The 268,919-nt window shown below is 35.2% G+C and overlaps 3 protein-coding genes, 2 long non-coding RNA genes and 1 other non-coding gene across 8 annotated transcripts in view; 2 read left to right on the top strand and 4 right to left on the bottom strand.

Moving 5' to 3' along the window:
- LOC127841430 (protein Wnt-4-like) overlaps window positions 1-30,845 on the bottom strand; it is a 71,665-nt gene extending 40,820 nt beyond the window's left edge. The window contains exon 1 of the mRNA XM_052370252.1: window positions 29,456-30,845. Within this exon, the coding sequence (XP_052226212.1) occupies window positions 29,456-29,556 (101 nt within the window). The 5' untranslated portion in view covers window positions 29,557-30,845. The remainder of the gene's footprint in view (window positions 1-29,455) is intronic.
- Trnaf-aaa (transfer RNA phenylalanine (anticodon AAA)) lies at window positions 5,303-5,392 on the bottom strand. The gene is given in 2 exon segments: window positions 5,303-5,338; window positions 5,356-5,392. It is a non-coding gene; the product is annotated as a tRNA-Phe (tRNA).
- A 42,081-nt stretch (window positions 30,846-72,926) lies between the features above and the next one.
- Window positions 72,927-231,711, bottom strand: LOC127841431 (outer membrane protein H.8-like). 3 transcript variants are annotated; one of them, XM_052370254.1, is made up of 5 exons: window positions 231,590-231,711; window positions 75,487-75,544; window positions 74,966-75,031; window positions 73,887-73,937; window positions 72,927-73,327 (listed from the first exon to the last, which is right to left on the bottom strand). In XM_052370254.1, exons 2-5 carry the CDS (start codon window positions 75,506-75,508, stop codon window positions 73,221-73,223), a joined length of 246 nt encoding a protein of 81 aa, XP_052226214.1. In that variant the 5' UTR covers window positions 75,509-75,544; window positions 231,590-231,711; the 3' UTR covers window positions 72,927-73,220. The 3 variants fall into 3 exon arrangements, with proteins under 3 accessions (XP_052226214.1, XP_052226215.1, XP_052226213.1); XM_052370255.1 differs by lacking the exon at window positions 231,590-231,711 and adding an exon at window positions 76,599-76,674; XM_052370253.1 differs by lacking the exon at window positions 231,590-231,711 and adding an exon at window positions 76,349-76,561.
- On the top strand, window positions 223,422-224,211 carry LOC127841434 (uncharacterized). The gene is made up of 3 exons (XR_008030977.1): window positions 223,422-223,634; window positions 223,741-223,854; window positions 224,021-224,211. It is a non-coding gene; the product is annotated as an uncharacterized LOC127841434 (long non-coding RNA).
- On the top strand, window positions 225,631-226,788 carry LOC127841432 (uncharacterized). The gene is made up of 2 exons (XR_008030976.1): window positions 225,631-226,077; window positions 226,449-226,788. It is a non-coding gene; the product is annotated as an uncharacterized LOC127841432 (long non-coding RNA).
- Window positions 231,712-252,264: 20,553 nt separating the features above from the next.
- On the bottom strand, window positions 252,265-254,278 carry LOC127842815 (uncharacterized). The gene is made up of 4 exons (XM_052372560.1): window positions 254,127-254,278; window positions 253,487-253,556; window positions 253,066-253,101; window positions 252,265-252,703 (listed from the first exon to the last, which is right to left on the bottom strand). Exons 1-4 carry the CDS (start codon window positions 254,205-254,207, stop codon window positions 252,579-252,581), a joined length of 312 nt encoding a protein of 103 aa, XP_052228520.1. The 5' UTR covers window positions 254,208-254,278; the 3' UTR covers window positions 252,265-252,578.
- Between the last annotated feature and the right edge of the window lie 14,641 nt (window positions 254,279-268,919).

The raw sequence follows: 268,919 nt of genomic DNA on the forward strand, positions 1-268,919 counted from the left end.
ATGCGTTACCCCTTGTTGCCAAAAAATTAATAAAAAATATCATTTTCAAAGATATCCTTTACAACAAAAAGAAAATTCCTTCTTAAACCTTAAATATTATTCCTTCAAGCATTTTACATCAATTATTTATGTTTGAAAAAATCATTGGTTCATGCTAAATACTGTTTGATATACAGTAAATAATGTAACTACACATCCAAGTAGTGAGTCCATCAAACTATTGCAACCGAAACACCACAAGGCACCAGCCGAAGTCAAATGCCAGATGACTTAGTGCATTTTACTATTCATATGTGTATGCATTTTTATGTGTTTGAAAAAAGTATAATCTTAAATGACATGTTCTGACCATGCATGTCCTAGATTTCAAACTCCAGGCCCTGGTCTGACACAATGGTAACATTAACGTTAAACTGTTACCAGGCTTCTGAATTTAATAAGCCAGGTCACAGGAAAATGGCAGTCTAATTAGTACCCAATTAAACTATTTGTCATTGTCAGAAAACCTCTCTTAAGGAAACAGCTTTCAAGCAACTGCAGGCTGAACTGGATCTAAACTGGCCACAATCGCCTTAATGTCTCTTTTACTGGGATACAGACACAGTTCATTTAACTTTAAAGGGATCTTTTCACGTTTTGGTAAATTGACAAAAATTGAAAAAAGTTGTATCGGATTCGCAAATTTTCGTTTTAGTTATGTTATTTTTAGGAAACAGTATTACTGAACATTTACCATGGTCTAATATAGCCATTATATGCATCTTTTAACGATTTAAAGATTATAAGGATTATAAAGCGTTGCAACGCGAAACGATTGAATAATTTGGAGAGTTATGTTGTTGTTGTTTAATTGTGTGAAACTACGAAGATTGCTTATATTAGGTATAAAATACGCCAACCATTTATACTTGGCAGAATAGTCGAGCAGGCTAATGCAATTTTACTGCAGGACTAAGGGGGTCACTGGTTCGAGCCCTGCTGCAGACTACTTTTTTAAAGAATTTTATTCTGCATTTTTAACTGGAGCTTTTAAGATCCAATGTTTACATTTATCAATATAAAGCATTTAATGACTAACTTCAAAACATGTCAAAATCTGTGAAAAGGCCCCTTTAACATAATATCTACTCCTATAAATATGAGGTCGATATGCATGGACTAGACGGTAAATTACGTCTAATTATTTGGACTATAATAATATCAACTACTTAAAGTTAAATAGAAAGAAGAACGAATTGATACAAACCAGTAATTTGAGTAAAGAGTTTGTAATCAATGTTGTATTTCAGGACAGCTTGGTGATATGCAATCTCAAATGACATGTTGATATAGTGTATCATAGCCATTCAATAAGTCGCAAAATGCTCGAACAAAATTTATAAAGCAAAATGTGACCTCAATTGATAACTAAAAATACCAGTATCATCAGTATGCCATTTTTGCCTTGTCAAGCTGTCGAGATCCAGAAAGTGCTTCATTCACATTGAATATATCCTCGAATTCCATTTATTGTTGCATTACTAAATAGCGAAACAAGCCGATTTAAGCTGTAAGAAAGTTTTGACACGAGTGTTATCAAGTCTCTCATGGGCGAAACCATTGTTGTAGAAAGTGATCCATTCACATCGAATATATCCTTCGAATTCCATCCATTGTTGTCATTAGCGGACATTTAGTGAATAAATAATTCATATATCATAAATGACAGCTTCTAAATAGCGAAACAAGCCAATTTATGCAGTAAGAAAGTTTTGACTAGAGACTCTCATGGGGGCGGCCATTGTTGAATGTTGAAACACGAACGACAACTCTGCTAGGAGAATGTTATCAATGAAAATCAACGAGGTCGAGGTATTTCGATTAGAAAAGTCGAGTTATCTCAATCGGACTGGCTCGGTCTTTTACATAGGTCGCCATTGTGATTTTTTTTTGATGATTATCATACCTTAGACGATGCTGTTCCAGCATCGTCAATCATCTGTGTAAAGCATAGGCGGATCCATGGGGGTGGGGCGGAGCGGACGCGGCGTCGCCCCCCCCCCCCCCTAAAATCGCCAAAGCAAAGTAAGAAGGTACTTTGATGAACGTACATAAGGCGTGACATGCTCGAGAAGTAGTTGTCAAAGCCTTCAAAATCACTAAAATCGTGGAGCTTCCGGGGGGCTTCGCCAACCTGAACCCCCTAGCAGGGCTTTGCCCCCAGCAAATCTTTCAATACCCCGCCCCCCCCCCCCTAACCAGAAATCCTGGACCGCCCCTGTAAAGTGTCGTCCCAGATCAGCTTGTTTAGTCCGCACACGTGTCAAATAGGGACGACACTTTGCGCTTTATGGTATTTTCGTTTAAAGGTAGTATTTTTAAGGGACCTTTTCACGTTTTGCTAAATTGACAAAATAAAAAAAATGAGTTTCAGATTCGCAAACGTTCGTTGTTGTATGATATATGTGTGGAAACAGTAATACTGAACATTTACCATGCTCTAAAATATCCATTATATGCATCTTTGTTCGATTAAAAAAACTGAAAAGTATCAAGCGTTGCAACGTGAAACGATTGATTAATTTGCAGAGTTTTGTCGTTTAATTTTGTGATACTACGAGGATTGCTTGTAAGGATTAAATACATTAGTCATTGTATGAACACGGATGGCTGAGTGGTCTAAGCGTTAGACTTTTACTACAGGGGTCAGTGGTTTGAGCCCAGTTGAAGGTTACGTGTTTTTTTCTTAAATTTTATTATTGTTGTTAATAGAGCTTTTTAAATCAAAACATTTATCGATATAAAGCTTTAAATTACACACTTCAATACATGATACGCCCGTACGGACTGCACAGGCTAATCTGGGATGACAGTTTACGCACATGCATTAAACCCCCTTTGCATAGAGCACGGCCCTTTTATATTTAGGCACTTTCAATGGTTCAAAGCCTATGGCCGCTGGGCTATTAAGTTTTAAATGTTGGTGTAATTCATACAGATTTGATATGAAATCGCATAATCATGCGAAACATCACATTTAAATTTAGCAAATTCTTTTTAACTATCACTCTGAACAGTTCAGAAGTATGCATATTTAACAAAAAAGTATCATTAAACGCTACATTAAACAAAATTGACAGTTACTTACTTTATTATATGTTTAATATTTTCTGAATGTGACATTTATTATCTCAATTCATGCATACCCGTGATCGCTTTTTACATTATTAACCCATTTATGCCTAGTGGACTCTCCCATCCTTCTAAATTGGATCAATTTATTTCCAAAATTAGGGATGTCTATTATATTATTTCTATATTTAGAATATTTCTTACAGAAATTCCTTTAAGCAAACAGCGCAGACCCTGATGAGACGCCGCGTCATGCGGCGTCTCATCTGGGTCTGCGCTGTTTGCAAAGGCCTTTTTTATAGACGCTAGGCATAAATGGGTTAAAGTGATATTATTGACATCTAACATATATGCTATGTTTATAGGTGTCTGTCGCAACCGTTGTTTACTTTTGGTGTTTTCACTTCATATACACTTATTTTTCATCAACATACTAAAATCAATATCCCCGAAAGAGAAAAATAATGCATTTGAATATCAACCGTACTTTCGTTTTGACAACTGGCGACAGAAATGATTCTATGTACGATGCGAATCTAAATTTAGTTTTAGTGCAGATTCTTTCATACGACACGCGAACACTAACTCCGATCCTAATAAAAAGACAGTTCCGCTCGGCTTAGAGGACTGGGTGAGTCATTTAAAATATCGAATGTGATATATATTTGTACAAGATAAGTATTGATGCAAAGCATCAAAGGGCGTCGGGAATTTCAGTGAAAAAGGCACTCAATGAAGTTGCATGGAACGATTTTTTTTCTTCAGTAAATATTAATATATTGGCCGATTATTTTAAACAAAATAGAAAAAGATACTGGTATAACCATTATCTATGATTTTGTGTTATAACCCCCAAATAACCATTATTAATGAATATGTGTCATAACCCCCAAATAACCATTATCTATGATTGTGTGTTGTAACCCCCAAATATTTCATAGTTCATTTTATTTACATTGGTTTCCTTTTTTTACTGGCATCCGTGTGCAGTTTTCATTAATGGAACAGAACTGTGTAGGTTTTAAAAAATCTGCTTCATCTTGTAAGCGTTATTTCATATTTTTCTCAACTTCAAGGGGAGATGATTTTGAACTTATTCTTACGTTGCTCATTTACGTTAGGGGTTGAGTACTCATTGATATGAAAACACTGTAAAAGTTTGAAACAAAAATTGAATGAAAACTGTAAATTGTATAAAGAAGCTGCATTTCACAAAACTTTGAAATTCAGTTAAAGATCATAATAGATTTATTGCTCCGATATTCATCATTTTCAATAGGGTTCGAGTAATACTAATATAAGAACACTTAACAAGTTTGGAAAGATTCAGACGAAAGTTGTGAAATCTTTTAAACAAGTGGAAATAGTTTATTTTGTCAAATTTAATAGAAAAAAATTCTGGACTTATTGTCCCGACGTTTCTCATTTTAAATGAGGTAAAAATGCTCATTGATATGAAGACACTGTAAGTTTGGAAAGAATCTGATGAAAAATGTTGACATAATCACCTAACCAAGCAGGTTTTCACTTTTAATTTAAAATTCAAAGAGACATAATTCTGGACTTATGGTCCGATGTTGCTCATATAGAGTTTGGGTTGGGTCCTCATTGATAAAAAAAACGGATGAAAATTTTGGACTTCGAACAAGGATTTCAAATTTTCTCCAATTCTAAGGAAGATAACTATTGACGTAATGGTCGGATAATGCTAAAGGGCCCATACCACCTGGATAGTTATACGTGTCGCGCTTCGCGCTCTATATGTGGTTCTTAAAAAAAACTTCGAGGAGTGCTTGACTCTAGGGAAACGGGTTGCTGGGACACAGCTCCTCCTTGATAAGCGGCTGCTTCCTTTATCGCAACTCATTGTTACAATCAATAATACGTGTCGCGCTTCGCGCTCTATATGTGGTACGGATAGGCCTATGATAGACAACCATACAAATACATGGATAATAGATGTGTTGTTTGCATTTATTTGTTTATATAAAACACGTGTATTTTTTTTAATAAAATATTGAAGTGATGTAAGAAATTTTAATTAACGTTGTCACCACGTTGCATCCATTAACTTTAATAAAAATGTCCAATTGTAGATAAATGGATTTTAAAATGACTACATAAAATAAAGCTTTATTATATTTATTAACCTGACTGAAAAAAATTGTCAGCCGCCGAACTGTTCCGTTCGTGCCGGAACCCGGGATTGAACCGGGGGCCTTTAGATGACTGTTGCGTAAACAACTTTAGTCTAACGCTCTTCGAACTGAGCTATTCCGGCTGACATTCACTTATAAACTGCTATTTGGTGAAGTTGTGTATAGCGATCGTTATTATATGTCTATTAATAAACTAATACATTGTACGTTTTCGTACCACTACGCCTTCCAATAAACTTGCTTGCGCGATAGGTCGTCAGATATCGTACTACATTGATTCTCCACTAAATAAGCAAATTAGAAAAACCACAAAAATAAATATATTTTGATTATGTTTTGTTTTTATACAAAACATCATTTGTTTTTATACAAAACCAGAAAGTTTCGCGTATTTGCCCAGTCCCTGTGATCTTTCCCCTGTGATCAGTTGTGAATCAGTTATTAATTAAAATAATTAGCTTTGCATTATTGGCAATACATGTTGTAATAAATGTAATAGACACAAAACAGTACTTATTTACACTAATTTACACAAAAAATCACCACTATGCAATATATTTTTAAAACAAAAATGTATACATTGATCCGTAAAATAACTTCTCCTCCCATAACCGAAAAAAATGCATTACATACTAGTCGCCGCCCTCCAGGGCGACGCCAATAAATAACTGGTAGCAATATGAATTGGAGATAATTAGTCAGTTATCACATTTTAACTAACTCGTTTGACCTGTTAATTCTTTTCAGCTCAATTCAACAGTGAAAAATGCCCATAATATCACTTTAGTCTATAGACCTTGAAGTCAATATTAACATATTGGAGTAGCAATATTTAAATGATATTTTTCCGAAATTACTTGTATTCACTGAGTGCGACAAGAACCAATGAACGAATACCATCAGTAAAGTTTTGACACTTTATTATGACCTTGACCTATACGTATGGACCTGAATCATGAGGGGTCGTGGTTTATCTTTGTGAAAAAACATTGCAGAATGAATTCAGATATGTTTTATACCCATTAGTTGCTAGAATAAAAATTCTGACGAGTCTAAGTCTATGATTAGGCTTGAAATCAGTCACAATGCTGTTTGCTTCAAAAGACCAAGCCATATTCAATTGTGGTAAAAAACTATATAGACGTTCTGGTTAAAGCGCGATTATACGATTTTGTATTTATGAATTCATATAAAATGTGTAAAAACTTATTTAACATATATTTCAATATAAATTAAAATAAAAGTTAAGAAAAATATGTGTCGAAAAATGCGAAATAAGCCAGATATTTAATTCTGAAATCGAAAATGTCTGTACGGTCGAATTCGCCAGCATGTAAATCATGCATGTACGATGTGAATCTAAATTAAGTTAAACGGTTCATTTTAAATTCATGCAACGATATCTATTCATACGACACACGAACACTAACTAAAAAGACGAATGCTTCGGTTATTGTAGGAAAATATGTACGAAATATCTTCGTCACAATCGGCTTTGACGCTAATTTGTCTTTGCTGCATTTTATGAAATTCGTCTTCAATGTATATTTTCTTGCCTATTTTGTGTTATTGTAGCATATTTTATCAATATATTCCAATTTAACACATATAACAAATCGTATAATCTCGCTTTAATACTTGGCCATTCGATTATTTCTACGACCTTAGAAACGTCTACTTGCGCAGGATTTCATTTATATTTTGAAACCAGAACTATTATTAAAGTGTACCGGACTGTGATATAATAAGACGAAGTTTTGCAATCTTCGTATATAACAAAGTGTTAAATTTCATTCCCATTTCAAGACAATCATGGCGGAATGAGATGTGTAATGAGCAAATCAACCGGACGAAATACTGTGCATATGCATCCGCTCGTTATATAACAAGTGTAGTATTCGAAACAAAGCAATAATTAACCTATTTATGCCTAGCGTCTAAAAAAAAAGGTCTTGGCAAACAGCGTAGACCCAGATGAAACGCCGCATAATGCGGCGTCTCATCTGGGTCTGCTCTGTTTGCTTAAAGGAATTTCTGTAAGAAATATTCTACATATAGAAATAAATATACTAGACATCTATAATTTTGGAAATTAATTGATCCAATTTAGAATGGTGGAAGAGTCCACTAGGCATAAATGGGTTATACAACAGAAACATTATCAAAATAGCAAAACATGTCAGCATATGACTCTCAGATAATATTTTTCCTGTCTAAGCTTACAGAGTTACACGACCTTTGGAGAGTTTTCAGAATGGGGAGATCACAATCGGAAGTAAGGGTTTCTATTCACGCCGTACATGTAGCATGAAGTTTGCACCCTTGCGTATATTGCATTACAGTGTCTTTCGAGCATTTTTGAGCCTTGTTCTGAGAAAACTGGGCTGAATACATGTGCGTAAAGTGTCATACCAGATTAAGCTGTGCAGTCCGCACAGGCTAATCAGAGACGACACGTTCCGCATAAACGTGATTTTCGGTAAGGAGGGACTTCCTTGAAACTAAAAATACCATAAAAGCGGAAAGTGCCGTCCCTGATTAGCCTGTGCGGACTGCACTTTACGCACATGCATTAAGCCCAGTTTTCTCAGAACGCAACTCAAATGTTCGTAGCTTCGTGGATAAGTGTTTTTATTTCAGTAGTGTCGCAAATTTTCAGTACCCTTGACATTGACCTTTACTACATACTCCACAAAACAATGTACCCGTATCTTGGTAATACGTATACTGTTTTGCATGATGGTAAAAAAACTTATTTTCTAAAATACATTTTGGTACTGCAACTTACAGATTCCTTCGCGTACTCAAATTAACTTGATACATTTGATTATTCCCGTGTTTAACAGATGGATTGGCAATAAAGTCGGAGAAATGCGGATCTTTATCAGCGGCCAACATGTGTTTTAACGTTTATTGGAAGATGGTTGTTATTACAAGCAATATTGTCTTCCAACGGGACGAGCGTTAGAAGTAGAGCTTGTGATGTCTGTTTTTATCAAAAGGGTGGATGATTATAATGAATTGAAATCGTTGGCATGGTTTAACCCATTTATACCTAGTGTACTCTCCCATCCTTCTAAATTGGATCAATTTATTTCCAAAATTAGGGATGTCTAGTATATTTATTTCTATATTTAGAATATTTCTTACATAAATTTCTTTCAGCAAACAACGCAGACCCAGATTAGACGCCGCATCATGCGGCGTCTCATCTGGCCCTACGCTGTTTGCCAAGGTATTGACGTATGGCATAAATGGGTTAAATGCAGAATTGCAAGTCGAATACTAGTGCTATATTGATATTGCAGCGTTAAAGGGACCGTTTTATAGGTTTTGGCATGTATTGAAGTTTGTCATTAAATACTTTACATTGATAAGTGTAAGCATTGGATCTAAAAAGCTACAGTAAAAAACAAGAATACAATCAAACTAGTGACATGAAAATCAATAGGGGTCATCTGCCAGTTATGATAAAGTTTCATGATCCTAGGCCTAAGCATTCTTTAGTTAACATCCGGAAAACATTTTACTGTTTCGAGTCCCTGTGACCTTGACATTTGACCTATTGACATGAAAATCAATAGGGGTTATCTGCAAGACAAAATCAATGTAGCTATGAAGTTTCATGACCCTAGGCTTAAGCGTTCTTGAGTTATCATCCGGAAACCATTTTACTGTTTCGAGTCACTGTGATCTTGACCTTTGACCTAGTGACCTGAAAATCAATAGGGGTCATCTGCCAGTCAAGATCAATGTACATATGAAGTTTCATGATCCTAGGCTTAAGCCTTCTTGAGTTATCATCCGGAAACCATTTGGTGGACGGACCGAACGACCGACAGACCGACAGACCGACCGACGGACCGACATGTGGAAAATAATATTCCCCCTCTTCTTCGAAGGGCGGCATTATAATATTTTATATAAGCAATCCTCGTAGTGTCACAAACTATAACGACAACAACAGAAGTCTCCAAATTATTCAATCGTTTCGCGTTGCACCCGCTTAAATATGTTCAGGTTTTTAAATCGTCAAAAGATACCTAAAATGGATATTTTTGAGCATGGTAAATGTTCAGTATTACTGTTTCCTAAAACATATCATAACTACCAGGAAAATTTGCAAATCTGAAACAATTTTTATTAATTTTGTCAATTTACCGAAACGTGAAAGGTTCCCTTTAACTACAAGTTATTAGATGATACTTTGTTTTAATTGTAGCTTTAAGGCATGGTTGCTAAGTTTGAATAGAAACACGCTTTTGTAAAAGAAAAATAATAAATGGCATATTTAATTTGCTGTGATAATGGTTTCCCAAAACACTTAATCGATAAACATTTTTCAACTTGGAAGTAATATATTATAATCGTTTGTCTTAAAAAAAGCATCAAACTTTCCGCCGTTAAAATTATGACTTTGCGTATTCAATGTGTATATTCATGATTGGATTATAAGTAACAAATATATTTTCAAACCAGGGAAACGTTGTTAAAAGAATTCAAAGTCGGAAACTGTTCCGTAAAAGTGAAACAGATATGAGGAAAAACTATATACATTTGTGCCGTGCTCTGTGAAAAATGGGTTTAATGCATGTGCGTAAAGTGTCGTCCCAGATTAGCCTGTGCAGTCCGCACAGGCTAATCGGGGTGACACTAACCGCTTTTATGATATTTTTTTTTGTTTCAATAAAGTCTCTTCTTAGCAAAAATCCAGTTAAGGCGAAAAGGGTCGTCCCTGATTAGCCTGTGCGGACTTCACAGGCTAATCCTGGACGACACTTTACCCACATGCATAAAACCCCCTTTTCACAGACCGCGGCTCATTTATAAAAAAAATACATTTACATCTGTGTATGGACCGCCTGTGAATTTATCGTACCACGAATTTATTAAACGTCTTACATTCCATACACTACTTGCAACATTAATTTTATGATACATTCAGTTCTTACACATTTTTCGAGCAATAAACATGTCAAAGACGTAATATATATGTGTCAACTGTACCCGTAATAAGTTAGAACGATTCATTTATCTCGACTCATGCATTTATGGAATGATTCGTTATTTGTTACAAACCATACATTAAAGCGATGATGAAAGCTCTTTTTTACATTTTCAAAACAGACAAATCGTTGATGAAACAAACACTAGAATAAATATATATATTCTTTATTTCCTCCGATATCGAAGATTCGAACAACATAGTACAATAATCATTAATCACAAAGCATGTTTAACAGAGAAAGATAGGCATGATTTACAAAATATGTAATCATTAATAAATATATAAAAAAAATCATACTATTACAAAATATTATATGCGATTTTAAGCAAATGTATCATAATCAAGATAAAACAAATCACATATGAGTTTGAGTAAAACGAAATTGATAAAAAAGTCATCTAATGTTACTTTTTACCCCCGTTCACACATAGACATCGCTTCGACTACGATCAAAGCATGGCTAAAAAAATGTGGCAGATCGTGACAAATCGCAGGAGAAACGTAGTGGAGTCTTAATAAGCGCAGTATGATAGCGGTAGAGTCTTAATGATCGGATAGCTCTACGCTCTCGCCACGCTTATTTTAAACATGCTCAAAACAAGCGTCGCGGGATCGTGGCCAACAAGAATCGGTGTAAAGTCGTAAAAAAAGCGTAGTAAAAGCACCGTTATCCTTACAGGCAGCGCGGAAGCATCGTGGAGAGATCTTCATAATCGTAGTAAAAGCGCAGTAAAGGCTCTGCGTAGTGTCGTTGTATGATCTTGAATGTCGCGGCAGTAAACGCAGTAAGCGTTTGACGTAGGGGCATCGTAGAACGGTCGAAATGAAGACCATAATTTTCCAAATTGCTCGATTTATACACAGATCGGCCTCGATCCTTTTTTCAGATCTTGGCTTGATCGGGATGATCGTCGTAAAGTCGCAGCTATGTGAGAACGGGGGGTAATGCAAGACACACTAGATGTATACTTATTGTCATTACTGGAAGAATAATAAATATCATAAATTTGCAGTGCCCAGTCACTCTGTTTTTTTCTTCACAAAACCAGAGAGTATGGATCACAATACTGTCGGTGAACTTTTTACAGATTGCACATTTACTTGCAAATTGCCTCGACATCGCCATACTAGGGATCTTCGTTGACTTATGGTTAATCACAGAGAGTGACGGTGAGTTCTTAGAAATGACGATGGCGGTAAGCGGCCTATCAGCTTTAAATAGCAAATAATGTTGCGCTGTTGAACATTAAATTATTTCATGTACACAAGACATGTTGTCTCTTGGGAAATTCCCATTTGTTCTTGCAGATTCGTTCACCCATTTATGCCTAGCGTCTAGAAAAAAGGCCTTGGCACACAGCGTAGACCCAGATGAGACGCCGCATGATGCGGCGTCTCATCAGGGTCTGCGATGTTTGCTTAAAGGAATTTTTGTTAGAAATATTCTAAATTTTTGAAATAAATATACTACACATCCCAAATTTTGGACATTAATTGATCCAATTTAGAAGGATAGGGGAGTTCACTACACATAAATGGGTTAATACGACACAATATTGGATCGACGGCAAATACGAGAAAACGTGTTGATATCGGCGTTAACGTGCTTGTTATTAATGTCGTCGAAGTAAACATTTTTGATACATGGTACCATATAAAGATTGCCATTTTTGGTTATTAATCAGTTTGACTAGCGTTTTTTTTTTAAATAATCAAGCAGAAAATTAAGTTAGAACTTGTAACAAATTGTCAAACGATCAATTTATCATTTCATTGACGGATTCTTCCTGTTAACGAATCGATCATGATCATATGAAGAATTATAGTTGAATGGTTGTGAAAATGACAAAATGTACAGCATCAAAAGAGAGGAACAAACATGATAACATACAAAACATCTGAGAAAGATCATAACGTGTTAACATATTTCTTGAAAATATATTTATTTTCCATTCACGCAATGTTGTCAGTATCATTTCGGCGGGGTTTATTTGACTTGGAGCCTACGCGATTTAAAGTACATGTATTCGTGATTATCATTTGCGATGTTTCATTAGATACAGTAATGGTATTTGCATTGGGAAAGCGTGAATGCCTAGACGTCTAGAAGAATGAAAAACCTACCGTTATTATGGAATTAAAAATGAATTAAGGGAATGAGAATCCTTGTGCCGCAACACTCCAATTAATACCACCACTTGGTAATTCACTTAACAGACGTGAGCGTACACGTAAAGTATGGAACTACTGTTGCAAATGACTGGTAAAACTGTAGTGGGCCAAAATGACCCTGGGCTAACCGATGTTAAAGAGACCTTTTCACGTTTTGGTGAATTGACAACATTAACAATTTTTTTAAGATTCGCACATTTTCGTTATAGTTATGATATTTGTGAGGAAACAGTAATACTAAACATGTGCCATGCTATAAAATATTCATTATATTATCTTTTGACGATTTTAAAACATGAAAATTATAAAGCGTTGCAAAGCGACCCGATTTAATAATTTGGAGAGTTCTGTTGTTATCATTATATTTTGACACTACGATGATTGCTTATATACAGTATAAAATACATAACGCATTCTTTTAGCACAAATGGTCGAGTGGTCTAAGCGTTAGACTTTTACTCCGGGGGTCAGTGGTTCGAGCCCAATGGCGGGTTTCATTTTTTCTTTCTTTAATTCTATTCTTGTTTTTAACTGGAGCAATTTAGATCCAATGTTTACCTTTATCAATATAAATCATTTAATGACAAACTTTAATACTTGCAAACAGTTGTGAAAAGGTCAATCTAAGGCACCGTTAATACCTGAAATGAAGTTTTAGCATAAACGCTTAGTGCTGGCAACTGATAATCGCGATTGATCAAAAACGAAAATATTTCAAAACATTTATAAGAATTGCCGTTACAATATCTCTTATTTAGTTACTGAAAGATTACCAGGTTATGCTCAAAGTTTTTAGTAAAGATAATGAAAACTTTATTTTCCCTTGTCAGCCATGCATTTGAAATAATTTGTAGACATTTGGAAAATGAAAAAAATGTTACATATGTGACTGCATTTGTGCTACAGGGAGCCCGTTTTTATGTTTGTAGCATTCGTTTGAATGGGACGCCCTCACCAGCTGACATGAATACCATATGCAACGGAGCAATTAACCCATTTATGCCTAGTGGACTCTGCCATCCTTCTAAATTGGATCAATTTATTTCCAAAATTAGGGATGTCTAGTATATTTATTTCTATATATATAATATTTCTTACATAAATTCCGTTAACCCATTTATGCCTAGCATCTAGAAAGAAGACCATGGCAAACAGCGTAGACCCGGATGAGACGCCGCATTATGGTCTGCGCTGTTTGCTTAAAAGAATTTCTGTAAGAAGTATTCTAAATTTTGAAATAAATATACTAGACATCCCAAATTTTGGAAATAAATTGATCCAATTTAGAAGGATGGGAGAGTCCACTAGGCATAAATGGGTTAAACAAACAGCCCTGACCCTGATGCGGCGTCTCATCTGGGTCTACGCTGTTTGCCAAGACCTTTTTTCTAGACGCTAGGCATAAATGGGTTAACATGGATTCGAAAAGTGAAAGATCTTTTACTAAACTGATAACCTGCCTTAGCGAATGCCTATTTTGTCTGTCAATTAAAAACTAATAAATATGATTCCAAATATCAACATGATATATTTTGTAATTTATAAATATTTTATACATCTGGGTGTTCTGTTCGTTCGGTCAAGCTCAATAGATATGTTGTGGTTAATATCTAGCAGGCACTATTTGGTTAGCAACACATTCAATCGACTTAAAACACGGTGTTTTAGTTGTTTTACAAAATGCGTGTACAACGATAACACATGTGTATAAGTTAACCCATGAATGCCCAGCGTCTAGAAAAAAGGCCTTGGCAAACACCGTAGACCAAGATGAGACGCCGCAAGGTCCGACGTCTCATCAGGGTATGCGCTGTTTGCTTAAAGGAATTTCTGTAACAAATATTCTAAATATAGAAATAAATATACTAGACATCCCTAATTTTGAAAAAAAATTGATCCAATTTAGAAGGATGGGAGAGTCCACTAGGCATAAATGGGTTAACCTTTGTGCATCCCGGAGCCGCGAGGTTATCAACTTCCGTGCAGATATTTGACTGGGTCCGATGATAGCTCGTATTAATACATGCCAAACATTGCATACGGAATACAAAGTAAATTTTCGTACACAATGCAACATTTCTTACACAATATTATGTAAATTTTCGAAACTACACCATCATGTAAACAAAAATATTTTCCACCCAATATCTTCATATTATTATGGACGCATCTATGCATAACTGAATAATTATTGCATATAATTCTAGCTGTTATGCGTCCATGTACAGATACATTAAAACACAACATATCATTTGATGAGTTATATGTATATTTCCACATGTCAATTTGTAAATTTTGTTGAATGTATTATAAGTTTAATATTCTTACCGCTGCGCTCTGGGGAAACGGGGCTAAATGCATGTGCGTTACGTGTCGTCCCAGATTAGCCTGTGAAATCCACACAGGATTATCAGGGCCAACCTTTTACGCTTAAACATGATTTTCGAAAAAACTTGATTTAAACGAAAAATACGATACAAGCCGAAAGTATCGCCGATGATTAGCCTGTGCGGACGCAACAAGCTTATATGTGTCGACACTTTACGCATATGCATTAAACCCCGTTTTCCCAGAACCCGACGCATTTTAACCCATGTATGCCTAGCGTCTAGAAAAAAGGCCTTGGCAAATAGCGTAGACCCAGATGAGACGCCGCATGATGCGGCGTCTCATCTAGGTCTGCACTGTTTGCTTTAAGGAATTTCTGTAAGAAATATTCTAAATAAAGAAATAAATATACTAGACATCCCTAATTTTGAAAATAAATTGATCCAATTTAGAAGGATGGGAGAGTGCACTAGGCATACGTGGGTTAAAGTTCAAAGTTCTTCTGAGTTCACTGTTGGCACGTGTTTTACAATAGCAACGTGACATTGACGACCGACATCTGTAGAAGTCAAGCTGTAACGTCTCTTTCAAGGTGAGATTCACAACCACGTATCAAAAAAAGATCCGCTCGTGTAAACAGTAGCCATCTACTCAGTAAATATTATGATACGTTCGTTTATTTTTATAAGAGATGCAACTGTCAATTTCGTTATAGGACACACTATTTTTCAGTAGATTGTTTAGAGTAATATCAGAATGTAAGGTATAGTTTGGAATTATAAACGATTCACTTTTAATATTTTAGGTTGAGATTTCATTAAAGAGACTTAAGTTTACGGTTTGGTAAAATTTAAATTTTCTAAATAACTGCCATACTTTCAAAGAAAAATGCACACATTAAAACAACGTATTTTCAAACGAGCGAAACAACGAAACAAAGTTTAAAATATTGGTTTGTTTATGGCTAATTATCATTCGAAAACGATAAAATAATAAAGCGTTAGTTACGATTTGCTCGATAATTTTGAAATTACGTTGCGTGCTAGTATGTAGCGTGTATGTTTCGCTGTAATATCTGAATACTTTATGCCGTGTCGCACAGGAAGCGCGCAAGATTTGCTTTTCAGAAAACTGGGTTCGAAACCCGGGGAAGCCAATAAGACCATTTAAAACATTAAAGATTAAATACAAGACAAATCATAATGCCAGTGTATTATTTTTATGATTAAATATGTGCAATGCATGAGGTTAAGCTAGATTCTCATTTACACATTGTTGTTACGAGTAGTGTAAATTAGGATTACCACTATTGTAGTCGTATTACTACACATGAGAACTTGTTACTCTAACAACGATTATCTTTAAGTTTGAATGCACACATACGCCCGATGCTAAGACCAATATCGGGTGACACGCCAAAGAGTCCCTTCTAAGAGTTTCAGAGAGTATTTTCATAATATATAGATTATCTTCAAAAACACACGAGTTGCGTTATCAAGCGACATATAAATTGATATTAACCCATTCATGCCTAGCGTCTAGAAAAAAGGACTTGGCAAACAGCGTAGACCCAGATGAGACGCCGCATGATGCGGCGTCTCATCTGGGTCTGCGCTGTTTGCTTAAAAGAATTTCTGTTAGAAATATTATAAATATAGAAAAAACATACTAGACATCCCTAATTTTGGAAATAAATTGATCCAACTTAGAAGGATGGGAGAGTCCACTAGGCATACATGGGTTAATAGTTCAACTTTCAATCTGTGTTATGCCAGTGTCTATTTTAAAAAAAACGTTTTGCATTTGCATTGAACCTGTATTTGTTTTTATTTTGTCATACTACCGGTAGTTTTGTGTCCAAACGGTTGGTGTTTGTTTTGCGCACACAAATGGTTTGTAAATATCATTTATAAAAAAATGATCGTTTTTGTAACACACACTTTACAACGGAGCCATACTTCAGACTGACATTTAAATGGTTCCGATCTGTTGTTTTATCCTGAAATCTTGCTAAGGGAAAGTTTTCAGTTACATGGTATGGTGAAATTGCCCCTTCTTAACCCATTCATGCCTAGCGTCCTGAAAAAAGGACATTGCAAACAGCGTCGACCCAGATGAGACGCCGCATAATGCGGCGTCTCATCTGGGTCTGCGCTGTTTGCTTAAATAAATTTCTTTATGGAATTCTAAATATAGAAAAAAATATTCTTGACACCCCTAATTTTGGAAATAAATTGATCCAATTTAGAAGGATGGGAGAGTCCACTAGGCATAAATGGGTTAAACATACAGGCTCACTCAAAAATTAAGTGTTTGTGTCATATGGACAAAGGACGAACTCTATAATTGTTGCATTTTTGTGCAAAACTCAGAACAAAAACGTGTTTACGTTAATATGAAACACAGTTGACTATTTGTGGCTCTTGTCAGCAAAACCACTAGCTGCGTTCTATGAAAGCGGGGCTAAACGCATGTGCGTAAAGGGTCGTCTCAGCTTAGCCCGTGATGTTCACACGGGCTAATCAAGAACGGAACTTTCCGCTTGTATTGTCTTTTTATAAAAAAAGAAGTTTGTTTTAGCGCAAATCCAGTTGAAGCGTCGAGTGGCGTCCCTGATTAGCCTGTGCTCCATGATTAGCCTGTGCTCCATGATTAGCCTGTGCTCCATGATTAGCCTGTGCTCCATGATTAGCCTGTGCGCCATGATTAGCCTGTGCGCCATGATTACCCTGTGCGCCATGATTAGCCTGTGCGCCATGATTAGCCTGTGCTCCATGATTAGCCTGTGCGCCATGATTAGCCTGTGCTCCATGATTAGCCTGTGCTCCATGATTAGCCTGTGCGCCATGATTAGCCTGTGCGCCATGATTAGCCTGTGCGCCATGATTAGCCTGTGCGCCATGATTAGCCTGTGCTCCATGATTAGCCTGTGCGCCATGATTAGCCTGTGCGCCATGATTAGCCTGTGCTCCATGATTAGCCTGTGCGCCATGATTAGCCTGTGCGCCATGATTAGCCTGTGCTCCATGATTAGCCTGTGCTCCATGATTAGCCTGTGCGCCATGATTAGCCTGTGCTCCATGATTAGCCTGTGCTCCATGATTAGCCTGTGCTCCATGATTAGCCTGTGCTCCATGATTAGCCTGTGCTCCATGATTAGCATGTGCGCCATGATTAGCCTGTGCTCCATGATTAGCCTGTGCGCCATGATTAGCCTGTGCTCCATGATTAGCCTGTGCGCCATGCACAGGATAATACGCAACGATAATTTATGCACATGCTTCAAACCCCTATTTTTCTGAGGGCGACACAGTTTTCTTTCAGAAGCTACGCATGCGTATTCTATTCGTGTGTGGCTGATGTTTGTTTTACAAAGCAGTCCGTGTTTGTCATTAGGAGACAGCTAAATGCAAACGGTTTCGTATTTGATACATAATGCCAGACTGTTTGGGAGGTGCGCGGTGGTTTGATGTAGGATACCTATGTGCCGTGGTCTGTGAAAAGGGGGTTTAATGAATGTGCGTAAAGAGTCGTCCCAGCGTCCCAGATTAGCATGTGCAAGGACGACCCTTTCCGCCTTAACTGGATTTTTGCTATGAAAAGACATTATTTAATCGAAAAATACCTAAAAAGTGGAAAGTGTCGTCCCTGATAAGCCTTTGCGCACTGCACAGTCTAATCTGGGACGACACTTTACGCACATGCATTAAACCCTCTTTTCACAGAGCACGACCCATATGTATATATAATATGTTTCTGAAAAACAATTTTGATCATTCATCCATGGCAAAACGTAATTATGACACAGTGACTGTGCATGTTATGTGCACTCTATTCTCTGTTGCATGTACGAATAGAAACGAAGGATAAACTGCGTATATTTGAAAGCGAAGAAGACGAAGAACATTGGTTTAACCTTCCACGTTGAAGAAAAGAGAGTTTTAGGCAAACTTTGTTTTATTGATCTTTTAGAATTGCGTGTATTTACGTCGTAGTGCGACCGTCTATCGATACACGCTGCAGGCAAAGACATCTCTTAATTTTGTTAGTTGAACATTTTAACGTGTTGTTTTTTTACAGTGGCCAGTCACGTTGGTCATTTATTTAAGTTATTATTTTCATGGTCGATACTATCCTAATTTAATTGTTTGCCAGTAAAAGTGTAAATACTGTAGATGGCAATCCAGCTTGAACTTGGTTTTAGGGGATCGTGACTTAATAAAGTAGTTCATTACACAGGCCCCTAGCGACATATGTTACTTGGCTGAGATTCTAACCCATGATTAATACCAACTGAGCTTCTAACCCCGGTTTTTAAATACCTAGTTAAATCATATAATATTCTGATTTGTCTATATTGTACGTTGTATAATTGCAAATTTCTTTTCAAATTTGATCATGCTCAGTAATCATTGTGTAAACATTTTAAGCATAAGCCCCTTCATGTGAAAATCGGTGTATAGAGCGTACTCGCACCGTCTGGTTTTAACCCTTTGAGCGCTGGAACCGGATTTTAATGGCCTTTGCAAACAGTTTGGATCCAGATGAGACGCCACAGAATCAGGATCCAAACTGTTTGCTATGCTGATAGTATTCTTTGAAAAAAAGTCGAAGAAAATGCTAATTTTAGAAATTCAGCAGACGACATTTTAGCAGACGACAAATTTCCCAGCATGCAAAGGGTTAAAGTCGCGCATGGTTGTGTGGTATCAATATCTGACAAGGTAGCCGCTGACCAATCAAGCTGGTCTGGAGATACGCTTTTCATTGGGCCGTGTCGTGCGAAATGGGGTATTATGCCATATGCGATAAGCGTATCTCCAGACCATCTTGGTTGGTTGGTCAGAATCTACCATTCGCATGAGGAGGCTCAATTTTTATCATTACCTTTCACAGTTTCAGCAGTTAGTATTCAACAAATTAAATGGGTCTACGTAACGAATGTTTCTCATATTCGAAAATAAGTTCTGTTTTGATGTTTTTTCATAATCATCCAGCGTTGTGATAATCACCAACATCACAAGCCAAACTTCTAACGCTCGCTCCGTCAGAAGACAATATTGCTCGTAATAACAGTCATCGTCTAATAAACGTTAACGCACATGTTGGCCGCTTATAACGATCCGCATTGCTACCACTTTATTGCCAATCCATCTGTTAAACACAGTAATAATAAAATGTATCCAATTCATTAAATGTAATGCATCGGAACCCATTCAGGAAGATACGCTATTAAAATGAACGAATTTGTTGGTCTGCTTCAGCTCTTTTTAATTATAAGATATTCATAATGTTAACATGATAAGCACTGTTATCCATATAGGCACGTAACAAAAAAAACGTGGAAAAACTACTAAAAACAATGCAGAACTTAATCTTGAACCTAAGAAGCGCATACTAGAATAACGTTCTCCTTTAAATTACATACATGTTTATCAAATGATGTTTTAAACGCAACACTTACTGCATTATAGCCATTTGTTGGTTAAACCCATTGTCGTTCTGATGAGGGATTAGCTCGATTTTTAAATAGACCTGGGGCCGTATTCCAGTAGCTTCTTAAGTTAAAAAATAATTTAAGTTGAAATATTGCGCCATATTTTTTTTCTTATCTCCGCCATTTTATCTTTAAATATAAGATTTCACTTAAGTTAAATTCTGGTAGCTTCATAAACTTAATAAATTTCTTTACTCTGTGTATTTTTTTCTCATATATTAAAAATTAAGTTAACTTCCTTTAACTCTTAAAGGAATTTCTTAAAGAGAAATACTAAGCGTCTCATGTTTTGTTTTTGACATTTCAAATTCAACTTAAGAAATTAATTTAAGAAATAACTTAAACTTAAGAAGCTACTGGAATACGGCCCCAGGTCTATTTAAAAATCGAGCTAATCCCTTCATAGGTTAACTTACATTTAAACACTTTACAAAAAAAGTAATGCGAATTGTAAAATATTTTTTTACACACTTTTTAAAAAACGATTCAACCATCAAACACATTAAGTTTGACAATATGGAAAAATAACTTGATTTATTTCAAGTATTGTATTGTAATTGTATGGCACGAGAACGTTTGTCTTTATGATTATCTTAAAAACAACTAATGTTCTCAACGTACAGCAACTTACAAATATTCACAACAAAATGGAAAATACATTATTTATCGGAAATATATTTTTTTATTTTTTTTTCATGACATATAATTATCTGACAGCAAAGGTATCGCGATAAAGTCAAATAATCATTCTTCTTAGCTACAGTGGACCATTCAATGGAATGCACGCTCGAAAATAAAACGAAAAAAGATCCCAAATTGCTTATCAACAACCCCGGTCGTTATCTGTTGGGTTATTCCTTCTACCTGTTTTATTTAAGGGTTTTGTTTGAGTCGCTCTTCAACATTTTCAGTATACTTTCTAATATTTCAAGTACAGTTTCGGTTGAATAACGTCTTCTTAAAAACTTGTATCAAAGAATTCGTAACGCGCAAAAATAAAACGAACTTTTTGAACCCAAAGTTCATGGGTTATTTAATGTTTAAACACAATGTCGTCGAAGTTTTTTGTTTATATATTCATACGAATACTATCTATTGATGAAATATACATTATTCAATGTCAAACTTCATTTGACTCCAAAATTTTGATAAGGTTTCAATAGTATCAATAAATCTAACAACGAATAAGCACTGCGCTTGCATATTGATACGCTTAACTAAACATATCGTATTAGAAAAGTGTACCTCTTAATATCCTAATGTCGGCAAAAGGTTAAGTCATGACCTTTCGGCAGAAAAGTAATATATTTTTATGTCAATGAGATATTTCTGTAGTAAGATTGTTTGATAATACAGGATTGAATTACATCTGGAACAATAATTTCAACATTTATTTGCTCAAAGTTTAGCGCGATAAAATCAAGGATCAAAATGGCATATCATTTTGTATTGCAAGGGTTAAATAATGGTGAGAGATAGGCATAAACATTCCGAACGTTTAAAAAAACGACAACGTATGAATGCCACCTTAAAGTTTAAAAGAAAGCGCGAAAATATGAAAATCATGTTATTATTTGTTACATTACATATTGTGAACACTACCACTACCATAACAACAACAATTACTTCTTCTTCTTCTACTACTTCTACTACTACTACTACTACTACTACTACTACTGCTACTACTTTTTATGCAACAACAGCAGCAACTTTATCAAAAACAACTACTTCTACTACTACAGCAACAACAACAACATCAGCAACCAGTGCTACTACTGCTATTTCTTAATGTTCTACTGCCTATGATACTACTGCTACTACCATGTAGCAACATGTGTCAGTACCGATATACTTCTACAGTTACATTATCACTAGAAATAGTAATGAATGTTATGAATGTCACACAATCAAGATAATATTCTCGATTAAAGCGATAGACGATCTGGTGTCTCTACCTTGTTACCAGGCTAACCGCAATCAACTGACCGGTGCATATTTGCAAATACTTCAACTTGTTCGAAAATAACGGACCACATGTGCGTTTATTTTCTCAATTATTAAACCATTTACGCCTAGTGTACTCTCCCATCCTTCTTAATTGGATCAATTTATTTCCAAAATTAGGGATGTCTAGTAATTTTATTTCTATATTTAGAATATAACTTACAGAAATTCCTTTAAGCAAACAGCGCAGACCACGAGGAGACGCCGCATCATGCGGCGTCTCATCTTTGTCTATGCTGTTTGCCAATGCCATTTTTGCTAGACGCTAGGCAAAAATGGTTTAACAGTTCAATATAACAATTATCGCATATTAGTGTTGTTTTATGTCGAAAGAAGGGTAAAAAAGCATCTGTTGAACATCGATTTGATAAAATACAAGATCGCCTATTAAATTATTGAGCCGTGCTCTGTATGAAGGGGGTTAATTCACGAGCGCAAAGTGGCCGCCGAAATTAGCCTGTGCAGTCCACACAGGCTTATCAGGGACGACACTTTCCTCCTAAACTAAATTTTTGCTAAGAAGAGACTTTCTTGAAACGAAAAATATCATACAAGCAGAAAGTGTGGTCCCTGACTAGCTTGTGCGGACTGCACACTCTAATCTGGGACGGCACTTAACGCACATGAATTAACTCCTTTTTTCACAGAGCACGGCACATTTGCATTTTTGAAACGTCATTTGTTCTTTCCGATTATCTGTACACCAATGTTCTTTCGAATTTTAATATTAAAAACTAAGCATAAGCCGTGTCAAAGTTGGAATCAAACTCGTCTGTTTTAAAGCTATGAGGTTATATACGACTTTCCACCACATATGCTTCATGCCCTCCTGGCTTAAAAAAGGGCGATATATATGCCTCCTACATTTTGTTCAAACAGTGCATATTTTCGCCAAAAATGGACTCGAATCAGAGCCCGACCAATCGTCCGTTAGCTAGTTACGAAGAAACACAACACTCGGTTGAAGAGGGAAGTGAACGGTCACTTTATTGCGTGACCAGTCTCTATTTCCGACCCGGCTGTCTTTCACTGATGGAACGCTTGTTTCCGATGTATCGGATTAAGTAGACAACTAGATCCGGTTGTTGCTATCTCTTCCCCTTAGATTTTGGTGCATTTCATTTTGCCGAAAGTGTTTTGTTGAGTATTCAAGAACTTGATGGTACTATACCACGAAACCTGGCCACCATTAATTTAACCCATTCAAAAAAAAGGGCATTGGCAAACGGCGTCTCATCTGGGTATGCGCTGTTTGCTTAAAGGAATTACTGTAAGAAATTTTCTTAAAATAAAATAAATATACTAGACATCCCTTATTTTGGAAATAAATTTATCCAATTATGAAGGATGGGAGAGTCCACTAGGCATAAATGGGTTAATATTACAGCAGCAATAGAAGCTACAACCATAAATACTACATATCAACATAGTAAGCAATTATAGCAATTAATAGTGTAACAAATTAATATATTATTACGACTTAGCTTGTGCTATAAGGGAATCTGCAGTTGCTAGAATTGCAAATAATGTACAAACTTTTTAAATTTGTTGCCGATCTATTGCTTTCCAAACAACAACAACAACAACAACTACTACTACTACTACTACTACTACTACTACTACTACTACTACTACTACTACTACTACTACTACTACTACTACTACTACTGCTGCTGCTGCTGCTACTACTACTTCTACTACTACTTCTACTACTACTTCTACTACTACTACTAGTAGTAGAAGTAGTAGTTGTAGTAGTAGTAGAAGTAGTAGTAGTAGTAGAAGTAGTAGTAGTAGTAGTAGTAGTAGTAGTAGTAGTAGTAGTAGTAGTAGTAGTAGTAGTGGTAGTTGTAGTAGTAGTAGTAGTAGTAGCAGTAGTAGTAGTAGAAGTAGTAGTAATAGTAGTAGTAGCAGTTGTTGTAGTAGTAGTAGTAGTAGTAATAGTAGTAGTAGTAGTAGTAGTAGTAGTAGTAGTAGTAGTAGTAGTAGTAGTAGTAGTAGTAGTAGTAGTAGTAGTAGTAGTAGTAGTAGTAGTAATAGTAGTAGTAGTAGTAGTATACGTAGTATACGTAGTAGTAGCAGCAGCAGCAGTAGTAGTAGTGGTAGTAGACGTTGAAGTTGTACTACTACTACTACTACTACTACTACTACTACTACTACTACTACTACTACTACTACTACTACTACTACTACTACTACTACTATTACTACAACTACTACTTCTACGACTACTACTACTACGACTGTGACTACGACGACGACTGCGAATACTACTTCTACTGCTACTGTTACTGCTATTGCTACTGCTGCTGTTGCTGCTACTACTACTACTACGACTACTAAGAAGACTACGACAACGACTACTACCTCTACTTTTTCTAATTACTTCTTCTTCTTCTTCTTCTACTACTTATTTGAATAACAATAATAATGGTTATGACTAATAATAATAATAATAATAATAATAATAATAATAATAATAATAATAATAATAATAACAATAATAATAATAACAATAATAATAATAATAATAATAAAATAATAAGAAGAATAATGATAATAATAATAATATTAATAATGATGATAATTCCCACCCATTAATAAATATTTATCATTAACAACGAAGGTCTAAGTCGTTTGGATAGGAAAGGCGACTGTCTATTACAAAATTACAAACATAATTATTTACATACACGGCCAAATAGCAACGAACGGTGTGTGTAACGTAACGCCATGTGAAACCGTCGATCGCCTTGGGTCCTTCGTTTGATGTAGGTGGTGGATAAAAGTCAATGACTGGGAGGCATTTATTTAGACTGAGCTATCTGTTTTGACAAACTAACTACTGTTTCGGGTTAATTACAGAGGACGCGTTATGTCGCTCACACTGCGGTATGTTATCCACAAAGTGATCATCCAATTGAAGAAACAAGCAATCGCAATGCATAATACTCTTTAGGTTGAAGTGGTTTTACCATTATCATCACTAAGGAGCACACGGTGTAAATATTGAAAAATGAAAAATTGTTTAACACATAGTTGTCAATATATGACATAAACTATTTCAATAAAAAATAAGACTATTGAAAAAGAATTTTTAGTCATATAAATAATGTTACATAATCAATCATATTATTCATGTTTTATTTATCGTCTCGATGTTTTTTTAATGCCATGTTATTTATTCCCTAGTCCTATAGTTTTTATATAAATTATAATACATGCCTTCAGTACTAAGTACGACGAGATACCGCAAATCTACAAGCTGCACGGTTAAATACGTGTATTATTCACTCCAAAATTATTTTATTGCAGCATATGTTACAAGCATTAACATAACATCTTTATTGAATGAATCAATTCAGATCATATCAATTTATATTGCTGATAATATAACTAAAGCTCTTAGGAAAAATTAAAAGCTCCAACAGGTATATAAACTTAACTGTGAGATCCTATTATGATCGTCTGTCATAATTCGTTTTTCAAATTCTAAAAACTGCACCTATAATCGTGGCGGATATGCATCACGATAGGAAAATTGAAAAATAAATAACGGATGAATGGTGATTAGAACGAAATATTGATGCGTGGTATAAACGGATTTGTTATTTTCAAGCGCATTAGAATTCTTTAGTTATTCGTTCGCAAGAAGCTTCGGCGTTGACATTTAATGCTGGTTTCAATATTGTGAAGAGATCTGGAGCATGTAAATTTATCCCATTTATGCCTAGCGTCTAGAAAAAAAGGCATTGGCAAACAGCATAGACCTAGATGAGACGCCGCATGATGCGGCGTCTCATCAGGGTCTGCGCTGTTTGCTTAAAGGAATTTCTGTAAGAAATATACTAGACATACCTAATTTTGGAAATAAATTGATCCAATTTAGGAGGATGGGAAAGTCCACTAGGCATAAATGGGTTAATATAATACCACGATCTTTGGCGACCACCACCGCCCAATAACACTACTACCAACACAATTGCAGCCGTCAATAACGCTGCTACCACGAAATACACTGCTACCACCACCACTAAAACCACCAATAACGCTGCTACCATGAATTACACTGCTACCACCACAACTAAAACCACCAATAACGCTGCTACCACGAATCACACTGATACCACCACCACTAAAACCACCAATAACGCTGCTACCACGAATTACACTGCTACCACCACAACTAAAACCACCAATAACGCTGCTACCACGAATAACACTGCTACCACCACCACTAAAACCACCAATAACGCTGCTATCACAAATTACCCTGCTACCACCACCACTAAAACCCCCAATAACGCTGCTACCACGAATAACACTGCTACCACCACCACTAAAACCACCAATAACGCTGCTACCACGAATAACACTGCTACAACCACCACTAAAACCACCAATAACGCTGCAACCACGAATTACACTGCTACCACCACCACTTGAACCACCAATAACGCTGCTACCACGAATTACACTGCTACCACCACCACTAAAACCACCAATAACCATGCTACCACGAATTACACTTCTACCACCACCGCTAAAACCACCAATAACCATGCTACCACGAATTACACTGCTACCACCACCACTAAAACCACCAATAACGCTGCTACCACGAATTACACTGCTACAACCACCACTAAAACCACCAATAACCATGCTACCACGAATTACACTGCTACCACCACCACTAAAACCACCAATAACGCTGCTACCACGAATTACACTGCTACCATCACCACTAAAACCACCAATAACCATGCTACCACGAATTACACTTCTACCACCACCACTAAAACCACCAATAACCATGCTACCACGAATTACACTGCTACCACCACAACTTGAACCACCAATAACGCTGCTACCACGAATTACACTTCTACCACCACCACTAAAACCACCAATAACCATGCTACCACGAATTACACTGCTACCACCACCACTTAAACCACCAATAACCATGCTACCACGAATTACACTGCTACCATCACCACTAAAACCACTAATAACGCTGCTACCACGAATAACACTGCTACCACCACCACTTGAACCACGAATAACGCTGCTACCATGAATTACACTGCTACCACCACCACTAAAACCACCAATAACGCTGCTACCACGAATAACACTGCTACCACCACCACTAAAACCACCACCACTAAAACCACGAATTACACTGCTACCACCACCACTAAAACCACCAATAACGCTGCAACCACGAATTACACTGCTACCACCACCACTTGAACTACCAATAACGCTGCTACCACGAATTACACTGCTACCACCACCACTAAAACCACCAATAACGCTGCTACCACGAATTACACTTCTACCACCACCACTTGAACTACCAATAACGCTGCTATCACGAATTACACTGCTACCACCACCACTAAAACCACCAATAACGCTGCTACCACGAATTACACTGATACCACCTGCACTAAAACCACCAATAACGCTGCTACCACAAATTACACTGCTACCACCACCACTAAACCAACCAATAACGCTGCTACCACGAATTACACTGCTACTACCACCACTAAAACCACCAATAATGCTGCCATCGCCACCACTGCTACTATCAAATTACACTAAAACCACCATTTACTACTACCGTCTCCAATATTATTGACACCGCCACTGTCACCGCATCCAAAACCAACCAAACAACAACCACCACATCAACCAATAATAGCTCTGCTACCACCCATAACACTGTTACCGCCAATAGCACTGCTACCACCACAAACACCAAACCTGACCACTACAGGACAATAACTATTATATTATCATAAACAACATTAACAATACACGAGAACACATATTATACCAGATATGATGTCAATATTATTAACATTAGGAATTTCAACCACTATTAATACCACTTCCAGCCTCTGGAGCTAGATTTGCCCCGGCTCTAGCTAGTTCTAGTCTATAACTTCTTATACTTAATGAATCAATTTGATTTACATATAAAGTGATGGCTTCAATCTATCGGAGTATCAATCCGACCATAAAATCTTTGACAACACCGAAGATGTGTAACGATTATTGAAACCCCATGTCAAAATTATTTTGAGCAGCGTTTTTATTACCAATGTAGCATTTTTAAAGTTGATGTTGATGAAAAAAAAACATCAGCTACTGCTTATAGTTTTGAGGAAGGGTTTTCATGTGAAGACTGGTGAGTCGATTTAAATGAGCAAATTCGTCTGAATCATAATTATTGAGCTTTTATAATTGGGCTGTGCTCTGTGAAAATAGGGTTTAAAGCATGTGCGTTAAGTGTCGTACAAGATAAGCCTGTGCAGTCCTCACATGAACGACACTTTCTGCTTCTGTAATATTTTTCTTTTAACCCATTTATGCCTAGTGGACTCTTCCATCCTTCTAAATTGGATCAATTTATTTCCAAAATTAGGGATGCATATTATATTTATTTTTATATTTAGAATATTTCATACAGAAATTCGTTTAAGCAAACAGCGCAGACCCTGATGAGACGCCGAATCATGCGGCGTCTCATCTGGGTCTGCGCTGTTTGCAAAGGCCTTTTTTTCTAGACGCTAGACATAAATGGGTTAAATTTAATTGTGTGCACACATCAATACTTAATACGTTTTTAACGGTAATCATAAACCTGTTGAACAAATTAGGTCTTTTATATTTGAGTTTTAAAATATTAACTATGAGTATTTGAAGTGATATTTGTTTTCTTATATTTTATTGTGGATACTTCACATGTCTATTTCGTTTAGAAAGACACAATATTGCATGAACATTGATATTTTATAAAACAGAAACATATCTTGAAGAATACAAAAAAATATTATTATCACTAGCATTTTTAAAGACTGCTGTACATAGACGTAGTATCTAAAACGAAACGGGTTGCTATTTGTTGCCATTTTTTATTTAACGGTTACCGGAATTACATGAATATGCCGTTCAATTTTCAACCGTTTTAATTGATGTGATGTCATATCAAGTCGATGGCGTCATTTTAATTACAAAAATGCGCTTGGCCAGGAAAGAAAAATTAGCAAAAATGCTCAATCCTTTTTTAAGATCACAGTATTTGTAATTGCTGTATTATATGAACACAGTGTAAAGCATGCCATCTTAATCAATCTTAAAGATTATACATGTACTTACAGCCATTTGATGCCCTTCGTTCCCAGCAAACAGGAAGTCAACATTGTCACCCAGATGAGCGCTCCAGCAACTCCATCCGGTCCAGCCCGTAACCACTTCATGACGTCACCGATTTTACGTCACTAATCACGTGAATATCGCAGACTGATGTGTACTTTTATCCAATACAATACAGATCGATCGTTTATAATATTTGCGTTCTATTTTAATTTTAGCTGTTTCGAAAACAGTGTTATGGGAGAAGTGTTAAAATGAAATCCCTACATTTTGATTTTATTATTTAATTTTCGATCAAATCTTTTTCGTTTAAACACATGTCCCAGTCTTACTTCGCTATTGAAACGTTCTATACTTTCAATATAATCATGTAATTTCTCCGGAACAACAAATGCGTGGCGCTTGTATCAAAATATCACAGCCATTTTAATTATGCCGCAATTTTCAAAATAACTTTTTAAAACATAAAATAACACAAGTCGTACTTCATACGATCATAAAATAATAATTCCGCCGCCCAATCAGTTGTCAAAATATTTTTAAATCCAACAATTTTGATGGCGATATCCAAATCAACAATTAAAAAAAATAACACAACCTAACCCCTTAAATCCGACCACACAAAGCTTCGATAACTTTTTCGTATACAAAGCATATCAGATATTATTCCGGTATTCGAAAGGTGGGGTTTTCATGTATAGTATCGTCTATTCAAACGTTGTTAGTTGACTCCTTCGCAATGATGCGTTTTCCCTGCACTATAATTCACTTACTTCTAGAACACTTGAACGAAATTCCCGAACATTTACGTCCCAACAGCGCGTCGTTTGAAATGAGATTATAACAAGCATCTTCGCAATTAAAATAATAATTTTACACGGTTCAGCAAATTTGAGATCAGGTTTGTTCTTTTGATGTCCTAAGCTAAGTAATATGCCAATATCTAAGTGCAGTATTAAGTACCACGTTCCACTGTCTCTAATTCTCCAAGACGTTATTTCTCGAACACACTTTCGTAGTACGTGAATGAACACGGGAAGATTTTCATTGCGTATCCGCCGAAATTCCATCCGCCTGACTTTAATCTTATAACATTCTAATCCGAGTCCTTAGATAACTCATAAATAACTAAAGTACTCCAGTATTGAAGCAACTAAACAATATCTGTCTAATTAATTATAGTAAAATTACCTCTTCTCATGAGCGCTCTGAAAAGAAGTTATCTCGAAACATCAAATATATTAAAATAAATGCATCGCCTCTTATCACGAAGGCGAATTAATCACATGTGCGGAGGTACATCGGGCACACGTTTGCTGTAAAGACACTAACATCTTATTACAATAACAAGCGACTTCTTATTTTATTTTTTTCCGAAGATTTCGCTGAAGATGTCTCTATAATCCCCCAGCAGTTGCTCGGGCAACTAAGCTCCGCCCACTTTTTACATCCGAACGCGTTTTGTTTTTCTGCGCGCTCCGTTAAACATCGACGTCGACAGAATAGCAAATCAAGCGTGCGTTAAATAGTTTAAAGCTGTCAACGCGGACCCGCGGATCACATATTTCACGACAAAATGTAATCAATCGATGGGAATCCGACCATTTTCGAGAGCATCCCGTTGAATTTTAAGCCATCAGTCTTCATTCAAAAGTCGTTAAATTTAAATATTTCATACCATTGTAAAAATCGTTCAAGACGTCCATTCAATTAATTAACGGACCCATTCACAAAGTTAATTTTGGATCACACGATACCATAAACGTTAATTATTGAAAGAGGCGTCCACAGGTATAAAACTGCAGTTTAACTCAAAACACATGGATGATTTAATTTATAATGTGGGTAATTATCCGTGATTAAAATGTTCGTTTAACAACGAAAGCATTTCGATATATTAACCCATATATGCCTAGTGGACCCTCCCATCCTTCTAAATTGGATCAATTTATTCCAAAATTAGGGGTGTCTAGTATATTTATTTCTATATTTAGAAAATTTCTTACTATTCCTTAAAGCAAACAGCGCAGACCCTGATGAGACGCGCATCATGCGGCGTCTCATCTGGGTCTACGCTGTTTGCAAAGGCCTTTTTTTTCTAGACGCTTGGTATAAATGGGTTAAAAATGCCTAATCTTTCTTAATGGTCAAGACGCATTTTTTTTAAAAATTGTTCGCACTTTTTTGTTCAATAAAAACCTTTATTACATCTCAGATTTGTTATTGTTGCATGATATTGAATTTTTTCGCACATTTTTACAATGGTAGGGCTAATGATAATGCATTTTTGAGCGAAAGGGATATTTTTCCGGAACGAAGCTCGCGCAATGAAAAATGAATGAAACTATGCGTGTAAGCCGAATACCCATTAAGCGCGCATTATTATTTGCGAGCAATTTCTTACATCGATATAGGAAATTACTTTACCAGACAACTTTTGCTTTGATAGCGCAAAACAATCGTTCATGCAATGTCTGGCGTGAAAAAGTGTTCGTAAAAAAAAAATAAACAACGTTCGTGAGTAAATCCTTGACTTTCATACAGATATTACAAAGTCAGAAAATAAATATAACACAGGAATCACTGATTATCTCCCGTCACAAACGTTTTAATAATACGTCGTAAAAAAAGAAAGACAAACCTAACCGATTTATGCCTAGTGGACTCTCCTATCCTTCTAAATTGGATCAATTTATTTTCAAAATTAGGGATGTCTGGTATATTTTTTGTATATTTAGACTATTTCTTACAGAAATTCCTTCGAGCAAACGGCGCAGACCCTTATGAGACGCCGCATCATGCGGCGTCTCATCTGGGTCTATGCTGTTTGCCAAGGCCTTTTTTCTAGACGCTAGGCATAAATGGGTTATTTAATATGTGTGCTCTTTCAATAGATTGGAAGTCTGATTGTAAATTAAAGTCAATAACGATTGATGACAAAGGTTCTGTGTGAAGAAATCATTTGTTTCCATCGTTGTACATACAATAAATAAATTGAGAGAGAATATTCCGTTCTTACCAAGCTTTGATTATGTGCTTTCAAACATTCAACATATTAAATGCATTACTTTAAAATAAAAAAAGCTACAATAAAAGGACGTTTACTTTTAATAGAACTGATGACGTTATAACATTTAGTTAATGTAAAAGTGTGTGCATCTAATAGCATATTCCGCATAACGTAAATAAGGGATAAACTGTTCATATTATTACTACTTGGAATTAGAGCCATATTGGCTCTAGTTAATTATAATGCAACACTGAAATGGAGAGGCGCCAGTAATTTCATGTCGTGTGCAAATATTAGTACATGCAATAGTTTCCGTTCTAATAGATATATGAAGGAAAAGTTTTCGCCGTTCTAATTCACTAAATTAAGTATCTTAAATGTATATTGTTTAACGTAAATGAAAAAAAAACGTTTTTCGAAGTTGTTATTCGCAGAATTATATTGATGCTTCATATCGAATATGTTATATTTCAATCAATATGTTGCTAACAAACAGTCCGATGTTCAAAACATATTTGCATTTCTAAATACATCATACTAACACACATTCAGCTATGCGGAACGGAGCATATATTATTGAAGTCCAGTTGAACTTTGTTTATATATCATTAACCCATTTATGACTAGCGTATATAAAAAAGGCATTGGCAAACAGCGTAGACCCAGATGAGACGCCGCATCATGCGGCGTCTCATCAGGGTCTGCGCTGTTTGCTGAAAAGAATTTCTGTAAGAAATATTCTAAATATAGAAAAATATACTAGACATCCCTTATTTTGGAAATAAATTGATCCAATGATGGGAGAGTCCACTAGGCATAAATGGGCTTAACAATTGCACGGCTCTATTCGAGGTCAACAACCCCATCCCTCCCCCAAAACAACAACTACAACAACATAACAACAAGTATCACTTACAAAAAAACAACAACAACAACAAAGCAACACCAACAACAAAACCAATCAAACGAACACATAGAAACATTAAAACAACACAAAATCAAAAAACAAAAAAGGAAAACAATAACAGCAGCAACAACACCCATTTCACAACTCCTTAAAGGTTGAATAATTAAATGGAACTTATGTTTCTATGGTAATCTATAAAATACAAGTCAAACTTTCAAGTCGGGTTCGACTTTGGTAACTTCGTACCAACTGTTCACAGAGTAACGACACGTTTTTGATTAAAATCTACACAGCAAGAATTTTTGACATAACCTCACAAAATGTAACATTTTACAATAATGCAAGATAAAAACATTGAGTTTTGTTCAGATTTTTTTTTGGTGACAAAATCAGATTGTGCTCTTGTGACATTATCGTGGAAATAAATGTTTGATGGTATGCAGCTGACATTCTCAGAAACAGTAATTATACCAACTCATTCTCCTTCACCGTGATTTGCTTACATCATCGAACACCGAATGAGAGGTAACGCCAAGCACGAGTCTATAATTATCATGTACGTCAGCGTAAATATGTGGGGAAATAATGTTGACTAAGTCCCGAATGTCTCGTCGTATGACTGCCTACTCCGGACTGCCAGAGATATGAAGGCGATGAATAAATTCAAATTAATGGCATTTGTCGTCTTAAAATACGATTAAAATATTTCTCCAGGCACAGTGAGGGTACACCCAAGACAGGGTAGAATGTCGCCGTAAATGCTGATGTAAATAAAAGCACCGCGCTGTTTGTTTGTTTAATCAGATAAACAAATATGTAAGAATAACATCACTTTGCATTTGTACGAAAGGTTATGTAAGCTTTGACTAGTTAACTTGTCCGTTCTTATTGATACTATCATTTAAAGCGGGTATATACGATTTTTTATAAGTGTTTAATTGTAATATATTGATAAAATATGTTACAATAGCACAAAATAGGCAAGAAAAATTAAACATTAAAGCCGAATTTCATAAAATGCAGCAAAGACAATTTAGCGCCCCGAGCCGATAGTGACGTGCATATTTTCCTACAATAACCGAAGCATTCGTCTTTGTATTATAAACCGTTAAACTACGAGGGGTGTTCCATAAGTTCGTGGATTTTCGCTATAACTTATTAGTTTGCTGGTAAAAGTCAATGAAATTATTATACAAACCAATTATCACGGACTTTTTACATAAGCTAAAAATGCATGAATTACATAGAGCGCGTTTGAAACGCGTTGCCATAGAGACCTCAGTAACGACATGCGGCGCACGCGTGTATTTTATTATAAGTGTGAGCGTTACGCGAATTTAAATTTGGTTTAAATGTCGTTGATAAACAGAATTTACGGCAAATTTCACGTTACAGCGCCTAAGTCCTCCTTACAGCCCAGATTTGGCTCCTATGGACTTCCGCGCCTTCCCGGAAGTTAAATCACAGTTGCGCGGTATTCGCTTTGCAAGTAAACAGGAACTTTCAGTTGCAGCAAAGCGAATCGTGTTGTCTTTTGACGCTGACTGGTATAGAGACACTTTTGACAAGTGGATTTCCCGACACATAAAGTGCATTCGCGTTGGAGGTGATTATGTGGAAAAGATTTGACAGTTGTTAACTTTATAACGTCATTGACGTTGAACAGAAACGTTACACGTGCGTCGGTGTGCGCATTGTGCACATGTTTAAATCTCTGATATATATTTATTGTTTTATGTATTTCCATGATATTTGGAGAGTAGATTTGGAAAGGACGAAATATTCTTAACATGCTATTTGTTTGTCCATTTATGTTACCAAATGAAAGTTATAGCGAAAATCCACGAACTTCTGGAACACCCCTCGTAAGTTTAGATGCATATCGTACATGTATGGTATACATGCTGGCGAATTCGGCTGTACAGCCGTTTTCAATTTCAGAATTAAATATCTTGCTTATTTCGCATTTTTCGACACATGTTCTTCTTAACTTTTATTTTAATTTATATTGAAATATATATAATAAGTTTTTTTACACAGTTTATATAAATTCATAAATATTTGACAAAATCGTATATACCCGCTTTAAGCGAATACATAGTGTATTATTAATGTTTTGCTTCATATGTGTTCTCTTAATAACAATAATAATGACGGCGATGACGGCATTTTCAGCATCATCATCATCATCATCATCATCATCATCATCATCATCATCACCATCATCTGCGGCTTCTGGCGTCGGCGGCGGCGGCGGCGGCAGCGTGAGCAGCATCAGCAGCAGCAGCAGCAGCAGCAGCATCATCAGCATCATCAGCATCATCATCATCATCATCATCATCATCATCATCATAACCACCACCATCATCATTATCATCATCATCATCATCATCATCATCATCAACAACATCATCATCATCATCATCAACAACATCATAATCATCATCATCAACAACACAACTACCATTATTGAACTATCGTAATCACATTCACAATCATCATCGCCAACATAATCAAAAACAAAAACAATACAACAACATCATCGTGTCTGTCGCGGATATGTATTCAACGCTTAGTTACGGCGAACTATATGTGGACAAATTGCTGAGTCACAGTTGAACCAAAGCCATTCATAAATGTTTGTTGAAGCGACCGTCATTCCACTTCCGTATGACACTATCATGACGTTGAAATAATTCTGGATTCATGGTGCTATTCTTTCATAAGTTAGAACATATATGGGATGTGAGTTTGTTAAAGGGCCGATTACATTTTGACATTAACGTTTCATTTAGGTTTATTTTAAAGGTAAATATGATGCATATGGTTGCCATTATTAATATATCGATTGTGTCGACATTTCTGTCATAATACATGTGTCGATTTTTTTTTGGAGGGGGGGGGAGAAAACATGTAGATTTGGAACGTATACTATTTTTTTGTTAAGCACTTAAAGCCAAAAATAAAACTAGCAATTTAAAAATTCAAGATATAATGTTGTAAATAAAACGTGAACTGAAATGTCACTCAAAACGAATAATAGTTAACCCTAATATTGACTATGTTAAAATTACAAAAATTGAACTACATTATTTAAAGGTTTGCATGTACATTCGCTTAAAACTTACAAGATGTTCTTGATAACGATTGAAGGCATCTTTAAGCACTCTTCAAGAAATTCCTTTAAGCAAACAGCGCAGACCCTGATATGACGCCGCATCATGCGGCGTCTCATCTGGGTCTACGCTGTTTGCCAATGCCTTTCTTTCTAGACGCTAGGCATAAATGGGTTAAACGCTCTTCAAGATGATGATTACCCTGACACTTTGAAGACATAATAGTATGCTGACATGAAGCCTCTCGGTTCTTATCATGGCTGCGTACCATATTCATGCTTACAGTTACCTAATGCGGTAGCGGCATGACTTTGTACACGACTCGGGATGGACGGCACATAAAGAAAGGGATCCCTGAAATTCTGAGGTCACCATCATCGCAACTGGGAGCGGTCAGACATGAGAAATCTGGTCTTATTTTAAAGTCGCGGTATATATCGCCACGTTTATATAAGAACGATATATAATCATATAAGAACGATTTAATTATAATTGTCTCTCTCTCTTTCTGTGGTGGGGTGTAAGCGGGTGTGCGCGCACGCGCGTGTGTGTGTGTGTGCGTGTGTTTGCACGTCTATGTTTTAATTCCCTGCAGTACCTGCTACATGCACTTTTTAGCAGGAACACCCAGATCGCTGTTTTGTATACGTCGTTTACCACGCGCTTCCTTCGTTACTTTAACTCTTCGAATAAGATCGTCCGGAAGACAATATCCATTTTTGTGAACCGGTCGCTTGCCGATATTGCCGTCTGGATGTCATATCGACTTCCGTAACGTAAAATAATTTGAGTTACACTGCCATTTTGCGACGAAGTTAAAAAAACAAACACAACATACATAACCTTACCTGCATTAGTTCATCGAGACTTAGTTAGAAAACAAGTCAGAGACCCCATGTGCCTATTAAAGTATTATACTTTATTCAGTTCTATTTCAACCGTTTTATAGCTGTCTGAACGGGTTAATTGCAAAAGAACAATGGCATCCTTGGGATGAAAGCTGTAAAATCTTTTTAACGGTACCCATGCGGTTTTTAAATCGGCTTTTATAAGGGTTAACAACGCGACTTTAAACGAATTATATCCTAATTGCCAAATTCTTGCGCTTTGATATAGTGAATGGTTTCGGAGTTTATTGTCGAGTGAAAGTCGTAAAACATTGTTAATCAGACATTATCAGTTACGCCTGGCTGGTTTTCAAAATTACATCTATTGGGAGTATTGACGTGGAGCCGTTTTTGTATAGTGACTTTTAACCTACAATGCATGAACCGATGAGTCGAAGTGGGGTATGGCATTTTTGTTTGTTAATTTAATGTTATTATAGTCTTCTTGTTTGATGTGTTACATTATTAAGAAGCATCCACAGTCATCAACATAAAGTGTTATAGATAACAAGACGATTACAATTGAGTCGCGTTCTGAGAAAACTGGGCATAATGCATGTGCGTAAAGAGTGTCGTCCCAGATTAGTCTGTGCAGTCCGCACAGGCTAATCAGGTACGACACTTTCCGCTTTTATGGTATACTTAGTTTCAAGGAAGTGCCCCCTAACCGAAAATTAAGTTTCGGCGGAAAGTGTTTTCCCTGATTAGCCTATGCGGACTGTACAGGCTAATTTGGGATGACACTTTACGCACATGCATTAAGCCCAGTTTTCTCAGAACAAAGCTCAATTTATCAGGACTGGGAAAACTGGCTCAATGTATTTTGTATTTTTCGTTTAAAATAAGTCTCTTCTAAACGAAACTCTATTCTAAGCGGATAGCGTCGTCCCAGATTAACCTGTGGTTACGACAGATGCTCATCTGGGACAACAAATTATGCACATACATTCAGTTGTCGAAAAACGAGGCTCTTCTATTTTGTTGAGTAATAAGCAGAATTAAACTTTTGTTCAAAAGGCAGACGCCACCGACGATGAGCTAAGGCCAGAGTTTGGTCGGCGACACACCTGTTTAGCATGCTTAAAGTCCTTTCTCTGTTATTGGAAAAGCATTCTAATTGAGCCTTGTTCTGAGAAAACTGGGCTTATTGCATGTGCGTTAACTTAACGCCGATACTTGATTTTCGGTAAGGAGGGACTTCCTTGAAACTAAAAATACAATAAAAGCGGAAAGTGTTGTCCCTGATTAGCCTGTGCGGACTGCACAGGCTAATCTGGGACGACACTTGCCGCACATGCATTAAGCCCAACACCTTAAATCTATATTACCATTCTTCCGTACATAAGGCTTGTGATGATGAAGGAACAGTCATGTCATAATATATCTAAATAGTCATTATTATATATTAATAAAATATATGCACTTCCATTTCCCTAAGCAATGGAATTCATTTAGCAAATTATAGCCATATTTACGCATAAAATGTGTGATTCATGTATTGGGAAATCAGGGCTTAATTCAAATGCATAAAGTGTCGTCCTATATAAGCCCATGCAGTCAAGACAGGCTAATTAGTGACTACACTTTACGCTTATATTGATATTTTGATTTAAAAGGATTTCTCTCCTTGACGTGAATCCAGGGTAGGCGGAAAGTGCGTCAGTGGTTAGCCTGTGCGGACTGCACAGGCTAACCTGGGATGATACTTTGCGCATATTCATTAAGCCCAAATTTGTAAGGCCAATATTTCACAAGACGCGACTTACTTATAGTAATGCTTGAAGTATCTGTTTCAGCAGCTGTGTTAATTGAATACTGACGATGTCATGATTATAAACAGCTTAGGCAGTGATTTTTACCATTTTTGATGGACCAGCTTTTTCAAGCGACACATAAGGAGACATTTAAATTAAAACACACAAACGAACCATAACACATATATATCTACATAACACATGCGGTTCATTCTACCATGAAAATACATAATTGTAGACTGTATGCAGGGGTTTTTTTTAGAAAAAGGGGAAGACGCTGGACGCTGGGTAAAAGGGGAAAATCGAGCGCGAAAGAGACATATTTGGGGAAAAAATAAAAACTGTTCATTTCAATGTCTATAACTGACCTACAGACTTCAGGTTTTTTTTTAGAAAAAGAGTCATGTCTGTGACCTTTTTGGTCTTAAACACATGAACAAGTATGATATTAAAGACAAAGTCCTAAATAAAGTTGCAGGGGTAGATCTAATAATGGGAAATGTTTTCAACTTGGGCCGGGGAACGATGTCAATATTGTGATTTCAATTTCATGATGAATGGGTTGACGATCTAGATCTGCAACAGTTTTGGAAGGGAAAGGTGCGGCAGCTGCCGATTGTCTACTTTCACTTTCACAATAATCCGACAGTATTAATCGATGTTGATTACATGTACCTCCGAATCCTTCTGGGTTTCAACGGTTTTTGATGATTCATTCTTAAAAAATACGTCAACGCAATTAATATTTTCCGAGTCCGAACGTTTTATTTTGTTCGTGTATGAACGCCAATTGTGAGACTTTTTCTGTTTTAACGTTTATATCTTGGCTTTCACATAACCCGGATGAAAATTCGACTGGTTTCCGGTAATTAATTGACAAAACACCCTTCTCGCGCAAGACCGGAATCCAGTAAAATAGTCACATGATTAATACGATTAGTTGCCCGGTTTCCATGACGTAATTTAAGAGCTATATATAGAATCACTGGGATTCCCAGATTTGAGTGTTCGTCGGGAGAGAGAGAGAGATCGTTGTACATGGTACAAATTGGATAAGCGTCAACTTCCCAAAAGAAAAAAAAAATTCTTTGAGGGTAAAATATTATATTTTGGTGAAAAATTATATTTTTGGAGGGGAAATGGTATTTTTAGGGGAAAAATTCTGGTAGAGGAAGACGCCGAATATCGGCGTCACTTTCTTAGTAAAAAAAACCCCTGGTATGTCATATGCAATAGTGAGCACCAGCATAATGATCAACACACTACATAATAGAAGTTAATAATGTACGAAAGCTCATAAAGAGAAAAATTATGCCCAAGTCGCGTGGTATAATTTTGTGCAGTCATAAAGCGGCCTTTTCACGTTTTGGTAAATTGAATAAAATAAACACAATTGCTTCGGATTCGCAAATTTTCGTGGTAGTTATGATATTTGCGAAGAAACAGTTATACTGAAAAAAATTACCATGCTCTTAAATATCCAAATGTATGCATCTTTTGACGGTTTAAAAATATGAAAATTATAAAGCGTTGCAACGCGAAAAGATTGAATAATTTTGAGAGTTCTGTGGTTGACGTTATATTGTGCGATAGAGTTTTACTTCAGGGTCAGTGGATCGAGCCCAGGTGAGGGTTCCTTTTTTTTCTTTCTTTAATTGTATTAATTTTTTAACTGGAGCTTTTAAGATTCAATGTTTACATTAATCAATATTAAGCATTTATAACAAACTTCAATACATGCCAGCATCTGTGAAAATGCCCCTCTAACATAATAATGCCAAGGTGTATGTTAATATGTGTTTTATATATGTACTATTTTTATAGGCTCACTGATATTTATGCATGGAAAAGCTCGTTTAGTCTAAATGCATATGATTATAATAAGCCGCGTTCTGGGAAAACTGGGCGTAATACAGGAGCGTAAAGTGGAGTCCTATATGAGGCCGTGCAGTCCGCACAGGCTAATCAGGGACGACACTTTCCGCGTGTTGTAGGTATTTCAAGTTTTTCGAAAATGCAGTTTAGTTGGAAAGTGTCGTCCCAGATTTCTGTGAGGATACTTTACGCACAGACTTTTAATCGATATATTCCAGAACGAGATTTATGAGTCGTGTTCTGAGAAAACTGGGTATAATGCATGTGCGTAAAGCGTCGTCCCAGATTAGCCTCTGCAGTCCGCACAGGCTAATCAGGGACGACACTCTCCGCCTAAATTGGATTTTTGCTAAGAAGAGACTTCATTTAAACGAAATATGTCATAAAAGCGGAAAGTGTCGTCCCTGATTAGCCTGTGCGCACATGCATCATGGCCAGTGAGCACGACTCATATTTAGAAGTAGCATCATGCCCAGTGGACACGACTCATATGTAGAAGTAGCATCATGCCCAGTGAACACGACTCATGTAGAAGTAGCATCATGCCCAGTGAACACGACTCATATGTAGAAGTAGCATCATGCCCAGTGAACACGACTCATATGTAGAAGTAGCATCATGCCCAGTGAATACGACTCATATGTAGAAGTAGCATCATGCCCAGTGAACACGACTCATATGTAGAAGTAGCATCATGCCCCGTAAACACGACTCATATGTAGAAGTAGCATCATGCCCAGTGAACACGACTCATGTAGAAGTAGCATCATGCCCAGTGAACACGACTCATATGTAGAAGTAGCATCATGCCCAGTGAACACGACTCATATGTAAAAGAAGCATCATGGCCAGTGAACACGACTCATATGTAAAAGAAGCATCATGGCCAGTGAACATGACTCATATGTAGAAGTAGCACCATGCCCAGTGAACACGACTCATATGTAGAAGTAGCATCATGCCCAGTGAACACGACTCATATGTAGAAGTAGCATCATGCCCAGTGAACACGACTCATATGTAGAAGTAGCATCATGCCCAGTGAATACGACTCATATGTAGAAGTAGCACCATGCCCAGTGAACACGACTCATATGTAGAAGTAGCATCATGCCCAGTGAACACGACTCATGTAGAAGTAGCATCATGCCCAGTGAACACGACTCATATGTAGAAGTAGCATCATGCCCAGTGGACACGACTCATAATGATATGTAGAAGTAGCATCATGCCCAGTGAACACGACTCATGTAGAAGTAGCATCATGCCCAGTGAACACGACTCATATGTAGAAGTAGCATCATGCCCAGTGAACACGACTCATATGTAGAAGTAGCATCATGCCCAGTGAATACGACTCATAATGATATGTAGAAGTAGCATCATGCCCAGTGAACACGACTCATATGTAGAAGTAGCATCATGCCCAGTGGACACGACTCATAATGATATGTAGAAGTAGCATCATGCCCAGTGAACACGACTCATGTAGAAGTAGCATCATGCCCAGTGAACACGACTCATATGTAGAAGTAGCATCATGCCCAGTGAACACGACTCATATGTAGAAGTAGCATCATGCCCAGTGAACACGACTCATATGTAGAAGTAGCATCATGCCCAGTGAACACGACTCATATGTAGAAGTAGCATCATGCCCAGTGAACACGACTCATGTGTAGAAGTAGCATCATGCCCAGTAAACACGACTCATATGTAGAAGTAGCATCATGCCCCGTAAACACGACTCATATGAAGAAGTAGCATCATGCCCCGTAAACACGACTCATATGTAGAAGTAGCATCATGCCCCGTAAACACGACTCATATGTAGAAGTAGCATCATGCCCCGTAAACACGACTCATATGTAGAAGTAGCATCATGCCCCGTAAACACGACTCATATGTAGAAGTAGCATCATGCCCCGTAAACACGACTCATATGTAGAAGTAGCATCATGCCCAGTGAACACGACTCATATGTAGAAGTAGCATCATGCCCCGTAAACACGACTCATATGTAGAAGTAGCATCATGCCCCGTAAACACGACTCATATGTAGAAGTAGCATCATGCCCAGTGAACACGACTCATAATGATATGTAGAAGTAGCATCATGCCCAGTGGACACGACTCATGTAGAAGAAGCTTTTTAGGTATGAATGTCACTCTCCGACAAAATCGCGACATTCGGACAGATGCTCGTCATTAAGGTTTATTGGTAACAGCACCTTTCTTGGAGCGGCGTGTCGTTCCAATTTTAGTTGCTGCTGTAAATGTTTTTGCGTTCACAAACCATTTATACCACTTCAACGCCCTTAGGTGTTGAGAAAAAAAGGGTGGACATTGGTTTTTGAGAAACAAATCACGAATGCTTCTGGTGTTGTGTACCATGGCATCGTTGAATAATTTGTATCGATGAAATTAAATCGGTCAATACTATTTCCTGTAACAATCCGAATCCATGAATCAAAGTGCAAAACTAATTAAAAGTGAACTAACATATGCATAACATTTTTGTTACTTTGGCACGATGTATGGATTTGTTATTCAAATATATAATTAATGTTTACATTTAAGTGAACATATAAGGACTGTTTTAGTTAGTTATGCTCCGTGTGCTGATTCCGCGAGTATGTTTAATTTGAGAGATTAATAAATTTCGACATTCAAACGTTTCATTAAAAATAAATCAGTTATCTCATAACATAACTAATTAACTGAAGACATTTCAACAAAGTATTAATTTAAAGCGGATCAAATATTCTCGAATATTTATCAGTGCTACACATACACACATGTAAATATGACAACATGTTTTTTTAAGTATGTATAACTGAATAGGAACATCGAGCTCTCAGGAGTTTATGGTTTCGCTTTCGTTCTTTAAAAAAATGCCTGCTGTTTTTTAATTTTCAATAATATACTTTTAATTGGCGTTAAATTGGATTAAACACTTCTAACTATCAATAACATATAATGTCTATACACGATTAACTCACGATGTAAATTCATTTAAGGGAGGGAACTCGGATTTGAGTCTGTACTGAGCAATCCAAAGTTACGCGCTCCTTTAAAAGTGAGTTGTAGTGAACACTAGTCAAGCCCAGAGTTGCAACAAGTGTTTTTCCCAGGCACCTGTAAATCTGTTGTATCTGGTCTTGCTAAAGTTTTGAGTTGTCAGTTGTAAATAGGCAGAATTGTAACATTTTTTTGTTCTCATGTACTTATATAAGAATACCGGTTGCTTGATCAAACTGCTGATTTAGATGACAGTTAAGTGCAGAACTCGTTTTTTAAAAACTGCAGAAATTGTTTCTTAATGTCATTTTTTTGACGAGAATTCACATTGAATCGGAGTAATAAAGTCGACAACTGCTAACGCACCCAGGGTGCTGGTGGGTTTAGTTTGGCTATTGTCTATATTTTAAAGCAATGAATAAAATATTACCCGCGTTTTGTTACTATTTGATGGAGATTGAAAGAAGCTTTTGTTTGGCCGAAAGGAAGTAGATATACTCGCTTTAGAAGTTATCAATAATAAAATAAGTTGCCATTGAAAATATAATTCCATGGGACATTTTATTACATGAGCTAATCCATAAAAGAAACAAAACTTTTGTCAATCGGACTTTTTAATTTCACAAATACATATTTTTTTCCTTCCAATTGAGATTTACATTTCATGCACATGCGCGAGAAGTACTTGAGTTGGCCATCTGCGAGCTTCTGGTTACTTAGAAAACATTATAATAGGAAATATTGGTGTATTTAATATTGCTGGTAGAGGAAGGATGCGGTCAAAAGTCAAATACATTTCTGTCGATGGATATCGATTTTAGATCAACGAATACACAGCAACAATCAAATCAGAGTCCTTCCTTTGTGAAAACATCTTCGTAAATAATTAGAACATCTGCTTGGAAAGGACGCTAGAGATATGAAACGCATACATTTGAACATACTACTATTATGACGGAAAAATAAACAACAACACACGAACAAATTAGCATATTGTTTATATGTAGAAATGTATTGCAATAATATTTTTTTTAGTTTACTAGTAATTATCCATTTTTACATAAATGGAAACATTATTTTCTTTCTTATGAACAAGTATGATTGAATAAATATACAAATAGGACAATAATACTTGTTTAATTTACCTTTGTGTCAGTCCTTGAACAATGATTTACGCATTCTGATGCTTAATAAATAAACCATGACGGCATGAACAACCGTGTATCAGAACGACAAAGAGATGATGAGTAATTGAAATAATATTATAACAAAAATTAAATTACGTATTGATACAAAAGTAAAAAATATTATGAAATTGGATTTAACTATCGAAGAGCCGTGCATATGCTAAAAATTGAAGTTTTACCAAACTTATTCATTCTTTCAAATTTCATTGTATAAAACGATAAGCAACTATCATATTTAAATATAAACGCATTTACATAAAAATACATAATTGATTATTAATTTAGGATATCAATAACTGATCAATACAAAGATACTGTTTAGCTCAGGTGAAATCATTAAAAAACTAAGTAGCCATTACAAAAGCATGAACATGAACCAGGTAACTACCAGTTGACTATAAATAACGCAAGTAGATTGATCATAATCGTCACGTGGTAAACACAGAAATGCAAATTGTGCATGCGTAGTGAATTGTATATATTTTATGTATAAAATGATCAATCTACTCGCGTTATTTATACTGTGTTTATCGTTATGTCACCTATTTTCGCGATGTACTTTCGATTTCACACCGCGAAATTGTATTACCAAATATACTGAAAATGTGAACTTTTTTCAAGTATGTAATATACCAGTCGTGATATTTTAATAAATAAAAACTAATACTTGTAAAACAATACGGTATTTTAGAACTTTTTTTTTCGGTTAACGGTCCCTTTAAGTCCTACCGCGAGTTTGGGCTGATGCTCACAGACAGACAGACAGACAGACAGACAGACAGACAGACAGACAGACAGACAGACAGACAGACAGACAGACAGACAGACAGACAGACAGACAGACAGACAGACAGACAGACAGACACACAGACACACAGACAGACAGACAGACAGACAGACAGACAGACAGACAGACAGACAGACAGTCAGACAGACAGACAGACAAACAGAAAGTTTATTTCAATCTAATAAGGCATTTAAGCCAACGAGGACATATATACAATACAAGTGTTGACGAACAGTGTAGACTAGAATACACAATTTTAACAAAAGTTGTAGTTGTATGTTTCCAACATTTGGAGATCACTTTGAGAACAATATTTAAAAAAAACATACATGCAAGATAATTCTGGAACGTTTTCTAAGCATTTAACCAATCTATTTTAAACTATAATACAATATGTTCTTATCTTAGAGGTTTCTTTAATCAACTACTTTGGGTAGTATAGCTGCCTATATTTATTTTTGTCCTTGTACCGATTACTGGGTGTTATTCTATTAACAATGTAGAAACATATAAATTGGCTCTTAAAATGTAGCATACATTTATCCTAATTTGTTTCGTGCTATCAAATATCATCATATAAGCATGATAGTATGTTGTTTAAAAGAAGCCTTTTAGGGCTGTATTCTAAACATATACATCGATTTAACAAACAATGACAAAAGAGTAGTTAAATATACACATTTACATAAGTATGCCATATTACACCACGTTATCCTGCATTAAATTGTTTCTCTACATCGGCCTCTACGGATATGTTTATATTCAGTTCAATTTTACTATTACGAAAAACAAGTAAAATAACCAATCGCAAAGGAACCTTTAAATACAAAAATATAATATAGTTTAATCATTTAACTTGTATGAATGTATATCTATCACATATGGTATTTTAACATCTATGGAATTAACATTAAGAGTGTCATAGATATATATGCCTTACCGAAGCGAAAATGTAAGACTGATATCATGGGCAACAGCTATCACTAACATCTGTACTTAACTTAACAATTTATATCCACTTTTCATATATTTGTCTTACCGAAAGAAACATGTAAGACAATTATTGTGGAAACTAGACTTTTAATGACACGTTATAATACATTAATTGTAAGATCTTGAACTACATTATGATTTAACGAGTAAGACAGACATTATTGATGTTTTATTTCATATCTAATCATACGATAGAACGCTTATATGGTGTGATATTAACATAAACAGCAGAATTAATTTTGCGTTAACAATTTCAGATTAGTTCACTACAATACTTTAAAGTTGTACAGGGCAACGCTATTATAGCCTGGTAAATATAATAATACAAAGGGTATTAAGGCAACATGTCTTGTCTTTAAATCGTAATAGAAAAATGCATGTAAATGTTATAATGTAATCGTATTTCACTACAATACATTATAGTTGTAAATAGCAACGCTCACATATTGATAGTACGAACTTCAATCATTAGCCGTGAATATGGAGCTTAAATGAATTGGTATTCAGGCCCGTAGCCAGGTTTTGAAAAGGGGGTGCGAATTTTCCCATCAACGAATGTTATTGGGCTACGAAGTGGCAAAGGGGGTAGGTGCGGGAGGGGGTGTTCCACTCCTACTATCGGGGGTTTGAAGGTCCTCCCCCTATAAACATTTTGAAAATGAAACGTAAAACACTGCATTCCGGTGACTTTTTGTCTGTATTTTGAGTCTGAAGTTATAGAGCATTTTTATAGGAAGTTTCCCTTTCATTGACCATACTCAGTGACTGATCGACATATATATGATATAACATACATGTATTTCCCATTACCGTTTTTCATTTACCACCTTTATCGACCAGTCACGGAAATACATTATATCACGCCATCTACAAAATACTCTTCTCTCATTGGCTGTTTGACGTCACATGCTGTCCCCATATATTCTATATGGTGTCAGTAAACTATATGGGGCAGTAGAAACATTCAAAATGGCCGCCCGGAATCGTCGATTCAACATCAACAGCGCATTTGGATTGTCTACTGCTTATCGATATGAAGCTGTATAAAATAACTGGCTGCTCAAATATGTTTAGTACTCTGTGACCTACAAAAGGACTTTCCGCGCTTTTCCTTTCGTTGGGTTCGTTTTCAAAAATGATTTTGAAGTGCAGAAAATTGAGATGCAGAATGACAGCACAATTATTATTGAAACTTACAAATAACCATTTAACTAGTGAAGATATGCATATGACATGCATGGAATAGCAAAATATGTGTACTCAACTTAATATTATACGGCGTTTAACCCGACACTAGAATGCGCGCACATACTTTGTTTACATATGCAACAACACATTTATAAAAAGTTAAATCAACAAAAAGAACGATATAAAATATCATTATTTATTAGAATCTTGATAAAATTAGTGTATTTTACCATTTCAAAATTTTACCATTCATAAGTCAAGCAAATTAAAAGGAAATATTTGACTTTTTTCAAAACAATTGTTTGTCTGCTACTATGGATAGTACCAGAGACATAGCATTGCTCTAAACGTGCTTACAGTGTATTGTACAACAAACTACTGGCCCCTTGGTCTCAAAGTCCTTATCAGTGTATACCAGGACATTGAACATCAAAGTACTGACAGTACTGGTGTGACGATGCTTTTGAGAGGATGGATATAAACGCATCAAGTTAAGTCTATCTAAATCACCACAATTGCGTATGTTGGTACGGAAAAAAAATTTGGTACACACATTTTTCAAAAAAAAAATGGGTACGAAAACAAATTTGGGTACGAAAAAAAATTCATCACAATTGCGTATGTTGGTACGGAAAAAAAATTTGGTACACACATTTTTCGAAAAAAAAAATGGGTACGAAAACAAATTTGGGTACGAAAAAAAATTTGGGAACAAAAAATGGGACCGAAAAAAATTTGGGTACGAAAAAAATTTGGGGATGAAATAAAAATTTGGTACGAAAAAAAAATAGGTACAATAAAAAAAAATGGGTACGAAAAATTTTAGGTACAGAAAAAAAATTCGGGGAACGGGAAAGTAGTACCTGTGGGGAACTTGACCCACAATCGCACATTTTCGGCCCTTTCCGTCAAACATCAGATAAGTTCCTCGAAGGCATTAGTATGAATACACATTTCGTAAGCAGTAATGCGGTCCTACCTATGCGCATCAAAATGTAAGCGAAATATGTACACAAATCTGTCAGGAATGTTTAAATTAACGAAGACAATCGTGTATTGAAGTTTTTTGAAGAAATGTGCAGAAAATATATTTAACAAGAGCTGTGTTTGTGAAACACAATGCCCCCTGCTGCGCAGCTTTGATGCCATATATTTTACCTTTGACCTTGAAGGATGACCTTGACCTATCACCACTCAAAATGTGCAGCTCCATGAGATACGCATGCATGCCGAATATGAAGTTGCTATCTTCAATATTGCAAAATTTGACCTTTGACCTCGAAGGATGACATTGACCTTTCACCAATCAATATGTGCAGCTCCATGAGATACGCATGCACGCCAAATATCGAGTTGCTATATTTAATATTGCAAAATTTGACCTTTGTCCTTGAAGGATGTCCTTGACCTTTCACCACTAAAAATGTGCAGCTCCGTGTGATACGCATGCATGCCAAATATCGAGTTTATATCTTCAATATTGCAAAATTTGACCTTTGACCTTGAAGGATGACCTTGACCTTTTACCACTCAAAATATACAGCTCCATGAGATACGCATGCATGTTAAATATGGAGTTGCTTTCTTCAATATTGCAAAATTTTACCTTCATCTTGAAGGATCTTGACCTTTCACCACTCAAAATTTGCAGCTCCACGAGATATGCATGAATGCCAAATATCAAGTTGCTATCTTCAATATTGCAAAATTTGACCTTTGACCTTGACCTTTAAGGATGACCTTGACCTTTCACCACTCAGAATGTGCAGCTTCATGGGATACACATGCATGCCAAATATCAAATTCAATATTGCAAAATTTAACCTTTGACCTTGAAGGATGACCTTGACCTTTCACATTTCAAAATGTGCAGCTCCATGAGATACACATGCATGCTAAATATCAAGTTTCTATTTTCAATATTGCAAAAGTTATGGGCAATGTTAAAGTTTTTGGACGGACCGACGGACTGACGGACGGACAGACTGATGAAAAGACAGACGGACAGTTCAAAAACTATATGCCACCCTTCTGAGGCATGCACAAGTTATGGCGAAAGTTAAAGTTTTCGGACGGACGGACAGACAGATGCTATATATTTGACCTTTGACCTTGAATGATGACCTTGACTTTTCACATTTCAAAATGTGCAGCTCCATGAGATACACATGCGTGCCAAATATCAAGTTGATATCTTCAATATTGAAAAAGTGATGGCCAATGTTAAAGTTTTCGGACGGGCGGACAGACGCCATATATTTGACATTTGACCTTGAACGATGGCCTTGACCTTCAGGCTTCACCATTGACTACTCAAAATGTGCAGCTCCATGAGATACACATGCATGCAAAATATCCAGTTGCTATCTTCAATATTGAAAAAGTTATGGCCAATGTTGAAGTTTTCGGACAGACGGACAGACGCTTAATATTTGACATTTGACCTTGAAGGATGACCTTCACCTTCAACTTTCACAACTGAAAATGTGCAGCTCCATGAGATGCACATGTATGCCAAATATCAAGTTGCTATGTTCAATTTGAAAAAGTTATGGCCATTAAAGTTTTCGGGCGGACGGACGGACTGACGCACTAACTTACTGACTGACTGACTGACGGACAGTTCAACTGCTATAGGCCACCCTACCGTGGGCATAAAAACCAATCGCGATATTTTTCTCAGCCACATAATTAGTTTGATATCACAAAATGAAAGACAAAGTAGAACTGTCAAAAATGACAACCTGTCAACGTGTTGATTTTGCTGGCACGAGAGGGCGATTACACTCAATGTGTTCACATTTTTACCATAGGCTTTGTCAATGACCTTTAAAGTATGGGTAGCTTTGATTTTATTTATTGCTATCATGTAACTGCATGACTGGGTATATGTTTACAATACACAGGCATAAATAATGATATAAATATACTGATTGAGCTTATAATAATCTGAGAACTATAGGCGGGCTAATTAAGGACTTGAAATACAATTTTTTGTTCTGATTTCATGAAGAAATGACCATACATGTCCTAGATTTCAAAATCAAGGCCCTGGTCTGACACATTGGTAACACCGTTAAACTGTTACCAGGCTTCTGAAATTAGTTTTTATTGATCAATGAAAGGAAATCTAAATCAGGCACTGATTTTTCTTGTTTCAAATCAGTCATAGATCAGTTGTGGCCTCTGGGTAATGACCAATTTTTGCTTACTTGTCACACCCTTAAAACTTTCCACACTTCTATAATAGCAAATCTGGATTAAGGTGATCTTCAATGGCACATTAAAACTTTGGTTCTGTTACAAGAGTGCTGGTAAAGTTAAGTCACATATTTAAATCTAGGCCATGTCAAAATCAAAGTGTTAAAGACAAATGAAAGATGCGTTCATTAATTATTGTTCAGTTGTTTACTACTGCTGTGAGTTTTTATATAATATAACTGATGAACATCATGTGAGAGAAAATTCACATAATCATTGTATATCAGGTTTAGCAGCCTTTAAGATAACAAAGTTGGCTAGTTTTCAATGTTGCTTCTGGGGATCAAACCCGTAGCGCTTTTAGGAAGATTCTGAAATGTTTCGATCCCTCGAGAGCAACCAAACCAAAAATTAAGTCAAATATTGCCGACTCAGTTTTTTGAGTCGGTTCATGAGATATAATGGAGCTTGATTGGTCATTGTCGGCTCTGGTACTACTTACATGTACCACGGGTACTCTTAAGTATACTTACATGTACCCCAGGTACGGTAAATATACGTAATTGAACTCGGTCCATATTAGACTGTACCCGAGTTGTATTCGCGCCCAAAATCCGATGTCGTAAAACGAGCAACCGATTATCTTAAACAAACTTCTCTTAAAAAACACTGCATCAACATGCTTTTTGAGTATGTGTTCCGATAATATAGAGACCATTCTACAGAGAATTGACATAAATGTGTATATATAATTAATACAAAAAAATAGTCGACAACAACTGATTTAGGGTTAAATTTCCCGGGTACATTTTAGTATATTTACCGTATCCGGGGTACATGTACGTAGTAACCGAGCCGACAATAGTCAATCGAGCGATAATGGAAGGTGCAACATCTCTCACGCCCCCTAGCATCGCCTTTAGCAGTATTCAATTCTAAACAGGAAAGTGCTGGAGTCATTGATCCCGAGGGACAAGAACAAAATTGATTAATGTTCGAAATAAATAATTTGATTAATGACAATTCTATTATTTGAGCCAGGTCACAGGAAAAGCGCAGTCCAATCAGTATCCAATTAAATTATTTGTTATTGTCAGAAAACCGTTTTTAAGCAAACAGCTTTCAAGCGACTGCAGGCTGATCTAGATCCAAACTGGCCACAATCGCCTTAATGTCTCTTTTACTGTGACACTGTTCATTTAACTTTAAAATGATAAAAAGTACTAACATAGAAGAACGAGTACAAACCAGTAAAGAGTTTTAAATCAATGTTGAATTTCAGGACAGCTTGGTGATCTGCAAATCCCCTATGAAATGTTGATATCGGGTATCATAGTCATTCAATAAGTCTCAAAATGCTCGAATACAATTCATAAAGCAAAATGTGACTTAAATTGATAACTAAAAATACCAGTATGCCAGATTTGCAGTGTCAAGCTGTTACGATCCAGAAAGTCCTTCGAATTCCATCTATTGTTGTCATATTTGCATATAAAACATAAAGATTTAATCAAAAAAGCATGTAGAATCTAGAAGTCAGCACGCCCGGCTCGCGTATTGATTCTTCGATGCCAGCCTGAAATAATGAGCAAAGTTTATGAACAATATTGTTAATTATGTTAGGCGAAAAAAAATGCTATAAACTATGTTGTTCTTTGAATAAAAGCATACCTTCAACATCGTTGTTAGTCCTAACTGTTTGTCTATAGACGCTCCAGTTCTCCGGCTTCCACGTGGATCCCCGGATCCACGTGCGCTCAACGTAATTGACGAAATTCAGAAGAGGACCGCCAACCTGGAATAAGCAAAATTTATGACATATGCGTACAGTACATTTTAATTATTGTATTTTTTATAATATATAATGTTATTAACAATAGAAGATACATTGAATTAATGTGTATACCATAAATAATTATGAGGTAAGTAATAATCATTATTAGTACCTCTTCAGCCTGTAGCATCATCTGTTCGAAGGCAGGAATTATGTGTTCGCTCGGTAGATACGGCAAGGACATGAGTTTTCTCAAGAAGAGGAACTTGTCGCCCTTTGCCGCATAAGCTGTTGCAAGACCCTCATTTACCACCTTCCTGTACACACTTTGGTTCCAATGGAACACGCAGCCCTTAACGGTCGCTCTTGGGTACAATTGCAATATCGCCTGCCACGCGGCTGAAACAAAAAAAAACCTCCTCTGCCATGTCGGCTGTTTCCATTTGTACCTCCGGTACGACTTCTGCTGCATTCGCGAAATTTCCATTCTACTACAGCATCCTTCATCATTTTGCGATACTGTCTTAGACTGTTACCAGTGTCACAAGACAGGTATGGCCATTTTTCGCATTGATCACACGATATTGCGCGATCATCGTCATTCACGTTCCGTTCGCAGTGTATGCATGTATATTCTGAAGCCATGATTGGATTTTGTGGTTGCAATGAAACAACACCCATATTATATACTCTTGTTTAACAGACGCTATTTACTCTATATGTATAAATACACACAATTTGTATAATCCACGCTGCCAATTTAAGCCAACTTCTTTAATTGCCAATTAAAGGCGTGTGTCGCTAATTGATTGTTTGCGATGCACTAAGTAATATGTTTGCACTATCAAGTAATCAACGATTGAAATAACTTATAATCGTAGATTGGTAGTAGATAGGGTGTGGACCTGTTTTCATGTGCTCCACAAATATGTGTTTTATTCATATTTTACGCGCACAGATAAAGTTGATATTATGATAGAAAAAAGGATAATATGCAAAGTGTAATGCGAGTGTACATTTTTCTGATAAAATCAATAGTAAAGACAAACAAGTTACTTTTTAAAGCATATTTATTAAAATCATAGGACATTAATTATTGCCTGTTACATGTGAATATATTTCTATTTAAATATAAAATAACACTGACAAAATTTTACAGTTTTAGCTGGTAGTACAATTACTAAAATAAATACGCTTCATTATAACAAACAGTACGCTGTTTAACCTAAGTCAAACATAAATCATTTAAATAATATATACAATTAAAACCATCATTTGATACAAAACTCAACTCAATAAAGCTAAAAAATATCACAAAGAAGCATATATCCCAATATATTTATTAACAACATCATATTCAATTGCAATATTATTTTATTCTATACAATATATCAGTGTGGCGAAACCTCCACTGCCCTCCTTCATAATACCAGTGTGACGAAACTGCATTGTGACGAAACCTCCATCACCCGTTGTCATAAGCGGAGATTTAGTGAATAAATAATTCATATATCCTAAATGACAGCTTCTAAATAGCGAAACAAGCCAATTTATGCTGTAATAAAGTTTTGACACGAGACTCTTATGGGGGCGGCCATTGTTGAATGTTGAAATACGAACGACAACTCTGCTAGGCGAATGTAGAATTACCGAAATCCCCGCTACAAGTCAATATTTTTCAACGGAAGTGGGATATTGTTGTAAAGCTTTTGACTGTACCGCTGCTTTATAATATAAAAAAGCCCCAGATGAATTTTTGACACTTGAAGGTCTTTACAGCGCGGATTTCGGTACCTGATCGTGCTTGTGCAAATATGCACTATGAATACATACTGGGAATCCCAATAATAATGTTTATATTTTAGTTTTTCACGATCAAACTTGGATAAAAACAATGTTTCATCAGTGATTTCAGTGTATTTTGCAATATTCTATATAAATATCCGAAGTATTTTGAGAAATAATCCATATTAAGGGGGTATTCTGGGGATTTCGGTGGATTTCGGGGGATTTTGGTAATTACGGGGATTCGGTATTTCTACGACCCGAGCATTATCTCAATCGGACTGGCTCGGTCTTTCACATAGGTCGCCATCGTGAAGATTTTTTTGATGGTGTCATACCTTAGACGATGCTGAAACAGCATCGTCAAAAAGGACGTATTTGCCCATTATGCTCAAGATCCGTCAAAATTAATGAACCTTTAACATTAACGTCCACCTGATCAAATGTTATAACGGTTTTAATTCATTATAAAAGCATAGTTTTTCTCACATGTTGCTGTCAAAACTTCTATCGATTTCAGCAATTTTGCGGTTAAAAATTGTAAATAAAAATCACGGTCTATCTTGGAAATTACTTCATAGAGAAATTTAATTATATGGTGACCTGTCGGTAGCCTATTGAATTCAACATTATTGCAACGCTTAAATACGAAGACTCCATGTATTCAGGGAAAAGATAAATAACCGTTTTAGCGTCGAATAAAGTTGGGTGCAACTTATAGTACAATACTTTTTACTTATCAAAAAACATTGGGTGCGAACGCACCCAACGCACCCCCCCCCTGGTTACGGGTATGGTATTGGATAATAGTATTCCTTTGCGACAAGTAAACACTATTTATTAAAACTGATAATTATTGCTTTTGAAAGTAAAAGTGATATTGTTTTCATACTTGCAAAATTGTATGAGCTAATAGCTTAGAAATATTACAACCACGCCACACGAAATAACTCGTACGCGAATGTCTTACTTGGGATTTAAAAGGGAGGGAAACCAAACTCAATTCTACACTGTTACATATGTAATTATATCCCTTTAAATGCCAGCTCATTTGTATTGTTGTAAAACTGCAGAAATAGTTTTTTACAGGAATACGGAAAAAAAATCACAATACTATTTTTCTTCTTTTCTTATTATTACTACTACTACTACTACCACCACTACTACTACTACTACTACTACTACTACTACTACTACTACTACTACTACTACTACTACTACTACTACTACTACTACTTCTCCTCCTACTACTTCTACTACTACTTTTACTACTACTACTACTACTACTACTACTACTTCTACTACTACTACTACTACTACTACTACTACTACTACTACTACTACTACTACTACTCCACTAATACTACTACTATACTAACTACTACTACGGCTACTAACTACGACTACTACTACGACGACTACTACTACGACTACTACTAGGACGACTACGACTACTACTACGACTACTACTACTACTACTACTACTACTACTACTACTTCTACTACTACTACTACGACTACTACTACTACTACTACTACTACTACTACTACTACTACTACTACTACTACAACAACAACAACTACTACTACTACTACTACTACTACTTCTACTACTACTACTACTACTTCTACTACTACTACTACTACTTCTACTACTACTACTACTACTACGACTACTACTATTACAACTAACACTACTAGTATTACTACTACTACAACTTCTACTACTACTACTACTACTACTCCTCCTCCTACTACTACTACTACTACTACTACTACTACTACTACTACTACTACTACTACTACTACTACTACTACTACTACTACTACTCTACTACTTCTACTACTACTACTACTACTACTACTACTACTACTACTACTACTACTACTACTTCTACTACTACTCCTCCTACTACTTCTACTACTACTACTACTACTACTACTACTACTACTACTACTACTACTACTACTACTACTACTACTACTCCACTTATACTACTACTATAACTACTACTATAACTACTACTACTACTACTACTACTACTACTACTACTACTACTACTACTGCTACTACTACTACTACTACTACTACTACTACTACTACTACTACTACTACGACTACTACTACTACTACTACTACTTCTACTACTACTACTACTACTACTACTACTACTGCTTATTCTTCTTCTTCTTCATGAAGTTTCATGAAAATCCGATAAATGGTATAGTCTATATAATGCAGACACTAAAATGTTGCGAACATACTTACGGATTGACTGACGGAACGACGAAATTACGAAATACATTCCCTTTAATCATCCCTTCCACGTTGGGGTGGCAGATAAAACATAGACTTGAACATAACACGACCCAATTTTTATAGTTTTTAGTTGTTCGCGTTGCAAACAGCTAATGTTGTTGACAAAAGTTTCAAGTCAGTTCGCTGTTATCTACGGAAAGCCTTCTACCCACCACTGCTGCCGTATCCGCGCGAGAAAGAGTTGTATAATTTATGCAAGAAGTTTGAGCTCTTCAACTATATTCATTCACAAATGGAAACATTATGTGAATATCGTGTTAAATGGAATATTTAATATATATATATTTGCTCAAATAAAAAAGAATCAATAAACAATTTTTGTATTATACGTGTCGCGGAAGAGATTGTTTATGAATGATTAAAATAGTCGACTATCTGCTGCGTCTTAATGACGTAGTACATGTCATTCATAATCTGAAGTTATTAATAGATTCGCGAAAAAAGCGCAATAGTATAAGGTTACGATTGTCTATGTTCTCAATTTATTAAACGTTGAACATGAGTTCAACAATAACTACAGGGATACAATAGACAACAACAAAAATGCTTGATACTCGCTAAAACCGAATATAAAAAAACAATTAAATATAACAAGAATTATCTGTTTCGTAACCTCGTTCATGCTTCTACAGCGGGGTTAAATTTGATATTTCTTGAAACGTTCTTTTTGTTTTCAACAAATAGCGGCGATTTTTTGTATCTACTGGTGCTAACAACGCAATAGAAGGTTTAGCTTGTTTATATTCACAGTTCTAAATTTATAAAACGTTGAACATGAGTTCTCCAATTACTTACTACAGGTATACTATAGACAACCTCGAAAATGCTTTATAATCGCTAAAACCGAATATTAAAAAACAACTAAATATGACAAGAAATATATTTTAAAAAGGCAGTCGGCGTAAATGTTGACTTTGAAATAAGGTATGCAATTAACGTTTCTAAATAAATAAATTGAAAACAAAAGTTTAACTATTGTGTCTTTTTCACTTGTAAGTCACTTTTCACTCACCGCATAAAATGTGTGTTATCATTGTCAAACCACACATTAGTGTAAGTAGATAAAAATTATACTACGTGAGTGCACATCATATGTGTCCTCACATGCCTTAATATGAGTATATTTCTTCACTATCGAAATATATCGTATGTTAATATTTGATTTAAACGCAGTTTTCTGTCGACACATTTAAGTCACACTTTCATAGCCGTGTCATGCGAAAATGGGTCTTATGCGTATCGGCCATCGTATCTTAAACCCAACATGTGCATTTGCGCAGTCTGGTCAGAGGCGATGCTGATCGCTATAAAATCACTGAATGTGTTATGTTCTCATTATGTATCTCCTGACCAGACTTAGAGATGCGCAGGCTGAGTTGGCTATATATATGATGGGCGCATATGGAATAAGATCCATTTTCACATGACGAGGGTCATCAAAAATCTCATTGCGAGTTGTATACTGCACATTTTAGCATAATGCTTTCGATACAAAATTGATTTCAAAATGGCAAACTTTTAAATGAGGGCAGTCTATCCAGGGTTCCGGAACGATTTCCAGACATGCTGACAGAGTACGGCAAACATTGTGGTTTGACAATAAAAAACGATTTTCCTCTTATCGTGACCCTATACTATTTCGGTAATGTTTTTTTTTCTCATTTTGAATGCAAAACTGTGTTTATCGATAGTCAATTATATATTCTCCGGACGATTTAGTGAAGGAGTACTGACCCTAAAATTCTGCGAGATGGAATTAAACGCGTAATTGCCACTGGACCACAATTTGTGTCGTTTGAACATACAGAGAGTTGTCCGGAATTCCTCACACCGAACAGTGCTACATCCTTTGCGCCGAGCAGAGACACAGTGGTGTAGCCAAAGTTCAGAGGTTTTATCTCGAATCAGCCTATGAAATATTCGAAAATATCCATGCGTGTCTGCATGCGTTATGTAAAAGTCATTAAAGGTGAAAAGCTGGGTAACACAGCAACGCCGAAAAGCGCTATATTTAGGTAAGGGTTGTTTACACCGTGGGGACTGCTAGGGTAACAAGTAATGAATAAACAACACAGTACGGGTCAACAGGGATGTCTTTATGACTACCTAAATCTTGAGTAAAAAGTATCGCATATTTATTTTTTATTTATTTTTATCAATTATCTTATTGTATACTTTGAATTTGTATATGGTGCCAAATATCAAAATTTTTGTACAAGGAATTTTCATCATGAAATTATATTCTTAGTGAGAAAGGTATTCGATAATCCAACAATATTCATTTAATATGATGGTGATTGCAAATTGTCTTTACATTCAGTTCTCATTACAATTTTCATCATACTTTCTATGCTTTCAGAAAGTCCAAAAAGGGCCGCGTTGTTGTTATTTTGTTTAAGTTATCTCTATGAAATAAATCAGATGATAAAAAGTGCACACAAATCTCGACCCGTGCGTTATGACACACTCTTTATAAATTTGAATGGCGTGTGTTCATTTCAAACTTGCGATTAATTTGAAAAATGAGTTGCGTCTTAAATTATGCAATAGCGAACAACTCCAGTGCCTTCAGCGCTTTGATTTTTAATGCATGAGTGGTATAGATTATGTACACGTCGTGCCATTAGAATTAAAAGTTTTGAAATTGACCACTGAGCTACAGCTTTATTTAAAGGTTCAATAAATAGCAGGTTTTTCTTGTACAGCATACATTTAACTGTAAATAGTGTGCTGAATATTCATGTCACAATTCTGGAATTCATCAAAAAATTACACAAATCATTGTCAGATATATTTATTTTTAATTTCATTCATATTAAACAGTATTTTGGAGAAGTGTGCCGTATTAAATAGTCATTCATATTTCAACGTGACAAAATAGGATACTACTTTTAATTGCGACTGGAAATGCTGTGTATAATTCTAAATACTCGTTTTTCGCAAAACCTATACACTATGCAGCATTTGAAAAACGCATTTGTTCCACGAATGAATAATATGGTAATGTTCTTTTGTTGTTGAAATTTACATTGTTGAAAATTGTTAATTACTGTACATTGTACACATATACTTTAAAAAGGTGCCTGTGTGACCATTTATACTGGGATTCGTACAGATCAAGTTTCTTTCTTCAGTTAAACCGCTTTAAAATAAATTTGTAACATCTACTGTCAGCAAGTGCGATACATATTCAAATGTCTCACTAATCGCGTCATTACTGGACGATAACTCTCGAAAAGGTAAATCATCCATACACACTTTAACAACATCAGTCCCATCCTCTCTCTCGGACCGTACAAACTCTAGGTCACCAAGATATGTGTCCCACTCCTTAATATGAAGCACGTGGTCGTTGTAACAAAAATCCACTTCGTCCCCAATGAATTCAATCAAACGGCAAAAGAATGTCTTAGTAATTACAAGCGGCGGCTTTAAACTAATACCAACGTTTGTGGTATATAAAGTTGTTAGATTCCGGGAAAATTTTGGGATGATTGTACCTTCCATAAACATCCTGATCATAATTGTTTTCAACGAAGTTAAATCAATGTCCATTAATTTTTGTTGGAATTTTAATATATTTTCGCCATGTTTGGCAGTCCATTGCATTTGTAGAAACTCATGGATTTGAGGCATAACCTTTGTTGGATCGATTTTATTGACAGCAACCTCACATTCCAAAACGAAACCGTTCAGTTTGCCGTGGTTTGTCTCGATATTTACGAGTGCTTGAACTAAAGTAATGGGAACATTTGAAACGGTAGCGTTAATGTTGAATTTTATGTCGCGAAAGAAATCATGAAGGGGTTTTGCAGTGAGAGTTGCAGGATATTTCATCGAATCGTCAATGTTTAACATAACAAATAGTTTGAAATGTTTGAAGACCCACTCCTTGGCAGGATAATAACACCTACCATCCGCATCAGCAACTTTCCCGATTGGACACAAAATGTCTTTGCAATTCTGATAATTCTGAAAAAGAACAACACGTTTTTGTCATCGTCATGTTTTAAACCCTCAGAAGTCAAAATCTTTGATTGAGATGGGCTTACTTAGATAAGGAACGTTTCAAAAAGTGTACAATGCAATCTTTAAATAAGTTTTTAAGTAAATGCATCTCACGTCAGATAACCGTTGTACTGATGACATACTCACACAATTTCGATACTAGGGCATCTCAAATAAAATGTATCACTATTCACCAGGAACACATATGGTTTTTCAAGTATCGCAAATAAGTGATTTTAAATGCCAAGAGAAAAAAATGGTAGTTTAAGCAATATGCACTATTATTAAAGGGTACTCACATGATTGCAAAATGACAAACTGTAGTTGAACACAGTCAAACAAACAATGACTTTGTCTAAGAAATGGTTTTACGTCATTTCAAATTGTTTTATTATTATTCAAACATGCAAACCCCGTCGATTGTGTTAAAACTCACTATTTGCAAACACAAATGGGCGGTGGTCTGTGAAATGGTGGTTTAAAGAATGTACGTAAATTGTCGTCCCAGATTAGCCTGTGCAGTCCGCACAGGCTTATCAGGAACAACACTTTCCGCCTTAAGGATATTTTATGTTTAAAGCAAGTCTCTTCTTAGCAAAAATCTAGTTTAGGCCGAAAATGTCTACGTGATTAGCCGGTGCTGCACAGGCTAATCTGGGGCGACACTTAACGCAAATGCATTAAACCCATTTTTCACAGAGCACGGCTCAAATAAAATCGTTAGCAATATGTGTTATATTTTATGGGCAAAAATATAATAGTACAAGGCCACTAACCATTGTTCCGTTTGGTAGTATCTCGCATGCCTGATTGTACATAGCTCGCCCACTGGCGACAACGCTATCCCAGTCAATCAGCATGGTGAATTCATGAAAATTTGGGGTCTCTTTTTGTAATGAATTGTCCTGTATGCAATTCTTATGCTTGTCTATGTTAAATTCATCCGAGCATATGTAACGGAGCACGTTCTTGTAGAAAATCGATAGCTGTTTTATGAATTTAGAAATGTAAGTTGACTGGAATATATTTTTGCATAGCAGATCAATGGTTTTTAAGTCCAAAGACGTGTCGTTTAGCCACGATGTATATAACCGATCGGAATCACTAAAACACCAAGGGCCGCAGGTATCAACTGTTCTTCTGTGACACAGTTTCTTCGAGACAGAGAATATATCGTCGTGCATGTAACTAAAGTAAACAGCTCCCGGAAACGATGATTGAGAGTCAGCGCCATGGGCATGCAACATTTCTATGTTGGAATGGCTTGGCCTGTCGGTGGCAAAATACGTCTCCCAATGTTTACCGTCCGTAGCCCCGTTGCAGATGGCACACATATCGTTAACGTAGATCGTATTCCGGCTGGGCGAATACACGGGGAGCATGTGACCCCAGGGAAAGCGGACAAGGTCAGCGCAGTTCGTGGTTTGATTACATGTTGTGGCCATGTAGAAGGATGGCAATTCTAAATACATGTGATGGATGCGTATGCACTCTTGTATTTCATCGTGGGCAGAGACGGGCGGAAGGGCATCCGGGAAGCAGCAATCAGTGTACCATTCGCAGTGCCTCTCTAAAATGTAACGGTAAAATATGGTGGGTGCTCTAACCAGAAAATTTTCCTAATAATGCAAACGCAATTGGTTAAGCTAACAAACAGGCGAGCTATTCACATGAATGTTATACACATAGTATTAAACCATTTATGCCTGGTGGACTCTCCAATTTTTCCTTATAAATTGGATCAATTTTAACCCAAAATTAGGGATGTCTTTCATATTTATTTCTATATTTTGAATATTTCTTACAGAAATTCCTTTAAGCAAATAGCTCAGACCCTAATGAGACGCGGCGTCTCATCTGGGTCTACGCTGTTTGCCAAGGCATTTTTTCTAGACGCTAGGCATAAATGGGTTAAATATCAGTGAAATGTTCTCTGTATTATATGTGTTTTAATGTCGATAAAACCAATCTAGCGTTCTCAGACAATCCTGGTATCTCACGTTAAGGTTTGAACCCATGTATGAACTTTTCCATTTTTATTTCGCACCCAGTTTGTATATTTTTCACATTGCTTGTATAGTTCAACACGTAACAGTCCGCGAATAAGACTCCAGGTTTGTGTTGTACTATTCAATAATATCATACAATTTGTTGTATTCTTATTTTACATGATGGTAAAATTATATACCGACTGACATATTTCTTTTTGATAATGTTTAATAAAGATTGATTTTAAGACATGGAATACCTAAACCGTTATATAAGACTTATTAAAACACCCAAAGTTATCCCATCACATTGTACAATATAAGACCGATAGCTATAACAAATGATAAATAATTAGTTTAAAGAGGCGATCTTTGAAAAATCAGCTTTTGTGATCTCAGGATCCATGTCTAAAATACAAGAATTCAGGTAAGATTTTATTTGAAATATAACTTAAACATAACCATTTTTCATTTGAAATACAATTGTGGGATTTTAGCGTAAAATCAGGTTCGAGTAATATCGCTTAGTTCGTACTCTTCCGTCATTCGAAACTGTCTCAGAGAATAAACGAACATTTGGTCAACAGCAAAACAACATACTGGTCCAAATACATTTATGTCTTAAGCCTTTATTATCCGAGATGCAGCGTTAATTTGGAAGCCGTGGTAAGCATACATTTTAAGTCTTCGTTGTTGTGCTATTGTAATTACTTTAAACTGTTTCAAATAATGTATTGCTGTTAATATTATATTTGAAATGGCATTGTAAAAAGATGCAAAAATGTGAACAGGTCTCTTTATAACTGTATTCAAATTTTTCCCGTTATATACATTATGTAAACTTTTTTGATTTCTTATGTTTGGATGAGTAATTCCTTCCAGTGTCGTGCAGGTATCATGTAAACATATTTGTTTACTCTTTGAGTTGATAATGAACTGTGCATCGTTTTAACATATCTAAATATATGTTTTGCATCTTTGCTCATTTTATATATTTATGTTTTTTTTGTTAAGCATTGCCTTGAGGACCAATTCGAAAGGAGCTATATGATATATCGGTGCCAATCGCTTCAGTTTACAAATGGTGTACTTCATGTTATTCATATGATTTTTTTATACTATTTTGATCAATAACAAATGTTTCAGAATTTTATGCAACATCTAAAATCTCAACTGTAGCATAGATTATATGTATACCTTATTGTCAAACATGGTTGCTCTTGCAATTTAAGCTAAAATTAAACAAAGTGTGCAGTAAAAGAAACGTATTGTTATATTTTCATATAAACGATACAAAAGGCGGGTGCTTCGATTGAGGACGGACAAATGTGACCAAGTATGTGAACAATACTTCATTTCTTTCGGATAAAAATCGATACTACTTGGGGTGCATATAACATTAATTGTAAAAATTATATATTTTTGTTTTGTTTTAAGTTTAGTACATTTAATATAGGGGTAAGTCTACAATCAGTGTGAGTAATTATAACAGAAAGTTAGCAATACTGTACAGATGAAGATTGCATACGTTTACAAAAAGAACAATTTACAGTAGAAAGTCAGCGTCATCACAAGAGTTGACCTTTGCCATCATTAACCCATTTATGCCTAGTGGACTCTCCCATCCTTCTAAATTGCGTTTAAAAAAAAGGCCTAGGCAAACAGCGTAGACCCTGATGCGGCGTCTCATCAGGGTCTGCGCTGTTTGCTTAAAAAAAATTCTGTAAGAAATATTCTAAAAATATGAATAAATATACCAGACATCCCTAATTTTGGAAATAAATTAATCCAATTTAGAAGGGTGGGAGAGTCCACTAGGCATAAATGGGTTAACATGAACTTTGAAATAAAGAATCCTCACCCTCACAGCATATATTGTAGTTCCAATTTCTTCTTTTGTAAAGATCAACGAGAGAATTTCGGTCGTGCCTGCCCGTACAAAGATCGTTCCTGCCCGGACAAAGTTCCTTTTCGCTTACAGGAAATAAAGACAGAATTGCCTCCTCGACAAAGTAAGAGTTTGTTTCGTTTATATTGCTACAAACGACTTTACCGAACTCCAGGGCAAAAAGAAAAAGTAGCCAAATGGCTGCGGTCATCATGATGCACTGCGCTATTGACCACAATTATTGTTAGTTTCAATAATATTATTAGTTCGCAACTAAATCTCGGACTTGACTGTTCAAATCCCCTTTTATCACTGTTTATTCTTTTCACACAATGTCTATTTATTGCAAAACATTTAATAGCGTATAACATTGCTTCCTGTAGGGAACTATGGTAAACATGTCACTGTTTGAGAAACCGTATATGACTTAGAAGTTTTTTTATGAGCAATATTGTTCATAAAGTGAACAACCTATCCGTTTCTCTGCGAAATGTGTAATCTCCTCCTTAATTTATGTTAGCAATATTACAATTGGCGCCGTCATTGAAATCTGCGATCGTATTGGATATTTTGATACATTACAGTCACGCCTACTTAGTGTTGAATTGTTTTTAATGCCAAACAAATATACGGTAAACTGCAAATAATTGCTTATCGAGATCGTCGTATCGAATCGTTTTGCATCGTTACAAAACACATGGTGGCATTTTTAATCCGATAGTACTTTCACGTGCCATTTTTGCAGTTGTGTTATGCTTGGGAAGAGGTCACGTTATTTTACAAGGTGTTGCGATCTCTATAGATATAAACACGGATCCGTCTAATAGAAATTCTATTTCAGGTGTGTCACTTGTTTTCATCAATAAATAAAATTATTATGTCCCGGTAAACAATTTGAGAAATCGCCTCCTTAATACATAGTATATGATATGGTCCCCTTTATGTATAATATATATATATATATATATATATATATATATATATATATATATATATATATATATATATATTTATATTGCCAATATAGGCATTAAGATTTCCATTTGATTCCGTGTTTGTATTGCTTTCTTAGTTGAATAATTAAGTAGTAAATCATAGTTCAGGTGTTGCAGTGTCAAATATAAATTATTATTATTTTGATAGGTATTCTTCAAATGGAGACTAAATTGCTACATTTATTATATTTTGAGGATTTAAAAGTTGGGTTTATTTAATTAAACATCTGTTTACATTAATATATAGCAGTTATTGTCGTTCAATATTTCTACAGAGGATATCAATGTTTATATGGTTGTACTTTTATCGTAGAGGAACCTACTGAAGAAGGCCGCCAAGTACTGTCCGCGGTATTCCATATGAGACAGAAATGTTTAACTTATTTATGCCTAGCGAACTCTACAATTCTTCTAAATTGGATCAATTTATTTCCAAAATTAGGGATGTCAAGTATATTTGTTTCTATATTTAGAATATTTCTTACAGAAATTTCTTTAAGCAAACAGCGCAGACCCTGATGAGATTCATCTGGGTCTACGCTGTTTGCCAAGGCCTTTTTCTAGACGCTAGGCGTAAATGAGTTAAGACAAGGAAGAGGATCATTCTGAGGATGAGGTAAGTTCCCAAACATATCGAGGCAAGAGAGAAAAATTTCATAACGAGAAAATGTGTCAGTTTCAATATAAACTAGACTTTCTAAATGATGACCATTTAAACGTACGCTGCTCTAACGCATATCCAATAATCAAACTGCCTATAATTGTTCGCACATAAGGTCACTCCTTGTTAAACGCGGTAAGCTCCCCCCCCCCCCCACACACACACACTCCCTACGTATAATATGTATTTATAAATAGCGAATATAAATAATACGTTCTATTTATATTTATAATCTTAAAAATGTTGTTAAAATGCTAGGCACTTGGAAGGAAAGTGTAAATACAGGACTCGTGAACATTAAGCCATACTTAATCATATTTTGCGTTAAGTGAAAAGTTATCGCAGGTTTGTAACAGTGATTATATCAACATGTTTTAAAACAGATGCAGAAATATAGTCATTTATGTTCTGAAATCATCACATATATTGTGATTTTTGTATTAATCAACTTTATTTTGCAAACATTGTTGTTACAATTTACAATAGCAATTTTATTTTTTATTGTATCTTTGAAAACGATCAAATGGTTTTACACGATTGAACAATTGCCCATGCAATCTACACTTCACATGTAATTGAAGGTCCTACACAACAATCTTTGCTGCCCAACAAGTGTATGTCAATAACTTCCTGGAGTCTTACCATATGCATCAAGAGCTGTTCATACATATACATATTATTATGGGAATCGTTATTAAATGTGAAAATTGGGAATATAATTGAATAACGGATGCTAAATTGTCCACCCTCAATAAGGAATCACACAAGATTGATATTTGCAAACCTCGATAGTAAAACAAACATGCTGAGCAACAAAAATCGTAAAAGTATCGACATAACGGTACCAGAAAACGAACACGATTATAATTTAATACAACTGTACTGTTTGTTTCTCAACTCATTTTTATGAAAAAGACGATATGCAATTGAAAAATAACATATATCCTGTTCATTTGTGCTCGTTATAAAACAACACGTTTGACATCGGTAACAAATACGAGCCTACTGTCGGCATTGGCTTAAACGTGCCTGTTATATACGTCAAAACACCTGACAATGGCTTTCACAGCACTGCTTTCACAAGTAGTTTCTAGTTAGTTAAAGTGAAATTATGCGCATTTTCACTGTTGAATTAAGCTTAAAATAATTAACAAGTCAAAAGAGTTAGTTAAAATGTGGTAACTGACCAATAATTTATCTTGCTACCAGTTGTTTATACAAAATATATATTTTATTCGATATTTTACATGACTGTCCAGTCTTCTAAGCCGAACTGATCCGTAAAACAAAATTGTGTTTGTGTCGTATGAACGAATCTGCAGTAAATTTGGATTCACATCTTACATCGAATTATTTTTATAGTTAGTTGTCAAAACGAAAGTACGGTTGATAGTCTAATGCATTTTTGTTCTATTTCCGGGATATTGTTTATGTATGTTGATGCTGCATTAACAAATATAAGTGTATATGAAGTGAAAACACCAAAAAATAAACAACGGTTGCGATAGACAGCTATAAACATATCATATACTGTTAAATGCGCATAATATCACTTTAACTATTTCTTATATTACAAAGTCATAATATCACTTTAACTATTTCTTATATTACAAAGTCCGGTAAGATGTCTACATGAGTTGATTTGTTATATATTGATATCATCAAGCATAGCAGAATTACGTAACGAACAATAATAATATAAATAAATTGAATCGTCCATCATTACATGCTATGTACTTGCGACATGAATATATGATACAGTTTTGCTTGAAACCAGTCAAATCTCTTTGCGGATGATTCATACATTTTTTGAAGTTAAGAAAATTTGATAAATGGTACCATTATAAGATACTTAATATATTTAATATAAATTTCGTGGTCATTTTTATGAATTGGGTTATATTACAAAAAACGATAAACTGTCTATATAATTATTTTTTTATTTATGGGTATTATCAAAAATAGTAGAATAATGTAAAAACAATTATTAATATAAAATAAATTGAATCGTCCATCATCACATGCTATGTTCTTGCGACAGGAATATGATACAGTTTTGGATGAAACCAGTCATATCTCAGGGGGGATGATTCATACATTTTATTGAAGTGAAGAACATTTGATAAATGCACTATTATAAGATACTTAATATATTTTATAAAATTTCTTGGTTATTTTCACGAAATGGAATGCGATCAAGAGAACAATATCGAACTTAAAATCGTATATCGTCGGTTTGAAATCCCATCCATATACTCACTCGGTGATAATTATAATGTGATACTATATTATTAAACGCTTTCTGAATGTAGGACATTTTTATTATGACTTTGGCAACATATTAACACGTCCGTTTAATAGTTATATTGTTTCACTTGAAAAACACGTTTGCTTCTTAACCTTAACACGTCACTTTACTTTCCAACGGCGAGCAGCAAATATAATTTGTGCATGATGAAACAATCAATATCATACAAAATGATAGTATCAATTAGTGATACTCTTTGTATACCCCACATTATGACCTCGGTCATACGTGCGTGTTATCTTGCACACGTACTGTGGTGATTTTTATCCTACCACCGTTTTAACTTACGTTCATTTTTTTTTTGGTAGATTGTTCCTTTTAGTTTATATACGTTGAAAGCGTCCATTGATTTCCGGTAAGCATTGCCGAGGTTTTATTCATTGTTAAAAATATGCCTAGAAATGTATCTTTGTGTGTTGTTTTTGTATCCATTTGTTTAATAAATGTCTATTTCGTTGATAAAGACCAGAACCTCGTTATCATGCTACTATCATATGTGTGTGTGTGTGGGGGGGGGGGGGAGCTTACCGCGTTTAACAATTATCATATAATTAAGTCAAACCACTATTACGTAGATCTCAACTATATCACTATGGAAATGTCCAAGTAACGCCGCATGAGAAGACAGTATAAAAGCGCGTATAAAAAAGTTGCTCTCTAAACGGGTAGTTCTGCTCCCGAGCTCGTCGAGTTAACATCACGAAAATAGGTAATTAAACTAAATTATTAAAATACATTAGGGACTTAGGGCACATATAGACTGGCTATCCTCTTCAAACGTTCTGAGAGCCTTGAAGTTGGATTCCTACCCCTCAGCAGCTCGGGTCGCTAATAATTGATATATAAGTCGCATACCTTCATACAAACACTACACGGCTCCATACCTAGGGTATCGAGCCACACAGACTCGGAGTCATTCCGACAGATTTCCGAGACTAAGGTCTCCATACATAGTCTCGAGGCATAGGTCTCCATACATAGTCTCGAGGCATAGGTCTCCATACATAGTTCCGAGCCAAAGGTCTCCATACATAGTCTCGAGGCATAGGTCTCCATACATAGTTCCGAGGCACAGGTCTCCAAACATTGTCGTAGGGCATAGGTCTCGATACATAGTCACCAGGCATAGGTCTCCATACATAGTTTCGAGGCATAGGTCTTCATACAAAGTTTCAAGAACATAGGTCTCCATACATAGTCCCGAAACAAAGGTCTCCATACATACACTCGAGGTTATAGGCGTACATAGTGAGTGTTCGAGGTCATATGATTATAGCATTTGATTATACTTGATTAACTGTTTCAAACCAATTATTGTATTCAACTATTAATAGCCAATCATAAAGCAAGTTAGCTTAAGGAAAGTTATATACTATTGAATTACATGTGTGATGCGTAAGTGTCTTTTATATTAATAAGTTCACTGACTCTCGTATTAAGGACAAAGCGAATGTTATTAACTTTTTGTAATGAATATGATGACAATTGATGGAAATTTTGATAATATTGTTTTACCTTAGCAAGAGTTTGAAACATCAAAGAACATGATCTAACGAGTGAAGCATTTGGGGATTGACGTTTTATAAACCTCTATGAATCATGAAGATTTTTCATCTAGTTACATAACCACGAAAATATGCTAGGTTTAAACTTCTGAACACGGTATTCTGTTAAATAAACTATTGGATGATTGTTCGAATAATATCACACGCTATCTAATAGTTTTGGTATGATGTCAATATGGTATTGTATTATAGTATTGATAGCTTGGATTGAATAGCATTGATTGTGTGTTACGCTGTTTTTATTAATAGTAGCACATTTTGACAAGCCGCCGATATCGGTCGCAACGCACTGCTTAAAAGGTGCGTTCACCACGCGATGTACGAAACTCACACGGTGTGAGGAAGTAATAAGATTATCGTTTTGAATACGTGCAATACATAACAATAACAATTTATTTGACTAGATGTAAACAAGGAGCTCTATCAGCACATGGGGAATTTTCTGTTTCGAAACAATGCTCTTTTGGAGAGATCCTTAGATGTCGAAAGAAACTTCTTCCAGTGTCAAAGGAAACTCTTCCGACATCCAGCAATAGTTGTAATTCAACATACAACACAATCTTACAGCATGCCTATGACAAAACTGACGTTATACACTGAACTTCATGTAAACACACGCAACCTCCAAATAAACATGTAATTTGGTTCTTTAACCTCCTGGGAGCATCAATCGTTCATCCAAGCGTTCACGTAAAGCGTTTGTAGTATTTTGATGAACCTTTATTGGTTTCATAACGGCGTTCTGCATGTGTAGAAAAGATCTTAAGTTCTCTAGAAGATAAACATTTTTTTTACAAATAAATCTGCAAGTTTCAATACGAAACTTGCGGGCCTATCTTGGGATTGCAATTGAAGCCAGTCGGGCGAAGGTCCTTGTGATTGTTTCCAAAATAGCAAAAACGCCAGAGATGCGGTTTTTCGTAAATTCCTTTAGTTGGTTTCAACCAACCGAGATTATACTTTAAATAAAACCACAAGGAAGAAAGGGTCTAACTTGTGATCGAATTTTAAGGTATTCTTATGGAAATTAAGGTCACTGACACAATGCATAGACAAAACCGTTTCCTCTCATGAGCTTGAAAAATCTTACTTAAGAAGTGAGCATCTTGATATCCTAGACACGATTAAAATGAAAATCAAAGCTTTAAATTTGTCTAAGAGTTTAGTACATGTATCTTCAAAACCTAGGAGAAGGGATAAGAGAGTCCCTTCGATACTTCATGAATTTCCTGAATTCAAATGGCTTCGCAAACGGCACAAGATAACCAATCTGGCTTCTTGATGATAAAACGGTCACCAGGTTTCGGGGCAGAACACGTTGGGCAACAGAATCAAGCGGATTTCATAAAGGATAAAGGTCCAAAGGTCACCTGTTCTGTGCACGTATATAAAATTGCGGCTTAATTATAAATCCAATATGCGGCTATATTGTTTTCATTATACAATTTGTTTTGTAGTAATCGCCTAATAGATGTAATCAATGCGGTATTTAAATCATTGAGCGTTTTAAAAGTACGTTGTTATTGATTTAAGCTATCTTACAATTGTAACAGAACCATATTAATTTTCACGTTTTAAATATACCATTTAGATGTCTTACTGATTAAAATATCAAAGTAATAAACTAATGTATCAATTGTTGGGTTTATCAACAAAGCACATACCTAATATAACAAACATGCGACTATATGAAAAACAATAATGTTATTGGTAACAAATGAAATACGATTGTGCGTATTCTCAATCTGGTAATATGACTAAATGTGAACAATGGTAAGTTGAAAACCCAGCTAGAATGTATTTTTATTTAGCGGTCCAACGTACGCACTGTTTCGGGAAGACGGGGCGTTGTAATATTAAGCACAATCTTGTTTGCCACTTTAGGGTCTCTTATTTTGTTTGTAACAGCACACGTTCCTTTACGTTCGGCAAGGGTTAGGGTTAGGGCTAACCCTAACAGCACACGTTCCTTTACGTTCGGCAAGTTAGTAAATGATACATATAACACACCACAATATACATACAAATAACTAGTAGTAAGTGCTTTGCACTGCGTTGTAAAAGACAAAAGTCTTCTCTAAAGCATGCGCCTAGTGCATCTCGCATCCTCCGCCCTTGTCCAAATATCAATTATCCGGACCATGTAAGAACTTCCTGGTACTCTCGAGTACATTGTAGTTCGCACGTACTTTTTGTAATTACAAATTTATGGCATTTATATGATAAAGTACAGCTAGCAACCGTTGACAAGAAACGCTTGATGGTAAATATTTATTTAAATATGAAAAATGAAAATAGCGATTCACGTAGTTATTAGAATCCAAAATTCAAACCGATTTTAAAAACAATTGCTCAATATCTTTGAAAATAAATCCGTTAAGGTATTTGATTTCATTTTAAGATGTAAAATTCGTTTTTTGTCTGTTTTCCAAAATTTTAACTAAAGGTGATATCACCATTCGCATAACTACTTAGCGAAAGTCAAGTTTGTCGGATGAATGCAGAATACGCAATGACATATAAGACCCAGTTTAAGACCCAGTTTTCCGACTATGGTATTGCAAAACCCCAAATGGCTGTTGAAACGCCAACCATTAAAGCGATGCAAGCAGACTTGATTGTGGTTGGTGAGCTGTTGCTTTTAGATTGTGTAGACTCTGAAAAACATTCAATTTAACAAAGTCAAAACATCTAGAGTGTTGATGAAGTAAAATACACATGAACCAGACTCTGAAATAAATGTCAATTTAACAGTATTTGAACGAACTCTCTTAAGAGACTTAATATTCAAATGCAGGCACATGTTTAGCTCAATTGTATTAACTGGTTATCTTACTGCTACGCTAAAACACTTATTGTGCACAATTGGAAAAAAGTTAAGCAGAAAAAGTAATCCTGGTTATATTTAAAGGCAAGCTAATGAATAATGAAATGTTTCGTCGATCTTATCATAATATTTCATATAGCTTGTAACCCATTTATGCATAGCCAAAAAGGCCCTGACCAAAAGCGTAGACCCAGATGAGACGCAGCATGATGCGGTGTCTCATCAGGGTCTGCGCTGTTTGCTCAAAGGAATTTCTGTAAGAAATATTTTAAATATAAAAATAAATATACTAGACATCCCTTATTTTGGAAATAAATTGATCCAATTAAGAAAGATAGGAGAGTCGACTAGGCATAAATGGGTAAACTACTACTTATAAATTAGCGTACGCATGTCCGTAGATGGCGCTGAGGTTACCGGGGCTTCAGTTTTTGCTGACTCTACAAAAGATTATAAAAGCTTCATATCGAAACATATTGTTGATGAAGTAACATTAACATGGACTAGACTCTGAAATAAAAATTTAAAAAAAGTTCCCTTTCTATCACTCTATTTAGATTTAATATTCAAATGTTACAGTACGCAAATGTTTAACTCAGTCTTTGACTTTAACGATAAAATAATGAAGTTAGTACCATTTCCAATATAACATAATAGTACGCAGTAAAGTAATAATTTAATTGAAACATGTAAAGCAATATATGAATTAAAGTATTTCAATACAGAAACTCAGTTATAACACACGCATGAGCAAATATGTAAGTTGATCGAAAGCACATAGGAACACATAAGCTGTAAGAGAAAAACGTGCTGAACATAAATTGTTGAATAGTGTCCGGTATTTTAGACATACGTAAACCATATTTATCGAATAAATCATTTGATCAGAGTTGCATCTAATCGTTATATTGAACCATTAGATCATTTGACAAAATTGAGAAAAAAGCTATATGATTTACGGTTATCTGCTATTTAAAAGATTGAATATACAACTTCAGTTTCAATTTAATACCATTAGTTTCTTAATAAATATTGTGATAATTGTAACTCTAATTAAAAAAACTCATAGGAATTGTATCACACAATTGTACAAACGATGAGTAACACCGTAAAGCGAAATATGTACTTCCTCGAATGAATTATGTTAAATGGGACTGAATTTGTTTCGTTTGTTTTCTATAAGACCGTCAAGAAGTGGTTGGCTGGAAAGCAGAGAAGTACAATACTTATTATTAAAATATACATACAATCAAAGTCATAGTGATATGTATCGTCAATCTCATCAAAGAGATAATATATACTTATTTTGTGTTTTGCGTTAAGACTTGTCGATCTAAATTTCTACAGAATATGATAGTTACCATTTTCCCGGCTTTTCATACAACTTTTTATACAATCACTACTTAGGTACGTTACTTTTTTCTATTTGAAACATATAAACTTAACTGCTTCTTATACAATAACGTACGCATTTGCGTAGATGGTGCTTCAGTTTCCGGTGCTTGAGTTTCCGGGGCTTCAGTTGTTGCTGACTCTAAAAAAAGTTTATAAAAACTTAATATTAAAACCGTTGATGATGTCACACACACACATTAACTTGAATACTAAACAAAAGTTACATAGTAAACATTACATTATTAGTCTTTTGGTTTCAGATATTTTTTCGACATTGGTATATTTTAGATTATGGCCTTTTTAGGTATCAAGTGTGTCACCCAGGATCAACAATTGAGAGAACCTTTGCACAGTATACAAACGATGTTGCAGTCAGATATAACATATCGGAGCCGTTCAGAAGAGAAAAACTATGAACATTATATTGCTATAACATTAGATATATTCGTGGCTACTTTTAAGCCAAACGCCATTGTTTGGTAGGCTTGGAAACGACCGTTACATGAAATATAAAAGACAAACACACTGGACACTAAACTTGTAGGACTATAAGGTTCCTGCAACCTTTCTGATAGTTTGCGTGACAACCCCTACCTGTTTGAGTAACCAGGGCCATTAAAATGCAACCAGCGATTAGAATAAAGGTTGTGATCTGAAAAATAGAAAAACAAAGCACAAGTTTGCACATAAAATTCTTATACAAAACACCCTGATGCACGGTTACTAAATCAACTGTACGCAAAGAAATAAACCAGATAGAGTTGTGTTAATAATGAGCACATACTTAAGATTTTCATACAATATCAAAGTATTTGGAAATCCAAATCCAGGATCCAGCAGTATAACAATTAAAGAGTGTCCACAAATACTGAGTCGGACCTTTAGACATGATTTAAAAATGTCCACACAATATATTGTGATTTTAGACATCTTAACGTGGCATGAACACTGCATATACAAAAAAGTTGTATCGAAAAATTAACAAAAAAATTCCAATCCAATAAGTTCGCTTTAATGGAGACAAATAATTTAACAGAATCACATATTCGATCAACCGTTACTTCAGTTACGCCGTATGCCAAATATGCTGAAGTAAGAGTGTAACTATAGTCATCAAAGGAAATCATAATTAACTCATCAACTGTCGCGTATATTAAACATTCATATGCAATTCAGCAAAACAAAACGCCCCCTCACCTAGTGTGTAATCTTTAGTTATTATATTATGAAAATATTTTATTTACTTATGGATTTGTAATAGCCATTTATAATCCATACACTCCCATTTTTTTTATCGAATTTCTATAAAAGTAGTATCAATTTGTGTGTGTAGAGATAACTGTACACATTGAACATATATTCTATAAAAAATTGTGTAAAATTAAAAATTAATTTTATTTAAAAACAGCTACTTACCCCAATGTTTATATCATTTTAATAAACAACATATACTAACCAACATACTAATATCCGAAGATACAAAATGACCAGATTCTCTTTCAAGCCAGTTAAACAAATTAAGTATGCAGTGTGCTTAATCCAAAACTACTTTAATCTTGATAATTGATACGGTCTTTGTAAACATTAGTGTCCAAAATAGTATTTTGTAACTAGTTTATACACAAACATTAAGTTTCCATTACACTATAGCATCACTTTGTAATAGACGAAATACTTCAGTATGATGTTTTTTATAAAAATATTACATAAATGAATTGTTAGCGTCCGAGTAGGTGATATCTGTACATATTCGTTTGGTTGCGTACATCATTTGGTCACGACTTCCTTGTTAACTGACCAATCATATTACAGCTAAGAAATAGATAATACCCGATAAGATAAATGGAATAGCCTGGGAAGTTATGCGGGAATGACATTCTAATTAAATAACATTATCATGAATGTGCTATAACAATGAAGAGCCCTACCTCTAGACTATTGTGTTTGTTTGAATGTAATGACGATCCATGCAGCAATATTGGTCTACCCAATAAATGTCTTTATGGTATTTATGAGTTCTGAAAGATTGTCATACGAAGATTACCTTCATTCAAAATAGCAGTTAAGAAATAACTGATGGACGGTTTATAATTTTATCATGTTTATATCATTATTATCTATGTATCGTTTTTGTTTCGGTATGGGAATATTTTAATCAGTTCATCTAGATCTAGTCATTTAATATTATTTTAATTGCTGAAGATGTGATATTGTTTTCATCAGCTTTCCTTTAATTGATATTTAATTCTTTTTTATTAGGTTTTAAGGACATTGCGTTATGTTTGTGTATTAATTTCAATTATTTTTTTTTGCTTTTGTAATCCATAAATACATTTCTTTATATTACTTTATACTCTATTCCCTACTGTGAATACAAAATGCCAAACATAGATTTGTACTGTGATAATATAATTTGGCCATTTATCTGTGATATCATTCCATTTAACAATGTGTACTCATATGAACTTTATTATAAGGTCAATGTTTAATAACTACTTTTTGTTAGTTAAAAGCTCTCTATGTCATGCCACCAGCACAAAGGACCACAACGTAAATAAGAGTCGCTCTTTTTTGTGTTATCCTTGGTGTTTGGTGTGCATGTCATGGTTTATTTATTCTCATGTGTTCTACTATTCTGTATTATACATGTTGTTTTAAATGTGCATGTATGTGAATTCCAAACCGAAATCAATCAATCAATCAATCACTGCACATCGGCTGCATACAACTGAAAAAATAACTTGTCAGTTGATCAACCCATTCAAATCTTTTACAACTATGAATTTAATCGTTTATTGGCATGGTCATGTTTATTTTTTTTAAAGGAAGTCAAATATGTTTTAAGTTGTTATTTTCAAAATAAATGCGTTATATAACGACACCGACATTCAACTTAATCGAGGCAAAACATTTGCGGTATGATAAAAGCATAAACCTTTTCGAGTGAACAAGTATTTGTAATACGATGCATAACTTAAGGTGAAATTGATTTGGTGTCCGCCTTTCGACCGTTATGTACCGGTTTATTTACACGGCCGTTAAACACTTGCGCCGCCTCTTATTTGAGATACATTTATCAATGTGCCAATGCAACTATCGAGGTGGCGCTCATGTCCGGATGTTTTGAAATTTCACGGATAATTCTACAGAATTAGGAGATTTAAATTTTGTATTCGACATATTAAGCATTAAATAGTGTGCACTATTGTGCGAATTAGTGAAGATTAATTCATCTTCAAATCACTTCGTAAAATAATCCGTTAAATGTAAACACGTCCAGTCCATGTGGTTAAATTATATATCCCATCTTAATTTGAATTGATATTTTGAAAGCAAAAAACTGTATCGAAACCGATGAAGTTTAAATAATTCTCAGAAACAAAATTGTTTCATCACTTAACCGATCGAACTATCGGTTAACCAGACACATTTTCGAGGGAAAAATAACTTAAAACGTGTTTAATTAATTAATTGCATTTCAAGCGAAATACATTACACACAATTTATTGATACCGCTCCATATACTGCCAATACACAATATCGCCTGCATAAAGCGGGTACACACCATTGCAATGTCAACATTATATCAAATATTAAAGCCACACACCTTGAAATGAAGTACATGTTAATCAATACATATAGATGCAATTTGAAAGTGTGCAAAATGTCATTAAATCTATAGCCTAGTTAGCAAGTAATTTATTATTTTTTAAAAATTTTAAACCGAAAGTAAGATTTCTATACTTATACGTCCATTTCGACAAACGCAACTATTTTTAAGTTTTAAAGCGCAAAAAAGACGGATTTCTACCTTGTAACCACCAGATATATTCTAATTGAGATAGATACAATTAAATCTATAGCCAAGTTAGTAAGTAATTTATTATTTTTCAAACGGTACCGCTTTTAAAACCGAAAGTAGGATTTCTAGACGTATACGTCCATTTAGACAAACGCGATTATTTTTTAAGTTTAAAAGCGCAAAAGAAACAAATTTCTACCTTGTAACCACCAGATATATTCTAATTGGCATTGATAGCATATGTTTCTTATTTATACTTAAATTTACTATGCCATGTATTTCATTTTAAGGTGTAAGGTGTGAGGCTTTAAATGCCAATGACAGAGGAATATGTAATAATGTAGATTAACAATCTGATTATGGCACCACCAATCAAATATTGTTAACAACAGTCACATGTATAACTAGTACGTTTACTCGTACTTTGTGTAGATCCTAAATAGTGTCAATAAAACATATCGTGTGTTGGATCTGTTTTTAAAAAGTTATAAGATCGTAATAACTCTCTTAAAAACGTGCTAAACCGATGACGGAAATCAATAGTCAATTAACAAAGTAAACCAGAAATAAGCCAGTATCTTTATAAGCAGAGATATCGTTTTATAATTGGAAGTTTTGTTATATTTGCGATTTTTTTTATCTTTGGATCTGTTGATAGTGAGGGGTATTACAACATTCAATTGTCCTTTTTACTTTTGTACTAATTGATCATCGTCTATGTTAAGAAAGTACAGAAAAACTATTCTTTGTTTTTCAATTATAAATCGTTTCGAAGAACAGAGGAAATAGCTTTTTTTTTGCACGGATGCCATTTAAAAACGTATATTTAGTAAAGGACCGACGCCCGTATGCGTCACCCTAGGCGAACCTGTCCCACTGCGCTCCGTGCCCACGGAAACTTATTATTTAATAAATAATAACCCATTTATGCCTAGTGGACTCTCCCATCCTTCTAAATTGGATCAATTTATTTCCAAAACTAGGGATGTCTAGTATATTTTTTTCTATATTTAGAATATTTTTTACAGAAATTTCTTTTAGCAAACAGCGCAGACACTGATGAGAGGCCGCATCATGCGGCGTCTCATCTGCGTCTACGTTGTTTGCCAATGCCTTTTTTTCTAGACGCTAGACATAAATGGGTTAACTTTCACAAATGAATGTTGTGCTTCCTTGTGTTTCAATTTCTATTTACATTAAATATAATTTATACATGTATAAGGAGAATATTATGTAATTTCAAAACTTATTTTTCTGCGCTTTTTTTTAGCAAATGAAGAAACGAGTTCCATAAGAACAAGGTCTCTAGCAATTTCATTGTTAGTTGACAGAGAAGCTAGTCATTCTTGTGCCATGTGTGTTTGAAGATACCGTTTTTTTTTTCGTTTTTTTCGCTTTTACCTTCTTTTTTTTTTCAAAACAAGACATACAATTTATACATGCATATCATCATACAACAAAGTGATTGTACAAAGCAATAATGTTCAGACATGTTATACAAGATATGCTAATATATATATATACTTTTTTGGTTTTCTTAAAATTAAAAAAAAATACAGAAAAATGATATCGATTTGTGAGTTTGAGTTTTGAGAAGCTTCGCTCAAAGATATCCACAGCAACTGGAAGTGTCAAGAGGATTTGCACAGCTATTGAAGTGCTGGGGACACAATCTCTTAGATTTTGTTATTTCAATATAAGGTTAAGTACATTCCTTGGCGAAGTACACCGTCAAACTCGTCTTAAATTTGCTTTCAGTTCACTGCTTAGATCAATTCATCAATATTTTTTAGTCTGTATGTTTTAGAGATTTCTCAAGATTCAAGCGACGTTCCATAATTTCATTCTGCGAACTGTAAACATCATAGAGGAAACCAAACATCGAGCTTATTTGTTGCATCTAAGTGAATCTTTCTTGAACCGATTTAAGGCTGTGACACGAAAAGCTTAGTAAAAGTTTACTTTCAAATTGAATTTATTTTTTGGATCCTAAATAGATTCTTTGTCATTTTCCTTCGGTCGTATTCATTTATTTCTTCGTTCTTCTGATAAGATTTGGTTCTGGTTCGACAAGTGATGGTATCTTAAAATTGAGTTCAATTTCAGGTGCACCTACCAGTTTTGTCTCAAAATCCGTGTAATATCTGTTATTTACGAGAAACTTCTGTGTTTCATACGGATGATTGATGGCGTCATTTATATCTTATTCCTTTGCCTGAAGTTGTTTACTAGTTATGTTGATCACAAACAGCACGCAATACCACACAACCAGAGAACCGACAAACTTAAAACTAGAAATGGCTTTTGCAATATCCCATGCATCTGTTCGTGATTTATTACCAGTGCTCCTGTTGAAATATAACTTAAAGGCGGCAATTTATATATATTTAAATTTGTACGTAGCTCATATAGCCGCACTGTCGCCCCATAAATGTGCTATCCTAGGCGGCCGCCTAGTGGTTAAACCTGGCCTGATTAAATATTGCTCTGTACACAGTGACAACTGTATAGTGATGTTATCAATTCTTATTAAAATGGCGATTTCAGTATGTTTTAACAACACTGGAATCGTTGAAAGACACATATTTTTTGCATTGTATATGCCTATTTTTATAATTGATTTTCTCAATATGTTGTCGCTATTGACTACGCATAATTGTTACCATTGCTTTTTAAAGAATAAAAAAAAAACGTTTTAAGACTGGTTAAACACGCAATAAATAAAATGTATAGGTTTTAATGTTTGCATACTTAAATCTAACTTTAAACATGTAATCTCAACACCGTCTTCATATGGTTGTTATGTTAATATTTTAAAGCAGCTCAATGAATTGACACTTAAATAAGCTGCATTGTGCCCAAGATTTGCCCTATACATAAGACAAGCTGTATTATGCTCAAATTGGATCTTCGAACGCTAAGTATGACATCGATTTTTCAGCGGTTACGCACGTTTTGCACGAGAAACGATTCAGTTTGGAAATTTGTATATCTGTCCTCTTACTGTAACGTTGACCTTCGATATAATAAGACGAGTTTTTGGAACCACAAGGTGGATATTTGTGGTAGTTGAATTACAGACTTAATGGTGAATGACAAAGTTAAAGCCAGGATGAGCTAGTTCGTGCTGACGTACACATGTGCGCGCAAGATCAAGCTGTTTTGTTTCGCTAGTCTTCTTATTTAGTATGTTACCAGTTTCGTGTTGAAACTTACATCATTTTAAAATTCCTCTCCTGTTTGTTTATTAATTTTAAAGCACTACACTTTTTGCAGATTTAAATATTTAGACGTTTGAGCTACAAGTTAAGTTGTTTAAACCATATCAGCCGGACTTTGAACTGACAGAAGATAAACTAGTATACACTAATATTGGAACTGTGTTTATTAATTTTGTTTAAAGTAGTATGTACATGTTTGTTTGAATCGTATGCCTAACGAATATCTAGACAGCTGACAAAGGGCATATTTCAGTTTTATATTTTCCCTAACAATTAGGATGTATATTGTTTAAGTAATGTAACTGTGTGTGGTACTTTACAATAAGTATCAAGACGTTGGGCGTTTAATGCGAATCCGTTTTACCAAAGCGTTGAAGACTTTGTTTGATGTAATAATATTCCTTAAACTAAAGAGAGAAACTTTAAGTGGTGCAATTGTGTCGCTTAAAATGATAAAGAACATTTGTATTGATACAATAGTGTTCCATACAATAAGAGAGAACACTTCCATTGGTGTAAAGATGTTTTTCATAGTAAGGGGGGAGACTTCGATGGGTGTAATAGTGTTCTTTACAATAAGGAAAGAGACTTAAAATGACCCAATCATCGGAAAGACATAATAAGCAAGTGATCTCTTAAAATACGATTTGAAACGATTGTTTAAGATTTTCTGTAGTTTATTTTCGCATATACGTTCAGTCATATTTTCTTTATTTTTTTCGTTGGGAAATACGCATTTGTTATAGTGAATGCTGTATTGTGCATGATTTACTTGGTAATCATTGTTAGATTGAATTAGACAACGAATAATCACTATATGCATTTATTATTGGTAAAGAACCCATTAATAGTATTTAAGACATGGTACAACACGATAAACATGTATTTTTGGAAGTAGATCCTTAGCATTTGAAAAAGCATACAATGCCATTTGAGACAAGGTATGTGGGATAAATCATTGTTTTTAACCACTTATTTTATTACAAAATCAAGCAAGCATCATAAATGAATCCAATCATTTTGAGGCAGGTTATGAAAGCATGAATTGCATACTCTTTTTGTACTAAAATCGTTATTATCGAAGATATAGACAAAACGGCAAGGGGATGGTTTTAATGTTATTTGAATACAATAAAACATAGTTAGTCTAAAACGATATTAAACTATCAGAATAACGATGTTTCGAAAGAATATCGTATTACATTTCCTAATTTATTTTGTAATATTATACTTTTTAATATTGATACAGTATTGAAGCTTAATAGCTGACTGATATTGGTGCCAATATACCACCTGCTACCAGCGTTAAACCACTTGATTACACAAACAACTTAATTATCATTTGTCAAATGTTAAGAATTTATGTAGCTATTAATTATAAGGAAAAGGGTATATTCGGTATAACGCTGACTACATAGTTTTATCGACCTTTGTCGGAAAAATACCATATATTTTTCAGACAAAACGTAGCAAATTTATTCTAAATAAATTCATAGTTACAATATACGCGTGCTCTGCAATGTAACAACTCTTTATTGGCAGTACAACTAATGAACGAAAATCTTGCATAATCACATAATGAAAAGTTGAAGGGTTATACAATTGATGCGAACTGAATTATGTAAAAGTGTACATATTATTAATGTAGATTGCACTGCGCCTTTTTAAGCATTTTATGTCAAACTAAACTTGATAAATAATTATATTTTATTGATGGACAATATTTGTTTACCTACAACCTATTCCAAAATCGTTTAATAGATGTTCTGGACCAACGGCATTGGACACAAATATGGGTATCATTCAATTTGAGCGTCGTGTTTTAAATTTTTAATGTGCTGTCTGCAAAGGTAAATAAATATTGATCGCTTGAGACACGGTTTTGTTTTGTTATTAATTCTGTGGTAAGTGATGGGTTAAGCTAGCGCTCAAACCGGTATAAACCACAAATGCGTTGTATTGCCCGTTCAAAGGCGGTTATCCCAGTTTCAATAATTTCATTTGTATTAGTCATTTTGAAACATCTGCTTCAAACATTTCTGTTTTAATCAAATGTCTTCGTTCCTCTCTCCATTGTATGACCAGTGTTTGCCTTTTCTCCCAACCAACGTTTTTTCTAATTTACATAGACAGTGAGTGGCAATGTACGTTTAGTCGAAGCATAAAATACACATATACGGTGTTTCCTGGAAATGCTCCGACCATAAAACAAAATCAACAAAAAAACCAACGTTGCAATCACTGGGCAATCCTGTAACTATTTGCTTATAAAAACACATTGTATAGGGAAGTTAAACTTATATGACACAGACAAGTTCTTTATGAGGGTAAAATCCAATTAAAATCCAAAGTTAAAAATGCGACTTTGCAATATTGCCCTTACGTAAACTATTACTTAATTGGTATCGACGGCGGTTACCATTTTATGATCCGTAAATAAGAGTTGATATGTATGTGACAGTCACATATATTCCTTCTGTTTGATGGAAATATAAAGAAATGGCTATATAGAGAAACATACATTGCACATACACTGCGGGCAATAGTAAAGACATTACAGAAATGCATGTTAAACTGCTAATTTATAGATGTATTAACCGTTGTTTTGTGTGTCACAATATAACTACCATAATTTCTTTAAGTTTTTGGACAATCTATGTTTTCGGACACCGTCTTATAAAGCCAAAGTATTTTTGTGACTCCAATTATTCTGAGATGTGATTAAAATAATATAAAATCAACTAATAATATATTCATTAAATGCATCGGTAAATGAATTAACAACTAAAAGTTGTAAAGCATTACAAACGCGAAACGATTGAATAATTTGCAGAATCGTGTTGTTATTGTTATGTTTTGTAAGCATACATGGATGATTATATAAAGTATAAAGTATGTCATTTCCTGTAGCAGCACGGATGGCCGAGTATTTGAGCTCCTTAGTTTCGATGTCATTTATCAATTTAAAGCATCTTATGATACATTTCAAAACAACTCAAAACTGTTAACGATGCCATTTTTAGAGGTCATTCATATACTTGTTGACAATTTTGCATAACATTTTATAAAAGTAATTTTCTAAAAGTATTTGGACCTTAATTGTCACGTGTATGTATTGCTATGATCACCTCGGAATCCCCGCTGTTAGGAAAACGCTTTTATCAATAATGTAAAACACAATTTCTAACGGCTTGGCGATGACATGTTTTGTTCCATTGAAGTATGCATACATAAAAATTGGTACGCGCATAAGGTTTATACTGCTTTCCATTGTTATTATAAATATTTGAAAATAATCCCACTTAAATATCAGGGTCAGACGTTTTGCGATAATAGTGTTTGCATTAGATTGTGTAATCGCAAGCATCATCTTGTACACAATCGCATTTGCTCTCAGGTTGTTCTTTTAAAATAAACAATTAGATTACTATGACTTGTTTAAACACTGTTATTCGCGCGTAGATCAAATGAAATGAGAACATAAAAATGGATTATTTATTAATTGCGCTTACCAGTGTCTGTGATATATATAGACACTGGTAAGCGCAATTAATAAATAATCCATAAACTTTCATTAAGATACAGATCTGACACGTGTTTTCCTTCAATACCAGAAGTTATTGAACTCGTCTAATGGCTAGCGTCTCTACAATATTCCTGAACTTGTTCAAAAATTCATGGAATGAAATGACCACTAGTATCAGATCAGATATACATTTTCCACAGGTAAGTATTGTATTAATGACAATTATCAGATGATAGCTGCAAGATGTTTGAAAATGTCACACTGGACAATACATGGAACATCCAAACAACAGGCAGACAAAGCCATATACTGTTTTCCCTTTCTTTATTGTATGAATTTATTGTGCGCATTACCCCATTTATGCCTTGCGTCTAGAAAAAAGGCATTGGCAAACAGCGTAGACCCAGATGAGACACCGCACGATGCGTCGTCTCATCAGGGTTTGCGCTGTTTGCTTAAAGGAATTGGTGTAAGAAATATTCTCAATATAGAAATAAATATACTAGACATCCCTAATTTTGGAAATAAATTGATCCAATTTAGAAGGATGGGAGAGTCTATTAGGCTTAAATGGGTTAATTACACCACGAACTAACTGGTATGTGTATAACACATACTTATATTTCGTGTACAACTTTCATATTTATTAATTTTATGAATACTTTGATTATTTAAATGTTAACATGATTATGTAAGAATATTAAATAGTATTTATACATAATATTCGATTTGTGTTCAATACAATTCATCAAAGCTAAGGCGTGTTACATCTTCGACCTTTAAAACATTCTATATTGTTACATCAAACCAGTTTTAAAATTTTCAAGAAACAACGGAGTAAATTAACATTATAATTAAAATTAATGTGCTAATACTCGAAGAACAAATAGTATTTTACGAAGTTTAGTTCTGTATAAAGTTAATGACATCAATATTATTAACACGCATAAGGCTGAAAATTATTCCAAGTTTAATAAATTGAAATGTAAATTTAATGAAGTTAATTTAGGAAAATAATTTGAGTTAAATTCAATGCTAACCTGTAATAGTATTAAACATATAAGAGATGTGTTGGATATACCATTGAATGACAGGATACTTTACATGTATCAACAGCGCATCGGAAACCTAAACATCAAATCTTCATACAGACCTACATAATTTTCAAACGAAGTGAAGGACTTTTAAACGCCATACCAAATACAATGCGCATACCACTCATACATTAACACTTACGGCCTATCGCAAAAGTGCAAGCAATAAAAACAAAACACGCATATACACATACGTTGGAAAAAGTGCGCTTATAAAATATTTATTACTATTTTTTAGAATTCAAAATGTGTATGAAACGGCTCGATGTATCTATATTTATTTTATAAAGATGTTTTCCTATTGTTGGAACGGGACGATCGGCATATCCAAATAGCACGTGTATTAAAGGTCCAGTGCCGATTTTATAACGAAACATGCTATTTTATAAATATGTATATTCTAAGGACGACTGGAATCACCAAGAGCAATGGCAAAAATATAATGATACTATAATGGATGATCTTGTTTTCTGTAAACCGCTCGGGTATTTCCGCCACCTATTAATTACAACAGTCAGTCGTTACCTAACTCATGTGACACATGTAATCGGCGATGTTTATGCCTTGCATCTAATATTTTAAAACGAATAACGGGGCATAAACATTATATTGTACACAATTTATATAAACGTATCAATTTAGATGAATATAATTCAATGCAATAATCATATGCATCACGTAATGCTTAATCAGCTGAGCTGAGCTGTTATATAATGAATACAGTTCAAACACATAGTGGATGTATATGCTTCTCACCATGGCGACCCGGTGTCGATGCCCGTGTTACGAAGAGTGTGTAATTTGTTGATGGTTACCATACCGGAAAGGTGGTTCTCCATCGGGTACCCTGCCTTCCAACCAGCGCACAATACCACACCAACATTAACAATGTATTTAAGTACAAAGGCAAAAATCTGAACATTACAACTGTAGTTAGAACTTCGTCCTAACTATTGTGAGTAAATAGTACATCGGGTATGAGCGCTGTGCCACTTTCAGGGTCCCGACATAATGCTGTCTCAGGAGCGGAAGTTTCTAATACACTTCGAAAAACACATACACATTCTTAAACGAGTGTCATTATACACAATGAAAGAAACTAAACTTTTTTCGCAGCACAGATTTACATTCATTTCGAAAGTTATTATTTATGATAGTATAAATTATAGGATTCGCAGCGTTGTTGTGGTAAAATAAATTGTGAATAAAACTATCAAGTACTCTTTTAATGTGTGTGTCCTCCTTCAAAATGTCTCCTTGAATTGTAATTGTCAAACGAACAATCAAGAATGGCATCCAAGACAGATAAAGAACAGCTGTGACGCAACATAACACTTTAGCTGCTTTAAGACGACTTTCAAAATTGTGTGTACCCGTTATCTCGGTATTTCCAGTCGTTCATTTATTTGTCATATTTCCAGCATTTACGATTTGAGATTGCTTATAATTGAGTGTTTCCATTTTTGTTGATGACGCGATTTTCTTGTTAGATATACCTATATTTTGTTTATTCTTATCAGATAAGGCATGGTTTCGTGTATTTTCGAAACGTGGGACCGTTAGAAAGTCAATTTTGTTGTGATTGGTGTATCAAGACCTAATTGGTTCCCTGGAGGTGCTTGGATAGACGCATGTGGCACTGATGGACGCTATCAGTTGTGGCCGTATGGTTTTGCGTGTTTTATATGCCACCACAGCTACTTTCAAGTATAGTATTACCATTTCGCCAACCTCTGCTAAGAATAAGCCCATGATAATTGCTCCAAATACCTCAAGAATATTTGATGTTTGGTATTTTACTTTATAGTGACAACGATACGTAAACAAGATTACATTATCCGGTCTTATTTCATAAGTTGTCGATCCGTAAAATTCAAATAATGGTAAACTAACAAAAAACGAAAACGCAGTTATCGAGGCAATTCCCTTTCTTACGTGATCATCAAACTTAAGGTATTTCAAGGGATGACAAATGGCCAAATACCGGTCGATTGCAATAAGAAGAAGGGAAAGTCCAGATAAAGACAGATTCCAGTGAATAAAGAACTCGAAAAAATTGCACGTGATCTCCCATGTTTGGTTGTGTGGATGAAACAATTTATACAACACATACGGGTGCAGAATAGCGCAAGCAATCAAATCCATTATAGCGAGCAGCAGTATAAACAGTATCGCCGACGTCTTATTACCCCGTTATCCGTACACAAACAACACAAGTGTATTACCCGTAAAACCGACTACCATGAACAAAATCATCATTACAATTATGGGTGCGTTAACGACTGCGTCATTTTTGTTCAGTTCCTGCACTCTTTTGTCCCAGCAGGTCACGTTCATTGTAGCACTGCAAGTGAACCCTGTGCAATTGTCCATTGTTGTTCAGTAAGCCTTTATAACGTGTGTATCCCGATGACAATCTTGAAATCTTCCCTAAAATAAAATTTAATATAATAAATCATGGTAAGCTAGAAATGGAACATACTGTTAATAATAATTGTAAGATAAGAATTAAACAATTTGTCTCATCAAGCATTCATTCAATGTATCAAACGTTTACTTTGTCACATGTGTTTTAATTGTTGTAGGTGTCGTTGGTAGTGTGTCGTCAGCAATGTGCTTGCAATATGTTCAGGACAAATTTTGTCCATTAATCATGAAAACACTTTCAGACAGCATGCTATCGTAAAGTTACCAAGAGCACCGCCTTGCGGGTGCAGACCGCTCATCTATTTCTTTTTAAAGGTGGAGGGACTCTCAATTTCAATCACAAAGGAGGGAGGGGTGGAGTGAAGATGGGGGATATAGTGTGGGGTGTGGACATTTATTACATTATCTTCCAAAAATTCGAAAAAAATGCAATTTTTTTTTCGGGGGTGGGGGTGGGTGGGTGGGGGGGGATTCTTGGGTGCGATGGTTGGACGGTATTTCAAAAATAAAATAATAAAAATAAATATTTTTGTTTGTTAACCGTTTCAAAAAAAATTGGGGGGGGGGGGGAGGTTATAGTGTGAGGGTGTGGTGGTCATTTGTGAGATGATCTTAAAACAAAAAAAAATAGGGGGGGGATTCGGGGGGGGGGGGGAGGGCACGGGGGATGGTTTGGGTGGAGTCTATTGTGGTATGTCAGGTAAGAGTAGTTTTGTCAAAGTATCAATCAAATCTAATCATAAATAAAGAAGTAATAGCAATTTTAGCAAAATTTAATAATTTTACTTCATGATTTATACTTGCCTGACTGAAATATACATAAGGATATTATTCCCGTATTAATATCAACAATCCGCTAAAAATAGAACTCACGTGATCTTAACCATTATCACGTGGTTTAAAACCTCCTTTATATACCATGTGTAAACCCCATTCGTCAGTTTTATTTCCGGCGACAAACAAATCACATGTATCAACTTTCCGTATCGTTTTGGATATTTTTGTCCACTTTATTGTGTTTAGCAATATTTTATTTGGATTTTTATCGGATTTTGGTGAGTGTTTGTGTGATTATGGCTAATGCAGCACTTTCTTAAAACAATGATTCACTTTCGGGTGAGGAAAAAGACGTCGTCATTTCGGTCAAGAGTGGCCGGACAAATTCGACGTCATCGAAATCAAAAAGACGTACACCACGGGCGAGTCAAGCAGATTTTGACAATTTACGACGTAATGTAAGTGAACTTGGCAAACGGTTTTCGAATGTTGATTCGAAATTAGACCGTTTAATGAATCTTATGGACACTGCTAGCATGGCTAGGCAGAGACCACAGTCGACCGGCATAGACACGGCCGTATTTCTCGAGTGGGATGAGGATGACACGCTATCCATACAACCAGGTCAGCGAGAGAAGTCTCAGCTTTTGGGTGATGATGACTCTGACCATAGCAATTCACTTTCATTGATTGGTGACCATTGTCAGGACAGTGACTCTGATGACCGGTACATGAAATATTCTAGTAAAACACGAGATCTTTTGCGTGACATGTTTGGTCAAGATGCCGTCACTAGACCGGACAAGGGTGATACAGGCATAATTTTAGACAAATCTCAGCGTGATGTACTCAGTGAGACATGGAGAGCTGAAAAGCCTACAAAGGTTTCTGCATTCAAGGACAGTTATCGATCTGTGTTTCCAGTGTTAGCAGAAGCAGAAGAATTTCTGTGTGTACCTAGTTTGGACAATATTATCTTGAACCTGTTGATAAAACGTTTCGGTTCAAAAGCTTCTGTTAAGTCGCAACAACTATACTCTCAGCCTTTACGGGATTTGGAGAAACTAGCATTTCAAGGACAATATGCGGCAAGGATGGGAATTGTCATAAATGTATACATGCAACAAGCATTGGGTAATTTGCTGAAAGTGTTGACTGACAAAGACGTAAAAATTGACAATGCAATACAATGTGTAAGAGACATATTTGCAATGAATACCAAGTCGCTCGACCAGTTAGGAAGAGCAGGAGCAATACACCACTTGGTAAGAAGGAAAGCTGCAATGGCAGACTGTGGTTTATATGATTCCAGAGAGGTGCGCAATCAAATATGGAATCTACCCTTGACTCATGAGGGTATTTGTGGTTCAGGACTCGAACAAAAACTGAAAGAACGTGTTGAAATGAATAAACAAATATCAGATCTCTTGCCAGAGGTAGACAGGAAATGTGGGGACGGTGAGACCGCAGTTTCACGCGTCAGCTACTGCAAAGTACCCCAGGTTTCCGAAGAGCAGCACTGCTAAGTCTGCCACGGTAAGTGATTCTTTTCGAAACAAATCAAAAAATTGACTGCCTAATGAAAAATCCGGAGATACCTGTTGGGGGTCGACTCAGATTTTTCATTCAAAATTGGACCAAAATAACACAAGATCAGTGGGTGTTATCTCTGATTCGAGAAGGTTACAAGTTAGAGTTTGAGACCATTCCTCTTTTCAACGGCATAAAAGAAACAAAATTGTCACAAGAAAATATGTCAATTCTGTTACAAGAGGTAGACACCTTATACAAAAACAATCTATACAAAAGGTAAATCAGAATTGCAATCAAGGTTTCTACAGCACTTTTTTCTTGGTCCCAAAGGAAACTGGCGGAATGAGACCAGTTATAAAACTGAAACCCCTAAACATGTATCTTCGGACTCAACATTTCAAAATGGATTCAATGAAAACGGTTCTCAGTCTGGTACAAACAGGGGATTATGATTTTTCTCTCGATCTGGCAGACGCTTACCTTCACCTACCAATTTTTCCAAAACATCGAAAGTTTCTGAGATTTTGTATAAACAATCTAGACGATTGGTTGGGTTTGAATGCGACCAGAGAAGGTCTTCTTCAAGATCGAGAGAAACTGTTACATCTATTGATAGACCTAGACTTCATTATCGATCTTAACAAGTCTCAATTAATACCTACTCAGATCATAACCTACATTGGGGGTCAGTTCCATTTAAAAGACGGGTTTGTGCGGCCAAATCAGGAGCGAATAGACAAAATTGCCCTAGCAGTAAAAGAAAATTATGCTTCAGAAATGGGCAATGGCCAGAGAGTTTTTACATCTTTTAGGACTTCTAGCATCCTGTGTGGAGATATTGCAGTTTGCTCGATTACACATGAGACCTATCCTATTATATCTGTTACATTTTTGGAAACCAAGTTCCAGGAATATGTAAAACAAGATACCAATACATTCACATTTGCTCATACATCTAATATAGTGGTTAGTTACAGCAAACATTTCACAGGGCAAACATTTTCAACAGCCATTAACCAATGTAACACTACAGACAGATGCAAGCATGGTTGCATGGGGGGCATGTCTTGGGGACAGAATAGTTCAGAGAACCTGGTCTCTGCAAGACAGGAAATTACATATAAATTGTCTGGAAATGGAAGCAGTTTACAGAGCACTACTTCATTTTCTTCCTTTAATAAAGAATGAATCTGTTTAGTCCGGTCCGACAATACAACTGTTGTCCAGTACCTGAACAAACAAGGGGGGACACGTTCATCATACCTTTGCATGCAGACATAGAAAATCTGGCAATTAGCAATCAAAGAGAAAATTTGGTTAAAACTGCACATATTGCAGGTCGACTCAATGTTCTTTCCGATCAGTTGTCAAGGATTCGTATTCGTCCAACAGAGTGGACACTGAACAGGTCAATAATGGAAAGTATATTTCACAAGTGGGGATTTCCAATGATAGATTTATTTGCATCGCATCTGAACAAACAAGCTCTAATTTTTTGCAGGTGGATTCCAAACCCTGCAGCTCTAGCAATGGATGCATTGACAATTTCATGGGCCAGAATGTTTGCATATGCATTTCCTCCGATTTGCCTGGTTCCCTGAGTTTTGCAGTACATGAAACAATTTCAATGCACAATCATACTGATTGCCCCAATTTGGCCCAGACGCCACTGGTACCCGGAACTATTACAGGTGTCAGTAGCAAATCCGATTGTATTAACAGTAGTAGACAATCAGTTGAGCCAACCTCAGTCTCAGAATCTACACCCAAACCCAAAAGTGTTCCAATTAGCGGCATGGTTGCTATCGACAAACACTTATCAACAGAAGGTTTTTCAAAGAGAGCTAGATTTTTACTCAAATCAAGCTGGCGTTCAAGCACACAGCAAGACTATAATTCAAAATTCAAAAAGTTCCGTAGCTGGTGTGTTACACGGGAAATTGATGTATTTTCAGCAACTATAGCTCAATGTGCTGATTTTTTAGCTGATTTATTCCATGAAGGTTTGCAATATCGAACTAAATCTGGTTATGGATCTATGTTGTCAGCAATCTTGCCGCCAATTAGTGACAAACCAGTAGGTCAACACCCACATATTGTAAGGATTCTGAAAGGGGTTTTTAATAAGAGACCACCAGTGACTAGACTGGTTCCAGAATGGGATTTAAGGGTTGTACTTACTGCTTTACAGAAATACCCTTTTGAACCGTTATCTAAAACATCGTTAAAATATGTTACTCTTAAAACGGTTTTTCTTACAGCCATCACGACGTTAAGGAGAGTTGGAGACATACAAGCATTGAAGCTGGGGGAAAAATACATATTAGTTCAGAGCCAAGGGCTCACCTATTGAGACAAGGTCTAAGTAAGACTGACCGGCCTAACCACATATCAGCGAAGATTTTTATTCAATGTTATATGGAAAACAAGTTACTAGATCCCAAACGAGCTATTACTTGGTATTTGAAAAAGACTGAACCTTTTCGAATTAAACGAGATGTTGATGAAAATGCTCTTTTCATAAGTTATATTAAACCACACAACAAAGTCTCAAAACAAATTATTAGTTCTTGGCTGGTAAAGGTGGTTCAAACAGCTTATGATGATAAGACCAAGAAAGTGAAAGCACATTTCTATTAGGTCGATTGGTCCATCATGGGCTTTATTTAATGGTGCATCTATGGAGTCCATTTTGCAGGCAGCAGATTGGTCACGCGAGAGCACATTTACAAAATTTTATTACAGAGATGTTGAAACTGTAGTATTGAAATGAGGTTGACTTTTTGTGTGATATCATTTATAATAATTTGTAAAAAAAAACAAAAACAAAAAAAAAACAGTTTATTTCCGACGGATTGAATTTGATATAAAATGTTGGGATATTGACTTTATAAGATGATATGTCAGGTGTTAAGGACAATGATATAGGTAATATCATTGGACACTGTATATAGATGTAATTCTATAAGAGAGGATCAATTACTGTGGGACAGATTCACAGATGTATTACATAGATGAGGAAATCTATAAAAGGAAATATCACAAGAAGTGAAGAATTCCGAAAATACATCCTCAACCATAGGGTATGTACTGCTTTGAAATCGATCCTTATGTATATTTCAGTCAGGCAAGTATAAATCATGAAGTAAAATTATTCAATTTTGATAAGAATTAGAATTTTAAGAATGGATTTATACTTGCCTGACTGAGGACCTCCCTCCTCCCCATGTATTTTCGGTGACGTTTTGATGTCGCCGTAATAAAACTGACGAATGGGGTTTACACATGGCATATCAAGGAGGTTTTAAACCACGTGATAATGGTTAAGATCACGTGAGTTCTATTTTTAGCGGATTGTTGATATTAATACGGGAATAATATCCTTATGTATATTTCAGTCAGGCAAGTATAAATCCATTCTTAAAATTCTAATTCTTATCAAAATTGAATAATTTGACATTGAGAGTCAAGGTCATTTAAAGGTCAAGGTAAAATTTAACTTGCCAAGTACAGTAACCTCGTGATAGCATGAAAGTATTTGAAGTTTGAAAGCAATAGCCTTGATACTTTAGAAGTCAAGTGGATCGAAACACAAAATTTAACCATATATTCAAAGTTACTAAGTAAAAAAGGGCCATCATTCCGTAAAAATGACAACCAGAGTTATGCAACTTGTCCTTTACTGTACCCTTATGATAGTTTGCGAGTGTTCCAAGTATGAAAGCAATATCTATGATATTTTAGGGGTAAAGTGGACCAAAACACAAAACTTAACCAAACTTTCAATTTTCTAAGTATAAAGGGCCCATAATTCCGTCCAAATGCCAGTCAGAGTTACATAACTTTGCCTGCACAGTCCCCTTATGATAGTTTATAAGTGCTGCAAGTATGAAAGCAATAGATTTGATACTGTAGGAATAAAGTGGACCTAAACACAAAACTTAACCAAATTTTCAATTTTCTAAGTATAAAAAGGGCACATAATTCTGTCAAAATGCCAGTCAGAGTTACATAACTTTGCCTGCACATTTCCCTTATGATAGTTAGTAAGTGTTGCAAGTATGAAAGCAATAGCTTTGATACTTAAGGAATAAAATGGACCTAAACACAAAACTTAACCAAAATTTTCAATTTTCTTAGTATAAAAAGGGCACATAATTCTGTCAAAATGCACGCCAGAGTTATCTAACTTTGCCTGCCCAGTCCCCTCATGATAGTAAGTAAGTGTACCAAGTTTGAATTCAATAGCATTTATACTTTCTGAGAAAAGTGGACCTAAACGCAAAACTTAACCGGACGCCGACGCCAACGCCAAGGTGATCACAATAGCTCATATTGTTTTCCAAAAATAGATGAGCTTAAAAAAACAAAAAAAACTAAATCCAATAACATTTAACTTCAAATAACACTTAACTATAGACTTTGAGGAGAGTTTTTTAGAAGAAAATGCATTGATTTGCAATTTATAATATGGTATTGAAGGTTCATATATGTTTATGGCTGTCAAGGATTGCAATCATTACACTCTGGAACAGAAGACGATTTATTTCATAAATCTTGCGGAGCCATCCCAGAACTAGTAGCGGGAATGTAGCCGCAAGTTGAAGCGGCAACTTAGCCGCAACTAGTAGCGGCAACATAGCCGCAACTGGCAGCAGAGGTAGCAAGAGCAGAGCCAGACCTAGAGCGGCTACACAGCCAGAACTAGTAGCGGCAACCGAGCCGCAACTATTAGACAGAAAGCTCATTTGCATACGAAAAACTACGTTGCCGCTACATAGCCGCAACTAGTAGCGCCGCTACTAGTAGCCACAGGGCCTAAATTTTCATAAGGGTTGTTTAAAGGGTTTCCAAACCGCAAACCTGGCATAGAGTTATTCACTAGACATTTACAAGGAAATAACATATACATGTCATATAGAACATCAATATAATGGATGTCATATCATTGTAAATACTAGTGAACCACTCAATTGTGTTTTGCAAATCAGAGCAACATATAGTATTGTTGAGACATGCTTCATTGAATTTCTATAACATTTTTATTCAAATTTTTAACACATGGTTAACATGTTTATGTAACTTTCGATGTATGCGAAATATAAAAAGCACATCGCGAACGAAAGAGTGATATTACTCGCAACATAAATTAATACATTTCATTGATGTAAAATACAAAACAAACATTTCATTTATTCTTTCCAGCACATCGGAATATCAGTTGATATTTCTTGATAAAACATATTCAATATATTTATATCCAACTAACATTAAATATTTTCTTCGTTTTAAAGAATTTTCAAATATATTTATAATCTTTAGTACAAATTAGATTGTGTCGTATCTACTACATCTATCTTTCGAAACGTCAATGTTTTAGACAACTAATAACTGCCGTCATCAATCATTTTTTAAAACAATAGTAACAGTAATAATGATAATAATAATATTACTCCTTCATTGATAAAAAATCGCATAATAATATACTTAGATATATAAATATATCAAAGTAAAAGTACAACGGATTTTTTTCTTAAAAAAATATCAAAATTGCACTTACCGCAAAGCTTCCGTTCGCTGTAAAGTCTCTTGAAGCAACTGATATTAAGGCAACGTAAATAATGATATAAAAGATTCTTGGTCGCAAATCTCAATACATCTGCGTCAGTAATGATTTCTGAGAAAGATCATTTTACATTATTTTTATTTTTCCTGGCAAAGATATAAGGAAGTGATATCAAATAAAGTGACATCGCATTGGAAAAAAGGACGAGTATACAAAATAGACATCCTCTTTGTTGAAACTTCAATAAAAGTAATTTTGTCCACAGTTGTCGCTTCTCAACTAATTTGTGTGCTTCTGGGCTGTTTTTGATGAAGGCAAATACGCATTGGAGCGTTTTTCCGTAAGTATATTAAGTCTGCGATTAAAAAGGAAGATATGATAAATTTGAAACTCGCTTAATTTAGTAATTCCAATCAAAATGACAATCTTCAACTAAAGGTTTATTCCTTATTAAAAGATAGCAAAATACACTCAGCATTTGCTTTTCACATACTGATTAGTTTTATGCCAACGACGAGTGCTTCAACAAATATATGAACCGTTTTATTTATTATATGACATTGTTTTTCCAGAATCATGAAATTATGATGTTGAGTTGGTAATAATTTTGATTATGGGGGTAAATCAGGTGACAGAAGCACTCGTGATTAAATTTCCACGCACCTTTATTCGTTAACGTGAGTTTCTCGTCAACCAAACGTGATATATTCTTTTTGAAGAAATATATACAGGAAGGCACGGTACATTTTCCGTTTGAAAAACCTCTAGTATGTTAATAACATTTAAAAGGTATCGTAATGAGGCAGACACCAGTCAACTGAATGCTTTTCAAATCGTTAATTTCCGAATAACTGTTAGCCCTATTTTAATTTAAACTTTGTAGAGTGCTGGAAACGTTTTATCAATAATGTGTCAATTGACTAGTAAACTATAGCTTTTAATTTACTTAAAAATAGTAGTAGCAGCAATGCCAAATAAATAATTACTTTACAGTAAACAAAGGAAGTAATTACCCATGATAATACTAACGTATACAAAATGTGTCGATTGTAAACCTTCAAGATATATATCAGTTGCAAAATACCCCAATCGCATAGGAAAAGATGTGCGTATGAATATTTGACCACTCTGCATGACTGGATCCCTTGTTTGCTAGGAGGCTTCGTACCACTTTATGGAAAGCCCACTTTGATCAAGTTTGCTAAACATTATCTTTTTTGAGATGTAAATTAAAATTATAATCCTATTTTCTACACATCTGTGATTGTTTTGATTTATGTAAGTCTCATCAAACATAATACCTAATATCGATACTTTAGTCAGCCTATAAACAATGGATGAGGTCAATGCATCATTATCTTCTTCCGGTTGAGTCCATTTCAATATGATCAAATCTCGACCAGAGACTTATTGTCTTCTGCTTTTCTCTCATCTGCGATAACAATATTTAGGTTGATTCTGCTTGCCTGCAGTCATCTGCTTTCACCGTCTCCTTGTCATTACAGTTATTCCATATCTCCGTAGGCCTTCAAGAGAGACTGCCCGACAAAGCTCCGACTGCCAACCTCGACAGGGAGGTTCCACTTAAATCCTTGTTTTCGTCACTCACCAAGTAACGTCTGGTGTTTGTAATGTGTTCTTTCGTGTGCTTCTTAGATTTGCTCTTTCCATGACAGTCAGTTCCAACAGAACTTGCTTTTTGCGTTGTTCTATAACACGTCAGGACGGTGATGGCGACGTCTGGTGGGGATCTCAGCTGCTACTTCAGATCTATTAGTTTCCAGTCTCTCGCTGAAGATCGGATTCCTAAATCTGTAAACCTGTTATAGCTTGATGCTGATCCTCCCTCTCTGACGAAATTGATGGGTAATGACCTTGTTTGAATATTGATTGCTTCTTATGTTATGCCACATCAAGGCTGTGTTCAACCTCGCTGAGGATCTTGTCGTGCTGCCATATATGGAGCTTCTAAGTTTGCTTGACTGAAACATAACCTGCAGTCATTTTGCAAGGTTTGTTTGTGTATGATACACGTCGTTAACAGGGCCTAGTAGAAATCCTATTATTTGGTTGTCCATTTTCCACATTTCACTGAAAGACACACTGATTTGTTGGCCCCATTCCAATTTCGACCAACTGACCTGACCCTTTTTCATTGCAAAGGCTGCCGCTTGTAGTGTATCCTCCTCTGTCGAACGAACTTCACTTGTACCATCCTCATTTTCTCTGCTAATGCTGCAGCCATCATAGTAGAATTTACATAATAGATACTATTATTAACAGGCAAATAATATTGAGGATGATATAAGAAAAAAGATCCCACGTATACTGCAAACATGTGCAACAATATATGTTAGTCTGCAACGGTTGCAATGAACAAATACTCTTGAGAAGAGGAGGTACGCAAACGAGTCGGGTCCATTCTTTGTAAGGCAAGGCAATGTTAAATACAAAAGAGTTCAAAACAAAATAAGGAGAAAGCGGAACAGACACACATGGGAAGTATTTAAAGAGAAACTGAATCTCGATCACAAGATGACATATACGTGGAAATTAATACGGAGCTTGATACATTGAGTCGGACGATACTCATAGTCAAGTTAAACATACCATAGGCGATCACAAAACGCGAGAGGGTCGATCAGAAACGAAATACGACGACTGTTCAAAGATATGTAGAAGATGTCCATACATCCGTTATACATAAGATAGAGGTCATTGAATGACCTCTATGTAAAAACGATCCAAGCCTATGTCATGATCAGCGGTCTGGCAATGCCTACTGATAAGCCCCGCCTATAGCCAGACTCGGCCAATAAGATTGCTTGCTGTATTTAATATGCTTGTTTTGTTAGTAGTTCATCTTGAATAGTCATAGCGAATAAACGTGTTAAAACCTATCCCTCTTGGGTCTTGTATAACTTATCACTTTACGGGTCCAGGCAACATATACATACTTATAATTAAGAAAAATAGAACATTACATTGGCGACGAGGATTACAGTTTGAAAAATAATTGTGCATTTGAAATTATTAGACACACATTCACAATGACTGGATTAACCTCAATTCCCAAGTTTGATGTCTTTGGGGAAGAAAGCTCCCTCGGTGTTCGATGGAAAAAATATGTGGCAAAACTTGCAAAATAAAATCTTTTCGTCGGACTGAACATCGACTCAAAGACGGTGCAAGGCACTACTATTACACTACGCAGGTGACTAAGTCTTTGAAATGTATAAAACTTTTGAGCTACATAACGATGACGCAAATTATGATAAAACAAAACAGAGATTGTCGGAGTATTTCAATGCAAAGAAAAACAAATAATTCGAGAGGTATGAATTCAGAAATCTTCACCAACATCACCAAGAAAGCATCGACCAATTTGTCACAAGGTTGAGACAAAAGGCCGAAAACAGAGACAAAAGGCCGAAAACTGTGAGTTTTTAGACAAAGACGGATAAATAAAGAGCCAAATTGTGCAAGGATGTGTGTCACAGAAATTAAGACTTAAATGTTTGGAAGAAGACAAATCATTAATTGATGTTCTAACGATGGCACGTACTATGGAAATCGCTAAAAGACAGGCAAAAGAAATTAGAAACAAGGAATCGCACAATAACGTAAACAAGCTTAGGTCAAATGGAAGAAAATGCATCGAGGCAAAAAGAAAAACGAAAACCTCAAACACATCATCAAACACGACATGGACAGCACAAAACAAATACTGTTTGCAGACATTGCGGAGGTCAGTATCCTCACAACACACATTGTCCAGTAAAAGTAAAAGAGTGCAATTACTGCCACAAACTGAACACTTTAAAGCCGTGTGTAGAAAACGTCGCAACGCTCACTCACAAGTCCATGAAATTCATGAAGATACCGGAAGTGGCTCTGAAGCGGACTCAAACCCAGACGTATCGTTCGGACTTGTTTCAGTTAATAAAATAACGACTTCAAGACTTCCCAAAGTGACACGCTCAGTAAATGGATCTCAAGCTACATTCCTAGTAGATACCGGAAGTACACTCAACATCATAAATGCACAAACACTCTCAATATAAAGAAGTGAAGAATGAACCCAAATCCGCAAGTAGGATCATCAAAGACTCAGGCATACGCATTTGGACAGACACTACCAATTGCCATGAAAGGTAAATGTACTTTGTTCGTTGAAAGCAAAAACAAATTCACGACTGCAACATTTCACGAAGTGCGTTAAAATAATAACAATTTAATTGGATACGAACTTGCCACTAACCTTGGTATTATACCTGTTATCAAGACGCTTTCAAGTGACTCAATTTATAAACACTTTATACAGAAATTCCCCGACGTTTTCACGGGTCTCGGAAAATTAAAAGACACACAGATCAAGTTTCATATTGATGAGACAATCATTCCGACGGCACAACCGGTCACACGGATTCCGTTTAACATAAGGGAAAAGGTGGAAAAGAACTCAAACGCCTTGAAGAACTTGACATCATTGAAACGGTAGACGGCCCGACGCCATTGGTATCCAGGGGTGCTGGACGTTTCGTGCCACTACCAGTTCGTGCCACTGATATTTGTGTAGGAGGGCATTGGGCGTTTCGTCCCACTGATAATATATAGGCGGATAGGTGTGAATAATACCGTATAGGTGTGAAATCATAACAGAAAACTTTCGCACCTTTGATTGTAACATCTGTTCAATGGGAAAATAACATTGTTTTATTTCAAGATTGTTTAAGAGTCAATTTTAATGCTTCATGTAATACATTAACAATACATTACATAAATATATTAAAACATTTCCAATTAATTGACATTAACCATATCAAAAGTGAATGCATACATACAGTTTAACAATATCTAGATTGATTACATAAATATATTCAAATATTTGCAATAAATTGACATTAACAACATCAGAAGTGAATGCATACATACATTTAAAAAAAATGCAGCCTACCCAATCTGGTGGGATTATCTTGTGTTGGCAGAGATTACATAAATAAATAGAAACATTTGCAATAAATTGACATACACAATATCAGAAAATAAAACATGCATACATTTTAACAATATCTAAATTGATTACATAACTATTCAAACATGGTTTTAAATTTTAATACACATATACAAAAGTGCACAAATATAGAAACACCAATACAACAGCATACTATCCTATCATATACATACACAAATCATATATACAATGTATTGCATTTCAGAAGTCCTCATCGTGGATGTCATCCTGGGTTGTGCTCGGTCCCAGCCCGATGGTATGGCTGCACTCTCTCAGCAGTTGAGTAGTTGTCATGTCATCGTCTTCGTACTTCTCCCAGATCTCGAAGAGTCGCCCGTGCACTTCTTTGAAGATTTTCCGGTGTACCCGAGTCAGGACGTGCTCCGACACAAGGCGGATTGTCAGATCCACTTTTTCTGCCTCACGGCGCAACAGGGGGACGAGCACGTAAAACCCTAAGTCGGGACGCCCTGCTCGACCGTTGATTCTGCGATGCCATCCTGGAAAAAAGAAATATGTTGTGAACTATGATGTATATTGGTTTTTATATAATAATATTTAAATTATAGCTATCCAATGAAAATATGATATATTAGTTTTTATAAGATAATATTTAAATTAAAACTACCAATCGAAAATAATATATTGCTTTATTATTCTATATATGTAAAAAATACCTTCAACGTCGTTGTTCGTACGTACCGTCTGGCGATACACGCTCCAATTGTCTGGTGTCCACATTGAACCTCGGATCCACGTCCGTTGCATGTACATCATCACATTCAGTATAGAACCTACGACCTCTTCAGCCAGCAGCTTCAGCTGTTCGAAGGCGGGAACGATGTGTTCGCACGGCAAATACGGCAAGGACATCAGTTTCCTCAAGAAGCGGAACTTGTCGCCCTTTGCCGCATATGCCGTGGCGAGGCACTCGTTCACCACCTTCCGGTACACGCGCTGATTCCAATGGAAGACACATCCTTTCAGAGTGGCCCTTGGATAGACATGCCGTAGCGCCTGCCACGCCGCTGAAAAACATACAAATAGTATAGGTCATACATCACTTGCTAAGTTTAAAATCAATTAAAATCGATGGACTTACTATTGTTGTGATCTCAAATAATTAAGGTACTCAGATAATATTAATCAAATTACCTGCTTCAAAGTCAAACCATCTTCGGGCTTCCTTCAGCTGGACGTCGCGAAGATGATGTGACGCGCATCACCCACCCGCACGTCGTCAACCATGAAATCGTCGCCGATGAATGCGACGTAAACCTTCAAAATAAAATAAAAATGTAATAAAATGTTATTTGTAATAATTATTATTAATACCATTATTATTACTATTATTGTTATTATTAATATACTTATTTTTATAACAAAACTATTATTGTGATAAATGAGAATGATTACTATGAATATTATTACCTCAAAGTTCAGATCTGTTGGGTCCTTGGGCCTCATATGCTGCCTGAATCTGTTTGCAGCCCTAACGAGGTTTGCCGGTTTCGGCAGGTTGACATCTTCTGTCTTAACCATCTCTTTTAAGACGTCCTCCACTATACTGGCCGCAGGTTCGAATACGTTCTTCTTTGAACGATCACGAACTTCTGCACGGGCCTTTACTTGCTTTGGCAGACCAGGATTCGCGGGATGACTGTGCCCACCCAACGCCGCCGTGAAGTAGTCACCGAACTGCTTGACGTTGGCATAGCACCTCGTCGTTTTGTTACGGACACTGCATGTCCAGTACGTGCGCCCGCCATCACTACGCAACAAAAAAACAACACATTATTAATGATTATTTATATGCAAAATTGATTTTGCTATTGCTATTATTATTCTCAATTATACTAGTAAAACGAGTTATATTCTCATTAATTATTAACAAAAGATTATAGTTGCTTATTTTTACATACCTTGGCAGTATAGGAGTGACCATCACTGCTGATCAGCTTCTTTCCTCCTCTTTTGGTGCCACCAGTCACACCTTCATACGTTACAGGTCCGTCCTCTTGTATGACCGTATCCAGAGGACGTCCCCTTAGTGAAACGTCGAGCGGGACGTTCGGTTGATTTATCTCCCGATTGTTTACGTTGAAGGTCCTATCTTCTACTTCATCTGAACGGGAGTCCGTCGATAGGTCTGACAATACAGAAATGTCATTTGTAGCCTCTGGTACTTCTGGCGGAACATCCATAGGGATCTCAACTATCTCCGGTACCTCTGGCGTATCATCTATCGGGAAATCCACTATCGCCGGTACCTCTGGTGGAACTTCCACTAGTCGGCTGCATTCGCAGCATTTCCACGTAACGACTGCATTCCCTTTCATCATTTTTCGATACTGTCGGAGACTGACACCGGTCTCACACGACAGATGCTGCCATCTTTCACATTCATCGCATGAGATGGCTTTATCTTCTTCCCCAACATTCCGTGCACAGTACACACAATGATATTCGCAAGCCATTACTGGTTTTGTGAATTTAACGAACAACACACGTATTATATACTGTGTGTTCAACTGACTTTATTTACTCTTTCAGTGAATTACACAGTTTGTATCATAATTAAAGCGCTGAGTTGTTTACTAATTGGTAACTAATTGGCCATTAAAGGCCCGTGTCGGTAAATTAAAGGCCCGAGTCGGTAATTAATTGTTTGCTCATTACGTAGACACATACGGCTAATGGAAAGTTTGTAAGTCGATAGTAAAGCATAAGCTAACTCTTAAAAGAAAAAGACCAACTTTATTTTAAATTGTATTATTGTTCATTCATGTTATATATTATTATTTATGTATATAATACATTTAATTGAAGCATAGAAAATAACAGCATTTCATGTTTTATATTTATTAAACATAATGAACTATGCACACATGTTTTTATACTAACAATAAATCATTTTATTTTATTATTACAAGCAGATAAACATGATTTATAAAAAATAACAACACTTTATGCTTTATATTAATCGCATATAATACACTATTTACAAATATTAGTATACTAATGATAAATCATTTTATTTGTTTGTTATTAATAATTATAATTGTCAACATAGTTGTAATTTTCTACATTTATATACACCCCAATTTCATTCATACCTATACGGCATTATTCACACCTATCCGCCTATATATTATCAGTGGGACGAAACGTCTACCCGTTTTCAACACAAATATCAGTGGCACGGACTGGTGAAGTTCAGTTTCATCCCAATCACAATATGTGACTGGTACTCTCTTCCTCCGGATTTGCAAATATCAAACAGCTACTAACGATTCTGTTCCTGTGTTTATAAACCAAATTAGAGGGGGGCTCGAAAACTAAGTATGTTTTCACAGCTATTTGACGCACGCGCGGTGAGTAAACGTTGTTCAATGTTTCACCATAACACATCAAGATCAAGATCAAGATCAACTGGTAGTGGCACGAAACGTCCATAAACCGTATCCAGCATCGTTGTTGCCCCGAAACCAAAGGCACCAAACGAAATTCGTATGTGCGTAGACATGCGAAAGGCGTATCAGGCGATCATGCGAGAAAAACAAGTGACACCAACAATAGATTGTTAATAATTGTGGAACTTAATGACTCCATGGTTGTTTCGAAGGTGGACTTAAACAACGGTTTCCATCCACTCGAATTAGCGCCTGAGAAACATGACTACGTTTGCTACGCACGTCGGTCTACGCCGCTACAAAAGGTTAAATTTTGGAGTGAATGCGACTCCAGAAATCATCCAGAAGGAAATTCGCAAAACAATTTCAGGCAATAATGGGCATTAGCGGTACATTAAACATTGCCGATGATATTATATGCCATGGTCCGAATAAAAATATTCACGATGAAAGACTCAAGTCCCTTCTCACTAGACTACGAGAGAAACACCTCACATTGAACCAAGAAAAGTGCAAAGTCGTCCTCATTACAATTCTATGGATACATATTCAGCAAAGACGGCATTTCTGAAGACCCTACGAAAATAGAGGCCATTAAAAATGTCTCAAGGCCGAAAAATGCATCACAGGTTCGGTCGTTTCTGGGAATGACCAATTACGTATCGAGATTCATCAATGGCAACTCAAGCACATCAGAACCATTACGCCGCCTAACACATCAAAATCAAGCATTTGAATGGGGTAATGAGCAGGAAAATTCATTCAGACGTTTATAGACAGTGTTAACCAGCGACCAGGTCATGACCCATTACGACCCCACAAAATGCTCCGAAGTGTCGGTGGACGCTAGCCCCGCACGCTTTTCAGCTTTTGATACAGGAAATAAGAGTGCCTCGTACGGCAGCCGCGCGTTGACACCAGTAGAACAGAGATATTCACAGACCGAACGCGAGGAACTGGTATTTGTGTTTGCTTGCCAGCACTTTCATCGCTATCTCTTCGGATCAAAATTCACATTAATCAATGACCATAAGCACCTGGAATCATTTTTCAACATCACCAAGGAAATATAATCTTCTCGACTTAAAAGATGGCGACTAAAATTAACCACATACAACTTCAACATCAAATATCGCCCAGGGAACCAAATGATTTCCGATTATTGTTCCAGGCATCCAGTGAAAACAAACAGCACAAGCAGTTTTACCGAAGACTACGTGAACTCTTTGGCAATTTCGGCAGTACCGGATTCGCTAACATTAGCAGAAATAGCAGAGGCGACCAGCAAAGATAAAGTATTATGTTCGGTAATTAACGCCCTATCACAAAACAGGTGGCATAAGCAGTCAGTGCAAAACAGCGCTATCTATCAGCAATACCGCGCTCTGGCTGATGAGTTAACCTCAGTGAAGATAAATGACAACCATGTAGTACTCCACGGTTCAAGACTGTGTGACAGAAGGTATGCAATGCCAAGTTGTAAACCTAGCTCATGAAGGCCATCAAGGTCGAGTCCTATGTAAAAGTCTACTCAGAGAAACATGCTGGTTTCCATACATGGATAAACTTGTCGACGATGTATGTAAACACTGCATTCCGTGCATGTCAGCGTCACGAGTCAACAACTCAGAACCAATAAAGTCAAGTCCACTACCTAGCGTACCGTGGGATGAGGTGTCAATAGACTTTTGCGGTCTTTTCCCGAATGGCAGTTATCTGTAACTACGCCAGATTCGCAGTTGTCGAGATTATCAGAAATTTATCAGCATAATCAGTCATATATCGACTTGACGCAATATTCGCGCTGATGGTAATTCCAAGGATATTAAAATCTGACAACGGCGCACCATTTAAAAGTCAAAACTTCAAAAAATTTGCAACCAAGTACGGATTTAAACATCACAGAGTGACGCCGTTGCATCAACAAGCCAACGGTACAGCGGAAGAATTCAGGACCACCGCCGTAACGTCCACAACGGCAGCACAATCCCAACCTGACGCCGAAACGGCAGAATCGCCAACCGCAAAGACGTTTTGAGGACTGATAACAAATATATTATATTATGTGAATAAATGTTTAATGAATAATTAGACCAGTCCATAATTCCGTGAACTATGCGTTTCATTAAAAGGGATACGGCCATAATAATGCCTTAGTTGTAAGTTGTGTGTTTTCAATTAGGAATCAAAACTCAGGCTCTCTGGAATTTAATTCTTAACCTATGAACTCTTCGACCGTTTAAAAACTCGTTAATTCCCACGAACAGCCAAGGCACTCTCTGCGGTCAAGAAATCTGCTCGCTCCCATGAGATACAGACATTAACAAGGTGTTATGATAATCGCAGAAAAATAAACATTCATGATTTCCTTCTTTAGCGTCACGGGAGAATTATACCTGTATTTATAACTAAAACCAGGAACGCTTGACATGTATGCCATGGAAAACTGTTGTATTGGAACAATATGCGTTATTGTAACTTTGTTAGTTAAACATCGGTCTGGCAACGCCTACTGATAAGCCCCGCCTACAGCCAGACTTAGCCAATAAGATTGCTTGCTGTATTTCATATGCTTGTTACGTTAGTAGTTCCTCTTGGATAGTCATAGCAAATAAACGTGTCAAAAACCTATCCCTCTTGGTCTTGTATAAACTTATCCCTTTGCGGGTACATGCAACAAATACATGGTACTTAACATTAAGAACATTACAGCCGTCAAGTCGGAAGAATACGAACTTTTGATACATATACCATGACTTAGCACTAAAATAAACAGATCTGAAATCCTCCCCCACACGAAACTTTACATTTTTAATCTTTATACCTGTATGCCAAAATATCAGGTCTGCTTTAGTATAACGATGCATATTTAAGAATTACGATCACCAATGGTTGCCAGTTCCATGTCTTCCTAATCAACCACTCCCAATAACGAATGGTATTGGCTCCGACAAACATGTTAACATTTTAGTGTTATCAAGTGCGTTAATGCTTACGTATCGCTTATAAACATGCAATATTCTGTAGTATACCGGTAATGCTAGACAATGTATAATAGATATTGGTTGCAACTTCAACGCTTGTATGTAAGACATGTTTCAGCTTAGTGTTCCCATTTACAAGATTTTTTTATCGTTTCCTATATATATATATCGTTTTATAATATAAAATTTTACTTAACTGTAAACATGTTTCTCTAACTCATCTGTTTTGCTATTTAAACGTCGTTGAAAAAGGTTATTCTTGATTCGAGTAGCATTTCTATACACTTAGCGTGATTTAACGGATGGTGATAATAATCGGATAGTTTTGTCTGATATTTTTGCTTGTGTTACAAATAGGGTTTGTTCTTCTCTGATAAGAACAAAAAATAGGATTTTTATTGTATCGTATTGTTTCAAAGTCTTCACTTAAAGATCAAGACCCTCACATATCTCCCATATTAAAATTGCATTTTAAAATGAAAATGTATATAGGTAATTTTGGTAACTTAAGTTTGAAAATCGACAAAATTAGGGGGCAATTTACGCGTCAAAAAACACATTGCACTATATTAACAGAATGTTTTTCTGAAAGCTTGACTCTCGGGAATGGCTTCAGTAATTTCATTCAAACTTGCAAAATCTATTTAAATTATAAAATAATACCATGATCTAAGATTGGTGACTCTATATTGAAAATCAATACGATGTGAATGTTAACTATATTAAAGATAGAGGGTGAAACTTACCGAATAATGTAGCTTGAATGTGTATGTATTTGATGTTATCATATGATACATACCACTCCTATAATAAAGTTTATTACCAATAAGACATTCAACCCAGTGCCTGAAAAAACAATGACGTACATGCACTTATTATTATGTTTTATGTTTGCAATGTCTGTACACTTAATGATAATATAATCAAAGAGCTTAAATTAAATTTATGACTCTTATGTTTTTGCGAAGATGAAAGTAACATTCATTAGAAAGTATTAACGGCTTCCTCGTGCACAAATTTGTCACATCGGCATTTACCTGAAAATATCTTAGTTGCTAGTGAATGTTTATTTCGACAATTATAGTAAATACAATAACAGTTAATACAATGTTTGCAATTATACGTTTTTGCACTGAGTGAATGTTCTTTGAAATAAAAGTATAATTGGTGTACATAAAAAACCGTAATAATAATGTACGATTTCGTATGTCTAACTATACATGATGTTTGGTCGGGTTTCCCAGGTAAGGCAGTTACAAATATTATAAAATCAATGATAAATAAAACAAGTTTGTTGCTGTAATTGAGTTATGTGTTGATGCTGATGTCAAATTGCAATCATGCGTACCGTTAAATGTTAATTATTGGCGTCGCCCTGGAGGGCGGCGACTAGTATGTAATGCATTTTTGATTCGCTTATGGGAGGAGAAGTTATTTTACGGATCAACGTATATATTTTTGTTTTAAGAATATCTTGCATAGTGGTTATTTTTGTGTGTAAATTAGTGTAAATAAGTACTGCATTTGTGCCTATTACATTTATTACAACATTTATTGCCAATAATGCAAAGCTAATTGTTTTAATTAATAACTGATCCACAACTGATCACAGAGGAATGATCACAGGGACTGGGCAAATACACGAAATTAGCAAGTTTATTGGAAGGCATAGTGGTACGAAAACGTACAATGTATTAGTTTATTAATAGACATATTATAACGATCGCTAAACACAACTTCACCAAATAGCAGTACATAAGTGAATGTCAGCCGGAATAGCTCAGTTGGGAGATCGTTAGACTGAAGATGTTTACGCAACAGTCATCTAAAGGCCCCCGGTTCAATCCCGGGATCCGGCACGAACGGAACAGTTCGGCGGCTGACATTTTTTCAGTCAGGTTAATAAATATAATATAAATTATTTTATGTAGACATTTTAAAATCCATTTTACTACAATTGGACATTTTTATTAAAATTAATGGATGCAATGTGGTGACAACGTTAATTAAAATTTCTTACATCACTTAAAAATCTTTTAAAAAATACACGTGTTTTTATATCAACAAATAAATGCAAACAACACATCTATTATCCATGTATTTTTATGGTTGGCTATCATAGGCCTATCCCTACCACATATAGAGCGCGAAGCGCGACACGTATTATTGATGTAAAAATGAGTTGCGATAAAGGAAGCAGCCGCTTATTAAGGAGGAGCTGTGTCCCAGCAACCCGTTTCCCTAGAGTCAAACACTCCTCGGAGTTTTTTTTTTAAGAACCACATATAGAGCGCGACACGTATTACTATCCAGGTGGTATGGGCCTTTTAGCATTATCCGACCATTACGTCCATAGTTATCTTTCTTAGAATTTGAGAAATTTATAAATCCTTGTTCGAAGTTCAAAATTTTCATCCGATTGTTCCCAAACCTTTACAGGTTTTTTTATCAATGAGGACTAGGGCTGCAACGGGTACCCGAAATATCACCCGAAATATCCGATGATATCGGATCCAACTTCAGATTCGCGGGGGCGTATCCACCCCTGAAAATTTCGGTTCCGGATATTTATTTTCATAGTTGTATGTAACCTAGCGCTGTTTTCACAAGTATTGTTTTTATACAGACTGGTTCTGTTCAAAAGATAAATCATACGTGTAATAGTCGATATTTATTGACGAGTGACAGTCAAATAGCAGATCAATCGATCTCCTTAGGCTTTTATCGGTCCGTCTAAAATGCGAATATGACTCATAACCGCGGATATGAAAGAAAAAAAGTACTGAAAGTACTGGTTTGACGATGCTTTTGAAGAGGATGGATATATAGAAGATATTTGTTGGATTCGGTGGCATATCGATTTTCCCAGAAAAAATGCGAAAAATATCGATATTTTCACTGTTATTTTTCACTGTTTAAAAAAGTGAAATACCACTTTATTTCACTGATATTTCTGTATAAATCACCGGAAAGCATAACATAAATAAGCATCCATTTAAGTTAATCTACATCACCGCAAATGTCTAATTTTTATTGCTTGTCATTTATCCGCAGGCCAATAGTTAATGGTTGTGGTGCAATCGTTTTCGTTCTTGGACACTGCATCCCTTCAATCAGTTCAATGAAATTTATTTACCTAAATATCTCATATTTGAACTTTTGGGAGAAATGGTCCAGACAACTGGATAAAACAGCAACAATATGCTAACCCATTGTTTTTCGAGGAACATAATTTAGAATTCCTGTGCTAGCCCCCAATCACAGTATGTTGGGGTATAATAATAATAAAACTTTGTTTTTCTTCTCAAAAGATTGTCGTAGATTACAAATTGATGAATATATCATCCAAGACTACAAGTTTTAGAAAGCCATTTTTTTCATTTATTTTTATTGATAAACAAGGTTTTGTAACAATCTATACTATTCATAGATAGCTTTAACAGCACAATGTGGCTCACCTGAAACTGATTGTTTCCTAGTGGTGTTAACTAATTTTTCATGAAGATCTAGAAAAAAATGCATTGTGAGTATGAACAAACTATTTGCGTCTATCAGATCTAGTTGAGGCTTGTTACCAAGATCCTACTTTTATTTATTTGAACATTCTGATCAACTGCCATGAAGATCAGGTAAAAAATGTAAGTTTTAACATGGATTTTAATGATTTTAGTTATTGATCAACTGCTTGGAAGCACATGACCCACTTTGGAACGTCACCTGTTAATCACTGAGACTAGACCTTGTGACCTAAATGTTAAATATGATACTTTCATGCTTGACTTTGAAATCATTTAAAATAATGTTCTAACCAATTTACAAGTGGATCAGAGAGAGAATGTGACCACTAAAGTATTAACAGACCTTTTCTTATATTTGACCTAGTTCCCTAATTTTTGATAAAATATGAAAACAAAAATGACATAGAGGTGACTAGTTTCATAAGAATCTGGCAAAGAGGTGACACCCAAATTATATTATGTGTTCACAATAAACTTTGGATAAAATACAACAAAGAGTAATAACAAAAGCTCACCTTGTCACATCATAACAAGTGAGCAAAATAACCAAAACTATGACATCATATAATTGCTCAGTTACTTCCAATAACAATAAAATGTTACTTTTGAAACAAATACAATACCTTCCCTTTCTTACTACAGACTGTTCTAAAACAAGATAGACCTGTATCGCTCACTCAAAACTCCTTCTATAGTGTAAAAAACTTGTGTATGATTTGACTAAGTTGTAACCTAGCTTTGGCCTGCCAGGACCAACTTGCAAATTCAGCTTTTGATTTGATTAAGATCATTGTAAGCAATTTTCATGAAAATCAGAAAGATAATGTGACCTGTAGAAAGGTAAAGGAAGTTTCCTATATTTTAACCTAATGACCTAGTTTTTGACAAACTACCAACTTTCAATCTGAAACTTTATTTCATCGGGATAACATTCAATTCTGTCCAATTTTCATGAAGATTTGGAAGAAAATGTGACCTCTGGAGTCTTCACTAACCTTTTCTGTGATTTGGTTTGTTGACCTAGTTTGGACCACATATGACCTACTTTCAAACTTAACCTAGAATTGACAGAGATGACCATTTACCAACATAAGACAAACAAGGACTGTTTGTAAAACATGCATGCCCCCGTATGGGCTGTCAGTTGTAGTGGTAGCCATTGTGTGAATACATTTTTTGTAACTGTGACCTTGACATTTGACCTAGTAACCTGAAAATCAATAGGGATTATCTGCCAGTCATGATCAATTTACCTATGAAGTTTCATGATCCTATGCCTTGCTTTTCTTGAGTTATCATCAGGAAACCTTTTTACTGTTATGAGTCACTGTGACCTTGACCTTTGACCAAGTGATATGAAAATCAATAAGGGTTATATACCAGTCATGATCAATGTACCTATAAAGTTTAATGGTCCTAGGCGTAAGCATTTTTGAGATATCATCTGGATACTATTTTACTGCTTTGAGTCACTTAGACCTTGACCTTTGACCTAGTGACCTAAACATCAATATGGGTAATCTGCAAGTCATGATCAATGTACATATAAATTTTCATGATCCTAGACGTAAGCATTCTTGAGTTATCATCCGGAAAGCATTAAACTGTTTTATCTCACTGTGACCTTGACCTTTGATCTAATGACCTGAACATCAAAAGGGGTCATCTGCGAGTCATGATCAATTTACCTATGAAGTTTCATGATCCTAGGCGTAAGCTTTCTTGTGTTATCATCCGGAAACCATTTTACTGAGTCAAGTCACCGTGACCTTGACCTTTGACCTATAACTCAATAGGGGTCATCTGCGAGTCATGATCAATGTACCTAAGAAGTTTCATGATCATAGGCGTAAGCATTCTTGACTTATCATTTGGAAACCATTTTTCAAAGTTTAGTCACTGTGACCTTGACCTTTGACATAGTGACCTGAAAATCATTAGGGGTCATCTGCGAGTCATGATCAATGTACCTATATAGTTTCATGATCCTAGGCATAAACGTTCTTGAGTTATCATCCTGAAACCATTTTACTATTTCGGGTCACTGTGACCTGTACCTTTGACATAGTGACCTGAAATTAAATAGGGATCATCTGCGAGTCATGATTTATGTTTTTATGAAATTTCATGATCCTAGGCATAAGCGTTCTGAGTTACCATCCGGAAACCATTTTACTATTTCGGGTCACCGTGAACTTGACCTTTGACCTAGTGACCTGAAAATCAATAAGGTTCATCTGCGAGTCATGATCAATAAACCTATGAAATTTAATTATCCTAGGCATAAGCGTTTTTGAGTTATCATCCGGAAACCATTTAACTATTTCGGGTCACCGTGACCTTGACCTAGTGACCTCAAAATCAATAGTGGTCATCTGCGAGTCATGATCAATGTACACATGAAGTTTCATGATCCTAGGCATAAGTGTTCTTGAGTTTTTATCAGGAAACCATTTTACTATTTCAGGTCATCGTGACCTTGACGTTTGATATAGTGACCTGAAAATCAATAGTGGTCAACTGCGAGTCATGATCAATCTACATATCAAGTTTCATGATCCTAGGCATAAGCGTTCTTGAGTTATCATCCGGAAACCATTTTACTATTTCTTTTTTTTGTAAAACGTCGTGTATATAGATTTCTCTATAGTTTGAAAAACAATTAGGCAAATATCTCATGTAAGATAAAATGCAAATAATTAACAAGGGCTGTTTGTAAAACATGCATGCCCCCCATATGGGCTCTCAGTTGTACTGACAGCCATTTTGTAAATATGTTTTTTGTCACTGTGACCTTGACCTATGACCTAGTGACCTCAAAATCAATAGGGGTCATCTGCCAGTCATGATCAATGTACCTATGAAGTTTCATGATCCTAGGCATAAGCGTTATTGAGTTATCATCCGGAAACCATTTTACTATTTCGGATCACCGTGACCTTGACCTTTGACCTAGTGACCTGAAAATCAATAGGGGTCATCTGTCAGTCATAATCAAACTACCTATCAAGTTTCATGATCCTAGGCATAAGCGTTCTTGAGTTATCATCCGGAAACCATTTTACTATTTCGGGTCACTGTGACCTTGACCTTTGACCTTGTGACCTGAAAATCAATAGGGGTCATCTGCGAGTTATGATCAATCTACCTATTACGTTTCATGATCCTAGGCATAAGCGTTCTTGAGTTATCATCCGGAAACCATTATACTATTTCGGGTAACCGTGACCTTGACCTTTGACCTAGTGACCTCAAAATCAATAGGGGTCATCTGCGAGTCATGGTCAATCTACCTATCAAGTTTCATGATCCTAGGCATAAGCGTTCTTGAGTTATCATCCGGAAACCATTTTACTATTTCGGGTCACCGTGACCGTGACCTTTGACCTAGTGACCTCAAAATCAATAGTGGTCAATCTGTGAGTCATGATCAATCTACCTATCAAGTTTCATGATCCTAGGCATAAGCGTTCTTGAATTATCATCCGGAAACCATTTTACTATTTCGGGTCACAGTGACCTTGACCTTTGACCTAGTGACCTCGAAATCAATAGGGGTCATCTGCGAGTCATGATCAATGTACCTATGAAGCTTATGATCCTAGGCCTAAGCGTTCTTGAGTTATCATCCGGAAACCACCTGGTGGACGGACCGACAGACCGACCGACTGACATGTGCAAAGCAATATACCCCCTCTTCTTCGAAGGGGGGCATAAATCCCTTTTAATCAGTATGTTGGTTTATCGGTCAATAACAATATCACTTTGAACATTGAATTATTTAAAAGTTATAACAAACATTAAATGTTCTCCGAACAAATGACTCATAACACATATAACAGATTGATAGGAAGATATGAACAAATCAAGGTTGCTAGGTTGCCCCTGTTAGTATGGAAGTACTTGATATATAAATGTATTAGCCTGTCGGTGTTGTAAAGACAAAACTATTTTATGAATGTCTCAAAGTGTAGAATCAATTTGCATTTAGTAAAAGAAAGGCAACATATAACCCTTAAGTGGCTGACAAGAACTTGTGGCTGAATACAACTAAAAAGAGGCATTATGATTCTTGAAAATAAAAGTAAACATCATTATATATGAATTTTCTGATCAAAAGTGTTATTTTTAGTGAATAGGGGAAATACATTTTCAAGAATAAACAATATAAATATAAATGTTTTGGCGAAGTGATAGTATTATCATAGTACAGTTTTGGTAAAAAATCCCGTAACATTTTTTAAATTTCATTACACCTTGTTGCAAAAAAAATCATGAAAAATAGAATTTTCAGAGTAACCTATTAAAATAAAATAAACAAGGGCTGTTTGTAAAACATGCATGCCCCCCATATGGGCTCTCAGTTGTAGTGACAGCCATTGTATGAATATGTTTTTTGTCAATGTGACCTTGACCTTTGACCTAGTGACCTGAAAATCATAGGGGTCATCTGCGAGTCATGATCAATGTACCTTTGAAGTTTCATGATCCTAGGCCCTAGCGATCTCGAGTTATCATCCGGAAAACCACGTGGTGGACGGAGCGACAGACCAACAGTCCGACCGACATGTGCAAAGCAATAAACCCCCTGTTCTTCAAAGGGGGGCATAAAAATGCTTTATATGACCTTTGATATTATTTTTGCAATCATTTTTCATCAATTACAAATGTTTAAAAAAATTATTGTTTCATGCTACTCATGGTGCCAGTTTTTTGTCAGAAAATTAATCACATTTTTTAAAAATGCATTACCCCTTGTTGCCAAAAAAATCATGAAAATATAATTTTCAAAGATATCCTTTAAAACAAAAAGAAAATGCCTTCTTAAACCTTAAATATTATTCCTTCAAGCATTTTACATCAATAATTTATGTTTGAAAAAATCATTGGTTCATGCTAAATACTGTTTGATATACTGTAAATAATGTAACTACACATCCAAGTAGTGAGTCCATCAAACTATTGCAACCGAAACACCTGGTGTGCAAAGGCACCAGCCGAAGTCAAATGCCTTCTGACTCGGTGCATTTTACTATTTATATTTGTATGCATTTGTATGTGTTTGAAAAAATGTATAATCTTTAATGACATCTTCTGACCATGCATGTCCTAGATTTCAAAATCCAGGCCCTGGTCTGACACATTGGTAACATTAACGTTAAACTGTTACCAGGCTTCTGAAAATTAATTAACCAGGTCACAGGAAAAAGGCAGTCTAATATGTATCCAATTAATCTATTTGTCATTGTCAGAAACCGCTCTTAAGCAAACAGCTTTCAAGCAACTGCAGGCTGAACTGGATCTAAACTGGCCACAATCGCCTCAATGTCTCTTTTACTGGGATATGGTTCATTTAACTTTAAAGGGATCTTTTCACGTTTTGGTAAATTGACAAAAATTGAAAAAAAGTTGTATCGGATTTGCAAATTTTCATTTTAGTTATGTTATTTTTAGGAAACAGTATTACTGAACATTTACCATGGTCTAATATAGCCATTATATGCATCTTTTAACGATTTAAAAATTATAAAGCGTTGCAACGCGAAACGATTGAATAATTTGGAGAGTTATGTTGTTGTTGTTTAATTGTGTGAAACTACGAAGATTGCTTATACTAGGTATAAAATACGTCAACCATTTATACTTGCCAGAATAGTCGAGCAGGCTAATGCGTTTTTACTCCAGGACTAAGGGGGTCACTGGTTCGAGCCCTGCTGCGGACTACTTTTTTTTAAAGAATTTTATTCTGGATTTTTAACTGCTGGAGCTTTTAATATCCAATGTTTACATTTATCAATATAAAGCATGTAATGACTTACTTCAAAACATGTCAAAATCTGTGAAAAGGCCCCTTTTAACATAATATCTACTCCTATAAATATGAGGTCAATATACATGGACTAAACGGTAAATTACGTCTAATTATTTGGACTGTAATGACATCAACTACTTAAATAGAAAGAGGAAAGAATTCATACTTACCAGTAATTTGAGTAAAGAGTTTGTATTCAATGTTGTATTTCAGGACAGCTTGGTGATATGCAAATCCCATATGACATGTTGATATCGGGTATCATAGCCATTCAATAAGTCGCAAAATGCTTAAACAAAATTTATAAAGCAAAATGTGACTTAAATTGATAACTAAAAATACCAGTATCATCAGTATGCCAGTTTTGCCTTGTCAAACTGTCGAGATCCAGAAAGTGCTTCATTCACATTGAATATATCCTTCGAATTCCATTAATTGTTGCATTACTAAATAGCAAAACAAGCCGATTTAAGCTGTAAGAAAGTTTTGACACGAGTGTTATCAAGTCTCTCGTGGGCGAAGCCATAGAAAGTGATCCATTCACATCGAATATATCCTTCGAATTCCATCCTTTGTTGTCATTAGCGGAGATTTAGTGAATAAATAATTCATATATCATAAATGACAGCTTCTAAATAGCGAAACAAGCCAATTTATGCAGTAAGAAAGTTTTGACTCGAGACTCTCATGGGGGCAGCCATTGTTGAATGTTGAAACACGAACGACAACTCTGCTAGGAGAATGTAATCAATGACGAGCAATCTCCTACGCAGTGGCGAATGCAAAAGGGAAGTAACTGAAAAATCGAGTTATCTCAATCGGACTGGCTCGGTCTTTTACATAGGTCGCCATTGTGAGAAATTTTTCTACTGCTTATGAAACCTTGGACGACGCTGTTCCAGCATAGTCAAAAAGCAATGGCGATATTTTTCTCAGCCACATAATCGTTAATAGTTTGATATCACAAAATGAAAGTGAAAGTAGAACTGTCAAAATTGACAACCTGTCAACGTGTTGTTTTTGCTGGCACGAGAGGGCGATTACACGCAATGTGTTCACATTTTGACCATAGGCTTTGTCAATGACCTTTATAGTATGGGTAGCTTTGATATTATTTATTGCTATCATGTAACTACATGATTGTGTATATGTTTACAATACACAAAGCATAAATAATGATATAAATATACTGATTGAGCTTATAATCATCTGAGAACTATAGCCAGGTCAATTAAGGACTTAAAATGCAATTTTGTGTCCTGATTTCATGAAGAAATGTCCATGCATGTCCTAGATTTCAAATTCAAGGCCCTGGTGTGACACATTGGTAGCATTACCGCTAAACTGTTACCAGGCTTATGGAATTAGTTGTTATTGAACTATCTAAGGAAATCTAAATCAGGCACTGATTTTTCTTGTTTTAATACAGTCATAGATCAGTTGTGGCCTCTGGGTAATGACCAATTTTTGCTTACTGGTCACACCCTTAAAACTGTCCACACGTCTATAATAGCAAATCTGGATTTAGGTGATCTTCAATGGTACATTTAAACTTTAGCTCTGTTACAAGAGTGCTGGTAAAGTCCAGTCACATATTTAAATATAGGCCATGTCAAAATCAAAGTGTCAAAGACAAATGAAAGATGCGTTCATTAATTATTGTCCAGTTGTTTACTACTGCTGTAAGTTTTTATATAATATGACTGATGAACATCATGTGAGAGAAAATTCACATTATCATTGTAAATCAGGTTTAGCAACCTTTTAGATCACAAAGAATGCTAGTTTTCAATGTCGCTTCTGGGGATCAAACCCGTAGGGCTTTTAGGAAGATTCTGAAATTTTCGATCCCTCGAGAGCAACAAAACCAAAAATTAAGTCAAACATTGCCGACTCGGTTTTTTTTGAGTCGGTTCATGAGGGATAATGGAGCTTGATTGGTCATTGTCGGCTCTGGTACTACTTACATGTACCCCGGGTACTCTTAAGTATACTTACATGTACCCTGGGTACTCTAAGTAAACTTACATGTACCCCAGGCAGGGGTTCCACTGGCCCAAAAAATGTTGTCGCCACTTTTTCGCGGCGCGAAAACTGTCAGTTATTCCGACCTTATTAATTTTGAAAATCGTCTAAGAAACCTTACAACATCAATGTCATTGACTATATTATTACTTTTAAAAGTATGTAAATACATAAATAATAATAAGTAACTTCATAAGTCTTAATAAGCTTTATTTATACATAAAAACATTGGTTTGCACAATCACAATAAACAATCACATATAACCAAACTTATCTAATAATGTTAACATCAATGGAACAGTATGCTGCATACATTTTTTATAAAAATTTATTTAAACATACAATCACACAAATGTACATCATCTGGAAGGGAAAAAATTCAAACATCAGTCAAGAAAGCCTCTCAATTTAATTGTTTAACAGTTACATTTCAGAAAAAAAACATCTAAATTTAATTGTTTAACAGTTACATTTGGTCATTTGGCTAATATGATGCACATAAACTGAAAGGAAAAAAAATGATACACATCTGAACGACACAAACATCTCAATTTAAATTAACAGTAATTTGTACACACATTTTCACACATGGTTAAAGATTTTGAACACTCAATGATTTAAAATTCTTCTGTTCTTTGCCCCAGCCCATTTCTTAAATGCCTGGTCAAGAGGGAAGTCCTGAGCTGCTCTGCTATCAAGAGATATCCTCATTAACGTGTCAAGGGTCGAAACTGACAACTTACTTCTCAGGCATGTCTTGATGATGTTTTGCTTGCTGAAGCCTCTCTCACAATCGACCGTGGACACTGGGGCTAATTAAAACCTACCTGCTGCTTCTGCTGCTGCTGGGTAGATGTCCATCTTCTTCATGGCTATGTTGGCTGCATCTCTTGACCCCCTAATGGTTCGATTACCAGAGTCTACTACTCTAGAGAGTGCAGGTAGCCAAGAAACAAGGATAGGTCTTCCCTGCAACTCTCAAAACCTAAACTACAAAGGTATTCAGCTGCTACCTCAACATCACTTACCTTGTCATCCTTCCTGACTGTGGGGTTGAAGATGATGCTCAGGGCAGTCAGTATAGCTGCATCATCGTTGTCTACAAACCTGTCATGTATAGTCCGGATCATGGCTGCTGAAAAAGACTTGGCTATACTTACTGCCTCTTTGCGTTGTTGGGCTCCATCTCTGATGGTATGGCCCTGGAACTCAAAGGTTTCCAGTCCATCATCTCCAGTCTGTGGCTCATCTGGGACCTGTGAAAGGAATGTGGAGAGCTTTCCAGCCCACTTACCTTGGGAGAACAACTCAATAGTCTGGACAGTTGAGTTCAGCAGTGGTGCTACATCAGCGAAATCGAGATCCTTCTTCTGAAATGCCTTGGAAAGAACAGATAGAGGCAGCAAGATGTCAGAAAGAAAGTGGAGCACAAAAAGAAACTTAAAGCAAGAGATCGGTTTGTACAAACTCAAAGACTTACCTGACTTCTCTTCGAGGAACACAGACACCAAACTGGAGTAATTCTGGAGAAGTGCCTCGCAAGACCCGTGGAAACTGAGCCATCTTGTATGGAACATTTCTTTGAATTTACTTACCTGACTAGATGTTGCCTTCTGTACTGCCTCCAGCATGGCAGTGTTCTTGGGGGAATAGTGAAAGTACTTATATACACTATTTAGGATGTCTTGAACCTTGACAAGGTAAGGAATTGAGTCAGCCCCAGTACAACAGCTAAGGGCTAGTCTGTGGGCTATGCAATGCGTAGCCAACAGCCCAGGTACTTCCCCCTTCATCCTTGTTACCACCCCTGACTTGTTCCCCGTCATTACTGCTGCCCCATCTGTACTTATCCCACAAAGCTTAGAAAAGTTTATCCCCTTTTTTAACAAAGTGTCCAAAACCTTTCTATGAATTGATTCTGCATATGCCCTTTCTAGACTATCAATGGCCAAAAAATGAGTCACAGGTCCTGCATTACCTAAACTATAAAACTCTAAGCAACGAATGTACATGATCAAGTTTTGATGTACAGATATATCTGTACTTTCGTCCATCATTAAAGTAAACTTGCCGCTTGTCTTCACCTTGGTGAGCAGCTCATCTTCTATGACGGCAGACAAAGCCTCTTGGAAATCGTCCACCGATGCTGAGTGTTCGTATGTGGTGTGGGCATCTACCCTCAACGCAGCCAACTGTGATACACCCTGGAACACATTGAAATTCACACATGCACAATAACAAATGTTGCTCCAATATGTATATATTTGCAGATAATAATTTGCAGTCATTACTGGTTGTGATAAGTTGAGGCATTTGTACCATTTATGTTTTATTGGTTGAACATTATATATTAATTTTGGTTTAATGATCTATACATTGTATTATCTTTTTACCTGATAGATCAGGAAGTTGTTGAAACTTGGCAAGAAGCTGTTCGGAAGATCTTCCTTTGCCAGGAACAGCACATTGGCGAGCGCTGCCTTCACTGCTGCCTCATTCTTTGATATTGATGATTTGCTGGCAGCCGCCATATCCTTCCGAAGCTGCATCGCCTCAGCAGCAATCTGGTGTTCTGAAAAGAATAAATAAATAATACCATGAGACTTTGTTTTTATTATTTTCATACTGTATTATCAAATTTCAATACAAACAATACAGCTGGGAAGCAATGTAAATTTGCACTTTAAACTAAACAATTTGCTACCACACACAAACATACCCTTTGTTTTTACATGCTTAGTTAAGGACTCCTTTTTCATAACGTTACAACCAGATGTAAATGCATTTTTGAACTGGCTTTTAACACAGTAGTCACAAAACATTGACTTTGTTTTCGCATCATATGAAATGAAAGGGAATTCTGACTTCCAGCTATCATTGAATTTTCGCTTTGCTACAGAATTATCATGTTTTTGCAATTTTGAATGATTTTAATTGTTTTCATTTATTTCTATTCCTAAAGCACGCTTTCGAGAATTAAAGAAGTCATGAAAAGCCATGAATGCTTGTGAATATGTAATCATATATGTGTCTTTATATACGAAAGCCATCAACATAAACTGTGAAAAATATGAACAATTTTTAACTAATGTGTAAATAACAATACACTTACCATGGTATTGATTAAAGAGTAGCCGCCTTATATATCGTTATAATGATTGATCTTTGTGCCAATTTGTCCGAAGTGTTACATAATTGAGTGTTCTTTATCACAAAAGAACCGTTAATCCGATAATAACCCCCATAAAACTTGACAATAGCAGTAAAAACACCGACTGTAACACTTTCACGCTTCCGTGATTTCAGTGCACTCTACACTGTAGGTCGCTTACATCGTCGTAAATCAATATTTACAACTGACAAACGCTGGCCGCTTATGCTCGGTTGCGTGCTTTTCGACTCGCAGTACATTTTCGGATAGGATTTTACCGATTTTTTGAAATTGGCCACTTTAAAAAATTGGAGCCACTTAAAAAAAATTAGCGCCATTTGGCGCCAATGGCGATCGACAGCGGAACCCGTGCCAGGTACGGTAAATAAACGTAATTGTACTCGGTCCATATTAGACTGTACCCGAGTTGTATTCGCGCCCAAAATCCGATGTCGGCCCAACCGATTATCTTAAACACACTTCTCTTCAAAAAACACTGCATCAACATGCTTTTTGAGTATGTGTTCCGATAATATAGAGGCCATTCTACAGAAAATTGACATACATGTGTATATATAATTATTACAAAAAAATAGTCGACAACGGCTGATTTAAGGTTAAATTTCCCGAGTACATTTTAGTATATTTACCGTACCCGGGATACATGTAAGTATACTTAAGAGTACCCGGGGTACATGTACGTAGTACCCGAGACGACAATGAACAATCGAGCGATACTGGAAGGTGCAACATCTCTCACGCCCCCTAGCATCGCCCTTAGCAGTATTCAATTTTCAACAGAAAAATGCTGGAGTCATTGATCCCGAGGGACAAGAAAAACAATTGATTAATGTTCGAAATAAATAATTTGATCAATGACAATTCTGTTATTTGAGCCAGGTCACAGGAAAAGCGCAGTCAAGTCAGTATCCAATTAAATTATTTGTTATTGTCAGAAAAACGCTTTTAAGCAAACAGCTTTCAAGCGACTGCTGGCTGATCTAGATTCAAACTGGCCACAATCGCCTTAATGTCTCTTTTACTGTGACACAGTTCATTTAACTTTAAAATGATAAAAAGTACTAACACTAAGAAAGAGTACTAACCAGTTAAGAGTTTGAAATCAATGTTGAATCTCAGGACAGCTTGGTGATCTGCAAATCCCCGATGAAATGTTGATATCGGGTATCATAGTCATTCAATAAGTCGCAAAATGCTCGAAAACAATTTATAAAGCACAATGTGACTTATATTGATAACTAAAAATACCAGTAATCAGTATGCCAGTTTTGCCGTGTCAAGCTGTTACGATCCAGAAAGTCATTCATTCACATCGAGTATATATCCTTCGAATTCCAACTATTGTTGTCATGAGCGGAAATTAAGTGAATAAATAATTCATATACCCTAAATGACAGCTTCTAAATAGCGAAACAAGCCAATGTATGCAGTAAGAAAGTTTTGAATCGAGACTCTCATTAAGGCGGCCATTGTTGAATGTTGAAACACGAACGACAACTCTGCTAGGAGAATGTTTATCAATGCTTCTACTCAGTGGCGTATGCAAAAGGGAAGTAACTGAAAAATCGAGTTATCTCAATCGGACTGGCTCGGTCTTTTACATAGGCCGCCATTGTGAGAAAGTTTTCTACTGGTTATGAAACCTTGGACGACGCTGTTCCAGCATCGTCAAAAATGCGGATATGAACGAATATAGGCAGTATTTATGCGTTTATTGCAGTTTTTTTTATGAACAAATCACTGTTGAATAAAACATTAACAATTTGTGATAAATCTGTTTTCATTGCCTCAAAATAGAGCAATTTTAATAGACATTATCATGTTTACAACACCAAATTCATATCCGAGACCATGACGAAGGCTACACACCACCAACACAATAACTCCACAATTGTTTGCACTCTGGACCCAATCGGCCTACTCTTTACGGAGAATCCAAAGATGGACGAAGTGTTACGATTGATTGTTTTTTGTGTTTTGTATACATACAAATGTTTATATAATATACTGAATATATAAATATGCTTGACATCTGGATGTATATGCTCGTAGGAAATTAGTAATATCGTACGATTACGACAACAAATGCGACAAAATAACTTAATCTACAAGTATACAATACCTTCATCGTTTGAAAAATAAAACAACAACAATAAGAACCGAAAGCACATACATTATAAAAATATTACATGTGTGATAGGGTGAAAGTAAATTTGTGAACTTGGGGATTTTTCCGAATTTTTTCCCGCTGGGTCTGACAGTATTTCTATGTCACGATGGCCTATGGGAATTAACATTGCGAATAAAAGTGAGGTATACTATACAAATTAAACAACAATTAGGTATGTGAACAATTTGCGTACTATATAAGAAGCCGAATTGATAACTTTAAACTGAATATATTAGCGCGTCTCTTTGTTTGCAGGCTTTCAATTGCCAATTCTTTTTTAAGTTGTTTTATTTTCGCTTTGTATTAAACGTACATATTTTAACATACTCGATTGGGTATAGAAATATGTTATAATAATCTTTCCGAATATGAATATATATATATATGAGGCATTTAAGAAGAAAATGAAACTCATCTTCAATTTCATTATGATTTTAGAGGGTACATTTTTTATCTTGTCTTGGAACATTAACATGACGACGACCGATTTCAATATTTAATATGTGCCGTGGGATTACGTTAATTGGCCAAAATTTTCAGCATTTCTGATTATCCAACTTGCTTATATATGCTGTTTAAAAAAATCTTTATACATAAAGAGAAATTCAGTATTCTAGTTTTTTCCGCTAAGTACTAATATAGAAATCGCGGAGGCGGGTTCTTAGCTTTAGGATGAATGTTTCTATTTTAACTGCGTTCGGATATTACCATATATTGTGTAAACCAGAGGATTAAAGTATAAAGCGCACCTGTGAGGCCCAGTTTGTACGAGAATTGTTAACATTTATGTTACTTAACTGTTTATTCAAAATGGTATTTAATAAACATTTTCTCGTTTAACCGAATAAATCTTTAAAAAGTATTTAAAGGGGCATTCTCACGTTTTGGTAAATTGACAAAAGAAAAGCAATTGTTTCAGAGTCGCAAATTTTTGTTTCAGTTATGATATTTGTGAGGACACAGTATGATATTTGTGAGGACACAGTAATACTGAACATTTACCATGCTCCAAAATATCCATAATAAGCATCTATTGACGATTTGAAATCCTGAAAATAAAGTTATTTGGAGAGTTCTGTTGTTTTCGTTATAATTTGTGAAACTACGAGGATTGCATATGTAAAGTAAAAAATACATCTCCCGATAACATGTGCATGGATGTCCGTGTGGTCGAATCGGAGGACTTTTACTTCAGGACGCCAGAGGTCAGTGGTTCAAACCCAGTTGAGGGTAACATTTTTTAAATTGTATTATTTACTTGAGATTTTAAGATCCAATGTTTAAATTTATCAATATAAAGCATTTAATGACAAACTTCAATACGTGTCAAAATCTGTGAAAAGTCCCCTTTAATCTTTCTGAAGTATCTTTTAATATACAATGGAAACCGTTCCAATTCGCTATACAATGCAAACGTATTTGTAGAGGATTTTACAGTAAAAACCCATTTACAAAACAGTGTGCCCTTTCTAAAGTATCACCTTGATCATAACCCAAAGCTTCCGAACAGTAATTTATGACTGATAGTACATAAAATTCAAACAGATTGAACATTATATTTTTTTGTATTTTGTTATTCTTAATAAAATAATAGTGCATATCAGGATCGTTATCCTTTTTTCGCACGTGTTTGTAGCTAGAGCGAATGATCCACCGCTGGTAAGCACAACCCCTAAGTAGTTGAAAAATTTAACGACTTTAACGTAATTATAAAACCATTTGTCGTTTACACCTACCCTCCCACGTTACGAACCATCGTTACTTTAGTGTTTATGCCCCGGTAGCGTGGCATATAGCAGTCGCGCTGTCCGTTCGTCAGTTCGGCATTCAGTTTTCCGGAGGATATTGACGCAACACTTTCAGATAATGAGCTGAGCCGTTTCACCACTCTTTTGAGTTATTCGCCTCTTTAAAGCGTGAATTTCAAATACCACATTTTTTTCCGAAATACTTTCTGCCGTATTTACCTTAAAAAAATGGTAGTATCGAGGTAAGACATTAAAAATTTCCGTTAACACATTAATGTTTAATAAGTAAACCATCGCCGCAATGTCGCAGAAGACACCCATTTAACGTAGTACTTGTTTTTCGCATTTCTGAAGATTCGCGTCTTCTGAAAATATCATTATTGATAATGCTTGAACTGTTAATAACGTAACATGTTCACACCCACGAAATACTGTTCTACTAAGCGTGCGTATCAGGCATTAAATTTTGATTTGGAGTCATGAAACGTAGAAACCTAAACACGAGTAAATAATTCCAGATTGTATGATAGCTACAAATCGGGTAGGAACAAGATCTGTCGCTTTGCCGATGAATAATGATGATCCGCATATTGTTCACATTCTGTTTTAGTGCATCTATTTGACTACAATAAGTTCGCGTTTGCCAAAGAAAATTTACAAAGGATAATTTTACTCGTTTTTCAAAATGAATACAACGCATGTAGCAGCATTACCTCACATAACCATACTTTTACAATAACGTAATTACAGTCGACAACACATAAGAAAATTTAAATAAATATGTATTTGCACATACCGGTATATTGTAGTTTATCGTAAACATATCGAAGTCACCATATAATAACGCATATTCAGCAGTTGCGTCAAATATCTATTTGAGCTAATTATCAATAATTTAATCAAATTTTATTAATTTCCTATTCAACAAAATAATGCATATTTATTATATTCCAATATATTGTGTGTGTATTTTTCTTATTATCGAGGATATGACATTATTGATATATTAAAAACCTGCAGAAATAAATAATAATATAGATAGTATTTTGTACATCAATTTCGCCGAAACAAGGAAGAACAAGTCGACGAAATTTCTCATTTGCTTCATACTTTAACTGTGGATTACTGTGGATTGAGAGACAGCATTTACTTGTGAAAGTTATTGTGCTTATAACGTTTATATTTAACATTTGATCTGACCACGGATGTTAGTCACCAGCGACATAATCAAAGCACATTTTGTTGAGGAACAAATTGCAAAGCTACAAATGTGATTAAGTGAAAAATATATTTCTGATTGAGGTATTAAACCAAGCCAAGATCATAGATGTGTCAACACTACTAGGGGCACTAAAAACCACGGGTCGCCCGAAAATGGGCGTCTTTCGTATATCACACAATCCGTAAGAACCGGACTAATGGTCCTTTGGGAGTGACTATGGCAGAAATTTCGGCCTTTGCGCCCACTCTTCGCACACGGGCGTTGTTTTCCGAAAGCTGTGTATCCATTCATTTTGTTAAAAATAACATTACTTATAACAATATAGTGTTATCTTTTGTGAAATGGATCCATATCATTGTTATGCTTGCTTGGATAACTGCGATGATTTTTTGTATTCACTGTGAGGTACGTCTTACAAAAAAATACACTAATACGTAATACTGTTTGTGTGTGTATGAATTCTTTGAACGAGTTCCCGTATTTGTTTGTATTATTTATTGCACTTTCAGCTTTAAATATAGCTTATGCATGGCAAACATTATAGTCGTAGAACAATATTTACTCGACACATTAGCATTAGGCGGGCAATTCGACTCGCTTGTTATATATATATATAGTTATATAAGTAAAATGTAATAATCCAGATTGTGAATATTATATAATAAAAGTAAAAACACGTGTCATTACATTTGGATACTCTTGGTTCTTGAGATGAAAAGTTTCGAATGATAAACTTAAACTAAAACGTTTAAATGAACTTAAGCATTCCCTTATTCAAAGAAAATATCCACAATCTATTATAAATACAGGTATTAAAAAAGCACTTTCCATCCCTAAACATGAATTACTTTCAAAATCAACACAAAAAGACAAGAGTAATATAATTCCATTTATTTCAACACAAAATCCAAAAAATAAAGAACTGTTTGGCGTATTAAAAAACAACATTGACATTTTACAAACAGACCCGGTTATGAATAAAATAATTTCAAATCAGAAAATAATAAAATGTAAGCGACAGCCACCTAATTTAAAACGTCTGTTAACCAAATCTTACTTTTCATCTCAAGAACCAAGAGTATCCAAATGTAATGACCCTAGATGCGCCCTGTGTGGTTATATTATTGAAGAGAATTCTTTTGATTTTAATGGCAAAATGTTCAAAATAAAAACTAATATGTCATGTGATATACAAAATGTGATTTATGTATTAGTATGCAATGGATGCAAACAATATTATATAGGCCAAACTGGCGATAAACTTAAAAATAGGCGATCTGTCCATGAACAACAAATGCGAGACCCCTCAACAAGACAGATGCCTTTAAGTAAACATTTAGATGAATGTTCACATAATGAACCAAAATTTAAAATATTTCCATTTTATAAGCTATTTTCGAACAATATTTCAGCTAGGTTAGCAAAAGAACAACATTTTATACATGTATTTAAACCCAAATTAAATTTCATTTAATATCTTTTGACGTTATGACGTCATAATTGATATGACGTTATCTCCATGACATTTTGACGTTGTAATATATTGTATTATGCCCTGATGAGCTATGCGAAACGCGTTGGCTAAATCAATATATATTTAAAATCCCAGACACGTGTTTTTACTTTTATTATATATATATATATATATATATATATATATATATATATATATATATATATATACCATGCATATAACCTCTTTCCACACGTGAAAAATATTATATCATTATCAAACATGCCCTCAGTGGGACTAAATTCAGGCGCATACATAACGCACGCTTTAATGAGATTGTTTACACTGAACGACCACTATCGTATGCCTATAACGGTAACTCATAGACATTTAATTTATAGAGATTTACTACTTCACAAAGTGTTCACAAGTCATTGCTTTCCCCACTACAAAATTCCCACCATCTTTTATTATGGAAACGTATTTCATTCGGAGTTTTAGGTAAGTTACTTCTTCCTGATCTATTTTGGTAGTATGTAAATATATATATTCGCACAATTGAATTAACGGTATTCTGTATGAACGATTGTTAATATTTTCCGGTCGGTCGTAGTATGGATTAACTTATATTTCAAACTTAGAACCTTTCGGATGATGTTAGGATATTTCAATATTTATTATGTGTTTAAATTGTGTTCATGCTCATATATTAAATCGTATTTCTTTTTCTGCGTTTTACGCCTATTATGAAATATATCCCTTGCCCGGTGGTTGAAGTAATTAATTCAAAACCAACGATCTTGAAAGGCGTTTTATTTCTGTAATTTGTAGGACAATGGTTATAATGATATTAAAATAGTATACACATGCATTTGCATGCATAGTTTATTATACTATAATATGTGATTGGAATAAAATAATTATAGTAATTTCCAGAGACATGACTAACAAATAATAATTAGCATATCATTCAAATGTATTATCTTATATATAAGTCTGCGGTCCAGTTATTATACATCTTACGTAAGTATTTACATACCAAGTAACCCTGAAGTGTTAAACAATATAATTATTACTAATCACTAAAATCCAAACCAAACTAATATCAATTCTTTAGTATAAATTTCAGCACTTAGTAAAATAAAACAAACAACTAAAATATATCCCCAATGTAAGTCACGAACTTTCCCAGTAGTTTGCTAGACATCAAATATGTTTTTCGGGCGACTTTAAATACTGACGCAAAGGACTAGGTGTGGTTCCGAATTACCTTTTCCTTAGCATTCGATCGTGACAGACGATTTATCTCCTGAACTTCCATATGATAAATTTACATATTAAAGTGCTGACTGGTATAATTAGATATTTCTTTTTTGGTTATTGGGATGTTTTTCTTGCTGAATCATTGGTCTGCAATCTGGTTTACAGAATGTTCTAGAACCATGAAGTATAGTCGAATGTTTTAAATTGGGGATATACCTTTCATTTAGTTAAATACTCGTTTATTCGAGTTAATACGGAATACAGTTAGGGCCATGGTGGTATCACATTAACAATGCGATGGTATGATGGCGACACTGCGATGGATGACGACAATGCGATGGTACGATGGCGACAATCCGACAACGCGATAGTACGATGGCGACAAAGCGATAGTACGAGTGCGACAATGCGATAGTACGATGGCTACAATAAGACTTCGCGATAGTAAGATGGGGACACTGCGATAGTCATATCGTACTGTAGGCATCGTATCATTTCATTGTCGCCATCGTACTATCACATTGTCATCGTCTTAATGCCCACTTATTCATCGTATTATCGCACTATCACATTGTCGCCATCGGTCTATCGCATTGTCGCCTTCGTACTATCGCATTGTCGCCATCGTACTATCGCATTGTCGCCATCGTACTATCGCATTGTCGCCATCGTACTATCGCATTGTCGCCATCGTACTATTGTGTTGTCGCCATCGTACTATCGTGTTGTCGCCCTCTGGATTTTAATGTATAACCACGATGGCACTAACGGTATTCCGTACTTTTATATCAACTGAAACATGTGTCTTGTATCTTCCTGATTGTAAGATTTTGCTTAAGAAGTATTTTCTTGTTACAGGTAAAGGCAAGTACAAACATATGTGTCTTTACTTAATACCCATTTGATATTCCAATATATTCATGGTATATGACAATTATATTAAATATAAAGTAAAATTAACACCTAATGTACGTTTAATAATCTATATTTATTTTGTTTTTAAAAAGATTACTTAATTTTAAACATATATAGCCTAAGTTAGTACTGTAAAATGAGCAATTTCAGGGACGCTTTATTTCAGTAACAAATGGATCTTTTATTAAGATTAAAATTGCGGATACAGAAAATATCTATGCGAATCTTCTTCTAATGTTTATGTACTTCAAATGATATTACATCGGCCGATATCCATTTAATAGCTTTTAACTATCGCTCGTTGCAGGTATGCAAAACATGGAGTCATTATACTTGTCAAAAAATATCTCGCAGCGAGATTGACCAATGGCGAAACACAAGGTTGGCATACATTTGCTTAAGATGCCGTACAGACGGCGACGGGAACTTCGATTATTTGATGGCTGTGGAGCGCTTACGCCAGGTTTGTTAAAATGATAAAGAAGACCTTCGAATTATTTCGAATTATTTTACATGGTATGACAAACGTCATAATTGCCATATTAAGCCTTTAATAATCACGTTTAAAATGTATATCTTTTATGCTTCGATGGATAATTATTAAACACCGTTGAACACAATTCAGGGTATACACATACGACGACGATAATGATGATGATGATGAAGATGATTACAATAATGATGATTACAATTATGATGTAAAAGAAGAAGACGGCGAGGATTATGTATGTGTTCGACGCAAAAATAAAGAATCTAGACATTCTTGGTTGAGAGTCTTATATCATGGAACTGGAATTGCACAAACACACCTACAAATGTTTATTAAACTATCAATTGTGTAAGTAAAATACTATATTCTGAATATGAACACCCCGTACACATGATGATGACGATGAACCCTATTAAAAGAATTGCTGTTTATTTTTTTTAATCATCTTCCGGTGGAATTCGCAAGTTAACCAAGGCCGTGGAACGAGAAAAGCTCTTCCTGAGATATGCCCCCCTTAACATAAAATTGCACAGCGACTTAAAAACCACGAGCAAGATCCAGTAGCAAATACTCTTCTTACACATTTTCATGCTGCTGACATGTCAGCATTACACAGCAGCCCAAATGGAGACTGTTTCTTTAACTCGGTGTCGCTGTTATTAATCGGAGATGAAACGCGAAGCACGGAATTATAATACAGATGTTGCATTGAAATGGTGAAACACGAAATTATGATTCTTCCACAATACAAACGACTCACCGTTCTGTGTCCACCATTTGAAGAAGACTGTATGAGGTGTGTACATCAAGGGACCGATGCCACAATGCATATGTTCTTAGCAACTTCAATGTTGTTAAATTTCCCAATAAAGGTCTTGTATCCCGCAGACAATAGTGCAAACACCTACATTTTTAAGACGCTGAATACGCTCATCAGACCTAAATTTGCCGATCCAAAACAAGGAAATCTAACATTGATGTGGACGAGCATGAGTGTGCCTACAAAACCACCAACGGATGTTGAGCCATGGGTAGCCAATCACGTTGTTCCTTCAGTTGACAACGTAAAACAAGGCGAAATATATTCCATGACAAATTTCCGACGTTTAAAGGAAAGCCAAGACAAGCCTCACTCCTTCCAATCGGAAAATATATATGATGATTTGCAACACGAAGTCATCGAGATGCATGACGAAGATACTGACAAAGAAAGCCCACATTTATTGACAATCGAACGAACAAAATAGCTAGTTCAACTCGGAAACGAACATTTAACACACAAAAGCCAAAGATCAAAAACGGTCATGTCAATAATGCTCATAGACATATCGAAGAACTGAGCACGACTCAAAACCATACACATAAGGAAACAAAGTATGTGTACGTTACTGCAACGAATATTCGAGATCATGACTATGCAATTACAACTGGTGTTCGCCAATCGGGGAATACACAATTGCCATCAGAACCATTTTTAAATGAAGCCGTCGAATACACTTCTGACAGAATTGGAACTGGGTCTATCTCTGAAAGTACAGATCAAATGACAGAAGATAAAATGAGAACAGACGAACATCCTACCAATAGTAGCGGATCCGTGGTCTAGTGGTAACAGACTGGGTTCACAATCGCGAGATCGCTGGTTCGATCCCCCGCTGCAACTAACCTACTAACTCGTCTTTCGCATGAGACGTTAAACCGATGTGCAGTGTACTAGGTGCAATACACTGGGCACTAAAAGACCCAGGTTCACCTCTGGAACGGGGTGTCTCCTGTATCTTGCACTATCCCCCGTAACCAACTAACACGTCTTTCTGGGTGTGATGGCCATATGGGAGACAGAAAAAATAATGAAGAAGAATCCAACCAATACTTCAGAAACAGATACGCTGACCTAAGATACAAACATATCAGATGAACCCCCTACCAATACTTCAGAAATAGATACACTGACCGAAGATACAAGCATATCAGATGAACATCCTACCAATACGTCAGAAATAGATACACTGACCGAAGATACAAACATATCAGATGAACCTCCTACCAATACGTCAGAAATAGATACACTGACCGAAGATACAAGCATATCAGATGAACCTCCTACCAATACGTCAGAAACAGATACACAGACTAAAGAAAAAAGAATATCAGATGAGCCTCCTACCAAAACTTGAGAAACAGAGATACTGACAGAAGATGCAATCAATACAGATGACACTCATGAAACCGATGAGGTGTCAACATTTATAAATGACGTTATAGGAATTTTTAGAGGCCCATTTGCTATTCTTAATAATAACCGACCGGTAGGCAAGATGGACACTATTGCATCATTAATAACGGGAATAACAACGAAAGACGTCTGGCTGGAAAAAAAAATCACAATTTTGGGATGACTGTGGTGCCTGGTCGAAGGGAACTTATCCTATTTTTTCTTTTCTTTACAATGATGAAAACCTGCAACCAATTCATAAGAAAGAAGGGTTATACTGCGTCGAAAAAATGAAAAACAGCAAGTAAATATATGAAACAGTCGAACCTCAACCATCTACAAACCAAATATTGACGATACAACGATTATACAACACATTGCATGTAAGCGAAGAAGGAACGCAGCAATTTAAAAGACGCTGCACTTGGATAGTCAGCCGCCCTGACAATTTAACACAACTTCCTTTGGACGTTGCTGTTGTAGAATACATAGGTACTTTTCCGGAAAGAAAACGACATGGGTCGGCCAATAGTTCTTCCGCCCCCTTTTATATTCGAACTAAACCTGGGGTACAAAGTCAACTGTCAAACCTGCTCAAAACACAGACTGTTAAATCAGTGGAGCAAACTATGAACAAATGCACACATATGATTTTTCTAAGCAACGCAACGCAAAACAATTAAGAAATATAAAGAACACATCGATGAAATCAAACAATTCAGTACCATCAAATCCGGCAGACCAAATAATGTGTGTTGAGGAAATGACAAAAACCCATGAGTTAGTATATAGCGTCAAACATTTAAAAGGCAAAAACCAACCTGTAATAACCCTCATGAGCAATCGACAAATAACTGACCTTAAACAATTCTGTGCGACTGGTAAAACAATCTTAGGTGTTGACAAGACCTACAACCTGGGCGAATTTTACGTCACACCTACTGTTTACAAAGATCTTTCGGTAAAACGAAGAGATACAGGGAGCAATCCCTTAACATTTGGACCGACATTCATACATACGAATTCTTCAACCAAAACATATTCCTCTTTTTTTCACGACATTGCTGACAACCTATCCAATGTTGAAATAAAAAATCTGGTCATCGGTTCAGATGAAGAATAGGCTTTTCTAGCAGCAATAGAACGGTGCCTTCCAGAAAGTACGCATACGCTGTGCACTAGGCATTTGCGTCAAAACACGAACAAATACATGGAAGATAAGATCGGATTTCCACTGATGGTGCGGCACAAACTATGTGACGCCATTTATGGACGCGATGGATTGACGTCCTCAAATGATGACGACAGTTTTGATAATCGCCTTAACCAAATAAGAAAATCAATAGAAATATTCGATAACAACGTCGTAGACAAAAAGTTCCTTCCATACTTTAATGACAAATTAGAACCAACTTTAACGAATTATATTATGCAACCATACAAAAAGAACAGAATCGGATACGGATAGATGAACAATAATTGTGAATCAGCTAATAATATACTCAAGGCCGCCACGCATTGGAAACAAACAGAGATACCAAAATTTATAGAGGTAATAAGCAGCATAGTCAATAACGAAACTACAGAGCATTGCAGAGCTATAAGGGGCATGGGCAATTATCAACTTTCAGAAAGATATGCCCATCACTACCAGCCAATTGACAATTGGTCGGGAATGTCGCAAGAGAGCAGAGATTTTCGGCAAAGAAAATTCTTGTCTGATAAGGGGCGTGATAGGGGTGTGGTTCAATCCGCTAATGGTCTACGCACATTCAACAGAGCACCCTCATCAGGCAAAAAAAACAAACCAAGTTAAAAGAAAAAGGGCAGAAAAGTCGCACACACCTGTGAAACGATTAGTGCTTGGAACACATCAGTCACAATAAACGTCCTGTCAGTAAAATCAGACTCAACAAAACATATTATATATTTCACCGACGTTGTTTTTCAATAAAAGCATGCACTCGTATACCGTTAAAATCCACGGTGTTTTATTTTAGCATTTGCATTAACAATATTACTGCTTGTCAAATAATGATGAGAAATTGGGTGAAATATTTGGGTTTTCTTTATGTACGAAATATTGACAAGTATATCAAAAAGATTAAATATTTGGATCTGGTGTATGTTTAACAACAAAGGGGTTACGATGCTGTTAACACAAGCCTTGGGCTGTATTTGCATTATTTATTGGTATTACAATGCTGATTAGCGGGTGCATACTTGAATAGTGACTTCTCCAGGTTGTAATTCAGCCAATCAGAAATAAAAACGCATAGAACACTGACCAATGGAATTCATAACTGAGTTTCACGGGCCAGATGTTAGAGGGAAACATGGAGTTAGCGTTTAGACTTGGGGACGTACGGATCGAGAAAGACACAATCATGTAGCAATCACAACGTATTTGTATAACTGAAAATATTAAGTATGTTAGACATTAAATTGGACTAGAAACTGATATATGGCGTTGTTGAATATTTTATCCTTCATTATGCAGAGTAATTAATATTATTAGAGAGGGACGGACTTGTCCCATGCGCAGCACAAGAAAATGGTAGTTAATGCAAAACTCGTCATCTTGGCAATTCGCGCATGACGAGATATCAAATGATAGGCTACACACTGGTAATTTAAGAGTATTGAACATTGTTAGTAACTATGTGTCGTCCATGAACTATGAACGATTACGTGACATGCTGATAGTCGTGTAATTTTTCTGAATATAGAGAACAACGACAAAATATTGATGTTGTTTTAATATCTACATAGTAAAATAGTCTTGCATTTAATGGCTGGAGTATGTGTTCATCTCTTCATATTTTCAGTATGTGTTGTATGTTATGTGCTGTTTTAAACATACTCGTTAGGGCATTACAGTTAAAGCAACGCGTTTTTTCTCACTCACCTTCTGCAAAATGTGTAAATTTTAGAAAAACGGACAACATGCTTACGCTTATGTACGTTCAGACCATAGCTTGTTCACGTGTGTTTACAGCATACGGTCTAAGAAGTAGTAGTAGTAGTAGAGCTAGTGGTAGCAGTGATGGCGATGGTAGTAGTAGTAGTAGTAGTAGTAGTAGTAGTAGTAGTAGTAGTAGTAGTAGTAGTAGTAGTAGTAGGTGTAGTAGTATTAATAGTAGTAGAAGAACTAGTAGTAGTAGTAGTAGTAATAGTAGTAGTAGTAGTAGTAGAAGTAGTAGCAGTAGCAGCAGCAGTTGCAGTTACAGCAGCCGCAGCAGTAATAGAACAATTATGAACAATTATGATTGTTTTCATTTTTAAGTTACATTTACCTGTCAAATTTATATCGAATACACGACATATACCGTTTATACAAGCGCTCTTGTTTCAAATACTCCAGATATTTGACAATTGTTTGAAAAAGGCATTCACTTTGTACAGCACTGTGATTTAATACTGCATGCACATCTTTTTTCTCAAGGGATACTATTAAATTTCTTACTATTCTGTTTATGTCTTGCCTATGCGACAATAAGGAATTGCAGTTAAAATGTGTGATGAAAATAAGCGACTCGTTTATATAAATTACAAACTGTTGTTTATATTGATCAAATAATCGTTGTTTTCTTGTTAGTTTTGTGAATTTTATTAGTTTTTTTTTCGATAAGACTTTCGAAGATATGCATATATGCCTACCTGTTCAAATATTGTTTTGCCTAATGTTCAATTTCGCTTCTATGTTCTGCGTCATTATTTGCGTAAATGTATTTCAGTGAAATGGTAAAGCTAAATTACGAAATATTAAGCTATTTTTATATAATGTTTTATTCTGTTAATGGAATTCATTCAAAATGAAATCGAAAAAACATTTAATATTCACACATCATTTAAGGATATTCTTCATCTTAAGTTACCCTCTACAGCAAACCTACATCTGTTAATTTTTTACAATTTAATATTAATAATTTGTATGCTTAATATTTTAAACGTTATTCTTATCAAATAATTAATTTTATATTTTATTTTAAGTTCTGGTTTGAACAATTCCTTGCTTTTGGAATTCATATTGATTTATCACTCTTACATGAATTATTAACATTTTATGACAATATCTCAATATTAACTCAGGGGTGTCAATTGGCCAAAATCTAAAATCCTGAAAATAGGCCTATCTTTTTTTGGCCAGAGCAAAAGGGTTAATAATTCATGTAACTTTGTTAAATATTGTATATAACTTATGTAACTTTGTTCACTAGTGTATATAACTTTGTAAACATTATGTCAAAATAAAATAATTTGTGTTTAAGATGACATTTTGTGACAATAATCTTACAATTACAGAAAAAATCCTCTGATTTATAACAATATCAAAATTGGTCCTTAAGGGCCAAAATCCTGATTTCAGGCATAATCCTGAACTTGGACGCCTCTGTAACTTTAATGTATCGCCAATTTTCATTTTGTCTCAAAGTCCTTGGACGAAAACACTCTTGTGTCTTTGTTTCATGATACAAAAACACAATTTTATTAATAAATCAAATAATTGCATTAACAAAATAACTACCTACGTTGTATGATGTATTTTGAATTTGTTATGAGAAAAATAATATAGATGTTTTTAATTTACATATTTTACCTAAATCTTAATTTATGAATAATTACCCGTGAAACAAACATGTGTAGTCATTGTTTGAGAATGTACATTCAACACAATTAAAAAAATGTTTAATGAAAACTGTTAAGTAATATTCGAATGATCAATTCTATTCCCCATTTAGATGCTTTGATATGGAGATATTTAAGCCATATTCCTTATAAGAATTGTAATCTGCGGTAGTCAGCAAGTTCAAAGTTGCATACGTTAAGGAATAATCATGCAGTTTTATTAAAGTTCAAGCATCGATATGCTCTGTCTAAAAAAACAACAAAAAAGTATTCATTAATAATTTAACGAAAACACTATATTTTCTAAACAAAGATATCCCTGTTTGCTATGACGACATTTTAAAAGTGTTTCTTTTAAAACATGGCCATCCGGGGGCGGGGGGTCAGAAAGTTTGTCCCAATCAACTCTGGGGGTATCCGGACAATCGCTCCTACGGACAATCGCTCCTACGCTAAATTTGACAGGGCGGACAGAGGCTCCTACGATGTTTTGACAGGGCGGACAGTCGCTTCTACATTATTTTGCCAACCCGGACAATCGCTCCTACATTCTTTTGTCAATCCGGACAGTCGCTCCTACATTTTTTTGACTCCACGGCAAAATGTAGTATGCGCCGATCAAAGGCTATCACCTATATTTAACCGACAATTAAAATTACCGACTTGTTAAAAGTCAGCCGATCAATGCGATTTTAATTAATTAATTTACTTATTTAGAAACTATGTTACAGTTTGTCGATTGTTTAAATGTAATTAAGCAAACTGTGAAAACAATATGTTTATATTGTAATGTCCCACACCTTCAAATTCACTTCCAACATGGAACTACCGAACAAACGCGGTCAGTCTGTGCTGTGCTTAGACGGTCACTCGTATTCAAAGAAGCACACGTCAAAGTCTACAATACGATGGGTATGCAGTAAAAGTCTTTTTCCTGCAAGGGTTCGCTCATAACAGATCTCAGTGTAAGTCGACATATAAAAATAATTTTATAATTTATACATATAACATTTTATCAATATACTACAATTTAACACATATAAAAATCGTGCAGTAACACTTGAACACACTAATAATAATAGATATGCCGATTAAGAAATCGTTCAGTACGTGTCATATATCAATTGGTCAAATGTGATAACAATGACCTAACCAAGTGTTTACTTACATTAATTAACTTAATGTGACGCCAGTCTGAAATCATTATGCACGGTTCGCACATCATAGGTGTCAAAGTGGTCACGATACTACCATTGTTGATATAGCAATTATTGAAGTAATGATATTTATTGAAAGATTGTACTTTAGAAGGATGTTTGCGTATTATTAAGACTTTTTTATAGTTGCTACCTAATTTGCCAGAAACACATGTTTTAAATTAAATTTCATTGTTATATAAAAACTATTTATTTGCTATTATATAAATATAACTTCTGATTTCAGGTAACACAAGTTAACGGTACAGATCCTCATTCGCACGAAGCAGATCATCACATGATTGAGGCGAACAAATTACGATTTGAAATGTTTATTAATGTTAATATGTGATATAAATCGAGCTGTGTGTATACATGTACACATGTGTTTTCTTTCGTTTGTATGCGCTTTCGTTTGCGCATTTTGTGGGTATATTTGATTATAAATGCCATATAAATGTCATATCATAAATACAAATGAAATAAAGAACAACATTTCATCTATGCGGTTTTCATGTTTATTCCATTCGCAAAATGTCACTTATTCCAATATATTTAATGTTGGAACGAATGTTCCATGTTGAATCGGCTTACTTAACAAGTCGGTAATTTTAATTGTCAGTTAATTATAGGTGTTAGCCTTTGATCGGCCTATACTACGTTTTGCCGTGGAGTCAAAAAATGTAAGAGCGACTCTCCGGGTTGACAAAAGAATGTAGGAGCGATTGTCCGGGTTGGCAAAATAATGTAGGAACGACTGTCCGCCCTGTCAAAGCATCGTAGGAGCGACTGTCCGCCCTGTCAAAACATCGTAGGAGCGACTGTCCGCCCTGTCAAAACATCGTAGGAGCGAATGTCCGCCCTGTCAAATTGAGCATAGGAGCGATTGTCCGTAGGAGCGATTGTCCGGGATTCAACTCTGAGCTATGTGAACTAAAAAAGGTCACTAGATTAAGTAAATAAAAAGCATGTTTATACCATAGAAGTCACTTGCATTGTCTAGTCTTCATGAACATCGGTAAGAACATTTGTTCTAACGATATCTCAGCCGAGTTCAAAAATAACAATTGGTCAGTAAACTAAAAATTTATGTTTTATAAAGTTCTTTCATTATTTTGGTCTCTTTCTTGTGATACTAGTTCATTTCCTTAGGATCTTAGGTAAGCGCCTTAGGGCCTATGGCCCTCTTAATGGTATACTAACAGTAAAACAAAAACATGGGATATTTTCAGATTTGAATACTGGTATTTTACAGGTCTTAAACTTTAACTGTAATGTATCGCAGATTCAGAGATGTCTGTTTTGTTTCAAAGGTCATGTGAAAAATTAACTTACGGGATGTTTTCATATTATAATACCATATAAATATTGTTCAAATCTACATGTTGATAGGTTTAAAATTGCTTATTTTCCTCTTACATGTCCTTGTATTTCAAGATAGAATACTTTCCTTTCCAGAGGAAAGAGGTCTGGGTTTGAATCCCAGCGGGGGCTTCAGAGGATGATTTATTTTAAAAAAATGATTATATTTGCTCAACTTTGTCCCTTACTTAAACAAATAACTCTTTATAACATTTCTAAAGAATGAGGTTTCTGAAAATTCAATTATGCAAGAAGCATGTATAATTTGAGAGTAGACTTAGACAGCAAAGAATGTACATCCATTTTAGTTTTGATGCCCCCGGATCGAAAGATCAGGGTATGTTGTTTTTGGCCTGTCTGTCATTGTATGTGTCTGTGTGTGTGTGTGTGTCCCAAACCTTTAACCAAAACTTTAACCTTCGTCATAACTTTTGCAATATTGAACGTAGCAACTTGATATTTGGCATGCATGTGTATCTCATGGAGCTGCACATTTTGAGTGGTGAAAGGTCAAGGTCATCCTACAAGGTAAAATGTCAAATATGTGTCCCAAAACTTTAATCAAAACTTTAAACTTCTTCATAACTTTTGCAATATTGAACGTAGCAACTTGATATTTGGCAAGCATGTGTATCTCATGGAGCTGCACATTTTGAGTGGTAAAAGGTCATCCTTTAAGGTTAAAGGTCAATGTCAATGTCATACTTCAAGGTCAAAGGTCAATAAAACAAGAGGGCCATGATGGCCATGTATCGCTCCACTTTTTATGCGAAAAAAACGCGCAATGCGCATGGGTTGAAATGTACTCAAGCATGTGACTTTCTCTGTCTATCCCTCGTCCCACTGGGCGCTTAAAGTTGGAAGGGTGAGCATTTTTATATATGGAAAAAGTTACTACCGTGTTAACTAAACAGACTAAAAAGCCCGGGAAGTGTTCCTTTGAAGCACAGTCCCATTGCTTATAACGGTACATTTATCTCTCCAAAAGATATTGTCGTTCTTTCTATTTCACATATTTTTAGATGCTGAAGATCAAATATACGCATTTGATTTGAAACAAATTCACAAGACCCGTAGGAATCAAAATGCCTTAACCCTTTACCAAACGACACATTTTGGACTTTCCCAATTTGAAAAAGGTTGCAGACGACAATTTAATTGTAATGGAATATTAAGGAAATAATCAGGTAGGGTAGAAATAATTGTGATAAAAGAAGAAATTGCTCATCTTGAGCAATTTCTCATTTTATCATAATTATTTATAAAGTCGTCAGCTATAAACCCGTAAAATCCTGTTGGTGTTTGGTAAAGGGTTAATAATCTCTGGTTTCTTCTTAGAGCCTTTCACACATTTATAACAAATACAATAGTAGCATCGTTCTTTGTAAAGAATCATCTCAAACAAGGGCTGTTTGTAAAACATGCATGCCCCCCATAAGGGCTGTCAGTTGTAGTGGCAGCCATTGAGTGAATATGTTTTTTGGCACTGTGACCTTGACCTTTGACCTAGTGACCTGAAAATCAATAAGGGTCCATCTGTAAGTAATGATTAATGTACATATGAAGTTTCATGGTCCTAGGCTTAAGCTTTCTTTAGTTATCGTCCGGAAACCATTTTACTGTGTGAAGTCACCGTTACCTTGACCTTTGACATAGTGACCTGAAAGTCAATAGGGGTCATCTGCAAGTCATGATGAATGTACCTATGAAGTTTCATGATCCTAGGCGTAAGCGTTCTTGAGTTATAATCCGGAAACCATTTTTCTAAGTTGAGTCACCGTGACCTTTGACCTTGTGATCTGGGGTAATCTCCGAGTCATGATCCATGTACCTATGAAGTCATGATCCTAGGAATAAGTGTTCTTGAGTTATCCAGAAAACATTTTACTATTTCGGATCACAGTGACCTTGACCTTTCACCTGAGAATCAAAAGGGGTCATCTGCAAATCCTGATCAAATCCTGAGATTTGTGAATATGCCTTTTTATGCGAAATTGGGGATTGTTCTCATTGAACTAATGCAGTATGTGCTTTGGAACTGGAATCACATAGTGTTGGAAAGCTGATGTTTCATGTCCAGACGGTCCTTGCTTCTGGAAAGCTGAAACATGTACATGTATATGATCTCCCCACTCATTCCATCCCTCGAAACCCTTAAGGTATCGCAACTCGAGTAAACTTAATTAAAAATTTTGCAAGGGCAAATTATTTACATTTAAGCATCATTTTTTGTTTTTGCTTTTTAATATTGCATTAAAGCTATGCAGTTGTGTTTTGTTCAAAGCCCCATTACTACTCAAAATCAACGAAAATTTCGTACATTATTAAGTAAAATTAAGTTAACAAATTAACAAGATGTGTTTGTGAAACACAATGTCCCCCTATATGATGTTTGACATTGTATGATGACCTTGACCTTGTGAAGGATGACCTTGACCTTTCACCACTCAAAATGTGCAGCTCCATGAGATACACATGCATGTCAAATATCAAGTTGCTATCTTCAAAATTGCAAAAGTATTCATAAAATAAGCGATTTGGGCCACATACATTTGACCTCTGACCTTGAAGGATGACCTTGACCTTTCACCACTCAAAATGAGCAGCTCCATGAGATGCACATGCATGCCAAATATCAAGTTGCTATCTTCAATATTGCAAAAGTATTCATAAAATGAGCGATTTTGGCCACATATAATTGACCTCTGACCTTGAAGGATGACCTTGACCTTTCACCACTCAAAATGTGCAGCTCCATGAGATACACATGCATGCCAAATATCAAGTTGCTATCTTCAATATTGCAAAAGTATTTATAAAATGAGCGATTTTGGCCACATATATTTGACCTCTGACCTTGAAGGATGACCTTGACCTTTCACCACTCAAAATGTGCAGCTTCATCAGATACACATGCATGCCAAATATGAAGTTGCTATCTTCAATATAGCAAAAGTTTTTGCAAAATGTTAAAGTTGGCGCAAACAGACAGACAGACCAACAGACAGGGCAAAAACAATATGACCCCCACTACTATAGTGGGGGACATAAAAATCAGTGTTCCTTATGGCAATTGCCGAAATTTCAATGCCAGATGTGGTCTGGTAACATAGATGTTTGTAGATACAAAACGCTTGTTTATATTTTGTTTTGGCATATTTAATTTTATTTTAATTTCCCGCAACGATATCTTTTCATACAACACATGAACACTCACATGGTACCATTTTAGTGATTGCGTGTTGTATGGATAGATAATGCGGTAAATTAAAATGAAATTAATTGTGTCACAAATAAATAAAAACGAGCATTTTGTATATACAAAAATCTATGTTACTAGAGCACATTTTATTTATATGTTAACTGCATTTTGCAAAATAAATTGCGAAATTGTCGTTGATTTTTTAGTGTTACAGAGGCTTTAATTATAAATTGAGCTAAGATATAAGAACAATGGACTTTTGCATCATTATACAGCTTCATCATTAAACTAATAGAAATTACATTGGTAGAAATTTTAAAAATAATAATTGAATGTTTCATTTGTTTTCTGACTTATGATTAACGGAAGATTAAAACATGAAAGTTGTTGTAGTGTACAGGATAGAACTTGTCACACACAGTGTTATGGGAAAGGGATTAAAATAACTACCGTAATTACTCTATGTTTTCGGACACTTAATAATAATAAAGAAAATTTGTGTCCGAAAACTTATATAAGAAAAATATTAACACAATTTTGAGACATAAATAACGGACGAAAACTCGTGTGTCCGAAAATAAAGAGTCACGAAAAATAATTATTTTTGCTTAAAAAGGGGGTGTTCGAAAACTTAGAGTGTCCGAAAACATAGAGTAATTACGGTAATTTTATTATAATAACCTGAAATGCACATTAAAAATGGAAAACAGCATAAGGTTAATCACTTTTTTTACTGTTTTTGAAATATTAGTTGCATGTCCATATTAAGTTACTTAGCACACAAAAAGAAGTCTGAGTTAATTTTAGTTGATTTTTAAAAATCAATAAATAAGCTAAGCTAGCACAATAATAAAATATATTATAGTTTCCTCTTATTATTTTAACATATACATTTCTGAGAGTACACTTTTTTATTAATTTGATGATAGTTATTAAATTAAGAAATAGATATATACACTAACTGTAGTAATAAGAAGTTATAATCATTGAATGATACATGTACATGTATATACAATATACTTTTGTAGGTGCTGGTAGTTGATATTTGTTAACACAATTGTGTAATTATTTTTATTACTATTTGACATGTTACCATTCTCCAAAAAGTCAGAGGTGGGTATTTGCTATAATTGTGACAGAAAATGGACCTATACACAGTCATGTTTGAGAAGACATCTTTCACTAACGCTCACAGGAAATTGCTAAAAAACACCTGTCTAATTGAGTTATGACCACTCTTTCTGTATGGGGTCCCTATCTAAAAATAATTAGTACCATATCAACATGTGAGCATATAAAAACAAAGGAATTATACCATTTATCAGGAAGTGCTATGAAAACATGATACCTGTCTCATGGAGTTTAAGACCCATATTTGTCAGTGGGTTATGGACACAAATGTGGTATAATATCAATAAACACCATTTTGACAGGTCAGCTAATGAACACAAAAGCATCTTCCAAAAGTAATTTTTTTATTAGTCCCCACAATTAAGTGACCAATTGAATTATTAGACTGCAGTTATATTTGAATCAATCTGCATGTCAGGACCACTTGTGATAAAACTGTTGCTTGCAAATCAACCAGTTGGATATTTTAAAGTGATTTTTGTGTATTCCATTGGTGTTGAACTTTATCTAAGTTGTACTTTATTCAACCAAGTATGGAGGAACAGGAATATGTTCAGTTAGTGAACTTTCTAAAATTGCAAACGTTCCCAGTGTCCATGCAAGGCAGTGATCGTTCTAATGTCAACAGGCGAAATCATTATAAAAAAGGCTAAGCACTTCTTTTTGAAAGGTAGGTATTGCTAACTACAAAATTTCTCATGCACATTAAAGGTGGTAGTGGTGGTGACATTTCATGATTACATTATTATCAGGGATTTCAAAAGACGCAGAATCCTGCGTTTTGACGCGTGCAAATTAAAAATGACTCGTTTTTGACGCAATCCTTTTTTCTGCCGTGAGTCATTTTGACGCATCAAAAATTTGACCCGTGCGTCAGTCAGTTAACATCTCGAGTTCCATGGTTATAAATCCCGCTGTGCTCCTAATTGAAATTAATGTTTCAGTATTTGAAACTCGGTCTATAATCGAGGAAATACCCCGGGCGTTGTGTATCTTATCTCATCTGTTCCAATACACATGTCACCGTCTTAATAGTGCGTGCGCACTAACTGGGTAATTAGCAGCAGTGATTACGTGATAATTGATTGACCATCCGATAATTGCAGTTTTTTTTGCAGACGGCACGGTTAAAGAAAGTCGGCAAAAGTAATTAAATAAAAAACAAAATTGATCAAAGGCCTATTAATTACGTAGATCCACTAGTCCAGCGAGTTTTGTCAAGTTGTTAATCCACCAATAATTACGAGTAACACCCATCTTATATAAACTGGAATCACAGTTCATTTTTGATAAGAACGAGTCATAATACTACACATAAACATTGAGAAATCACATTTCCTCGATTAGATATAAATTATCCGAGTAGAATTAAATTGCTACGTCATGAACTACGTTGTAAATGGCGGGCGTAACATTCAACCCGCATTCAATTCAAAGCTGGCGATTCAAATTGCAAGTAATGGTGATTCAATAATGGAGAAATCATTATCTGGATTTAACAAACATTTAATACGGTTTGTTAAACCAGATAACAACAAGAAAAATTTGGATTATTAAAGTAAAACTACTACAGGTAAGGCATTCTTAAGTGTACATATTTCGGACATGTATAGTAATCGGATAAACAGTAATAGATACACTAGATGTTCCATGCATTTAGATTGTGTTTTGTTAGAAAAGTTATCATAGGGATGATGATAAATATGTGATGAAAAGGTGCTGCCGGTACATATCTTAAATGTGTTAAAAGACTTGCAGATTTTAATGTACCAATTCATTAAAATATGTTGTGTTATGTATCATGGTATTGTTATTTAATAAAGCAGTCTAACTTTTAAAGATATTCTGTTACTCTTAGAGCATATTTTTATCTAAAACATTGAATAATACAGACAAAAACACAATTAACGCGCTTCAAAATTGACCCCAACATTTTTCAATTTGACTCCTCAAAATTTCAGTCCAGGGGTCTTTGACTCCTGGTTTTTAAAATCTATTGAAATCCCTGATTATAACTGCCCATGCGATTTGACAGACCAACCCTATGTACATGTATGCAATAGTGATGGTGATAAAGGTGGTGGTATAGTACCAGAAAGGCCGTTTACCAAAAAGGCCTTCCCAAAAAGGCCGCATAAGTGAACCATAAAGGCCTCATGGTATACCAGAAATGCCATATAATATTTTGTATAATCATTGATCAGTTATGCTGAATATAATTATCATATCTATTAAATAATCATAACTTGTCTATTAGTCTACTTAAAAAACGTTAATTTTAAAATTAAAGTTGGCAAAAATATTGCGTATTATCGCACACAGTATGAATTGTTCGTTAGTCACAATATTTTTCGTTAAGTAATAGATGTTTCAGTTTTTTAATTAAAAGCCGTTAATTTTGTAATCAAAGTCGGCATAATTCTCGCCAATTAGCACGTAAAAATAATCTGTTTAAGAAAAGTATAACAAATGAGTAATGAAGGTGTTGTAAACTTACGTGGCGGCCAAATATATATAAGATCCAGAATTATTGAGAAATATATAACCCGTTCATGTGTCAAAGTTGTCTTAAGTAGTAGCATTGTTTTATTAATTATATTGGAAAGTAAACCGGACTTTATTTGACGTTTGAAATATATATAGTGTTTTTAAATGTGTAAATTATACGAATTTAATTCTACACGACTGTTAATTTATTGTTAGTTGTGTGTTGATATTGTGTGAGTGTTGTGTTATTCTTGATTACAATGTTAAACAATAAAATAAAAAAATAAAATATATACGCATATGGATTAGTGACTGCTAAATAAACAAATAATTAATATATTTAACATATACAATTAAGTACATAATATTTCATTATATATAATTAATTTCATCTTAAACTATTTTTTTGCAATTTTTAAAATATAAGAAGTTGAAAGAATTTGCATGTACAAAAAAACTCGCCAATCAGACCGGGTAACCTTAGAAAATATTAGGCTATTTCTAATATTATACGCTGATGACAGGATATTGTTTGCCAAATCACCAGAATGTCTACAGCGTATGTTAAAAGAAGTTGAGAATTATTGTAACTTATCGGGCTTAAAAATAAATGTCTCCAAGACAAAAGCAATGATATTCGAAAACGGAAGGTCACGTAGTATTTATCTATCTATTTATAGCACAATTCGTTGATTCCTTTAAATATCTCGGCGCAGTTTTATTTAAGAACGGGAATTTCTTCAGAACACAAAAAAATACTTGCACAACACGCCTCGTTCTCGTTACATAAACTGACCCAAATATTTGAACAATTTGAATTTCCAGTATCCCAAAAAGTTAAATTATTCGACATATTAGTTGGACCTATACTACATTACTGCGCTGAAATATGGGGCTCAAATCCGGGCACTGACGTTGAATTTATACATACCAAATTTTTAAGATATATTTTAGGAGTAAAGAAATCGACTACTACAGCAGCGCTCTACGGAGAATTGGGAAGAGTGCCATTATCAGTCCACCGTAAATATATTATGATAAAATATTGGAAACAAGATGCGTTTGTGAAACACAATGTCCCCCTATATGATGTTTGACCTTGAAGGATGACCTTGACCTTGTGAAGGATGACCTTGACCTTTCACCACTCAAAATGTGCAGCTCCATGAGATACACATGCATGCCAAATATCAAGTTGCTATCTTCAATATTGCAAAAGAATTCATAAAATAAGCGATTTGGGCCACATATATTTGACCTCTGACCTTGAAGAATGACCTTGACCTTTCACCACTCAAAATGTGCAGCTCCATGAGATGCACATGCATGCCAAATATCAAGTTGCTATATTCAATATTGCAAAAGTATTTTTAAAATAAGCGATTTGGGCCACATATATTTGACCTCTGACCTTGAAGGATGACCTTGACCTTTCACCACTCAAAATGTGCAGCTCCATGAGATACACATGCATGCCAAATATCAAGTTGCTATCTTCAATATTGCAAAAGTATTCATAAAATGAGCGATTTTGGCCACATATATTTGACCTCTGACCTTGAAGGATGACCTTGACCTTTCACCACTCAAAATGTGCAGCGTCATGAGATACATATGCATGCCAAATATGAAGTTGCTATCTTCAATATAGCAAAAGTTATTGCAAAATGTTAAAGTTGGCGCAAACAGACAGACAGACAGACCAACGGACCAACAGACCAAAAGACAGACAGGGCAAAAACAATATGTCCCCCACTACTATAGTGGGGGACATAAAAAATTATAACTTTGCCAGACAGCAGTCCTGTAAAAATGTTATATTATCGACTTAAAACAGATGATTTAAATAATAAAACATACAAAAATAAAAATTGGGCTACACAAATTAAAACAATATTAAATGAACATGGTCTGAGTTCAATATGGATTTCTGAGGAAATCGATGACAACTGTTTAACTCTTGTAAGACAAAGGATATATGATTAGTACTTTCAAAAATGTTACTCTGACATAAATAATTCAACCAAACTAACAACTTACTCAAAATTTAAACAACATATACCCGTGAAAAATACTTAGATGTAATCAAAGAAAATTACCTTAAGCGATCACTGGCTCAATTGCGAACGTCATCACATCAGCTTGCTATAGAAACTGGGCGATATTCAAATACTCCGCAAAATGAACGGCTTTGCATTTTTTGCAATATGAACGCGATAGAATCGGAATATCACTTTTTGTTAGTTTGCCCAAAATACAAGGATCTCAGAAAAAATTCTTCAAACCTTATTTTTGCAGATGGCCTACTGTAAATAAATTTACCGCACTTATAAACTCAGAATCAAAAATTGTACTGAATAATTTAGCAAAATTCATATTTTTGCAAATAAGTCCAGAACACTGCATAGTGATTAAAAAATAAGTATTACAAATTGTAACAATTGTTAATATCATTTTATACATCATTGTTTGCATATGTACTAACTATGCTCTTGTTAACCATTGTTGTTGATTGTATGTCTTACCCACTGTATATGTGTTCTATATACTGTTTGCTATAAACATTGTATATGTTTTATGCAATAACGAATATGGTATGGTATGGTATGGTATATATCCAAGTGTTAAGGGTCATTCACAGTTTGCGGCATCTGTTTTGATAACGGATTAGTAGAACGCCCACATGTCGTTTAAAATGACACTTATTGGCACCTATCGATAATTACTTGCGCATTTTAAAATAGTTTCTTAACTTTTAACGATATAAAACTAGCTGCATTAAATTCGGAAGACTTAAACCGAAAGAAATAAATGCTTTATTATTCTATGTGATATTATTAAAAATGATAACAGATTGTCTATATTATTACGCATTTCATTAGCATTAAAAATATATTAAGCAAAGTTTATAATGTTATTTGAATAAGCCGACTGCATTAGAATGATAAATTTATTTAACGTTGGCCACCTTTGAAAATATAGTTTTAAATGTTCCTTTCTAATTTCTCTATATAAAGGACAAACAAGTAAAAAGTGACTCTCGTTTTCTATAGCGTGTCTGTTGCATAACTTACATTTTCTATTTTCGCGTAGTATCTTATTATAACGACCGCTTTCGATATCTAATTTATGTGACAAGTATGAGGCGAACCAATGCACCACCTCCGAGTTCCCGGCCAAGGTCGGTCAAGTGTATGGTGTTGTGCGGGAGTAATGCACATGTATATTGTTTAAATTATGTTGTATTTTGCCACGTTCACAGTATATTCTATGTATTTTTTTGTAAATGTATTTTTTGTAATAAAGAAAAAAAAGTTCCTACATGTTTTATGTCGTACGCCATTTGATTTAATAAAAAATAGAATTCACATGTTTAACAATATTATCATGTTATTATGTTGTATTTTGTCAGTGTGACTGTATAACGTCTGTAAATGTTTGCTTGTAACTGTATATTTTGCATACATGCCATACGTCCCGGATTGTCCGGGACAGTCCCGGAAATAAAGAACTTGTCCCGCTGTCCCGGAAATCTGTCAAATGTCCCGGAATTTACAAAATCCATATATACATGTACCTTATCTTATGCTTAACTGCACCTCGAATCTGTGTATATCTGCAGCGTCTCCATGACAATGCCTACCCAAATAGGCAGACGTGCAGACTACGCTACGTGTCAAAATTGATCAATTAACAGGGGTCCTGTTATCATATCGATTGTCTCACGTTCGCGGTAAAACCGAAAAGGCGGCATTGTATAATGTAGTTGTTAATGGACTTTACTCTACTACGTCATTATTTCCCGCTGCGTTAGGGCAAAGGATAGTTATTCACACATCTGAAGTCCAACATCGCTGAGTAAAAAAAAAAAAAGCAGTTTATGTTCGCACGTTTAACGGACAAAGAAGTATACCGGCACTGTTTTGTTGTATTTGTTTTATTGTGATTGGTTGTATGTATTGTGAATTGATTTGAGTTGACGATCTAACGGTACTGTAGTGTTGTATTTTTTATTATATAAATGTTATAAATGACGTATCAACAACTACGCGTTACACACCGGTCTTAATAACAATAACGCAGTGACGTCACCATCTATGTTTAGAATGCTTACACTGAAAACACGTGGCTTGTATCAAGTAACAGAAGTAGTAATGTTTAATTTGACGTTAAAAGATCAAGTGTATTTCGGATAGGTTTTCGAACTTTTGCAATTAACGATGCGAAACAAAAAAACGTACCAAAATGCATATGTCTATTAATATCGCTACATTTTATACATGTCCCGGAAAATCGGCAAAAGTCCCGGACAATTTAATTCAATGTCCCGGAATTGGTCTGAAAAATTATGGCATGTATGTATTTTGTTATATAAATTGTGTGATTGTGCTTGTACATTGACTGTATATATAGTAAATGTATATTTAAACATAAGCAACAAATAAAGAAAATAATTAACTTCATACCTGTTTTATGACTTATTCCATTTTGATTTATGTGTATTTGTTTGTAAACAAAAGTTGAAACCTATAATAACAATAATTGCTTTAAGGCCTTTTTGGTTCATTTTTTGGCCTTCTTGGTATGCTTTGGGGCCTTTTTGGTAAGGCCTTTTTGGTATGCGGCCTTTTTGGGTTTCGGCCTTTGATCTGGACCTAAACCAAGGTGGTAATGGTGGTGACTTTTCTTTCTCATGATTACATATGATTATTAGTGTCTGTGAGATTTTTTTAATGTTACACCTTACCTACCAGTCTGTTCATGTACCAGCTCTTTATGTACCACTATCTGACACTTAATGTACCATATGTATAATATATAGAAAAAAATAATATATGGTTTAATATGATTGTGTTTTATTAATTAAATGTATTTTGAGTGATATTATTAATGAATTTAGACATATATATTGTAATAGATTTTTTTTGCCAGATTGTCTTATAGTCTAAATTCTAATTTAGATTTTTTTAATTTTCTACATTTAATTTAGATTCACATTTTTTGGTTCTTTACAATGGAAACAAAATCAGTTTATAACTACTTATGTGAACAAATTTTCAAATGTAATGCAGATTTTTTTTCTACATTTTAAGATTCAAATTTACTTTCAAATTTTTGGTTCTTCACAACCCTTCTCGAAAAAGTGCACTAAATGCGCATTTAATGCACATTAAATGCAAATTTAATGTGCATGTTATTGGCACGTATTTTTCGCTTAACAAGTGCATTTTATTCTGTTAAAAAAACACTTTTTACTAGTGTGTTTATACATTTAAGTGTATTTTTTTTCCACTAAATAATACACTTAAGTGCGTTTATTATGATAATAAGTGCGCTTAAGTTTATTTTTAAGTGCATTTATACACTTGAGTGTATTTTAAGACATACAAATGATACACTTCATGGTCAAAGTAAATTTTTTAAAAGCGCATTATTACACATGAGTGCATTTCCAGTCATTCAAATAATACACATTACAGAATTAAAAGCGAATTTTTTAAGCGCATTAATACACTTGAGTGCATTTCCAGTCATACAAATATTATGGTCCTCGGATGTTTCGCCCCCAAGACGTTTCCGCCCTGGTCTTTTCGCACCTGGTTGTTTCGCCACCATATTAGCGGAACACTAGGTGTTGAGTAGTTTAATTGGTGACCATTATATAATCATCAAAGAAAGTACCCTGAATCAATAATGTACGTATATCATGCACCTGGTCGTTTCGCCCCCATATTAGCGGAACACTAGGTGTTGAGTAGTTTAATTGGTGACCATTATATAATTATCAAAGAAAGTACCCTGAATCAATAATGTAAGTATATCACGCGTTAATCCGACAAAGGGTAGGTGATAAAAGCAATTAGCCACCATAAGTATATATATTTATGTAAAATGAATGCAGTCAAAGTCAGACCAGTGCATAGATCTAGTGTTGGACCTATAAAAACAGGATTTTATAATAGTGATTTTTTTTATAACATTCAACATTTTGTCTTATAAAGTGTAAGATTATAGTGTTTGAAACTGTGATAGTTTAATAGTTGTGAATGGGAGTAGTGTGCAACATGGATTTTCCATGCATAAGATGCAGCACTGAAGTACGACCTCGGCAACACGCGGTCCAATGTGATTCATGCTCGGGTTGGCAGCATCGAACGTGCAAAACAGGTGAGTCAGTTGAATAATAGTTAGTTACTCATACAAAATCAAAGATATTTTTATGCCCCCCTTTGAAGAAGAGGGGGTATATTGCTTTGCTCATGTCTGTCGGTCTGTCGGTCAGGTGGTTTCCGGATGATAACTCAAGAACGCTTGGGCCTAGGATCATGAAACTTCATAGGTACATTGATCATGACTCGCAGATGACCCCTATTGATTTTGAGGTCACTAGGTCAAAGGTCACGGTGACCCGGAATAGTAAAATGGTTTCCGGATGATAACTCAAGAACGCATACGCCTAGGATCATGAAACTTCATCATTAGATAGATCATGACTTGCAGATGACCCCTATTGATTTTGAGGTCACGAGGTCAAAGGTCAAGGTCACGGTGACCCGAAAAAGTATAATGATTTTCGGATGATAACTCAAGAACGCATATGCCTAGGATCATGAAAATTCATGGGTAGATTGATCATGACTCGCAGATGACCCCTATTGATTTTGAGGTCACTAGGTCAAAGGTCAAGGTCACGGTGACCCGAAATAGTAAAATGGTTTTCGGATGATAACTCAAGAACGCATATGCCTAGGATCATGAAACTTAATGGGTAGATTGATCATGACTCGCAGATGACCCCTTTTAATTTTGAGGTCACTAGGTCAAAGGTCAAGGTCACAGTGACAAAAAACGTATTCACACAATGGCTGCCACTACAACGGACAGCCCATATTGGGGGCATGCATGTTTTACAAACAGCCCTTGTTTTAATTGACTTGATAATCACAATCCAATCAATTTGATATGAGTATCTTTTATAAGCGGGTCATATAGATATATATATTTGAGGAAATTGACCATTAATTTAAATAGAATGGGTCTTAAATTAACAATGTATTTCATTCCCTCATTATGTAATTGTGATAAAACAGGTGTTAGTTATGGTAGCTATAGCGCTTACCATTTGTAGAAAACGAAATGTGAAAACGCTATATATTGTAATGTAAATAATTACGACTCATTCAGTTTATAAAATGTGCTTTGCTGTAAATTATTATTGTGTGCTATGTATACTCGAATAAACTATGTGTTCTGTTCTATTACATTCAAACAAATATTCATGTAGTGCAATTTCATATTTAATACAATACAATGTATGGAAACAAAGCATTTGGTTTCTTGTATGCGTGATATTCTATTAGTATTAAATTATTTATTAAATTCAATTAAAAATGACTTTGTAAATGGAAGTAATAATAAGAAAGTGATGACATATTATAATGTTAAAGTCGTAATACATAATTAAACATCTTAACTGCGATAATTTCCATTTATTAACTTGACAGCTTACGCACAAAGTAGTGCTTGGGCAACAATCAATTACTGACACCCGCCTTTGATTGTCAATAAATAAACAAATCAGTTTTCTTTTAAAGTGCTCCCTAAATGGATATTTGATTAACAGTCTGAACAGGTGATATAAACATGCCATTCAATGTGGACAGCTCATCTGTTAGAACATTGCCCCTAATCCGATGTTGTTGCGTAATGTTATGTTAACTATCAGATAAAGATCATCGTGTATTCGCTTCACAGTAAAAATGATTTTATAAAATGTCGTTTTTTTTAGGGTTATTTGTATTATTTGTACTTGATTTACTAATGAAACGATATACATTTACTTATTATAAAAAAGTTATTATATAATTCATCGATATATTTTATGTAATTTATTAAATAACATGGCTATAGTCTAAGTAGTTTTGTATGTAGTTGACAAAAAGACAGTAATTCATCAGTACTTAATCAATATAATTATATTTTAAATTGTAATACGAGAAAATTGAAGAATTATTTACTTATACAAACATTAAATAACATGGCAGTAGTTTTGTATGTATTTTTTCGTATTGATTTATAATAGTGAAAAGTCTATGGAGAGCTCTATTTTCGCGTTCTGCTAGTGTTTGGGCTGTTATATCTAATAATTCTCCGTAAAGGTAGAAGTTGTAATTTGTATGGCGTTTTTTTCTAAGATCGAGACCTTTGTTTTAGATGTATTTATTTTGAGAGAGGCTATGCAGTAATTAAACAATAATTCCTTCGTTTCACAGGTATTTCTCTTGAGGAATACAAAGCCGCTGTGACGTCAGGATGCGAGCAGTCCTTGTTCTAAAAAAGAACAGACACATAGATCAGAGGCCGATATTGATGTCGATGATTTTGCTGCAAATTGGGAAATGGGATTCGACATTAGCGACATTGGTGACAACGTTATCGACAAGGACTTGGACGGTACACGGGCAGAAGGGAATGTGCTGATTGAAAGAAACGGAACCGACAAAATGAACGACACTACCGAAAATGTGAACGATGACGGCGATTTCAACGGAGACCACATTACCGGAAACGGCACAGATGAAATGGACAACACAATGGGAAACGTGGACGATGACGGCGATGTCGACGGTGATCACATTGGTGATCAAATTATCGGAAACTAAAATGGACGACACAACTGGAAACGTGGACGATGACGGCGATATTGACGGTGATCACATTACCGGAAACGAAATGGACGTCACAACTGGAAACGGGGACGACAGCAGAGACGACAATGACGCAACGAATTGTCGTTTAATATTACTGATAGAGAAATAGAAGTCAACACAGAAACTCAAGAAAAGTAAGACCCGTAGAATCGTTAATCGCATAATACTTTTTGTTGAAATGACATTGAAAATGTACCGATGATATTTAATTATACCGACAATATTATATTGTATTACCAATAGTCTGGTATCATGACTTTGTATTACAGCTCTGTGTTGGAAGAATCATTGGATTCCTAGGCCATTGACAAGACGACGACGACGTACGAAGTGTTTGAAAAAGGAAGTAAAAAAGAGGCGGAAAGCTGTTGGTGAGCAGTGCCGGATACACATACGGTGTAAAGGTATAAGCGCATCAATATACATACATATATGTACAATAATTGCATTGTATAAGCCCATTTCTAAAAAGTGCGTTTTTCATTTACTTTTGAGAAATCTTGCATTACATTTTAGAAAAACCTAAAGATGTCCACCCTTTGGACCTGCAGTGTCCGGAGTAAGGTGATGAGGTGAGATCAACTATGACTATCTACAATGCAGAGAATTCATCATTGGGGACATACAGGTACAAGAGGCCAGACACATCCTGTTCGCCACCCAGGATCAACTCCGTTTGTTGCGAAACACTAAACGCTGGTTCATCGAAGGAACATTTAAGGTAAAACAGTAATTATCAGTAGAAGTTTTTTGTTACTACTCTAGAGTCTAGACTATAAGTTTAATCATTGACGTGATAAATATCCTCTTATTAAAATTCTATAATGGTCACCAATTAAACTACTCAACAACTAGTGTTCCGCTAGTATGGGGGCGAAACGACCAGGTGCGAAACGACCAGGGCGGAAACGTCTTGGGGGCGAAATAACTAGGGTGCGAAAAAACTTGGATGCAAAACGTCTGTAATTCCAAATTATACACTTATCAGTAACTTAAGTAATCTTTCAAGTGCATCAATACACTTGAGTGTATTTTAACTCATACAAATAATACACTTCATGGAGTATTCAAAGTGAATTTTTTAAGCGCATTAATACACTTGAGTGCATTTCCAGACATACAAATACAACACTTCATTGAGTATTCAAAGTGGATTTTTTTAAAGCGCATTAATACACTTGAGTGCATTCCCGGTCATACAAATAATACACCTTACAGTATTAAAAGTGAATTTTTAAGCGCATTAATACACTTGAGTGCATTTTCAGTCATACAAATGATACACTTAATGAAGTGTTGGAAGTGAATTTTTTAAGCGCATTATACGCTCAAGTGCACTTTTCATCACTTTTCATCACTTCAAATTAATATGCTTAAAAATTAAACCAAATTATAAAAAAAAATCCCATCATTTTGAAGTCAGCATTCATTCTTTAAATGAAAGGTTTGTGTAAACACATACATAAAAAACAAAAAGTACAATTCAATAGATAAGTACACACTTTTATTAGAATGTTTAACCTTAAAAAACAAAAACAAATGTTACATATCTACATAAAAGAGAGGATTCAAACGGGCTATTGCCTATCTGGAATTAACAACTGAAAATATCAAGTTCATACCAGTGATTTTTCTCCCCTCTGATTACCGGTAACTGATTAAGAGCCAAATACAGGTGGTTTCCGCTTCAAAAATATTAAAGTTTTCCCCTCCTTAAGCTAAAATGTTTTCCCTATCATTTACTAGATTTTTGTATTTTACATTAATTCCAAATCCCTTTTTAATATAGACAAAAGCAGCACATTTAATTCAATCATATTCTGGATCCTAATATATGATAAATGAACCGTATTCATGAAATTTATATAAATCTATACCTTATTTTTAAGATCTTCCTTTTTTTGTTCATTATTGCGCTAAAATATGCCCTTCTGAGAGCCAGTACGTACAATGTACAGGTTGTTTTGAATTTCCAAAGAAAATCACTGCATACATGCTAACAATATTTAGCAGCTTAGCCCCTGTCACTATATTAGTATATTTGTTGTTATACACTGTTCCTTACAAAGAATGCATTCATAAACAACCCTTTATAGAGCAGTTCACCAGCTGATCAGTTCTGATAGGAAATAATAATAATATTATAAATATTATTTACATTGACTTTTAAAATGTATGATTATAGTCAATGTGGTAGAAATTAATTGAATTGGGGTTAAATATCAGTGTAAGAAAGTTCAAATACTTGTTTTTTATGTTGTGGAGATATAATTGATTCTGGCAAGCCCACATAATATTTTTGACACTTTCAATATTTTTAATTATTTACCCACAGCCTGATTTAGTTGTACTTTTCCTTTTAAAAGCTGCTCTACTGATTCACATTCACATATTTTATGAGCAGACAAAATGCAATAATTAGACCATAAACATTATGTTAAGATAAAAAAGAATTCAGTACAATCCTCCTATTAAACACTATATCTCTGTCCTTTAACTTCAGTTATTTGCTATGAAGTTGCTTTTTTTTATGAAGATGCACTAAAACTACACTTGTACAGAAAGAATATTTTTTTGCTAATCAGAAGATACACTAATATGCACAAAAAATGCACTTCATTAAAAAAATGCACTTATTGCATAAAAAGATGCACTTTGTCTACAGAAGATACACTTAAAGTACAGTAAAATACACTTAAAGATAAAGAAAATACAAAAAAATGCACTTAAGTGCACTTAATTATGAAAAAAATGCAGAAAACATACACTTTTCGGTAAAAATTCAGAAAAAATACACTTTTTAAAGTGTATTTTGTTAAAAAAAGTGCATTTTATTTTGAGAAGGGAATAACAAAAAAGATATAAAATATAATTCAGCAATATTTTATTTAGTAACAACTGAGATAATAAGCTTCTCAGGTTTATATCTGAATCAGTTTTTTAAATAATATTTACGCGAACACATTAATTTAATGTGTTAAAATAAAAAAGCTATTTGATTAACTCAAATTTGACTCACTCAACACTTGAGTCAAATTAATCAAAGTTGTTTACACAGGTAATTATTACCCATTCATACTGCTATGAAAGAATGGACAATATAACACCAATATAATATATAGGTGGTACATAAAGTTTCAAAGAGGTACATAAAAGGCCTGGAACATAAAAGGACTGTTACATAAGGTGTAACATTGGATTTTTCAGACCAACTCTCTGTATGCAATAATGATTGTGATGAAGGTGGTAGTGGCGGTTACGTGCCTTTCTCATGAATACATTGCTAATTACATCCGTGAGATTTGTCAGACCAACTCTATGTATGCAATACTGATGATGATAAAGGTGGTGTAGGTGGTGACTTGTCTTTCTCTTGATATCATGATTATAAGTGCCTGTGAGATTTGTCAGAACACCTCTCTGTATACAATAATGATTATGATGAAGGTGGTAGTGGTGGTTACTTGCCTTTCTCATGAATACATTGCTAATTACATCCTGTGAGATTTGTCAGACCAACTCTATGTATGCAATAATGATTATGATAAAGGTGGTGTAGGTGGTTACTTGTCTTCCTCATGATAACATATGATTATTTGTGACTGTGAGATTTGTCAGACCAACTCTCTGTATGCAATAATGAATGTGATAAAGGTGGTAGTGGAGGTTACTTGCCCTTCTCATGAATACATTGATAATACCATCCCGTAAAATTTGTCAGACCAACTCTATGTATGCAATACTGATGATGATAAAGGTGGTGTAGGTGGTGACTTGTCTTTCTCTTGGTATCATGATTATAAGTGCCTATGAGATTTGTCAGACCAACTCTCTGTATGCAATCGTGATAATGATGAAGGTGGTAGTGGCGGTTACTTGCCTTTCTCATGAATACATTGCTAATTACATCCCGTGAGATTTTTCAGACCAACTCTATGTATGCAATAATGATGATGATAAAGGTGGTGTAGGTGCTGACTTGTTTTTCTCTTGATAACATATGATTATAAGTGCCTGTGAGATTTGTCAAACCAACTCTCTGTATGCAATCGTGATTATGATGAAGGTGGTAGTGGCGGTTACTTGCCTTTCTCATGAACACATTGCTAATTACATCCCGTGAGATTTGTCAGACCAACTCTATGTATGCAATAATGATGATGATAAAGGTGGTGTAGGTGCTGACTTGTCTTTCTCTTGATAACACATGATTATTAGTGCCTGTGAGATTTGTCAAACCAACTCTCTGTATGATGATGATAAAGGTGGTATAGGTGGTGACTTGTCTTTTCTTGATTACATGATTATAAGTGCCTGTGAGATTTCTCAGACCAACTCTCTGTATGCAATAATGATTGTGATGAAGGTTGTAGTGGCGGTTACTAGCCTTTCTCATGAATACATTACTAATTACATTCCGTGAGATTTGTCAGACCAACTCTATGTATGCAATAATGATCATGATAAAGGTGGTGTAGGTGGTTACTTGTCTTTCTCATGATTATATATGATTATTTGTGACTGTGAGATTTGTCAGACCAACTCTCTGTATGCAATAATGATTTTTATGAAGGTAGTAGTGGCGGTTACTTACCTTTCTCATGAATACATTGCTAATTACATCCCGTGAGATTTGTCAGACCAACTCTATGTATGCAATAATGATGATGATAAAGGTGGTGTAGGTGGTGACTTGTCTTACTTAGATAACATATGATTATAAGTGCCTGTAAGATTTGGTCAAACCAACTCCTTGTATGCAATAATGATTGTGATGAAGGTGGTAGTGACAGTTACTTGCCTTTCTCATGAATACATTGCTAATTACATCCATGAGATTTGTCAGACCAACTCTATGTATGCAATACTGATGATGATAAAGGTGGTGTAGGTGGTGACTTGTCTTTCTCTTGATAACATGATTATAAGTGCCTGTGGGATTTGTCAGACCAACTCTCTGTATGCAATAATGATTGTGATGAAGGTGGTAGTGGAGGTAGTGATAGTGACTTGTCTTTCTCTTGATTTCAAGTTTATTTCTGCCTGTGAGATTTTTCAGACCAACTCTCTGTACACAATAATTATGATTATGAAGTTGTTACTGTCGGTAACTTGTCTTTCTCTTTATTATACGTTTATTACTGCCTCGTAGATTTCTCAGACCAACTCTCTGTATGCAATAATGATGATGATGAAGAAGATGGCAGTAATGTTGACTTGTCTTTCTCATGATAACATGATTATTGCTGCCCTTGAGTATTGTAAGACCAACTCTATGTATGCAATTATGGTGATGATAAAAGTAAAAGTGGCGGTAACTTGTCTTCGTAAAGATCACATGTTTATTACTTCCTGTGAGATTTGTCAGACCAACTCTCTGTATGAAATAATGATGATTATAAAGGTGGTAGTGACGGGGACTGACCTTTCTCATAATAACATGACTATTACTGCCATGTCAAACCAACTCTCTGTATGCAATAATGATGATGATAAAGGTGGTAGTGGTGGAGACTCAGGTCTTTCTCATGATATCATGAGCATAACTGCCTGTGAGATTTGTCAGACCAACTCTAAGCATGCAATAAGGATGTTGATGAAGGAGGTCGTGGTGATGACTTAATATGTCTGTGAGATATGAATGCCAAAGTCTTCGTTATACATAACATGATTTTTTATGTATAAGTGGTGTTTCTTCATAAATTCTATATGTTTTTTGCAGATGATGACCTCTACAAAATTGTTCCAGGAGTACTATGTGGGGTAAAGGTTGTGTCAGTGGGTGAAACAGAGGCTGTTCTCAAAGAATTCCATTCAAGTGGCATTGGAGGTCACAGTGGTTTCAACAAAACTAATGATGCCATCAAAATCAGATATTGGTGGCCAAAGATGACGTCGGATGTACGGGACTATGTATGTTGTTATAGGCTTGTTTTCAAATTAAAGTATATAATTTTATTGGACTACTAAAGGAGTATTGTTAACATATCTTGATATATATTCCCTTATATGGGTCTAACATTATTCAATTATGTCTTTTCCATAATAATATGCTCACAAATTTAAGGTACTAAAATTCTGGACTCGTTTAAAGTTATAAATGTTTGATTATAGCAGTGTTTATGTTTACATGTGTGTCAAACAAACATTATTAAAAAACTAATTTCAGTTTGAAAGCAAATTGACCATGCAATCAACTAAATATGAAATGCTTAGGCAAAACATTATTTCTTCTTCTTGGTTAACATCACATTTACATGAGTAATGTCAATAATGTAAAATTTTTAATGTAAATTTTATAGGTAAGGAAGTGCATTCAATGTCAAAAGTCGGATCCAATGAAACCACCTAAGAAGCCAGAACTAAGATCAATCAATGTAAGTTCGCTTAGTATAATTGTTGAAGGTTTATGTTTTCTTTTACATGAGACAGGTATAATGTTTTTTTTAATAACAAACATAAGCAAGCAATTGAAACACTGGCAATATATCTAATGCATTTGATGTTCCTATATTCCTGTGCATAACATCACCTATAGCTTAGTAGCTTAGTATTAACTACCAAAGGATATGTTTGAATTTAATTTTAAATAATTTCTTTGTTAGGCAAAAGATAATTCAAGTCTCTTCTTTGACCACAGTTAACGATGATTAGATGATTATCATGTGATAAAAAATGGTAAACAGAATGTTTAACTTGCCAAAAAAATGTTAATTATTATCAGATTGCCTTTAAAACATTAACATTTGGCGTTGTTAAATGTGTGCCAATTTTTCACACTTCAGCAGGGACATATATCTGTAGATAATTTAATTGTTAATTGGCACTAATGAATTAATCTCAAATAAGCCTCCTAAGACCAACTACTATCTCTTGTCATGTAAAGGAAAAACAAACATTTTGTTTATTATAGGTCACACAACCTTTTGAATTGGTAGGCTTTTATTTAATGGGGTCCCTATGCGGAGACACCAGCTGGAAATAAATATATCTTCACCGCGACAGATTATTATACAAAATGGGTGGAAGCTTTCGCAATCCCAGACAAGTCTGCACAGCAAGTTTCCAAGTGCATTAAGAAGTTAATATACAGACATGGGGCAATGAATGCAATTTTAACTGACCAAGGCAGGGAATTCATTAATCAGGTACTGTTGTCTGACAATCAAAATACAAGGTGCCTGTACCACGTGACTTTTTCGGCTATGTGTGGGACAATCGGATGTCAACAAACCATCGCTTCAGGTAACGTTTTTGATAGTTTCTTCATTAATTCAAAACCATTTTCAAAAAAATAAAGACGAGAGCCCGGTCATTGTCAAAATACACAAATGTGTTAAGTTTGCGCAAAATTAATTTAGTATTTTTTCCAAAAAGTGCAACCGCGCGTTTGAAAAGACACGAATTGAAATGCTACGTGTGGTATATTTTTTATTCAATCAACAAAAACGTTCATTATAATACATGTATTGTCAAAGGTTTAAAAAATAGGGCGGACATTGTAATTCTTCATAGAGAAGCTACATACATTGTATGTTTGCACAAATACTTCTGATTCGGAGTGTGTGCTTAAAAATGCAATAATGCTATGTGTGGGACACATTTTTGAAATGCTATGTGTTGTATACAAACTAAACTAGAGAATCGAAAGATTGACATAAACATCAATAATGTTTTGAGTCTGTCTAAATAACAAAAGTTGGTCAATAAAACATTGTTGGTACTGTTTTGCGTGCTTAAAATATGATAATCATGACGTTCATGTTACTCAAAATTATCATGATTGTCGATAATTTATATTAATATTTTTTACTTGTAGAATGACATTTGTTTGGGAACAGTGTGGTAGAGAGGTCAAAACACAGTCGGGAATCTCCAAACACAAAGCCACCCACGCACGGGAAGGAAAATATTTCTGTTGCGGCAAACCTTTTCTTGTGAGTTTCTATAAAATTGATTGTTACAAAATGTTAAATTTTCAGTGAATTGTTACTTTCGACTAAGGCACTTGTTTAATACACAAAATCGTAAGGATTGTTTGTGCAAAATGTCATGTGAATATAATTGTAACAAAATTACAAAAAGTGTTATTGAACTTATGGTTGTGTGCTTTTTATCAGGAATGTGTAAACATATTAGACCAGGGGTTTTTTTTAGAGAAAGGGGAAGACGCTGGACGCAGGGTAAAAAGGGGAAAAAAAGAGTGCGAAAGAGAGATATTAGGGGAAAAAATAAAAACTGTTCATTTCAATGTCAATAACTCATCAAAAGAGACTTGTCTCTGTCCTTTTTGTTCTTAAACACATTTAACAGGTATTAAAGTCAAAGTCCTTAATAAAGTTGCAGGTGTAGATCTAATAATGGGAAATGTTTTCAACTATATTTTTGTACTGGGGCCGGGGAACGATGTCAATTTTGTGATTTCAATTTCATGATGAATGGGTTGACGATCTTGATTTGCTACAGTATTGGAAGGGAAAGGAGCGGCAGCTGCCGATTGTCTACTTTCACTTTCACAATGTTCGATGTTGATTACCTCGGAATCCTGCTGGGTTATAACGGTTTTCGATGATTCTTTCTTAAACTGAGGAGCTGCGCCATGAGCGCATGATACGCCCGTCGTTCGCCAATGAAGTAGTAAGGTAATAAATAACCCTTTGAATCATTTTTTTACTTCAGTTTATTTGTATTTGAATACATGGTTTATTTTATAAGTACATGAGCATGGAGCGCCGTCTCCTTGACATTCATACCATATCTTTTTTTGAGTATATGTATGCATTTCTTTAGAGGATATGGAGTTGAAGTAAACCTGTTATAGATATTTTGACTCTGGAACAACAATTCAGAATTCCGTCAAAAACGAAAGGGGATCAGGGTTTATCAATATTAAGATTGTGTTGAAATTAGAAAAAAATCCATCGAAGGATATTTGAGCTACGGTAGGACATTCAATGAAATCACGAAATTTTGACGAACAAAGTCCCATAACTCTGGAACAACAATTCAGAATTCCGTCAAAAACGAAAGGGGATCAGGGTTTATCAATATTAAGATTGTGTTGAAATTTGAAAAAAATCCATCGAAGGATATTTGAGCTACGGTAGGACATTCAATGAAATCACGAAATTTTGACGAACAAAGTCCCATAACTCTGGAACGACAATTCAGAATTCCGTCAAAAATGAAAGGGGATCAGGGTTTATCAATATTAAGATTGTGTTGAAATTTGAAAAAAATCCATCGAAGGATATTTGAGCTACAGTAGGACATTCAATGAAATCACGAAATTTTGATGAACAAAGTCCCATAACTCTGGAACGACAATTCAGAATTCCGTCAAAAACGAAAGCATGGTTCAAACAGAAATCTCAAACCTAAATTCAAGCACTTTTCAAGGACTTTTCAAGGCCAAATTTTCATTTTCAAGGCCGAGAACCGTACGTTAGTTTCCTTTAAAAACTGCATTTTCAAACCAGATTAACATAGTAAATATCTTTTTTTTTATTTGCTCAAACACATTACACTTATTCCACAATAACTCATACATGTTATTTCTAGTTATTACATAGAAATACAGGTTATCCATCCATAACTCAATGAGTCTCACATATGTACAGTACAGCCAACGCGGCACAAACATAATCCGCGGCTACACCACGGCCAGATTATTAGTACGCAGCCGCCGAATCGTGTGTTCACGCGGCGTATCGCCGTGGCAATCGGCATCGATCCGCGCAACGACGCAGAGTCTGTATTAACCTCGCGTACTTTCGCGGAGTTAATCCGCCGCATACGTACGCGGCGGATCGAGTGAAAAGTTATCCACCTACATGTACATACATGTATGGGAAGCGTATAATAAATTACACGCAACTGTTAATGTTTCGTTCGATTATCATTATTAAATTTGTAATCCGTAACACACTTCCGAATTTTAATGCTAACGCGAACTTTAGCAAATTCTAGTGTCAAATAAACAGTGCTAAAATACCATTTGTTTCATAAAAAGCGCGCGAAAATTATGCAGACATGTAAAACGTCGTTTGGAAAGTTTGGGTGTATTTTGTGTTGTATAAATACATGAACATCACGTCACGCGTAAATCGCGTGTTCAGTTGAAAAAAAAGCCCCGATTAGACGTTATTTCATCATCTCTATAAATAGTAACACATGCCAAAATGTATTTGATACTTAAGGAAATATCGAGAATGTTTGTGTATCGTAAATATTTACCAGCATTTGCTTTAAAACTGGAATATACAGAATTATCGGGTAATTAGTAGCGATATAAACTGTATAATATGAACAAAATAAAACGTGTTTACATACACATATTCAAACAATAGTTATAATAAGCTGATAATTAACAAAACAACAAATACGTCCTCACCGTCTTGATTATTGATGTGGCTTCAAACAGCTAATTTTCTCAGCTTAAATATAATAGCAAAATCAACATGCAATTAATTGATAAATCCACCATATGCTGGAGCCTTATCACTTGTATGTGCGAAAACATAATTACGTGACATTGTTTATGTGTGAAATACATACACTACGGGCGGGAAACAAACTTAATTGGCCAGACACATTAACTATGCTTACATGTTTATGCTAATACACTCTGCGCACAATAAATTTATTATGATTTTAATTATTATTATAATTGTTCTTTCAAAATTTGTTTACTACATGTAACTAAAAATTTTAAAAATATTTTTTATTTCATGATGCGCATCGACTCGGCATCATGTCGCGGATCGCGGCATGCCTCGGCGGACAGATGCGAAGTTTCGCAGCGAAATGCGACTTGCCGCCGCATACTGACGCGGCATCGACTCATTTAGCCTTGCCGCCGCGGATCGCGAAATACGTTTGTTCCGCATTGGCTGTACTGTATTTACTTTTAAAAGTTATTACATACAAACACATTGTCTTTTTCCATGCTCACATCAAGCAGACTAGTTCATTACATTTAAACAGCAGTCAGTTACTATAACATTTTGTCTTTAACAGAATTGATTTCCTTTTCCAGTTCTTCCAGCTCTCTCCTCTTATTCAGTTAACCACCCTGGTTTGAAAGGACACTTCTCCATCCCTGCGATTTTACTCGCAAAAATTGATCACAATGGAGAACCTCTGACGTAGTACACATAATCTGTGACATGTACACATAACGTTTCGTACTAAATAGTGTACACAACTTATATTTCGTATTCAACTTTTTTGCGCGAAGGAATTTATGATAAATTTTCATAATATTTCTCTTAAGAACGATTTAAGTAAAATAATTAAAGCGATGATAAAAGTAATTTTGAGCATAAAAAAAACATTTTCAAGGCTTTTTTACATGAAATAAGCACTTTTCAAGCACTTTTTCAAGGCCAACCTTTGTTCAAGGGCTTTTCAAGCCTTGGACTCGTTTTCAAGCACTTTTCAAGCCCTGTGCGAACCCTGGAAAGGGGATCAGGGTTTATCAATATTAAGATTGTGTTAAAATTTGAAGAAAATCTGTCAAAGGATATTTGACGTAGCGTACGACATTAACAGACGGACGGACGGACAGACGGACGGACGGACGGACAGACGCGGGGTATACCATAATACGTCCCGTCATAGACGGGCGTATAAAAATGCCTCGATGCGTTCAGTATCTTCCGAGTTCGAATGTTTTATTTTGTTTGTGTAAGAACGCTAATTGTGAGACATTTTTTTCTGTTTTCACGTTTAAACCTCGGCTTGCACATAGCCCGGATGAAAATTCGACTGGTTTCCGGTAATTAATTGACGAAACACCCTTCTCGCGCAAGACCGGTATCCAGTAAAATAGTCACATGATTATTACGATTAGTTGCCCAGTTTACATGACGTTATTTAAGAGCTATATTTAGAATAACTGGGATTCCCAGATGTTGTGTGTTCGTCTGGAGAGAGAGAGCGCGAATTCGTTGTACATGGTGCAAATTGGATAATTGTCGAATGCCCCAAGGAAAAATAAACATTTCTTTGAGAGAAAATATTATATTTTGGTGAAAAATGATATTTTTGGTGGGGAAATTGTATTTTAAGGGGAAAAATTCTGGTAGGGGAAGACGCCGAATATCGGCGTCACTTTCTTAGTAAAAAAAACCCCTGTAGACCGTAACGAGAGTTATTAAATAAGCATAAAGAGATAATACAACATTATTTAAACAAATAGACAAAAGGATCAATAACTTTTTTTTCTGTAAAATCATGTATTCGTATCTAAATCCTATTGAGCTATCTTATATATCACGCATGACAATTATATTTTTTTTTAAAGTTTTACAGTTAATTTCATGTGTATTTTGTTCTTTTCAGGGAGATTAAAGTATTTTTGGAAGCACCTTCAAGAGACGTACTGAGATATCTTGATCAATGAAAAGTTGTCATATATAGTTAATGTTCAAAAGTTTAAAAGACTTTTTGTTTTGTTACCAGATGGTGCAAGTATTGCAGTGAAAGAAAACAATCAAAGTACACATTAAATACAAATTTGACAATTCAACAAATTGAACATGTATTGTTTATAACTTGGTGCGGCGGTAACAAGATCTTGCAGCCCCTTTGATGAACGGGTCGAATGAGTATTTTCATTAAACATCTTACACTATTTTCAGTTTTTCAGATTTCAATTGAAATTGAGTTCATGAAGTTTTAATACAATAAATATGTTTGTTGGTATAATAAACCCCCAAAGCCAAGACTTTTTTGCGATGATCATTTGTTACGTGTTAATTAGATCATTTATATGTTTGTATAGCAAGATTTGTTACTTTGCGAATACTGATGTACTTCTTAATGTACTTGGTGCTTTAATTTCTATTGTAACATGTGCATGCTGGTTTTAAAGCAATGTTATTATTAATGAAGTGTTTATTTGGATAAACTTAAGATATTCATATGGAGATGATATTGCATGGAAACTAAATGAACTTAATAGACCACAAACAATCATCATTGGATTTATATTGTTATTTGTTTTGAAACAATTGTTTTATTAACATATATTCTCAGATTTTATATTCATCTAATCAATTTCATTAATAACATAAATACAAAACACATAAATATACACAAATATCAATACACACACTTTGTTTTGATTATGCCAAAATACATATTAAATGGTATGTTTGCATAGTTAGTTGAAAAAGCTTTCCGTTAACATCACAGAATGATGCTGGGTCCATCTCTGTCACTGTGGTTTTGATTATTTACCTGCAGCATAACACCTTCCGTGTGGTTTGATGGTGTTCATCTAATTCTAACACAGCTTCGCGCCTTAAAACGTTACAAATCCTTCGACTAATCCTTGTCAAGTCTGAAAAACAACAGAAGTAAAACCCATTTTAAAGCACGTGCTTTTACTTTCTTTGTCATTCATTTATAAAAAAAGGACCAAATTTAATAATCAGGCAGAAATATCAATCATGATATTTATTTAAAGACAATAAGTCAAAACAAGAGCACCGCCTTGCGGGTGCAGACCGCTCATCTATTTTCTTTTTAAAGGTGAAGGGACTCTCATTTTCAATCACAAAGGAGGGAGGGGTGGAGTGAAGAGCGGTGCATTGTGTGGGGGTGTGGACATTTATTACATTTTCTTCCAAAAATGCGAAAAAAAGGAAAAAAAAATCGGGGGTGGGGGGGGGTGGGGGGGGGGGTGGGGGGGGTGGGGGGGATTCTTGGGTGCGATGGTTGGACGGTATTTCAAACATAAAATAATAAAAATAAATATTTGTGTTTTTTAACCGTTTCATAAAAAAAAATTGGGGGGGGGGGGGTGAGGTGGGGGGTATAGTGTGAGGGTGTGGTGGTAATTTGTGAGATGATCTTAAAAAAAAAAAAAAAAAAAAAAAATGGGGGGGGGGGGATTCGGGTGGGGGGAGGGGGGGGTGGGGATTCTTGGGTGCGATGGTTGGACGGTATTTCAAACATAAAATAATCAAAATAAATAGTTTTGTTTTTTAACCGTTAAAAAAAAAAAATTGGGGAGGGGGTGGGGTGGGGGGGGGTATAGTGTGAGGGTGTGGTGGTCATTTGTGAGATGATCTTAAAAAAAAAAAAAAAAAAAAAAAAAAAATAGGGGGGGGGGGGGGGTTGGGGGGGGGCACGGGCGATGGTTTGGGTGGAGTCTATTGTGGTATGTCAGGTAAGAGTAGTTTTGTCAAAGTATCAATCAAATCTAATCATAAATAAAGAAGTTATGGCAATTTTAGAGAAATTTAATAATTTGACCTTGAGAGTCAAGGTCATTCAAAGGTCAAGGTAAAATTCAACTTGCCAGGTACAGTAACCTCATGATAGCATGAAAGTATTTGAAGTTTGAAAGCAATAGCCTTGATACTTAAGAAGTAAAGTGGATCGAAACACAAAATTTAACCATATATTCAAAGTTACTACCGTAAGTCAAAAAAGGGCCATAATTCCTTAAAAATGACATCCAGAGTTATGCAACTTGTCCTTTTACTGTACCCTTATGATAGTTTGCGAGTGTTCCAAGTATGAAAGCAATTTCTATGATACTTTAGGGGTAAAGTGGACCAAAACACAAAACTTAACCAAACTTTCAATTTTCTAAGTATAAAGGGCCCATAATTCCGTCCAAATGCCAGTCAGAGTTACATAACTTTGCCTGCACAGTCCCCTTACGGTAGTTAGTAAGTGTTGCAAGTATGAAAGCAATAGCTTTGATACTTTAGGAATAAAATGGACCTTAACACACAACTTAACCAAAATTTTCAATTTTCTAAGTATAAAAAGGGCACATAATTCTGTCAAAATGCACGCCAGAGTTATCTAACTTTGCCTCCCCAGTCCCCTCATGATAGTAAGTAAGTGTACCAAGTTTGAATGCAATAGCATTGATACTTTCTGAAAAAAGTGGACCTAAACGCAAAACTTAACCAAAATTGTCAATTTTCTAAGTATAAAAAGGGCACATAATTCAGTCAAAATGCACGCCAGAGTTATCTAACTTTGCCTGCCCAGTCCCCTCATGATAGTAAGTAAGTGTACCAAGTTTGAATGCAATAGCATTGATACTTTCTGAGAAAAGTGGACCTAAACGCAAAACTTAACCGGACGCCGCCGCCGCCGCAGACGCCGACGCCAAGGTGATGACAATAGCTCATAATTTTTTTTCAAAAAATAGATGAGCTAAAAAAGAAAATATTATAGTTCAACATAACATGTTTGTTAAAAAAGACAATTGATTGGATAACAATTACGCAGTGTATTTTATTTAAAATTTATGTTCAATTAAACATAAATTGTTTAAATATTACACAATTACTTCAGTATTCCATCATGTAACATTTGGTTAATTTGATATATTTTCAGTACAGACTGAAGTATATGTTTTAGATTCTTACAAAACTGTGTTCAGATTAAATGCAGAACTGACGGGAAAATTCTTGCATACCACACATAGCATTTCAAAAATGTGTCCCACACATAGCATTATTGCTTTTTTATACACAGACTCCGAATCAGATGTATATGCGCAAATATACAATAAATGTAGCTTCTCTATGAAGAATTACAATGTCCGCCCTATATTTTAAACCTTCAACAGTATTATAATGAACGTTTTTGTTGATTGAATAACAAATATACCACACATAGCATTTCACTTTGTGTGTTTTCAAACACGCGGTTGCACTTTTTGGAAAAAATACTAAATTAATTTTGCGCAAACGTAACACATTTGTGTATTTTGACAATGACCGGGCTCTCGTCTTTGTTTTTTTGAAAATGGTTTTGAATTAATGAAGAAATTATCAGAACCGTACCTGAAGCAATGGTTTGTTGACATCCGATTGTCCCACACATAGCCGAAAAAAGTCACGTGGTACAGGCACCTTGAAATAGGTTATTAAAATATTAGCCATTGGCTTTGACTTGTTACATAACATACACTATCATCTTTTGCAATACTGGTTTCCGGCTCATGCTTTAAACATGTCGTGGGCCTTACATTTTTGAAAGCCTCTTTTACATTCTTTCAAACAACCAACTCCTTTTAACTACCAGGAACATGTAATGTATTAAAATGGATAAAAAAGTAAAACTATTTTATCTTTCTAGAACTGTAAGATTAAACAAGGGACAAAATTGTCACAAAACCAGGTTTTCATTTTGAAAAAAAAATCTGATAAAGGGAGAAAACTTAAACTGAACTTTTGAAATGAACAAACAAAATTAACCCCCTTTGTAAGTTTGTTTTAAAAAAAAAATCTATTTTTAGTCGTGGCGACCTTTACATTGGAGATATTGACGTGATTCTTTCGTGCGACACACCGTCCCATGATGGTGAACAAATGTGCCAAAGGATTTTAAAATCTCACAATGAATGACATAGTTATGGCCAGGACAAGCTCATTTATGGCCATTTTTGACCTTTGAACTCAAAGTGTGACCTTGACCTTGGAGATATCGACGTAATTATTTCGCGCGACACACCGTCCAATGATGGTGAACAAATGTGCCAAATGATTTTAAAATCTGACAATGAACGACATAGTTATGGCCCGGACAAGCTTGTTCCGCCCGCCTGCCAGCCAGCCAGCCAGCCAGCCCGCCCGCCCGCATTCGCCAATCTAATAACCAGTTTTTTCCTTCGGAAAACCTGGTTAAAAATTGTACTAATTTTATGCGAAATAAGATCATCATTTTCTATAATTGCAAAGCTTTGATCATCAAACATGACCAATATATATAACATATACAGCTGTATATCATTTTCATGGATATCATCGGCGACCTTTTTCTGTTTTATTTACAGGTGAACAGAAGACATACAGTACAGCCAAAGGGGAACAAACGTATTTCGCGATCCGCGGCGGCAAGGCGAAACGAGTCGATGCGGCGTCAGTCGTTGAAGCCGCGTCAGTATGAGGCGGCAAGTCGCATTTCGCCGCGAAACTTCGCATCTGTCCGCCGAGGCATGCCGCGGTCCGCGACATGATGCCGAGTCGATGCGATCATGAAATATTTTTTTTTAAATTATTAGTTACATGTAGTTAACAAATTTTCAAAGAACAATTATAATAATAATTAAAATCATAATAAATTTATTGTGCGCGGATTGTATTAGCATATACATGTAAGCATAGTCAATGTGTCTGGCCAATTATTAAGTTTGTTTCCCGCCCGTAGCGTATGTATTTCACACATAAACAAGGTCAAGTAATTATGTTTTCGCACATACAAGTGGTCAAGGCTCCAGCATATGGTGGATTTATAAATTAATTGCATGTATATTCCGCTATTATATTTTAGCTGAGAAAATAAGCAGTTTGCCCTTCTCAAAAAAGTGTGTGAAATGTACGTTTTAAGCACGTTTTGCGTGTGTTAAACGTGGCGGTATTGGCACTGCGTTTTTTGTGCGCTTTTTCTTACTGAGTGAGTTTTTAACAAAAACAAACAAACAAGAAAATGTGCGCTTTTTGTGGATAAATGTGCTCTTTATGTGCGTTAAACGTGCGCTTTTTATAAGTGTGTTCAATGTGCGCTTTTATGTGCGTTAAATGTGCGTTAAACGTGCGCTTTTTATATAAGTGCGTTTTTGACTACCATTTATGTGTGTAAAATGTGTGCTTTTGAGTGCGTTAAATGTGCGCTTTTTGTGAGTTAAATGTGCGCTTTTTTAATTTAAAAAGCGCACATTTAACTCACAAAAAGCGCAGTTATAACCCACATGAAAGCGCACATGTGTGTTAAATGTGCGCTTTTATGTGCGTTAAATGTGCGTTAAACGTGCGCTTTTTATAAGTGCGTTTTTGACTGCCATTTATGTGTGTAAAATGTGCGCTTTTAAGTGCGTTAAATGTGCGCTTTTTGTGAGTTTAATGTGCGCTTTTTTATTTAAAAAGCGCACATTTAACTCAAGAAAAGCGCAGTTATAACCCACATAAAAGCGCACATGTGTGTTAAATGTGCGCTTTGATGTGCGTTAAATGTGCGCTTTTTAAATAAAAAAGCGCACATTTAACTCACAAAAAGCGCACATTTAACGCACGTTAAGCCCAGTTATAACCCACACAAAACGCACAATTTACGCACATGAATGGCAGCAAAAAACGCACTCACAAAAAGCACACATGTGCGTTTAAGGTGCATCTTTTGCCTTAACAGTTGATTCAATTATATGCTGTTAAAAGTTTTTTTTTATTCAGATATGCAATAAAAACCAATAATTATATAAACATATATATTTGTGTATTTTAATAATTACAAGATAATTCAATTTTATACTTTAATGTACACCAAAATTTTTTAACATACATGAGTTATTAAATATCAATGGCAATTTGATGAAATAAATATAAACATAATTTGATTATAAATAAACAAAAAATAATAGCATACTATAATAACATGTACAGTATATACACACGAACAGCTATATACATAAGAAAGATGCATATCAATCAAGGCCTGTCAGCATTTCTTTGAGGCGGCGGAGTGCAGCTCTCATCTTTCTCTGCAAGTCTGCCACCAGCCGGTCAAACTTCTTTGCAACTATTATACTCACTGTCATGGCCTTTGCGCGATGCGTCTCGTGCATGATCTCATTTGATCAGGTCATGAAAGATATTTTATAATGTAAGTGTTGAATATTGCTGTTATGGTAATCTTGTTGCTATAAAAATTATAAATTTAAATCAAAACTAGTTTGTTTGCTTGTTGTTTTTGGTTGTTTATTTTGCTATTTTAACTCTTTGAGCGCTGGAACCGGATTTTGAAGGCCTTTGCAAACTGTTTGGATCCAGATGAGACGCCACAGAACGTGGCGTCTCATCTGGGTCCAAACTGTTTGCTATTCTGATAGTATTCTTTGAAAAAAAACGAAGAAAATGCTAATTATAGAATTCAGCAGAGGACATTTAAGCAGACGACAAATTTCCCAGCATGCAAAGGGTTAATCCCCTGATCACATGTGACTTTACGCTTTTCATAAATAAATACGTTTGATAGAAAATACTGTTCGAAAATGTACCAAGATACGTGGTCTCATTTTGCTGTGTGGACTGGTCGGAAGTGTGACACCTTTAAAATGCAATAACCAGTACCCTGTTTAGTTTTACCTCTAAACAAATCCAGCTTTTCTTGGTCAAGGAGAGGGCGCGGTTTTCCCACTCCTGTTCTCCTCATGTCGACCAGCTTGTGCAGGGTAAAACCTGGTATTCAAGTCCATACATCAGGTAGTCTCTCTTTTGCTCCCTTTTTTGGCAGGCGATGCGATGATGCACATTCTTTCCAAAGGATCTTCTGATCAATGTAAATTTCACGGTCACCATGGGGTTTAACCTTTAAATTTAAAAGTTATCATTTAATATGGGGGAAAAATCTGTTCATTAATGACCAAAAATAGGTATAAATAACTTTAAGATGACAATAACCATAAAATACAGCCATAATAATTCAAATGGTGTTGTTTTTCTTTAAAATTGCATTACATTTACTCATCCATTTACATTTCCCAGTGACAATACATAAATATGATAATGATCATTATTAATTCAATAAACTAAATAAATAAGGGAGTCAGAATTGAAAATACGAACCTGTTACAACAGACTGTTCTTCAGTATTCCAAAAATACAGGCAGTTGTTGAACTAGACCATATCACTTTATATGTCTTTAACCACCCACTTTTAATCTCCTTTGCAACAAACTTATTGTTGATTTACACATTGTAGTAAATACACATTTTTTTCATCACACAATACTTCATGCTGAAAGTATTTCAAGACATTTTACACTAGAATAATAAGTCTTAATTCTAGCTTAAAGTCAGTTGCTGTTGCTGCTTGTTTTCAAAAAATAACTTCCTATCTGTGGTTCTCAAATAGATGTTGCCTGAACAAATCAAAAGTATATCAACACCCCTTAGTTAGGCTTAGATGGAGGACTGATAGAGACTGGCTATTCTCTTATCTGATTCCATGCTGTGTCTAAGCCAAAAATTGCATAATTTGAGAAATACTGATAAGGCAGTCATTTCAACACAAAAATATTTATTGAATAATACACAGCACCCTTAACACATTATATTTAATTGTAAATATTTAAATATAACATGCTGAATGGTTTTAGCAAATAATAATAATAGTTTAAATATTATTTTAATTGCCTTTTAAAATGTATGTTTATGGTCAATGTGGTAGACATTAATTGTATTAGGGTATAAATATAAGTATAAGAAAGTTCAAATATTTATTTATGTTGAGGAAATATAATTGATACTATCAAGCCCACATAATACTTTTGACACTTTCAATATTTTTAATTAGTTACACACAGTCTGATTTAGGTGGAAATTTTAAGAAATGTTTAAGATGAAAACGTAAGCAATAGGGTATGCATTGAAATTGTATGATAAAGTATGTAAACATTAAACAGGTTAATATGGACAACCAGTAATTATTCAAACTGCCCCTTATATTATTACAGGTTACTGAGATATATGTTTATGTTTATTTGATGTAAATAAATTGTTAGAGCCTGCAACAATTTTGTTTTTTGTTCAATTTCTGTACAACATTTGCTAAACGGTTGTTAAAGACGCACTTTTTAAGAAGTGTGTTAAACATGTGTCTTTTTAGATACATCCGTTTAAAACAGATCATATGATAAAAACGCACTTATGAAATAAAAGACTAACTTATGCTTAAAAAAGACGCACATCAAAATAGAAAAACGCACTTTTGTGAGAAAAAACCCACATCTGTAAACCTTAAAACACACTTCTTAGATAAAAGACGCACTTCCTAAATAAAAGACGCACTTCTTAGATAAAAAACACACATTTTGCTCACATCTACGCTCAAAAGCGCACTTACAGATGAAGAAAACACACAAAAAACGCACTTCCTAAATAAAAGACGCACTTCTTAGATAAAAAACACACATTTTGCTCACATCTACACTCAAAAGCGCACTTACAGATGAAGAAAACACACAAAAAACGCACTTTTTCACTAAAATAACGCACTTGAAAAGTAAAAAACGCACAAAAAGCGCACTTAAATGCACTTTTGAACACTGAAAACGCACATATTAACAAAAAACACACGTTTAACGCACTTTTAAGTGCGCTAAATGTGTGTTTTGGTAAAAAGTGCGTTTTTATTTGACAAGGGTGAAGCCACATCAATAATCAAGACGGTGACGACGTATTTGTAGTTTTGTTAATTATCAGCTTATTACAACTATTGTTTGAATATGCGTATATAAACACGTTTTATTTTGTTCATATTATACAGTTAATATCGCTACTAATTACCCGATAATCCCGTAAATTCCAGTTTTAAAGCAAATGCTGGTAAATATTTACGATACACAAACATTCTCGATATTTCCTTAAGTATCAAATACATTTGGGCATTTGTTACTATTTATAGAGATGATGAAATAACGTCTAATCGGGGCGTTTTTTTTCTCCACTGAACACGCGATTTACGCCTGACGTGATGTTCATGTATTTATACAACACAAAATACACCCAAACTTTCCAAACGACGTTCTACATGTCTGCATAATTTTCGCGCGCTTTTTATGAAACAAAGGGTATTTTAGCACTGTTTATTTGACGCTAGAATTTGCCAAAGGACGCGTTAGCATTAAAATTCTGAAGTGTGTTTCGGATTACAAATATAATAATGATAATCGAACGAAACATAAACAGTTGCGCGTAATTAATTCTACGCTACACATACATGTATGTACATGTAGGTGGATATCTTTTCACTCGATCCGCCGCGTACGTATGCGGCGGATTTACTCCGCGAAAGTACGCGAGGTTAATACAGACTCGGCGTCGTTGCGCGGATCGATGCCGAGTGCCACGGCGATACGCCGCGTGAACACACGATTCGGCCGCCGCGGACTAATAATCTGGCCGTGGCGTAGCCGTGGATTATGTTTGTGCCGCTTTGGCTGTACTGTAAGTTTGGCTTATTTTTTTTTCCAGATAAATCAAGAGTTGTGCTTAACCTGGGACATTTAACACAAAGTAACAGCTGCATACCACCCACAAACAAACTGCCTTGATGAAAATACCAATCAAACCATCCAACGGTAAATTTCAAACTGTTTCTCACTGTGTTGTGACTGTTTTTGCTTATTATTCAGTATAAATTTTAGCCAAGCATAAATTTTAGCCAAGCATTTGCCAATCTGTTTTGTCTTTGTGTGTAAAATGGAACCTGCTCACCCTTAAATTTACACACCAGCTTTTCCAAGATTAATCATAAAGAGAGATATAGGTGTCTCCTCAATTGCTGGAATTCTATCGAAGCTTGAAGATTTGCATTTCTACCCGGAAGACTTAAGCTGGTTCAATATCGATTCTGTACAATATGTGTAGGGAGCGTAATTATTGTCTTTAAAATTTTCATTGAATTCATTAAGTTGCATAATTCATACCAAACTAGTGTGCAATATCAGGTATGCGTCAGATTTGTTCAAACCTCACTAATTGTCTGATTTTTGTTAAAGGGCCTAAAGCAAATTGGTCAACGAAGTGCAGAACGATTGGGATGAAAGGCTTGATGAGGTTCGTTTCTCATTTCGGACCAAAAAACAGTCGTCAACAAAATTCAGCCCATTCTTTCTTCTGTACGGACAGGAAGCAGTGTACCCGAGTCAGTTGCAGACTGTGGCTCTTGATGTATGTAAATAAAGCATCTTTGATTACATACTTAATATGTTGCTGACTGGAGTCAAATTAGCTGAGGATTTAATGTTTTCCATATCCTGTGTCCATTTAATTTTGTTAGTCCCACATTCTTTAACATATCCTTGTTATGGAAAGGTCAAGAGTGAAAAAGAAGGAGGCAGCATAGCACTCTCTTGTTAGTTCATCCCTTTTGCCCCTCATGGTTGGTCAAAACCAACAATACAAAACAATTACTAAAATTTTGTACATTTTTAGCTCACCTCAGCACAACGTGCACATGTTGAGCTTTTTCAATCACCTTTTGTTAGTCGTTCGTAATGCGTCATCATAATTTACCTCGTGAAGCCCCCGTTCAGGCCACATTTATTGTCCAATCTTCATGAAACTTGGTAAAAAAATGTCTCCCTATTATATTTTTGACAAGTTTGAAACTAAGTCGCCAGAGGCCAAGAATTAAGTCACTGGGTAAAATTTAAGAAAAGGTTTGTGAATTCCCGTATATATAGTATCGTGGCTAAATCTTTACAAAACTTGGTTGGAATCTTGACAATATCTAGGCCGAGTTCAAATCCGGGCCAGTGAGTCCAAAAACAAGGTAAACTGTTAAAATTTTACAAAAACCTTGTGACTACTTTAGTGGCCACATTTATGACCAAATCTTGATGAAATATTATTTTTGACAATACTTAGTCCAAGTCATATGTATCCAAAAACTAGGTCACTAGGTCCAGTTTTGATTATTTGGTTACCTCAAAACTCAGGTGAGTGATTTAGGGTCATTATACTTGTTAAACAACAAGTATATTTCTTGATCACCACCTTAATTATAAGTGTTTAGAATAAGGAATTCCGTAGTAATATTTAATAATTACGTTAACTTGTATATTGTATATTCAATTTATTTGCTTTTTCTTTTGCAACGATATATTTCTTGTTCTGTGTACATAATAAGTTATATCTTTTCTCAAAAGTTCATCAACTGCACTTATGAATAAACACTCACTTTCGAAACAAACATGGAAACAAAAATTGTGTTTATGCTTTTTCAAACTGACAGAAAAACAATTCTGAATATTGACATATATTAGACTATTTTTCTCCTTCTTAAATGAAGTACTCGTATGTTTCATTCGAAATAAAGAAGTATATTTGTTCAGAAATGTTCTTTACAAGGGTAAAAAGACTTTTGTTTGTTACACAAATATAATATTAATCAGCAAAAGCAAAAAAATCATGAACACTACTTGTTCCTTTTTTTTGGTGGATTGTTTTATGATTTGCATTTATAATTGTCTTTTTTTCAACAGGACATAATAGGTGTATTGCCCGACCCAGACATGATTGAAAAACAAGAGGGCCATGATGGCCCTTTATCGCTCCACTGTTTTTTCTTTGCGAAAAAAAAGTGTAATGCGCATGGGTTGAAATGTACTCAAGCATGTGACTTAATCTTTCTATCCCTTGTCCCACTGGGCGCTTAAAGTTGGAAGGGTGAGCATTTTTATATATGGAAAAAGTTACTACCGTGTTAACTAAACAGACAAAAAAGCCCGGGAATTGTTGCACAGGTCCTTTGCTTATAACGAAGGTACATTTATTCTCTCCAAAAGATCTTGTCGTTCTTTCAATTTCACATATTTTTAGATGCTGAAGATCAAATGTACGCATATGATTTGAAACAGATTCACAAGACCCATAGGAATCAAAATGCCTTAACCCTTTACCAAACAACACATTTTAGACTTTCCCAATTTGAAAGAGGTTGCAGACGTCAATTGAATTAAAATGGAATATGAAGGAAATCATCAGGTAGGGTAGAAATAATTGTGATAAAAGGAAAAATTGCTCATCAACCCACACATCCCTAAGACCAACAGGCCTGAGAATATTATGATAATCTAAAGATTATTTCTTTATATTTATAAATGTATTTAATTTAGTAATACATTTGACTTCTAAGATCAATTCATAACTTATATTAAGAAAATTATAAAATGGTCAGAAATATATATGGATTGTTGAGCAATTGACAATCATTTCAACAATTCATGATCAGTCACGATTCACAAATGGAACAATGAATCATTAGTTATTAAAAAGCAGCATATACAATAGTTAAGAACATTGCACTTCATTAATTTCAACACCTTCTCTTTGATACAAAGTTGAGTTTACAGTGCAGTATCATAAATTGATTTTCCTTGAAATAATTATGTTCATGGAAGTTGTGTTTTAAAATCAATAAAATATTATTAAACTGGTTTTAACACTACAAAAAAGACATGAAACTAACATGTCATCCAAATTTTTTTCATCCGGATATATGGTCACTTTCGACATATTTAAATAAAACCCAACTTTTTTCAGTTTTTAAGAAAAATATTCATAACACATGTTCTTACTTCAATGCCTTTGTAAGCAGTCACCATCTGAACTAAAAAGGCACTAAATGACAGGGTTTTATCTCATGTTTACAAGATGTTGATGTTGGTCACAGCCAAACAGCCGCAGTAGTCTCCACTGGTAAATGTCATATGTTCAGTTTTGTGACCCCCAGGGCCGGGTCAAATTTGAGCCCAGGGGAATAATTTGAACAAATTTGGTAGAGGACTATTAGATATCACTACATACCAAATTTAGTAGCCCTAGGATCTATAATTAACAAGCTTTTTTTTTAAAGTTTGCAAAAAATAGGCCTTATTTAAGCATATGTTCATTTTTGTGACCCCTGGGGCAAGGTCAAATTTGTTCCTAGGGGCATAATTTGAACAAACTAAGTAGAGAACTATTAGATGTCACTACCTACCGAATTTGGTACAAATAGGCCCAATGGTTATGGACAAGAAGATTTTTATAGTTTGCACAAAATGGGCCCAATATAAGCATATGTTCAATTTTGTGACCCCTGGGGAAAGGTCAAATTCGATCCCATGGGCTTAATTTGAACAAACTTGGTAGAGGACTATAAGATGTCATTACATACCCAATTTGGTAGCCCTATGCTATACGGTTATGGACAAGAAGATTTTTAAAGTTTGCACAAAATAGGACTTATATAAGCAAATTTTCGATTTTTTTGACCCCCCAGGGCAGGGTCAAATTTGACCCCAGGGGCATAATTTGAACAAACTTGGTAGAGGACTATAAGCTGTCACTACATACCAAATTTGGTAGCCCTAGGCCCAATGGTTATGGACGAGAAGATTTTTAAAGTTTTCACAAAATAGGCCTTATATAAGCAAATTTTCAATTTTTTGACCCCCCGGGGCAGGGTCAAATTTGACCCCAGGGGGCATACTTATATAAGCAAATGTTCAATTTTTTTACCCCCAGGGCAGGGTCAAATTTGACCCCAAGATCATAATTTGAACAAACTTAATAGAGGATTATAAGATGTCACTACATACAAAATTTGGTAGCCCTAGGCCCAATGGTTATGGACAAGAAGATTTTTAAAGTTTGCACAAAATAGGCCTTATATAAGCAAATTTTTAATTTTTTAACCCCCTAGGGCAGGGTCAAATTTGACCCCAGGGGCATAATTTGAACAAACTTGGTAGAGGACTATAAGATGTCACTACATAGCAAATTTGGTAGTCCTAGGCCCAATGGTTATGGACAAGAAGATTTTTAAAGTTTGCACAAAAAAGGCCTTATAAAAGCAAATTTTCAATTTTTTAACCCCCCAGGGCAGGGTCAAATTTGACCCCAGGGGCATAATTTGAACAAACTTGGTAGAGGACAATAAGATGTCACTACATAGCTAATTTGGTAGTCCTAGGCCCAATGGTTATGGACAAGAAGATTTTTAAAGTTTGCACAAAAAAGGCCTTATACAAGCAAATTTTCAATTTTTTAACCCCCCAGGGCAGGGTCAAATTTGACCCCAGGGGCATAATTTGAACAAACTTGGTAGAGGACTATAAGATGTCACTACATGGCAAATTTGGTAGTCCTAGGCCCAATGGTTATGGACAAGAAGATTTTTTAAGTTTGCACAAAATAGGCCTTATATAAGCAAATTTTCAATCTTTTAACCCCCCGGGGCAGGGTCAAATTTGACCCCAGAGGCATAATTTGAACAAACTTGGTAGAGGACAATAAGATGTCACTACATACCAAATTTGGAAGCCCTATGCCCAATGGTTACGGACAAGAAGATTTTTAAAGTTTGCACAAAATAGGCCTTATATAAGCAAATTTTCAATTTTTTGACCCCCCTTGGAGCAGGGTCAAATTTGACCCCAGGGGCATAATTTGAACAAACTTGGTAGAGGACTATAAGATGTCAATACATACCAAATTTGGTAGCCCTAGGCCTAATGGTTATGGACAAAAAGATTTATAAAGTTTGCACAAAATAGGCCTTATATAAGCAAATTTTCTATTTTTTGACCCCTAGGGCAGGGTCAAATTTGACCCCAGGGCCATAATTTGAACAAATTTGAAAGAGGTTCACCACAGGAACATTCCTGAGAAATTTTATCAGATTTGGACCCATAGTTTAGGAGAAGATGTTTAAAGAAAAAGTTAACGCACGGACGCACGCACACAGGACCATGACATAAGCCCAGCTGGCCTTTGGCCAGTGGAGCTAACAATCCAATGTGCGAAAGCAACAAACAGAAACCGCAGGAAAAGTTGTACTGGACAATATGTCAAAAGCCATAAAGAAGCAACAAAAAGACTTCATTCAAGCAAACAACAAAAAAAGAATTTAATGAAATACATGTTGGGGCTAGGGTGTTAAAGTTCAATGCATCCAGGGCGGCGAGAAAAGCCAAAGTAAATCTGGAAACTAATTACACTGGACCATATGTTGTAGACAGTATTAAAGGGAATGTTGCTACACTCAAAACAATGAGTGGACAAGTTTTGAAGACTGGAGTGTCCCTCAACAACTTAAAAATATTTGTGGAGTCAGCAATGGACTCAGCAGTGGAATCAGCAGTGGAGTCAGCAGAGGAGTCAGCAGTGGAATCAGCAGTGGAATCAGCAGATAAATTGCTTGATTACGTGAAGGAACTTGCAAAGTTGGATGTTTTTGAAAGCCTGGGAGAAAATGCTTCAAGCTTCAAACAGGAGTTGGCAGAGTAAATATTGGCAATTTTACAGAGAAGCTGAGTGTTTGTCCAGTCAGCTCCTTCATTAATGAGGTTTGTTTATAAATAATCTATATTATAATCTCCCCACCCACCCTAACTTTGAAATCCTAAAACAAAATCAATCTTCAAAGATAGGTATACAGAAATATAGTTCATCTAGCTCTCAGGTTTTTGTGGGGGTAAACAAGTATCTAACAAAATTAGAAGATCTCAGATAATCAACTTTTATATAAAGATGTGTCTATCTGCATTTAATTACTATTAATTAAAGTACTAACACCCCAAGTCAAAACTTCTGGTTTTGAATTAATAAAACCAAAAAACTGTCTGTGTGGGTATCAAACTAGAAATTAACAGACTATTTTTGTTTCTTGCTTGCTTTCAAACCTATCATTTGTATCATGATTGATGGAACTCATATTACATAGCTCTCTAATTTGGCCTGTACCATATTAATACTTTTTTAAAATGGCATTCACAGGTATCAGCTGAAAACGAGGAGATGGTGGATGATTTCCTCCAAGCGCTGCTGCAGGTATTAGAAGCAGAAGTGACAATGACAGCAAAATTCACTGAAGCATGCTTGCTTCTTTTCACAGTCTTGGCACATGCCTTCATTAATCAACTTAATCCTGTGGAGGTTATTGAAACCTTAGAGAAAATACCACCGTTCATTGTCATGCCACAAGAAGTGGAGCAGCTCAGAGAAGGGGAGAGGATGACAGTAGCTGGGAAAGGGGTGGCTAAGGATGATGTAGAAACCTTTGCTTCTGACTCCTGGTTGAATGACAAGGTAAACCCCAAATTTGACTGGTTATTGCTGTATTGTCAAGTTTAATGTAAATGTTGGGCCATCAAAAATAAACGCTCAAGTCCAGAACATAATTCCATGCCTTAAATAAAGGACCAACTAATTGTATATAATGAGAATGTAACACTGCTCCAGCAGCTGGCTTTTCACTTCTTTATATTATCTTTAGTATATTGTTATGATTATTTTCAGATACAAGTGTGTTAACACAGCAAAATTTTACAGTAACATTTATGAAGCAAGAGATGTGTTTGTCAGAAACACAATGCCCCCTATTGCGCTGCTTTGAAATAATATTTCAATATATCATTTGGCAGGTTTACAAATTATCTCCCTTTTAAAGCTTATTACTTCCCTTGGATTGTATTTTTTGACTTTTGACCTTGACCTTTCACCACTCAAAATGTGCAGCTTCATGAGATACACATGCATGCCAAATATCAAGTTGCTATCTTCAATATTGCAAAAGTTATCGCAAAACTTTAACCAAGGTTAAAGTTTTGGGACAGAATGACAGTCAGACAGGCCAAAAACAATATGCCCCCCATCATTCGATCCAGGAACATAAAAATGTATTCAGAGTTTGGGTAGTCTAAAAAAAAAGATCAAAGTTCCTTTCTACAAAGTAACTGAGATATTCAATAGTGCAGCAAGCAGAAAAAATGTCAATTTTACTTTCTTCAAACTAACAAGGACATTTTTCTTCTGCAACAATTGCATACATGAAGTGTTGTGGGCACTATTATATTTAAGATAAGTTAGTTAAAAAAATTGCCACAAACATGCACACTATCAAGTGTGAATATTTCAACAATTTAAAATAAGTCAATCATTTTACAACCATTTTACATAAAAAGTACTTTGCAGATGACAATTTTTACATTTAGGTATAAAGCAATACAAATCACAGACAACCCTCTGTGAGGGTGGAGGAGAAAGAGACGAGAGCAATAATGACCAAACTGCCCAAGGTGTTTTGTCTTCATGTTTATTCAGCTCATTATTCTTATTAGAAGATGAGGAAAGAAGCAACCTTTTTTTCATACAGAGGGTTACGGATAAAAAGATCCACCATGCAGTCTTCTTTAGTACTGGGTCACTGTGTGTAATATCCATGCACAACATGCAAGTTCCTCTTCAACAAGGATTTTATTGATCTGAGCACGAACTTATTGTGCTATTTATTTACTGAACTAAGCCAAGTGCTCTCACGATTTTATTTATTTACTGTGTGAAAGAATAGCATAAAAGATGTGTTATATACTGTGCTCTTGGTCTTAATTATTTCCACTCCAACCGTGGTGTCTGACCCAAAGATGTAGTTGTATGCAGAATGATGTTGTTCATATTGGCTTTAACTCCTGCCAGAAAGCCATGGAAAAAAGACTTAACGCCGTCCAAAGATTACTAAGAAGGTGGTTGATATCTGGAAGAAACGGAAACATGAAAGAGCAATTTTAGGCCGGAAGAGAGCCTGAAAAAATGATTTGTAATCGCCGCTGCAGTAATTTAGTGCATTACAACCTTTGTAGGTCCTCGTTTAACAGTTTTCAAGATTTTGGTTTTTGAGAGAAATTTCCCATTTTCCAGCCATGCCGTAACAATTTCTAGATACATTTCAAGTTGTTTTTTCTAGACTATGCTATGTAATGGAGGGAGAAATACCAAAATTTGGTATGCTATCAATTCATTAGTATGTAAAGTTTAAGAGCGATAATTGTTTCTATGGCCAGATTTCTAGTTATTTCTTGAATTTGTTTCTAAATGTACCTGACCGCTTAGTTTGTATTTTGTTATGCATTTGCATACTCGGATGTACAGACGCCTGTTGGTCTACGGTCGCCAAAATCATTTTGGCCAATCAGGACACTGATCTTGAATCAGGGGAAAGAATAAGATATAGTAAGTTGTGGTGATCTCCCCTTTCTGATTTGAACATGTTGAAGACAGGTTTTCAGATAGTCCAGTGAAATTTATTTTCGACAGTATTTTATACTGGCAAAAGTTAACATACTATAAAAAAGCTGTTGTTGATCAAAGATTACGTTGCAGGTAAAGAGAACCGCGTTGCATGACGTTTAATTGTTTGATAATGCTCGTTATAAATTTGTCATTTATTTCGCGACGTTACCTATTTAAAAAGTTGTTTGGAAATTCCAGGTTTTGAGCTTTTAAACTTCCCCAGGGTTCGTGGAACGATGTTCTTTGCCGGGAAGCCTTTTGTTTTTTCTGTTTTAGGCAAAGAACAGGCCTGGTGCAGCAGCGATGTTCATGTTCCTGTTGCCAGTGATTCTAATGTCCATCGTTTAAAATCTGCGTGTCCTCCAAATACAAGGATTGACTTTCTGCCCATATCTGGTGAATACTTTTTATCTGTTAATAGTTGAGTGTGAAACCACACATATCTCTGTTGCATGCTGCTTTATTTTACCCCTTTATCTGCCTTATATAGTCAATATAAATTGCCACCAAAGTCTTTTGATGATTTTTGCTTTGTCAGCATTATTTCAGCTACTGTCTTATACTGCAGAGTTTGTTGCTTGAAAAAGGTTGATAATCTTAATATTGATTTAAAGCTTCCAAATAATGGATTTTGTTAAGAAATGCTTAAACTCCCCTGAATACTGCTTACCTCAAAATGTATTCTACCCTAATAGCTCCATGGTATTTACACTAGAGCTGTAACAATTCGGTTCACCCAAAAAAACAGTTCAAGGTCGCTGATTCCATTTCAATACCAATACGGCCAATTTCGATTTGATTGACAGCAGTCAAGATAGATCCGCATTTTAAAACTTACTTTCCAAATCGGTCGTCTAAACTTTCTTGTCATTTGAAATAAGTCTTGTGATTGGTCAAAAGCCACTATGGCATCCAATGAATGAATGAATAACATGCTGAGCATAACATTAGCCAATTAAATGGCTTCTTCAACCACGCTGAAAGTAAAAAAAATGAGAACATTTCGTGTTCCGCGAAAGTTCTTATGCAAAGGCAACTTACAAAACGTGTTTTGTTGACATAAGTTACCATAAAACTCGAAGCACTACAAATTTGAGGCAACATTTAAAGAGAAAATACTCAATTGATATTTCAGACGTGAATAATACCGATAAGTAAGCTAACTCTGAAAAATAGGAGGTTTTTGTGTGACGTCACAAGAGGGGTTTTCTGTTAATAAAAATAGATTTTTTCGTCATGATGTTTCGAACACTGCAGTAACGCACGATCTTTACACGTTATAGCGGAGTTTACATTTGCATTTACCCGTTAAATACGTTAAGTGTGTAACAGTAAATTTGTAAAATATTTTAAATTTATAGTTATAAACACTTCATTGTTATGTGTAAACTGGCTAATAAACCTCGGGTAATAAACATTATACATTTTATAGTTTCTGTCAATCGATGTCGGACAAATGTCTATTTGTTAAATATGTTCAAATATTTTTTTAAAGCAACTATTAATTATTTAGCTTTAATGACTGCTCAATATGCCAAGAGATGATATGGAGGTATCATGAATTGTGTTAAATGACCAGACACATGTGGTATATGCAGGGTATAGGTCCCCGGGTGTATGACACCCTGTTTTCTTAGTAATTGTCTTGACAGTATTCGATCATATCGAGATAATCGGTTGGTGATGAACAAAGGGGCAATTAAACACTGGGATAAAAATGCTGAAACAAAGAGTGTCAAAATTGGTGTGGACAATTAAATAAAAAAACAATTACATTTATCAAGAGGATTTAGTTATTTTGTAACAAGGTAAGTTTTTACAGACATATATAGGTTCAAATCAGTTTGTGTTGATTAAATAAAATCAATCTATTTGTTGTTTGTTTCGTCCTTATTAATTTTGTGTTTGTTCATTTAAATCAATTTATTCTGAAAGAATTTCAATTTCTGAGTATTTTGTTGTTCTTAAAAAGGGTCGCTAATATGTGTCCAGTAGAGATTATTATGGTAACCTTATCACGATGCGGTTCATCAAATGAAAACAATAGCAAAATGGATGCAGTGTTGACGGCCAAAATTTAAGCATGCGCAAACGTGACGTCATTATCCGAATCCCCGAAACATCCTATACAAAAGAGAATTTTAAAGGGGGGAAAACAGCCAATGTGATTCATGAATAGAAAAAAAAAGAATAAATCATGAATGGATTTTACAAACCGCACGGGGTTATCAAATGGAACTTCCCAGTATTCCCATTCAATACTCAGTACCAAAACCCTATCAATTTATCAATGACAAAAAACTAAAAATTCTAGCCGAAATAAATCGAATTTTATTTCAAGACATTATAGAGTTGGCTTATGATACTTCGGGCAAATATATTTCCAATATATTATCATGACCAAAAATGGATGGACGTATACGGCTTATTCTTAACCTGATAACGGCTTATTCTTGCCCGGGTGTACTTTGTCCAGGGTTTTCCATGGAAATCCATGGAAAATATGAGGCTGGAGTATTCGGACTAAGTTTCCAGCCTTTTCCAGCGTCAATATTTAAAAAAAAAGTGTGGAAAATTGTCCATGGTATGTGGAAATAGCCTGGAATAGTTTCCATGGTTTTCCAGGCTTCCTGGAATAATTACCATGGAACAATTTCCAGGGTTTTCCAGCCAGCATGGAATAAATACCGTCCGAATACTCCATGTAATCTGGAAAACCATGGAAAACCATGGATTTTTTTCCAGGGTTTTCCAGATTACATGGAGTATTCGGACGGTATTTTTTCCATGCTGGCTGGAAAACCCTGGAAAATGTTCCAGGTTTTTTCTTTGTTTAATATTCCATGGATGCCTGGTATAACATGGAAAATTGTCCAGCGTTTACCATGGTCACTGAATAGAAAAAGAAATTTCTGGTCTAAAAACAATATTCATGTATTAAATGAATACAATACTCACAGCTTAAATAAATCATAATTTAAGGTTAGATTAAAACAAAACAAAAAATCAACATAATGCCTTAGTTTCTTCGATGTATTATTTTGTTCACAATTCATCAAAATATAACATCAGATTACAAATTGTGTTACATTTATTTAACAAATTATTCAGATCAAACAAGTGTTGTTTAATACATGCTTACAAAGCCTCTAGGTCCATTATCATAAATCAGGCCCTTACATAACAGAACAGGCGCTACTTTAAAAGTTAAAAAGTATAATGCAACCTTAACAACATGTATTCAAAGTAACAAAATACAAGCAAGTCAAGTAATATACAGTAACAATTCACGAACCCTGTACAAACGATATACAAGAAACAAAATGAAAAATTTAAGTTATTTTAGCTACTTCATGTTTGTCACAATATATGTAGCTGCCCATGAGAACAATAAAGGATACTATTTTTCTCAGCTACTTTCACTTTAATGCAATTTAGGTGCTCAATTTCATTAAAATACTTTTATATAATTTTATTGTTCAAAGAAATTCAGAACATGAATGCATGTACATGTATTACTTTCCAAGTGACAGTTTAAAATATAATTGCAAGTCTAAAACTTGTGAAGGCAGCTTAGTAAATTATAAGTACCCAGGTGGGATAAAATTACAGTTTTTAAAAACTTTTTTGTTAATTAGCTGGGCTTCAGTAGGTCGTGGATCTTTTATAGAACTTGTACTGCTGTTATACTGTACGGCTCCTGCATGATCTCTGAAAGGAAAACAAAGCAAACAATATTACAAGAAAGTCATAAGTTTTTTACATTCATCTGTAAAAGTAAATGTGCAGCAATCATATGATTGAATATCTATACTTCAATGCTCATTCATATTTTAATATATTTTAGATATTTCATATCACTGCTCAATTCGGTACATCTGGCTTTTTTGTATTTGAGCGAACATTTACGATCCTAAGTAGTTAGCAATTATTTCTTTTCCATTTACTGAAATTTATTCTCTTAAAGTTTGCAAGCGGGCTTTAATCTACTTGCAAACAGGCAACCACACAGGAAAACTGAGACTTTCAAGTGAATAAATTGTTGATTTAACTTATATTTTTATATGACTCTCTTTTATTTTGAAATTTATATTGTTGTTTTCTTAAATGCCCCAAAACGGGGTACACTAGCATGTATCTGGAAACTCAAACATATATAGGAATTTTATATTCAGATATTGCTATATGAAAGATATGCTAATTTGCTAATTCATATAAAAATAACCTGTAATTGAAACTAGACCAAAATATTGGATACCAAAAAGACAAAATACTTTCAGGTGGTTAACACTAAATTACTTATATGAGCCCGGGGCATAACAATATTTACCATGAATTTGTGGCCATGTTAGTCCTCTTGGTAAATGCGCCAAAAGAGCCGCTTTGCTGTCTTGGGTTATTTCCCTGCCAAACTCTGCAGTATCTTCCATCAACTGGTCAGCTACAGTTAAAGCACATAATGAAAATGTATATAGAAAATAATTCAAGTATTGTTTTAAATATTTAGTAAAATTGTCTTTAAATAATAACTTACAATGAAGTTAATACATCACAAAGCATAGCATAACAAAATTTGTAGGTATGATTAGTACAAATTTATTATTGCTATAATTAGAATGATGTGTAATTCTATTGGTATGAAAATGTACAGTGAAACCTAAAAAACAATGCTATTGGTTTAATTAATTTATTTATAAACATTAACAGCATTAATGAGCATTGAGTTCTCATCATGCACAGCACATAACTCCCTTAGCCTCAGTTCCCTAGCCATGCATTATAAACTTCCAATACTACATTCAAGCTTATTAATATCTCCACATAGGACTTCCTTTATCAAGCTGCAAACTGCACTTTGTGAAAATGTGTGTGACAGCTGCTCTTAAACTTCTATATTTGCCATACTTTTACCTAAAATGTCACATAAAAAAGGTCTACAATGATGACATAAGAAGAATAAATTTAAAGGAATATTTAGAAATAATGAAAAGCACAAACCTTCAGTTGTTGTTCTATTCCTAGACAGACTTCTGAAACACTTGTATGCATCACTTTTTAACAACATTTCATGTCACTTTCCAAATGATATCCATACATTATTATTTTAAGAAATTCTTGTTAATGGAAAAACTCATTAAGTTAAACTCTACTGTTAAACGTGAAATTACATTAACTTCATTTTAACAACAAGTTTAACCTGCATTTTTTCTTCAATACGCCTTCACCAGAATTTCAATCTAACAGGTAAACTTTCTGTATTTGAACTCCGCCAATCAGAAAAGGCTGTGATATTTTATAACCAATAGATTAGCCGCAGACACATCTGACTCACACACAGGCACCTCAGATAGTTTGTTAATTGCAAACCTGGACTGTAGTTAAATATTGAGTGTGTATACACCTTAAACAGGGTTAAGGAATTTAAACTTGTAGACATTGCTTTGAAAGTTACTACTATTACTTCTACTACTAGTACTACTACTACTACTACTACTTCTGCAAAACTACTACTACTATTACAACAGCCACAACAACAACAACAACTACCTACTACTACTACTACTACTACTACTACTGCTACTACTACTACTACTACTACTTCTACTTCTACTACTACTACTACTACTACATCTACTACTACTACTACTACTACTACTACTACTACTACTACTACTGCTGCTACTACTGCTACTACTACTACTACTACTACTACTTCAACTACTACTACTGCTTCAACTACTACTACTACTGCTACTGCTGCTGCTACTGCTGCTGCTGATACTACTCCTGCTGCTGCTGCTGCTGCTACTACTACTACTGCTGCTGCTGCTACTATTACAACTCCTGCTGCAGCGACTACTACTACTACTGCTGCTGCTGCTGTTACTACTACTACTACTTCTACCACTACTACTGCTGCTACTTCTACTACTACTACTACTACTACTACTACTACTACTACTACTACTACTACTACTACTACTACTACTACTACTAGTACTTCAACTACTACTGCTACTACTACTGCTACTACTACTGATGCTGCTGATGCTGCTACTGCTACTACTGCTGCTGCTGCTACTTCTACTACTACTACTGCTGCTGCTGCTAATGCTACTTCCTTAACTACTACTACTACTGCTGCTACTAGTATTGTTATTATTATTTATACTACTATTGCTACCATTACTGCTACTATTCCTGTAAATGCTAAAACAACAACACAATAGTAACTGCTACTGTCAGTTAAATTTGCACCAATAGTATATTTATCAGTAGTTTAACTGCTTGTACAACTTATACAACAACCACTTTTACATCTACTCCTACAACATATTCTACTGCCAGCACCAGCATTACTACTTCTACTACTACTACTACTACTACTACTATAACTACTACTATTTCTGCCCAAACTATGCACATTGTTTTATGTTTTATTCATATGTTGTGTAAATTGTTGAACTCTGATTTACTTTGAATAAAATGTGTTGCATTTTTAGCTCATCTATTTTTTGAAAAAAAATTATGAGCTATTGTCATCACCTTGGCGTCGGCGTCGGCGTTGGCGTTGGCGTTGGCGTCGGCGTCCGGTTAAGTTTTGCGTTTAGGTCCACTTTTCTCAGAAAGTATCAATGCTATTGCATTCAAACTTGGTACACTTACTTACTATCATGAGGGGACTAGGCAGGCAAAGTTAGATAACTCTGGCGTGCATTTTGACAGAATTATGTGCCCTTTTTATACTTAAAAAATGGAAAATTTTGGTTAAGTTTTGCGTTTAGTTCCACTTTTCTCAGTAAGTATCAATGCTATTGCATTCAAACTTGGTACACTTACTTACTATCATGAGGGGACTGGGCAGGCAAAGTTAGATAACTCTGGCATGCATTTTGACAGAATTATGTGCCCTTTTTATACTTAGAAAATTGACAATTTTGGTTAAGTTTTGTGTTTAGGTCCATTTTATTCCTTAAGCATCAAAGCTATTGCTTTCATACTTGCAACACTTACTAACTATCATAAGGGGACTGTGCAGGCAAAGTAATGTAACTCTGACTGGCATTTTGACAGAATTATGTGCCCTTTTTATACTTAGAAAATCGAAAATATGGTTAAGTTTTGTGTTTAGGTCCACTTTATTCCTACAGTATCAAAGCTATTGCTTTCATACTTGCAAGATTTATGAACTATCATAAGGGGACGGTGCAGGCAAAGTTATGTAACTCTGACTGGCATTTGGACGGAATTATGGGCCCTTTATACTTAGAAAATTGAAAATTTGGTTAAGATTTATGTTTTGGTCACTTTACCCGTAAAGTATCATAGATACTGCTTTCATACTTGGAACACTCACAAACTATCATAAGGGTACAGTAAAAGGACAAGTTGCATAACTCTGGTTGTCATTGTTACGGAATTATGGCCCTTTTTTGACTTAGTAACTTTTAATATATGGTTAAATTTTGTGTTTCGATCCACTCGAAGTATCAAGGCTATTGCTTTCAAACTTCAAATACTTACATGCTATCATGAGGTTACTGTACCTGGCAACTTGAATTTTACTTTGACCTTTGAATGACCTTGACTCTCAAGGTCAAATTATTAAATTTTGCTAAAATTGCCATAACTTCTTTATTTATGATTAGATTTGATTGATACTTTGATGAAACTACTCTTACCTGACATACCACTATAGACTTCACCCAAACCATCCCCCGTGCCCTCCCCCCCCCCCTCCCCCCCTCCCCCCCCCCAATTTTTTTTTTTTTTTTTTATTTTTTTTTTTTTTAAGATCATCTCACAAATGACCACCACACCCTCACACTATACCCCCACCCCACCCCCCCCACCCCACCCCACCCCCCAAATTTTTTTTTTTTTTTTTTAAGATCATCTCACAAATTATCACCACACCCTCACACTATACCCCCCCCCCCCCCCCCCCCCCGATTTTTTTTTTTTTTTTTTTTTTTTTTTTCTCTTTTTTGGAAGATAATGTAATAAATGTCCACAACCCCACACTATACACCCCTCTTCACTCCACTCCTCCCTCCTTTGTGATTGAAAATGAGAGTCCCTTCACCTTTAAAAAGAAAATAGATGAGCGGTCTGCACCCGCAAGGCGGTGCTCTTGTTATAAGTTATTTTCTCCTCTTATAAAGTCTAAGTTTTTTCCAGGGTTAGCTGAAAATGTTAGAGTCTTTTCCATGCTTAAAAAATTCTATGTTCCACTTTCCATGCTATCTGGAAATATTTTCCAGGGTTATCCAGCCTAAATCCAGCGTTTTCCATTCCTTTTCCATGCTTTTCCATCCAAGGCTGGAAAATGCTTGGAAAAAAAGTCCACGTTTCATGGACATTTCTAGAACAAAACCCTGGAAAACCCTGGAAACTGTTTCAAATTCCAGGGATTACCATGGAATTCCATGTTATACCATGGATTTCCAGCCTAAGTTCCATGATTACCCTGGACAATGTACACCCGGGTAACCTGAAAACATCCAATTAACTTGTCGTAGCAAACGTTCATTTCAAAATGGAAACTTTACAATCGGTTATTACGGCTGTACATAAGAACTGTAATTTCCGTTCTGTAGATATAGCCGACGCTTTTTATCAATTTCCAATTTGCGATTCAGACAGACACTACTTCAGATTCGTTTTTGATAACACAATATTTCAATTTCAAGCGTTAATTATGGAATTTAAAGTCACCATACATCTTGGATTTACTATTGCTGTAGACAAGTCAGTTCTTGAACCAACTCAACAAATTACGATTCTCGGATTTATACTATGTTTTATGCTTGCAACGATCAGATTTCCAATGAGTGACCACTCTGACGTGATGAACCCTAAAATGTGTCGTGACACGGACACAAACAGCAGTTTCTCCTTTTTTGAACCAAAATCTGATAGTGAATACAGTTATAAACTTTTTTTAGCAGATAAGGCTGTGAAAAATGTATAAATTACAAAGGCAATTCCTATCTTGCTATGCTCTAAAAAGTCAAATAATGTTAAGACTACATCTTTAAGCAGGCAAGCTTCCTCTATAATTTGGCATATGCCAAGTTCTGACAGAGACAGCACTGAAGTCAGGGTGTGTAAGACATTCTTTTTGGGAGCTCTTGGAATTTCTGACAAGATGGTCAGCAGCTCACAGAAAGCTTAGCAGTATTGGTTTTTGTGAGGGGATCAAAGAGGTAGGCAAATGGTGAGGCCAACAACAGCAATAGCTCTGCTTGCTGATGAAGCAACAGATGAGGCAAACAGGTCGCAATTAAATTTCTGGAAAATGACTCCGTCACAGATCATGTATTAGGGCTTGTAAACATTAACAAGAGGCCCCAATGGGGCCTAGGTCGCTCACCTGAGAGACTTAGATGGAAAGAAACAAATATTAAAACTCTTAAGGAAATATTTCAAATTATTAGTATGACAAGACTGACTTTAAAAATAAGGTGTTCCAAAGTATTCACAATAGGCCTATATAGAAAATTTCCACACCCACCCTGGCAGCCATGTTTTTAATACCCATATTTTTTTTAAACAAATATATATATATATATATATATATATATATATATATATATATATATATATATATATATATATATATATATATATATATATATATATATATACAAGGAAAATGCTTCTTACAAACATATAGAGAAAACTGCCCCATCCCCTGGCGACACTGTTTTTCCACTGATCACGACCATTTTCAATCTCATCCGACATATCAATAAAACCAATGTTTTAACCAAGTTTCATGATGATTGCCCAAAACATATGACTTTTAGAGTGTTCACAGGCTTTTTCAGTGTATAAATTAAAAAAAATACCCCCTCCTGGCGGTCATGTTACTAGATGGATCAAAACCATTTTTGAACTCAACCGTTGTATCCAGGAAACAAGGATTGTTAACGTTGTTTTGTGATAAGAAGAGGTTTGCTGTTTCGGCAGATATATACATATATGCGTTATCAGTAATTTTATGTGTGTGTGTTTAATTTTTTTAAATGAACACTTGTTACCCGTTGTGACAAAGCTTAAATTATTTTGGATAAAAGTAATATGAGGACAGTAATTTAATAATGAGCATCAGCAAAAGAAAATGGAAGTACATTTTTCAACAAATTGTTGTCCAAATTTGTCCAAATATTTCAAAAAATCGATCAATTGAGACTATTTGCTGCACAGTGCAAAGTAAGTGTGATTGCAATATCTGAGACCTGGTTGGATGGCTCAGTCACCAACAATGAGGTGGCTATACCTGGATTCAATATTGTTCGCCGCGATAGGAACAGGTCTGGAGGCGGAGTGTGTCTATATATACATGTACATGAAGATATTGCTTTTTCGGTAAAACCTGAACTACAGAGCGACACATTGAAGCTGTATGGGTAGAACTATACCTTGCGAAAACAAAACCACTTTTAATTAGTTCATGTTATAGACCACCAGATCAAAATAATTTTATTGAAGAATTTAAAAATGTTTTAGCCAAACTCAGAAGTGATATAGAATGTTTCATTTTGGGTGATTTTAACATCTGTCAGTTGAAAAAAAGAACAGTCTTTTTTCTAAGTATAGTCAATTGCTTAACTTATTAACTCTTACACAACTGATTACTGATCCTACAAGAGTAACAGACACCACTCAGTCTTTATTAGACCATGTCCTAGTTAGTCATACAGATAAGATATCTCAGTCTGGCGTACTTCCTTTGAATTTAAGCGATCACTTTCCGATCTTTAGTACTAGGAAAGTGACGAAAGGGAATTTTTGTAAACATAACACTGTCAATGTTAGATGCATGAAGAACTATAATGCCGACAATTTTACCACAATGTTAAAACAAAAGGATTGGGATAAAATGTTTACTTCCGAATCTACACAATAGTCTTGGATAATATTTAGAGACACTTTTTTATCAGTTTTGAATGAGGTTGCACCAATTAAAGAAGTGCGTTTAAAACAACGAACAGAACCATGGATTGACTCACACATTTTAGATCTAATAAAAAATAGAGATCAATATATGTATAAATTCAAGAAATATGGTGAAAAAGAATTTTATAAACAATTTTGTTTTTATCGAAATAAAGTCCAAAAGGCAGTTAAAAAGGCAAAAGCAACCTATATCCACCAGCAGCTAAAAGAAAGTAAACACAATCCAAAATCACTCTGGGCTCATTTAAAATCATTAGGATATAGTGACACATGTAAATCTTCACCAAATGTTGTCCTTAAAATAAAAGACCGTCTTTGTTTTGAAGCTAAAAATATAGCTGATCATTTTAATCATTTCTTTATAACCACGGTAGCCGCCGTCTTGGTAGACAAACTTCCAGCTGCTCCAAATTGTTTTCATGTAGCCTCTGATGCTTTTAAAGCTTTTTACATAAAAAGAAATCCTGAAGCTAAGTCGTTTAAACTCCGCACAATTTCCGAACAATTTGTTCACAAGGAATTACGTAAGTTAATTTGTTCGAAAAGCACAGGTTTAGATGATATACCTGCCCGATTTTTGAAAGATTCATCATCCTTTATTAAAATTCACATTACATTCTTAATTAATAGCTCTATTGTTAATAATTCTGTTCCAGATGCTTTGAAAAGTGCCAAACATAAGCCTCTTTTTAAGAAGAATGATAGATCTGATGTTTGTAATTATAGGCCAGTTAGTATATTGTCAATAGTTTCAAAAATCCTTGAGCACGCCGTATACAACCAGCTGGAGTCTTTTTTTGTCAAAAACAACATTTTGTACGAATATCAGAGTGGGTTTAGGGGGAGGTACTCTACCGACTCCTGCCTTATCCATCTTACAGATCACATTCGTGCACAGACCTCTAGGGGTATGTTCACGGATATGATTATGCTTGACCTTCAGAAGGCTTTCGACACCGTGGACCATGACATCATTTGTCGAAAGCTCCTGGAGATGGGCGTGCAGTCGGTTGAGTGGTTCCGCTCATATTTGTCTGATAGGACTCAGTCTGTTCACGTAAATGATGCAAGGTAGGACTTCCGGTCGGTTGTGTGCGGTGTCCCACAGGGCAGTATTCTTGGGCCTTAATTGTTCCTGGCATATATAAATGATATGAGCACAAGCATTAGTTCTTTTTGCAAACTTATTCTTTATGCAGACGATAGTGCCATTTTGTTTTCCCACAAAGATCCATCTTATATTAGCCAGGTTCTAGGCAAAGAGCTAGAAAATTGCAGTAAATGGCTAATTGATAACAAACTGTCTTTGCATCTTGGGAAAACAGAATGTATTCTTTTTGAATCCAGGAAGTTAAGCAAAATCCAAAATTTTACTTTTTCATGTAATGGCCAGGAAATAAAATCTACAAGTACAGTTAAATATCTCGGTTCATTTTTAGATTCAGATTTGTCAGGTACATCTATTGTAGATAGTATTTTAAGTAAAGTTAATTCAAGAATTAAATTTTTATATCGTCAACAAAGTTTTTTAACCCTTTCCCCGATAGATGCGTATAATCCCGAGTCTATCGATTCCCCGATACATGCGTTTATTACCGTCTCTATCGATTACCGCATACATGCGAATTTGTCCGTGTCTATCCATTACCCGATAATCCCGTATATGCCCGATGTCCATTTTCAAATGCAAATTCTGATTGATATTGACGACAAAAGTGCTAAAAAAACTCATTAACACAAACATCGGACATTTTTCTCAAGTATCACATGAATTTCGGCATATGTTTATATTTTAAGATCTGATGAAATAGGTGTCCAATCGGTACAAGGGTAGTCCAACACGCGTAAATAACTTAATGTGGTGTGCACGCTTACAAATTGTAGCCACAGGCTGTCAAGTGACCTTTTTTCAAAAAGTAGGAAAAAATAGGAACTACTTTTGCAAGAAAAGTAGGAAAAAAGTAGAAAAAAGTAGGAACTTTTCCCTCAAAAGTAGGAATACATAATACTTATTTTTTTAGACACAGGTCCAGGAAACATAGCTTGAAACAGGACAGGAGTGCCATCACATGTTCTGTATGGATACCCACTTGAAGCTACCTTTATAAGGGCCCAGAAGATTTCAGCCTTTTGTACCTGTTCCTTGTGTGATGGATGTACTTGCATACAGATAGATTTATCCCCACAACCCTGAGAGCTGCTTGGCTTTTGGGCACTTCCAAACAAACGCTTTTGTGAATTATCATGCATGTATTTCATGTTTTCCTTGTGTTTTTATCCATCTGCATGACTTATAAGTTGATTAGCACCAGAATTACTACAAGATGGACTTCATTCAGACAGTACAATATCTTGCAAACTCATTGCCGGTATCTCTCTTGCACCATGATCCCAGTGTTTTTCCACTGTTGTCCAACTTCTCCATCCATGAAGGGTTTAACTTTGTTTTCCCACTAGGAATTTTAGCACTTATAGTGTATCTATGATAATTAAGTTTCAAGCAAAGCTACCCTGATAAAGAAGTATACATGTAATTAGATGTTGTTCATTTTGGTGTATCATCAAATAAGTGGTTAGAGGTCTTCTGTGTATGGATATAAAAATGGTAATTATATTGTGCATGTTATATCCTTAAGCAGAAGACCAAATTTATTTAGTAATACACCAACTTGTTGTACAAGATTAATACTAGTATATAAAGCAGTGTAAATGCTCTGCTACAGCTACATTGTGAAACCTTTAAATTGACAATAGGGTGCAGATATAATGACTTAAGTTACATTCAAAATGACTGGTCATTGCAGAGCAGATTATGCAACTGGAGATAGGACCTTATCACCTGACATCTTTTATGACAGCATTGATTGGGCAATGAAACAGTTGCACTACATTGTTTATTCCAGTTTCAAATAATGGCTTTTACATTATTGATGACTTTGCGGGAGTGTAATAATGCCGTTTAATAATTTTAATACTTCCCTTTAACACCTTGAAGTTACCTCACTAGCTATGGCATCATTAGACAAGAATTGTGTTTGTCCGAAACACAATGCCCACTATTGCGCAGCTTTGAAATAAAATTTCAATATATCATTTGGCAGGTTTAGAAATTATCTCCCTTTTAAAGCTTATTACTTCCCTTGGATTGTATTTTTTAACTTTTGACCTTGAAGGATGACCTTCACCTTTCACCACTCAAAATGTGCAGCTTCATGAGATACACATGCATGCCAAATATCAAGTTGCTATCTTCAATATTGCAAAAGTTATGGCCCATATTAAAGTTTTCGGACGGACACACACACACAGACAGACAGACAAACAGACTTACAGTACAACTGCAATATGCCACCCTACCGGGAGCATAAAAATGTATCAGGGCATTTAGGCTCTGTGCATTTATCTTTAATTACTAAACATTATGTACCTATGATATCAATAGAACATCATATCCGTTGTCATGTAATACAGAATTTATTACATTATATTTGTAAATGATGAAAACTCGGCAAAGCATCAGTTTTATCTTGTTTCCAATAACTTGTGTAATAAATTCCATATTACATAACCACTCATACAATACATGTATCTCTATATCTCTACATTCCAAACAGCAATATCATGTAAACATGCATAAGGTTTGGTCAAATTGTTGTCAATGGAAACAAAATAAAACTGGAATAAACAATGGGTTCCCTCAGCTCTTGCATCACTGGGAACTGTGTAAGATAGTGAAGTATGCAGTGTACAAATGCTAAGGAAGTAAACAAGGCACTATTGTTACTTAAAAAAAAACTTGTCAATAATTTTAAAAGTTACATAAGAAATAAATATTTATGCTCCTGAAGAGGTGCTAGCAGACAGTCAGCATGGGTTGTCAGGTCTCATCTAGATGAATGCACATTAACAGGGATACAGTCATGCCATAGATTCATTCATCCTGCAAGTTTACTAAATAAACTCTTTAAAAAAAAAAAATCTCCATTGAAAATGAAAAAGTAGGAATAGTAGGAAGATTTGGTAAAAAAATAGGAAAAAGTAGGATCCTGATGAAAAAGTAGGAAATAGTAGGAAAAAGTAGGAAAAAGTATGACCGCTTGACAGCCTGTAGCCAGAAATAAATACATGTATATGCCCATGATATTTTCGTGTCAAGTCTTTGTTTGGACAAAAAGCGCGCGAAAATAGGCGTGAGTGTATTTATTTATACACAAAAACTGCGTAGCGCAGACAACAACGTAAAAGCTTCGTATTGAATTTCCATTTAAGTATTGGGGTATCTTGCAAATGATTTATACATTTCCTTGAATAAAATAAAAGAAATAAATGCTGTATAATTATCATTTTTTAGTTCGTTAAATATTGCAACAATTATTGTACTGTATCTGATTGCACACAAAGTGCCGTGTGCAGTTCATGAATATTCTTTTACAACGACCAATTAATCTATATTTAGATTTTATGCAATATGTACAAGTCTGGAAATTTGGGAGAAAGTAAAAGCGATTTTTCGAAAATAAACCGACGTTTTTTTTTTCCATTTAATTTGTCATAATTATTGATATTTTATGTTGTCTGTGTATGTTTGTTTGGTTCTCATTTATCTTATGAAAATTAATATCGTAATGATAAATGTTTAAAGCAAGTCCCGTTTCCGAGATCATTTACGAGAATTACTTCGATATATTTACTGACATATAAAATCATGGTTTTGACAGACGACACGTGCTTATCTAAAGTTGGTGTTTTTGTAATACACAGGATATTGGATTATCTCTGCTTGATTGAGCGATAAAACAAAGACGCCGTCGGCGGTTTTCAGTAGGCCTTTTGTACTGACCAACATAATAATTAATCATGCATTAATTATCTAACATTTAGGGATAAAACACACGGGATACTAGACACTGGGCCATAAAACGCAATCGCGGTGGCTATTTTCAGTAGCACATGTGTCCAGAAACTTACGAGTTTGGGCAATAAAGCACAGAGATTATGATCGTTAAACTGCATGGAGTCTGAAATGAAATAAAATACCGACAATTCAAAAGATTAATCGCCGAATTTTTCAGTATTCAATTCAATATTTTAAGGTGGGGTTCTCACTGCATTTCCTGTTGCATTCGCATACGCTTGTATTACTTGTTATATCCTCGTATTATTTATTAGAATACAGAATTAAAATGTATATGGTTGGAAGGAGAATTTATTTCTCTACTATATTTACATTGACACAAATGATGTAAAATGCAAGCAACTAAGTGAAAATTAAGCCTAAACAAGACAGGTGTAACAGTTGAGAATTTTTCCAATATTTTCCCAATAACCCTATTGAGATGGTGTAGTCAGGCTTATCAGCTGTATATGGAGTCACTGTTATCAGAACAGCAGGACTGGTATTGGCCTGGAGTGGCAGATCAGATAAGAAGTCTATCAGGGAAAGGGTTAAATAAGTCCCTTAGGAAGACTCTTTGTAATTCCTTAATACAATGCCATCTAGACTACGCATCATCTTCCTGGTGCTGTGGTCTTACACAAACTTTAAAAAAGAAACTGCAGGTAGCTCAAAACAAAGTTGTACGTTTTATTCATAACTACCATTGTAGAACATCACTTCGTGTTGCAGATTTTAAGGATCTTACATTTCTGAATATTGAATATAGATGTAAAGAATTGCGACTTAATCATGTATATAAGATTTTTAACAATATAGCTCCCAGTTATATGCACAACAATTCCACTAAATGTAGTAATATCCATTCTTACGGGACTAGATCTAATGATAAGGGTGATTATCACGTACATCCAGTTGATACTTTTACTTCCAAATCTTTTAACCATAATGCAATAAAAGACTGGAATAACTTGCCAAAAAATATACGATGCACAAAGTCTAAGTATACGTTAAAAAAACTTGATAAGAAACATTTATTAGAAGAAATGGAAAAAGTTGAGAAACAAGAGTATCTGTATTATTAACTTTTTATCATTTTGTTTTAGATCTGTAAACCATATTGTAATACATTTTTAAAATGTAAACCATATTGCTATACATTTTTAATCTGTAAACCATTTTGTAATACATTTTTAAACTGTGTTTATGCAATCCTGTCAAGTTCATCATCATACGATGTGTTTTCGTATTTAAAAACAAGAATTATTTTATTAATACCATAATATGACATTGTGAGACTGTTGTCACTTTTTTCCATCATATATTACAAATTTATGATATAATATTATGTCACTCAGATCTACATGTGACGGCTTTGGACCCTGTTGGAAATAAGTTTTGTACGATCTTTCGTCAAAACTTTACGGGTTATCCAGTGCACTTTTATATCTATATTTCAATATAATTTAATTTTGACCAATAAGTGTGATAAAGTGTAATGAAGTATAAACCATATATATATATATATATATATATATATATATATATATATATATATATATATATATATGTGTGTGTATTATTATCTATGATGGTGACTATCTGTGATATTTCTGAATTGTTAATAACTGTTTATATGGATTGTAGTATTTTGTTATGTGCACAAATAAAATTATTATTATATCATGAGATAAGCATCTAAGCATCTTTAATAGCAGATGACTGTTTACTATCTGTTTAGCAAGAACACTTTTAGATAGTGAAAACAACCGTATTTGTTCAAGAGATTGTGTTTTTATAAAATAGTTTTTGCATAATTTAATAAAATATGTTGAATTGTTTTCATATATCAAAGTCAGTTATAAAAAAGTAAATGAGTATGAGAATATGTACAGCTGCTAGAAATTCAATATTGATCTTGATCTTTTACAGAACAAAACATCACTTGATCTTTCTTATAGTTATAAATTTGTGCAAATATAGAAGAAAACACACACAAAACATTTGAAAACGTATCATATCAAAACAACTATCAAACTATTTTTAATTTAAATGCACAAAAAATCTGTAGCATAAATATATTACATTGTATTTTTGCAAAAACATATGCAAATAAACTTTTCTTCAAACAGTTGTTTGTGCTTCTTAAAAGATGTGATAAGTTGTTGTCATAATCACACACAAACTACTGGCTAACTGAAAATTGTAGGGGTAAAACATATCAAGTTGTAATGTCTTATGTATCTTATGAATGGTTTCCATCTGACATCAACACAAAGGTCTTTGATGAAAGTGACCAGTTAATGGGGGTGAATTTCCAGGAGTGTTACACAATAACAACCTGCCAACAATGCAGGTGACTGTATAAATGAGTTTTTTTAGAGTAGCCTAGGATAAGTGAATGAAAAGTCAAATAAGATTCATATGTAACACTTCTTGTTGTTTTATTGGTTTTACCACTATGTTATATTTCTGCAAAGATATAGATAACAATCATAAGTAATGGCAATAATTAATTTGAGTAATGCAATAATTATAATTATTACATGTACACCTCAGAGATATTGGTCCTTCTATATCTATATGACCGGTTTCAGTCTATAAAATGCGATATTCAAACCTAAGAGAATATGGACCGGTCACTATTTTTTGTATATGGACCGTTCAGGGTTACATATTACTAAATTTGCACTGTGTGGAAGCGTTTTATTGTACAGCATAGTATTGGTAGAACGCTTCCGCGATCGTTAGTAAACAACAATGACGTCTGCTGTCAGATTTGATAATTTAACTGACGAAGATTTAAAAGAAATTTCAGAGAATAAAGACTCTAAAAGCACACATTGTGCAACAAAGTATGCGGTGACGATGCTGAGGGAATATTTAAAACAAATGGATTATCCGGAGGACTTTGAACATGCAAAAAAGGAAGTGCTCAGTGGTGTACGTATTGACAAAATTTTACGCTGCACTAAGAGACAAGAATGGTGAATATTATAAACGCTCATCTTTGCTGACAATAAGAAGTGGAATTGCTAGGCATCTAGCGAAATTCACAATAGACATCATAAAGGACACAAATTTCAAAAGGGCAAACGATATGTTTTTGTCTATGTGCAAACTGATAAGCAAAGAAGGGAAGGGTGATGTACAACACAAGCGCCCATTGATACAGAAGATATCAAGAAGCTGTATTCATCTCTGGCAATTGATATCAACACACCAACAGGTAAACCTTTGTCACCCTTCCCAAATAAGTGTGTTAAACTCGAGTTTAACACGGGTTTTATCCGTGTTAAACCAAGCGGTATTGGCAGTTGGTTTTTAGTGGGTTTTGGTATGTTGGTTTTTGTTTCCGCTCAGAAAAACTTAGAAAAAACACAGTTTTATGTTGGTTTAAGTGTGTTTTGGTATGAAAGTGGGTTAACTTTTTGCAAGGGGAATACTATATTGTAAAGATTAATTATTGAACAAATTATTTTCGCTGTTATACTTAATTACAAGTTTTGGTATGTTGGTTTTTGTGAGTCTTTGTAACACACAAAAAACCAACATACCGAAACTCACAAAAAACCAACTTACCAAAACTCACAAAAAACCAACTTACCAAAACCCACATGTGTAACAAGTGAGTTTTTTCTGTGTTTAACTCAGTTTTAACCAAGTTGTTAAAAACACCCACTTTAAACACAGAAAAAACCAACTTACCAAAACTAAAAAAACCAACATACCGAAACTTACAAAAAACCAACATACCAAAACTCACAAAAAACCAACTTACCAAAACCCACATATGTGTAACAAGTGAGTTTTTTCTGTGTTTAACTCAGTTTTAACCAAGTTGGTAAAAATACCCACTTTAAACACGGAAAAAACCAACTTACCAAAACTCACAAAAAACCAACATACCAAAACTCACAAAAAACCAACTTACCAAAACCCACATATGTGTAACAAGTGAGTTTTTTCTGTGTTTAACTCAGTTTTAACCAAGTTGGTAAAAATACCCACTTTAAACACAGAAAAAACCAACTTACCAAAACTCACAAAAACCAACATACCAAAACCCACTAAAAACCAACTGCCAATACCGCTTGGTTTAACACGGATAAAACCCGTGTTAAACTCGAGTTTAACACACTTATTTGGGAAGGGTTTTATCCTGCCACATGAGACCTGCTTCCATATTAAACGGGGATTTGCAGTGCTCAAGGACTGGAATCCCAACTGGAAGTTCACTTATTTTATGACAGACTATGACAGTAAGAAGATACGGGCTGTTGAGGAAACATTTCCTGGTATAAAGTTAAGGCAAAATCAGTGCTTGTATTTCATTACTAGATTTATTTAGTTACTGTTGTGATTACTTTAAAATTGAACTGACGCTAGCAAGATGATTATGTCATAAGTTTACCTTGGGGTGCAGAAGATGAAAATGCAGGGCTATCTTGAAATTGGGAATGGACCTGAGGTTTGATTTTTAAGAAATTCTATTGGGGTAAGGTCCCTTCCTCTTGATGGAAGTTACCTAAATAAGCCCTTGCTAAAGCAGGAGAAAAAACAAATAGGAAGGCAAATGTGGTACAAGAGTTCTGAATTATAATTTTCCTTAAAAAAAGCTGTTTATTAATTTTTTATCACTTTTTTGTGGACAGTGGTGGCAAAAAATTGGAAATCTTTTTTTATAAATTGACAACATTAATAAACATGAAGAATATTCTGCATTTCAGGATGTTTTTCTTTTCTTTGTGACTTTCACAGAGAACAGGCCTGGAAACGATGGGTTGGACCTGCAAATGGGGTAAAGGATGCAGATGAGGTTCTAACAATGTGAGTTTATTGTTATTTCATCTCCTGCATAACCCCTTAATGAGCCCCACACGAGAGATGACGCAGCTTCCACAGTCGAGAATATCAGGACGAGGCTTATCAGCAGTCAAGAACAACAAAATAAATTTCTCTGTATTAAATCTGATTAAATCGGATTCAGGAAATCACAAAATCGGGTAAGTTTGTTAAAATTGGGTAATATATACTTGTATGAAAGAAATTCTTTTTTCAGATTTTATGTCGCTAATATGCTGCCTTTCACAGAGTAAAAGGCAAACATATAAATGCTTGGCATCGTGGACGCCATTAGCTTTACCCATCTGTTGGGTTTACATTGTTGATGGTTCAGTCTAAAAGATGATCAGGATAAAATCTGGTCATTCCTCCACATAAATGCACGATCCATTATTAATAAAGAGCTGCGCCATGAGCGCATGATACGCCCGTCGTTCGCCAATGAAGTAGTAAGGTAATAAATAACCCTTAGAATCATTTTTTTACTTCAGTTAATATTTGTATTTGAATACATGGTTTATTTTATAAGTACATGAGCATGGAGCGCCGTCTCCTTGACATTCAACAAAGTCCCATAACTGTGGAACAACAATTCAGAATTCCGTCAAAAACGAAAGGGGATCAGGGTTTATCAATATTAAGATTGTGTTGAAATTTGAAAAAAATCCATCAAAGGATATTTGAGCTACGGTAGGACATTCAATGAAATAACGAAATTTTGACGAACAAAGTCCCATAACTCTGGAACGACAATTCAGAATTCCGTCAAAAACGAAAGGGGATCAGGGTTTATCAATATTAAGATTGTGTTGAAATTTGAAAAAAATCCATCGAAGGATATTTGAGCTACAGTAGGACATTCAATGAAATCACGAAATTTTGACGAACAAAGTCCCATAACTCTGGAACGACAATTCAGAATTCCGTCAAAAACGAAAGGGGATCAGGGTTTATCAATATTAAGATTGTGTTGAAATTTGAAAAAAATCCATCGAAGGATATTTGAGCTACAGTAGGACATTCAATGAAATCACGAAATTTTGACGAACAAAGTCCCATAACTCTGGAACGACAATTCAGAATTCCGTCAAAAACGAAAGGGGATCAGGGTTTATCAATATTAAGATTGTGTTGAAATTTGAAAAAAATCCATCGAAGGATATTTGAGCTACAGTAGGACATTCAATGAAATCACGAAATTTTGACGAAAAAAGTCCCATAACTCTGGAACGACAATTCAGAATTCCGTCAAAAACGAAAGGGGATCAGGGTTTATCAATATTAAGATTGTGTTAAAATTTGAAGAAAATCTGTCAAAGGATATTTGACGTAGCGTACGACATTAACAGATGGACAGACGGACGCGGGGTATACCATAATACGTCCCGTCATAGACGGGCGTATAAAAAGTATTATATTGCAGCAAAGCTGCGCTTGCCAAAGGCACAACTTGCCACAAGCCAACAGACGTTGACAGGTATCGTAAACAAAGTTTACGATCCGCATCAGAGATTTCACATAACATGTTAAATAATGCCGTGTCACGGTAAACAGCTCGAACATTGTTTCCATACACACGTGTGGATAATTCCTTCAAATATATTTTATCCTTGTGTCAGAATTGTAAAACAAAATCTGACATATTTAAATAGCTAACAGCGGCATTCACCAAAATAAAGTTGACCTAAATTTAACCACGGGCACGCGCAAACCATTATGAGCAAGGCTGCTCTGTGTTTTACATACGCGCAATGGCGTATTATAAGTATCGCTTACACGAGAAGGGCACCATCAAAAAGGCAGTCTTTGTGTTTTTCGTACGCGCGATTTCTTCATAAAGCGTGCATACAACGCTAGAATGGCTAGATACATGCCTGTATGCGCATTTTTGTGGAAATTCCAAAAAATTATTACTGGATATTATACAGTATGTGAGCGCATACACTAGGGATTAGACAAACACAATGCAAAACAATTAAAAATTGTATTTTATAACAGTACAAAATCCAAAATGGAAACATTCTTATATATTTTAGGTCCAGAAATGGCAGACCAAAACCCTTCGGGGGCCCCAATGTCTGAAGGGGCAAACTCATTATCCCGACGGGGGGAACAGATTCTGCAAGATTTGCAGTCAAACATGGAGAAGTTTGCTTCAATTGCCAAAGCTGTTGCAGATATGAACAAGACTATAATCAGTCTTAAAAATGACGTAAACACACTGAAAAGGAAAAGAGAGGAGGAAAACTCCAATGAACTATCCGATCAAGGTCAAGGACCCTCGGATCAACACCAACTTGACCAAGGGCCAACAAAACCCAAGAAAATCATGTCAGTGGCCACAATCTCTGACTCAGATTCTGATACTGAAGATGACCTCGATCGTTTTCTTGAAAAATCGTCAAGACGACTCGACACAGTCCGACAAGGAGGGAGACGACTTTTGGGAAGATTTGGACGATTTCTGCGCAGAAATGAATGACATGGGCGACCCAGTCTCCGACAAGATCGCAGAAGTCTGCAACAGATCAATCAAGAACAAGGCGTCGGACAAAAAAATAAAGGAGATTAAGTCAGGAAACAAACGGCCCAAAAATGTAGAATATCTACAAATTCCGCGGGTTGAAGAATTTTTGTGGCGACAACTTCACTCATCAACAAGGGCAAACAATTTCATGCTGCAAAAGAGCCATGGGACACTGGCACAGGCAGCAGTGCCTATTGTTAAGGCCCTGGATCACGTACAACAATCAGTGTCTAAGTACAAAGTACTGAAAGGACACCTATCAGATGCCTTCAAGCTACTGACAAATGGCATTGCACAAAATGTTGCAGTACGCAGAGAAAAAATAAAACGCGACATGCAACCCAAGTATATTATTAATTTCACAAGTAGTTAATTAAACTTATTTTATTGACTAAAGATTTACTCCAGTTTGACAAATAAATGAAAATGATTGGCTTGTAAAAAATATCTCCACTTACTTACAGAATTAGTTTTTCCTCCAATTACTTACAGAAGTTGTTTTTCCCTCCAAATACTTACAGAAAAGTTTCTTCAACCTTAATTGGTCATGCAATATGAAATGACTGAAGAACAATTAGCTGCTTCACATTAAATTATCATTGTTTATTTTACTTTTCGCTTGAATTTAATACTTTTGATTCTTATTTGTAGGTTACGCGGCATCGCCAACTCGCCAGACGAAGCAACCTGCAATGAAACTGTAGGTGTTCTTAAATCTTCATCTCACTGGTTGGATAACAAAAGTCTGCCCGGCCATAGGTTTTTATCATGAACAACATAAGCGTTTGCTTAATGTTTTGTTGGTTTAATTGTTGTATGCTTGTACATTGATTGGTAATTTTTTACAAATTGATATTTGTTTACGAATATAAAGTAAATTAAAAAAAATTGAAGTAAATTTCACAAGCTTAAATAGTTCCACCTACTAAATTATATCAATGTGCACTCTTTACCAGTGCTCACTCTGGCCTTCAGAAAATAATAGCCATATTTTTTTTCCTTAAAAAAATAATAGCCAAAACATATGCGGACTTTTCCGAAAAACGGTACTGAAGGCAAAAAGAAAGAAAAAACCATGAATCTCATTTTATCTATGTTTTATTAAATGTATATCTATTGATTTAAGTTATAATATATATATATATATATATACTCAAAAACAAGCATAATATCAGTGTGTCATTTTCTTATAAAATATTATCATGGCTTTACAATAAAGAATACAATCAATGTTGTGGGTGTGACTTAACAAACCAGATCTCATCTACAGTTACATACACATAAGAATTAAGGGCAGAGGCCCCAACCCACCCAGAGCACTAATTATACTATTTTTTTTATAGTTTTTCCAATTGCAATTTTTGGTGAATACTCGAAATATTATAAACCACACCTTCCGTATCACCGCATGTGTATTCGTCATTCTATTTTTGCTGTTATGAACTTCGAAAATAAATCATAATGGACGAAAAAAATACAGTATCCGAAAACGGTAATCCGAAAAATTGTACGCGTTTTGCACATGAAATATGCATAATATAAAATATTAATATGCATAATCTAAAATGTGCATATCGTTCGACTACTTTATCTCTTAATACGGCGTTTGCCATCGGCCGCAATATTGTAGGCAGAGGCCAATATCAATTGTAAATGATTTATTCCAAAAATAACACTTTCGCAATGCCGATCATGTTTACATCAATTAACGACACAGCGCGTGAGTTAAAATACACCACCTTAGTGTAATTCCAAACACGTGTTTCGTTAAAATTAGCTGACCATGGCATATGCCGGGTCCCTTTGAATTGGGAAAACCAGGTTACCTGGTTAAAAATTGGAATCATTATGTTAAAGCAGACGACAAACAGCGGTAATTACGGGGATAATTAGTTGATGGCGATTAAATAATTATTTCATCAAGCAATGTTCAACGTAATCTAATTGCAGAAAAAAACGGCGTGCAAAACAAAACCAGCCAACAATATTAGCGGCGATTTTCAATAATGACGATTAAATAATAATTGGCGAAAAATTAACAAAGATCTAACAGTTACCGATAATTGGTAAAGCACAGGGAGATTAAAGACGTTTTTTCCGAAATATATCACTGCTGTCGGACACTGATTGAGAAAAATGCTCTAGGCCACAATGTCGCAGAAGTTATTGACGCGTGTATAACAATACACAGGGTCGAGTGTGTACACAGGTAATCTCGTTATCGATTTTTCCTGCTTGATGGCCCGATTTGCAGGCGTTTCGCAATCGCAGGACAACATTTAGTGGCAATTTGTTTTTTTTATGTAGGCGGATAAAATAATCGCCATTTTTTCTAGACAATTTTAAGAAATAATAGCCAGTTGGATAAAATAATCGTCATTGGCGATAATGTCTGGCAGCAGCGTGAGCACTGCTTTACTATTTTAATGTTGCAGGGTTGATACTAATAGCAGATCATTTTTGTTTCTCTGAATTTACTTTCTTGTACAACAATATTTCAGATATGGGTGACTTATTATAGGCAAGTATTGGTAGGAAAGTTGATCAACACAACCAATGGACTAGAGCGGCAGCATAGACATTTTAAAGAGGGTTACCTTGGGTATTACACTGAAGGGGTCCCTGACATCTATGGTGTCAACGTTGGTCACAAAATATGTTCCTGCTGTCTGTCGAAGGTAAGTCTGACACTTGGAGACTTCTTTTACATGAAGTTAATTAATTATGGAATTTTGTTTATTTTTTTAAGTACATGTATAAATCTTAATGATGATATGAAGCATTCATAGTGTCATTTGTGTAAAGGTGACACACACACACTTCTCCATCTAGGCATCACATACTATATTTCGGCTGTAGTCTCACATGTCATGCAATGTATATTGGCTATAGTGCAGGGTGTGTTTTTTTTAAACTTGTCTGAAATTTTACCCAATTTTATTATGACCCTTTAAAAAAGAGAAGATGGGACATATTACAGCTGTGCACATGACAGTAGACCATAGCTTGTTCAATTGTTCTCTTTTACACAAGTTTTTCAAATTTGGTAAAGTGGTTGCTTACCACTAGAGGAAGACCCCTATTGATTATGGCATCTAAACCTTAAGCGTCAGGGTAAAATGAACTATTTTATGTGACAACCTTATGCAAGTGATATCTAAAGTTCTGTGCATTCCTTTGTCTTCATATTTTGCATAGTTGATGCTTACCACTAGCAGAAGATGACTATTGATTTTGGCAATGATATATTAAAGTTCAAGGTCACTTAAACTGTTTAAGTATTTTCTACATGTGACAGCCTTGTCAGAGTGATCTCATTTGTCTTCAGTTTTCACATTTGATGTATTTTAGTTTTTCTGATATACAAAGACTCTTTGAATTGTATATATTTACATTATATAAAAATCGTAAACGAGTGATAAATTACAGTACAGCCAAAGCGGCACAAACATAATCCGCGGCTACGCCACGGCCAGATTATTAGTCCGCGGCGGCCGAATCGTGTGTTCACGCGGCGTATTGCCGTGGCACTCGGCATCGATCAGCGCAACGACGCCGAGTCTGTATTAACCTCGCGTACTTTCGCGGAGTAAATCCGCCGCATACGTACGCGGCGGATCATGTGAAAAGATATCCACCTACATGTACATACATGTATGTGTAGCGTAGAATTAATTACGCGCAACTGTTTATGTTTCGTTCGATTATCATTATTAAATTTGTGATCCGAAACACACTTCCGAATTTTAATGCTAATGCGTCCTTTGGCAAATTCTAGCATCAAATAAACAGTGCTAAAATATCCTTTGTTTCATAAAAAGCGCGCGAAAATTATGCAGACATGTAGAACGTCGTTTGGAAAGTTTGGGTGTATTTTGTGATGTATAAATACATGAACATCATGTCAGGCGTAAATCGCGTGTTCAGTGGAGAAAAAAACGCCCCGATTAGACGTTATTTCATCATCTCTATAAATAGTAACAAATGCCAAAATGTATTTGATACTTAAGGAAATATCGAAAATGTTTGTGTATCGTAAATATTTACCAGCATTTGCTTTAAAACTGGAATATACGGGATTATCGGGTAATTAGTAGCGATATTAACTGTATGATATGAACAAAATAAAACGTGTTTATATACGCATATTCAAACAATAGTTAAAATAAGCTGATAATTAACAAAACTACAAATACGTCATCACGGTCTTGATTATTGATGTGGCTTCAAACTGCTAATTTTCTCAGCTAAAATATAATAGCGGAATCAACATGCAATTAATTTATAAATCCACCATATGCTGGAGCCTTGACCACTTGTATGTGCGAAAACATAATTACGTGACCTTGTTTATGTGTGAAATACATACGCTACGGGCGGGAAACAAACTTAATAATTGACCAGACACATTAACTTTGCTTACATGTATATGCTAATACAATCCGCGCACAATAAATTTATTATGATTTTAATTATTATTAGAATTGTTCTTTCAAAATTTGTTAACTACATGTAAGTAATAATTATAAAAAGATTTTTTATTTCATGATGCGCATCGACTCGGCATCATGTCGCGGATCGCGGCATGCCTCGGCGGACAGATGCGAAGTTTCGCGGCGAAATGCGACTTGCCGCCGCATACTGACGCGGCTTCAACGACTGACGCGGCATCGACTCATTTCGCCTTGCCGCCGCGGATCGCGAAATACGTTTGTTCCGCTTTGGCTGTACTGTAAGTACCTTTTGACACTTGTATGTTAAGCATGGAAAGGTTTTTATCTATTGCTAGTTAAAAGACAAGGTCAAGATCACATCTTAAATTTATGTACAGTACAGGCAACGTGTACTTTGACAAACGCCACTCGTCGCGGTGTTCATTTTACGGTGTTCGCTTACCAAACGACCCCCGCGATGGGTGTTCAGATCAAATATTCGCGGGGGCCGTTTTCAATAAGGAGGACACCGCGAATCACCGCGGACCCATTATATCTACCGCGGTGTTCATCGTGATCGCTAAAAATAAAATAATTAAATATAAACGTAAATTATTGATCCCTTTCATTTAAAGCGGGTATATACGTTGTTGTCAAATATTTATGAATTTATATAAAATGTGTAATAAACTTAATATATATATATACTTAAATATAAATTAAAAGTTAAGAAGAACGTGTCGAAAAATGCGAAATAAGCCAGATATTTAATTCTGAAATTTAAAACAGCTGTACAGCCGAATTCGCTAGCATGTAAACCATACATGTACGATGTGAATCTAAACTTAGTTTAACGGTTTATTTTAATTCCTGCAACGATATCTATTCATACGACACACGAACACTAACTCCGATCCTAATGCAAAGACGAATGCTTCGGTTATTGTAGGAAAATATGTACGTCACAATCGACTCGGGGCGCTAATTTTCTTTGCTGCATTTTATGAAATTCGGCTTTAATGTGTAATTTTTCTTGCCTATTTTGTGTTATTGTAACATATTTTATCAATGTATTACAATTACAATTAAACACATATAAAAATCGTATATACCTGCTTTAAAGCGATAATGAATACAAGAAAATATAGTCTATTTTTATGTACATGATGGTCGAAGGATATTTTAAGTATTTAACGTAATATTATGCGCATCTAACAGTATATGCAATGTTTATAGGTGTCTATCGCAACCGTCGGTTATTTTTTTGTGTTGTCACTTTACATAAACTTATATCTATGAATGCAGCATCAACATTCTAAAACGATATCCCGGAAAAATCAAAAAATCATTTGAATATCAATTGTACTTTCGTTATGATTCGGGGTACGATGTGAACCTAAATTTCATTTTAGTGCAGATTCATTCATACGACACAAAGACACAAATTTGTTTTACGGATCATTTCGGCTTAGAGGACTGAACTGTCATGAAAAATATCGAATATTATATTTTTTTATTAACCACTGGAAGCAAGACGAGTTGTAGATAATTGGTCAGTTACCATATTTTAACTAAATATTTTGACCAGCTTCCCTTTTTCAGCTCAATTCAACAGTCGAAAATGCGCATAATATCAATCTAAAACATATTGGCGACAACAAAATGCGGTGTGTTCTATCCAGAATCCCTGGCGGAAAATGTATGGCGTGACAGTGTTGAGCCTAAGGTTAATGAACTTCTTCGCCGCCAGGGTAGAGAGGAGAGACGAATGAGGAGAGATGCGGGCACATCTGCCGACATCAACGGGTACATGGAGGACCTGCACGGCATGCTTCCCGAGATAAACACCTCATGCGACACGTCGCTTCTGTCGCTTCTGAACAACAGCATGTGAATACTTCTACTGAATGTAAATTATGTAAATACTGTATATATTTTTCTGTCGCTTCTGAACAACAACATGTGAATACTTCTACTGAATGTAAATTATGTAAATACTGTATATATTTGATATTCACTGTGCATTTCGAATAAATACCGACTTTATAATGTTGTTGTTATTACGTACATACATGTATATACAGGATTCTATCTATTAAATAATGCAATGTTATATGCTAAGGGGAAGACGCAGGAAAAACAAAAACAAACAATTAATTCAACATGAACGAATATCACGAGTTGTTATCAAATATTCATAACCTGATATGTAAATTTATAACCGGTAACAAATCTTTATAAATAATAACTAACTTGAAAACGAAGGATGACATGGGCTACGTTAGAAAGTAAATATTGATTAGATCAATATAAAATATCTTACATCAGATATTGTTCACAACTCGCCATGCAAAGCATTGAGAACAAGCGGAAATGTCAGCAGAAAAAGTCGGGAAGAAGCACAAAAAGTTACAAACGAACAAAACAAACTCTAACGAAAATACCGCATGAAAGAGAATGATCCGGAATATCATTCTCTATATACATGCTATATTTACTAATTTTGAACTTCTTTCAAAGATCTTAAAGAACTTTATTTCAACAAACGAGTCCAGTGCTGAAATGGAAGAAACCTGAAAGACACAAAATATAATCTGTTAAAATACATGTATATGAATAGAAAAACCCAACAGTTTACGATTGCAGTCGTTGCAATCGACAGTTGACAATTTCTAAATTTCGTAGCATACTGATGCAGTACGTTATTTCAGACAGTACAGGCGGACGCAAATAAATTATTTAATACTCACTTTCTTTATAACTCGATATGTGTTGTTAAAAAACGGCGATTGAATTGCTTAACACCATACCAGTTAATAGACTTGATGATCTATGCGCTTTAATTACGTTTCCGACTTTACGTGCTGTCCGAATTTAAAGTGATGGGCATTTTGTTACTGTTGAATTGAGCTGAAAAGAAACGGGTGAAAACAATAAGTTATAATGAATGTGGTATCTGAAATTATCTACAACTCATCTTGTTACCGGTTGTTTATAAAAAATATATATTATTTTCGATATGTTACATGACTCACCCATCCCTCCAAGCTGAAATGATATGTAAAACCAAATTGTGTCATTGTGTCGTATGAAAGAATCTGCATGAAAACTACATTTAGACTCGCATCGTACATCGATTCATTTCTGTCGTAAGTTGTCAAAACGAAAGTACGGTTGATATTCAAATGGATTATTTTTCTTTTCGGGATATTGTTTAATTATGTTGATGCTGCATTAACAAATGTAAGTGTATATCGAGCGAAAACACAAAAAATAAACAACGGTTACGATACACACCTATATTGTATATTGTAAATACTGTTAGTTGCCCATAATATCACTTTAAGTACGCATACATTTGCACATACATGTAGTTTATTATGTTCATTTGTACATTGTACATGTACATGTAAATTTAAAACTCTTGAATGACCATCGCAGACAGGTATTACATGTATCAATGGCTGCGCGGCATTGCGGTGATCACGGGTGTTCCAGTTAATGATGACGTGCAATCGCGGCGATTTCGGGTGTACGCCGAACACCGCGGTCAGTAGCGTGTCCGCCCCCCGCGAAATGTCACCCATCGGGAAAATTGAACACCGCGGACACGCGTTTTTGTCAAAGTACACGTTGCCTGTACTGTATTAAAACATCATACATGAAATACAGCTGTATGAATATTATGATATATTGTTATAAGTGTTTTGTACAGTACATAAAACTCATATTTGATTTCTGAATATTTAGTTTAAATTTTTTTCCTCAGGTATTTGCAACAGAATATGGAGTGGGTATCGAAGAAATACTGCCTTCCAGACTTTCTGTTGAACAAATCTAGGACCTTTGTCAACCATTGCTTGAAGCGAGTTACAAATGAGCCTGTAGCTAGTGATGTTAAAGAACTTCAAGAAAATGTGCTTACGGTAACCAGCGCATCTAGTGGCAGACAGTATACTGTAGATCTGCAAGGAATGAAGCCCACATGTAGCTGCTTTGACTGGGGAAAATTACACTGGCCCTGCAAGCACATCTTGCATGTCATCATGCATGATCCAGGACATGGTTGGGACACCTTGGCTGAAAGCTTTAAGAACTCCCCTCTGTTTACAGTCGATAAAGGAGTGGTTGAGTATAGCTCTGAAGCCCTTCCCAACCCACCAAACCATGAAAAGGCATCTTACTCTTCAAGCCACATCAAAGTAAGACTCACGGAGCCCACAGCTCTTAGGACACGCTGTAAGGCCCTTGCTTCTGCTATCAATAACATGATGGTCCTAGTGAAGGGAGAAGACTATGAAAATCTGTTCTTCGATTTGTCTGCCCTGTACAAGAAAGTAAGAAACAGGGTGCCTGCAGAGGCTGGGTTGTTTTTGAGACCGAAAAAACTTGGACGCAGGCCTTCCCCTACATATGGGCTGAAGCTGAGGAAGAAAAAAAGGAAAGAAATTAAGAAAACAGGTTATACAATATTTGTCAGGCGGGTTATAATTATGTATTGTATTTGTTTAGTTTCACATAACAACCTGCTTTAACATAAGTAAAATGATAACCTACTTGAAGTATTAAAAACATTTGATCGTTACCATAAAATATGATTAACCCTTTTTCTTGTATGTGCTTCATTGCCGTTGACTATTCAGTGCCATACTCGTATACCACATGCGATATGGGAACTGTGTAAAAAACTGGAGTCAATTGATCACCAAATAAATATTGTACTACTATTTAATTGGTAATACTATTTTTAATAAGGAGCGACGAAGAGGACGACTGCCCAAGTATCGAGCAATGAGAAAATTGTTCCATTAGACTCTGCAATTGTTGTAAGGTAAAAATAAAGAGGGATGCACAATTATTTGGAGTTTTCACATAATATTACTTTTTACAAAATTACATATACTATTTCAGGAATTATAAAAAATATTTTATGTGTCTTTAGTCATTAAAATAAGAATTTAAAAAAAGAACCTGTAATTGAATTTTGCATGTGAATATTTACCTGTACACATTTTGTCAGCTAATAAATCATTTGGACTTTCCAGACCAGCAGAGCCCGCAGAAGATGGGTCTGAGATGAGAAAGGACTTCACAGTTCAGGATTCAGGTATCGGTTGTTATTTTTAACACAACCAGATCAAGTTGTTGAAGTGATTACATTGTAGTAAGTTTGTTGGATGGTGGTTCTTGGTTGTATTGTGAAAAATGTGAGCTGTACTATCCCATTTGTTACAGAGTTGTTATAAAGAACAACATAGTGTTATTTAACCAATTGTGATTGTTGTATAGTATTCGCTTAATAATCATAGAAATTATTAGCAAGTGTATTGTCATGTTGTGTGTTCAAGTTTTGTTTTTGTTGTGAATTTACAGATTAGTGTACAAAAAGACAGGCCTTAAAATATTTACATCAAAAATAATGAGTTTAGGCTCAGATGGTGCTTCTGTCATGACTGGGAAAAATGCTGGTAATTACTGTAATTATTAATTTAAATACATTTATACAATTATGCAGTGGAAAAATATTACTAATAGATTCTGCCGCATCATCAAATGTAAAAGGTTAACACTTTGACACATTTTAAACACATGTTTTCAACAGTTTTTCAACCTTGTTTTTAGGAATCATAGGTGTTAATTAGTTGTCCTTTTCTATAATATGTAATCAGGTTGTTTAAATGGAAAATCAAATCATTATACTTTTGTTATAGGCTGTGCTGCTTTCATAAAGCGTGAGAATCCCCAAATGAATAATGTACATGTATAGCCCATAAGTTGGCCCTTTGCACTTCTCAAGCGGCTGACAAAATCCCTCACCTGTAGCAACACCAGCAAATACTTACAGACTTATTCTATTATTTCAAGGTGAGTTACTGGTTGGTAACATGTTAAAGTCAGCGATTTTCCTCCTTCTTTATAAAATACCAGTAAACGGTACTTTCCCAATCGAGCGAAAATACCCAAATTCCCAATCGGCATCTGAAAAAATCCCAATCGGCGTCATAATTTTTTCTCAAAACGATCGAAAGTTTCGTAAAAAAACCCAACTTTCGGCGAGTGAACAAAGAAAATCGTATAGTTGTGTTTAACCACGCGCTCGATTAATATCGGGTTTTATTATTCAGCGCGTTCAATCAATAGAGTCGTTACTGTTTGCGGTTCTTTTGTCAGGCAGCAAGCGTACTGTTTGACGTCGGTTTGAAACCTTATCGTAGTTTAAAAAATGCCCTCCAGCACTGCCTCTGTGGAAAGGTTGTTCAGTCTAATGAACAATCTTTGCACGACCAATCGGAACCGTCTATCACAGGACACATTGACAGCTCTAATGATGCTGTGCAGAGAGGGATGCCAGCAACTGAGTGATGATCAAACATCAAAGATTGTTGAAATTTTCAAAAAAATGAAAGTGAGAGACATTGCTTTATAAGAGATTAAAACAACTAGTAATTGATTTTGTGTCTTCTATATAATATTTTGTTATTTATATCAACTTTATTACTTTAAGTAATGGTCATTTAGGCATGCCTGCAGGGCTCACGCTGGGCTCAAATTTTAGGGAGAAGTGACTTCTCCCTGGACACTGATTTAGGGAGAAGTGAGGAGACAGGGAGAGGTGGAGAGACTCGGACACAAGGGTTTGCATGTAGGGTGTTACAACACACATATGTGTATCACATTATTGAAGTATGCCACTGTAGTACACATAATTTTATTTCTTTTGTGTATCTTAATTTTTCCAGCAGTTCTAATTAACCAAGTATTAATAGACACGACTGATCAATAACTCAAATTTTACTAGCTCTAAATTCAATCCATTTTGATGTAAATATCATATTATACAGACTAAAGTATTTCAAAGATAATATGTCTATGCAGCAGTAGATAACATAAGCTTAATAAAACTGTCAGACCGGATAATTATGACATTTACACCGTCCGCATCACCCCATCTGTATTTTTCATTCTATTTCTCCTTTGAAACTTAGAAATTAAATTATAATTGACGAAAAATAATGTATCCCAAAACGACAATCCGAAAAATTGTACGCGTTACGCACATAAAACAAATTGTGCATATCGTTTGACAGCAAAAAAATGAAAATCGGAAACCTAGCAAATACGTAATTAATATACAATTTAATTGACATATTGCTTTACAATAGCATAGTTTGTGGGTAAAAAAAAAACAACTAAATTATCACCTTTAAATTTCAAACTATAATCGGTAGAAAGTTGTAACATCATCCACATAGATCTAATTATTTAATCATCATCCTTTTGTTAATTCAGATCGATAGTCGGTAGAAATGTAAAGTGATCAACTTAGAAATAATTTTTTAATTGTTAGGCTCCTTTTTATTTGTTTATCTTTAAATACCACGTTTGCCATCGGCCGCTATACATGTAGTATTGGCAGACGACAATGTCAACTGTGTATTTCCATGAATGACCCAATATTATGTGTGAGCGAACTCAATGTTGATTGGGCAGCTACCATGTGACTTGAATGCTGACTTGACCAATATCGATCGTAGATTAGATAAGTTTGAAGGTTGGGAGAATCGGGGCGGGGATTACCTCAAATTACCTGTCGCTCAATTGCGACACGCTCCTGGCTGCGACAGTTTGTATTGGAAAATTGAGTCAGACCTTGACATCGAGAAAACCGGATGTAAACAAATTCCGATAAGAGGGAGACTGGAAGTCGCTTTTTATCTAAAATTTCTTAAATTTTAGGCGACGTTTGGCGTAAGAAAGCGACTTAGTCGCTCACATCGCCCCCTAGTGCGAGCCCTGGCCTGCAAATGATTATTTTAATGGGTATGTTCAATTAAGTTTGAACTGTATGATGTATTTAATAAGACCCAAACTTCACGACGCGATTTTCCCAATTAAAGGATTTCACGACTCGATTTTTCCCAATTTTGAGGTTTTCACGACTCAATTTTTCCCAATTGGACCGGTACGGGTACTTTTCCCAATTGGACAAGGAAAATCGCTGAAAGTGGATGCTCTTACCGGTACATTTTGTTTCCTTAAGAAATTATAACATAGCAATTGGTAGATATGACTGATCTAAGGTAAATTGTAAAACAAGTTCAACTGACTAAATAAATTTAAATATTTTCATTAAAAAAAAGTTGAATAAAAATCATTAGGCAATATTTCTAGTTTAACCCATGAAAGTGTTTTTTTCTTTAAGGGAAGTGTGAAGCGAGCAGCGAGAATTCACGAGATTCAGTAACTTCTTGATGAACCTACCCTAACTTACAAAGAGATCCACTCTGTGAGATGGCTATCCTATTTCCAGGCATTGACAACTGTGTACAGGACCACAGACAGCCTGTTGACATACCTTGCTGAGAAGGGAACAGAAGACCCCAAAGCAAATGGACTTAAGAAGAAGGTAACTTTTGTTCTTATCTATATTTCAATTGCCTTAAACTTTTCATATTTCATTTCAAGCACACATTCATTTTATTTAGTTGCTAAAAATGGGCAATATTTTTCAGATCTCCACAGACACGTTTTTGTCTATCATCTACTTGCTCATGTATGCCATGGCCCCAGTGACGCAGTTGTCACAATTTTTCCAGACAGAAAACGTGGATGTAGGTCTTGTACAGGTGTGTCAATGTTTTGTTTTTTGGAATTAAATTATTGACCTTTCTACTTCAAACATGTAACCATGGTGGTAGGAACTTATTTATTTAAAAGCAAAACACTGGTTAAGTAGTTGATAAGCATTTGCCTAATCTGCTTTGATTTTAAGTAATACTTTTTTAAACAAAGGTGAAGTTAGATCTTTGTTTGGCTGATCTGGAAAAGGTAAAAAGCTTGGACTCTCCTCACTCAAAGAAGCTGATGGAAGATCTCCCACATGACAGCTCCACTTTCAAGGGTCAGCATTATATAACCAGAACCAATTTCAAACTGGAAGACCTTGCCAATGAATTTGTGGATTCATTGATAGACAACATTAAAGCCAGGTAAATATAAAATCAGTTAGTTTACAAAGTTCATGGGGGCTATATTGATTCACATGAATGGAGACTAGCCTTTATTAATTCACATGTGTATTTAAACAAATACTTCAATGTTCTCTTTCTGATCTCATTTCAGATTTGCTGGAGATCGACTTGCTGACGCACTTCAGTGTTCTAGGCATGAGACCACTGTCATTCCTGTCTGCACAACAGCTGGGGGAATATGGCTACAAAGAGGATTTACACTTTGTGCAACTTTTATGGCTGAACCCAGACCTCATCTTGGCTAGAGGATGGAGAGAAGCAGGAACAAACCTCACAGCCCCTTGTTGACCCTATTAAGACCAAGGATGAGTGGCAGCTAGTGAAGAGAAAAGTGCTTGCTGAACAATATCCAAGGGATTCAATGAACCAGCTTTGGTCCCTCATTGTCAAGTACCATCCAGAGTTCAAAAATCTTAGCATTCTTGCAAAACTTGTCCTTTCTTCCAGTGTCCATACTGCTGGATGAGAACGTGGCTTTTCTGTGCAGAACAGAATCCTTAAAATATTCAGAAACAGGCTTTCAATTGAAACTCAGCACTGTCTGATGACACTCAAATTGGATGGTCACAGCAGGCTGACTTTCAATTTCGATTCTGCGCTGTCAAAATGGAAAAAAGCTAAAAAACAGGAGAATTTATGAATTAAAGAAATTAAATAAAAAAATAAAACAACAACCAGCAGTATTTTAATATTATGTTTGTGGTGTATTTTCACTGGTTTGTGAACACTATTCTTTAATTACTGGATGTTATTAGTGACAACTGTGTTTATTAGATCATTGTGTCAGAGCTTCAGATAAGGGCTGTACAGCCGTAAATACGGCTTTTTCTTGAAGGTTTACTCATTTATTTTTATAAACTGGACGTACAAGTACGACTTTAATATCCCTTTTACGCATTTACGAAAAAAATCTGGCCGTACCGATACGTCGGCGTCATTGAGCGTGATTTGTTGGTCTCTAACCTAATGGCGCTTTTCGTTAATTTAAATTACAGAAAAGTTGTAGACTGGATTCCAACCAGGGGTGGCGAAATCTCAAAAAACTATACTTGTCCACAGACAACCATTTAGGAAATTTAACTTGTCCGTTGCTGAACTACACTTGTCCGTTAATGTTTATATAAAAAAAAAACGCATTTATTGATTAATGTAAAACAATGTGGAATATACCAAAATGAGAATGATTTGCTAGTTTTGTTTATAGTTGTATTTCAATAGTACATTCATTATAGCAGTATATTATAAACAATATAAAGACTTTCTAATACTTTTAATCTTGCAAAGGTAGTGTTATAAAAACATGTGTTGAACATAACTACATCGTAATCTTAACAAATTAAACTAGTTCAATATGTCGACCTCATCAGACTCAGGGCTTTTTTTCCTTCTTTGCGATTGGCCGTGGACGGACATTTCACAATTTTGACACGGCCAATTCACAAACCTGACATGGCCGTGAATATTTACAAAAACGGCCGTTTTAAATCGTGAAAAACGGACTTTTTGTGCTCAAAACTGTCAAAAACGGCCATTTCGGAACAGAAATATAAGTTTCATAACCTCGTTTTTAATTCCGAATTCGCGAAAAACTGTCGACTCGCGTTACCGATGTTTGTTTGTTTTAATCGATTTTAAAGTGTTGTGTAACCGGTGAAACCGGCGTAAATAGTAAAAGCTCTGCCCAGCAACGTCACTATAAAAAATGGCGACGCCGAACGCTCTCTCCTACACGAAGAAAATTTAAAAAAAAACGCAAAATAATCCCGATTTATTTAAATTTGGGATAACAGTAAAGAAACAAAAGCTTTCTACAGAAGGGTAAGATTTGAAACATGCACATTGATAACATTATAAGGAAAGTCATTTGATAAAAGTGAAAGTATCTGCCGCGGCTTATGTATTGATGGAAGCTAGTCAAAACGGCCCCTAGTCAAAACGTCCCCTAGTATTGATGACCGAGACTTGTTATTCGTATCTGTTTACGATTGGAAATCTTGGTTAAAGTACATGTAATAATGTGGTTTTTTCATATATATTTTTTTCATTTAAATGCATATTCATGACACATATTCATGATTCAAACTTTGTATGTAGTCTATTTATGCTTTGTGAAAAAATGTGAAAAATAAAATAACTTGTTTACATTTCTTACAAAAGTACTGTTTTTCAATGTATACCTAATGTTTCAGATCAAATGACAACCTCCCAGGGAGATCATCATACACTGGCGAGGGTCAGGCTCACAGAACATGAAAATTATCATGAAGAAGGAATTTTCCTCTTCAGATTTTGAGAGAATTATTGACATTTTCAAGAGTAAAAAGAACAGAGTTCTAAAGCTGTAAAGTCCAGAACATGTCTGAGTTATGTGCCCTTGAAATGTTCTATGTTTATAAATGTTATTCCTGTGGTAAAGAATTGTTGGGACCAGGTATTTTAGTTGCATTTGGTACATGAATAATTTTTTGCAAATCAGATATATGTATATGTGTTGTTATTGTATCAAATACAGTATTCATAGAAGGAAAATATGCCTTTATTGCATTATTTAAGGAAATTTTGATAATATTCAAGTGTTTAACATGCTTTAGCTATGCTAATGCATTGAACTTTGAATTTCACAATTTAAAGAGTTCGCGACTCGTTTTTTTCACAATTTTAAGAAGTTCGCGACTCAATTTTTCACAATTTTGAAAAGTTCGCGACTCAATTTTTCACAATTTTGACAAGTTCGCGACTCATTTTTTCACAAAGTGAGGGGCCAGGGCCGCTTCACAAAGTCAGGAAAAAAAGCCCTGAGACTGAGGCTTTGCGCCGCTACTGGTAGCAATTTGATTATCATCAACTGGTAACCATTGAATATCTGTGAGCCAAGTTTCTTGAAGAGTTCTGGTGCGTTTAATAGATCATATTTTTTATCATAATCTTTCTTAGTTTTTTTGGGAGGTGGACTGCTCAAAGCTTCGGGTTTCTGCTCCGTTGTTGAAGATTAAAAAAAAAAAGTTCCATCTTTACCATTGAAGTCGTCTTAAATAACAAGGTAGACCGTGTTTTGATTATCTTACTTTGATACTTTTTATTTCCATCTGATTGTAAAAAAAGAAAAGAAACCAGTCTGTACACTGTCTTACAGTTGGGCCGAATGTTTAAAATGCGGCATGCTCCTGGTCTCTTATAGAATAAAGGAGATCAATGCGCAGGAGAGTGCCCGTATTTTAGCTTGATTGCTCCGCAAATAGCACTGACAATGTAATCGCATGTCAACATCCGGTTTTGTAAAACTAAATTTAAATTACGGCTTTAATACAATGTATTTTTTTCATTTGTATACCTGGACCCGACTTTTAAAAAACTTGTTGTCCACGGACAACTTAATTGAAAAAAATCAGTTGCCCAGACAAGCAAATGTACGACTCGGGCAACTCGGACAACTCGGACATTTGATTTCGCCACCCCTGGTTACTTGTAAACCCGTCAAAAACAATGTCTGCGCGCAAGGGAAGGCCGTCTTACTTTCGGTTTCAAAAAAACAACTTTGTTGTCATATATGGCTACATACGGTTGTCTAACTGATATTCAATCTGTAAACCCAGAAAAAGAAATTGATGCCCCGATATTTAACGATTTGATTGCAACGGTGGCTACTTTGCAACTTTGACAGTTAACTGCTAAAGCAATGATTCTTTTGAAATGAGACAGTGACATTAGTGTTCATTTACTTAGCTTACTAGTTGGCTTGTGTTTTCTTGTCAAGAAAAATGAAGAAATAGTATTTAGTCATGCGTTTTAATGTGTTGTTTTATTTGTATCATAATTCAGAATGGAAAGCCTAATAGAGTAACTGTTTAAAAAGCTAAATATATTGATTATAATTGTTGCAAATGTGTCTGTAAAGTCAGTTATACACCCTTCAATATACAAGAACATGGGTAGTACAGTACTACCTGTATTTTTGGATATGGTAGTACAGGTATTTATTGATTTTCAGCGTTACTCCTTTTCTTTCTGTTAGTGGCAGTACCGTTACTAATTTCACAAATCCTTATCTGAAGCTCTGTTGTGCTATTCTTGGATTTTCTTTGCAACGTGTTAATTACATCAAATGAGTGTATTAACATGAGAGCCCATGCACATAATGTGAAAATACTTGTGCATAAAACTTGTGGTTTGTATGCAGTTATTAGTTGGCAACTATTTGCATTTATGTTTATATCTTTTCATGTTCATTATCTGTGAATATCCTATTGCTTATTATCATATTTGCATCTACATGTGTAGTTAGGTCTAAGTGTATGTTTTAAATGCCTTGTGCGTGATAAATAGTCAGCATATTTGTAATTTCCAACATTACATGTATGTGTTATGCTCTTCCTTAGCTAATAGATCATTTAAAACCTGATTACTGCTTCTCATTTGTTATGTGTGTGTGTTTTGTTGCTAAATTCATCAATGGACAGTCAATAATACTTGGGACTCACACTTTCAGTTTGGGACTTTTTTTTAGTCCAGCGAGTTCCAGGATTCACATATATTAACAGGTTTTTTTTTTAGAAAAAGGGGAAGACGCTGGACGCTGGGTAAAAGGGGAAAATCGAGCGCGAAAGAGACATATTTGGGGAAAAAATAAACACTGTTCATTTCAATGTCTATAACTCACCTACAGACTTCAGGGTTTTTTTTAGAAAAAGAGGCATGTCTCTGACCTTTTTGTTCTTAAACACATGAACAAGTATGATATTAAAGTCAAAGTCCTAAATAAAGTTGCAGGGGTAGATCTAATAATGGGAAATATTTCAACTTGGGCCGGGGAACCATGTCAATATTGTGATTTCAATTTCATGATGAATGGGTTGACGATCTAGATCTGCTACAGTATTGGAAGGGAAAGGTGCGGCAGCTGCCGATTGTCTACTTTCACTTTCACAATAATCCGACCATATTAATCGATGTTGATTACATGTACCTCCGAATCCTGCTTGGTTTCAACGGGTTTTGATGATTCATTCTTCAAAAATGCGTCAACGCAATTAAAATTTTCCGAGTCCGAACGTTTTATTTTGTTCATGTATGAACGCCAATTGTGAGACTTTTTTCTGTTTTAACGTTTATATCTTGGCCTTCACATAAACCGGATGAAAATTCGACTGGTTTCCGGTAATTAATTGACGAAACACCCTTCTCTGGCAAGACCGGAATCCAGTAAAATAGTCACATGATTAATACGATTAGTTGCCCAGTTTCCATGACGTAATTTAAGAGCTATATATAGAATCACTGGGATTCCCAGATTTGAGTGTTTGTCGGGAGAGAGAGAGAGAGAGAGCGAGATCGTTGTACATGGTACAAATTGGATAAGTGTCGACTTCCCAAAAGAAAAAAAAACATTTCTTTGAGGGTAAAATATTATATTTTGGTGAAAAATTATATTTTTGGAGGGGAAATGGTATTTTTAGGGAAAAAATTCTGGTAGGGGAAGACGCCGAATATCGGCGTCACTTTCTTAGTAAAAAAAAAACCTGATTAAATTGTAAAAATTCTATTTCCGGGATATTGTTTTAGTATGTTGATGCTGCATTAACAAATACAAGTGTATATGAAGTGAAATCACCAAAAATAAACAAAGGTTGGGATAGACACCTATAAACTGTTAGATGCCAATATGGTGGACGAACCAGTTATCAAACACCTAAGAAATAACGTTAAATTACTTTAAAATTGAAACACTTAAAATGACAAAAACATTTTGTCTTAACAAATGACTAACAGTTCAATCATTGAATGATTTATCTGTCAAGTTTTTCAGCAAACTACCTTCAAGAATTCATAACAATGATTCTCCGATTATTGTCACCTCTACTAGCTCTAGCAGACAAAACAAAATGGCCGCAGGCGGCCGATGTAAACATGACCTATTACCCAACACTTCATAAATACTACTCCAGTATAAACAAAGTCACATGACTATCATGTGACCCGGACTCGGCGAAAAAATCTGCGTCTGCTGCAATCAAAATTGCAAATGGAAATATGCTTTTTAATGTGTAAATGCACGTTTGATCAATGCATTCAAAAAGTAATAGCAAAAAACACACAAAACGGTGTAAATAACAATAAATACATTCCTTTAACCTGTTTTCGGCGCATTTGTTTCAAGCTAAGTAGGCAAGTAGGTCATGGACTTCATGTGCGACCATTTGTTTATCAATGTGATGTCATGTGCATACAGAACTATTGTAAAAATACGGAGCTTCAATGGGGGATCGAACCCACGACCTCCAGAGTGGTAGTCAGACACTCTTAACCGCTTGCTGAAAAGCTAGCTCAACAGCAAGGCTGTTGGAATAGACCTTAAATCACTACACTCCTCCCCCTCTTAATGTTACAAGGCCAGACATGCCTGCTACAGCATGTCATATGAAACTTTTTGCTATATTATAGTGTCGACCGCTTCACAAGCGGCTCCTTGAAGCCATTAGAAATGTTTCAAGGCCAGACATGCCTGCTACAGCATGTCATATGACACTTTTTGCTATATTATAGTGTCGACCACTTCACAAGCGGCTCCTTGCAGCCATTAGAAAGCTCACACCCATGTTCTGAATCACAGTTTGTGTTTGCCTCGTTGCCATTATTGTAAAAATACGGAGCTTCAATGGGGGATCGAACCCACGACCTCCAGAGTGGTAGTCAGACACTCTAACCGCGTCGCTGAAAAGCTAGCTCAACAGCAAGGCTGTTGGAATAGACCTTAAATCACTACAGAACCAAAAGAAAACGTCTGATAATAGGTGCTGTTCGATAACAGGTTCTTACACGATAATATGATTTTAACATTTAAGTACAAACATTCATTGCAAACCTGTCTGATGAGCTGTTGCTTTTTATCGAATGCTGCGATGCCGGCGTCCCTCAGATAATGCAAAATTATTGCAGTTATTAAGCCCAGAAAACAGCACTTTCACTGGTCGCAAATGTTTTTTATTGGCTGATCCCACCAGCATTATGTCATTGGATTCAGAACAGCATGTCCTTATATAAAAAAATCACTAACATTTCTTCGTTTTCATGTTCAACTTTTCTCGTCGTCAATAAAGTGTTTCCTTTGATTTAAACTAATTAATTATTTAAACCTTAGAGATTGCTTATAACGAAGACAATTTCCTCTTACTATAGTGAACATCGAAATAAACGTTAGGACAGTATGCACCTGTTAGCACTATGAAATTCCAAGCAAACAGAAATTGGATCTCCCGCTAAACTGCGTCACGTGGGGTGCTAACGATATTATCATATTGTAATAATCGCTCGATTTACTTAAATCCGAACTTACCAAATCTATTTCACAACGAAGTCAGTGTCATGTCGTTTAATGGGCGGATTGTTTGGTATTCTGCCATGTTAAGTCGTTCTCACGAAAAAGACGTCCGTCTGAGAGTTATTTCATTGCTACGATTTATTGTTGTTGTTGTTAAAGTAGTCAAACCGGTCACAAGTTAAACCGGTCACACAAAAAAAAAACACAACAGCAAAACACATTCTCCTAGCAGAGTTGTCGTTCGTGCCTCAACATACGCGAATGTAATGAACCGCAGTGTAAGAGAGTGAGAAAAACGGTGTTAAGACTGGTAGCCGGCTTTAGATAAAATATTACGCATTGGCAAATCTCCACGCACAGTTGTAATTTATATATTCTCTCGTCCAGTAACCTGTTTCGGTCGGTCACCTATTTCGGTAGTTCGTATTTTTTTGCGAGTGCCCTCTATCCAAGTAACGAATGCAGTCAACGTTTTGTGTGTACATAGCAAGTGTCAACACCGACGGCTACTCGCATTGTTTATCAAAAATGAGGACAAAACAATTAAGTATTCCGATCTGAATTGAAACCATCGACATTTTGATCATTTTTGATATTTCTTTTTTTTCTCTTTCTATAAAAAGAACATCAACATAGAGATAATCCGTTCTTGACAGTTCCAAGTATGCTGAGGGAAGATTTTGGCGTCTGCTGTCAAAGTCACGTGACTGTCATGAGGTTAAAAAATAAAATTGCGGTATAAGGGGCGTTCAAAACGTATAAAACAAAAAATATCTTCTTATATTTTCTTACAAGAAAATAGCAGAACTATGCAATCAGGGCACTTCAGCTTGTGATTGAACAAATACTTTTAGTGATCTTTGAGTTTTATAAAAGAACTTGTAATCAAATGTAACGATAATGAAAAATGCTTAAGTACAACATTATTCGAGTAATGTGTTATAGACGTATTTAAATTGTCGTTGTTGTAAATATACATTTGTATTTAGTTCATAAATATATTTATTCTGAATGATATTGAAGTAAATTATTTTTAAAGGAAACATTGCTCTGATTGTCCAATGGTTGGACAGAGTAGATTTTAACTGTAAATAGGATTAGTAGCGTTCTTTTGTAGTAGCTGATTAGTTTTTAGTATGTAGAGACTGCGTAGAAAGTTGAACTGTTTTTTATAACATTTTTATACGTTAATTTGCTTGTCAAGCATGAGTTTATTCACTCAACCACATCCGTGTGCATGAATGACTATTTTAAATGTCATTCATTGCATATCTTTCACACTGTCAACCTGTATGTTTATGATATTAAATCATAAATATAATATATTCAGGTAAATATGCATTTTATACATCTTTTATATTTATGTCTGTCAGTTGTATTATTGTATTTATTTGGTTTTAATAGTTGCATTTGTGTATTAATTCTGTTGGTATCTTACCGTCGGAACACATAATTTTACATATAATTGAAATGTATACTTATTATTTCGAATGTCATTCTTTGCATATCGTTCATGCTGTCAACCTGTATGTTTATGATATTAAATCATAAATATAATATATTCAGTAACCCAAACGTGTTGGTTGAAGATAGAACCCTAAACGCCCATACGGCAACCAAAGATTGGTCTTAATACCATTTGTGCCCTGTATTTTCATTTTTATCCTGTCAAGTCATGCTCAAAATACAGGCTGTATTCCCCTACTGACATGGCAAATGCGTTTAGAGCTTCCAAGGAACAGCAGATATTAGTGTGTAGAGCAGCAATACAGTTTGGTGTTCAAACTACTTCACTACGACAGAGAGTTAGGGGTAGTTGATGCAGAAGTTATGTCATCGGGACTCTCTCTCTCGTTATGTCACAAGAGGAAGAAGCCATGTTTGTTAACCATTTGAAGTTTATTGATAGTGTAAGATTGGCTACGCGAGGATGGAAGTTGTGACCATGGCTTCCGAATATGCGGCTTGCCTTCACACACGAGATAATCAAAACATGCAATGATTTTCCTGAAATATATCTATTAACTATATAGTTCCTAATATGTTGTCATTCTGTCATTCTGAATACAGACATTACATGACTGTATAAAATTGTTAAATTGTCGATGATATGGAAAAAATACGCCAGCGCCGGTTGAAGAACTTTTAAAAAGGCCTGTTACAGTTACACGTGTACTGCGTTTTAAATATGACTTGCGACGACCGAAATATTGAGGTCTGAAGTCAATCGACCGAAACAGGTGCCGCAGTACTCAAATGTCCTCGCATGTTTTCATGGCCAAATCTCGGTGTTATGGAAAAAGGGGAAGCAATCGATCAATCTCGATAAATGAATTAATCGACTATAAATAAGTCTGCTTTACGTATGCATTTTTTTGCCGACTTTATTGTATTTAACCTGATTTTTTTTGTTCGATTCTTTGTTCCATCGACCGAAACAGGTGACTCGAGGATACCATGCCTGTCATCACACAAAACTTAGATTCATTTACTTTTATATTTTAAAACTAGTGTATTAGTGTATGTCTCATAGTCGGTGTAGCATAAAAACGTGCACAAGTCCAATACAGCTTTCATTGCGATGTATTTTTGCTCATAAAATTCTAACACAACGTTTTCCAATCTTCATAAAATATTCTGAACAACAAGATAACTGCAACGGCCTTACGGCTCTGCGACAACAAGTAAGTGTGACCTATCTGCTCGGTTGTCTAACGTGTACGTTACTCTACTGAAGTGAATATATTAACATACATCGAACCACTCATTGGTGACGTGTGCAGTTTTCGATGGGAACTTGTTCAAAGTCACGTACCCAAAGGTAACGACTTCATATGACGTATGCAACGGACGTATATGGACGTTAGCCTGTCATTTACATGAAAGTATACAACAATTAATGGACTGCATGTGCTTACCCAAGAGGCATGACTAATTAGTGAACCAATCGATGGGCGATGACTTTATGCGTTCTCCTCGTCTAGTGTGGCGTTTACATATGATGTCTATTTGTGTATCAATTTAGGTAAACACGATATTGAACTTGATGTAAAACAAACATAAATTAATACTATCCTTAGTAACCTTATGCAATTTGTAACATTTAGATTCGTAATGAAAAATTAATTAACTAAATTAAAATAGTAAAAATAAAAATAGGAAAATAAGTGTACCACGTGTCCCGGCTATTATCACGTGGTTGGTTACAACGGCCGGTACTGGATTCAGCTATGCTGGTTCCAGGCAAATCTCTGCGCGGAGGTTGACGCCTTGCATGAATCACATGATGTCGGACTAGATGGTTTTATTTCCAGTAAAGCCCGATACATACATTTTTCACAAAACATAAAGATTTAGTAATGCTTTTATACTTCAAATGCTGTTTAACGAGTCCTATGTGCAATAGGCGACCTGGTTATGATCAAATCGAAGAAACAACAAATATTCCAGACTAAAAAATTCCGTTTGAATTTCGTTAACATTTACATTTTTTAATTGTTGTTAGTTTTGCAACAATAATGTCTCCTAAACTTTGGAAGGAGGTGTAAATGTAAATAATGATATCAATTAAACTGTTAAATGAATATGACAGATGCTATTATAATGTTAAATTTAGTTTGTTACAATGTTTATTAATACACCAGTTTAACAGTGTCATCTGCGAATATTTATCTGAAGTGCTCAAAAATATGTGAGTTAAAAGCGACTGCATATTATTTGTGTACTAAATTTAAAAAAAAAACTGAACGATACATGGCTATACGTCAAAATCCCCCAAACAAACGAATACTTACCAAGTTGAAGTTTGGTTGGGATTCTATGTAGTCATATATCTAATGAAGAGATCACATGAGATGCGCGCCGAACCGTGACCATAATATCAGTACTTAACAGCTTCAAACCATAAATTTTCGAAAACATAGAGCACAAACACCCTTTATAGATATTAAGAACAACCTCCGTGCACAATTTCCTGGGAGGGTATACACAAAAACATTTCATAACTAACACTGTGGGTGGGCATGTGATCTCTTCAGTAGATATATGACTACATAGAATCCCAACCAAACTTCAACTTGGTAAGTATTCGTTTGTTTGGGGGATTCTATTACGTCATACTACTTCCGAGACCACATGAGACTTTAAAGCAATACAGAGAAAATTTATGACATATGTAGAAATTTCTACATACCAGTGTAGTTGTCCAACCTATTGTGAAGAATCCAATAAAGAATCCGAGAAGGATCTTTGCTGTTGTATGTCTCTATTATAGAACCGGTTGAACGTTGTAGCATTATTCCATCCCGCAACAGATAGTATTTCCTTAAAAGGTACAAACTGACTAACTTTGGATGTTGATGCACCTCTTATTGAATGAGCTTTATAAACGTTAATGTCAATTCCAGCTAAATGCATAACTGTTTTAAGCCATCGGCTAATAGTACTTGCAGTCACAGCATGGTATGGTTTCAAATAACTGATGAATAACAATTGTTCCCCTTTTCTTAAAGGTTCTGTTCGCTTGATATATTCCCTCAAAGTATGTACAACACAAATGTTTTTATCAGGAAAATATTCCTTTAATTCAACATATGGTACACGCCTACCAGGCTTACATTGTTTTAAAGAGTTACTGTACTGTAACACAATAGAATTATGACCTTGCCTAAGGCCCTCAAGTGTCAATAACTTTAAGGACTGAACTCGGCTAGCTTGTGTCAGGGCAATCAACATTGCTAATTTCAATGTAAGATTTTTTAATGTCAATAACCTTACATCAGGTAAATTTTTTAAATACTTCAACACTATATTCACATCCCAAACATCTTTATACCTTGCCTTAGATGGTCTTAAATTAAAAACACCATTGAGAAATCTTTTAATCAACGGATGTTGGCCAACCACAAAACCGTCTAACAAAAAACCTAATGATGACAAGGCACTTCGTGCAATATTAATAGTGTCATATGATAAACCACTGTCAAATAATTGTGTAAGAAAATCTAAAACATCATTCACAGTAACTTGAAGTGTATTAATCTCCCTTTTACTACAGAACAAAAACCATCTTCGAATGTATACCGAGTACTGTTTTTGAGTGGAAGGTTTCCATGAAGCAAGCATGATGTCAACAGCTCGTTTTGGAATTTGTCTGTCTTCAAAGGATTTCCTGATAATCGAGAAACAACTAACTGGAGTTTGCCTGCCAAAGGATGTACTTTGGACGTATTGGCTATCATCAGTGTAGTCCTTTCGACTGGAATCACTAACGGAATATCTATCAATAGTTCCAAGAAACTGTTCCACCAGTTCTGAGTTGGCCACAGTGGAAGTATCATAATACATTCGCCCTTGTCCCTCCTGAGCTTCGCCAGAGTCCGTCCGATCAAACTGAAAGGACAAAATATGTACATCAATAATTTTGACCAGTCGCATGAAAAAGCATCTACATATTTTGCGTCTGCATCTGGTTTCCATGAAACAAAGATCGGCAACTGGGTATTTACCCTAGATGCAAACATATCAATCTGTGGTAATCCCCATTTGTCAATAATTTTTGAAAAAATTTCCTTATTCAACTGCCATTCAATATTGTCATTAAAATTCCTTGAACCAAAGTCAGCAATATTGCTAACACCAGGAATATGAGTCGCTGATAGCCAAATATTCTTATTCATACACCAAACCAACAAATCATGAACCAAGTCATTACAATCTAGTGATTTACAACCACTCATGTTTTGAATATATGCTACAGCACAAGAGTTGTCTGAACAAATTCTTACATGCAAATGGTGTTTTTCTTTGCAAAATGCTTTGACAGCTAAAGATGATGCTAATAATTCCAAATAATTAATGTGATGTGTAGCTTCAACAACTGACCATCTGCCACCAATTTCTTGGCCATCACATTTTGCAGCCCAACCTAGTGTTGAAGCATCTGTGGTTATTGACAAATCAGGATTTCCATGATCAATAAGCCTTTTTTGATAACTTAAATTATCAATCCACCATTTCAATTCAACTTTCATTTCGCATGTGATATACATTAATTTGGAAAAATCACCTTTCGCTTTATTCAGTGCTTGAATTTTACCAATTTCAATTTTCCGGTAAAACAAACGGCCATATTCTACTGCGGAAAAACTTGAAACCATGAGACCTACAAGTCTAGCAACTGATTGAATTGTTGCTTTTGATTTGTAAAACAAAACTGAACACTCTGAGATTAAAGTATGTACTTTAGATACTGGCAAAGATACTTCCATTTTCTCAGAATCAATTTCATTACCCAAAAAGGTAATTTTTGTTGTGGGAATTAGAACCGATTTTGTTTCATGGATTATGAACCCTAGTTCAGTCATCAACAAAACTGTGTCAACCACATTTTGTCTACATTCTTGATATGTATCACCAAGAAGTAAAGAATCATCAATAAAACCAGAATTTGGATGACCACGCATTCGCAATGCAGCAAAAACTGGTTTCATAAGTTTAGTGAAAATTCTCGGGGCAAAAGAAATACCATTTGGTAATGCACAATATTGATAAACATGACCAGAAAATGTAAATCTGAGTTTTACTTGATCTTCCTCAGCTATATAAATAGAATAGTAAGCATGTTTGAGATCAACAGATGCCATAAAACAACCTGGACGTACCATTTTTAGAGCAGACTCAAAGGTGTCCATTTTAAAATGGTGATATTCAATATATTTATTTAACTCTTTTAAGTTTAAAATCAGTCTATATTCCCCAGGTGTCTTTTTGGGAACAACAAAAATAGGAGAAAGAAACTCATTTGGAACATGAGAAACCTCTTTAATAACTTTTTGTTCTTGCAATTTTTGTAATTCTTGTTCCACTACAGATCTCTCTGTACAATTGAAATTTGTTTCTCTACAAATTAATCTAGTTGGTCTCCTATTATCAATAAAAGGTATATGACAACTTTTTATAATATCAATGACATTTGGATCATTCGTTAATTTAGTCCAATTTTTTTCAAAATACCGTATTCTACCGGCTTCAAATTTATCACTAACCTGACTTATTTCTTCTGCCCCTCCCTCTGGTTTTTTGCAGGCACTGGAATTCAGTCCTCAGTCCTGATGTAACCAGGGAAACCAGGATATCCACGGCCCCGAAAACCTCTTCGGAAGCCCCGTATTCCTCGCCTATATGGCATATTTCGATATCCTCGTCCACGAAAAAACTTTCCAATTTTTCCAATCTTGCTCATATCCTGTATGTCCTTGACATTTATGTTCACATCTGTTTCATTACCATACAGGAAATCAGTGAATGGTAAACTTGGAGAAGTCAAAGGATAGAACTTTGGATCCAAATCATTCCTGTGTGACTCTTTTCTCTTGTTATTTATTAACTTGTTTGACTGTCCAAGCAAAGCAAGAGCATTAGTTCCCCACTCTAACGACTGAGCGTCAACATTTTGGCCTTCTTTGTCTAACAATTTTGCAATGTTAATAGAGGCTTTCACAACATTATTCTGAATAGACTGCATTTTAGCATCTTCAGTTTGTGTTTGAGGTTTCAAAAGGCGCCAGATTCCTGGATTTACCCTCGTTTTTGTCAACGCCTCACAATTTACTGGCCTATGGACATCCTTACAAATTTCTGTCACACGTTCTTCTGAAACACCACTTCGGAACGAAGTGTTGATAAACATAGCAAGATCATCATTGACTTCATTGTCAACTTTTTCGGAGAACAAAAACTTGTCGGACAAACCTTTGAAACATTGCCTTGAATTTTTACCAGGTTCACATTCTGACTGAACACCATCTATAATAGTGTTACTACAATTAATGTCAACAGGCTGCTGTTCATGTTCGTCAATTTCATGATAGTCTCCCTCAAACTGAACATCTGGTGTGTGGTCATACCATTCATAAAGAGTGTCAACTCTACCATTCAACTTTTCTAATTTCTCACCTTGTTGTACGACATTTGAGTTTAACTCACGCAGAATAAGGAGCACCTCCTTTGTTGGATCTTTGTCAGTTTTTTGAGGTTTGTCTGGTTTTTTCATAGGCTGTTTAGAAACAGTAGCAGGCTTTTCAACCTGAATAGGCACATTAATGTTCTCTTTATCGCCACTGCCACCGGCAGGGGATTTTCCTTTAGTCAGTAACATTGATTCCGCCATCTTGAACCATGTGCTACTACATTCAGTGCGTGACTATTCTTAATCAATTATTCACTTTTATTTAAAAAATAAATAAATTATATTATTATAAATGCAAACAAATCAAGAATAACCGCGTTATTCTTATTATAATGAAAAAACAAAACATATATAATTAAAACAACAACGTTGTTTTCAATAAATTTTTGTCACGGTCACACTCCACTAAACTAGCAGAACAATAGAATTCGTCTATACACGATGAATTCTGAAAGCGCACTGATATTATGGTCACGGTTCGGCGCGCATCTCATGTGGTCTCGGAAGTAGTATGACGTAATAGAATCGATGGATATATATAAAAACAAAAACGCTGTATTTATTTTATGCCGAAGCTTTCGACCTCACGATCTTCATCAGCGGCCATTTTTTATTTCAAGATGTTTCAAATATGTACGGATATGACGTCGTGCATTTCCGGCGTTAACGTTGTTTTAGCACCCCTTCATGTCTGTTTATTCTTGCAAGTTGATGTCATATGGTCGGTATGTCCTTAGTTTTGCCTTCCATAATTGCTCAATGGTCTTGCGATACTCGTCCGACCCGTTTAGTTTTTCAAGTCCCATTATTTGAAAATCATCCATGGAAAAACTCGAGTTCCTGGACACTGTGACATTAATACAAAACGGGCGCCTTCAAAACGACCTATATACTTAACCTACTGATAAACATCTGTACCTACACAGGAATTCTTCGCACCCGGAGTCTACAAAAAAAAGCGATACCATTTGGTCTGGGTGTGCGTGCGAAAAGAATTTGTTCAGAGAAGTTTGCCTACCGGAAGCACAAACAGGCGATGAAAGCACAGCTCGTAAACCGTGGATATGACGGATATGTTGTAGAGACCGAATTAATAAAGGTCGACAATAAAAAGAGAGAGGACATTCTACACGAAAAGAAAAACTCGGAACGTAATACGAGGATTCCGCTCGTGATTACGATTTTCGCGCGCATTACCGAACACCGGCCGTATCATCCGCAGACACCTACACACGCTGCACACGTCTGATCGAATAAAGGAAGTGTTCCCTGAGCCCCCGATAGTAGCCTTCAGAAGGGATTACAACCTGCAAGACATCCTAGTACACAAGAAACACAGTAGGATGTTCTTCCGGAAGCCCAACATGAGCGGGCCCTGCGGGGTGCAGAAGTGCGCCATTTGCCCGTACATGATGACGGCGGAATACTTCACAGATCCCATCGGCAGAAAGTACAGCGTGAGAAACAATGTTGATTGCAAATCATCCAATGTTGTTTACGCGGTCGACTGTCGTCGCTGTCGCAAGTACGTGAATGTGGGAGAGACCGGCGGAACTATGTACTAGCGACATCTGTTGAATCTGTCGCGTATTCGCACACATCACATAACATCGATATTTGAATTAAAAAGGCATGATTCTATTAACTGTATATCTGTTTACCCGCTCGCTCCACGGTGCACCCATGTACGCCGTTGAGAAAATGGGATAACAGTACAGCGGAGTTTGTTAGCGATGTTGACATGCATTTTCCCCGTGTTTTTTCTTCAATGTTTGCGTCCTCAAGTGTTTCCGCAGACGCTTACGATAAGAAAAAACAAACAAACAAGGAATGACACTTATGATTATAGACAATATGTTTTTAGCTCACTTATGCAAATGCTGTTCTCGGGGAGCTTTCAGGGTGCCAGAATGTCCGTCGTTCGTAAAATCATTCTTTAACGCCTTCTCCTCCTCAACTTTTGTGCAGATTTGGGAAAAAAACTCGTTTGTTCCGATCAGCTGCATATGTTGGTCAGCAGAGCTTAAAATATTATTAAAAAGTGGAACCTTACATTTTTTCCTTCGATATCGCATGCCTCAGAGGCTCAATATTTTGCAGGTAACGTGGTAAAGTGGTCCTCTACAGAGGTTGCTTAAATGATGCCATTGAGTCAAAATTGGCCCCGCCCTTGGGTCACTTGTTTTACTTTGTAGAGAGAACTTTACAGATTTTCTCTGAAACCGCATAGTCCAGAGGTTTGACATATGACATGTAACGTTGATGATGGTTCTCTGCCATCTTTTGTTCGACTCATGACCCTCAGATCAGATTCAGAGATGAAAATAGAACCCAATATTGAGATCATTTTGTTTCCTTATATGTATATACACTTGTTTTTTCCTCATATGTTTATAGTAAAACTTGAAGAATGTTCTGAAACCCACAAGTTTTTTTATTTTTCATCTTTAATAGTTGAGAGATTTTCCACCGTGTTGGTACAAATTATACCGTCTTGCTTCACCCTGAGGATCACTTATTAGCTTTATATGTATGCAATTATAATTTTATTATCCTTTTCTGATACCACAATGCCCAGTCCTCTAAGCCGAAATGATCCGTAAAACAAAATTGTGTTTTTGTGTCGGATGAACGAATCTGCACTTAAACTAAATTTAGATTCACGTCATACATCGAATCATTTCTGTCGTCAGTTGTCGAAACGAAAGTGCGGTTAATATTCAAATGCATTATTTTTCTCTTTCCGTAATATTGTTTTAGTATGTTGATGGTGCACTAACATATATAAGTATACACTTATATTTGTTAATGCAGCATCAACATACAAAAACACCAAAAATAAACAACGGTTGCGATTTACATGTATAAGCATAGCATACCCTGTTAGATGCGCATAATATCACTTTAAAGCCTTATATAGCTCCATTTCGCATTTAAATATTGATTTTTTCTTAGAAAGCGTACATATGCCAAGAAACGTTTTACATGAATGTGTTAAAAAATATACTTATTAAAATGACACTAAGTTGAACTGTCACATACATGTCGATTTTAAGTAATATGGTCTTTGCTACAGTAAGAATTGTAGAAAGGATTAAAAACTGCGTGATGCTCTTATAATATTTCAGTTTAACATGATTTCCTTGTTCTATTTTGAAGATGATGAGCTTTTACTTCAAAAAGACATCTTACTGAGAGTGCTCGTTGATGCAAATGCTCAAGAAACAGACGATCAGCTGAGATCAAAGATGGGTATAATTGAAATTGTACCTACACGTATTGTGTTTTCTTTTCTTCAAACTAAATAGAATTTCAATTAGACACAAAGTTTTCCCCAATCATTTCGATCGTAATAAAAAAACGAGCAGATATGTTCATGCATGATTTAGACGATGGTATTTATGCGCTTTAGGACTGTAATGTTAGGAAATAATTATGGCTTGAATCACGCAAAACTATTAATCTTTGTTTTCTGCAATGCATCCATTGTTCTGCATGGAAATGACAAAGAGAATGAAAGTTATGTGTCCTTGTTAAACTATTAAACTGTTGTGAGCTGGTAAAAGACATTTACAAGCAAAGCCTCGGATTTGCAAACGTCTTAACAAAATTCACATATTTTTTTTTACCTGCTTATGGGAGGAGAAGTAATTTTACGGATCAATGTATATATTTTTGTTTTTTGTTTTGTGTTAAGAATATCTTGCATAGTGGTGATTTTTTTGTGTAAATTAGTGTAAATAAGTACTTCATTTGTGCCTATGACATTTATAACAACATTTATTGCCAAAAATGCAAAGCTAATTGTTTTAATTAATAATTGATCCACAACTGATCACAAGGGAAAGATCATAGGGACTGGGCAAATACGCGAAACTTTATGGTTTTGTATAAAAACAAATGATGTTTTGTATAAAAAACAAAACATGATCAAAATATTTTTTTTGTGGTTTTTCTAATTTGCTTATTTAGTGGAGAATCAATGTAGTGCGATATTTGACGACCTATCGCACAAGCAAGTTTATTCGAACGCGTAGTGGTACGAAAACGTACAATGTATTAGTTGTTTAATAGACATATAATAACGATCGCTATACACAACTTCACCAAATAGCAGTACATAAGTTAATGTCAGCCGGAATAGCTCAGGTGGGAGAGCGTTAGACTGAAGTTGTTTACGCAACAGTCATCTAAAGGCCCCCGGTTTAATCCCGGGTTCCGGCACGAACGGAACAGTTCGGCGGCAGGCATTTTTTTCAGTCAGTTTAATAAATATAATAAAGCTTTAATTTATGTAGACATTTTAAAATCCATTCTATTACAATTGGACATTTTTATTAAAATTAATGGATGCAACGTGGTGACAACGTTAATTAAAATTTCTTACATCACTTAAATATCTTATTAAAAATACACGTGTTTTTATATTAACAAATAAATGCAAACAACACATCTATTATCCATGTATTTTTATGGTTGTCTATCATAGGCATATCCATACCACATATAGAGCGCGAAGCGCGACACGTTTTATTGATTGTAACAATGAGTTGCGATAAAGGAAGCAGCCGCTTATCCAAAAAGGAGCTGTGTCCCAGCATCCCGTTTCCCTAGAGTCAAGCACTCCTCGGATTTTTTTTTAAGAACCACATATAGAGCGCGAGTGCCTTTTACACTGAAATTCCCAACGCCCTTTGATGCTTTGCATCAATACTTATCTTGTAACTGTTTGGACTGCCAATGCCTTGAACGCCTTTGTATATTGATTTTACTTCTGGCTGGTTTAACCCATGTATGCATAGCGTCTAGAAAAAAGGCATTGAAAAACAGCGTAGACTCAGATGAGACGCCGCATGGTGCGGCGTCTCATCAGGGTCTGCGCTGTTTGCTTAAAGAAATTTCTGTAAGAAATATTCTAAATATAGAAAACAATATACTAGACATCTCTAATTTTGGAAATAAATTGATCCAATTTAGAAGGATGGGAGAGTCCACTAGGCATAAATGGGTTAACAATTTGGGAAGTAAGGCTCAGCTGATGTGCATCTTTCTGAGAACATCGTAATTTTTTGAAAATCGTTTGGACTCACCAGGTTCATTAAATGGCAGGTGGAGCAAACAATAGATACTTTGTAGAAGTTTGTGTCCGAAATATATTTTCAGATTTTTCCAAAGTCTTCTTGTGAATGAGTAACTAGGCATCAATACATATATACCATTCAGTGCTTCGTTTGTTCATTTGCAACTTTACGGTGTGGTGTATACATGTATTCTTATAAGCTCGCCTTATAACATAGTACTAATGGGGAGCTTTTATGACATCGTTTGTCCTTCGATTTTTATTGGTTGCGTGAGGCGCGTTTACTTTTTCTTGAAGCGATTTCCACCTAACCGACTTCGCCCGAATAATCTTCCATCAGTCTCTATCTTTCACAGTTTTTTCTTAGCGCTACGGTCCATTGATTTTGTAAGTCACCAGAGCTCATAATAATATTAAACAATAGATCCATGGTGGCCCTAGTCGCTCACCTGGGTTGTTTAAACGTTAAGCAAGGGTTAATGACGTGTTTTGTGAAATCAAAAAGGTTTGTTGTTTCGGCAGATATAAATATAATATTATATATGTGTCATAAGTAGTTTGTGTGCGTGTCTTTATGTTGTTTTTTTAAGTAGACATTTGTCAACAATTTCGACAACGCTATACTTTGGAAAAAGGTAATATGAGACAGTAATTTAAAAATGACCACAATCAGCAAAAGAAAATGGAGGAACATTTCCCATAAATTATTGTCCGGCTCTGAGGTCATGATATATGCATCTCAGCATCTTTGGATGTTAAACGGGATTACTAGGCACAACAGCTTTAGATAATGAAAAAAAGTTTATTTTTCAATAAATGGAATGTTCGTGAAAGTGTTTCAGTGGCAAACATTTATTAGCTTTATACATACTTTATACATACATGTATTACATTGTACTTATTTACTAATCAAAGCCTAGTCATTACAATGCAATAATAAGATAATAAAGCAAAGAATGGCAGCTGCTTTTGTGCTATTTTTTTACTCTGCATACCCCAGTGGAATATATAGAGGATATTTGTTGGTTTCGGTAGCATATCGAATTTAATTCACGAGTGATCATAGAAATTTATATTTTCACGAGTGGCGTAGCCACGAGTGAAAATATTTTTTTCTATGATCACGAGTGAATTAAATTCGATATGCTACCGAAACCAACAAATTTTCTTTTTATTTTATGCTTATTTTTGTAGTTTTGTTAATTTTCCGAATTTGCCTCATTAAGTTTCCCCGTGGGGTGCCTCAATTTTTAGAACGCACAAAGAACTTACTACACAAGAAAATAGTTCACATCTGTAAAAAGTGTATTACTATTAAAATCAATGTTTTATTCAACATATATCTTTTTCATACTTTATACATTCAATATTATTACAAACAATAGTTTAATTTAAATTATTATGAAATTAATAGTGTTGCATATACTGGCGTAGTAATTTGTGTATTCAACTGATCTCAAAGTTACGAAAGTGCTCGCCATGTTGAACAACACTTTTACGACTTGCTGCATTAATAACACATAACTGGATTAAACTAGGAACGCAAACATATTTCAACAGTGTTTTTGTGCTAAATGGTTTCGATATCAATCACTGTCACTCTCTGCAATAAGACGGATTCGCTTGTAGTGTCGCTGTACAGGGGAATCTGCGGTTACCGCCGGTGTACGGGGTGGAGATTGCCTCTGGTGATTGACTACGTTCTGTGTCTGGGAAAGGCCCATGTAAGATTCAGAGTTGTGAAAATTAAATGTTACATTGCCCTGGAAATGTGAGTTGACAAAAAATCCTCGGGCCATCGGAAAATCACTTGATGCAGGTGTGGCTGACGCAGTGGCAGTGGCTGTGCGGTTGTGCTTTTCAACTGACTGGTTTGAATGAGAAAGTATTTTTGAAATATTTTTTGACTGTTCCTTGTTCAAACTGCTGTAATTATTTAAGCTGTTAATATTTATGTGCCCTGAAATCTGTATTATTTGATGAGCAGGAACATTCTCGTCATTCAGCTTCTGAATCAAGTGCTTTCTTGCACTGAAAAAAGTTTATTTCTAGGGTAAAAATAAAATCAATATTCAACGGTACACATGACATATTACATAAGATATAAGTTGTAATTGTTATGTGTGCTCTTGAAACACTTCAATAAATACATGGTGGTCTGTAAAGTACTGGATGTAATGGAACCCGGAAAGTAGAGGAATAGTACTAGTAGAGTACAGGAGATTTTATGAATTAAAATGTTGAGTGTTGTAGCATGTAAATTGGACAAACAACACCTATTTACTAAATGGGAGGTAAGTGATTTTTATTATATATTTTAGTCTTGTTATGAAAGTAGTGTATATAATATGCCATGGGGTTTTGACCTGTATGGGGTGATTCTTGGCTCTTGAATACCAGCATCTGTTTTCATCTCGGTCATTATGCTGTATAGCTTGTTTATTCCCATGGCAGACTTCCTGAACCAGCATTGCTGTGTCATGTTGCCAGGAGTTAAGAAGAAGGGGCTGTCTTGTGTCATCATGTCAACAGGGCGTTTGTCGGCATATAGCTTGTAGAGATGCACCGGATCTCTGTCAGGTTGTTCGGGAACTGCATATGCCCGTGGCTTGACTTTCCTATGAATAGTTAAAATGTGTGTTGCATTAAATGTTTTGTTTAAATTAAATACTATTCCACCAAAAGTGAAGTCTACTGTATATTAATAATACAAATAAGAATTATATTGTAAAAAAAGGTCTATAAATTCACTTGTGATAATATAAAATATATTTTTTCAATTGTGGCTTCGCCACTCGTAAAAATAATAATTTATATGATCACTCGTGAAATAAAATCGATATTCTACCTTAAGTTTTAACCAACAAATATCCTCCATGTTTGTATTATTTTTACTAAAGAAAAATTCCATTTAAATATTTTATAAACAGTACCAGTTTTTATATAAATAAAAAATTATCAATTCAGATTTGTGTACAAATATATTAAAGTAGGAAAATCACCTTATATCCCTAGGATTTTCACCAGTACGTGTTTTTGTCTGACGCTCAGTGTCGAAGGTGATGAATTCTTCACCAGTTTCAAAATCGATTCCAAGGCTGACATCACCCCAGCATAGGGTGTGAATTTCCTTGCCGGTTCTCATCCCAAAATGGGTTGTACATATAAGCCACAGTGAGTGTAATAGAGCTCTTGGGCTTGATTCTCCCAGAGTTTTAGCTGCGTACAAAGCTTCAATATGTTCATTTGTTAATGCCTGGGCTTGATGCGGTTTATTTCCATAACCTTCTTTTTTCAGAGCTTTTTGTTTACTTTTTAATACTTCCCTCACTTTGGCAAATTTAGGGTCATTTATCAAAGAGTGCTTGTAGTTCATGTGCCTTAAATGCCTGTCGATTGAGCTTAAAAATGCCCTCAAAGATGTGGGTTCATACTCTGATCCATCTTTTTTAGTCACACCCAACAAAAACTCGCAGACCAGAGGGTTCAATTCATGAGGAGGTATATTTTCAATATTTCTTGCCTCATTTTTGTGACTTTTTAGGAAAGTTTTGAAAAGTCTGATGTCATTGTCGGTTTACTTTTTTGTATTTAAATTTTCGTTTTCAAGCAGAAAGCTATCCACACTTACAGATCTGAAATTCCTTGTTGGTGTTGTTACCAGTGGTGGTGGGGCTGATGTTGCTGCTCCTGCTGTTGGTGCTGCTGATGTTATTTCTTGTGATTTTGAAGCGCTGTCAACATCTTGTTCATTCATTTCATTAAAAAAGTCATCAAGGTCAAAGATATTTGAGAAAAGAAGATTTATTTCATTGTTTTCCAATTCATCCATTGTTGTTAAAGAGTTAAGCAGCAGACGAAATAATTATGTTTAAGGGAGGTAAATGTGTGTTTCAGGTTCAAGTAGACTAGTCTCCCTTGAATGAAAATTGCAATTGAGGCTCACCATGGGGTTATTGGGGAAGTAGTTCCAGTATCTAACTGAAACAGTGAAAAATAACGATATTTTTCACTGTTATGTTTCACTGTTTGAAACAGTGAAATACCACTTTTATTTCACTGATATTTCTCTATAAACCACCGGAAAGCATAAAATAAACTACCCTATTATTAATCATAACATTCTCTAATGTACATGGCAGTGCATTCCGTCTCCTTTCATCTGTTGAAAGCAAACAAATATCGCAGCGGTTTATGTTTTTAAGAGATATTTCTAAATCAATGATTCGAATGGATTGATCCTCATTAATTACATCTTAAACATTATTATCTTGAATACCTATATATGGAATTCTTGTCCATTTTTTGTGACATATTTTGCAATTTTTTTTCTCTTAACAAACAATTTTACGATGCTGATGATTTTTTAACACATACATATTACCTTAAAATGTCAAAATTTTACCTGCGGATTATTTACTATTCTAAGTTTTCTTACAAATGAAGACAATACAAAAAGATTTCTTATGATGTATCATTCCATTTACCAACCATCTATTTAACGTATTATGAACACGCAGCCATTTATTTCGTCAAAAGACTTCTCAGTTGTGTACCCATTTTGCAAACTGAAAAAATGAAGGCCTTTGTCGATATCGCATTTATAATTTATAAATATAATCCAATTTCTTTAGAACATTTTAATGTGTGCACATGTTGTTTTATAATTGCTTATTAAAAGTAGTACAATTGTTTTTTTCCATGGGCATCGCAACTTTAAAAAGCATGTTAGCGGCCCAAATCTTATTGACATTTTGAAATCACCTTTTTCTCATTTGCGCAACAATACCTAAATTCGATGGGAGCCTCACATATATTTTCGCACACAAACAAGTGTTTTTACTAAATGGCATACATTTGTCTGAATTGATTTGAATTTTTTATTTAACCAAGGCATACAAAACAATGAAAAATATTTCTTAAAGCCCTTGTTTAGTCTGTGTTTACCATCTAACCACTGTCTATTAAATATGAAGCACCTTATATCACAATTTTATTTACTTTTGAACATTATGACCTATGTCTCTTACTCGATTCAAATGAAAACTTTAATGACTTTTGTGAGTCATTTGAATACATAACGATACAATTTATTGTGCATGTGTAAAGACCAATTTCCCAAAAGTATTTATTCAATTGATTGTCATTTGTTGACATATTAATTCGTGAATGATCTTTATCTTTAATTCGATGATAAAATTGTGACATACACCTATTGTTTCTGACTTTATGTAAGATTAAGTGGATTCATTTTCATGTTGCGTGAAGCTCTATAAGTGCATGTTTTTGTTATTGCCTTTCGAGGATTATGATACAAAAATGTCAACATGTGTTTGATTTTAACGGATTTCTCATTGTTTTTGCAGTTGTTGTTGACGATTAATTAACTCAGCAAAACAAATAATTACTCTCTGGCTGAAATTTTCCTTCAGAACATGTTAAAATCTATGAATACATTGTTTTGTATTTTTTGTCCTGAAATCGAATTAAAAATGGGAACCTGAAAGGCCTAAATAAAGCTGTAAATATTAAAGAACAGTCTGAGTTGTATCGACTTGGATATTCATTATCACGTCTTTCTCTTACTGTGACAACGTCTTCTTTTTACTGGCTAGTTATGCAACATGGATGAAATAGAGGCAGGCCAGCTATAATCGTATAATATTGGGAAACAGAGATAGAAGCCAATAAATAATGTTACGAGATATAGTAACAGACACAGTTATCTCTCTTTCATGGTTTGACATTGAATGTTTGCATGCATTTTTAAAGGGGAGTCTTGAATGACATTTTATATTAAATAAGTGTAAGATTGTATATCAGTCCTTATTTCAGATGAAATACTTATCAAAAGACGATGTTGAGCCTTATATAACACGGTACTAATTTTGATAGCTGACCGTAATAGTTTTTTACAGTGGCTGATACATGTAGTACAATCTGTTATTTGCTGCAAATAAATCGCCGATTTTTAACTTGTGTCATGCAAACAAACTTGCGCCTGGTGATTGTTATAATATAGTACGTTCATTTATTAGAAGACCGTCGTAAATAAATACTTGAGTTGACCAATGTAAGTGTTTAGCTTTATTGTCAAATAAAAGCACATCGCTGCGTAAAGCAATCGATCGCGTAGCTATAACTGTTTTTAACATGCGTATCTATACACACGTGTATATTCGTTAGTTTAGTCTTGTTCATTACCGTTATTTTCAAATCACTGAGTGTTTGTGAATACGCTTTTACAATATGGAGATATCCTCAAGGTTCCAATATGTACAATTAAAAAAGACAAATAATATAGTATATATTTTTTAACTTTATATCATTCATGTTAGACATATCGATTTGTCCCTTACATGCAAGACATGCGCATATATGTCATTACAAATATAAGCATCTTAACCCATTTATGCCTAGTGTACTCTCCCATCCTTCTCAATTGAATTATTTTTTTCCAACATTAGGGATGTCTAGTATATTTATTTATATATAAGAATATTTCTTTCAGAAATTCCTTTACGCAAACAGCGCAGACCATGATGGCTGATTGCCAAGGCCTTTTTTTCTAGACGCTAGAAACAAATGGATTTATTTATTCAAAACGTACTTAAAGACAATTCGACTTTTATGTTTTCACTTGTGATATCAAAGCGAATTTCTGTTTTTTTTTTAAATACAAGCGTTTAACTCATTACATTGCATCGACAAAAGTGATATGATTATTTTTTACTTGTACCGTGTTTTAAATATCACATTAAGGGTTATAGAGTTAAGTGCTTTATCATAAAAAAATTTATTTAGAAGGCGTCTTTGCGTTGTCATGTTTAAATGCAATGTCAACAGATAAACTACCTTTCCTTTTACAGTGAGTTGGAACACAGAGACCCAGGTATGTACACAATATGGGCGAAGGAGTTTTGGTTATCAGCAAAATGCTTTATGAGTCTCAATTCAAGGTTTTCACGGCAGCGGATGCATGCATTATTGATAATCATTATGCCAATTACAAAGTTTCGTCTATTTTTCAAATATGAAATCCAAACCACATGCTTCATTTTACATTTTCGGAAATCATATAAATTGCTTAACCGACACGCAGTACGGTGTAAAAAAATTAGAACACATTCATAAATGCACCGAGGAATAAACTGCTTTATCAAAAGCACAATATTATTAATTATGTTGCGCTTATAGTACGATGTTTCTCAAGAGATAAAACGATAGTTTTGTTCTGCGAATACTACTTGAAAGGTAAACATGGGCCAGAGAAAAACACAAATAAATGTCATAGACAGGATATTTATGTCGCTATGTAGATATTTCTCGAGTCAACCAATTAAATTGCATCAGACAATTTCGGCCTTCGTTATTCTTATGTTTTACATTTGAAAGCAAAACATAGACTGGTATTACATGTATATTTAATAAATAGCAATACTTTAGTACTTTAAATAGAACTGCTTTATAAAGAAATATTACACTAGTTCATATAAAAAGCATCGATTTATTTTGAACGGTTGATTATTTTTGTTTTAAACTGAAACAGTTTATACACTTTGTAAACACAAATATCAGCGTAATATTTGCATATGAATGCAATGCTAGAATTGGTGTGACACTATAAAGTATGAATAAACATTGTTATTGTTACTTTTATTAACAAAATATTAACAAAATTCTGATTGAACAAAGGCACACAAAACATGGTACATTCGGGTTTATTTACATTCAAATAAATACATCAGACCCATGCACACATTCAACACTCAAAAAACGTTCGCTTTTGTCATACCATGTCAAATGATACTGTATGTGTCGGATCCATTTAAGAGATATATCTTAACATCGAATGCACACACTGTCAATGCATGTATTTGCAGTCTCATTTTAGTAGATCGCTTATATGAAACCTAACTAAAAAGCGACACACAATACATCATGACGTGCTGCCACTACTTTGCAAATAATCTTGCAGCAACGACTCCAGTGATGGCAATGAATGTCAGCGGTGCGGTTGATGTTCGAGCCGAACCGTTGTCTAGGCTAGTCGTTTTTGGAGTTGTGGCTATTGTGTCGTCTGGAGTTATATAAATAAAATTATGTATTGATAATATTGTACAAATTATATGACTGATCAAACAAGCTTAATTAAGTTAAAATGAAGTATATAAGCAGACTACAGCAAACTACTTATTCTATTTGGATTTTTGCAGTTCCTAATGTTCATGTCTTATGTTCGTTGGTTTTTCTTAATGCCACCTGCCAAAAATAAAGGATCACGTTTGATAATTAACTTGCTGATAAAGATAAGTGCATATTTCCTGGAAGATTTACGTTTGCATAAAACATTCATTATTAAATATTGCGGAACATGTTTGGCTATTAGTTTTAGAACGTAGATATTTGTAAAACTGTGCATGGTCACGTTATTTGACTTACTTCCTGTTGTAGCAGAGGATGTTGCATTAGGAGCCGCTACAATGACAACATATTTTCGTTAAAGAACATTCTTAAACGCGAACAAAACACCGGCATGTATTACAATTTATGTCTACATTATAGTTTACAGTTGTTTTTTTAATGTATGTTTGTGTTAAATAAAATAGATTAAAAACACCAACGTATTAATAGCCATAACAGTGTAAAAGCCGAGTGATCCTTTACAGCTATTAAGGTTTAAGTGGCTTATCGATTGTGTGTAATTCGTCACCAGAAATATATAAAGTAATTTACATTATTTCAATTCTCACAATCACACTACTTAATATTTTTGATCAATTTACACATTACAATGTATACAATAAGTGCATGATGAATAAAACGAGTGTGATAATAAAACAAAAAATAAATATGATCATACTTGTACATTCTTTAATTTGAAGGCAACACACGAGTAGAATCGTGAACGCAATTGCGACCGTGGACTTCATCTAGATGGGAAACATATATTATGTAGATTATGATAAATCACACTTAAACATTTAAGCCTAGAAAAAAGGCCTTGGCAAACAGCGTAGACCCAGATGAGACGCCGCATGATGCGGCGTCTCATCAGTGTCTTCGCTGTTTGCTTAAAGGGATTTCTTTAAGAAATATTCTAAATATATAAATAGATAAACTAGACATCCCTAATTATGGAAATAAACTAATCCAATCTAGAAGGATGGGAGAGTCCACTAAGCATAAATGGATTAATATATATCGGTTATCCGCGTAACTGCAAATCCATGTATAAATACAATTTCATTTTCATTTGTTTTATTGCAATCCCTTAGCAAACATTATATAAATAATTTAACCGATAAATGTATGTTAATTGTTCTCTTATAGAACGCTAAAAAGAGTATTTCATTCTAAATATGAATTCCGAATGTCTTGAAACTAATGTATTTATTCTGATAAACGTGGTAAAACATTTCACTATTCAACTGTCGACTTACTTAAAATATACATTTTGAAATATTAGTCACTAACTGTAAGCATAGTTTTAAGGTACTCACATTGTATGCTGTCGGCGGATCTCGGTATTTCGGTGCGGTTTCAGTAAAGAAATCTGCCGTTAAATAGTGCTTTGTCGCCATGGTACGTGACAACACGGATCAAAACAAAACGCAAGATAACTCTTAACATTTAAAGGTAGTTAACCAGAGTGTCGAATGTTACATTTCAGAACAGGTGTATATTAGGATGGCATATATTTCCATTACGTCCACATTGTACATTGTACTTAATTACCAAAATTTTTAATAAAATGTATGTTAATGTAAGTGTATTTATTGTTGTTGGTGATCTGATTTGCTTTTGTCGTTAACAGTCGGTGACTACAGTTTGAATTTGTTAACAATCTTGTATATCAACAAAAACCTTACTTGTTCAGATGTCATTTTAATAAATTAATATTTAGAAATAATCTTAATGAACAATAAGAAGCATATTGGGGGCGCAATTCCTATTGCAGTATTCCTCATGAATGGCGTGTAATAGCCGATACTTGCGTTTTTAATTGCGTTTTTTTTTTAACAAAACGCGTATAAACCGTAGATATTAGTTTAAAGTGTGTTTGTCTGTAAATCTAACAAGTTTTGTTTTTTAAAGATAGGTGCGCCAACACCTTAATCAATAACACATAAATGTCGTTATCGACATATTTTACTTACACTTGATACTAATTTTATGCTTAAAAATCCAGAGGTAAACGCAAACCGAAAACCTTTTTGTTCAATCACTTGTGTTGGAAAAACAGCCTTTAACTTGTATTTTTCGTCCAAATCACGCGTTTGAAGATCTGATTAAAAAAGAGTGTTCATATCTAAGGAGAGTAATGAAAAACATAGGACATTGTTTTGACTGTAGTGAGGGGCAACGTCAGCATTAGGATAAGGAAGCTCGTTGATGGGTGTTTATGTATAGCATATGACTCAATATGTGTCTATGCTGATTTTAAGAAAAGGGTTTTTCCCTAAACAATACCTGTTTAAACAAGAACATGATTACTTTTTGCAGAATAGTGTGTTGAAACAATATTAAAACGATCATTATGATTGATCGTTGTCTGAGCCTTAAGTGATATGTGAGTAGTGTAGATTATTTTTGACAGTGCTACAAAACCGTTTCCTGCTTCCAACGTAAAGATTGGTTTTGTCTGGATTGGCTATAGCAAATACGCATTTATAACGGCAGGAGTTTACATGCAATCATTCTTAAACATGCATGCTTTATTATTTCCGTTGATGTAAAGAAATTTTCACTTTCTTTAAACAAGGAAGCTATTGCATAAAAGAAAGTGACTTTTCTGGCGTTGTATTTAAATAAATCAAACATTTAAACTCAGAATAGATATATCCGGAGATATATTAGAGTGTGTATGCAAAATTTCTAAAATGGCAATACGTGTTTTAAAAATGGTAATAATATAACGTATAATAATAACTGAAATTTGAAAGGGGCATGCATTACCGTCGCGTACTGATTTTTATAAAAGTTTTACAGTTTGCATATAGGCTGCATTTATGTTTGTAACGGCATCGACAGTCGTTACACTTCGTGCTCACGAAATTCTTGCGGAAATGCAAAAGGGAAATCAGTCAACTAATCTTAGTGATTTGCACGTTGAATAAGGAAGAATTCCATTCAAAGAAATACAAAAAATAAATATCGTCAAGAACTGGCTTAAACTGATATCGTCAAATGAAAGCAGCGTGATCCAACTGACATTTAAAATGTTATAAAACCATGAAAATAACGGTAATAAAGACAATTTAACAATTTAAATTGGGCTGTTCACGTAAAAAAAACATTTTAGAAGACATTGAAATGTCTAAGCTGTGGTAAATCCAAAACAAAATGACGTACAGTAACAATCTTGTAAACAAAGGATGCTGGATATTTATACCCAAACATGGCATCACGAAGTAGAAATTCCCCCATAAATGTCATTGTATTGCCTGTTCAAACACAGTTTTGCGTTTGAACCATTATTAGTCCAAATAAATGAAATCAAATATAGGATCGCGCTAAGTAAGTTCCGCTTATCATCAGTTTATCTTGAACTACTAGTATGTCCAATCTATGCACACCTTCGAAAACAATTGTAAATATCGCTCTTTTGCAGATGGAAACAATTCATAAATGTTCAAGATTATTGTCCAGCGAAAGTAAAACAGGAATGATAAGTGTCGCGAAATTTATTAACGAAGCAAATAACTTAAGACAACATCTTGATTCGTAATTCCTATATTTAACCGGTTATTAAGGCGTTAGCACGACTGTGTATATCTGTAAAATTGACGATAAAACCAACAGATTACCTTCAATAATTTGTTCTTATTTTGCATTTGTTAACTTTTTATTCTACTATGGTGTTCGCAACAAATAAATGAAACCAAACATAGGATTGAACTTAACAGAACTCAAGTGACTAAAGACCGTTTAATCACAAAGATTATGTTCATCATTATGTGTAAATATTTATATTAAGTTGTATATTTGTACGCATGCATGCATGTATGTCAGGATATGAATTATACATAATAAGTCTTATAAATGAACAATTGATGTATGCTATGAATGTGTATAAGTTAAGGATGTCACACACATTCACCCATTGAGCATTTACCCATAGTGTGTATTCAGTTTTTACTCATGTTTCAGGTCATTGGATGTCACACACATTCACCCATTGAGCATTTACCCATAGTGTGTATTCAGTTTTTATTCATGTTTCAGGTCATTAATAAAACAACTGTATAATGATAGGATGAAACCGGCCGTTTCTTGATTTACTTGACTTTTCAAACTGCAAGTACAGTAAGTCATTAATACAAACTTGAATAATCCATTTCAAATTAAGTTCCACATACATAAAATTTTTTAATAATGTAAATTTGTATCTACTGTAAATAGTTCACGTAAACAATTATCGTTTTAAAAAAAAATCAGTATCAATATTTTCCTCCTCCTGTTGCAAAGTATTCTAATAGTATGTCCTGTAAGTAAACTAGTGAATATAAGATGTGCAGTTGCAATATTAGTTTCAATTATTTATTCCTTCATAGCTTACCATGTTAACCAGTTCATAAAACTATCGTGCAATCTCTATCTTCTACCATTACTTATTAATTGTATAATGTATATATAATGTAGGTTATAAGCCTGCATAAGTTTTAATGTTGAATACATGTTAATGTTGTTGTTGTTTACCTCAATTAGTGGACAAGACGTGTTTCAGTTTGAATTATACACCATATATATTTAATACATTCTATATATTGAACAAAGATTAGCAAATCGATAGGACTGCCGTTTTTACTTTGATAATTGGCTGGTTTGAAATAGATTTCACCGGCACTTTGTATTGATTCGATGTTTAAGTGTTTTTGTTTGTATAATACTTTACATTACATGTACATGTGTTCGTTCAATATAGATAATATAAATCAATGATGAAATAATTTGTCAAAGACGCTTGTAAACAAATCCGAAACCCCAAGCATCCAACAACGATTAAATCCTTAGCAAACATAATTTAAACAAAATCGCACATCAACATGATGGTAAAATCGTTATCGATATCGATTAAACTCAGCTGTCAATCAAAAAATATGATCTTGCACATGTCGTGGTTGATAAGCCAATTCGCAATATGAAATCCTATTTTAGTACCAGTCGATAATTTAAAGTAAAATCGTTCACCTTAAAAGTGGAGTGCAGCTTATTAATTGCACCAAATATGGTATAATTAATACACAGTTTGTTTTTCGTCTATGGAAAAAAATATATTTTGCTTCAACAGCGTTTGTAAATCGATAAAACTGCACTGGTAGGCTGACGTTGAAAAGAAAATCCCTGTTTTTTTTTAAAGGATTATCCTTTAAAATGCCAGTTATTATAAACTAATAGCATGAGATCGGATGGTTTTTGTTATCTTTATTCAATATAATTAATATGTTGCACCGCATGTAACATTGGCATATCATGCTACCAAAACACAATACAAACTACTGTTTCAAAACAATACAATTCATATATATTGTTTTTTTGCAATTTTACGAGGACTTACGAACTTGCTTTCAAACGTTCATTTTGTACATTCTTAATCCAATAAAGTTTTAAACTGTCAACTTACACACACTTGTTATTGAAAGCTATACCTGAAGCTTTCGTCCGTGTGCTACGGACTTCATCAGCAGAATGAATGTTGGGGAACGTAAACACCGCTTATTGTCGGGGTGAGCGATGTTTACGTATGGTCCCAGGTGTGCGAGAGTTGGTAGCGGCCCCCGTCCTTGTTTAGAGCCGGTTTTAGTGCACAGATGTAAATAGCCTCCTTGACCCCTCTCTCGAACCACGATGGCTCACGGTCCAGAATCCTAACATTTTCCATTGTGATCGCGTGGCCCGGTTTACCATCATGTATATGTCTTGAGACCTCAGATGATGTTGAACTCGGTCTCCTGTGTTTTATGAATCGTGCTTTTAAATTTCGTTCGGTTTCACAAATATAGTCCATTGAACACTGGTCCTTTGGATGGCCATCACATTTGATATGGTAGATAAGTCCGCATATGTCTTCCTTGTCTGGTTTGTCCTTAGGGTGAACTAGTAATTGTCTAAGAGTTTTATGTGGCTTAAAGGATACGCTGACGTTATGTTTAAGGAAGGCCCGCTTCAGCTGTTCAGAGGTACCTTGAACATATGGAAGGACAATGTTGCCCTTAGAGTTTGCTTGCCCTGGTACTCTTTTGCTCTCCGAACCGGACTTGGGTTTGCTAGTCTGTCCCCTTCCTTTCTTCACTGTCCATTCCGGATAGTGGCACTTCTTCAAAGCCTGGCTGACATGCTGCATTTCATTATTTAAATCCTGTTCTTCTGTTATTATTGATTTAGCTCTGCCAAAAAAGTGTTCTTACTACTGATAGTTTGTGTTCATTCGGATGGTGGGAGTTGAAATCTAGATATTGGTCTGTATGTGTCAGTTTTGTGTAGATATTGATTTTTAAGCTTCCGTCCGGTTTTCTGATTGTATTGGTGCCAAAGAAAGCTAGTGACCCGCTCTCTTCTTTTTCCATCGTGAACTTAATGTCGGGGTCAATGAAGTTGATGTGCTCTGTGAACTCCTCGACATGTTCAATCTTCTGTTTTGTGTGGATGTCGTCAACGTAGCGGAACCACCAGCCTGGTGGGTGTGGGGCTGTGCGGAGAGCCCGTTCCTCAAAATGCTCCATGTATAAGTTGCACACTATCGGCGAAACCGGAGATCCCATAGCGGCGCCATGTATCTGTTGGTAGAAATTACCATCAAACACAAAATATGTGCAATTAAGGCACATACCTAGTAGCTTGGTGGCCTGATTTGGAGACATAGTGGTTCTAGTGTTCAACTTCAAGTGAATAGCTTTCAATAACTAGTGTGTGTAAATTGACAGTTTAAAACTTTATTGGATTATCATGGAAACCACACGGTCAAACTTTCATCGAAAATTGTACTTTCTTGTTTGAACAAAATAGAAACGCTGCTATTCGAGTCATTGTCGATCCCATGTAGCAATATTAAATTACAGATGCTAGTTTGTAACATCATGTAACAACATGATATAAAATAAAGAACATTACATTCTGTCAGGTGAGTTGAAAGAGATTACAAAGCTAAACAATTTACTTTAAATTTGACACCAATATGTATTTTTTGACGAATCTTTTTACGATCTCAATTGATACGATACAGGATCAACCTATTTATGCCTAGCGTCTTAAAAAAGGCCTTGGCAAACAGCGTAGACCCAGATGAGACCCCGCATGATGCGGCGTTTCATCTGTGTATACCCTGTTTGCTTGAAGGAATTTATGTAATAAATATTCTAAATATAGAACTTAATATACTAGACATCCCTCATTTTGGAAACAAATTGATCCAATTAAGAAGGATGGGAGAGTCCACTAGGCATAAATGGATTTAACTACAACGCGTTTGCTATGTACTTCATGTAATGTAAACATGGCGCGTCACTGGTTATCAGACCACATTGGATGTGCAGATTATGCAAGTTTCGTCTGAACGCAATGTCATTAACAAGATTTATCAGGTGCATTGCATAAATGCTTGCTGGGTTCTATAAGTGATATCGATGCTTTAAGAAATTGAAGTTCATATATATTGGTAAATTTCAAAAACAAAACACAATTTTGGAATAGTTAATATTCAATAAACGTAATGTGATGATGTATAATACACATTTGTGGTATAAATCACATGCTTTGATTTAGTAAATTCGAAATATGTTCATAATTATTGCCATAAAAGCCTAAATACATTTGTAACTGAGTAATTGAAGTTAAATAAACATCTCTTTCGAAATTTGTATCTTCCCTCTACCGGAGTTAAGTGCATCATTCACGAAAATCCGTGTTGTTATAAATATTTTTTTTTTAAGTTTGATATGAACATTAGTGTATAAAGATTTATAAGGAAACGTGTGTGTGTGTTATCAGAGACTTAGTGAATGATACGTTTCGATAGCTTAATAAATGTTTATGGTATCACACCGTTATACTACCATTATAGTATTCAGTAACACGTAGTTCGATATATTAATTTATTCAGACAATTAATAACTGCTCAAAATTTTATCTCAATTTATTAAAAGTGTAATTAAAAAAATACGTTGCTGAATAACACGCATGGATCAACATTTAAAGTGGCCTTTTCACACATTTTTGCAAGTATCGAAGCTTGTAATTAAATGCATTATATTTATAAATTAAAAAAATGGACCTTAAAATCTCCAGTTAAAATACAAGAATACAATTTTAAAAAAGGAAAAAAGTAACCATAAACTGGGCTCGAACCACTGATCCCTGGAGTCCTAGAGTAAAAAGTCTTGCTATATAAGCGATCCGCGTAGTTTCCCAAAATATAACGACAGCAACAGAACCTTCCAAATTATTCAATCGTTTCGCGTTGCAATTCTTTATAATTTTCAGGTTTTCAAATCGTCAAAAGATGCATATAATGGATTTTTTTAGAGAATTGTAAATGTTCAGTATTACTATTCCTTCACAAATATCATAACTAAAACGAAAATTTGCGAATCTGAAACAATTTGTTTTTAAATTTTGTCAATTTACTAAAACGTGAAAAGGCCGCTTTAAGGTTAATGATTATATGTATATATGTTTATATACATGATTCGTTATGTATGTTTACTGCAGTTATTCAACTTAATATACATACTTTACTATAAGTTTTTCATCATTTAATTTATTGGCCGGTCATGTAGCAACTATGTTGGCATTTGTATGCTTGTTAAAAAAGCACAATCGTTTTGGCAAGTTTGGCCTAAGAAATACCTTTGTAAATAATGGCAGCGGTACTTTCCTCAACACGTGTATTGCCTAGTCTTGTTCCTGGTTTAAAGGATCATATCCATTATTTAAACAGCAAAAGGGTTTGTGATTTTAATGTATGTATTAATTCACACAAGTGAATAAAGGTATGTACTATTTTCATATTTGAAGCCACTTCTTTCATCACGATCTCTTTGATCACGACGAACAGCAGCATATAAGTGATCATTCGGGATAGAGGCAGAGGAACCATTCTTTCTGTGTGTATATCTGTGGCTTTCTTGTTCTATGTGTGGCCTTAGGTGCCAAAAGTGTCATAATCTGAAGGAACAGGGACATTTTTCAAGTATTTGTCTTTTTCCCATTGAGTCCTAGTGACAATATTTGTATTGTTTAGCTTTATGCATTCTAATATCATGTTATAGCTTGGGTGAAATTTATACGCTTTGAAATCTTAAATTGTTCCGAGCGGTATTTCATGCCCCTCAGCGTTTTTTTTCAGCACGTTTGGACTCGGAAGCCGATAAGAGATGAGATTCTTATTTGTTTCCATCGGCATATTACAAAAACACACATTCAACGAATATGCCTTTCATTTATAACTTTTCTCTCGCATTTGTACTTATATGCTATAATATTGATAGTTATATGAATGCTAACGAAGTACGTATCAAAATCTTGTAACATGCTCATTATTTGCTAATCAAAAGATTCCAAAACCTAGACGTATTTGGAGCGAATTACAGCCTCTGATAACTATAAATAAAATGTATTTTTTTTTCGCTCACGGTGTTTTAAAATGCATTGAAACTATATCCGAAACATCTAGGTGTTTGAAAATTGCATGAATATGGACACATTTTTTGTAACTCGATAGGTTTATTACAATAATGGCAAAAGGGGTTTTCATGGGTTTTTAAATGATGAGTAACAATTCCAACGGAAATCATGAGTTTGTTTGGCATCTGAAACGAATACAACATAATATTGCTGCAAATTTGTTAAGCTTTATAACAACTTACTGGCCACAACTTATAAACAGAGGGTTTACTATACAAAAATGTTCGTCAGGGTCTGTAGATTTCAGAACAAGATGTCGTTTTTCTGGAAAGTGCTGGAGGGTTTAGAAATCCAAGATGGCGTCCAAGATGGCCGCCGTTTTATGATTCAATTACTAATAAAGATGAATTGAATACGTCTATTTAACACATATATGTACTGACTTTAATATCTGATAAAAGTAATCCATGGATATAGGGCTTCTACCAAACAGATCACCAAGGTCACGAAAGGTCAAGGTCAAGGTCATTTCATGGTCAAAATGGAAAAACAAACGAAAATTTGAGTATTGACATATCATTTTCTTTTTTAATTCAAATGCTTTACATTTGCTGTGATAACTAACCTCTTTATTATATAGCCACATTTACAAGCTTCATTTTAAACAAAAGTAAATGCCTAAAATTGTGTTGGTAACCATGGTAACAAAGACTACATACGATATGTGGCCATTTTCCTGGTTCGTGGAAAGTCATTTGGCATTATAACCATCAAGTTTAATAAGTTTGCTTTTAATCTTTAATAAATACTTTAAGACTTATCAAGGCAAATGTAAAGAACAGCTATGCAGTGTTCCATGTATCATATTTATTCAACTATCAAATCTAACCAGGTGTTAGTGCTTGATACAGACTCATAAACGTTATTTACAAATGTTGTAATATATGAGGTTTTACAATGTATTAACTAATACAAATGATGCAAATAACAAATTATGTTTTCAAGTTACAAACACTGAAAAACAACTCCTGTAAACCAGGAAGTGACTGACTGTCAAACGTCCTACTTGTTGCTTTCGGAAGTCGTGAAATCCTCGTTGACTCGGCTTGCGCACTGCTGACCAACATGCTTGACATCGCATGAGTCTTCCTTTTACCATCGTGAAACTGTTCGCTCATTCAGATTCCAGTTATCAGCAGCTGCCACTACAAGCTTCCCCCTTTGGTCTCTAGGTAGTATATTGTCTGGTACAATACCACCAGAGTCTGTTATTTTGTGTGGTGCAATGTTCTGTTGGGCTGCTGATGTCAAGAATAACCGAAGATCTGGATATGAGATGGAATAAACAAGAGAGTACATATCTTCAATCAGATGGCGGCTGCCAAACTCGTTGTGAGGTGTATCCCTAAGCCCAGGTGTTTAGGGGATGGGTTTTACGTGACAAGTGTAGTAAGGTCACAAGCAACAGCTAGACATCTTGTAATGGTCCCCTCAGAAGCTTCCTTGTAACATTTTTGTCATGTAACCAACACACTGCCTTGTAAAGAAGAGACTTCACAAACTGCTTCTGATCTGACAATTTGATTTCTTCTGGAGCGTAAAAGAAGTCATCAAATTTAGGATTATTCTCTATAATTCGTCTTCTCAAAATACCCATCGCCTTATGAACTACAGCTTCATCGGTGTCGTCCTCTGACTCTGGTAGTGCATCGTATGAACACTCATTGTCATCTTGAATGACTTGTTCCATCTCCTTCGACTTTCTGACAGCATCATTAATAGTTAAACTAGACGAACAAACTAGATCAGGCTTTTCATGCTGATGAATAAAGGATACCTCTGGCCATAATTTTTCAAACAACCTTTTAAAATTGGAACTTTTATAATAGTTTGCATCTTTTGAACATCCTTCTGGTTCAGAAATTTCAACAAAACGTTTTTTTTACTGTAGGAAAGAAGAACACCTTTTTATAAACAACAATAGAATGCTCAAATTTATTTTAAATTATCTCATCAATTATTGTGTATGAACTTTTTTGGTTTTCAGAAGTGGCCTTATTGGGTATCAGCCCGGAAAATGCATAAGTATTACACTGGTAGTATTTAGTCAAACAACCTTTTTTCTATGATTTCGAGCCCCAATGGCTACAAGATCACCATTTGGGACACTTGCCAATCTGTCAAAAATGGTTACATCATTTATTGCAGTAGCAATATCTTACACTTTGCGATATATAGAGTTAGACTCTGAAGATGTAGAAGTTTCAACTAGGCCAAAAAAAGCGTGTTTTGGGTAACCCGACCCTACCTACGATTTTGGTCCCGACCCTACTTTTTTCATCTTGTAAAAAAAAGATCTCTGAAAAAAATAGTACCCGAAAATAACCGCGCATTTGCCACTTCCGCTATCGTTATCAATCATCCGATTTTACGCCCGGCAATTATCGATTGCACACTATAATCCAGCGTAGAATTTCATAAATTTCCAAAGATACGCATAGTATTGACGATTTTGACAGACACGCTCCATTATACGCAAAGAGTCGCTTTCGCACATTTTAATCCCTTTTGTTGAAACATCGCTGTCTACACAATAGGTCAGTAGAACCGCTAAGCGTGTTGTTTAATGGACCGGAACTTATTTCATACTCGACCTCGAAATCATTAGAACTAATGTTCTGAGCAAGTTTAATGATCATCGGACAAAATGATATGTGTTTTTAAGTGTTTACATGGTTTCCAAGACGCAAAAGAAGAAAAACCAGACCGGAGTCATTTACAAACTCAGCCGAGATACCATTAAAAAATGTTCTGATTGAAATTAATGATGATCGTCTTCTAGTGCGTCCACAATATATCACTATAGCCTCGAACAACTGCCTCACCTCCTTGTTACACTATAGCCACGTACGAAAACTGCCCTACCCAACGGCGTCCATGTTTTTAAAAGGACAAGGGCCATTTTCAAACTATGCTGTTATATCATTTGAACAAAAAGGTTCTATGCAAGTCTCATAATGATTGTGCAATACATCAGACTTCTAGAGTGTCACAAGGTTTGACTATACCCATGTTATAACAGCTGCTACCCCCCTCCCGCAGACAGCCATGTTTTTAACGAACAAATATCGTTTCCAAACACTCTGCTGATACGCTTCATGAAGATTGTGTAACACATGTTTCTTCTAGAGTTTTCACAAACCCCTTTTTTAATCTGACCTAGTGACGTTGTCCGGAATATCATTGCGACAAATGTACTGAAAAAGTTTCGTGAAAATTGAGCAATCCATGTTCGCTCTGAAGTGTTAATATGGTACATGATATCGAACAGACGACGCACACAATATTGTCACAAAAGGTCTTCGTGAGCAATGTGTACTCAGATAAGATAAAATCATTGTGCACACATCAGCAGTAAAAACAAACAGCTTGGCGAAGAAATCAGAAACATGCTATCAGTAGAAATCACTTGATGGGGATATTTGTCTTTAAATTTGTGCAGAGTTAAGATTTTCCACACTTAATGACAATATCCTTGTTTTTGGAGAGCTTTTCAAACAAACTTCTCACAGGCGGCCAAATTGTTTTACCGCCGAGGATAAGTTTTATGACTTTTATCACATTTTTTTTGTCTGACTCAGGGATTAATTTTAAGCAAGGATGTAATTTTTGGACACAACTTAAAATATAAGTCGGGTGAAATTACAGCAACATTTGCCGAACAGCGCCAACGAGCAGAAGCACACTTTTGGATCTACCTTTAATCCAATTCCAAACACACTTGGAAAAAAATGATTTAGATGTACACGTTACTGAAAAAAAAACGCATTGTAATCGGTAGAATAACGAACAATTTGCTATAATTAATTGAAAAAATAGAATTATACAAGCGATTGCGCTAGAAGCCTTAAGAGTTAATGGATTAAGTACACACGCAAAATAAGTAAACATATATATCGCACCAAGCGCTTTTGAACAGACACATTTTTTTTCTTCAAACAAAATTCGTTTCACTTTGTTTTATAAGTACTAATTAAAGTTTAGCAAGACTCTTTTTTCAAATGTACTACGTATATTTAAGCATGCATTCTGTACTGTGACACGAGTATCATCGAAGTTGCAAACTGTGACCTATTTCGGCTTGAATCAGCAAGCTAAGACTTATTTTAGCTTGGGTTATCAAGCAGTATAGGGCTATGAGTAAGCTATCTTCACCCTCGAATATAAACGAGTTCACTCGCATTAAGCTTTACTATTCGAATACAGTATTACTATGGTGAAAGAAACACACACGACATAATTGCAGATTATTATGTTCATGTATATATGGCTTTTTCAGATTGAAGTCGAAGATCTAGGCAAAATTTTGCAACAATTTAATTTGTCAACCAAGTTTTACAAGCAATGCAGCTAACCGCCCTATAATAATTTTTAAACTGAGCACTTTTAGATTACAAGATAAACGCGTTGGTTTCTGTCCGACTCGAACAAATGTAGCTGATAATTTGCTCCGATTAGTGCAGATTAACTGAGGATTCTCCATATCACGTATGATAAATAGCTTCTCATCTTTGTTTACTTGTCAGGATTACGGTATCCACCAACGGTTTTGATCTTAAAGTGAGTAAGAATTATCTGTAAGTATCGACTGTTTGGGAACAATATCTTGTTGAGAACATGGATGTGTAGAATCGTGCAGAAATGAACCACTTTGTAGCATCTATTGACATCAATGTCAAGCATGTTTATACTTGGAGATTAATCTCCCAATATAAGAATTGTGCCTTATTCATGATTAAATTACATGTGCTGATATATATGTATGGAGTGTCTCATTTAAAACAAATATGCACAGTTTTTGCAAGCATAATATAATAAGTACACAGGTTATCAGATAATTTGCAAGTAAAGTTTTACAAGGTTTATTTAAAAACACGTTTAGGTTAAAAGTGGCAATATGCATTATTTCATTTATGTTAAATTAAAGTCAATATATCTGCCCATTAAACTCTTAACAATTGTTCCATGATTTGGAATTGGGTTAAAACTAATTAAGTTTAAACTTCATGATCGTTAAACGTGATGCATTTTACGTATATAAACTACAGCTTTGTCACAAACATGACTTAACATACCCTCTCACCACTTTGAAACAGCAAACAAAATTGTGTCTTGAACAATATACACTTCATGTTATGGCCATATTTCAAGTTTCAATTATATCGCTTGAGAAATATGGAAAAAGATCACTTCACAAACGGAGAAAATTGTATACGTTTGCCATAATAGGTTCACTATCAAGGCTAAATAACTCAAGAACGTGTGGATCACTGCTCATGAAAAAGTGTCTTGCACATCTTCACTTTAAAGGGAAATACATATTCCAAGTTTCGATTCAATAGCTTGACGAATGAAGTCGCTCAACAAACTTTAAACATTTGATTAGGACAAACAAACAAACCAATCAACCGACCAACCAATCGACCGACCGCCCAACAGCGTGACTCCTACATATATCATTGTCAAACTTCGGTGTATAATTATGTCAATCTGTTTTTTTTTATATAATTAGCAATTAAAAGCCCACATAGATCTATGAAATTGACACAAGATATGGTTAACGTACCGATTATAAGACTTTTTAATGGTGTTATTTGTGTTTTTGTTGTTATACATCAACCACTATTTTTTTAAAATAATTTTGTTTTTCTAAATGCTTTTCAGTAGATGAAAGTGGCCTGGTATACGTATACAACTAAAACATGAAACCCGGTTGACGACGACCCCTATTGGTACATACGAGCTTGACACAAGATTGTCACTGCACAGTTTATATTTTGTCCCTAATATATATATATATATATATAAATATATATATATATATATATATATATATATATATATATATATATAATATATATATATATATATATATATATATATATATAAATTGTGAATCGAATTATGTGTCAATGTTTTTCGAACAGTTTGAATAACAGTTATGAAGGGGGTTTATTCCGCCTGTCTGAAAACGGGAAGGGGGTTTGTTCCGCTATGGAAGGGTGTTTCTTCCGTTTATGCAAAATGTGAAAGGGGTTTCTTCCGTTATGCTGTTTTTAGGGAAGGGTGTTTCTTCCGAAAGGGGTTTATTCCGGGATTCGTTTTGACAACACCCACCACTTAATCCAGTTTCGTCTGGATTTTCTGTTGCACCAGTATACAGTACAATAACTGTTTCAAAAGTGACTTATGTAAACGTCCGTAACGATAAATATACAGTGTGTTTGATTTGCAATTAATTTTGGGGAAATGTCAAATAACAAATCATTCGCTATATCATTCTGTTAAAATTTACCACGGAACAATAAACGGAAATTTTATGAAGCACGTTTTCTATGCGTTTGACGTGACGTTGTTCATGTAGGGAATAATTTGCGCGCGCTTTTCTCGAGAGAAAAGATTAAAACACACTGTACATTTACAGTTTGTTTGAAGAATGTGATAACGTCGAGTAAAAATTAAATTGGGAAGAGTGTTTCGGATTACAAATTTAATTATGCGCATTTGAGAATTCAACAAGAAACGGAATATGTACCAATTTCTAGGACGCGCATACTTGGGTACGATGTTTTTTTCCGGATATTCCCCATTGCAAAAGCATGTAAGCCATC

This window comes from Dreissena polymorpha, chromosome 8 (assembly GCF_020536995.1).
Source record: "Dreissena polymorpha isolate Duluth1 chromosome 8, UMN_Dpol_1.0, whole genome shotgun sequence".
In the NCBI taxonomy this organism is placed as follows: Eukaryota; Metazoa; Mollusca; class Bivalvia; order Myida; family Dreissenidae; genus Dreissena; species Dreissena polymorpha.

What these genes read in the sequence shown, in the direction of transcription:
- LOC127841431 (XM_052370253.1), bottom strand. An exon ending in GGCCCTGGTTACTCAAACAG is followed by an intron (nt 75,032 to 75,486) that starts GTAGGGGTTGTC and finishes AACTTTTTTTAG; the next exon opens with AGTCAGCAACAACTGAAGCC. An exon ending in AGCACCATCTACGCAAATGC is followed by an intron (nt 73,938 to 74,965) that starts GTACGTTATTGT and finishes AATCTTTTGTAG; the next exon opens with AGTCAGCAAAAACTGAAGCC.
- LOC127842815 (XM_052372560.1), bottom strand. Translation starts at nt 254,207, where the DNA reads ATGGCGACAAAGCACTATTTAACGGCAGATTTCTTTACTGAAACCGCA. An exon ending in ATCCGCCGACAGCATACAAT is followed by an intron (nt 253,557 to 254,126) that starts GTGAGTACCTTA and finishes TTTCCCATCTAG; the next exon opens with ATGAAGTCCACGGTCGCAAT. An exon ending in TCAAATTAAAGAATGTACAA is followed by an intron (nt 253,102 to 253,486) that starts GTATGATCATAT and finishes TTGTCATTGTAG; the next exon opens with CGGCTCCTAATGCAACATCC.